At 37.5% G+C, this 288,358-nt stretch overlaps 2 long non-coding RNA genes across 3 annotated transcripts; both read left to right on the forward strand.

Moving 5' to 3' along the window:
• The first annotated feature begins 13,645 nt into the window (after positions 1-13,645).
• Positions 13,646-174,777, forward strand: LOC106048177 (uncharacterized). Of its 2 annotated transcripts, none has more exons than XR_010831102.1 (4): positions 13,646-16,690; positions 95,219-95,346; positions 121,143-121,200; positions 174,582-174,777. It is a non-coding gene; the product is annotated as an uncharacterized lncRNA (long non-coding RNA). The 2 variants fall into 2 exon arrangements; XR_010831103.1 differs by lacking the exon at positions 174,582-174,777 and adding an exon at positions 161,217-161,396.
• LOC125184559 (uncharacterized) lies at positions 56,549-58,282 on the forward strand. Its single transcript, XR_007168768.2, has 3 exons — positions 56,549-56,832; positions 57,103-57,234; positions 57,605-58,282. It is a non-coding gene; the product is annotated as an uncharacterized lncRNA (long non-coding RNA).
• Positions 174,778-288,358: the final 113,581 nt, after the last annotated feature.

Genomic DNA, 288,358 nt, shown 5'->3' on the forward strand with positions numbered 1-288,358 from the left:
GCAAAATGGGCCTGTGCTTTTTGTAAGAATACAAAGAAGAAACCCTTGAAGTAATCAGCTTGTCCGAAACGAGTTGACAATTCTGTTTAAAAGCAAGATCTGTTTTAAATGATAAAGAATTCCTTTATTTTCACTCTACAGCAGACTTGCCCCCAAAAGCTCCCTGTGGCAGTTTTTCTCTGAAAATTGCACTTTTGTCTAAATCAAAATGTTTCACAGAAATGTGCTATTTCAAATTAAAAAAAAAATCTAATAGTAAACACTCGAATTGAAATTTCATTTTACTTAGACAATTTGTATTAGAAATCAACTCAGTGTCTATGAACAAATGCTTAATACTGCCTAACCAGGAGCACACAGGACTGTCTGTGGTGTGCTGAAGGCAGTATTGCACTGTTATAGAAGATGGCTCCATATCTGCTTTATTTTTGCTGTCAGTTAGTCATGACACACACCACAAGACACAGAATACCTTCAATATCTTCTAGAAGTATTTTCCAGAGTATCTGGAGACTCAAAAACTGACAAAATACTGCAAGAAAAAAGGGAGGAGAGAGAAAGTACAGTAATTAAAAACAGCCTAGGCCATCAAAAATGTGAGACAGTGAAATCAATCAAAATTCAATACTATTAGCAGTAAGAAAAAGAAATTAAATGTTTTGAGAGTCTAGAACAAATATATGGTAAATTTCAAGATGCTATCTTTTTGGACTATTTTGGAAGTATTATTCTCTAAGAGGGAACAGAAATTCTGACTTTACATTGGGAAAAAGAAAAACACCCCCCAAAACACCCCAAGAGATATTTTAATGAATAGAGCCCTAATTTTGAATGAATGCTCATCAGAACAGATCAGTATTCTACCACTTTTGCTAAATGGGACGTTTTCTTTTTAAGAGCACATTGACAGTTGTCAGCTTCTTTTGAATTGTGACATCTCCCCATCCATTTTCAGTTTTGCATGCAGCTCTGAGCACTGTTTCAGTAACCTAAACAACAAGGTTCATATTCTAGATGACAGCAAAATAGTGATTCAGCAGACCGGTGGTATTAGCAACACCTTATACTGGTGTTGAACTTTGCATATAGAGCAACTGACTTCAGTGGGACTAAAGCCCTGTTCAAATGCTATGCTGATTTCAGATCTAAGATTTTGGAATCTTTCATGGAATGCAGTGAAGATATATTGATTTAACCTGGTCTCACGTGAACACTGCCTTATGTATTTAAATCAAAATTCAGTTCCTCTTCTGGTATTGTAATTGTTTTAAATATATATCTCCAGTAATTGCTGTGTGATACTGTATTTCATTTGGGTCAGCATAAGAAAGGCTGCAACCTTCAAATGCTCAGAAGCCGGGTCTACATTGTTCTAGTAGGGAAGATGAGACAAGACCGACTTTTCTTGATGAGATTGGAGTGGGAATCCATGAGGTACATTAAGAATTTAGTAGAGAAAAGTATTATTTGGGCACGTAGTTTAAACTTAACAATGTAAGTTTGACTGTGCAGTGACTAGATGGCAAATCACTAACCTCTGTCAAAAATGCCAAGTCTTTTTCTCTGTCTTGGAAATTAATGATCAATTCATGTAACTGAGAAATGATGGGGAATCAGGAGTACTGGTGCATGAGAATGGAAATAATTGTTTGTGGTTTTCATGAGAAGATTGCCGGTTTGCAGGATTTAAAATGCATGCAAACTGTTTTTTACATCTCTAATTGAAGATGTGTTTTCTGTAGGGAGGGTTGACTTGACATTGATGAACTTGAATGGAATACAAAGACGTGAAAATGGGCTCGTGTTGGCCTTGAAAGTGATTCACTGGTTCATACTGTGATGTTCCTTTTATTCCTAAGAATGCTGTGGGTTGCTAAATTTAGTTTTGCATGAGACTACAGGTGCTAGTTACACAGTGGCAGTGGTAAGAGGTATTGAAGCACAAATGCAGAAAGACTTTGATTTCCAAAAGAAAATTCTTTTATTTTTGAGACTAAAACAAGGACAAAGGATAACTTTGAAGTGATGGTGTTCATGAATTTTTGTTTTTAATGAGTCAAATTCTTTCTAGAGCAGTCACAAATGTTCCATAGACTTTATTATTTAAAACTTGATATTCAATAGACTAGGAGTTCTGTATGCATTTAGGAGAGCTTCATCCTGCATGGATGTAATTTGGGAATCTTATGTCATTTTTTGAGCTGATACAGAAATGTGTATTACTCTAGCAGTACAGTATGTATTGCTAAATAATGGATGTTTTTCTGCAGTTTTTTTCAAGGTTCCTGTATCTTTTTCAAAATAACACATCATGCTAAATTTATATATATATATATATATATGTATATATATAAAGTACAGGATTGGATTTCTTCTAGAGCCTTTTAGAATCTCCTTTTTTTTTTTTTTTTTTTTTTTCCAGGGGAGTAATTGGTAGGTGATATAAATAGTGTAGTTTCTAGGAGCTGAACATTTTGTCAATAAAAGTCAAGGCATGATAAAAGAAGATAAGGAGGATAGTGGGAATTCCAAAAACGGCTCCAGTTAGCTCAGAGGCATTGTCCTTCTGATATAGCTAAACCAAGACCAAGCTGACTTTCCTGACGTTGCCTTGGCACAGAGACAAAACTTACTTGCATTTGTCTTTAGCTGCCTGTGGAGAGGTACTGTATTGTATTGTGACTATGCTTTGGTACATATTTTGTTGCTACTAAATGAACATTAGACTAATTTTCTTGCCATAGATATTTAATAAAAATAATGCAAAATTACATAGCGATGCTAACTTTATTCAATATGCTAGAAGCACAACTAGAGTATGGTAACTATTAATTTATAGCGCATTATTTTTGTTAGGATAGAGATTTACAGCAGAGCTGCTGTATACTGAACATAAAGAACAGAGCAAATACATTTGAAAGCATTTATGCAATGTTCTTGAGAAGGCAGAGTAAAGAACATTATTTTATTGCAAAACTACTTTATACAGATAGAAAAATTGTAGAAGTTTGTTCATCAAAAGGTTTAGTGAATGTTCATCGTAAGGGAAGCATGCCATTAATACTTTCTCCTTCCCCGGATGACTTTCTGTTCTATTTTACCCACTCAGTTCTCTTCTATATATTTGAGAAAGGCAGGAGATCAGCTGGAAATTACAACCTTACCTGTATTTTCAAGTGGCCATTTTTGAGAAGTGAACGTGAATAATACGTTGTCAGAGACCATGAGGTAATATAGGTTTCTAGGGGCTTCTAGAGAACTTTTTGTAATGAAGATGTTTCCTGACTATATTTTGGAGATGTACATTGCCTGTTTAATCATCTTGTCTGTCCCTCTTTTGAAAATGGATAGAAATGAATGTATATATAGCAGATTCATAACAAATAATAACAACATCTGGCTGTTTGCTTAACACATGTATTTCTGTCTGATTGTACTTGGGGATGACTGAACTTCATTCATGCCTTCTCTTATATAAATTTACATTCTTGAATTGTGCCAATATTAAGGCAGGAGCAGACTTATTCTCTAGATGACTGTTAAAGTGCCTGGTATACCACCAAGGACTTCAATGACTAAGCTGTCAATGGATATTATTATTAAATCTTGGAGACTAAAAAGCCTCAAAGAACCTTGTTAGGGTTTTCTAAGATTAGATTTTTGTCATCTTTACCTGAACTGGGTTGCACCACACTCTGTGTGTTATCCTCTGATTTCTTAGTTTGCTCAGAGTGAGATTCTCTGAAGTGTAAGTAGCCCTTAGGTAAAACATACCTTGTTATTATAGTCTGAACTTGACCCCTGACACCCCCCTGCCCAAGACACTTGGCAGTTTTTTTGCCTGGCTTTCGATCACAAAGAAAAAGAACTGCAAATTTCTAGAGTAGAGCACCTTGCTTTGTCAGGGTAATGTATTGTGAACACATCTATTGTGGTCATTAAGCTGAAGGAAAAAAGATGCAATAATATTGTGTATTTCAAAAGGGTAATTAAAATGTTGCCTGCAAAGAATAGGTCAGTGTATTGTATAATTTCATGTCACAATATATTAGCATAAGTAGAGATGCTCTTCTGAAGTGAAAAGTTGTTAGAACAGGTACTTGCTGGCTGCACAAAGACTTTTATTTTTTAAAGAATACAGCTGCAAACAGACTGTCTCCCAGGCACTCACAGAGGAACCATGCATGGAGTAGGGCTGCCTACTGTAAAAGAAAACAAAATACAGCACAATGTCTTCCATCATTTATTATTATTATTTTTATTTTTTTTCTGTGTGATTTCAAAGGATAGTTAGGGTAAAAGATTATCTTGATTTGGGCACAGGTTATAACCGATAGATTTTCCTTTTTCTTCTTTTTTAAATATCATGCACAAGAAGCAAAGGAAAACAGATTTTCCTTGGCTATATGGAGTTTCACATGAGGTAAATTCAAGATTTTTGTTTTACTTATGTAAATGATGTTTATTCAAATTGGGAATAATATATACTTAAACTAAAAGATAATAATGTCTTTCTTTTTTTTCCTTAAGGTAATATTAATCATTTCAGAAAACTGAAGTAGTATTTTCAAAGACAAAAAAAAAACAAAAACTAAAAAAAACAAAGAAAGTGTTCTTTGGAGCTACAGTTTTGGTGCACACACAATCTGAACGTGTCAGTGCTTGCAAGAGGGAATGACAGATTGGCTTTTAAAGAACAAGAACTGTTTGTGAACTCTTCAGTGTTCCTAGCCACACATGCAAACCTGAATTTGAGTTCCTATATATCTGTGTGCAGCCTGTGTAGGATATTTAAAAGCACTTCTCATGGGCCTTCATCTGTGCTGGTGGTTTCAGGCAAATCTTTACAGTGGATTTAGTTAAAGCAGAAGCTTCCCAGAATGGTTAGTAAGCCTGACTACTTTGCACATTTACTATTTTATTTAACATTTGAACAACAATGAAAAAAAAACCAACAACAAAAAAAGAAAACTGGCCAAACCAAGTAAATCTGTTTATTGTAAATAAAATTCATGAAATAATCCCTTTAGTAAAATAGCTACCAGAATAATTCACACTTGCATCAGAATGATGGGGCTTTACATTAATATCAGTACTTCGTTGTACCTTGTGTAAAACCATTCTTTTTCTAAAGTTTCATGTTTATGGGACCCTTTCCAAAAAAACGCAAGCTCTGGAAGTCCTGTAATGCCTTTGGATGAAACAGGTACTGAAAAGAAAATAAGACAAAATGTTTAGGATGAAAGGAGAAAGGATGAAGCACATCTGTCCCCAGACAGGATTCACTTCACTTACATCTGAAAGACAACATTGTCTTTCTGGAGGTAAGAATTAATTGTGTGTTACTTCTTTACCATTCCATTTGAAATAGTAGTACAGCCCTTTCATTTCTGACTTTGGCATACCTTCATTTATGTATACACTTCTTTGAAAAATATCTTAACTCAGGTTTTCCTGGATGTTATTTTTCAGAAATGACACTAGGTTCTTAGAAGCTTTTTGCTCAGGGTTGTTTGAGACTTGTTGAGGTTAATAAAAAAATGAAGCTGAAAGTATCAGGTAGTCACTTGCTTATCATTCTCAGTCTGTTTGGAGTAGCATGAGTTACTTTGTATTAGAGAACCTTTGTAAGTATTTCATGTTAGAAGCTACCTGATGCCCAATACAGCAAGTTAGAGAGCTATTCTGTATTATTTCACCTTAGCTTCTAGATTCAGCAAATTAATTTTAATGCACATCACGTAGACTATGAACCTTTAAGTGAAAGTACATTTCAGATACAGAAAAAAAATCAGGCTAGTAATTAGAACCCAACTTTCCTTGCATTGACAGCAGCCAAGTCATTTATTAAGTCAATGTACCAAAGTAACAAGGCAACATCACACTTGATTGAAATCTTGGCCAAGTCTGACAGATGTTTTCAACTCATTGTCAGTCTCAAGTATGTTTTAATGAGTTTCAAGTGGCTGGAGCTCCCCTCTGCAGATGCCACTGTTACTGAAACCGTGAAAGGAATCTTTAGGGCAATGACAGCATGGAAAATTCTTTTGAGTAAGTGGTATGTCAGAAGAAATCGTAACTAGCGACACAAGTGCAGTTCCTGAGCATAATCCTTACCTTTTGAGTCTGATGAGCTGGTGCAAAATCATCTGGCTTTAGGTTAATACCCCAAATTCTCAAAGCATTTGATTCTGAAAAATGAAGGTGAAATTTTGGATGGGAGAATTCTTCAAGGATTACTGATAATTCCTGTTTCCAAGTTACTCAGAAATTGTGGAACAATTGATTGTTCTGCTTACGCTTCCAGGTCTGGCCAGGAGTCAGAAGAATAAAAGCACATCAGAAAAAAGCCTACAATAACTATTTTATATTGGTCTGAGCAGAAAGGACAGTGACTTTAACTGCAGTAGGACGAGAGATTCAAACTGGATCAAGTGCAATGATGCTGAATGCAGCACTTTCCTAGCTGGACAGTGGTTATACACTGTAGAGCAGATAAGTGGGATGACTGAAACAAAAGGGATGCCTAAGGTGACAGGTTACTAAATCCTGCAGTTTGACAAAGTTTTTAAGTTCGTTGCTAGGCAACAAACCAAGCTGATGTAAAAAGAGTTTTGCAAAAACCAAGTTTTGGTAGGTTGCCGTATTAGCAAAATAGGTTTTGTGGTTCAAGCACAACTCTCCTTTTTTGTTTGTTTGTTTGTTTATCATCTTAGCAACCCATGGTGAGGGTGAAAAAATTTCTAACAGAAGAAAACATTTGGGAAGTATGAAACTTCAGGTCCTTCGTTAACATACTCTTTGTTGCCATATTTGTCAACATTTTCTTTGCTGCAGCAGCATGCCAAATAGTTAGTATTGCCCAATGTATAAAACTAGATTTTGAGTAATGCTTCCTTGGAATGGAACATGTTCCAAAACGTTCTTTTAAATGTAAATAAACTATTAAGTGTACTAACTGAAAGCTTTGCCTGCTCTAATGGCTCTGTATGTCAGGGCAAGGTAAAGGGAATTAGCTGTGAAAAGAAGCTGGCTTTTCTGGTTTTAATTTTCTGGTTTTATTTATTTATTTATTTATTTATTTTGCTTAAAAAAATGTTCCAGCTTTTATCTCTGCTTTACTATAATTTCTGAATTAAATATATATATTTTTTCAAATTATTTTTGCTGTTACTAAAAACATTCTAAAGCACTTTTTTGGACCCAATGTGTGTAAATGTCTGGGACATACAAAGACTATATATATAAATACATATATATATATATAAAAATTCATAAGGAAATAGTGCATATAGAGAGACTTGAAATTGAGTTCTAGATTCCAACATATAGCAAGGAGGACTCAAAATTATCGAGTGGTTTATTTTAGATCCTTAAGTAACTAAACTGTGTAAGTATAGAATAATATAAGTTCTGAAATGATGATATTTATTATTCTACACAAGTAATATACAAATGCTGTTGGGACACCTATGAAAGTAAGACCTTCTTTCTGACGAAAGGCTATATTTGTAAGAAGCAAACAATTCACAGTTTATATAGCTTTTGCACTGACGTCTGAATTTTATATCCTGAAGAAATATGTTGAAAGTATTGTTTCTGAATCATGAATCCAGAATTCCATCTATACCAGGGTCTAATGGCCTCATCTGCCCAGAGAAAATCCTATAATCTCTGAAAGCTGCATGGAAAACAGCAAGCAAAACTGATTTTGTGCTAACCAGAGCTCATTCCTATTCATTCTGAAAGACTGAGCTAGGTGCTCCAATCCAATGTCACTCAAACTTGTACTTTATTCTCACTGAGGTACATGTGAAAATATGAGCAGCTCATACAAGAATTCTTTAATATTCATAGAAGCAAGTGATATAACATAATTGTGAAAACTTGTTCAAGCCAGCATCTTCGGGGATTTGGTCGTTTGGCTGCTGCTTGTGTTAAGCTTGTTGAAACTCATTTTTAAACCTTTCTTCTTCCTGCTTTACTATTATTATTATCATTTGATGCATACCCTATACATGGTTGGGGAACGTGAGAAGGAACAGTTTATGACCAGAATTGCTACAGAAATCTAGGAGATTTCCTTGCAGCCAACTACAGTGGAGAACCTAAATGAGTGCTTAAGTGGTTCCAAGCTTAGAGGTAAGAAGAGAAAAAGGCTTGAAAAAGGGTTGTTTGGAGCAATGTTCTTGATGCAATTGTGTTTAACGTAAAATATGAAATAAGGCAAGTACATATGTGACTGTTCCACTTTCAAAGCTATGGCTATCAGGCTAGACTGCAGAACGGGAAAATTTTCTGGCACTGTGCCAAACCAAAGATATGCTGATATTCTGCTGTAATTAGTAATGCCACTCTTAGGTAATCACAACCTGTCAAAATCAAGTACATGGCTTATTACCTACTTTAACTTCATTCCAAAGAAGAAAGGACAATATTTTAAATCTGTTCCAGTTTGCATAAAAATAAGCAACCTCAACTTGCATTTTTACCATTTTAATTCAATGACTGAATATTCTGATTCAGTTATTATGAAAGTAGATCTCCGGGAAATCCAGCATTAGAAATCTGTATTCACATTTTCATTGGAATAAGCTATGCTTTGGATTTCAACTTATAAGAAGGAAAATCAGGCATTTGCTTGAGAAGGCTCTGGTGCCTCTCCAACACATGTGCTGATTAGTACTGGTGTGTCACCAGCTGGAACTACTTAAGCTAGAGGGCACTTTGTATTCTTCCCCTCTCCATCTGTAATTGGCAAGTATATTTTCTGCCTACAATCAATTGCTTTTACATTCTGAGTAATGTCTCTAAGTAAGAAGAAATATTACAGCAGCTAGAGGAGCTATTGATTTTAGGCAGAAAATGCCCTTTCTAAATGCCACTTGAGATGACTGACTGAAACACAAAGAAAATCCGTGACATCACTATCATGGCCAATAACCCGTCACTTGGCAAACCAAGGAATGAACACAATAAATGTGGTTCTCAATTTACATTCCATATGAACCATGGCGCAGACACAAGGGAAGGACCAAATGGGGCCATCACATGCAAAGACCAATTTATTGAGCTCATAAGTAAATAAAGCCTGCATGTATACTGCATAGAGAGCATCAGAGACCCTGTTTTGTGGTAGAAAAGACATTGTAATAGCAAATATATCTTTCGTTATCCTGGAGACCAACAAGTGGTTAATAATCCTCTTGCAGCCCATGGGCAAACATACATGTTGTGGAGCAGTTCTAGATTCATAGAATATATATTTTCAGTCCTTGATCTGTTCACCATCATGCAGAAATATCAAGATAATAGACTTCGGATAGATGCTTTTGTTCAATAAGCATTTAAGTTATGGCGCTGCATTCTCAGGGATCTTTCTGAGTACCATAATCTGTATCTTCAATGATGCTTGTCAAGAATTGATTATTTTAGCTACTATTGGAAAAGCAGAATGGAGAATAATGGAAGCATGTATCTTGGAGACCATGTATTCAGCTTAGACCCTGCTGAATTTAGCAGATCAGGAGAAGAGCCAGTACCGGTTACCTTTTTTATCATAAGTGCTTCAGTCATCCATCTAGTTATAATGTATTCGTGTTATCATCCTGAAGAACTATATAGATTTTTTCTTTTGTTTAGAAGTTGTGTTCTGTAAATGTTCTGGCAAAACTTGAGGGGTAGGAGGAAATGATTTTCAGTTTTTCCGAAACGTGAAAGGTTTTTGATAATCTTTTTTTGTGCTTGAGGAAAAAAGTTACATCCTAAACTAAGGGACCAGCAGTTTCCAGACTAGTGATCTTAACTTGCCCAATGACAGACCCATTGGTCTTAGAAATTACAAGAATCTCAGATGAAACTGTGATGGGAGAGAAGGCTGAAAATAGAGGTACAAATCCTTGAGAATTACGAAGGTCAACACCTAGCTTTTAAATAGTTTTTTTTTCTTTTTTTTTTTCTTTTTTCTTTTTTTTTGTCTGGAAGTCTGCTTACCAACAAGTACACTGAAATGGTAGATTAACATCTCCCCATGTCAACATTTGGGTTGCTGCATTTTGAAGTATTTGGCGCGTATGTCAAATCTCCTGTTCCACTCCTGAATACTGTATGCTCTGTAACTGAAGCTAGAAGCTGTGAACATAGGAACCTCTTAGGAATGGTCTGTGGATGCACTATTCCCTGGTTCTCTTTAAAACACGTTTCTGTAGTATTTTACAATCATAACAAGAGGCTCCCCCTGTAGTCCCTCCCCTCTGTTTAAAAATTGCTGCTGCTTGAATTTTACAGTAGGAAGATACATGAGAACCAACCTGTGTTCCCTCTCTTCCTCTCTTCAGGTGAAACTATACTCAAACTGAATATTGTATGAGTGATAAACAACAAAATAAATATGCTGAGGATATTCGACATGCATCAACCTCTGTCTGTTCAGAAGAGTGAAAGAACAAATTGTGAATTTTGAATCTCCTCTGTAATATTAACAGATCTCCCTGAGGTGGGATGCTGGAAAGTTATGTTTCATTCATTGTTTATGTTCTAGTTCCTTATGCATTTTATAAGATGGTCTTCATTGTCACAAAGCATGTAGTTCTTCCTGGTGCAGTTTCCATACCTCCCTTCCAAGCTAATGTCCACAACCGTAACAAAAAACATTCAATGAGTACACGGCATAGCATTATGTGTACGTTTTAACTAGACTGAATTACATTCACTAAGAAAGTCAGTTCATTTTTAAAGTGCCTTGTAATGTCAATTGGACTTCCAAGTTTCAAAAGTCACTGTAGATCTGTATTGCTGTTGCCAGAGAGCACTAGTCTTTTTATTGCAATAGTGTCATGGCTTAAACAGCTACCTCCAGTCAAGGGGGTAAGTCAGCCATTCTGTCCAAAACCAGCCTGAAACATTGCCTGTCCAAGGGCCTTTCTGGGGGAAGAGTGGACTGGAGGGTGAAGGGGCTGCTTGTCCCTCCCCACAGAATAGGTAGCTAGGGTCACAAAGTTGTGAATTAATGCAGTAGGCTTGTTGATACATCCCTTCTAATACATAGTGCCATTGCAGTTGTGCATAGTGTCACTTCTTTGAATGGAAGTCACTGTAATTATTTTTCTCTTTGACTATATTGTCGCCTTCCTAAATGTTTAAATTCTCTGCTTCTTTGATATCAGCTTCCAGCGTTATAAGCATTCTTGTTCTTAATGTTCTGTTAAATTAAATGTCAACAGGTGATGACTTATGCTTCACTGGTGCAATCTTTCACTTTATCATGCAAAGTATGCATTTTTGACTTTTGACTATAACTTTTTTTTTTCTGTAGTGCTTCAGTATTTAGTGAGATGGGATTGCTATGAATTCAAGGCTACGTGCCCAAACCTACTGTATTTCTCTGAAAAAAAGCCCAAAACCTTAAACTCCTGCCCTCTAAACTGCAGTCTATTGCCAGATGTTAGCATGAACTTTATCCTGTGATGTAAAACCAAATTTCACAAAAATTGTGCTGCTATATCAGTGCTAGTATATCTTCCTTGAATTCCTTGGTGGAATTTCTACTTAGCATTGTCTGCACAAGGTGGCAGTAGGGGATTGGCATGGAAATAGGGAGCACCCAGGAGCAATGATCTTGTTTTGTGATCCATAATGCTAGCAGGACTCTTGCTAGATGGAGCAACCAGGTAGTTAGCAGAGTTGGGTGGCTGCTCTGTTTGCTTCTAATCAGCCTCAGAATGCCTTCTACTGTGGTAGGCAAAGATCTCGTCCTCTAATCAGATGACCGTTTCAGGTTTATTTTTATTTTGGTCCTTAATTTGAGGCTGTTTGTAAGAAGTTTGAGCTGCTGCAGATAAAGATGGCTTTAGGTGTCTCACTAGAGCCCCTTTTCATTTTCTCATGGGTGGCTTCATGCTATACTAAAACAAATGGGTGCCACTTGCACTGGAGTGTGTTCAACCTTAATTTGAAAGCTTTGCCAGTCTGGAACTTAAAAAAAAAAAAAAAAAGGCAACTAAGAAATCCAAGCACCCAAATATTAAATGGACTCAAAATGTCGACTGTTAAGGAAGTGAAACCTCCTGCCTTTCTTCTTTGGCTCTAAGTAATAGGCTTTTTGGAATGAAGTTAAAGTAAGTAACTGAGTATGGTAAGAAGCTGCTCTTGACATTTCTCGCATCACAACCTTGGTTTGAAGTAGGAGGCTGATGAGCATTAGAATATGTGACCATCTTGCATGTGTAGGTTTTAGAGCTAAGAATTAATGATGCTTTATAACCTCAGTGGAGAGAAGCTTCAGTGTGCTGTGCTGAAAAGCCCTTATTTGATATTTGAAAATGGAACAGCCATAGAAAGATTTAGAAAAAAAAATTACTACAGGCATCATCTCACAGGCTTTCAGAAAAAGGTGAGATGAAAGACAGCAGATGGATTTATCTTTTTACTTAGCAGCAAAACTACAAATCAGCTTCATATAAACAGATCTCTCAGCCAAATATAGCTTGACAGTAATTCTATAAGATTCATCAAGTCAAGGGAAGTGATTATGTTTGATGCCATTAAATAATGTGAAAGTAGGATATCTCATGATTTCAGCATTTCAAACTTGAGTCCATTAAATACAACTTTTTGATGAAAATGCTACCCCGTGTTGCAACAATTTTCATCTTCACGTATTCTTTAAAATCATGAACAGTTCTTATACCTTTCAAATTCTCATTTCCAGTAATCTTAAGCATTAGTGAAACAATTTCCAGACTGCTGATAATACTGTGACTTTTGACTTTTGTAAATTGGTGAAAGTGAGTTCTTAAGCTTTTAAAACAGTTTTCCTGGATATCAGTCTAACAGGTATGTGTATTTTACACATCTTACTCAGGTTGTCAATATAATAGTATCTTGAGCTACAGAAACTCCAGGCAAAACACATAGTCAAAGATATTTAATGAGATGAATCAGTCTTGCTTTCTTCTTTTTTTTAATACCCAAAGGTGGATTTGCACTGCCATAGAGTAAATTGAGGCATTTCCTGTTACGTCAAGGCTCTCAGATACAGTTTATTCTAGTGTGATGAACTCTAAGCTTCTAAAATGGCAAATTTCTAAACAAGTACTTCTGAAAAAAAATATGTACTTAAAAAGTACTTATATCATCATCCACTAAATCATATAGGCTCCTGTCTCTCTTTGACTCAGTAGAAACCAGATGTCTAAAATATCTTTGTAGGTTTGACTTAACTTTTACAGGCTTTCACTCTGTATAGAATCCAGTATTAATGCTATGCCTATGTTCTGTTTTAAAGTTACCTACAGCCAATTTGAAAAAAAAAAAAAAAAAAAGTTTAGATGCCCTAAAATAGTTTGGCTTCTCAAAACCACACATATACCTAAATCCTTACTGGAAGTCAGGCAGCTAAATGCCATCTGGATATGGCTAGTTTTATTTGTTTCACATTAAATAGCTAACAGTATGTATTAAATATAATAAGAGATGTGTGCAAGTGTTTTGTTGCTTGGGTTAGTTGTATCTTCTTTTGCACTATTTAAAGTGTAGTTTTTTTTTTTTTTTGCAACATTTACATAGTTTATGTATTGTTTGATTCAGCTGTCATGTGTCTTTGAAATGATTAATTGATAACCCAGAGCACAGCACCAGAAGAGGATGTCCTTGTTGATGAGTCTGGAAGATTAGGTCTGAACATGCAGGGCTGGGGAGCTGTGCTGCAAAATCTCATTTACACAAACAGATGGCAGGCAGAAATGGCTTGTGCACAAGAAGAGTAGTGGACAAGCCAAGGAAAGAGCTGGCACTATAGCTTACAGAAATCAAGCGAGTTGTTAGGGTGCACAAACTCAGCTATCTGATAAGTGCCCAGCTACAGAAGCTCTACCAGACCTGTGTAAAGGTGGGTTTTGCTGATATTATGTTGCCAAATCATGATTGTCCAGCTTCAGGCTAACAACTGTGATTTAACAAGAAAGAAAAGGATACCAAACCTGCCAAGTTCTCTGCAATTACACTGATCTCAGACAGAGTAATCTCTTCCCTAGTTGTACCGAAGAATAAAAATCCAAAAGTTCTATAATGAGTATGAAATTTGTGAGCAAACATATAGCATTTGTGATGTTGGCAGTGTGTCGTGGAAGAGAATGATTAATAACAACCTTTCTTAGTGACCTCTTTCCCGCTGTAAAAGAGGCTAGGTATGTTTTTTTAAGGCCAGATTTAAAACAAATTTCTCTGATCAGGTTTCCAAATCGAGCTCTTAGAGAGATGGTATTCTTCGAGGGGATATCTCAGGTTAGATATCTGACTGCGTTGTTCGGCCCCTAATTAGAGTTCTCTTCTATTCAGGCTCTGGGGTGACTGCAGGAGTTACTCTGCAGGGAGCTCTTTGCAAAACTAGGTGTAAGTACCTCAATTTTCAGGCTTTGCCTCTGTGAAAGATGTCCTGTGTAATACAGAATTGATTAAATCTAGTGAGCTCTGTTTAATAGGGTTCTAGGGACTTTTTTAAAAACCTTGGAAAATGCTGGTGAAGAGTGTGAGCAAAATATGAGAAAGAATACATCTTTCTTTGAACCCTATCAATTTACTGTTTGCAGACTGAATTGTTTTAATGGCTTTATTTAGAGATATTCCTAAGGATAACAACAACCAGGGTTGCAGAATGCCTCCTTATTCTAGCAGAAGGTTCTGTACCAGTGTTTCCACTGTTGGGTGCAATTAAAATATTTGTTCGGTGTAGCAGTGCTCTGGGCATTGTGTACTTATAGGTCAAACAGGGGAGCTGCCTGCATACTTACAAGATGGTATTTCCCAGAAGAGCAATGGCTCAGCTGTCTTAGGTTCGCCTGTATGTGTTGACTGGGCTCTAGAAAACCCTTAAGGAAGTTACTCAGAAGTGGTAATCCCCAGATATGTGTATTGGAAAGGATCGTTCAGCTCACTGTGTTGTCTTCAGCTCTGAAATGTGAAGTGTTGCTTGCCCTAAGAAAGCTGAAAAGACTAAGCCAACTGCCATAGATGTTCAATGCAATATTAGGGTTGCACAGGTAAAATCACATTACATTAACATTAAAATATTAATGTTAGGACTTTGATCAAAAGTTCTTCTGCATATTTCACTGTGTTGATTATTGTTAAAAGCACACTTGGTACATTTCTATGTAGTCAGTGGCCATAATTGTAGTGAATGCTCAATGCACCATATATATACGCTTCCAGTTTAAATCTTACAAAATTTTTACACTTACAAAAAAACCCTTACTTTTTACACTTACAGAAACTTACAAAAAGTTTTTTGATGGTGACAGCAGGAAAAAGGGATATATGCTTGGGTATTGTAACTCCTGAAAAGAAGGAAGGAACATAAATAAGAAGAGGGAGAAGATCTTGGAGGCGATCATATGCATTTTTAAGATAAGTCTAATGAATAATGCCACAAACAGACTGAGGCACTGAGCTTGTATGCTTTGCATGGAATGAACAAGGCTATTAATGAAAGAAATGCTGCTATACATATCCTGGCCTAGTAATGTGACATACCTTCTAACAGTCATTGTGGTGGTTTTACTCGGGTGGGCGGCTGAGCTCCACCTCAGCTGCTCTCTCACTCCCCCTTCTCTTTGAGGAGGGGGATAAAATATGACACAAAGAGCTCAAGGTTTGAGATAAGGATGATTTAATTAAAGGGAAAAGGGAGAGGGAAAATAAAAAAGAAGGAGGGAAAAAAAAAAGAGGGAAAAAAAAACCAAAGGCTGCGTGGAAGCACACAGAGAGAAAAAAAAAGCAGTTACTCTCTACTTCCCATCAATGAGTGATATTCGGCCATGTCCTGGGAAGCAGGGACAATACGTGTAGCAGTTGTTCGGGAGGACAGATGCTTCCACCACGAGAGCCTCCCCCCACCTCCTTCCCCTTTTCCACTTTTTATTGCTGAGTGTGACACCACATGGCATGGAATATCCCTGTGGTCAGTTTAGGTCAGCTGCCGTGGTGATGTCCCCTCTCCATCACTTGCACATCCCCAGCCTGCTGGCTCTTGGAGGCTTGGAGGGAGTCCTGATGCGGTGCCAGCATTGTGCAGCAATAGACAAAAGACTGGTGTGATACTAGTGCTGTTCTAGCTACAAGTGCAGAGCACAGCACTGTATGGGCTGCTGCAGAGAAAGTTAACTCCATCCCAGCCAGACCCAGCACAGTCATATTCTTGGCTGGTACAGAGGGAAAAGAGCTTCGTGAAAACTTGCATTACATAGTTAACAATGTTTTTCTTCTTTTCTATTCTTCGGACATTCTCTTAATTGCTAAACTCAGACTTGAAATTTAAGCATCTGCCTTTGATAGATCATATTCTGTACACTAAACCTAGCAAGAAAGGAATAGACTACATCCTGGTTTCAAGCAAATAACCTGTTTCACCCAGCAGTAAATAGCTCTGGTGGGACAGAAAGCGCCATCAGGTGAAGCTAATGAGTGCTTCTAACCAAAGAAGGGCTACCAAGTGCTGTTAATGATCATATTTGAGAAAGAAAGGTGTTTCCCTACCTCTTCTCTGCCTGGAAGTTCTGCTATGTTCATTAGGGAAAGGAGGCAGTTTACTCTTGCAGAGATATAAGGGTATTATGCATAACTGAGCTGTTTTAGCATTTTTCAGGGTGAAAAATGGGAAACTTCTTGAGGCCTGGACTGTCAGACTGTGGAGGTATGTTTCCTCTGGGTATGGAGTTGGACAACTGCCTGTAGTACAACAAATGTTTGTGCTGGTTCCTCTTATTATTGTTTGTTTAGAGATGAAGTGACTTCCTAGTCTTGGTGAAGGAGCAGTACAGTGAACAATTTGCTCTTCCAGTCTGTCTTGTAGTGTTCATCACAGGACAGCTGAATACTGATAGCAGAGACATCCCTAGACCGTTGTAAGGGGTTTTTATTTTCTTAAAGACTATTTTTGTAGGAAAGTTCACCTCTGGAAAGTGTTATTGTCTCCTGGTTGAATTGTTTAGTATGGTGATTACTTTAAAATAACCAGATCTTTTGGCATTTAAGTATGTAGAAGTCAATTCAGTCAGAGAAGGTGTTGAATCTTTCTTTTCACTTCTTTGGAGACTTTCAGTCATTGCAATGCAGCAGACAACTGTCTACAAATTTGCTAATAATAAATACTAACTGTTACTTCAGTAAAACAGTAATAGCTAACATTCCTTCACAGACCAATCCACCTAGCTTTTCTCCTTTCTCTAAGGAAATTTTGGTGATGGCTATAAGGTTTCCCATAATAAAATCAGTACTGTAGAAATCAAGTTGCCTGCTGAACAAGTGTCTAATGTCTTTGGTAGTGTATGTAAAGTAGACTTACTTAGGTAAAGTTCACTTAAGAAATTGCTTTTGGAGTTTATTAGGACTTTAGTTTTCTGGTATTTCTCTGTCTCTCAGGTGTGTGGTTTCTCTGACTTTTACAGGTTTTAGGAAAACCTCCTGTTACCTACAAAGACTTGATGTGAAATCATAGTTAGTTGTGACTTTCATTGTGGCTGTTGTGTACATAAGTCAAGTAAATGGAGACTTGGGCAAGGATATTATTTTATGACACAAAATATCTCACGATGTATCCTAATGCTTTCCTTGTTTGGCAAATACTGAGGAATGAGCTGCTCCTGTGAACTCAGATGTTTGTAATTACTTCAAGATATCTGCTCTCTGTTAGTTTGTGATGATATGGATTCAAAACATAATGCTATCAGCTGATGATGTCTTAAGTGAAGATGAGGTCTTTCAGCTCAGATGGGACATACTTGAAAAATGAACCCAAATTTAACAAGTCTACTCAGTGAATCAATTTTCTTGCTTTGCATTGTAGCTATAGCACAGCTTAAACCATTAATGCTGCACTTAAAAATAAATAGTTTCAATAGTACTTACAAACATGGGAAAAATACCTGCTACTTTCAGAAGGCTTGAGACTTAAGTGAGAAACAAATGATCTGTAGTAGAGATTATAAGAGAATAATTCATGGTGTAATATGCTGAAAAGAATACATATGGCAGGCTGAAAATGCGTTCATGGAACTTTATCCTCAGGGAAATCTTTCATGCTCTTCTGAATATGGATGGTTTTTACTTGGATCAATGTATTTTGCTGAGATCTTAACATTGCTTTTGTTTTGTTCTGTGTTTTTTCAATTTTTCAAAAAGATACAACATGATCAGTAGATTTGCATCTCTGCCAAGAGGGTAAGAATCCTTATGAATCTAATTTCTAAATATGCCATAATCACTTTCTGGAGAACAAAGATGGTAATAATTATTAAAGAGTCTTTAAGACTGTGAATTCCAGGTCATGCATGCAGTCGTTGACTAAGTGTTGGTAGTAGTCAGTGAGTTGTTGGCACTTAAATATATTGTACTGAATTTCTATTGCATAGATGTCTGCTGGAATGTAAATGACATTTGATTTAATACTACCTCATAGTATTTTGTGACTGAAAAGATAAACAGCTTTGTCAATAGTAAATTGTACTGTACATATTGATCTCTTAATAACTTACACCTGTAAAACAGCTAATAATTTACACTAATAACATGCTTTCTCTCATCAATACAGAGACTAGATCTTGAATATCTGTTTTGAAGAGTGGTAATTTTTCTGTACCAGGAAGTTCATTACCTACCTTTTACTTTTTTCTTTATTCTCATGCTTTTCTCCAGTTGTCAAAGAATGGACTCCCATTTGTACAGTTCTTGCAGAGATCTGTCAAAAAGTATGCTTGCCATTGGTTTGCTATGTTGTGTGAAAGTAGCTGGCTACAGCACACACAGCTGCTGCCTAAAATGTTGTTTTTTGGTGGTCTGTGATTGCTCTTGAGTACTTGACTCCTTAAATAGCATTGAGACCCTCAGTGCTCTACAGTAATCCTACAGAAAAGTTGGAAATTGGCCAACATTTCAATACTGAGAATGCAGTTTTTACACGTGCCTGTGTTGTCATCTTTTATCAGCTCTTTCATTTAGGGATGTTTAATATTGCTTAGTAGTGCTTTGAAACTCTTATCAGTGAACTCAGAATCCAGACATGGATTGGCTAACATGTCTTTCTGTAAAAGGTACTGTCAAAAACAGAGTATGAACTTTCATGTTTTTGGTGATAGGGTCACAAACTAATTCATGTGAATGAGAAAATGTTCTGGTCTAGCAATGTAGTGTTCTGTCGAGATTTTTGCTGTCGAACTTTACTTGGAATATATATGCACATATTTCTAAAATTGCAATTCCACTTCTATTTATATTTCCTGAACTCAAAGCATTTATTAAAATGCACTGGAAGGAAGCTGAAAACAGATAGGTCTCTCTACCAGCTCCTTATGGTTCCGCTGACTGTTCATTTGTATCTGCTCATAAAACTTCACAGCATTTGCTTGAGAGAAAGGGTCTACTATATTGATCTATAGCATTTTTTATAAAGTTACCTTTTTTTACAAGACCATTTTTTCACTTTTAGAACTGTATGTTGAGTTCTGGGTGTGATAAGATGATGTATGCTGAGCAGGGTGGAATGAGAAATCTCTCTCAATTTCTGAGTGAATGCCATGTATTCAAGTTATCTTCTTGATATTGCCTAGCTGACTGTGTGGTGTTAAATCAAAAAGAAAGAAAACTTTTTGATTAAAATGCGTGAAGAATATCCACCGCTAGTTACTAGTATAAAGAAAAAACAGCTAGTCTACTACAAGTCCGGTTAGCAGGTCTGTTTCTCTAATGTTATTCTTTGGTTTCCATTGACTTACTATAACATATCCAGAAGATGATCTAGTGTAATGTATTAAGATTGTTTTGGAAAAGAGAAGCCTATTGAGTTAGCATAAATGAAACAGAACAGCATAGAGAGTTTTACATAGGATAGTAGCTTGAAAGTATCTAGTTTTGCTGCTACTTTAGCATCTCCATTGAAGAGGTAGTTTAAAAAAAAATCAATTGACTTAGGTCTCTGGGGAAATCAATATGTTGAAAGTAGATGACGGTTAAATCTGTAGACTGACAGATATTTTTACTCAGCAGAGGGCTGTAGGGCGAGGAGGTGCAAGAACTTAAAAAGCCAGCATGTGTGTCTCCCCACATGATGTTATGAAGGAAAGTAGGATAATTTTAAAGTGTCCTACAGTGTTAACTGTATGATATATCACAACAGATTGAGATGTCACACAGTGGCTCTGCTGAATGTAAATTGTCAACATTGCATGTAATTCTTTGCCTCTTCTTGGAGCAGGTAGTGCAAAAATGAGATGTCTAAGTGTCTAAATCACATAAATGACTGCTTTGTCTGTCACCGTTATAGATAAAAGCCAATAACAACAAATAAAATGAATTACCTGAAATGGAATCTTAAATCAAATAGCTTACCACTTTTGTATCTCTACTGATGACATTTATTAAGAAAGCTCTAATAACAACATGCAGCAATTTACTGAAGCATGCTTTCACAGCAGTACAGCAGGGAATGTCTTGCCTTAGTCCCATTACTGCTCCCAGAATTTCAGGCATTATTCAGTACCCATTATTTTGGCAATTTTACCCCCATAGAGCCTCAAGCATTTGAGGAACAGAAGGATGTCTGGCAACTATAGCCTGAGAAATGAGAGCTAACAAGATAAAGTTAACTGCAAGACAATTTTCCCTAAATAAAGTGGCTATTCTGTGTTGCTGTTCAAACACAGGATTCTCTGTCCCTTGAAAAGGATTTTTTTGAGTAGATTTTGTTATTGGGTGTGCGCAACCTAGAGAAATTAAATTTTAATCTTGTTTCAGAGACTGTATGTTGGTTAACAGGTGAAAAATTGAAGTGAAAATATTTGAATTTTTTATGTTCGACCTATCCATCTGACTTGTCATTTATATGCTAGAAACAAAAATTAACTTTAAAACATTATGAATGTGCTTATCAACATCTAAAATTGCAAAGCAGCTCAGCAGATGTTAGCTGTAAGTATTTGTGCAATCCTGTTGATCTCTACTAAGCTAGTGATATACTTAAGCAAATGTGTTTTAGTATCCTTTACTGATACAGGTCAAAAGTATCTGCTCTTTTTCATCCCCCTTTATATATTTTTGGATATAAGTTCGGATAACAGTTTTGATCTCTGCTCATCTCCTTATTCCCATACTGTTACCTTCAATAGTGCCTTAAGACTTAACAGCTTGCAGAGAGAAGTACTTGGAAATTTTGGACTGTCTTCCATGACAATGCAAATTTATGAAACTGTTATAAAAATACATTCTCTTAAATTTAAATTATAGGTGTTTATAGTTGAAAGGAAAGACCTGTTCTAGGAAAACTATATCACTTTGTCTTTTGTGTCTGCATGTGGCAACATGTCTTTATTCAAGGAAAAGTTTTGTTTTTAGGCTGTGTGTATGCATAAAAAATTAGCTTACTTATCTGGCAATGGCTGCGTTTGAGTAGCTGTACCGTGAATTTACTGGGATAGTGTCTGATAGTTTGTTGTGAGCATGTTTTGTAGAAGAATGTAATTTAACTGAAACTGTAATTAAAGACCATTTTGATTTTTTCCAAGTTGGTTACTTGGCAAAGCATCAGCATAAAATCAGCAGCAGTCGCACATAAAATAGTCTGTTTTAAGTCAGTGGTGTGTGGTGGGTCTTATTCAGCATTGGCTTAGCTCTAACCGATTCCATGGAAGTGCACCCAGATCTAAGCTGGCTTGTTATTTTACGGCAAAATAGCATTATTTGCTGTGAGGGCATTGTTAGGGTTTTGGGACATGTAGCCACAGTAGCACAGTTAATGAATGACATAGCACTGGGTTGAGTTATCTAGACTTTTCTTCCCCCCTTAGGGGATTAGGGAAAATTCAGTAATTGTGGTGGAGGTTTAGAGTCCAGCTGTGTTATCTGAGGAAATCCTGTGCGTCCCAGCAGTGTTCAGTTTGCATATTATCAATCTCTCTTAGTTTGAGGAAGTATCTTGGCCTTTGATACAGTGCCAAAACTAAACTGTGTTTTTTGTGGGAGAAGATATGGAGGGATATGTTTGGAGGGCAATAGCCCATGGCCTATATTTTTTTATGATTGCTCATGAAGTTGAAAGGTGATCAAGAGCAGAGGGATAAAAGGCTTTAGCTACTATGTGACTGTTATCAGTGTCATTTAAATACACTTAAGTTAAAAAGTACATATTATAACCATATAAAATGAGAAATTTGTGAAGGATTAGTTTTTATACAGATATTGTGTTATCTTTGTGAATTTCCAGTATGTTTAGGTAATTACCAATGGTATTGTATTAAATGATACAATTATCTTAGTAATTTTAAATAATGTGTCCCTTGAAAAACCATTACTTAAAGCACTGGCGTGACTTTTTTTGTTACTTTCAAGCCACACTACAGATAGAGATAGTTGAAGATAGGGTATTTATTTTTTTATTTTTAAACTTTGGTTAAAATTTCACCCAGAACGGAGTAATGATAATTAAAAAGTTTAGTATATTGCTGTGTTGAGGGGTGAGGAAAATATCTGTCACTCTGCAAGTACTCTGCTGTGCTCTTTCCTATGTTGTTGCCTCTATTAAAACATATTCTGTCTACGACTAATTGTCCTTGTCCTATATGAACAGAACTGAAAAATAAAGACACAAAGATGTAATGATATTTAATGACACTGCAATGGTCTGAAACCATTGCAAGTATGCACCCTAATTAAGCATTTATAGGAAGATAGGGAAGCCTAGATACTGTGCACTGAACTTAGAAGTAGTAAAAGTATATGTTTCATAATAAGTAACTTTCTATTATTTAAGTGTATTTATGTGACTTGATAATATGAAGCCTATTCTAGTCTACTATCTTCTACAAAATAGGATGTTTTCTAGTCACTGCCTTTTGTATACTAATAAAAGGGACTTGCAAGGGGCTAGCTCTGATTATATCTTCTTGTCAATGCCTCTGAGTTAAGAGGGAGAAAAATGAACATATTCACGTCTACACACTTTGGTCTTTAAGGGGAAGTCATTCTATGCAGTATTTAGAATGACGCTATCTTGTAAGGGTATATGCTTCCATGCTTTGAATGACAGCGGTAGTTCTAATAATGATACTCTTTAGTAAGTGATATAGGAAGTAAGACTGTCAGCCCAGGAATAAGCTAGCTCTATATATATATATATATATTTAGAACAAAACCAAAGAAGAATCCATAATGTAACCAAAACAATATCAACAACAAAAAGCTCTAGAAGAATTTCTTTGAATGCTGCAGTCTCTATTCTACTTGCCATCTCTATTCTACTTGCCATCCCTTAGCTATAACAATGAAAAAACAACAGATACCTTTTATTTTTCAACAGATATATGCAGGTTAAATTGTGCTAGCTGGCAACCACAGAATAGTGAGCAAATTTGCGTTCAAAATCCTCGCTTTCAAAACTATGAAGCATAGCAAAAGATTAGAGGCAAACCAAGTTTTACTCTTCTGTGCAATTCTTCAAACTTCACAAAATATAGTATGTGTGTTTAAAAAAAAAAAAGGCCAACTGATGCTGATATGGGAAAAGCAAGCTTTATTTAACACCTAAAAGCAACAGTTCATTCTCTGAATATTTTTGTCGTTCCAGTGTGTGCAGGTAAAACAATAAAAAAAGTCATATTCTTTCTTTTTTTTTGTTAATCTTTAAATTGGACATTCACAAAGGAGGTGTTAACAGTGAAGACATAAAAAAGGATACTTTTTTGATACTTGCTGAAAAGTCATGAGATGGTCTGAAAAACAGCGTTGATTAGTCAAGATGCACAGGATTCTTGTGTTAAATTATTGCATTAAAACTAGACTATCAGTAATTCATGCTTAAAAGAATCTCTGGAGGTTGTTTGTTCAAAATCTCCCCCCAACTGAAACAAGGTCAGCTGAGATAAGGTTTCTCAGAGCCTTGTTCTTGTGGGTTTTGAGTACCTTTAGAGCATTCCACAGCTACCCTGGGCACCCTGCTCCAATATTTCATCATTCTCATAACGGATGGTTTTTCCTAACATCACAATTTTTGTTGTAGCAGCTTTTTCTATTGCCTCTTGTCCTTTTGCTGCATGCTAGAGAGAGAAATCTGCCTCCATCTTCTCTGTGTCCTTCCAATAGATAATTGAAGACAGCAACAGGATTTTTCCTTCAGTAAATTCTAACTTTTCTTTCCTAAAGTCTTGATCCTTAAATAAGATATGCATATGTCTTCTGTTGATCTTATTTCATTCCAAATTTGTATCAGTACCTATACAAAAAGCTGTCAGAAATAACTGAAGATGTTAAAGATGGCGGTTGGGGGTGGGGATTGGAATCCTACAAAGCAGTTGTCAATAATTCCAAAAGGTGAATGAATATAGGTTAGTACTGGGATATGGGCAGATTGGAAAATGCCGGTTCCCTTGGGGACATAACTATATTTCACTCTGAAAGAAGTAAGTTGCAAATATATTTTTATTCTGAAGTACTAGTTGTTGGTATTTATTTGCATTCTTTAGACATAATATTGATAAGTTTATTTGCTTGTGGCAACACAGGGATGCTTCACAGGCACAAAGGTGAGCATTAGGTCTTCTGGGATCGATACCTTACAGAGAATTCGGGTCAGCTTGCACAGAAGCTAAACATCAAAGAACTATGAAGGTACACCAATATGAAGTGGTCAGTCTGCAAGACAGGTATTTAACCTGTCTTTCAGTTCATTTTCCAAGCTGCAGGAAGGCCTTTTATTATTATTAAGAGGCACTGTGAATGTATAAAATTCTTGTACTCCTTGTAAGGAAAACTGACTGGAAAAAAAAAAGCCCTCCCTAAAGTAGAATGATAATAAAATATATTAGAACTAATAAACTTGTAAAGTTATATGAGTGAAAATGCTACCTCTTTCATCTGTCTGTCTTTGGATGAATTGATAATAATTTAGTAGTGGAGGTTTCTTATTATATTATTGTACTTGTAAAAAAAAGATTATGGCAGTTCTTCTCTAAATGCTTGTTGAGATAGCTCATCATATCATGGAAGGCAAGATTTTTTTTTTTCCCTGTATTGAAAACTGAGAGACATTAAGTTAAAGGGGGAATGTGTGGTATATTTTCACCATGAAATTCATCAGTGGTAGGGTTTTTCCCACATCAAGGTCTCTGATGGTGAAATTGAATATTTCCTGTTGATCTGTGGAGAAGAGGAGGAGAAAAAACAACCTAATGAGGACACAAAATAGGTATTTGGCCAAAAAAAAAAAAATCTAGGATGTTTAATATAATTTACACTGGAGTTTATGTTGTGCTTCTCTTCTAAGTTAATAGTGGAAAGTTAGGGAATTTTCCCTATCAATAGAATACTTTATAACTAGCCTAACTCATCATTTTGTTGGACTATCTTGTGTTAGGATTTCATTGGCCAGAGGATACAGAATAAAAGTTATACAAGTAGAGCAAAAGTAATAAGTCTTTGCTAGAATGCTTTTTTTTTTTCCTGTTGGGAAAGCATATAGGGCACATAACTAGCTGTACAGTGTCTCTAGGCATGCTAAAAATAGCCCATTAAATAGGTGGCATACAGTAAAGAACTCCAAAAAGCTTTTTCTTGGTATATGTGTCTTTGTACAACATGTGGGTTGTGCTATGTGCTACTTGTGCTATGCACAGGTGATGGATGCATTTAAAATACAGGCCATGAAAGTTTGTGGTACTGTTTATCTCCCATTAGGAAGAATTGTTAAGAGGTCTTGAAAATATATTTATGTTCTTCCTGGTACCGACTTGACTGTCAACTGAAAAATTCAGACTTGGCAAAATACTCTGAATTTCTCTGAGCAATTAGCAGGATGTATATGTTTTTCTGGCAGTCTCAGGGTAAGAGGTGAGTGATAGCAGCAGAGTTTTGAGACATTTGTGCACTTGTCTGTTTCAGACACCTTTCCTTCAATTGCTCTAGTACGTGTGAGAACTTAGTATTGTGCTTGACTTTTCTGATGATGCTCTGGGATCTCATCCTTTCAGAACACTGCTTGTGAGTGGGTTTTATATTGGAGCTGTGCCCTAGACTTCTCTAATACTGTTGAAAGCAGTGGCAGTAGAGAAGTGAAAGTAACGTCTTCAATCTTTTGTGCTTTCTCTCCAAAGTTAACCATGGTATCAGCTGTGGGTAACTTGTTAGCAGTGCTTCCTTGTAGTTGCCATTGTTACAGAGACATTTGTGCTGCAGTCTGAAAGCAGTCCTTGGTCTGCTGGCTGCTCCTTTTGCAAGTAGATTGCATGTGCATGCAATCACATCAGCTCAGAATAAGGGCAGTTCCACTAGATTAGATTTTTTTTTTTTTTTTTGCTATTAAATGTCTCCAGTGGTACTCTGCTTACCTCTGTGATTAGTAGGGGGGTTATGGCCTCTAGAATTTGATCTCTCGTCTTCGTAAATCCTAGTAGTGTAATGAAATACTGAATTACTGTAAGGATTAGAGTTTGGATGTCAGAAATACTAGGTGTGTTTATAAAGTCTTGTTAGACTTATATCCAAAACAGGCCTTATGAAGTTGTTTGTAAGTAGATATTGTAGAAAATGTTATCATGTGCACTGATTTCTTGCTGTGGCATGTTATGCAGTGAGATGAAACTGTCAATAAAACAAGCTGTTAGGATTACGGAAAAACAAAGAAAGAGGCATTAGATGATATTAGGGCATCCAGTTAAAGAATATAAAGAAATATCCTGTAGTATGCGGGAATATGGGAGAAGGGAAAGGTTTAGAATAGCGAAGCCAAATATAGGTTTAGGGGAAAAAGTAAAAGAAAGAAGAATCAGTGTTGGTTAAAATAATGCAATCACGATCAGAAGTTCTGTTAACATTTATTTTTGAATGTTCTCACTTGGAAGGACATTTGGTAGGGAGTGTACAGTTGCAGGGCAAATGTAAGAAATAAAGGTGGTAGCTTTGGAAATATTGCAAACCCACTTTCAATTTTAAGAGAACACGGGGAGGAACAGGCAAGAAGCAGAAATATGTGAATCTTAAGCATGTGTAAAAGTAAAGGAAATGTGAGTAAGAAAAGAAGCTGCTAGCCATTTACTGATTTTCATCTGTTACTTGCAACTATCGTGTCACTTATGACATTAATGGAAGTCTGAAGTGCCTTGTTCAGCGTCAACTTGCACATTTTTCCACTATCTAGAAACACAGCACCAGTTGAGTGCTTACACTAAAAATCAAATAATAAAAAAAAAAAAGTATTTGTGTATACTGCTGATACTTGAAACAGTAGCTCTAGGGATTCATTAAAGCATACTGCTGGTGTACAAACTGGTATTGCTTAGTTTTGATGTTTTGGTCTTTACCTAATATGTAATTACAGAGCTTATCAAGGCTTGAATTCATGGCTTTACCAGTACATTTTAGATTTTTATTAAACAGTCTTTTATTTCTTTTTGTGGTCTTTTATACCTTCATTAAGATTCAAGCAATTTTTGCTTTTATGTGATTTCTTGAAGGGCAATAACTGTGTTTTTCTCAAACTAATGGAATATCTGTGCTAAAGCTTTAGACCAGTTAGATTTCATTAGGAACAATTTAGACCAAAGAAATAGGAAATGTGAGGAGGCCAAGTTTTTGCCTTAATATTAGCTTCAACTGTCCTCAGCGTGAACTGAAATATATAATGTAAAGAGAAAATTGTATTACTCCTTGGTGCAATAGCTCAAGGTGTGCTGTTTTTCAAGCAAGACTGTCATAGCTTAGAGTCTGGAGGAGGCTTTCCCCTGCCAGATCAGATCACTGACACGGTTAGTGTATTTTCATTTGGCACTGACGATTTCATTTTTAATGGGTTACTTAAGGGTAACTCCAGTCCATGACACAAGCTGCAAAGCTGTTTATAGCTTGTTGGATCAGGTGATGTACTGAACAATTATCTGATTACTTTTATATTACAACTTAAGCAGTAAATTTTGCCAATAACTTACAATTCTACTATTTTTTTTTGTAACGACCATTTATAAGGTTTGACTTAGTAGTCAATCACTTTCTTCCCTATCAAGGGCTAGAAAAACAAGTAGAGTTACTTTACTCTGAAATGAGTTTCTTATTTCTCTGGAATCACTGCCCAGTTAATCATCATCAGCAGCAAAAAACTGGCTGAAAGACTGAGAGAAGCCCTGTTCCCTGGGAAATCAATGTCAGAACTCCAGTGCGCTTCCTAAGGCAGAATGGTACTTAAGGTATACAGGGTGTCTTAAAATTCTGCCATAGAAGTCTAGAATAGAAGTGCAAATCTTTGAATTATTACACTTTCTCTTTGAGCTACAGGTGTCTTTGTTCTGCCATACGTAGTGTTCAATGTATGTGGACTGGGGACACGGATGTTTGTGGCTTTCTGTGTGCACTTCCAAAGTTGCTGCCACAGGGGCCATCTCTGATCCTGAATTTAAATGGAGCGAAGTGATTTATGTTCATGCTCTTTAGGGCTAAACACTTCTGTGGTGGACTGGATTCATCCACAGCTTTTGCCCAGGCCTGTTCTGAGTCATATATGGTTACCAAGACATGGAAGAAAACTTTTTTTTTGTCTTTTAAAGTTCCAATTATATGAATCAATATGTTGTGACTACTGGAATAGTGTTGTGTGAGAGGAATGTTCAGGGGGAATGTGAAAGCACAGTACCAGCTGGATTGAGTTGGAGACCTGTGTAGAATACAGAGGGTCAAGCCTAATGCATTCCCATCCATTTTGACTTACAAGAGCTGTTCCTGGAGTGAATAATCCTTAGAACAACAATTAAACATGGTGTGTTATGTGTTGGTATTTTTTAGAGGAGTGGTTCACACCACCAAACGGACCCAAAGTCATTAACATATCTGACAGAAATGATCAGGGGATCTGAACCTGAACGTTACCAATGTAGCTAAACTTCTCTCTCTATGTATATGTACACAAAGTCATCTAACAATGTGCAATTATGCAGGTAAGTTTCAAAGAAGGTCTGTCAACCCTGGTGGCCCATTTGTGGGAATGAGATAGACCATTACACCCCTTCAAGTGCTCTGAGAATTCCAAGATGTTCTCTGCTTATTTCTGTTTGGCTGGATTAGATTAAGCTATTCAGTTGAAACCATACCTGATGACTGAAACGGCTAATTGCCCAGAGGTGAAGGCAGGTGAGTATCTATGACAAGCATGTGTATAGACGATAGACATCTGATTGAGAAGGGTGTGGAGTGTATCTGGCTCATTTTTGATTCTTCTGTGTGCTGTTAACACACTCAGCGATCCGAGTAGTCTGTAGAAGGCTATGGATTTAACCTACTTTGAATGTGAAAATTATATTTTGTTATGGTTCAAAAAGTTTTGAACTGGTCTTCTATAGACCCTAGTTTGATTTGTGCCTTCAAAGCCCCTAAATGCCTGCCTGTCTTCCTTGATAGTAGCTCCCTCTGTTTACCAAAGCCATCTCTCACTTCAGTGTACCAGTGTGTCTGAGGAAAGTGCCGCTGCATGTGTCAATTCTGTTCAGCAGCTAATTTCCGTGTCACATGGAGTATTCTGCTTCTGAGATGACTGCTGTGTCTTCATATTTCAGCCACATCTTACTAATGGTTTCTGAACTTGTTGATAATAACGAGGGCATATGACCTTTGCTCCCCTTAAAAGACTAGGATAAATATCTGCTTTAGTAAAACTGTTTGCAAGAGAAAAAATCTTTTTTAGAAAATGATTTTCTACCACTGTTTTTTTTTTTTTCAAAAGTCAACTTCCACTTTTCTTTGCTGAAAGAAATCATGTTTCCTTTACTCTAAAGGCTGAATTTGACTATTTACATTTAGAAGAATAAAAACAGAAGGTGCACCCCTGAGAGTTTTATACAGTAACTTCATTAGGGAGACTCAATTACTAGAACTAGAGACTTCCTTTCTTCCTGTTTGACTTCATATTTCATAGCATTTTCTGTTTACAATGGTTGAGAATTTAAATCTGAATTTCCCTTGAGAAGTTGAAGAGCTGTCTGTTACTTCAGTTTCTTAGCATAAACAACGCCTTGACCAGACACTACAGACAGGCCCAATTCTGGGAATGGGGAACAACCAAAATACAATTTTGCTTGTGCATCTACCATATATTGTGGTAATATGTACATGTGAAGACTGACCCTGGGAAGCTATTTGCATCATCCTACGTGCATTGTGCTAAGTACCTGTTGCTATTGCCCTCTAAAACAATGAAGTTTATAGACAAAGGGAAGAGGGTTATTTAGCATGTTTTTAAAGATGTCATTTACTTTGATTTCATATTGATCCAGGAACCTGACTCCTTGCTAAAAAGTTGGTTTGTCTGGGAATTTGTCAGAATACAAATTCTGTGCTCTTTTTTTATGAAGTTGCTCCTGAACTATGGGAAGATGGCAACTCCTAACTCTTTCCAACTTCCCTGCACTCCAGCCAAACCTATATCTAATCTCTGGGGAAAATACCTTCTTTTGTCTCTCATTCTCCCTCTTCTCCCAACCCTGAGTAACTGATGCGTATATCGGGATATTAAAATTCTTTCCTGCAGGAGTCAAGGGAAAATAAAGCAGTTGTACAAAATAGACTGTGAACCAGTAGGTTTCTGCTGTACTTCTTTCTCCTGTGACGCAGAAGTGAGGTTTTTCCTTGGAGTGATTAAATACCCTCTTTGGGAATAATGCTTTAAGGAGCTAAGTATCATTTTAGACAAATGGCCTGATAGACCTGACAAAGCTACTTTGCTTTGAGACTTGCAAAATGAAGTGTTTAGTTTTGCATGTTGCTAGGTTAATTTTTTTTTCTTTCTCCTGAAACAGCTTCTGGACTTTACATTCATTTGTTTTGGCTGCATGATGCTTTTGTCCTGGTAGCGTGTACAGATTTTCTAACCTCCAAATTGTGAGGAATACTTTTGAGGCATTTCTTGGGCAAGGAAAGATATATTTGTAATGACTTTGGAACTATGATGCCCTTTAAATGCTATTCTAAAATTTCATTGTCATTTTGCTATTTTTCATGTGTATTTTCCATTGCTTTTTATAACACGTCCTAATTTTACGTTAGGAGCCTCGATTGGCCACCATCATGCCTTTATTCTGTTTCTCTTGAAAGTGAATTTACTAACTAAAGGCAGGTAATGTGCCCTGTTACGACTATTTCAAAGACTGTGTCTGCCTAAAAATCCCGCTTTCACCTGTCCCTTATTCAGTTTTTACTCTGCCCTTCTGAAAATAAAGGAGTTCAGCAGCTTCAGATTTCTGCTCCATGCAGAAGACAGTGGTGCATAGGTCTATGGCTTACAGGAACTTACAGATCTAACACTGCCTAGCATCAGATTCTTACTAGGATATTTTACGTTCTTTTCAGTGTAGCTGTTTCAGATAAGGTCTTTAGAGATAAGAATTATGGTCTTAGTCTATACTTTTCTAAGAGTATTAGATAAAGTGTATTAGTTATAACTGCAGTGAGCTTACAATAACAGTGGTGCTAGTAAGGTGAGAATTTGGAAAGGAAGCCAGTGTATAAGCTTCCAACTCCAGGTCTAGCTTGTGCAGATGTATTTTTTTTTTTGTAGTTACATATGTTAGATGTCAGTGGAGTTGTTTGGAGTTCCAAAGCAGTCATTAATCATGAAAATAAAATGGCATTGTCACTAGGGTAATGAACCATGAGACCGTAACTTTCGAAAAATACAGAATAATACTCTTTGCACAAGTGAACTGTTCACGTCTTTGGGCAAGACAGTCATACCATACCACAGTTCAGAATTGGTAAAGAAAAAGTTGAATTATGGTGCCATTGTGGTTAGAAGTGAAACTTCACTGGGCCAAGGGCATAGGCAGACTCTTCATTGTCCTGCAAATACAGATCTAGTGAGAGTCTTCCATATGCTGACAGGTTCTTGCAGAACAATTGAAAAATTTCATAAGGAAGCATTCACAGCTCAGAAACGTTAAATTCAATGAAGATATGAAACCCAATGGTTATGGCTTGTTTTGGCTGCATCAGCTTGTTGGAAACTGTTCAGGATGTTGGCAATGACAAGCTGCACTGGCTTTTCAAAACTTTTTTTGGGATACATTGATTGAAAGATTAGGTAAAAAGGGTTCAGGTGGGGAGGAGAGAGTTTATCAGGTGTTCTGTGAATTCTGCTTATCAGGCCCTATGCAATCATCTATCTATGTCCTTCTTTTCCTATCTCCTATTATCAGAGCTCTTATTCATCTATTGGCTCTAGACTTTTAAGCTATGTGCTTCTGAACTGTATTATCTTTTTTCTGCACCTGTTCTATGCCTAGTAGAGTGGGAATCAGGTCTATAGACGTTACTGGAACAAGAACAGATAATTAGGATACTGGAGGAGGAAAAATTGCGAGGCTTCCTGAAGTAGAGTTTCGCTGTTGATATGTGAAATGGTACTGCTCCTGTGTGTTTTGATTGAGTGACTGGTATATTATGCTTTAAAAATAAAAAAGAGGATGACTGGAGGGAATCTATACATCCTGGTAATCAGAAAAACACCACAAACATTTTTTGAGTGTCTAGTATGTTGTATTGCTTAGTGCCTAAAGAATGAGAGGCCAGTAAGAGTTCTTCCTTCCTCCTCTTCCCTCCCCCAAGTCCATTACCCTACCCAAAATATATCATTTTTTGACTTAAGTAACACGTAAAATCATGAGAGCTTATTGTAATTTCTAATAATTTGCAGCTCATGTATCTATAGTATAATTAAAAATGGAATTTGAACTCTGTTTTTTATGCTCTTGCTAAAGACATGAATTTGGAGCAAAATTTGCATAATAACATTTGCTTTTGTCGATGTTCAGAGCAGGAATATAATTAAAAAGGTGAAAGGCTTAAGAGATGATGGTTCATAATGTACTTATTAAAACTCTGATTAAAATAAAATGTCTAAGGAAAAAGGATTAAGCTGCTTTAGTGTTTCATTTTTGATTTTTCTCATTATACGTATGGTGAGCAGATGACTCAACAGTGCTATAAGAGAAAAAGCATCCTAAGCTACTGCTGCTTGGGCAAACCTATTCAACTGGAGTTTTTAACAGCTGCTCCCAAGCTTCATTAAGGCTCATTATGAGTTGTCATGTAGTAGAGAACTTATATTTTCAGATGATCTGTGCACAGCAATAAAGATAAAAGCCTATCTTAAGGCTGCACTAAAAAGAACAGAAGATGGTACATATTAAAAATAGATTACTGAAATTCCCTAATTAGCTAGTGTAGACCTTAAAAGCAAAGCACAATCAGAGTTTTAAAGGGAGATGGGGAAAAATGACTCATATATGGCTGAATTCTGACTCAAGCATGATAAACTCATTAATAAGGATTATTTACCAATTATGCTTTAATAACACATGCATACATATACACGTATGTACATATGGTTTTTATTTCCACAAAACCTGCTGTCCTGCTGGTCTGTTGAAGAATTGCCTTCAAATTGGGTTTATGTGAAAACAGAAACCAAGATGGTAACTTCAGTCTAATTTTTGTTTGAAACTCCACAAAATATTAGCTGCTAGAGTTGCCACATCCAGAGAATTTAATTTTTGAGGTGAAGCAGATCTTCATGTGAATATCTCTGACTTCTGGGAAAGGCAGAGCGGGGAAGAAGAACAGTAGTAGTGGATCTGGTTTGCAGTGTTTAAGTCGGTCTACCGTGATGGTGTTAGAAAAAGATATAGGCAGTAAATTGCTCTGTGTGAAGAATATCTATTGTTTTTATGTGAACTCATGATGTACAAAAGAGGAAAAAAAAAATCTGGATAAAATCATCTGCTGCTGATGGTCTGCGTCACAGGCACCATTTAGCATCAGCCTAAAAATAAGCATTTCTAGTCCTGCTCCTATTGTTCTGCTTCTAATGCTCCAATTCAGCCATACTTAGGCTCAGAGCTGGATTTTAATGGGAACAAAATTCGGAGGTTGTAGTTCATCTTTATAAAAACAACTCTCCCGGTTGCAGGTTTTTGTTTTTGGAGTTTGCAGGTATTTTCTTGTCTCACTCATCTGTGCTTTTGATTTTGGTTTTTTAGTTGGATTCGAGTACATCTGCCCCAATAGCCTTCTTAGTGCTAAATTTCCAAAAGCACAACTGGTAGGGTGTAGGCAAGTCAATAATACTTAAATGTCCTTCTTTGGGTACTCTTGTGCTACCAAGTGCAACGTTGGAGTCAGGGCATTTTATCAATGCAATCTGTTGTGGGTGAAAATAAATGTGTACAGTTGGAAGCTGGGAATGGGATGGGAAAGATTAGTCTGGCAACATCTGCGTATTTTAGATTTCTGAATGCCATACTATGCATGTTTAGAATGGGAGGAGTGGGGGGGACACATACCTGCCCCTGCCTCCCCCCAAGTTTATGTATTAATTGCTGTGCAGTTGGAGGAAGTTCTATAAGTGCCTGGCCAAGCTCCCCCTTTATGATGAGTTCCTGATGTGAGATAGTTTGCAAATGGTGGTGTGTATTAAGATGTGGTTCAGCATCCATCATTTCAGTAAGTGACTTGCGTTTAAGTTCGTGATAAACTGAATGACAGTTGCTTCAAACGGATGTTTTATGGACAATGTGCAGCCCAAAAAATACTTAGCCAAACCGTGTGGCAAATGCATGGAAAGCTGTGATAGGGAATGAATAAGGAGTAAGCACCCTTCATTTGTAACGAATGTTATGCAACAGGTAATGCCATTGGCTCTACTGTGTTTAACTGATGAAACTGGTGTGTTATCTGGTCTGTCAGGTTGCTGTCACTGAAGAGAGAGAATCTAATGGACATAATGACGTCTTTCAGGCCAAGATTGAGATGTGCTGGCAAAGAAACATACAGTGCTTGCACAATGCCAGCTTGCAATATGCCTAGTAAGTGGAGTTGTGTCAGCATTAAAAGTATTGCATAAAAATCCCCCGTGATTAAAACACTCTGTCAGTCAAGTAGGGAAAAAAATCCTAAGTGCTGTTTGCCTTCTGTGCAAGTAGGATTCAATACAAAGAGGACTGACTTCTTTCTGCAAGTGGTGTGTGGTGGAAGGCCAGTAAATGAGAATAGAGGAAGCAGGTGGATGTTAAAATGGCAGCCTCATAGCTGAGGAGACCTTCTAGGTGCTCAAACATGGAGCCACCCACAGGACAGAAGGAGAGATGTGGAAGTGCTCTGTGCAGTATGCCTGAGAACAACGCTTATAACAAAAATGCCGGGAGGAGCTGGGTAGAAGTGTCCAGCAGGAAGCTGCAAAGGGCACAGGGAAGTAAGAAACCAGCAAAACCACAGGAAGAGCAATTTATAAACACCGTCAAGAAACCTCTTATCAAAGATTAGATGGGATGTAGAAGGCTAGAAGGCAGAGAACGTGCGGGTGAAAGGAGAAAGACAAAACGAACATTTTGTTCTTCTTGGAAATGTGTTCCGACAGCAGTTGCTTCATTTATAAAGAATCTTCTCCAGGCAGTTAATTAGCTTTGTCAGTCAGCTGTCGTAAACCAGATTATTGAACTGTTTCATATTTGAAATTCTTTAAACTAACATCTTGACATTGCCAGTAGGTGTGTTAATAATCTGAAGACATGAGAAGAATTTATTAGCTTTGGTGTGCCTGTCTGTGAAATGTAGTAGAGAGTTAACTTCATATTATCCAAACACAGCGTGAGCTTTCTCCTGAAAGGTTCTAATTGCATTTTGAAAATGCTATTAGCTTACTTTGAGGTGGCAAATAGCAATATCGTTGTGTGGGAGGCTCTGTGTACATACTAACGAATCCTAATTGAGCAAATGGCAGCTTCGCGAATGCCGTACTGCTAAAGAGAAAAGTGAAAGGTGGAAAGAATTTGTGGTGTTATTTCCAGCTAGCAGCTTCCAGCATTCCCTGCAATGATTTGACTGGAAACTTGAGCTGTTTTGATGGCTGTCTAAATGCTGAGTTGGGCTGAAAGTGTGTTGTAAATGGTCATATGTGTTTATCTGTTTGGCATATTTATTTGCTCCAAGTAAAATGAAAGTATTTAAAATAGAGCTATTGATTCTAGCTAAAAACGTTACACAGGAATATCTAAATGTGTGTAGATGTATGTAGCATTATTTACTGTTTAAGTTGAAGGGTTTTCTTCCCCCACCGGACAGATCAGCCAGATGATCAGTTTTTTTCTTTTAACTATATTCATCATAATATTTCTTTAGTAATATCATATGTCTCATGAAGTGTTCATGCTCTTCAATTTGGAGTATGTTGGTTTTATCACTGAAGATGCTAGCATCCTATCCCATCTCCCTTTTTGTCTATTTGCTTGATATTCTGGACTGTCTGTTCCATGTTTCCCATGGCTACTGCCGACCGACTGCTTTGAGCTTTAGTCTGTTTGCTAAATAGGCCCTTTAAATAGGTTTTATTTATTTTCTCTTTTAACTTTCATTTGCTGCATTTTATTCTTGTTTCATTCTATTCATATGTTTAATGTTCAGGTCTTATCTGTCTCTTAAATCTGACTGATTTGTCTCTTCTGCTGACTTTGCTCAGTAGGAGAGCCATCTCATAGACCTTGTGGTCCATAGCAGCCCAGAGATGCAGAATGTAGGGAAATTCTGTTCAGATCCTGCAGCTGCTAGAGAATGCCTAGAATGGCCACGTTCTTTGGGAAATGTCATTCAAATAGTGAGATTAACTCAGATTGTGTTCTACCACGTACAAAGTAGTTTCTCTGAAGTCTGTTAACTTGGCCGGATTTTCCCAGGGATGCTGTTTGTGGCAGGCAATCTTTCTTCCATTTTTCAAGTCTAATCCAAGCACGGCATCATCTAAGCTTTTAAAAATCTATTTTCTTTTTTAAAGGAGCAAAATATTTTTCCTTTATCCACTAAAAAGAAAAAAAGCTTTTTCTGGCTTGTGTGTATTTGCTTTTTAGGCCTGGGGTAAGTATGCAAAATAACTTCAATTCTAGCGATTGATTATTGTTTTGTAAAATAAATTAATGGACTGTTAAGTGGTTTCATAGTGGACTCTTTTTTTTTTTTTTTTTTTTTTCCTCCCTTCATGCCAGACTCAATAGTCTGGAATTTGCCACACTGGCAGTACAGCTATGTGAGCCAATGCATGGGTTAATTTAGAATACTGTCACCTGAATAAGTGCTCCAGAGATGCTTCTCAGGGCTTTTGGGGGCAGATCTATATTCCCAGTCTTGGCCAACTGCTGTTGCTTGTAACTTTGTAATGAGATCACTGACGTGGGGTCTTAAAGCATGAGGAAAAAACAAATGAACAGTATTATGTACATGTTTGAGACCCAGATTTTCTCAATTCCTAACAGAATTCTTTCATGTATTTCCAGTGAAATATTATGTTGTACTCTAATCATTCTTATACTGCATGATTCACAAAGAATAACGAGTTAAAGCATTATGAAATTTTCCTCTTATGTCCTCCAGTGTTGTCTGGCAGATGGTAGTACTGCTTGTAGATCATTCTTTACAGAGCAAGCAGTGCACAGCTCTGCCAATTTCATCATGATGTACTTCATAATCCTCTCTGGCCAACTTGGTACATCCACTTTATAACTAATGGTCTCTGAGGCTTGACTGTGCATCTAACATTCTAGACTTAAATCTTTCCTATCATCCATCTCACCTCTACTTATCTTGTATGAACAGCCTATTCCTCTGAGGTGGTAATTAAGCTCTCAGTTTCTCTTTTTAATCCTCTTTTGACAAGCCACTTATCTTCCATCTCTTTTTGGAGAATATTTGTAAAATTCATCGTCCTTCTCCCAAGTTGTTCCCGGTGCATATCTGTCTTGTGACTTGCCTGCACTGGGAGTGCACTCCTCATTTGTTTTTGGAATTTGATTGAAGATCTGTGCAGTTCATCTTTTTCTCTTCTAGTTTATCATTGCATTTTCTGTTCTATTCTTGCTGGTCATCTGCCCTCTTCCTTTGTTCTTCCACCCAGTGAAATGCCCGTTCATACCCTTTTACAGTGCTAATCTTCTCCTTCTATTCAACTTCATACACGAATCTTTTAGATTGTAGTAGAACTTGATAATTCTACCTACAAATATAATAATTCAGGAGGTTCCTCAGGGATGCAGGTAGTCAAGATGGAAGATAAAGTGTTAGTTCTAATGTCTAGCAAGATTCAAATCATGTTCTGCTACTTTAAAATGATAATCTCAATAGTGTTTAAAATATATGCATGGTAGATATAAGCAAGTGGGTTGGAGCAATGCACAAGTTAAATCAATGGTATATACTACTGTAAAAATTATAAGGGCGATCTATTTTAACACGAACAAATGTTACAATTGCCAAGTATTTTAATCTTTAAGCTAACATTCAAAGATATATGTGCACTGAAAAACATCAATCTTGAATATTTTCCTGTGGGTGGGGGAAATATGTGCTCTAGAGAATGAATCTTAGAAAGAATATATGTAAAAATAGCTGCATGAATTACACGTTTATATTTTAGGATTTCCCTGCAAAAGGAGAGGTTGTAATCATAATCTTGGGAAATAATTCATTGTCCAATGAATAGTCACGCAGATTTTGTTGGAAACTTCAAGGAGTCCAGGATTTTATCCCATATCTTGTAAAGAGATTTTCCATATCCTTTGGCACTTTGCATATCAGCCTGGATGATAAATGATGGCATTATTCCACAGAAAAGGTACCCTTGAATTTCTTCCTCTGGCTAGAATTTTAAAGAAAGATTAAGATAAAAAGAATTTTTAGGCTTCATTTTGCAAAGCTGCCTGGAGGGTTGATTGCCTAAGTTTAATGTAAATCATTTTGAAAATCTTGGTCTCTTTCTCCCTTTTCTTTGTCCTTGGCACTATAGAAATACTGGTTATTGCCGAACTATTTGTAGTAGCATGAGACCTCCCACTCATTCTGTTTGCAAACTGCAATGCTAGTGTCACTTTGTGTGTACAGGAAAACTTTTGCTCCTTGCAGACTGGGTATGTTTGAATAACCAGCATGTTGCATAGTTCTAGAAAGCAAATCAAGGTGTCATGTAGTTTGCCCTCTTTTCTGAAAGCACAGTTGCTCCTACGGTACAAAGAAAAGCTGTTCTGCCTTTTCGCTTGAAGGGTCTCATAACACAATCTGAAGGAAGAATGGGCATCATCCATTAAGATAAACAATCATGATCTAAAATCAGTCTTCTGATTATTTTTTTGAATGTTACAATGAGTGTTAATGACTTTGAAAAATGAATAATTAACTGTCACCATTAAGCACTAATCTAGCAATGCATTAATTGAAATTCATTACCTGAGGTCAATTCCTTGTGATGTATTTTGATTCGTATGAATTCATATGACTTCAATTGATAGTTTGATTTTTCTGCCAGTAAGAAATGATTCAAAAAAACTTGTTCTTTAACTGCTTTTATAGCATGCTCTCATATATAGTATATATTCTGGTAATATATAGTATGTGTTCATTTTCTATCTGTAAGCTTTGCCCATATATCTCAAAAAAAACCTTGTTTTTTTAGCAGTAAGTCTTAATATCTGAAAGTTTCTCATGTGAGAGAGCTTCATGCTGTGAGTAGGATCCAAAGAATCTTAACCTGAATCAAAGAAAATGAAATGATTTGAAAATAATGGTGAGCCAGGGATCTTAACTTTCAGGACCCACTATCCTTTATCACTTTGTGTCATTAGCAAACCAGTCACTTGTACTTTACCATCATATATTAAGTAGATGTAGGATTTAAAAGTTGCAATGTTTTTGTTAAAAAAGCTTATTTGATCAGGAAACTGTGTGGATTTATTGAAAATGCTGTTAAGCTTCAAACCTTCTCTTCAAGCAGGTTTGCATTTGTCCTATAATTTTTTTGAGAAATTTCATTATTTTGAATAATCCTTACGCAGAAAGAATATATTTTTTTTTTTCTCAGAAACAACTCTTAATCTTTCTGAAAGTTCTACCTCTGTAGTAAAACATCTAACATTTTTTGGGCTGCTTCCAGGTTTGAGCTTGCACAGACTTCTCAAAATACTTAGACAAAATTTGAGCACGTAAACTCTTTACCTATTTAAAATCCCATATTTTTCATTGAAATGTAAACACTAGATTAATGAACAATTATTTCATACTGGTGAATGTGGAAGAGCTACCCCTGCCTGAGGCTAAAACTAGGGCACTGGATGCCAGCACCCATCAGCCATCAAAATAATTGAGTAGCTGCAAGCAGTGGTGGATCTGCAAGGCAAAGATTCTTGCTGTATGCATCCACTGGTCCTTCATGGGTGTGGGATTTGATTTACCCCATTAGTGTGGTCTTAGTTGGAGAAAAGGAGGCTTTGCTTCAGGACAGATTTCTGTTTGTATTGCATTTTTTAAGAACTGCCCCAGTTATGATACCTCTGCTACCAAAATGCTGCCAAACTGTTCTTATTTCTTTAATATGGTGATATCTTTCTCTTGAATATTCTTGCTAAAGTTTTAAGCAGGCAAAATCCTTGAAGGCCTACAGGGAGCTTGTAGGTGTGTTCTTACTCTTACCTTGATGTAGGTAAAAAAAAGTACAGTTCCTTAATGTCAAGGCTGTTAAATGATGTTTATACTGTTTACTTCAAAATAATTGCTCAGGCTTTACCAAATTGAGGGATTTTTAATAAGGAAAAAGAACAAATACTAGTTGATAGCTTTTATGGAAATGCTGTAAATCGTTTTTATACCTTATTTTTATTCTCTTTTAGATTGGTTTTCATGTCAATGAGAAATGCACTTATGTACCTTTCTATAGGTATTTTGTTTGTATCGATTCATTCTCTTTTTCCCCTCTTGGTGAAGGACCTGATTTTGTTTTTTTTGCCTTCAGTTTGCGAACAGCTCTGATTGCTTGTGAGAGTTGGTTGTCTAATTCTAACGAGTGATGTAATCAAAATAACGTAGTGAGCCAGTTAAACTTGGTCTTAAAAAGTATTCGTTTTGTTTCACAGTTAGTGTGAAAAAATGGATGAGGGATGGATTTGAAAGCAAATGTGTTCTTCAGCTGTCTTATGTACTATAATGTTAATCAGTCTGAGAGATTAGTGCTATTGATGTTGATTTCAAGTTGTCTCTCTTAGGAGGAGAATTTGGTGACAAAGACTAGTGCTTTTTTAATACTCTTTATCCAAAGAGTGTAAGCACGTATTAGATTTAATTGAACTCAAAGCCATCATCTGTTATTTAAAAACGTATGAGTCCCCTCGCAGCAGTCCCCTCTTTTGGCTTTCTCACAGCTTTGTTTCTAAGGCCCCTCTGGGGGCATTTGTATGGCAGAGGCCTTTCCAGCTCCTTTCATCTAGTTGGAACTAAATGATCTTTAAGGTCCCTTCCAGCTCAAGCTTGTCTGTGATTCTTACTGCTTTGGAAGTACACAGAAATGTAACTTGGGTAGTTGCTATGTCTGTCCGTGGTGTTTGAGCCTGTGTCTGCTCGTAAATTAAAAGCGTGCTTTCTGGGAGTCACTCCAATCCAATGTAATACAACCAAATTAAATGTATTGAATCATAATGTACTAGGATGTTGTTAATCTGCAGTTTCCCCAATATTTTAATCATAAACATGTGCATGAGTGAGTAGTGCTGAAGAAACTCAGCGTATAAGGACAGAAAAAGCCAGTGCTGCAGTGGGTTAGAACACATTCTCTGACTCAGCATGGGATTTGAGGATCATAATTTATCATTTCAGGGACAAAAGCATATGATATAGGCAAGCAATGATTTTTCTTTTTTGATGCTTAGTTACGTGTTTTGTGTAATGGCTAGGAAAACCTACATATTTTAAATTTCATGTATCCCTTAAATAGTCAGGGCCTGGAGGAACAGTGAATACTTCATTGGGGATGGTGTCAGTTTGTTACACATCTGGTGAAATTCCAGGGCACCAGATACTGAACTGCAGCTGTAATTACCTTTTTTTTTAAAAAAAAAAAAGGTTAAATTTGTATAGTTTTGTAGTCCATCCATACAATGCTTGCATAATAGTGCATATAAACTGTTATTACATATATACTTCAAAACCTTTTAAAAAATCCATCCATATTTATACGTATATATTTTATGTGTACAAACAAAATTGCACGTTATATATAAAGAGGGAGTAGGATCAACTGGAATACTGAGGGAGGGGGAAGAAGAGATGTTTATCTGTATTGTGGAGAAATTCTTGATATGTAGGGGGAAGAAAATTACAGAAGTGTCACAAAGGCAAACAGAGAGCCTACAAAGTTTGAAGAAGCAGTTGAACTAAATCACTAGTCATTTTGATACTTGTTATGAACAGAAAATGTTGGAACAGCTCAACTGCTCTAAGGACGGAAAGCAAAAGGATAAAAGTTATTGATTCATTGTGGGCATAAATGACAGACCTTTTATGAACCATGCAGGTCAATATTAGGTCCGTCTTATTAATTCTGTGTTTAAGTGACCTAGAAAATTGTAAATTTCAGAAGTGGTTAATTCTTCAATGGAACTGAACAGAAGTCTAGCTGGTCTCCAGTTTCAAGTATGTTTAGACTAATTTAAACATGCTTTCAGAGAGATGAATTTGAGGAACTTTTGTGAAGCGGAGGATGCTAAGGGGAAGGCAAAGTTTTTCCACCACGTCCCTTCAAGAAAAGGTCTGTCTTTGGGTTGAGACACTGCCGCAAACGCAGTCTGCAGGGGTGCAGAAAACCTGTCAGAGCCATACCTGAGCCAATCTGTCAGAGTCCTACCAGGTTTCTCCTCTAAGTGGTTTCTGCCAGGGGCTCTGATCCTTACAGACTTCAATAAAGGGACTGCATGTCTCTCTCAGGTCAGCCCTCTCAGTAAATGTTTTCCCTCTATGGATTACGTGACTGGTTTTATTGATTTTGATGGAAAAGCTGGCCTGGCAAGCTGGGCACAGAAGTAGGTCTGGAGAGACCTGGCATGGCTGCCTTTGTTCCTTTCGAGACACTGGCAGATTGCTTGATCTGCAGCAGTTCCCTAGGTGCAATCCACACAGAAGACAGCAAACCTTGAAACCAGCATAATTCTGGAGCCACTTTTCTACTTGGATGGCAGGGAGGGAGGTGGTTGATTTTACTCCACTTTCAAGGCAGGGGGAGTAAGTACATAACAGCGCTATGATTTCCTTTCTTGGTCTGATCTCCTATCGTAGACTATAATAACAGAAAATTTATCTCCCTGTCTTGTCATATGCTTGTTCTCAAACAGCTGTGTATAACTGAATTTTTGTACATAAAAATACTTTTTTTTTTGAGTTTGAGGAAACAGCCAGTAAATTGCTGTTTCAGTGGAAAATTCACAATGCTAGTACCAATGCACCCTTTGTTCGAGTAGGGCATTTAACGCATCCAGTAAGTATTTGTTGCCCAGTCTGAACAGTACATGCCCAAAGCAGTTTCTGTGCAGAACAGCCTATAGATCAAGTATATTCCTACAAATCTTTTGAGTGCTTTCAAAGACCAAAATGTTGAAAATAATCTCTCTCCTTTGACAGCTGTTCACTAGTACTAAGGGACGGCTATGTGAGACTTTGTGATTTTGATCCTATTGGTAGAAGCGTTGACAGAAAACTGTTAATCAACCCACTGTAATATGAAAAAAGATTGCAATATGAGGACCTAATGAGCTAGACAGGGCATTTTAATGCCTATTTCATTCTAATTCAGTGTTAGAAGTCCTTTTCTTTCCCTTCAGAAAAGGAGGAGAAAAGTAAAGAAATAATAGGGAAGGTGGAGAAGATATATAATTCATGAACTTCATTTTTCCGTCTATCCCTCTTTCTCCCTGCAATTATTTTAGTACCAAGAAAATAATCAGTAAAGGGTAACCAAATGCCATCAACAGACTTAAATTCAATTTATCATCCTCTTGTGCTGTTAAACTTGCCAGTAATTTAACATGTAATGATACTGAAGGCTGTCACTTCACTCTTGCACACATGCATACCCAGGCTGACTATCTTCTGTATTGTGCAAGAAACAACTATGACTGAAATTCATTGCTTAAGCTAATAGTCAAGGCCAGTGACATCCCTGTCTCTGTAGTCAGACTATTATTATCCATGCATAGTTCTTTAAAAAAAAAAAAAAAGTACACTTTTAAAATGTCTGACTTCCAGACTTCCACTTAGCATATCTTTGAGTTTTTTCATTTCTTCTGTCTTCTGAACCTGAAAGCTGTCTTATTTCTACGTGAACAACTTCCTAACTTTTCAGAAGGAACAATTCTGCCGCAAACTTAACTGCTGCAAACTCCTTATGTCATAGCTCATAAACTTGATTCCACTTCTCTTTTACAAGTATATTTAATAGGGTTGAGTTTTCTTTCACTTGATTTTTGCATCCATGAATTAAATTCCAGACAAATTTCTTGGACTAATTTCAATTTAGATTTGGCAAATGCAACAGAATAGTAGACTTGGAATAAATTGTCTCAAGATGACATGGGATTGAATGGCTCCAGTTGTCACAGAAATAAAGGCGGCAGGTTGCTGTAAATTGGCAAAGACGACTATACAGATTTGGGACTCAGTCCCTAGCTTTTCTCAATTGGCAGTGTGCTCTGACTGTGGAGCTACACTCACAGAGCAGCAGGGGAGCATGGTTTGAGGTGTAGTCATGTCCTTCATATCTGCACATGCAGATCACTCAGTGTGCCACTGATCACTCGCAACAGCTTTTAAGTTGCTGCTTATCTTTGTGCATGTGAAAAAAAAATGCAGTTGCTCTAGTTTGTGTCAAGACAATATGTGCGTAGGGAAGATTTTTTTCATATGCGTGGTAATGGAAGCACTGCTGTCCCGTCAGGGCAGTCAGATTATCAAATGGATCCGTGCTTTATATTCTGCCTGCATCCTGTCTCCATGCTTACTGCAAAAATCAAGGCTTTCTACACAATAGCTTTATGTGAGGTTTCAAAACGGGCTTAGTAAATACAGCAATTGATTAAAAAGAATGGCTTTGTAGCACTGGATGGGCAACTATGTGATTCTCTGAATTTTTTCAAGTATGGTTGAATGGATACCTTCAATTTTGTTTTTGTGTGGATCACATTTTGGTTTAAAAAAAGAAACAACAACAAAAAAGAAAAGCTCGCTTTCACCCTAGTGAAAGCTTTAAAATCTGTTTAGGAATATTTTATGGCAATCTCACTTAACCTAGGAGCAATGTCAGTATTTTTCTTCTTAATTACATATCTGTGTGTGCAGTTTTTTATTAATGAGGCTCCCCACCATTGTTCAAGCAACCAAATGTGCGCATGTAGTCATGCTGTTTTACTTTTCTCCCTGGGTGATTCTTTTAAAGGTGGAATGCTTGCTGTACTGAGAGCTAAACCCAAGCTAAGTGGATGTTAAGGCACTTAACCTTCCTCTTCTGCCTTCAAAACTTTATTTAGCAGAAGTGTATTTTTTTTTTGAAGGTAGTTTGTTTTTTGTTCACACCCCCCCCCCCCCATGGGAAGTGAGTGTGAAGGAACTTGCCTGCATAGCTTAAGTGGTGATACAAAAAAACCCAGCCATAATTTTGTTTTCCTTCATGATTTTATGCTCTCCTCTCTGTTCTTTTAAATGTTATGAATATTAGGCAAAAAAAAAAAAAAAAAAAGGTCATGGTAATTTTATAGCTTTATAATTGCTACTAGCGCTAAATGAGGACCAAGAAGAGTTCATCTCATGGAGTGTTCCTGGCATCAAGTCCCTGGGCTACTCTGCTAAATGTTTTTGACTATTAAGCTCCTGGCAAATCTAGTAGTACTGGTACTGAACAAAACCCTGAGGAACTTTGGCATTAATGAAATCAAAGAAGCACCTTGTGACTATAGCTTTAATTGCTGCGATGTGTAACAAAATTAGCTGCAATGAATGTGAGGTCAACCACAAGAAAAAGGCATTTTTTGTATAGGAAGAGCTCTCTATAATATTATATATTGTAAAATGGAGTCATAATACATGCTAATCAAGATTTATAGTATTTGAATGCACATAATGTTTCCCTGCATCTGTTTTTTTTATCCTATTATTCCTGAAGAGAGAATATTTTTTGTCTTTGTTTATTCTGAGAAGACCACAAGAGTGTGAGAGTGGTGGTGAGTGGGGAAGGTGAAACTTTCACAGTGCAGTGTTAAAGGTATCAATGTCACGTGTCTACATAATAGCTTCTAGACTGCAGCATGTGTTACTGGAGAACATCCGATTTCCAGTATGTAAAAACAAACATTTAAGCTCAGGGTTTACAAGGTGCTCAGCTGTCTGTTCCTCTCAGAGTCACTGTGTGCATATCTGCTCTGATTCCATCTAGCCAAGGAGTGAAACTTTTGGGGCTGGTTACAGTATCACAGTATCACAGATTTCTAGGTTGGAAGAGACCTCAAGATCATCGAGTCCAACCTCCGACCTAACACTAAGTACTCCACTAAACCATATCGCTAAGCTCTACATCTGAACGTCTTTTAAAGACCTCCAGGGATGGTGACTCCACCACCTCCCGGGGCAGCCCGTTCCAATGCTTAATAACCCTTTCGGTAAAGAAGTACTTCCTAACATCCAACCTAAAACTCCCCTGTCGCAACTTTCGCCCATTCCCCCTCGTCCTGTTACCAGGCATGTGGGAGAACAGACCAACCCCCACCTCTCTACAGCCTCCTTTAAGGTAACTGTAGAGAGCGATAAGGTCGCCCCTGAGCCTCCTCTTCTCCAGGCTGAACAATCCCAGCTCCCTCAGCCGCTCCTTGTAAGACTTGTTCTCCAGACCCCTCACCAGCTTGGTCGCCCTTCTCTGGACTCGCTCGAGCACGTCCATGCCCCTCCTGTAGCGAGGGGCCCAAAACTGAACACGGTACTCAAGGTGCGGCCTCACCAGAGCCGAGTACAGGGGCACAATCACTTCCCTAGACCTGCTGGCCACACTGCTTCTTATGCAGGCCAGGATGCTGTTGGCCTTCTTGGCCACCTGGGCACACTGCTGGCTCATATTCAGCCGACTATCAACCAATACTCCCAGGTCCCTCTCGGCCAGGCAGCTTTCCAGCCACTCATCTCCCAGCCTGTAGCTCTGCTTGGGGTTGTTGCGCCCCAGGTGCAGGACCCGGCACTTGGCCTTGTTGAACTTCATACAGTTGACCTCAGCCCATCGCTCCAGCCTATCCAGATCCTCCTGCAGAGCCTTCCTGCCCTCGAGCAGATAGACACACGCACTTAGCTTGGTGTCATCTGCAAACTTACTGAGGGTGCACTGGACGCCCTCATCCAGATCATCGATAAAGATATTGAAGAGGACCGGCCCCAGTACCGAGCCCTGGGGGACACCACTAGTGACCGGCCTCCAACCAGATTTGACTCCATTCACCACAACTCTCTGGGCCCGGCCATCCAGCCAGTTTCTAACCCAGCGAAGCGTACGCCAGTCCAAGCCCCGAGCAGCCAGTTTCTTGAGGAGAATGTTGTGGGGAACGGTGTCAAAAGCCTTACTGAGGTCAAGGTAAACCACATCCACAGCCTTTCCCTCATCCACCAAGCGCGTCACTTGGTCATAGAAGGAGATCAGGTTCGTCAAGCAGGACCTGCCTTTCATAAGCCCATGCTGACTGGGCCTGATCGCCTCTTGCCCTGCAAGTGCCGCATGATGACACTCAAGATAATCTGCTCCATGAGCTTTCCTGGTACTGAGGTCAAACTGACAGGCCTATAGTTCCCCGGGTCTGCCCTCCGGCCCTTCTTATAGATGGGCGTCACATTGGCTAGCCGCCAGTCAACTGGGACCTCCCCCGATAGCCAGGACTGCCGATAAATGATGGAAAGTGGCTCGGCCAGCTCCTCCACCAGTTTTTTCAGTACCCTCGGGTGCATCCCATCCGGCCCCATCGACTTGCGCACATCCAAGCTCCGTAGCAGGTCGCCAACCATTTCCTCATGGATAGCGAAGGCCACATCCTGCTCCCCATCCCCTTCCACCAGCTCAAGGCACTGGGTATCCAGAGAACAACCGGTATTGCCGCTAAAGACTGAGGCAAAGGCGGCATTAAGCACCTCAGCCTTTTCCTCATCCTTAGTAACTAGGTTTCCCCTCGCATCCAGTAAAGGATGGAGATTCTCCTTAGTCCTCCGTTTCGCGTTGATATATTTGTAAAAGGATTTTTTGTTGTCTTTAACGGCAGTAGCCAGGTTGAGCTCCAGATGAGCTTTGGCCTTTCTAATTTTCTCCCTGCACAGCCTCGCTACATCCTTGTAGTCCTCCTCAGTGGCCCGCCCTTTTTTCCAAAGATTATAAACCCTCTTTTTTCTGCTAAGCACAAGCCGCAACTCTCTGTTGAGCCAGGCCGGTCTTCTTCCACGCCGGCTCGTCTTTGGGCACGTGGGGACGGACCGGTCCTGTGCCATCACGATTTCCTTCTTGAGGAGCGCCCAGCCTTCCTGGACTCCTCTGCCCTTCAGAACCGCCTCCCAAGGGACTCGGCCAACCAGCGTCCTGAGCAGCTCAAAGTCAGCCCTCCGGAAGTCCAATGCAGCAGTTTTACTGGTCCCCTTCCTGGCCTCACCAAGAATAGAGAACTCTGCCATTTCGTGGTCACTCTGCCCAAGACAGTTTCCGACCACCACATCTCCCACCAGTCCTTCTCTGTTTGTGAAGAGAAGGTCTAGCGGGGCACCACCCCTGGTAGGTTCACTGACCAGCTGCGTCAGGAAGCTATCTCCCACGCTCTCCAGAAACCTCCTAGACTGCTTTCTCTGTGCCGTGTTGTGTTTCCAGGATATGTCCGGGAAGTTGAAGTCCCCCACGAGGACAAGCGCCGACGATTTTGCAACTTCTGTCAGTTGCCTATAAAACTCCTCATCCGTCTCCTCATCCTGGTTCGGCGGTCTATAACAGACCCCGACCAGGATGCTAGCCTTGCCGGCCTTCCCGCGGATCCTAACCCACAGGGTTTCAACCTTATCATTCCCAGCCTGGAGTTCCACAACATCAAAAGATTCTCTAATGTAGAGAGCCACGCCACCACCCCTTCTGTGCTGCCTGTCCCTCCTGAAGAGCCGATAGCCAGGCATTGCAGCACTCCAGTCGTGGGAGCGGTCCCACCACGTCTCCGTGATGGCAACCAAGTCCTAGCCTGCCTGCTGCACGATGGCTTCCAGCTCCTCCTGTTTGTTACCCATGCTGCGTGCATTAGTGTAGATGCACTTCAGCTGGGCCATCGCCTTCTTCCCCAGCCTAGCCATTGTTTCCCCCGGCACAGCTCCAACAAGCCTTGTTTGAGCCCCGTCCCCCTTCTTCCCTAGTTTAAAGCGCTCTCTATGAGCCCCGCCAGCTCCTGGCCTAGGATCCGTTTTCCCCTTGGAGATAGGGACCCGTCTGGGGCCATCAGGCCGGGTGCCGAGTAAAGCTCCCCATGGTGAAAAAACCCAAAATTTCTGTGCTGGCACCAGCCTCTGAGCCACCTATTAACCACGTGAGCTTTCCATGTCCTCTCCGTGCCTCTCCCTTCCCCCGTAGGGATGGACGAAAACACCACCTGCACTCCCGCTCCCTCCACCAATCGTCCCAGCCCCCTATAGTCCTGTTTGATAGCCTTGAGGCTTCTCTTTTCAACATCATCGCTGCCAGCCTGGACTATCAAAAGCGGGTAATAGTCAGAGGGGCGAACCAGGTTGGAAAGCTTCCTGGTAATGTCTCTGACCCTGGCCCCAGGGAGGCAGCAGACTTCCCTATGTGTGGGGTCAGGCCAACAAATAGGGCCCTCCGTTCCCCTGAGGAGGGAGTCGCCCACAACAATCACCCTTCTTTCTTTCTTGGTGGAGGCAGTCCTGAGGCGTGGAGTCAACTTCCTCACCTCAGGCATCCTCCTGGGTAGGCTTCCTACCTCATCCTCACCCACCGGTCTCTCCAGCTCCAGGGCCTCAAACCTATTGTTCAAGGGCACCTGGGAAGGCGGCACCGGAAGGGGAGGGCATCTCCTGCGAGGTCGAGCAGGGACCTGTCTCCATTCCTCCTCAACTCGCAGGTCCCCTCCCTCTGCCCGATGGCGACAGGGCAGGGGGTCCACCCCCCTTTGGAGCGTCTCACCCTGGTCCCTCTCCCTCCAGTCCTGCAGGGAGTCGCTCCACCAGTCTATCTCCCGCTCGCACTCCCTGATATCCCTCAACCTCTGCACCTCCTCCTTGAGCTCCGCCACCATGCGGACCAGGTCGTCCACCTGCTCGCACCTCACGCAAGCAGTCTCTCTGCCCCCCGCCGATGGCAGCAAGAGGCTCAGACACTCCCCGCATCCGGAGACCTGAACTGCCGCATGTTTGGACGGGCAGTCGGTCTGGGTGTGTACTGACTTCCTAGAGAAAGCACCGTGCCTGGTGGAGACCATTGCAGCCCAGCTGACGGGAGAGTGCCGTTGGAGGAGTTGTCCCTATGGGCGGGTGTGAGCGCTCCGCCCTTCCTGCCTGCGCTAACTGCCTCGCTAACTGCCGCGTCACTCCCCCCGCTTCACTCCGTGTTTGCCGGCCCTGGTCGCGCTCCCTAAGGGCTGCCTTTGAACGGCCGGGGGGAGGCCGGGGGGAGGAGCTGTCGCTGACGCTGCTGGCTCCGCCTACGCCTCGTCAGCCTCCCTCACGAGGGCTGCCGGTGCCTGGCGGCTCCCTCACGTAGGCTCGATGCCCGAAAAATAGCCCTGCCTGTCCCGATCCCGCGCTCCGCTGCAGCACGCGTCTGCCCCGGAGCCGGTCGCCTCGGCAAGGTTGATGTGCTGAAGCCCTTACAACCAGACGAGCCCATGTCTGTCTTTTTATATTTTCCCCAGCTATGAAATTCGCTCTCGTGATTTTTTAGGTGATTTATAAGATCATTTTAAAGGCTGCTTGTATAAAGATTTGACATTGGAACTGAGAGTTTGAAGATATCTTCAGCAACCTTAAAATGTAAATATATTTTTAAAAAGGCAAACAAAGATAAATCAGCTTGAATTTATGTAATTACAGGGGGTTAGGGTTTTGAGGATTTTGGAAAAACACAACAGACTGAGGTGTGGGATTAAAAAAGAGTGTTAACAACATTGTATTTAGTTTATTTTGTGTTGTAGGGAGATAGATACCTGTAATAGCTATTTCTTTGAAGCTCCTGCAAAAGTGAGCAAAATACATTAATTCTTGAAATACTTGAGAAAAATACTATGAATGTTCTAATACTGCTTAGTATAGAACTGACAAAGTTATGTCACGGAATTATTAAGAGCCAGGAAGAATGAATTAATGATACAGGAGGGTAATAATGGCTAATATCAGTTTCGTCAATTGATATTGTGGATCTGAACACCTTTCCATGTTGTTCAGATGAAATGAGGATGAAGATGGAGAGGGTTAAGACTGATCTCATTTCAGTTAAAAGTAGTTTAGTAGTGAAAACAGAAAATGAATACTTGTTGTATGTTGGTGACTAGCTCAACAGCAGTGGAAAAACACCTTGCAAGGGAAGAAAATCCCAAAGGAGTTTAGCAATAGTAGCACCGTAGAGCTGGGTGCTGACAAGAGCAGTGCTGCTCTCAGGGGTAGCTCCTGGTCCTCCGATCCTGCCACATAAGGAGAAGGCACCGGCTGTAAGCTGCTGCTGCGCTGGGAGGCTCTGAGCATGCAGGCACCTGTTGGCTGCTTGGGTATGTGCCTGTGTCTAATCGCATCGAAAATATCAGATAGCCCATGGGATGAGAATAAAACATGTTTTGCTGGATATTGGGTGATGTGGGGCTGCGTGCGCTTCTGTTGCTTTGAAACTGGTGTTACAAAGATGCTGAAATCAAACTTGAGATGAGGCTGGTTAAGCACTTGCTGAAGTGCTTTCCCAAACCAAGACCTAGGGGCAACTCTCAATTCTAGCTGGCATGTACTTGATATTAAAATAGTTTTTCTAGCTTGTTGAAAACTTCGGTGTAGTCTCCAATTGACCTGTCTTTGTGAACAAAATCACTGATTTTTTTTTTCCCCTCTCTTCTCTTGTGCAGTGAGGAGACAAAAATATACCACTATTTTTCACAGGACTTAAAGGCAAGCAAGAAAGCGAGGGGGCTTGAAATGAAATGCTCCGACTGGAAATGTTGGATGTGAAAGCAAGGTTGTGCTGTTTACTCAAGGATTTTCTCCTTGCTAAAAGACACTTATGCTTACAAGACTGGATGACCATGCAGCATATGATTAGAATTTGTGATGGCATTTGGATGTCCCTTCCAGAGCTAAAACTTCTAATGCTGCTTCTGGCTTCTGTGTCATAAAACTTAAATGAGAGCCTCTAATTCTTTCAGAGTGCCAGAAATATTTTGTAAACAATGTTCTTCAATGGAGAGCCTGGGCTTCTGGGATAGTGAGAAGACTTATTGCTTGACAATATTCTATCTCTAAGCCAAATGATAAAGAGGATATAGCAAAAACATAATGAATATGAACTTCCTCTTAAAGTGAACTCAGTCATTAAATAAGTTGCTTGAGACCAAATGACATAAAACAGCTCTCTAAGGTGTTTGCTGTGGTGTGTGGAATTGTCCACAGTAGGTAGATGGGAAACTGTTCAAATCTGTTCAGGACTTTGGTCTCAAGTCCATGAAGTTGATACTTTTAACAGTAAAATTAACTTTTTAATTTGAAAAATTCTAAAAGCTTTTTACTGCTTTGTTGTTTCTCACAACACATTTTTTTTTTTTGTAACTGTTTGCAAATGTAGAAAGACCTCTCCTAAATATTTGATGTATTTAAGTTGCTACCTTGATAGCCTCAGGTAGGAACCAGTCCTAATTAAACTAGACCAAAATCATGATTTTTTTTTTACAATTGTAGCTAGTTTGAAAACTGCTGGGATAATGGCTGAATATTTTTATAACCTTTTTTTTTTTACCCTGTTTGAATGGAATGTGACTATTTGCTAATGCTTGTATTCAAAGCACGTAGGATATGCATGCACAATTTTTCATCAAAATTTGAACAAATTTAAAATGGTTCTTGATATCATATGATAAAGGCCTTTATCCCTGGTTGAAAAGGGGTGAAATTTTTCTTCCAGAATTTGAAGGGAAATCTGCCACCATTTTAGCTTTTCACAGACATCAGAGGAAACTTCAGTCAAGTACCTTAGGTTTTGACTCCATAGTATATCAAAGCCACATTACATGTGCTTATTTTCAAGGAAGCAAATTTATAACTGAGGGACAAATTTACTACTTTTTCCCCACTTTTAAATGTATGTGAAGTTCTTGAAAATTCATGAGCCTAATTTCTTGTATCATGTGCTTGAAATCATGCATATGCTGGTGTTCTGTTAATTTATGGTCAAAACAGATGATGACAGTAGCTTGTGATCTTTATTGAAAAGAAGTAGCCAATAACTCAGAAGTTAGTTGGACATTTATGCAAGAATAATATGGATAATAGAAAATGAAACCAGTCAACTACTAAAATAGAGGTCAGTGTCTCGCTAAAAGAAATCATTAAGGTGTATGTTGGGTAATATATCTGTCTATCTATAAAATGTGCAAAAAGACTTGCAAGTTGAATTGTGAATACTTACCAGGCAATTAAATATGCAGTAGGAAGAAATTAATAGAATTTTGATTTTCAGAAAGCCTCAGAATATTAGGTAGGTTCCAGAGGATTGCAAATAACGTAATGCTCTGCTGCATTTAAAATGGGTAAATTCAATGACCAGGATAATTATAGGCTTGTCAGACCAACATTAATCCAGGCAAGATAATGGGAAGCCTGATACAAGACTCAATTAATGCAATTATAAGAAGTTATAAGATAATTAATGCCAATTGGCATACTTTTATAGATGATAGATTTTTCTTCAGCTAACTTTATCTCTTCTGATGAGATAATATGTTTGGTTTGCAACTGTAGTGTTATTGATGCAATGGAAGTATTTAGAGCATTTGACTTGCTAACATCTGGCTTTTCAGCTAAGAAAGCAAGGAAATGAGCAGTCAGCTCATGAATATTAAGTGGATGAAAAGGGCTCAGAATGTACTTATAAATCAGAAATCATCTTAGATTGTGTTTTTAGTGAAGTTTCTTGACGTCTAGCCTTCTGCTGTTTCATACTTCCCAATGAAGTGGAAGAAAAATGAATTTGTTGTTGAACTCTGTAGATGAGAGAGATTGAGGTAATGTAAATATCTGGGAGAGGAAGGGAAATACAGAACTGATCATGTTGATCATAGAGCTGCATATTTGGAAATACAGAATGAATGTCATACATCCTTGTTTGGGTTTCTCTCTTAGACCGTAGTGGCTTGAAGTCACTCTTCCTAGTCCTACCTAGCAGGTAGAAAAGCAGACAAAATGCATCTGGGGTCCTGTTGATCCAGACCCCAACCTTTCTACTAACAGGAAGCACAGGCACATTCCACCATGGGCACAGGCTCATTCCGCCAAGAGCACAGGCTCTTCACTGTGAAACCTGCTTGGTGATCACTGGGCTGTCTGACCTTAGTCACCCTGACTGGATTCAAGACTTGTCCTGATCTGTGGACTTTCTGGTTAGATCTTGGAGCCACCTTGTCTTGTGTCTGGGGCTCTTGGTTGAAGCTAGGTACCATCTCTTAGCCTGTCCCACTTGAGGGAAATGGGATGGGGCTGGTGAGGCCCCTTCCCTGCTGGCTATGGTGTCAAACTTGGCTCTGCATCCTTTAGGGAGCAGCAGATGATGGTGTGTACCTTGATGCTGAGGATTCCTGGCTCTTGCAGTTTCTGAGGACGTGGTGTGGCTTTGCTACAATGTGAGGGGTGCTCTCCTTTTGGTGTGTATGATGTGTATCCAAAGGGTAGATACTGAACTGCCTCTGCCTTGTCCTTGGCTTTTGATTGGTCTTTCAGATGGTCTGGTTAGACCTTGGAAGTCTTTGGATGCCTGGAGACATACCTTTAGGCATCCAGGGTATTTAACAATCAAATGGCGAAGGTCACTATTAGGTCCAACTTAGAGATTATAGCATTTTAATGTGGGCATGAAAACACTCCTCTAAGGCTGTCTTTAAGGCTTTTGTTTTGTTCTGCTCATTACCGAACAGCAGAGTAGACCAGTGGGAAAACATAGGCAGGAGCTAATAGCTTTAACCACCCAGCTTCCAGTAGAATTGTCACACTCATCTGAGACAGCGTGTTTGTGCTGTCAAATTGGCTGTTTTCTTAGCAGAAGATAATTCAGGTTCATCTCACAGTTAATACTTGAAATACACTACCTGAAGCCAAATGTAAAAAAGGTATATAGGTTTTCTATTGTAAAGAATGCTACGCTATATATGAACCACATAGAATAAGACCGTACAAAGTTCACAGGCTGAGCAGTCTGTCTTCTCTGGAAAACAGAGGTGATTCCCAGTTTAAAAGGAGGACTGCAAACTAGGGGAATAATGAACCATCAAATAATGGAAATCAAAATGGAGATGTAGATAACCACTTTAAATTGAAAAACAGTTGAACTGAAAAAAAGGTGATTAATTTGATAATCTATTGTATTGAGATGCTGAAGTGGAACATGCACTTCTGAAGAGACAGCAAGATGTGTTCAGGATTAAACATGTGAATAGGTATAAATGAAATATTTTCTTTAGTAAAAGTACAAACTGTTTTCCCTTCTTTTAAAAATTCAGCTTCATTTACTCTTTTTTAGATTCAATTTTATAACAGAATGCCTTCTACCCAAGGATGGATCCCTCCTTTAGAGATGCTTAAAGAAAGTATTATCCCTGGGGAAGAATGGAGATATGTGCAAGAAGACTGTATATGTGGAAGTATGTTTCATCATGAAATAGTTTTCTTTACACACAGTACCCACTGTAAAAATATAATTGTGTGGTAAACGAAATGATCTCTACAGGAAGAAAGGTGTCCTGCAAATTAATAGGAGTGGAAACAGTTGGCCTGTGATCACTAAATCCAGTATTTAAATATGAAAAATGCTTGGGAAGACAGTGAACTGAAGAATATCCTTCATCATGTTTGGGCTTCTTTACTAAAACCTGAGTGTTTGATATTTTCCTCTTCAAGTAGTGGCTTAAAAAGGAGATTGGATGGGTGGGTGGATGGGTGGGGGGGATGATTTGAAAACACTCCCTGAAGACAGAAGAAACTTTCTTCCATAAACTCATGGACAAGACAAGGATGACCTTGCTATTCGGTAGGTGGTTTCTATTTGTCATTACTCCTGACTGATTATAAAAATTTACTTTGACCACTTAGTTATTCTGCTGTTGTCATTTAGGTCATAACCTTGTACCAATGAATTTCAGACTAATTGCCCTGTGTAGAGAAGAGAGAATGATTAATGGGTGTTGCTTTGAATTTTCCTTTTTTTTTTTCCCCACTTTTGAGTGGTCTTGCTTTGCAAGAAAAGATGAATAGAAATTCATAAATTATATTTTCTGTGCAGTTTATTATATTTCTTTCAAAATCTTTTCATTTCCCTATCATCTGGGCATAGAGCACTTCTCATCACATCTATCACCTGTCTCTGAATTCATCAGCTATCATCTGTTCTTTTTGAAATGAATCTTCAGGTGAACACCATATACCACTTGAGTGTAATGTTGATTTATATGATGACTTTATGGTCTTTTACCTTATCCTCTATCCTTTTTATGTAGAATAACAATGCATAACCTTTTTTTGATTGTTATAGTACACTGAACAGTATAACAGTATACTCAAAAATTTATTTTGGGATTCAGACATTTTCAGAGCTTAGTGTGTCTTTAATGTGTTAATGATTCATGTTACAAATGGTGATAGATAACATACCTGCTTCACTACAGTTGTTTTTTTTTTTATTTCTTCAGCAGAATTCTCAGTACCCTTTTCGGTATCTGGAGGATGCATGAGGTATCTCGCGCTTACTTTATTTCATGCAGTAAACACAATTTTATGGACGGGATTTTCTTCCAGTCTAGTCCAAGTCCTCTGAGAGATCCTACAGAGCAAAAATTTTGGACCCATGCTGTTCTGTTTATGTATTACTTTAAGTTGCCATTGCACAGAAATAAAACTCCTGGTAGCTATTTGGGGCAATGACATGCAGGTTCCTTTTTCTATCTTGGCTGACACCAGGGAAGCAATTTCTGGTTTTGATTAGCTGCCTACTATGACTTTCAGGCTGGTTGCTTTAGGATGACCTCTACTTAAATTGTGAGGAAATAGAGTTGATTTTCAGCTGCCTCCCTGTTGACTGGTGCTCTGGACTCTGCACTTCTCACGGACGGCAGTGTAGCGCATCCTGTGGTTAAGGTGCGGGACCTTGCCATTGTTTGTGGTTCCGAATTTGCTTTAAGTTATCTTTCTATTTTGGTTGGGTGAATTTGGGCTTGACATTTGTAGGTTTCTAGTGAGGTTAATAGGAAGGGTGAATTTGGTCAGTTGTGCCTCCATAAGTCTGAGAGTAGTGTAACATGGAGGTAGGAATTTGAAAACAGGAATAGTGAAATCCAGTTGGGAACAGATCTGTAGTTTCTGCTGAGAGAAGGGTCCTCTCAGTCAGCTGCTGTATTCCCAAAGCAAAGTAGGCCTGGTACTGAGTCAGCATTTGAACTCTTTAAATATTGTTGGAAGTAAGAAGATTCATTTGTTACCTTATGCTTTGTTTTCTTTTGCCCTACAGGCAATCCCGAATGGTGATCTTGCTTGCATTCAGCTGGAGGGTGGGACTGACAAAGAAATCTGTATGAATGGAGGTGACAAACGAAATTTCAATTAATACCCCATCCTGTTAAGTCTGTAGTAGAAGCCTTTAACAAATCCACAGAAGTTTGGACAGGCAGAAAGGTCAGCAATTGAAGTAATCCAATCAAGGTTGACACGTTCATCTTGCTCATAATGTTGTATTGGGAATCTGCAGAAAAATCAGCTGTGTTGTTAGCTGTATAGTTCTAGTACCAACCAGTTCTTCCTTAGACTGGAATTTTTAACTTCTGCTTGAGGATACTTAAGGATTTTTTTAGGGATATTAAACAACTGTTGGCATAATGTATTATGCAAAAATATAATGCAACATACAACATAATTTCTTGAGGCACACAGAAAGTTTACAAAGTCTTTTAAGGAGAAAGGTCTGGTCTTGCATTCTATAATTGTGAAATGTCCTGCACAAAATATCATAAAAACTAAAATGTCTGCTACCATTAAAAATTATCAAGTACACAGTTCTCTTTAGAGAGGAACACAGCTATGCCAAATGGCTTAAATACTATTCTAAACAGTACTAGAGGCTCACTGTGAGAAGTGCAGTAGCTGAGTAGTGTTGTAGTATTTCACCAATATCTGCTTTATGTAGGAAAATAATTACAGCAAATTGGGGTGAAATTTGAGAGGAGGCAAGTGAAATTTTGATGTCTAGTCAGGTCTTGACAGTCAGTGAAGAGACACTAAATTCTTGCTCCTTTAAGTTGAAATGGGAATTTGATTGGCATGATGCTATTATACGGAAATCTGCCTTCACCCTTCCTCTTTGTTTGTGACCTATAAAGAACTATCTAGAAGTATCCTATGTGCTTGCTATTATGTTTTGCTGGGCAGGAGAAAGTTGCATTTTTGATGCAATTCTCCCCTCCCCCCCTTTCCTAGTGCTTTGAGCCTGTAAGGAAATTAGTTCATAAAAAAATGTTCAACTAAAGTATATCTCTGGCTTCTTCTTAATTCCCTTTCATAAAGGGACCAATGGCAAAACTCTGCTACAAGGATGCTTCTGAGCATTGGAGTTTGTACAGTGGTTTGTTATGTAGCTGCCTGTTCAGGGCTGTTTGATATGTTCTTACCATGCCTCCCTCCCCAGAGAAAACAGCTAGATTTGTTATAGCTATAACTTTCTCTCGGAAATTCTTACAATGAAGAAATCTAGTGCCTGAGCTGCATGCTCAGGGTTGTCACTTGGAGTAAAATATTTTTCTCTAGTGTGTCTTTAGGATGTTACTGTGATATAATATACCATGTACCTGCAACTTAAAATTGTGAACAAAACCTGATTATTTTTCTGTTTTGTGCACATTCATTTCAAATGTAATACTTTAGTCATTACAATAAAAATAAAAAGTAGCTAGTTGGTTGTGTTGTATTCTTTTACGCAAGCTAGTATTTTACTGAGCTAAGTGTTACCTTTAGAGTAGTGATAGAACAGGGTTTAAATACTATCTAAATTTGCTTTTTAATCTCAGTTAAAACATCTGTGATACTTGCCTAGTCTGGGTAAAGCTTTAACATGGTGCAATATATACTCAGACCAGAACTGATCATTATAAATCGAGAATGCTTCAGCCTAGAAAACAGGGATCATCGTGAGTGCTTAGAAGCAAGTGGGAAGACATGGGCACCAGCCCCTACTAACTGTTTTCTGAATTCTAGATAACGTGTGTTCACTGGAAGATATAGAAGTTACCTTCCAGACCTGCATATTGTTGTCTTTGTAGAAGAAATGTCTTATGATAGCTGTCTTTTATGGTTTGTCATGTAGCTAAGATTTTAGGTTTGAGGCACACATTCAAACAGACCTGCATAAAATATCAACAGCAAAGATGTTCCAGGACTCACCAGATTGGGGTGGCATTTGGGATAGGTAAGCCTCAAAAGGTCCAGCTTGCTTTTTGCACTTGCTGCCTGGGAAATGCCACAAGAAGAGCATGATATCTTCCAATGGTAAATACTAGACTTGGTTGTGAATCCCATCTTTTGATAGAATAATATTTTTGTAGTCCTTTATTGATATTAGGTGATTAGGCCAAGAAGAGGAGTATGTTTTTGTTTTCTAGCTTAGAGGTACACAGTGCCAGTAAATCAGGCTGTTGGATACAGAAACACCTTTTGTTATTTTTGCTTTTAACTACAAGCGAAACTAAATGGCAATAACAAGAGAATTTATTTTTTCTCCTGGCATTTGTTCTGCCATATGGGCTACCATATTTCTGAAAGGCTGTCTGTAGTTGTCCCAGATGTTTCTTACAGCAAAATACAGATGCATTAATATGAAGGCAAACTCAAGGTGAAAACGTGCTCTTCTGATGGTCTGAATCTGTTGAAATCATGGAAGGTAAAATGAAGTAGCTCCATATGAGAAGAGTATTAAAAACGTGTCTGACAACTGCAGTGAAATGGTCTATTTAAACATGAGATACTAAAATTATCATACTGATTAAAAAGGGAAAAGAAAAAGAAGCGCTGATCCCTTCAGACTTCAAACAGCTTGGGCTAACTTTTGAAGTACATCTAGGAAATAGGTCTTATCCTCCTTTGACTTTGAACTGTGCCAAAAATGTTAGGAGAATAGCTTTGGATCAAAGAGTTCAGGAGCAAACTTCAAATTTCAGGGGATTAATGACTGGATTTGAGATTATGACTGTGTTCTGTTTCTGGTAGTGGTCAGTATCTTGATTATCCTTTGACTTCTGGTATGGTAGTATAACGTCACATTCATGAGTGTTGTATTTAAAAATTAAAACAAAACAAAACAAAACAAAACAATAAAAAACTTGAGGGGCTGAGTGGGACACCTTTCTTCTTGGACGTTTTTGGCATTTTTGGAATAGATCAGTTGCTCATATAAGTTCATCAGTGTTACAGTCCCCATGTCAAAATTCTAAGTTGTACAAATAAGCACCGTCTTGTCAACTCAGTTTCTACAGATTCGTCATTCAGTTTCTACCCTTACACTTTTCATTCAGTTAACCATTTGATCATTTCATGTTGTAATTATGTTAATCTATGTTAATTAGATAATAGGTACTGAATATACACAATTAATTGATCAAATTCTTGTCTTAATGGCATACTGCATTTTATAGTGAGAGTATTAAGACCAAAAACATCTGTAAACAGAGCCATATTGTAGGAAATAGATTTGACTTTTCCTCTTTTAGTGTGTATTCCTGTATCTATCCTTGTTATTCTGATCTCGGCTGCAGAGACTTAAGTGAAAGCTGTAAACTAATTGGAAAACCTTTTAATTGGAGTTCATTAGTGCATGCTATTTCAGCAGTTTACTGATAGGTGTAAACTGGAATATATTTTTTCAGTGGGAGTACCAAGAGCTATGTAATTAAGAATAGCATGCAGGTGAATGACCTAGATATTTCATACTATTCAACTGGGAATAAGCTTAAATATTTTTAATGTTTCAGTGTATTAGCAAACAGAGGAAATAAATTTGAAAACCTTTCATTTGAATCAGGTAAATGGATGTGTATTAATTCTTGCTGGAATTAGATGTAGTGGCTTGCACTAGCCATAGTACAATAACAATATCTTACAAAACATCTATTTTTGCAAAGTCAGGTTGTTTTGCCTTTTCTAATTTGTACGTATGTCTTTTGAGCTCATTGTATTGCTTCAGAAACTGATGGCCTGGAAATACTAAGAGCAGGTTATAAGAAATTACCTGCACCTGGCAGTATAATTGTCTTGTCTAATAAGACCAATAAAAAAGTAGATTATAAAGTAATCTTCAAAAATGAAAGCTAGAATGAAAAAATGAAGCTAAAAGATAGAGCAAGTCTTATAATGGATTTAGATAAGTCTGGCACAAGATTTATGTGACTAAATAAGTGGGATCAAAAAATCACAAGGAAGTTAATTTCCTTCCCTCCACCTCACTGTGATTGTGCTAAAGATGGCTTCCTTTCTTCAGAAGAAAGTATTTTCTAAGCTCCAGTGGAAAGCCATCTATCTATAGGCAAACAACATCAATTACAAAGGTAATTAATAGCAAAGTTGATCAGTTCAGCACGTCTTCAAAGTTTTTAGTGCATGTGTTAAGAAAACCTGATGAATTTTACCTGTATGAAGACTGGAAAATTAATGAGTGGAATCTGATTTTTTTTTTCTAACTTACCTGAACAGGCTGTATGCAAGTGTAGGTTGATGGACACAGAAGTGTATGCCAGTGATATGAGCTTTTCCATAGGGAGATCTAGTGTGTGCGCTCTCGACTAAAAGGAATTTACTTTCTACATTAGGCATATAGTCCACAGCGAAAAAGGTGTCAGGTTTGTATAAAGGGAGTGCTTTCTTTTGTGTGTGTGTGAGGGTTGGTGGGGGTGTGCGCACACGTTTTGGCTTTCAATCGAGTGTGTGGATTTTTAGTTTAACAAGACTCAGGGAGCAGACTCAGGAAGCACAAGGATTGAATGCCAGGGTTCCTGGGGTTCAGGTCTCAAATGATCTAAGGAAAACAAAAATAGTTTAAGGATTTCACCTGGCATTCTGGAAAAGAACTCTTTTTCTCCAATAAAAGCCTGTATATCAGTATTTATCACTTCCATGAGAACCTACTTCAGCAAGTCACTGGCAAGTCACTGGCTTTTTTTTTTGGTGGAGTGTTATCTAATTCTGTGACTAAATTTATTTGGATTCTGTGGACACTCAGCACCTGGTTAGCTTTTACCCTTGTAGATTGTGAAGAGCAGAGTTGTCATTGTGCGTTTACTGACTGTGACACTGTGAAAGCAGTTCTTGTCACTATTTCCTTAAGCTGTTTGATGCTTGCTTTGGTAAAATGTGTGCATTTTTCAGTCAAACATTGTCCTGGCTGCATCAGAGGCGCTGAGTAACTGCATTAACCCTGGTGAACTTGGCAATAGAAGGGAAAATAAAAGTCAATAAATGTTTTCCACAACACTGATGAACTCCAAAGGGCACCAAGAGCTGTGGTTATGAGGTGTGGGGGATAACTTGGTCAAGTACATCTTTTTCTTTGAATTACCCATTGCTATTCCAGTATTAGCTAAATATATTTTAGGTTAGCTGTCTTTGAGTGGTTCATGCTGTTTGGGTTGGCATGTGCTTCTCTTGGTGACAGTTTCACCCATGTGTGTTTCCCACTGTTCTGTCTGATTTAAACATAGAGAACTTAAAATCACTATTGTTTTTGCTTTATTTGATGTAACTGTTGACTGTTCAAACACCGTCTGCTTCTAGGAAATGAGAATTTGAGTGTTTGGACCATCCAATTTCCTGCAACCCCAGATTACTTTTTACCTTGCTGGTTGACGTAGGTAAGCCTTTAAGGCTACGTAGTCTGACTCTGGTAGAGATGAACTATGCAATGGGGGTAAGAATCTGGAGTGGAAAGATGCGTTTGTCCCCATTCTTAGGTGTGGTGTTGAATTGCCTGGCACTTGATGTCTGCTTCGTTTGCTCTTGCAAGCTTTCTGCCCTCTTCAGAGAGGGTAAAAGACACCCTCTCCAGGGTATTCCTCAGGGAGCCCTGAGCTTGCACTGTGCTGGCCAGGAGCTGTGTAACCAGCACTAAGCCAGAGCATCAACCCTGCTGAAAATTGTGGTCTATTAGCTCTGGCTCAGTGATGGGAAAGACATCTTTAGGTCACTTAGGAGTGACCCCTTTGCCATCAGTGGGGATTTTGCTTCCCAAAGACTATATAGCACATATCTAACAGGAAAGGAGAAAAGAAATATAATCTATTTGAGGTTCAGTTTATTGGTGTTATTAACCATCAATCTTAATAATATTGTAACTTAAATTGTTGTGCAAATTTGATTTTATGAATATTTTACAGCCTCTTGGAAGAATTGCAAAACCAATTACAGAAATGTCAGAATTTCCATAGGAAGGTAACTTTCCTCTTAGCAGTAGCAAGGGAACAAAACAAACTGATAGTGATTAAAGTGTCAGGATATAATTGCATTTTCTTCCAAATAAACCATCAACTCCTAATAAATAATTAAAACAAGCCACGTTCTTCAGGATGCAACAGTTCACTAGCTGTGATTAAAAAGTGCTAGGAGACATTATTAGTTTTTTTTAATGATACATTTTCTCTTATTGTCAGATTGTCAGATTTTATTACCTTGCTGTTCTTTGGGGTGTGTGTGTATGTATTTTTACCTAGGTTTACTCGGAAAGCATAACTTGTTTCACAGAGTGTAATGAGATATATGCTCCATAATGATTTCACAAGTGACCTTTGAATGATCGCAGTTCTAGAGAAACATGTGAATCTAGACTTAGGAATGATAATTAAATTTGTTGAGGCCTTGGCAATGTCCCAAATCTGTAATATGGCTACCTAATGCTTTGACATATATATTAAAGAGTTTGTTTCTCCATTTCTCTTTATATTGTCTCTGGCTAATTGCTTACTAGGTGACTTAATAAGATGTTCAGTATTAATAGACAACACGAAAACCCAGAAGACCAAGGGAGCAAAATATAGCCATGGCAGTGGACTGTCTTCTATTTATTGGCGGTGATGAGGGCAGAAGGCAGCTCAGCTTTGAGAATCCAGGGACACCTTGTGGCACTGTCAGGTTGCATTGTTCTTAAACTTCAGGCTGTCTTTATTAGACTCAGTAACCAATGCATATCACAGTATTATTTTTCTATTCACTTTCAGGGTAGAAGCACAGCCTTAAGAATATAATCATTTTTTCATAAATCAGTGCTTGCCATGATTAAATTTTCTTTTCTCCAGGATAGCGCGTTTTTTCCCCCTCATCTGCAATGTTTGCACAGTCTTCCCTCTAAAGCTGTTGAGAAACATTTTTTCCTCTTTAAACTGATGCTTAAAAATGAATCCTAGATTTTTCATTTTGCCTTATTAAATTAGTTCAGCTGATTAAATCTCTTGAGCAGGCACAAATTAAATGAAAAGTGAGGAAAATGTTTTGTAAAACACATGGTTAGCAAAAATTGTCATTGGTCTCTATCAAATCCGTTTTAAATATTGTATGTGTTTTGGTTAGTGAATAGGGACTTAGTAAATCTGGTTAAGTCAGAAACTTACTGTTTGTGCTTTGTTGCATTTCAAGGTATAAATATTTAAGAGCAACATCAAAATAAATGTTAGGCCGCATAATACTGACCAATATTAGGTGATGCTGGATTCTTGAAGGAATGGAGTTTTAGAGACCTAGAGACTTTGTAAAATTTGGGAAGTGTAGTTGCCTTTCCAGTTGGGCAGCAGCTGGGAAATTGTGTTCAAGATCATAGTTTTGGATATGAGCCACATAACTCACCTAATTCTGTAAATAATCCTTTGAAATAAAAGGCGATCTTGCTGGAAGAGAATGAGTTGCAGATTCATGGCAAGCCTTAGTGCTGGTATGAAAATAAGCTTAAAATGCATTGGGAATATATAGCTCAAGTTGGGAATAAGTCAAATCTTTTTACTGTTATTCTTAATTACATCTTTTTCTTCGGAAAAGACTGATTAGTTTGCTGGATGTAATTCTATTCATAATGCAAGTGTTAAATGGGAATTTCCTGGAGAAACTAATACTTAGATATCTAGATTTATAAAGGTGTGTTAGTGTTGGAGGGATAATTTCTTCCAGCCTTTTTTTGTCGATGTATAAATATATAATTGATAAATTCTTAAGCCTGGGGTATAGTGGTCCTGTGTAAATGAAACAATCATTTTTAAAACTAGCAAATGGGGGCAGCATGCCCCAAAACCTCCCTGCAAGTGGGGACTGTTGCTTTGTGTTTCTAAGCCCAAACTGAGCACACATGCATATAAGTTAGTGTTTTATCATTGTACGCTTACCTCTTTTCACACTGATGAGACAAATTAGTTGTTCTCCTTGGCAACTCTTCTAATTTCATTTAGTTTTAGGAAAGTCAAGTGGATGCAAATGATCAGTGAGGAGCATGCAATACAGGTGACTTTTCTACTTTTTTATTCTATTTTGAATGTAATAGCATAGTAACATCTGATCTGAGCACCACAGATCAGTTCCTTTCAGTATAAAGGCTTGCTGAGCATTGATAGTTTACTTAAAATAAGAAAAAAAAAACAAACATGCTAATAGTGATGAACAACAGTTCAGGATAGCATTTGCTGTTGAAAGGTCATACTAAAGACCTGAAGCTAAGCTGTCATCTTGTTCTCTAGGAGTTGATCTCATTGGTAAAAGAAATGGAAAAAAAGAAATGAAACAAGGTGGTCATTAGATGGACTTTTTTTCATTTTTTTTTTCCATCTGTCTACAGTTCTATACTTTCACATAAAACTTGGTCTGTGGTTTATAGGTTCCAGTAACTTTTTGGATCTTCCATAAGATATCCTGTTTGGGTCTACAGAGATGATTCAGCAGGATGAGTGTCTGTGATTGATTTACACAAAAATGTTTTCCAAATCTTCAGCAATACAAATTACAGGGATCAACAAAACTCAACCATTCAGCAACATTAGCTTGTTTTCCTGTATGCTGATCTCACCTTGATCCAATCCCCACTCCGTGTAGCAGGCTGTAAAAATTGAAGTGCCTTGCAGCATGCCCTCCGGGTCTACTAATCAAGTCTAATTCCCACCAGGGAACAGATGACATCATACTTCAGAACTGAAATATTCCTTAGAAGGTTTAATTTATCCCATATTTTGACTTTAGGGAAAATGGCAAGAAGGAGCTGAAAGAAACTTAAATAAACGCCAGCAACATGCTTACAATTCACTGAAATGAACCAAGCCTTAATATCACTAGAGTGGGATGTTTTTGCATTGAAGAACATGCACATTGCAGACCTCTTACTAAATGCATATTCTTTTCATCCTCCCTCCATTGGTAATGTGTCCTGCTGCCAACAGTTTGCATTCTTCCTTCATTACTTTTGCCTGCCTTTTTTCCATTTTTAATTCCTCCTACTGGCTCTTACTTTTGACTGCCTTTTCTCTATTTTTCTTCATCTTCCTTATTTCATGACAGAAGCTTGTCCATGTATTCTTGAGTTTCCAGTGAAGATTCATCTTTTTGGTAATCAGGAGTAGTACTTACACCTATTAATATGTGCTAACTCTATCTACCAGATTTGATGTTAGCTGCAATTTTTCTCTCCCAGAATTGAAAAGGATTCAAGTTGAGACAGAGAGAGCATTTAATCCCTTCCCAGCTTCAGTGTGTCAACTTGATTATTCAAGAGTCCTTCCTGAAACAGCTATATTTTAATGCTTCTGTTTATTGTATCCTTCAGGTCTTCAGAAACTGACACATACTTGAAAGTTATGAACTGATTAAGCAGATATTGCTTAGAAGAATAAACATTTTCAAGTCTAAAAGGTTCACATAATTTCAGATCTACTGAACAAGCTCAGCAGTAAGGAATGCTTAGAGAGAAGTAATTGACCTCCCTCAATTTCTTTTCCTTGTGTACTAGTAGCTGAACAGTGCTATGTCAGACTTTGATTTTGGTTAGACTTCGAGAGAATTGAAATGTGCTTTGCCGAACATGTAGATAATGGAGAATTGAGGTTACTGGGATTTTTCTGTTGATTGAGCAAGTTATATTGATGGCATGTCTGATACAAGCTTGCAAATAAAGTGGAAGAGAGGACTGAACTTGGTCTACCTCCTGTTCAGAATAGGTAGAACAGTTGCCCATTGGAAGCTTTCTGTGTCAGCTGGGAATAAAAGCCAGAGCTATTTTAGTAAGTTTGTTTGTCCTTGTAGCAATAGAGTTGCAGACCAGCAACATCAGAACATAGCGAGAAGTCTGATGGGGTAAATGTGGCTCTATTTCCTTGGGTACAGGTGGGATGAAGCCACCTATTGGTGCAGAACCTTCAATAGTAGGTCCAGACATAAACAGCAGATATACATGCATATGTATGCATATATATATTTTCCAATTTTTATTTTCTCAACAAGTGAAAAAGAATAGGTATCTAACTTGTGAAAATGAATAGGTATCTAACTTGTGAAGTAAAGGATTGAAGCTTTTTTTTTTTTTTTTTAAATACTGGTAAGCCTATAGTTTTGTGATATATTAGTACTTAACTGGTAGTAGAAGTCTTCTGAGTCTCATTTCCTGTTTTGTAAGATAGTGTGCCAATACTTACGTGACTGGACTAAGTTCCTGGAAGGTCTCTTTTAAATTGTGTTTCCAGGAGCAGGGTGTCAGTGCTTCACTGGGCGCAATTGTGTGGTAGCCAAAAACTCTGTGTGCTGCCCGTAGGTGAGGTATAGGGTTGGGTCTTAAATCCTGTGCCCTTGGGGAAGTTGGGTGTTTGAGTCCATTAACAGTTCTTTTGAAAGGATATAACATTGTTTCCACCTCTGCTGTCCTCTTACACAGAAGCCATCAGGCTACTCAGAAAGAAAGTTATGCTTCCAGTATGAGAGTTTTAAACAGTTTCCTCCATCCAGGGTTGACTCAGAGGCTCTCTACAGTAACAATGCAGGAGTCACAGGATCAGACAGCAAGCAAGCACAGTGGAGCAAGGCTTTTGTCTCTGCAGTTGGGGGGGAAGAAACAGGCTGAGCATCTAACTTGTTCTTGTTTTCATGGGTCAAAAGATACAGGCATAGGAACTGGATTTTCAGTTTGCAGCAACTATGTTGGTCCTAACAGGCCGTGTATAAATAAATTCACTGAAGTGTTTAATGTATTTGCTTTTCTACTCTTGGATTGGGCAATCACGCGTTCCTTAGCTGTGAGTGAATATGGCCTGTTATTTTCTAAACTGGCTTGAAATTCATGAATGCAACAAACACCAAAAATAAAGTGGATTATTTCTTTCATTTTCCATGCCCGCTTTTCACCTTAGCAATCCTCTTTCCCTCTAACTTCTCTTTATCATCTTTATGTAATTTCACACACATACAAAGGCTTCACCATATATAGCTTTCTTGTTATGCTCTAATGTTCAGAGGTTTCTGAGGCTGTTTCTGAAGATGTGGGTGTATGGGAACTTTGAAGGCTTGCACAAAATAAAAGGAGTTGCAGTGCCATTACCAATGCTGATTTTTTTGATGGAGTGATGCCTCTTCTGATCCAAATAGGCTATTCTGCAGTCTGTGAATCTGATATGTGAATTTATACTTCTAACTGTTTATCCTTTTCTAAACCTGTGTGACTGCATAAAAAGTCTTTAAAAATAGTTTTCTTTGAAACATTTCAGCCTGTGTCTAGGTATTTTGAGTTGTGTAGTGTCAGTTGAAGGATGCTTTCTAAATCAGTATGTGCTGTAGCTTTATGTCTGATCTCCACAGATGACCTTGGCCTGTTAATCTAACTGTGCATATCTATATGAAGAGTTTTACAGTGCAAGGCCAAAGTATAATATTTAGAGCACTTTCCAGGTAATGGTGTAATATTCTTGAATTACTAACCACAGCTGCAACGTGGCTTCCCAATGATATTTAAATAATAATAATAAAAAATTATTGCTCAAAGACAATTTATCCAATCTTGAAAATTAGCTGCCAAGTCTTCAAGTCATACAGAATTACATTCTTCATATATTTCTTTTCACCTAGGTCATTTTTGGAGCTCATTTCTCAGTTCCTTCCCACACATTTTATCATTTTAGCAGAACACCCAAGCTGTAATTTTTATCTATGCTTTCCTTTTTTTTTTTTCCTTTCCTCCCCTCCATCTGACAGTTATCACACCTACTGACATGTAATTTTACTGGCTTAATGGTTTTGTTTAATTTCAGGATTTCAGTTGACTCCCACTGAAATCACCTTAATCTTGACATCTTAAATGCAGCTTCCATGGCTGGCTTCTTGCTGCTGAGTTGTTCCATGGCTTTTGGTGGTGGCAAGGTGTTCCAGTTATCTAGGGTTGGAGAATTCATCATGGGAGAGGGTGGGGTGATGGGGATGTGTGTAGCTGAGGTCAGACAGTTCTTGTGATTAGGCGTAATTTAAGGCAAACAGATTTCTATTTTAGCCTTAAACGATGTTTGCTCTGTGTTTCCCCATGCAGCTTGGCATACCAGCACTAGTTCAGGGCTCCCCGAGTAGTATCAGTACAGGGTCCTGCACAGCTGTACAACTCCCTCATTCCCATTCTGAAATCCACGGTGATGGGAGTTCAGAGTTTTCAGTGTCTGAGGTAACTGTACTAAATGCAGCCCTTCAGCTGCGGCAGTCGCACCTTTGTACCGCAGACATACGCTGTCACATGAAATCAGTCTCCTGGGAAGCAAAAGTAGTTTAAACTTATTCATATCTTATATTCTGCCTCAGCAGTTCTGTCTGAGAACCTGCATCTTAAAGCACATTATTCCTGATCTAATCTTTCTCATTTTGTAACCATCTGTCAAATTTTTTTTCCATACTCCAAGATTCTGTGGGAAGGTTCAAACAGATGTTCCCCCCCACACCACCACCACATCCCCCAGAAAAGGAAAAAAAAAAAAAAAAAAAAGTAGAGTAGGCGTGTGCAGGCTTCCTGTGCATCAGTCAGGCTGCGAATCTTTATTCACCAAAGGCCAAAAAACTTAACCAAGGGGTGTTGTATTTTGTGCTTCAGCTTATTTGCACTATTATACCTGACAAAAATCTGATGGTTTTTCATTGGAGAAAACTACATGAAAATCTGGTGATGCCAAATGAGCTGTGGAAAATTGGCATGATATTTTTCCACTGACCACAGATGTAAAATGTGTGTTCTGATAATCCTGAAGTGATACTCTTACACGTTCCTCTTTAGTGTTTCCTGGATGGAAAGCTTAGGAAGCGTTGAAGCTAACAGTAATATTGTTGCCAATAATTTTGGCTGCCAGCTCCAGTTCTCTAAATAGACAAGCCAATTAGTAGTGTTTCCCATCCTGCTTCTGGATGTAAGTAATTTCCAACAGAGAGCAACTTAGAGAGGTTCCTGCAGGATCAACCAATTACCAGCATCCCATCGGCAAGTCTGGTGGCACTACTTAGAGCTGTGCTAAGCTGGAAGCTGTTCTCACCTGCTACTGCATGTCTGTTTTACAGGTTTGTACGCATTTTGGAGATGCCAGAAGTTACAACTAGGAAAATAATATTATGATTGTGATTCAAAATGCCGTTTCAGCAATGCATTATCTGTTAGATTGATCACGGTACCCTGGTAGGTCAAGTAAGCAGGGGCTATATCCAGTATATATACACATGTACTTTTTTTCTTTCCATCTTGTCTGCCCTGTTAAATTTGGCCTGCTAATAAAAGTTTTGTGGATGCAATCTTGTAATGCTTACCACAAGTAGCGTTTACTTTCATAACTACCTAAGTGGCTATGTCTTGTTTGTTTGCTTGGTCTTCTGAACTGCTTGCTTTAGTTCAGAGTAAGTTACTATACATTATTTGTTGTTCACTCTTGCATCAGTTCTTTATTGTGAGTCTTTATTGTGACTTCTTAACAGTCAGCTGGGTTTTAGTGTGAAAAAGGACCAGTCCTGTAACCATTTGTTTGCATGCAGAGGCTGTGTAAGATCTACCAAGAGTATTGCAGTTCAAGAGGGCTAGGACCCGATAAGTGAATTAATAGTCATACAGGCCAGAGCATCTTTAGGTTTAGAAACAAAGAAAAATTGTCTGAAATGAACATCTACTTTTTATTGCTGTAAAATTGGAACTTTTTTCAGGAACTTTTATTGTTGTGTAAATTGTGTCCCCCTGCTGTCTGATATTGTAATAGGACACGTTTTTCTATTGATACATCAAATACTTTTTTTCTGAATTATGCTCAGGCACAAATCTTGTTGCTTCGGTTTTTAATTCCATCCTAGGCTGTCCTAATAAATAAATAACTACTAAATCAGGTAAAAGCCCGAACAGGTAAAAATAGGTTCACTACTTTTGGTTTATTTTTTGTTTTACATTGTCAAACTAGTCACTTGGAGAACTCCTTTCAAAACATTAGCTACCATCCAGCATAACATTTACTTAAACCTCAATGAAATTAGAGATGCATGTGCAGCCTTAATTGAATCACTGTGGTCAAAGTTTTAATAGAAAGTTAAAGGAATATTTCTGTCTTGGGAGACTATTGTTGCCTTTAACCATTTTGGATGATTAAAATATCTAAGTCAATATTGCTCAGAATTTTAACAAGTTCAGTGGTCTGGAAGCAGTATCTTTTTATTTATGTTTAGCTCATGCTCATATGTATATAGAATACTTACTGAACCTATATAGTAGTTTTTGGCAGTTAGAACATTATTGTTAATTAACTTCTCTGCTTAAATTCCTCCAAGCTAATCTGTAGTTGATGAGTTATCATGCTAAAAACAATAAATCCTGAAGCTATTTCAAAAACATAGTTATTTAACCTAAATTAGATTCTCCATCAATGGAGACAAATCAAATCTTTAATGACACATTATTGTGAATTTCAATAGCATTGTTTTGTATTTAGAAATACCACAGGATTCATATATATGCATCTGGGAAGGAAAGAATCAGAAACTGGATAGGAAGCCCTGATGCACATGGTTCTTTACAGAAATACAAGTGTTACCTGACCTAGTCTTACAGGTACAGAACAGGGTCTGGTGTAGTGCCAAAATTCTGCATCAATCTTTTAGTATTTTGGAAGAAATAACAAATACTTAATTTTTCTCATTTTTAAAATGTATTATTTATATTAAACATGGAGCTGAGAACAGAAATTCTCAGTTTGGTGTGGCTTATTGGAGTTAATTGCAGGGGATTGCAATAGCATTATTGAACATATTTTCCCAAAAGGATAAGAACAGTACTTACCTGTTGTAAAGTTTAATTGAATGCTTAATTTATTCTTCGGGAAGATGTCTGTTCTCTCCAGAGAAAACAGTGGTTGAAGTTTTTAAAAGTACTTTCTGTTCTCTGATCTCAGAACAAATAGCCATGCAGTGGTTGCTCAGATGGAAGCAACTGTTTTCCCTTCTGAAGTCTGAACTGCACTGCTTTTCCTAGGATGGAAGAGGAAAAAAGGGATACTGGCCATTCTATAGTATTGGCTGTAAGGGGAAATCACTGCAAGCATAGATGTTTGTGTTTAGGAAAAGAGGAGTGAAAGGTGTACTTTGTAGCTGTTGCAAGCGTAGTTGCTTTGGTCGCATGGGCTTTGCGCACACAAACACAAATAAAAATATCTGAAAACCAGCTCTGGGGAGCACAGTTTTGTTCAGCTGATGCTGTTACCTCCAAACTGACAGTGATCTCAAGTATGCCTGTTCAAATTCATTGAGCAGAATGGTGTGCAGGGTTTTCTTGGAAATGTGTGAAAGGAGTCACTGGAATCTCTGAACTTCTACTGCATCCTCTAACCTTGAAGTAACTGAGAACTTTTTTTTTTCTTAATTTTAGAAGTGATATAGTAATGATTTCTTTTAGCTGTTTTTCTTGAGTTAGTATGGAAACGTGCAGCGTAAAATCCAAGCAGGACCTGAATGTGAGGTTTGTAATTTTATTTGATGGGATCTAAGGGAAATGATTCTACTAGAAGGGAAAAAACTGATAGTTATTTAATATAACTTGGAATATTTTAGTCCCAAGTAAATAATACTCCTTTCTCTGTGTATATATTGGTAAGATGAGTGTACTAAAAGGCAGTTTGAAGATGACCGTATTAGTGTTACATGACATCTGGAGAAAGTACTGTCTCTCACTGATTTTGGACATACTAGACTGATTTGGGGGAGTTTTCAGTAAAATGCAAAACCTCACACCATTTCTTTCATTGTCCTTCAGCTTCTTTCTTTGCAAATTTGTTTGTGTGAGATGCATTACGCAAGGGACAAAAAGCTTATCACTGCAATAAATTACTTTTTGCTGACAGACTGCTGCAGAGGTCTTTTCGCCTGGGGACACTGTTTCATTCATCAGTTGGCCGAGTTCCTAAGTTCTGCCTGTTCCATTTGAGCTTGTTTCATGAGGGCAGTTTACCTGCACTGTATTACAACATGGGTGCCACAACACTTTGTAACGTGAAAACTAACTGGAGTTCTAGCTGATCAGGCAGCAGAGGATGACTTGCTTGTTTCTGGTGAAGACCTGGTCTCTGTCCCAAGACTGCTGAAAACAGAGTGGGAGGCAAGGTAGAAGAAAATGAACAGTAATAGACAAGAACTGTGGTCCCTGACATAGCCCAGTAATTCTTCAAAGCACTGCTTACTCCTTTGCTGTTGTTGCCCAGTGTCCAGAGGGAGCATTCCTTCCCCAGTTTCCCCAAAGCTAGCATTTGATATGTCCGCGGGGATGTTTTGAGGTCCTTTGGGATCGGGCTGCAGGACCAGTGTTTTTCTGTGTCTTTGCCATCAGCATAGGCATGCAGGCTTCTTGCAGGAAAATGTCTGACTAGGCTTAGTTTACTAAACAAAGAATGTGACCACTTTCTGTCTTTGGCAGCAATATGAAGGAAACTTGTGGCATTACAAAATGTTGGCGAATGTCTCTGATTATCATGTCTTGTCACTAACTTTAGTTTCTGCATATTGCTGTAATTCTACAAACAAAGTCAAGAGAAGCAGTCCTATATGTCAGAGTATTTAAATTGGTTGTTATTAATGAATGGCTATAATTTTTATATTTAGATAATAAAATTTAAATAGCTTTGCATAGAAGGTAATTTGAAAGCTCTACCATGAGTTCTTATTTCTGTGGGGACTGAAAATTACTGCGAGGCTCTTTAATTGCACATTTTAAACAGCCTCCCTTCAGAGAGACAGTTCAGGAATTAACTAAATTCACCTATCTTCTGTTATATTGCCTTAATTAATGTTTCTTTTTTTTTTTATCATTTACAAACATAAAATTCAGTTACAGCTGTTTAAAAAAAGACTATAGTAATAGTCAGGAGAAACTGCACCTCACTAAGTATGTAAATAATGGAAAAGTCAGTGACAAGATTCTCTAACTCAAGAGACTATGCTATACAGCAAAGATACAAGCACTTAAAAATTTGATCTCTGATTTGTTGTGGTTCTTCTCTGTATACCATATGCTGAGCAATTGGAGAAGTCTGATCTTGTCTTTCATTGATAGGGTATGCAGGGTTGTATGGAGGTGGTAGAACTATTTGTGGACATGAACGCATCTAAATTGAGTTCCTTTTGTAAAGTATTTCTGGGCAGCTTGTGATGTTTTAAGTTTTTTTGATGGGTGATTGTTCAACACATGCTTTACAAAGCAATCTAGAGGAATTAGGCGCTGAACTCCCATTTAATTCTGTGAGATTTAGGCATCTTACTACAGTGTTCTTCAAAATTTTCAGCCTTTTGTGTATGCGTTTGAGAATCACGGTTTAGCATTTGAATGTTTTCTGTTCACATTGGTGATCTTGGTAAGGCACGATGTGTTTATAATAACTAATACGAGTATTTTCCTTTAAATTCTGAAAGAAGTAAAGCAGGATCTTGTTTAGCAGGTATTTTATTTTTTAAGTTAAGTTGGTCTAAGGAAATTAATGTGTGAGGAATGTGATAACTTAATCTGATTTCTTGTTTCTAATTTCTCTCAAAGAGAAGTCATCTTCAATGGGGGATTTTAAATGATGCAGAAACTTATGCAGATCTATTTGGCTGTGTAGCTGAAAATGACCAAGAGCTGTGTAATGCCCTGGGGTTTAGGATTTGGAGGTAAGGATTTTCTGTTAAAGAAATAAAAATACGCGTACACTGAAGGGGTGTGTGTGTGTATTTATAGCTAAGGTAATGTATCTTGTTGGTAGTGCATATAGTTGTTTCCAGCCTATGAATAACAAAACATTTGTAACTCTTTCTAGACAAGATGACTTTGTTCATCTACTTCTGTTATTACAGGCATGACATAATGTCCTTAGCCACCTGCACTTGGCCACTGTTCTTTGCTTGTGGCTTGCCAAATGCTTTGTCATGCTGCCACGTCAGGGTGAAGGTGAAGGAACATGTGGGGCAGCTGTGTTGTACCCCTTATTCACAAGTGAAGATGGCAACTTAAAGGGATCCTTATCCTTATACATCAGATTTGATGAAAAAAGTGGCAACTTTCTCAACTAAGCAGTAGATAACCAGATTTTCGATATCACAGGATTGTAGGGGTTGGAAGGGACCTCAAGAGATCATGAGGTCCAACCCCTGGCCAAAGCAGACTTCCTAGAGCAGGTTACCCAGGTAGGCGTCCAGACAGGCCTTGAATATCTCCGGAAAAGGAGACTCCACAACCTTCCTGGGCAGCCAGTTCCAGTGCTCCATCACCCTCACTGTGAAGTTCTTTCAGGTTTGTTTGCGTGTTGGTGCAGAACTTTCTGTGCTCCATTTTGTGGCCATTACACCTTGTCCTGTCCCCACAAACCACTGAAAAGAGGCTGGCCATATCCCTTTGTCTGCCACATGTTCTGCATGCAAGCCAAGAAACAGTTCAAGATATTCCTGTATAGAATAGCTCGTGCTTCTGGTTCTCTAGGTAGTATATATCTACATAAGAGCTATAGCTGGGCATTTATTTCATATGACTGAAATATTACGTGATATATTATCACACAAAGAAGTGAATGCGTATTACATTTAATTGGCTTTTATCTCTGGCATTTTTCTAGTCAAATTTCTACTAGTTACCAATCAAAATGCATGTTAACTGCTCCTGCCTAATACTACTTTTTTTGTGTGTATTTGATGGTTTAGTTGGGAATAGTAAGGACGATTTTAAAGATTTCATATTTTCATCGTGTCTTACTCATTTCCTGTTTTTTTTTTTCATCTCAAAGAGAGACAGAAGGGAAAGTTTACCTAATATGGTACTTAGAAAACTTCTAAAGCACCATCCAAAAACTTCTGTTCCCCAGGCCCTGCTCTCTGCACTCTGAAGGAGGATACTGCAGATCAGCACATCCATCTGAAGTGGAAATGTCTTCCTAAAATAATCTTCAGAAACCTGGTTTGCTAAGCAGCCTTCCAAATTTTTATATGTAGTTATGTATGGCTTTAAAAAGAAAAATCAGTGATCCAAATATTTTTCTCTAACTTTTTTTTTAGAATTTTGTACAGTTCTTGAATAACTGAAATTAACTACATACATACTTGGTCTGGAAGATGGATAGGAAAAACTGATGCAATACTGGTTCTGATGATCGGTATAGGGCAAGACACCATACAGACAAATTTCTACTTAATATTTCTGTCACAAACTGCACTGTTAACTCTGTAATACTCTGTAGCTTTTTTTTTTTTTAAAAAAAGGCTTCTCTTACGTATATGCATTTCATGTAGCCTGTTTGAGGAAGGAGAAATAAAATGATTATACTTTGTCCATGAAATAGATGCTTAAGCCTGGTGGCATAGGTGGGTTCAAGAATGGAGTGCGAGGTCAATTTCTCTAATTTTGATCAACAATGATATAAATCTAGACTTGCAGTGTTTGAGGTACTTTAATTGATTTTTCACTTATTGCTTGTCTGAAGGGAATGGTTTCATTGCTTAACCTATAGGTTTCCTTAGGAATCTCATTTGTTTTGTCAGAAGAACCATATGACAGATTTAAAATAGTCATTGGGCATCTTTTTGTTGACCGAATTGCATTTTCTGCTGGCGTTCACTGGGATAACAGACTATAAACAGAGAAATGGCCCTGGAGACCTGGAGTGAAATATCTGTGGCTGTATGCTATAAATATGTGCTACAACTGAACACAAACTAGTTCTTTTAGGATTCATACATCTTTTATTATTTTTTAGGTTTTTTGTAGCTCTCTGAGTCTGTAAATAGTAGTGGCTGGTGACCACAGACATGTATCCTGGTGGGGAGATGCTTGCTGCCTATTGCACAACCCTAGATTGAGGAGCCTCTGCTGCTTGTGTCCATGGAGCTTTGAAGCCTCTCAGCTTCATCTCTCACCCTCAGCATTTCTTCTTGTTGAGTGTTGTGAAAGAAGTGCTCCCCTTCTCCTGAGGAAGAGCTTTAGGGTGATACAAAGAAGTGCTTCTGCTTTCAGCACTTAAGGCATGCCTGTTATTGCAGGAACTTCTTCATTAGAAATGTAATTTTAGTGAAGAGAAAGCTATGAATGTGTAAGAAATAACAAAATATGAAATGGTTTTATGCTGGAGCTCGATGTTGAGGAGGCAGGCCAAAAGAGAAGTGTGGTATTATATGCCGTTAAAGGGAATGCATTAGACTTGCACCTTCACTTTGTGCTAGTGAAGACAAATATTGTCAATGAATTCAAGTATTTGATGAGCTTTTACATAAAAGTACCAAGTAATTGTGATCTAAACATCAAATCAAATGGAAACAAGTGTTTTAAAAGTTTAAAAAAAATCTGGAAGAAGAAATCAGTCGTGTTCAGTGTTTAAAGGCATACACAGTGGAAAATATTGTCAAATAATTTACCAGCCTGCTGTGCAAAAAATGTATGGGTATAGTTGTTATTCATTGTGTAGTTTCATTAAAGGTGGCTATACATGGTTCCTGTGCTGGCCATCACTATTCATGTAAAGGTCTCCTCAGGTAATTAGCTGCTAATCTGCTGGCTTCAGCTGCACAGGAGCAATCTCTGAAAAAGTTGTCTACAAGTCCTCAGATTTACTAATTAGCGCAGATGGTAGTGACATCTATTCACCTGTTGTTAACCTTGGAAACACCTTTTTGTTTCCTTGGGTATTCCCATCTACTTTTTTTCTTGGCAGGATACATCCAGTTCCTACATTTAGCATCTCAGTAGCTGCTTTACTAAAGCCCTTTGTGTGCCATAAATTATCTATTTTTGTCCAGTGTAGCTGTCAATAACATGTTTCTCTATTGAGTCAACTGCACGTTTTTCTTCCTTTAGCCCTCTTTGTATTTATGTATCTTTTATTTGCAATTTAATCCATCCCCATATAGTTACCTACACCTCAGAGCAGACCTTCTTCCTTCGATTTTTTTAATGTCTCTCTCTCTTCAGGCTTTTTCTTTATATATAAATATATATATATTTCTCTCTCTCTCTCTCTCTCTCTCTCTCATATATATATATATATATATATATATATATATATATATATATATATATATATGTTGCCAGAATATCTGCTCTCTGTGATTTCTGTTCTGGGGCTTAGTAATTAAACTGTTTAATGGATGGGTTGGTTGGAATTTAGTTTGTGTTGCAAGTAAAGGTAAAATATGATTTGGGAACTCTATAGCAAATCTCCGTGCAGGTCTGAGAATACGCATTCTCCCACCATGAATGCTATTTGCTATTTTAATAACAAAAATGTTTATGTTAGTTCATTACAAATTAGAGGATGGGAATACTGAAATGACTGAAGAAAGCTAATACCATGTGAATAGGTACAGGCATATCATTAACTTGACATCTCTTCATTGCCTTCCTAGGTTTCAATATTTAATAAGTGTCCAATTTCATAAGCAGGAATAAAAAATAGAAGCAATAGTGCAAATAGGTTATTTTTCAGTAAATAGGGATAATCTCTCTGATTAAAGAGTAGTAATTGGCTTTTATATGTTAACAGTGTGTCCAAAGCAATTTTATAGTAACCTAAGTGCTTGCAAAAATAAACACCAAAAACTACAAACAGCAGCAACAACAAGAAAACCCACAACAAAATGCATACGCATGCCCCAACACTTCATTACTTTCAACAAATGCAGTTGCTGCTTTTCTTAATTTATTTTAGTGAGCTGTCAATAAATTTCACTCCATTAGATCCAGAATTTAATTAGCTAGGGTCATGATTTACGTGATTTCTGACTTACTTGCTATTTACAATTTCTAGTAAATGTTGCCCTTGGCAAAATAAACATAATTTATAGCCGGTGGTGAGCAATTATTTTTCATTTTGGTGACACTAACTGTCACTAAAATGCTGTTTGTTTTAAGGTTACAAATACACAGTTCTCTTGCAAGAGCTTTCAAATGTATTATACTTAAGGATCACGGATTCCATATTATCAAGGACATACTATAAAGCTAAAGCAATTTGTCTTAAGGAACTGAATGTGTCATCTTGCCAAGCATAACATTTGTGTTGGGCCTAGAGCTGGGAAAGGGGAACCTGTTTTTCTCTCCCAAGTTTTGCAAGATTGCAATTCACGAGTAGGTTTGAGGTGCCTTGGCTGATGATATGTGCCATGTTGTCTCACTTTCAGCCTGTGCACTGGATGCAAGCTGTGTGCTCCCCATGGTGAGAAATGCTGTTTTGCGAGGTGTGGGTCGTGTCTGTGCAGGGTAACTTCAAATGTGCTTCTAGACCGGAGCCAGCAGGTCTAGCATGGACCTGTGCTTGTGGAGGCTTCAGTGGACCACCTGCTCCTTACACAGGTTTGTGCCAGGTCTAGAGTTCTTGTGTCATTCTTCATTGCATGAGGTAGATGTGGTGATGGTCACCTTACAGACTGATCTTTCAGTGGGATTTGCACAAAGTGAACCTGTGCAAAGCCAGGTGACGTTGAAAGAGAGGTTAACATAGCTGCAGAAGTCTAACATGACGTACGTCTTTGCAGGTTTGATGTCTGTTTAGGGTTTGCTGACCTATCAGATGTACCCATATGGTGTTCCATGAAAGAATTAGATGATTTTGATATCAGGTGGCATTCAGGAAAGAATGTCCAACAGTTAGGATGGTAGGGAAAGTACATGATTATAGGCCTGCTTAAAGGTGAATGGTCTGTGTTTTTTCTTCTAGACTTTAATAATAACACATTATTCCAAATTGCTTCATGTCTATTAGCATTGCAAATAAAATTTTGTGCTATGCTTAATGTAGGGTTAAAACTTGCAGGAAATGAAAGTTACCAATTTTAATTTTTTGCTATAAAAGTTGCTTTTTTATAAACTTGTTCAAAGTTTGCAGTGCTTTATTCCTGGAGGGTCGCAGTCACTGAATTTGTCTACAGTACCGTTTGTGAAGTACGTTGAAGCACTGGTAAATTTATGTTCAAGGAATACAGTTAGCTAAATCTGAGGGAAAAGTTTGAGAGACAGTCTTATATTGAGATTCATGAAAATCCTCCCTATTTACACATAGCCATTTTGAGTCCAGAGCTATATATATCACCCCCTTTAATACTTTGGATACTCATTGAATTATTACTGTTAGCTTGAAAACATCCTTATTAATGCATGTAATGTAAAATGTATCACACTTATGAACATGACCTCCATATTAATGAAAATAAGTTTTAGAAAGCACAGTGCATGTGAAATGAGATGAAACACAAGGTCTTCATGCTGGCCCTAGGCCCAGTTGTTATTTTATATGGTGGAAAATACACATGGCATTTTTTGACACTGAACTTCTGAGAAGGCTTCTAGTGCATGCTTGGGTCTGGGTATTGTTCCCTGGTAAACTTCCATGACGCTCAGAAATGTCCAGCACAGGAGGAAGCAGGGTGTGCTTAGCTGACAGAAAGGACAGTCCCAACTACTAGGCAGGGCTTTGAGGGGTCCGCTTTAGTCAAGTCTCTGAAGTCTGTAGCAGGTGAAGCTTGAGAAAAATGAATAGGAGGTTAAAAATTGAAGGTAAAAATCAAGTATTTATCTTGCAGATAAATATGAATAAATCTCTGCAAATATATTAGTTTTACAAAATAAAACCAATATGACTAAAAATAGGAAAAAGATCTTGCAACACTGTAGAAGACTCTGGAAGAAAATAATATGAAAAATTTTGTTAAATATTAAAGCAAGACTTATGCCTTTCTACAATAGAAAATAATTACAAAGCTCATCATAATTAGAGGACATGATTTTTTTCTTTACCGTCCGTATTTTCAATTCAGGTAAACTACAAAACGATTTTAAAACTGCACTATTTTTAGTGGAAAAGTCCTTGAGAGAGAGACGGAATGAGGAATAGGAAGAGGGGAGGGGAGGAAAAAAAAGGCTAGAGAGCTTTCTGATCTTGCTCTGGGAGAATATATGGTACCAGTGTTTCAAGACCTGTCATAAACTACACTGAGGAAGAAAGACCTAAGAAAGATTACAGTCTGTCTTGAAACAGAAAATATAAAATTGAGATTTTTTCCTTTTGAACACATCAAGATCAGCAGTACATCATAAAGAAGAGAAAGGAAAGGATTAAATCATTGAAACTGAACTTAGTGGAAGAGAACCTGAAAAATTCAGTTATTTCCATATAGTGAGACTGCACCGAAGTGTAGGTTGCCAGTCTGCTAAACCCAAAAGCAAAATGATCCCCAAGTGAAGGTGGGGAAAACGGTAAGAAAAATAATGAGATTAAAGTTGTTTAAGAAGACTTGTGTTACTCTGAGCAGTAATATGCTAGGAAGAAAAAATGAAGCAATTATACTAAGAGAAAGATATTTCATTTCCCATGATTGTTATCAATAAGGAGGTTAGGAAGGACACGTTCTGAAAGAAAGAGAAAGGAGTGGATGGAAAGGAAGTAAAGACGGAAAAATGTGTGGTGGCATTGAGATAGGAAGTGGTGTGTGGGGCAAAGTCCCTTGCATGCTTGCTTTGCGGGGTCCTGCAGGGCAGTTGGCTGGCTTTTCAGCGGGCAGCCAGCCCAGGGTTCATGGAGCCAGAGGAGTTAGCATTGTGCAGGGTGGAGGTGAACTTAAACCTTTGGGGGAATGCAGAAACAGCTAAGAGGTATAACAACAGGATGTATTTATGGTTTTAGGTGATAAGGTATGGGACTAGAACTTTACCATATCCATGGTAATGCCCTATGGATCAAGCAGAGTTTTGTTAGCATCATTTGACTTATTATCATAGAATTCCTTCATCTCAGATACAGTGGCATATTGGTAGAGTGTAATTATAGGTGATTTTATTACTGAAGTTTCCCCTCTTAAAAAATCTTAAAGATCTCAGTGTCTAATAGGCCTTTTCACTCCTGGAACTGAAATGTAAGCAAATAGTTCCTCTTCCTTAAAGCTAGAGACCTAGTGGGTCTCTTTCGGAAATGATAAAACAGAACAAACTACAATATTCATCTGAAAAATCGTACATTCAAACAAAAGTGTCTTGGATGTGGTTAAGTATGTAACTGAGAACTTATGTGCAAGTGTGACATAAATGTGTAACCATATAGTTATTAAATGTATATAATAGTATTTATATGTTATAGTTATTTATATTATATAGTGAATATAGTTATAGCTACAGTGGGATGTGAGGGAAGCCTCAGAAATATTAAGAAAAAAGTATAAAACTTTTGGAAAGACAAGTAGTAATTACTTCACACAAGGTAACATGATTTTGTATGTTTTTATTTGAGTTATGTGCTGCAGAGAAATTAGAACAGCACTTAACTATACTATCTAAAATATTTACTTGCTCTCATTTAGAAATGATAAAAATTCTTCCATTACCAAGTACTGTGTGGATGTTTGTGAAAGGATCTTAGCTAAACAAGGTATCAGACAGACACTCCTGTATCTTCCTTTACAGGACTATTAAAAAAAATAATAAAACAAACAAAAAAAACACAACAACATGCTATTGCATCGATAAATTAATTTATGATCATTTAAGTAGGAGGCTTCTTCTCTTGGAACAAAGTAAAAACTAGCAATAGCCAAAAAGGAGAGAGTTTGACTAACTGCTTACAGTATAGATCTATTTCATTAATAAATGCTGATGGAGAGATTTTTGTCAGCATGCTGGCAGGTAAATTAGGAAGTACTTTAGCTAGATACATGCACTTAGATCAGTTGGGAATTATTATAGGCAGACTATTTGCAGATACTATTATGAGAGCCCTGGGCCTGCTGTGTAAAAAGCATAAAACATGGTTATTTTGCTTTTCCTTGATGCAGAACATATATTTAATTTGGATACAATAGGAGTATATGGACGGTGCATTAGGCAAGCATAAACTTTAAAAATATATTTGACAAGAACTAATAAAAAGTACAAATGTAGAACCTTGAAGAAAAAGGTTTTATTCCTTAAAATACATACAAAGTTGTTGCTGGAAGGTACGGCTAGGAAAAACGAGCAAAGGGAGACTCAAAGAGAGAGATGATAAGGAAGCCAAAGCAATGAAGAGAGGTGGAAATCAATATACTTAATAAAAAATGTGTTATAAACTGCATTACTGGAGATGACTGTTTCTGGCAAGGTGTGAACACAGACTGCTAAATACCTTGTTTATAAGTTAAATGTGTTTGAAGACCTATAAGAAGTCTATAAGAAATTAATTGTAATAGTAACTCTTGAGCTGAATGAAAACAACCTGTTACATACTTCAAGTTCTCTGCTACGAAGAAAGGCTGAGAGAGCTGGGGCTGTTCAGCCTGGAGAAGAGAAGGCTCCAGAGAGACCTTACAGCAGCCTTTTAATACTTAAAGGGGGCTTATGGAAAGAGATGGAGAGCAACTTTTTGCTTAGTCAAATAATGATAGGTCAAGGGGGAATGGTTTTAAACTAAGACGGGAGAGTTAGATTAGACATTAGGAGGAAATTTTTCACTTGGAGCACAGGTTGCCCAGAGAAGCTGTGGATGCCCCATCCCTGGAGGTGTTCAAGGCCAGATTGGATGGGGCCCTGGGCAACTTGATCCAGTGGGTGGCATTCCTGCCCTTGGCAGGGGGGTGCTCTTTGAGGTACCTTCCTGGGTGATCTTTGAGATACCTACCAACCCAAGCTGTTCTATGATTCTGTGATAGACTGTTTTATCTACTGGAACTTTCTTCAAGCCTGCACTCTCCGAGTCACATTACTCCAGTTTGGTAGGAAACATTGTTTTTCATCCTTATGTTAAAAAAAGGAAAAAAATGAGGCATTCTATTAAGAGAAACTATTTTATTATTCAGAGTACTTGAAAAGAGACAAAAGAACAGATATTCAGAAATACTGATTTTCTTTACATATTTAGTGAAGATGGAAGTTCACCAGCCATGATTTCTTGTTTTTAACTTCGATACTTCTGTTAGATTTTTTTTTTACTATGTCTTTAGCAACTGAAACTTCTCCTTTGTAAGTTTTCTTACCTATTATTACACAAGTTCCACAACCTAATTCTAATATATTCTGTATATATCTGGTTATATTGAAATTCATAAGGTCAGATAGTTTGAAAAGAAATAGCAGCAAACCTCAGTTCTTCCATCTGTAAAGGTGTACCTGTTTATTTTTTAGTAAGATAAGTAATTTTAAAACATGCTGTGCTCTTGGAATAGCATCATGGTGGTTAAAGGCTGGAGAATGAACTACATCTTAGATCCCAAATTGTCAAACTGATTTTACAGCACTAATTAACTCATAAGACTTCTGTGAGGAAATCGGGTGAATGTCATCAAAACTTGAAAGGTAAAGATACTAGGTGGACTGATTATGTGCAGAGGTGGAGCTTCAGATGGGATTATCTTTCATTTCCTAGTCCAGTAGACCATAACACGTCTCATCAGCTTGCTTGGTATTTTCCTTTTCATTTTAGGGTAACAGATGGTTTTGTTAACCCAAATGCGTCATTGCAGTCAAAAGTGTTGGGATATCTAGCCTTCTTACACCTATAAGAGACGTGCAGGACTCTGTATGCCTTTACAAGCCGCACACAGTAACAAGCAGTATTCATATGGCACATCAGGTGTTCCCTGACTACTGCACTCTGAGCTTGTATACAAAAAATGAGTTCTTTTCAAAATGGGGAAGACAATAAACCACAGAAAGCTGGCATCCTTTGAGTGAAGAAGGATCCTGTAGAGAAATTAAAATGTAAAGTATCTCTAAAGAATATTTTCAGTTGGAGGATGGATGAGCTGAGGCAGATGTCAAGAGAAGTGTGTTTTACACCTCAAAAGCTGTCACAGCAGAAGTGCTAGCCTGTGGTTCGGTGATGGAATATGAAGATAGCAGATGGTGTCAGAACACAGATATCTGTCAGAACAGGGCTGAAGAAGTAGAAAGCTTCAAATAAGTAACAGTTTTGAGTGTGTAGGTTTTAGAAGTGAACCAGGGAAAGGCAAAATCAATATGCCACATTGTAGGCAGTCAGTAAAAAATGCACAGTGAGTTTAACATCATCCTAACAGATCAGTCAGCAAACACCCAGGTTAGCATACTGCTTGCAAGCCAAAGGAAAGAGCTGGTTGAAAATCTGTATAGAAAGGAATTTCAGCAGATCTGTCCTTGTGCTTTTGAGGGAATGTGCTACTGCTACAAGGATGCTCAAGTTGAATCAGGTTAGAAATGGAAGCCTTTTGTATCATTCCCATTTCATTGGTTTCTGCAGAAGAGGACGACCTCCCCCCTTCCCAGTTCTTTGCATTGCTATGGGCCTCTCAAATTCATAGCTATAACAATATGAGGAAGATTCCTAAACTGAACCAGAAATAAAGCTCTGTCATCCCACTACCCCAGCCCTCCCAAGTGGAAGAGTGAAATACTTTCGGTGATTTATTTCCTTCAATGGCAAGTTGATCCTGATAACTTTGATCCCTGAGGTTAAGTTACCAAGACTACGGTTGGCTGTGGTGAATCATTAGCATTCTCAAATTCAAGCTTGCTTTACAAGATGTTGTGACTGTATTTTTTTTTATTTTAGCTGTTATAATTGTATTAGTATCATCATAAAGGGTTGGGCAATAAATCCTGTGTTAGAGTTCCTCCAACATTGTACATTGCTGTATAACATCTCTTTGATGCTATGCACTGTTGGTGGGACTTCCAGTGGAAAAGCCATCTGAAGTTTTCAGAAAAGATGCTGTAAAAGTGTGTTGAAATCTCTATGAAAAAAACATGTTTCTAAAACCCATAACAGATGAATTAACGCTGTGGTCAGTACAAGGTAAAGCTTAAAAACAATGTCACTACCTAAAATGCCATTCTCAGCTGAGCATCCCTAGAAAGGCAAAAAGAAAAAAAGTAATTCACTAAATTCCACTCTCATTCTCTGTTCCTGTGGGCATATATAATCTTGAGCTTGTGGAAAATTTGCTGTGTGAGTTGTCCCATAGTATTCATACTTTTCTTCCCTCCAATTTATATCAATCTTTTGTCCTTCAATAGACCTTTGAGGAAATTTTGCATCATCCAACAAGACAAAGCCAACAATAATGCAATTATTTTAACCTTTAAGCTTAACATAATGTGAAGGTCAATGTATTTGTCAATGTAAATCTTAAATGCAAAGGCAGTAATTTACTATCTTGACTGTTACAGGTTATAATTCTTTATTATGCTAATAAGACTAACATCTATTATAAATGCCATAAAATTAAGTGGATTGTACTAATAAATAGGACAAGGTTATCTTAAAATTTAGCATTTAAGTTTTGTTTCTTTTTTTATTATCTTATACTATGGTTTAATATAGACAGGTGAAATTACTGTAAAACTTCCTTAATTGTTGTATACATTTCTTCTAAAACCTTCTACAAAGTGCTATTTAATGCATTTATGAAAAAGAATTGGTAGCTAAAATATTCCCAGAATGACATTTGTACTTTCCCCTGCAGTAGCAGGTTTTTTGCTAATCATGCAGTCCTGAAATTTTGGATGGTACTATTAACATTTAAAGCGAATGCAGGAGCAGTTTTTACTTCAGGATATTACAGTCTGTTATGGCAGGGTCTTGGGGTCTTATTTCCCTCCAATGTGAAGTGTGACCAGCACCCTTGCAAACTGCAAGCCTGGCACTGCAGCACCCTGGAGCAGAAGTACACACTGGTGGTGTTTGATGTCCACTAGCTAAAAAGTGTTAGGACCACCACTGAGTAGATTCAATCTCCATTACTTGTACTGATTTTTAATACCAGCTTAATAACTAGGGGACTTATCTCTACAGTGTCTAGGAAATCTAAAAGCCCCAACCTGAAAATAGATGGCCTTTTAAATATGGAGCAATTTACATCAGCACATGCTTCAACTGTATTATGAAAATAATGTTTCAGACCAAGAAAACCTCCCTTGCCAGTCAAAGCTCCTAGCCTAAACTCCTGTTAAAATAATGATAATAAAATGTAGTTCGTCTAAGTCACTTCTCATTAGGAACAACAAATAAATCATCCATGGAGGTCAGTCCTGCATCATCTGGGTCTCAGCCCAACATTCAGACCTCTGGAGGTGCCATTGCTGATGGAAAGCTCTCCCTCAGGACTATTACCTCTGCTGCCACTTGGTGCATTCAACCAGAAGACACAACAAAACTGCGTTGGCATAATTCCTGTGAAAATAATATCCCAGACATGAAAGAGGATAGCTGGCAGTTTTGCCAACGCTTCTGTGTTGTGTTTTTATGAGTTCTTTTTACTGTTCTTTCTAAAAGCTTCATCTAGTGTTTTTCTCTTATTTAGCAATCTTTTCCTCTGAAAAGGCATAGGCTTTCCTATTTATGAAAAAAATGATGACATGCACTTGGAAAATCTGCTTTCAGAAGACAAGAATTAATTGCTTTGATAATGTTATGACTTGGAGTACGACATAGCTTTTAAACATTTCCACTGGAAATATTTTGTGTGCCTTCAGGGAAAAGGAAACAAGGAAGAGGGAGAAAGTGGCTGAACAGAGCTTTATTTTTTCTGGTTCTCGACTGCTGTCCACAATATACGTCTGATTTATACCCAGCAGCTATGAGTGATGAAGCTGTAGCCAACTCACTGTGGTCACCTCTCCCTACTACTTGTGAGTGTGGTTAGATGTAGTGACAAATCAGAGCTAAAAGTTTTCAGTTTCAAATAAGTATTAGCTGAGAAATTCACTGGAAGGTTGTTGGAGAGAAAGAGTTGATGCTGAACCCAAGAAGTGTGGACCTACAATATAACAGTTCAAGGAAAATATCAGCTGCTTAAACTAACTTAGTGGCAGGAAAGGGTCCAGCAGTGACATGAGGTCCAGTCAGGAAAGATTATTGTTGGGTACTGTTTCTTACAAAGCTGATCAGTTTGTTTGTGTGTATATTTAACATTTTTTGCCATTATCATTGTATTTCCAGGTGGACTTTATTTGTGAGTTAGGGAGCTAAAGGTAAAAAGGTAAAGCAGGCAGAGAACTTCTAGGACTTCTCAAAATGGTTTACATGTCTTTTATGCTAACCTTGGATCTAGGACTCTATCAGAAGAGGTAAGTGTTGTGTTTGTGTAAAGCATTCCTATACTACGCATCTGCTGTGGTGGTGAATGTTACAGGAAGAAGAAACGGAGTGACTACAGTGCTTTCATGTATATACCTTTCTCTTTTAATTTTGATTCAGTTTAAGCTCCCTCTAAGAATTTTATCATAAGGGTATTAAAAATTCTTAGTCAGACTTTGTAATTTCTGATCGGCTGGTCCTAAATTAATCTTATGCAAGTTAGTAGGATGCTAATGTTAGTTGCACGGTATCATCCATGCAGGTTGGAAATTAGGAAAAACTCAGGTTGGAAATTCTGAGAAACTTCTTCTCAGAGTGGTCAGGCACTAGAACAGGTTGTCCAGGGAAGTGGTGAAGTCACCGTGCCTGGGGGTGTTTAAGGAATATTTGGATGTGGTACTTAGGGACACGGTTTAGTGGGTGATACTGGTGTGGTAGGGGGATGGTTGGACCAGATGATCTTGGAGGTCTTTCCCAACCTTAACAGTTCTGTGATTCTAGCACTTGGGCTTCGCTGACATTAGTCATCTTTAGAGCCAGTGTAGAATGAAGCCATCTTTAAGCTATGCAGTGCTGCCCATGCTTATAGTCTATGTTGGAAGAAAATCCACTCTTGTGATTTCAGTATGTCCAAGCATAACTTTTTAGACTGTATTTTCAAATTTCCCTTTAAAAGCATTATTCTGAACTAATGTTGCTGTTCTGTGATTATTCAACAGCTTTAAAATATCAGCCTAAAAGTACAGTGCTCTGTTAGATATCTCAAGTATGTGTTGAGATCTATGTTTTTATTTAAGAGGGATTCAAACTGATCTCACACTAAGAATAACTCTCTGTGCAAGGGTGAGAGAAACTGAAAATACTCCGTTTATTTATACTGAAGTTGTCATCCAGGCTGGCAGACTTAATCACCAAGAGAGATTGATAAGTGAAAACTTGGAAGGTAAACATGGAAAGACTTCACAGTTCTACAGAAAAAATCCTGAAGCAGGAGGCTAAGTACATCCCACCCTATTTGTACAGTTTTGTGGATTTTGAAAAGGTGGTGAAGATTTTGGTGACCTATTGCTAAGGTGCAGAAAGTTTTCATCTGCATGCTTTAAATAGTAGACAGCAATACAGTACTGATAAAATTAATGTAAGGAAACCTTTAATGTGTATGCCGCTACTACTTAATAAAAGCATTGATGAAATGACTGGAGGCAATATGAAGCTTTATCAAATCATAGTGTGTGGAATTCAACACGGACTTTAGCAGGCTGGAGAAATGGTTCAGCAAAAGGAAGTGCAGAGTCCTGTAGCTGGGGATGAATAACCTCCTGCAGCTTTCAAAGATAAGGCCCTAAATGTCCTGGTGGGTGCTATGTTGAACTTCAGTCAGCAACGTGCCCTTGCAACAAAAAAGGCTAACAGCCTCGTGGGCTGCATTAGGAAGAGTGTTCCAGTCTGGTTGAGGCAGATGATCCTTCTCTATTCAGCACTTGTGAGACACATGTGGAGTGGTGGCACCAGCGCTGGGTCTCACCAGTACAAGATAGACAGAGACAGCAGAGGAAGCTCAGCAAAGGGCAGTGAAGATGTTTTGAGGTGTTGGAGAATTGAACGTGTGAGGAGAGGTCAAGATCTGGGACTACTCAGCCTGGGGAAAAGAAGGCTTGGGAGGAATCTCATCAATATGTGTGAATATTAGATCAGTGGGAGTAAAGAAGATGGAGCAAGGCTTGTCTCAGTGTATCCAGTAATGTGGCAAGAAGCAATGGGGCACAGACTGAAGCACAGGAAATAATGACTTTGGAGACAGTCAAAACCTGACTGGACATAACCCTGGGCAACCTTACTGTAGTTGACTCTGCTTGAGCAAGGGGTTGGACTACGTGGTTTTCTAACCTCAACCACACTGTGCTTCTGTGAGTTCCAATTTTTAATGCTAGTGATTTGTTACTGCAAAATTCAACATTAAAAATTCAAGGCACGTTGAATTCTATTTATCTCTGTGTCACTGCCCAGTACAATTGTTTTCTATTAAACAACCTGATTTTTGTTTCACAAAGAAAAAGACCTTGTGTTCTTGCAAATATTGGGAATGTTTGTACGTTACAGAGTTACAGTTTTCTTGCATCTTTTAGTTATGTGCTGCAAACACATTGCAAGTGGGACAAAATACTGACATCCAAGACTCTGTCTACTGAATCTTAAGAATTGAAATACAGATTTAAAATGTCTCTCACATGCTCACACTTCATCAGAGTCACAAACCCTTGTCCCTCATAGCTGAAAATACCTTGTCACCTCTACTTACTATATTTGTGATCTGTACCAGAAGTCTACAAAGCATGCTGGCAAACCCTCTACTAGTCCTCTCATGGTATTGATATTGTTTAACTGTTTAGGGACAGTATTTTAATTTACTGCTCCTTTTAATTAACATTGCAGTGGATATTGCCAAGATTTTTTTTCATGGTCGGCTGATAGTCCCTCTGGTTTGCCCCATTGTTGCAGTGTCTGGTAGTGATTTCCTCCTTAATCATCCAGACATGTTATCTACACATCCTCCAAGTGTTTGCTGCATAATGATATCTTAACCAGATACTGCCAAAACTTAAATATGTGTAAATGTTACAACTAAATTAATGATTGCTATTATAATCCAAACACAGGGCTAAGAATATTCTGCTCTTGGCTCTGTCATGAGATTCTTAAGATGAAACTGAGTAACTCAGTTGTCTTCTCTGAGCTTTTATTTATCTCCACATAAAAATGAGAGAAGTAACTGTCTGCCTTTATCATTATGGTAAGGCTTTTTTCCCTGATGCTCACCAAGCACTGAAGATCAGTGTACTCACCATGGAGAAGAATAATCAAATAACAGTATTTCTATAATTTGTTGGTAAAGAGAAGTAGGATTTGATATCAGAAGCTTTGCCTGTAGTATCTGATACAATCCTGTGCTGATAATAACAGCTTTAATGTTTTTGGAGGACCTAATTCTGTCCTCATCATCCCTGGGCAATTTATTTGTATCAGGTAAATGATTTCAAGCATAACTTTGCAAAAGTTTTAAGATGCATTATTCTACCTGTGTTTCTTCTGGTAGAGGAAAACACGTGGTATAAAACAGTGTAAGTTCCTTCTGATGGAAACTTACTCTTTAGTGTTCAGTTATTCTGAGTGGGATAGGAAATGATAGGACTGGACAGGGTGGCCTGTGCCTTTTTATAATCCTTTTACAAATTGCTCCAAAGAAAGCTTGTACTGTTATGTTGAGGAGAGGAAAAAAAGGTCATAAAACTGTCTTTCTCACCTTTTGGGTGTATGGCTTAATTTAGTGCTTGCCTAAATGTAATCTAAACATGAGTAGGGAGTTGTGGGTGGTGGGAGGTGAAGATTAATAAATAAATAAAGAGGCAGGCAGCAGATAATCCTTCTGGGGTGCCTGAGAATAACCTTTCCTGGTCATATTTGGTAGATTTTTTTTTTTTTAAGTATATGCTAATGTATGGATTTTTTTTCTCCAGGTTGTTTAGAAATGTGCTACGTGAGTCTGAACAGTTTCAACAAGATTCAGTTCCATATACCCTGGTTGAGAGTAAATTATTGCATATCACATTTATTAGATATTTTATTTCTTCATATTTGGCATTGGTCTTTCATGTATTCACTAAACAAGAGAAAAATGTTTAGCACAGGCATTTTCACATTGAAAATCCTAAAGAGAATAGAGTAGTTCCCTTCTTTTTTTTCATATTGCTTTGTATTTTTAAATAAACAGTCTAAATGAAGAAATTTGATTTAAAAATTAAGTTAAGATTGTTAGCTGATGTAAATGCATGTTCAAATTAGCGTTGTTTTATGTTGGACAGTAATTTTAGTGGACTTTTTGATGGAAAGATGAGAGTTCAAAATCATGTTATATATCTAGTATGATATGGAGATGTTTCCATCAAACTGAGTGGACTATTTGAGCAGATTCTTGCATGGGATTGTTTTTAGTTTTACTTGCAGTTCAAAAAGCATACTTTATTTTAGTATGTAGAAAACTGTTTCCTGAATGTTTGCATTCCTCTGTGGGAAAGGATCATATTTTTTTATCAAGCCAGGTCAGATTACTATTGTTGATGAAACATGTTTGTAAAGCTGGCCCATTCAGAACATCTATTCAGAGGAATGGAATAATTGCTGTTGCTTTTTGAGCCACATTACACTATTACTTTTCTCTGAGTTGTTCTTGAGAAATATAAAACGTGTTTCTCCCTTCTGTGGGTAGACAGATGGAAATGCACCATTACTGTTTGACTATTGCCACTACTGGCCCTATGAATCTTTAAGATGTTAAACAGAAGGGCATGGATAATACCAAGTCAAAACTTGGGTTGTACATTATAGAGTATTCACAAATAATGTTCCCCCTCTTTGTTCAGTCCTGATCCAACTTCTCTCCCTATTGCGTTGCTATTACCATTTCAAAGGAGAAAAGAACAGAGAGAATTTACAATATGCATTTCTTTTTCACTTTCTCTGTAATAAAATGCAAACAACTTCATTTTCCACAAGGCTACTGCTGGCTTGCTTTTAATCAAACAAATATCATACCCATTAATTATTGTTTGATTTAATTATTAATCAAATGATGAAGAAAGAGTTCTTGGTCGTTCACAAAGATGCCTCTTGAGCTGTCCAAGTCAGTTATAAATAAAGAAGGGTGTGAGAAAGTAGTACTTCAAAAGTTCCCAGTTAATGTGAATATGGAAGAACTCGCCATGGGTTATTTGCATTAACTAATGATGACCTGAGATCAAAGTCTGAGCCCACTGGAACTTGAGCTTCCAAGGTACTCTAGTTCTGAGATGTCTAGTGAAATCTTCCAGAAATGAAATATAAACTACTGTAATGGGCTATCAAAACTGTCAAGCTGGCTCAGCAGAATGAGTGATGTGTTTAAGTTTGATCATTTTTCAAAAGCTCCATGAAACTAGAATAGTTCCATCCAAATGGCCACAAGCGACTTTTGTATCCAATTATCAAAAACAAGCTTAACAAAAGCTGTCAAGTGCTGAATTGTGTTTTTGGAATCGTGCTGCAAAGCGATAAAATGATTACCCTTAAAGAGAACTTTGTACATAGATTAATAAACATTTCTCCTACTTAGTGATCCAAAGCAGTAATTAATGTCAAAAAGAAGTAATTCCATTTTTAGCTTGCACACATACTAAAAGTTTAAATGTTTCTTTTGTCGACAAGTCTTCTACAATACCGTAAAGCATGGAAGCACAAAAGGTGAGGGTTTAACATTAAGCAAAGCCTGACAGACTGTAAGTACTCACAAAGCTGCTCTTGTAGAAAATCACTGAATATGTAAAATTAATTAGTATAATTCTGATCAGTGATTCTCTCTCAGTAATAGTTTTAACTAGAATTAATAATCAGCTACTCTTTGTATTTTTTTAATGTATGCTTCTGACTTTACTGAGTGCATTAAAAATAGAGCTGAAAGTTTTTTAGGGAGCCTTGCTGCAAGCTCTTATCTCTTTAAAAATAAAATAAAGGCAAGACAAGCTTATGAGAAGAAATATAATTAAAGTCACAGACAAAGTTAAAGATGGTGGGTGAAATGAGGGCAGCAAGGACTTCTCTCCTCTCCTCTTTAGAATCCAAAGCAGTAGGGGTAATGAAACCAGAGAGCAGAGCCTAAAACCCCAAATGCTTTCTTATTAGTTCATAGCAAGTTACCTCTGAAGTTTTCGATTCAACTGAAGTTTCCATTTCCTAGATCTTTTGGAGCAATGCTGAGACGAGGGGTCTCTGTTTCTCCAGTTTTAGCAACAAGTAGTTTAAACATAAAAATATGAAGCTAAGAAAACATGGTAAACATGATTTCCTGGTATAGGTACTCTGGTTCTATGTCATAGCCCTCCTCTGGACCCGTTCTAACAGCTATACATCTTCCTTGTGCTGGGATCACCAGACCTGCATGCAGCACTCCAAGTGGGGCTTCACAAAGGCAGAATAGAGGGGCACAATCACCTCCCTTGATCTACTGGCCACTCCTCTGTTGAAGCAGCCCAGTAATATTACTACCTCTAACTTTTAGGGGGAGTTGAATTTTTGTGGTTTAATGTTTAGTTTGTTTCCAGAAAATAAAGAAGAACCAAGCAGTGCTTTTGGGGCGCTCTGAAATACGTGATGTTTGTTACTGAGAACAATTACAAAATATAGCTTTTGTGTTTTGATGACACATAAGAGACAAAGAAAGAATTTACAATATTTCTTTAGCAAAAGCTACGTGGTTGTTTTATTTCATTTTAAATTGAAAATGGATCTTTTGGAAGACAATAAATTCATGTTTTTAGAAGTTGACACCAGGAATTCAAAACTTTTTCACAAGCTTTTCTTCTACCATATTGAGTCTAGAATAGTCTACTGGGACTAGCATTTGAAGGTGAGCATTATTGTCACGCTTCTCTATTGTTTTCTCAGCTGAGACAAAATAAAGTAAACAGATTCAGAACAGCTAATGCCTCCCTATATTTATTTGCCATTAATTGAGTTTTTCTTTTTAATTTATTTGTTAGAAAACCATCAATGCTTGGAGAATTCCTTCTACATCAAGATGTAAATCCTTCTGCCGCCTTTGGATGCTTCACTTAAATGACTCTAATCTAGTTCTGTCAGTCAAGTAGATTGTCCACGATCATCTCTGGTAAGAAAATAATATATATTTTTTGTAAGTACGTTTTATGAAGTAGATATTTTTTTTATTGAGATGTACTCAGTATAGAAAGTAAACCTGTGTCGTCATAGGAATTAATTTTTTACATTGATTCTTGGTGTTACAATAGTTAATAGTGTTTTGTATTGTAAATGGTATGAAACGTTGAGTCTTTTAAAGACTATCAAAATCATAATGCAAATCATTCATAAGCTTATAGAGGTGTATTTTCTCAGTTGCACAGCAGTACCCTGAAGGAACATCATGGGCCTGCCTTGGGCTTTATGGGGAACTCTGAAACTGGTGAAGCTTAATATGGGCATTGAGATACTTCTATGGTGTACAAGATTAAAACATCCTTAGTGTTATGAATCAGATTCTGGTCAGCATACATTTGGAATACTTTACTTGATATACATATGAAGGTGCTTTACATTGCCGAAGTAGAGATCAGAGTAAGCCCTAAATATTTACTGTGAACTCTAACAAGATATTTTGCCGTGATTCTTGTCAAGTACCCAAGGGTCTGGCTGGAAACAAGGCTTTTATTCACATTATGCATACACTATTTCATGTTTTTATTAACTTCTTAAGCCTTGCTCAGACTTCTGGAGTAGAACTGATATCAGACTGCATTTGCTGAAACTTGCAAATGTCTGAAGAGTATATACAATGTTGGTAGCTTAGAACTTGGCATAATGAATTTTATTTGCCATATCGCATGTCTCATATTTACTACTGACAATAATTTTGCTTTTAGGAGCTTCACTGCTTCTTCAACGGCTTTCAATAGATAACAATTTGTGTTTTATAGTGCAACATACATCACATAGATAAATCACACTTTAAGACTTTGTTGGCTTTTCAGTCGTGGATTAAGCCAGGCTAAAAGGTGGTTAACCTTTTCAAAAATTTCTAGTTTGCCTTTGTTATTTAGATAATTCTTATTTCACTTATTAAAGCAAACAGAACTAGGGTATTTTATGAAAGATGTTTACTAGGGCATCTGTCTTGTGTTCTCTGTATGAATTTGGAGTTACACAGCTAAGAACTGTTCCCTTGGAAAAGCTATTATCAGGAGAATATTTTATCAGATCATATGAAGAAAAATGTTATTTAAAAATAGTTTGCTTTATTACAGTAAAAAAATTATAAACAGAAAACACTGACAAATAAGAAAAAAAAAAAAAAGCTGCTTCCAGCAGCTTTATGTGACAACAGACCTTACTGAAATAGAAGAAATTAAAAGGAAAGGTCTTGAAGAAATGTACTTGTAGTAAAAAAAAAAAAAAAAAAATAAACAAAAACAAAGGAAAAACCACACAAAACTTGAAACTGAATTTGAGAATTATTTTTTCATACGTATTTCTAGCGGGGGAAAAAAAAAGTAAGATTTCAGAATATCTATTTTGTTTACTTTGGAATGAAATCAGATTTTAGGATTAGAAGTATTTCCAGTGACCAGTATCTGACAGTTTTTCTTCCTCTGTGAATCAGAGGAAGAAAACCATTTAAAATATGGTTATATTTTAAAATAGTGTAGTAACTATGCTGGGTCTTAAGTTCTAAGTTATATTAATATATTTTATATGCAAAGACTCAAAATGACTAACTTTTTTGTATGGTTATCTTTTATTCTTTAATGTTATACATATGAAACAGTTCTATATTGTGCATTGGAAAAACATGTAGTTTTCTAGTAGGAAAAGGAAGCTGTATTACAGGACTTGTGTAAGAACTTACAATGTTGCCAGTGTTGGATGACTAGATCATCAATCTTGAAACCACCAGATTCACAGATATCTTTCACATTGTCTGTCTGCCTCTTAAACATGTAGGCTGTGCCAAAGCTCGGAGGCAAATCTTCACTGAGAAAGGGAGGATGGTGGAGCAAGGTTCTTGTAGATCACGACCATCACAGTGAGGGCCTTGCTGAAATGTCTATAGGGTGCTTCTGTTTCAACAAGTTTTAGGGTACAGCTTCAACATTTCAAGTATTTGTCATATTTTCATGTGCAGATGTTAAAAGAAAAAATCTGTTGTTTCTGTGGCATATCCAATGAAATGTTATTTCCTGTTCTCGGTTATGTATACAAAACTGTTCTCAGGTAAATAGTTGAACCCATCCTTTAGGTCAAATGAGAGTAAACTTGGAAAAGATCTGTATGAAACACCACATGCTTGCAGGTACCTTGGCTATTATTACTTCATGCTTTGTCATTTCAGTAGGCCTGCAAGAGATGTGGTGCTGAAGAATATGGGAAAGCAGTCAATGATGCGTTATAGCTGCTATTTTTTCAGTGTCTTATTCCTTAATGAATTCCTTCTAGGCATGATCTTGGCTAGCCTGATATAAGCCTGGGAGTCAGATTTTTCACTTAATTAGATCTGATCAGTTGCCATATGAGAGCACGTTTTACTATGTTCTGAGTAATTGTGCTTGAACGACAAGTATGTGTCATAAGAAGTTCAAATGCCTTGAACAGTATGTACAGCATCTCTAAAAAGAGCAGGTGGTTTTGTTAAGTAGTTTTGTTAAGTGTTCAGCTCCTGTAGATTCTCTACTTTTCTCTCCTGTAGATTCTTTACTAAACTTCAAAGTAATGGTTGAGATGGCACTTTCAACAACTCAGGGTTTCATATATGATCATATGATGTCTATGATCATAATTACTAGGTGAAAATTAGACATGCAGTAATCATTTCTGTCACTAAAAAAAAGTTCACAGTGAAAACAGAAGATTGGACAGACGCTTTGAACCTAATGCCCAGAGTGATTGTTATGACTTACTGTACTCCATATGCTCAGTGCTTTTAATTAAATAAAATCTTCCCCAGGGCTTCTGGGTACTTCCTGACAAATTCTTTTCTTTGCTTCTATTGCTCTCTGTCTTCATCTTCTTTTCTTACATTTTGATTTGAAACCCCTTAGAGTAGAGGCCTCTTATTCTAATCAGAATTGGATAGCATAAAGTGCAATGGAGAATCCTGTTGCTTGATTAGACCTATTGCAAAAATGACAATAAGTTACAGTATTAGGAAATGTTTTGACCTGCCATAAGACACACACAACTGAAAACGGCAAAGATGAAGCATCTCCTTTAAAGCGACCAGTGATATTAAAGAATTTATTTGAAGAAAAAAAAAAAAAGAAATCTTTGCCAGCAGCACTGACAGGAATACTCATATGAACTTTTGCAAACATTATTCTGCAAATGCCATTCTAAACAGACATACCTTTATGAACAGTAACCTGACATTTATAACTATACTAAATAATGCAACAAAAGAATTTTCAAGGTTCTTGTGAACCTTTCCACATGCAGACTTTGCAGTTTCTTCAATTATTTACTATGTTTAGAAACATCTCAGTAAATCAGATTTTTGAAACACAAAGCAAATATTAACTGTTGAGTTACATGAGGATTTTGAGTTTGTGTCAGAAGGAATGTGTGAAAAGTGACAAAATTCTTTGTGACTTGTTTTTAACAAAACACTAAATCAAACTACTTTTCCATTTCTACCAGTAGAAACCAAAGCAGTAGATATATTTTTTGTAAGGTTTAAATATTGTTACAATGAACTGGAACATGACAGTAATATTTCTGCAACTAGAGAAATGAGAGGCTGATTCTCTGCTGTTGTGTGCTACTGGCCATGTATTTCACAAAATCAGGATAAAATTTCCTACTTGTTGGCAGAGTCCATAAGCTTTTAATGAAAGTGTTCTTGCATTTTAACTAATGTTTTTTATTAACAATTTTATTAAGTAGTTAGTTATATTATGCTCAAACATTAGAGGTCATTACTAACTTGCTTTAGTCTGACCAAAATTAGTGAGATACCTAAAATGAACTGTCGTTACATGTAACTTCCATCTATTTCTATTTTTTTAATATCACTTTGTTTTGAGAAAGATGTATGTGAGTGCCTGTACATATGTCAAGTGCATGACTGTAGGCTACAGAGATTTTTGTGATACATAAGCCATTCAGCTATGGTTAGCGATATTGTAAATATCCTATGAAATGCTGAGAGTAGTTGGTCAAAGAATGACACAATTTTTTATTTTTTATTTTTGAAGAAAGGAGTTGCAGTAAGACATCTCTTTTCTTTTTAGCCTTTTATTTTGAGAACAGAGTTGGGAATTAAGAAGAATGTAAAGCTCTTCCATTTGACAGAAGAATGGATCTCATGCCATGAACAATGGATTCAGCATTCATTACAATAAGGTTTTCTCAGAATAAATTCTACATTGCCATGACCAGAGTGCTAAGAGCAACTCAGCTAATCTAAATGCTACTAAAAAGAAGTGTGTGTATGCACAGTTTTGCGCCATTCGGGCATTATTTCAGAGGTTACTAATGGAGGAAGTGCGTTTTGTTTTTTAAGGGCTGGGGAGTGGGGAGAAGCAGTCTTCTGTTCTTTCCAGAAAACCCATGTCTCACCAATGACTACGTCAAAGTAATTGTTTGAAGCAAGCTAGAGTATTCCGACATTACACATCCTATTTAAGAATATTCTGGATCATAAGAGTAGGGGTTCTGAAACTGCCTGAGGTTTTGATATTAGAAGTTGCTTTCTTTAAGCACCCAAAACTCTTCAGACCTTCAGAACACTTTGCCTGGAAAAGGCTTTGTTAGACTGTTACTGTTGCTGTAGTGTTGCTTCTAAATAAAGGAAATCTTACCTGTTCCTTCAGAACTCAAGATGATCTTGACTGTGTCAACAGGTGTAGTAGTTTTGTTTGTCATGGTAGGAACCTTTAATAAATTTTCACTTATTTGGGGAATTAGCAATATGACTTCTGTTTAATATAGCAAATCTGCTAATGTCACATCCATTTACTATTTTTAGGAACTATTAAAAGGTAAAGAAAATATTGGTTGCTATCAAGGCACAATTTATATTTAAGAAAATTAATTTTAACTTTATTTTCAGACTCAGAGACAAGAATCTTTTGTCAGTCATAAGGAAAGTTCTGTTTTGTTTTTTTTTTTTCTTTTCAATAATTAAGGAAGTCCAGAGATTGTCTTCTGAGAATTATTATCTTAAAGGCCACTGTTAGTAAGATTTGTTGACTCACGCATAAGGAAGTGCTCTATACTTATTAGAAATGTGCGCTCATTTTCTATTAAATTTCAAAGGGACTTTAAAATTATTTCAGGAAACAGAAGTATTGCCTTTTGCATAGCTTATTTTTAGAAAGGTTTTGAAAACTCAAAGGAGCTGGAAGCTTATCAACGGACTAGTTATCAGGGTGGTCCTCATTTTGAAGTAAAATAAAATACGAGTGTGGAAAAGAACTGATGTATGAGCTCAAACTGATCAAACAATTCTCTGTGGACGTCAACCAACAGGACAGGCTATGGTCAACACTTTCAGAACTTCTGGATTTCTCTTATGGTTCATAAATAGTGTTTCATTCATGATAACTTTTTAAAAGAAATTGATTTTCTACTTGAAATTTTATCAATATCGGAGGGAGAACTTTCTAAGTGTTCATTGTTTCCTCCACCCCCACCTCTCATCTCTCTGTGTAGTAGAATACATTAGAGCAAAACTCAGGAAACCATCCTTTCTAGAACATGCTACAGTGTTACTGCTAATAATCATGTATCTTGGATACTGAAAAGGTTCTTTATAATTCTTGGAAAATCTCTCAGTATCCCTGTGGAAGATGTAATTTGTAACAGAAAAACAGTAATATTTACTTCAGATCCTTAGCATCTTGATAGATAGTCTTTATAATGGAAGTATTAATACATGTATGCTGAGGCTTAGTGTCAAGGATTAAAATTTAGTTGTGCAAACACTTCTTCATATTTCATGGTTTTGTAGGACACGGCTGTTTTGCTTATAAATTTGTTCTTTAAATGAACCATTCTGGAAATTCAACTAGCTTAAGTTATAACCAGGCTTTCAGCTGTTATAATAGTGTAATATAAAGTAACTTATTTAAATCTGAAGCATAGAGTGGCCAGGAGTTCCGGAGCTGACCACTGAATTTGGGTCCTTATCTGTAAAACAACATTAATGTACAAGAAAAACAACAGAACATAAAAATAGAGCTTGGAGATGAATATTTAGGACATCCAAAATCTATTTTGTTGCAGTGTGCTATGCTGGATCAATAAGAGAAATGCTAATCCTTTTGGAAATCTTTTATTTAAAAGAAGTTGTGTGAACATCCTGTTCTGTAGTGAGGAAGGAGTATAAAATAGTTTTGCTGATAACGGGTGAAAGTTAAGTAAGAAAAGAAATAAACAAGCCTGTTGCATTTCCCTTAACCAGTCTATTTCAAATCAGGATGAACTTGAAAAATCAAGATGAACTTGAACTTTCTCAACTAGTGAATATGAGATGTCTTAAAAATGACAGTTAGGTGGCTGAAATAGTTTATACCAGAACCGAAGGCATTCAGTTTACTACAGATGATGCAAGACAGCACAATGACCTCCTGAGATTTCTTGTTTTATTTTTCAAGGAATTAATTTCCTTAAGCATTAGTTCAGATACTGCTGGAGGCTGTGTCACATTCTTTGTGTATATGCCTGATAGCTGTACTCAATCTAAATAGGCAAACAAAAAAATAAATAAATAGTAACATGACTATCAGTTTGTGAAATGTCAGTTTCAATTTCTTGATTGGCTCACCAATCTCTCCTCTCCCAAGAAAGGACAGGAAGGGAAAAGCAACAGTTATTTTTGACATGCCCCTAGGTAATTATATTCTTCTTCATCAGACAAGAATGTGTATGCTTGACTGAACAATTCAGAAATTAAAAGCTGCTGTGCTTATTTGAAAGGCATGTTTTCTTTTGGGGTTTGTGCCACCATTTAAAATAATCTTTGTCTCATTTTAGCTATGATCCTCTCTTGGGGAATCAAATGGGTGGGTTTTTTTAATCAGTATTGATGAAGATACAGCTGATCAAAAACATAGCACATTTTTTAATGCAAAACTGAAAGGAACTTTCAGCCAACTCTTCAAGGAAGAGGAGGAAGGAAGGACCCCAAATTTTTCTTTCCTCTTCTGCACTTCTCTCCATCATCAAGTTTTGTGTGCCTTAAAGCTGGTGCCCACAAAATACCTGAAGGGTGTATGGGGAGATACTGCAAGCTCCTAAATCATCTTTATGGTGCATTGCATCTCCCATACTGATTGCAGAGGCTGTTATTAACTGGTTCCTATATGATGTGTTGCTTTTTTACTGGGAAATGAATGAGGACCAAATTTGTCAAATGAGTGCTGGACATAAAACCCAAATTTAGGAATATGAATCAAAATAGTTTTGTTTTCAGGGGAACTGGGCTCGCACCTTTTGTTGCAGCTGTACACTTTGTGGGTACAGCTACCTGATTTGGAAATGAGGGTGTTATGGTTAAAGTGCTCAATGTACATCTTAGCAGCTAAGCTTAAGGACCAAAATTTGAAAATTCTGAGACTGTCTATGCAGTAATTTTTTCTGTTCTTCATGTTGCATTTTCACAGTTCTTTTAATTAGTCAGTTAACAAAAGAAACCATGATAATCAACTCCTCCACCTCAGACACGTGGTACATAATTCCTGCTTTTCATCTGGCTCATTTATTTCCACTTATTGACATAGACCAAATTCACATTAGATAATGTTTCTGTGTAGTTTTTCCATTCTGAACTGACAGGGTTAAATTTTGTGCTTGCTTGTTGAAGGTTTTTTTTTTTTTCATTTAAGCAAAATTAATTTGATCTTCTTTGTAGCTCACTAGCTTTCTAATCTCCACAGCCATATTATCACCAGCTTAAAATAAACTATGCACTGATTGATTGACTGACAGGGAAAAGTTTTTCTCATTTGAGTAGAAATGCATCCTTTGCCAGAAGTGAGCCTTTTTTTTTTTTTTGCCAGCCATTTCTTTTACTAACATTTTATTCCACTCAAATGTTAAACAATTTGTTTCTAGACCATCATGCAGGGAAATAGCTTACTGCTGCTTTCCCCATATTAAAATGCTGCATGTGCAGAACTGCTTGGAGTGAATATTTATGAATATATGTTCCAAGTTGCATATTCAATACAAAATTTTAAGTCAGACCCAGATATATGAAGAATAAAGCTTTTTGCCTTTTCCTAGTTCATGATGTTATCATTTATCTGCCTCACCTCATAGCAAGCTTTGCAAATAAGGTAATTTTGCAGCAGTCTACAGCCAAATCTTAACAGTTGGCTTTCTGTTGTACTCAGATTTAGATCTGAGCTTTTAATGCAGCTTATCTTCTAGGATGCCCTTTATCACTAGGAGAAAGGGAGAGATGAACTGCTTTGCATTTTTCAGATGTAGTGTGTTTTGGGGTTTTACCAGGACCAAAGTCTCCTGATAACAGCTGAGCTTACAAGAGAGAGGAGGAGAAAGCTTAACATTAAATATGATAGATAAAACTACAGGTAACCTTTGGAAAGGAACAACTAAGTAACACGTGATCTGTTTAAATATATTATGACTTTTTATTTTTGCTGTTAGTGAAATGAACCATTTTATGAACTTAAACCTGATGAGATATGCATTCTCAGCAGGGCTGAGAAAGTTTAATCACCTACAGGTAGAAAATTGATTTTTACTCTGTGTAAGGTGATGTGTAGTATTTCTTTAAATCTATAGTAGGAAGCAGAACACATCCCCTCATGCTGTACAAAAATCAATTTACCAAAGCAGAAAGAAACTTAAGTATATTCTAGACTGTGAAACAGAGTGGAAACAAAGCAGTTCTGGAGATGGCACTTTGTACCTATTGTAATAAGGTTTATTTGACAATTGTAGAATAAAGTGTTTAATTTTTTTTGTGGTGTGAAATTAAACAAAAAATTGAAAAATATTCCAAGTGGAAAATGTGCAGCAAAGAATAACAGGAAAAGAAAAGGAATTACTTTCTGAGTTAGGAGTAGAAGGGATGGAAAAAGAAAATGAAGACCAGAAAGGGGAAAACAAATATCTGTACCACTAAAAATGCACTTTTTCATGCACCATAGAATCTGCATATTGAAATTAGGAACAAAGTTATGTGAAGAGTTACTAGAGCACCGACATTCATCCCTCTGCACTTGTGGTGTGTGTGTTGATGAGCTGATCCAGCTCCCGTCTGTTTTCTAGATTTTACTGCTGGCTGCAAACAGTCGATATTGTTCAAACCAGAATTTCAGTGAACAGGAATGAAACTAGAAACCTGCATACTTGTCGATGCTGGCAACATAAATACTCTTACTATATGAGGAAAAAATAACTTTCTATCCAAGATAGCCACTGAGTAGTTCCTCAGTCTCCCAAAATGAGTAACAACTCATTTTGTGTATGCTGTCTGTCTAGACTTTATTACTGAGCAATATGTAGCCGCTAGAAGCAGAAGACATAGCTTGGTTGCACATTGACACCTTCATAACACCAGCACTTGTGCTTGTTTTGTGAAAGATGATGGTCTCCTTCAGCTTCTGGAGGATAGCTGATGGTCTCCTGACCGAGGGCCAATGTCTAGGAGGGAAGTACAGGGAGTAACCCTGACTTGGATGGTTATGTCTGCTATTGAGACAGTGAAGGAGACCTCTATGAATGCTGCCTCTGCCCACCCTGTTCACAGGAGCAACTTTGAAGTGTTTGGGTGACACCTAGTTCTGTGCAGTCAGAGCACCAGCAAGAGGCAAAGCTGCCTGGCATGCGGTGGGGCTGGCATGTGTTTACTTAATCTGTATTTGAGCGTGTCTGTATGGCTCTGGAGGTCTGCTTTTGGTGTGCATGGGAGGGATAGCTTGTGCATTGGTGCAAACTCCTATTGGTGTAACACAGCTCTGGAAAATGCTGATGTTTCCATGATATAGGTGAAAGCTTGTCTGTGGTTCCTGGTGTTGGACTGTGAAGCCTACTGCTAGTGTAACTGCCAAATACAGCATAGAGATTTCTGTCTCTCTTTTTTTTTTTTTTTAACATTTCTTTCAGCTCTAGGTAATGTCAAGAAGAAAAGCAGGCTGGATGTGCTCTGTCTGTTAATATGCTTAAAGCATACCAGCCATGAAACACTTGATATTTTAAACATACTAGCATCGTGTGGTAGACTCCCTTAAATATCGCTCTTCATTTTAAAGAAACCCAACAGATCGATCCTAATCATATCATAGGATATGGTATCACTGTTCATCATACAAATTGACCTCATGCAAGTTTTATTGGAACAATTTGGTTGGTTTTCTATGCGTGTGTGTACAGATAGCCTTCCAGGTTGTAATCTGTCCTGGTTCACTGTGAGCTCCAGAGTATGCCTTTCTGACAGCTCAGTCAGGTGGACTGTTATATCTCTGAAGCAGAAGAAAAACTGTTTTGAGGGAGGTTGAAAAATGTTACATTTAATCCTTTCAGCAAGAAGTCATTGTGGATTGCCTTTGGGGAGACACTGAGAAAATTTCAGAGTAACAGAACTTTACTTACGTTTCATAGCCTAAATCTAACAACACAGAAAATTGGCCGTTATAATGGTGAAACTCACTCTGCAGTTGCATGATCTGCAAAAACAATACCTTATAAAAGGGTTGAAGGCTGAGCAAAGAATCTGTAGCTATATCATTCAGCCACACTTTGCTATAAAGTCTTCATGTAAAATTTAAACCTACCTTTTTAGCAAACCTAGTTATAGACTAGTTGCATATATTGCCCAAAACCTAATTCATGGCACTAGGATTACAGAATGACCTGTTGTCTTGGTCAGTTGGCTACAATTACCAGGTCTCATTGCACCAGGATTTCAGATCCTGAGCGCTTTTTAAAATGAGAAGCAGGTGGTATGCGTGTGTATAATGTTTTTACGCATATATGTATTTGTAAAAACAGAGCAGGCCAAACAAATTATTGTCAATGGAACATCAAAAGTTTAGAAGACTCATCGTACCAGTCCGAGACATCTGCTTTGCCTGAATTTTTATCCTTTTAATGTTGTATTAAACTGTTTACCTGACAGCTTCACTGAATAGACTTATTTTAAGCATGTATATATTTGGAACTTATATATTGATTTATGTGTTACTTTCTGCTGAAAGTGGAATCTAGACCATATGATACCAGTGATAGAGGACTTAAATTGATATGATTTCATATTAGAATGGTGGAATTGTAGAAAAACTTGACTATCTGGTGCTCTGCTAGGAATTACTATTAAAATGGTAAGAGAATCAGCTGAAGTGAACAGTTTGGCATTGAACTACTGTATTCTTGATCTATAATATCTTTTATGAAAACAGTAATTGTGTTGCATGGGCACAAATACTGGCAGCTTTTAGGGTAAGCTATGTGGGTATATAACAATATTTGGTCTGTAAACTGTTTCTGCACTTGTGCTTCCATTAACAAGACTTGTCTACCAGTTTGCCTTGGTGTATCTGCCTCCTTATGATTCATCCCTCTCTCTACTAGCCAGGGAGTTCCCCAGTGCATGGTTTGCTAGCATCACCACCATACTTGGAGGCTCTCCTGCCCTGAGAACATCTACGTTGCCATGTGGGCACCAGCACTTCTGCTCATGCTGACTTTCAAACTGGAAGTACTGAGGTTTGCAGATAGGAAAACTCTGGACTGGGTACAGGCCATGTCAGGTTGGGATCTCTGTCTTTGTTAGCATGGGGCCAGGAGGCAGGACTGGTGTTATAGGCTGCTGTTCAGTGTTGTAAGAACAACAGTGGTGTTTTTTGGGCTGGAAAGTGCAGAATGACTTGTTCAGGTCTCAGTCAGTTCAGGGATCTTTGTGCTGCTGTGCAGATGTGACCTTATGAAGCTTTTTGGGAAAATACATTTTAAATCTTTGCAAAGTTCAGTCTGCAGAGAGTTTCTTCAATTCAACCAGGCATAAATATTACTGTATTTTTTATGCTAATATTTAGAAAAGGTGAATACAAATATGCAGTCTTATACTTGACACTGTTTAGAATTGTGGAGGCTCATTCATTCATGTTTTATGTCCTTGCTTGTCTTCCAAAATTATTATTAACATGTAAATAATATTGTTTCCTACATTATGCAGTGGACTAAATTTGCTGTTTAGATTTGGAAGATACCAACTGGAACAATGTCCCTTAATTTGTAGGTAACCTGAGTGCATATTAGCAAATGATTCTAAAAATTTATCAGCCTGGTTTATAGACTTGACCTGCATCTTTTTCTCTGAAATATTTCTGATTATCTAGTGTTCTGTGCATCTTTATTTGAATAAAGCTTTTAATTTTTTTTAACATCACTCTTCCCTTTGAAAGCTAGTCTTTGAATACCGAAGAATGAAGTCATGTTTTGATTGACAGCTGTAATTAAAAAAAAAATCCTTTGAGGGAATTGTTTGTAGTTGCTCAGGATACTTTCTTAAGATTCAGCACCATTTCTCACAAATGATACAAAATTTCTTAAGAGGTTTACCTTGTCAAACATTGTTAAAATGTAAATAAAATAAACAAAATGGATTTGAAGCCACAGGGTACCTTTAATAGCTTTTTGTGTTGGATGTGAAACAAATATGAACTTTATCTAAACTGTAGGTTTCTCTGAGATTACAGAAAATGACAGTTAAATTCCTGTGCTGTTCACTACAGCTTTGTCTGGCTTTAATTTTTGGAGTCAAGGGGCAGCAAGTGATACCTATGGATTTTGTGTTAAAAAGAGGTTCATAAATTATGGGTGAAGCGGGTATTGGTATTTAAAGACATCATTCTTGAAGATGAATATTAATAGGGGTAAAAACCTGAAGGAATTCCACGTAACTTTCTGAAATAGGGCAATTGAACGAAGTTTGCACGATTCAATAAACAGCGCTGGGTGTAGTGTTGTGGGTCCAGACATGGAATGATGGGTTATTGATGTATGCACACAGAAGCCATATTCTGCCTGTTGTTTACACAGAGAAATGACTCCTCACAGCCCAACTGCTTGACTTCTTAGTCTTCAGAGTTCATTTTGATTTTCAAGATGGTGAAAGCAAGTAGTTTGAATGAAACTTTTGCACCATTAACTTGTCCTGTCTGTTTTAGCCTTTGTCTGAGGTAGATTTATGTATGAGATTGAGATTGCCCTTCAACAGGGTTGGCCAACAAACATCCAAAGCCAGATGAGCGGAGATTGTTGGCAACTCAGTTGTTGGAGCTGTTTGCCAGCAGGAGAGATCAGTGTAATGTCCACTCCTGCTGTGGTTTAACCCGGCCGGCAGCTAACCACCACACAGCCGTTCGCTCACCCTCCCCCCTCACTCTCTGGGATGGGGGAGAGAAATGGGAAAGTGAAGCCTGTGAGTTGAGATAAAGACGGTTTATTAAGACAGGAAAATAATAATAATAATGATAATAGTACTACTAATAATAATGCGTACGAAACAAGTGATGCACAATGCAATTGCTCACCACCTGCTGACCGATGCCCAGCCTATCCCCGAGCAGCCGGCCCCCCACCCCGGCCAGCCACCCCTATATATTGTTTAGCATGACGTCAGATGGTATGGAATACCCCTTTGGCCAGTTTGGGTCAGCTGTCCTGGGTCTGTCCCCTCCCAGCTCCTGCTGCACCCCCAGCCTGCTCGCTGGCAGGACAGAGCGAGAAGCTGAAAAGTCCTTGGCTTGGTGTAAGCACTGCTCTGCAACAATTAAAACATCAGCATGTTATCAGCACTCTTCTCATCCTAATCCAAAACATAGCACCCTACCAGCTACTAGGAGGAAAATTAACTCTGTCCTAACTGAAACCAGGACAACTCCCAAAAAGACTTTGAGAAGTTACTTACATTTCACAGATTAAAAATAATAAAACATTTGATTTTCTTTTTAAGATTTTATTTTATTGTCAAGGAGTAGCATAATGAAAATGTTCCTGATCAATAAGCAAACTGTAAAGCATGGGTAGGCTGACAACAACAGTGGGAATTAAGTGGGAATGTAGAATGAACATACCAGATGACAGTGAAAATCAAAAGAAGAGAAAACCAAATACAGAAGAGACTTATGGACTTGAGGTACGCAGATCTAGTTTGACCTGCTTTCCATTTCTGCTATTTGCCCCCCCCTCCCGCTGTTGTGAAATAACTAACAGTGCTGCCTGCCTGTCCAGCCCAAATTGAAGCTTTGGACAGATCTGACCTCCGGGCTTTAAGTGTGTATATTTTGCACAATTAAGTGTTCTGGTTTCACGCAGAATACTAGAGAGAAGACTATTCTCTTATGCTCTTTTGCTCCTTTTTAGGTTATTTTCTTGTGTTGTTGTAGCTTTCTGGAGGAAGTGGTAGCAATCTGCTCTACTGGATAAGGATTTAGTGAGTTTTTAAATAAATTGCTGAGTTTACCCATTGTTTCTAAACCTTAGTGAAAGAAGTGTAACCGATTGTTTTAGAATAATTCTGGTTTTGTGAGTTCTCAAAGATTATTTGTTTCAGATAATTTATTCCTACTTACATCAGCTAATTCTTCCTTTTTTATTTTTGGTGAATCGAGCACAGTATGCTAGAGACCTGATATGCAGAGCCTGAAACAGTAATTACAGAGTCACTGTGTGGAGCCTTGTGAGATGATGCCCTTACTGTGAAGCATTCTGTTTTGTCAATAAGCTTACATCAATACTTGGCAGGTCATTTCTGCAGTTTTAATGTTTCAGAATATAAACTAGACAAAGTCAGTAATATCAAATTGGAGCTGCTTTGCATCTGAAATTGACAAATCCTATTTTGAAAGCATGCATGAACATGAGGATCAAATTTAGCTTTTAACATTTACATTTTTTTTTTCCAGTGGGGAAGTATCTGATCCACTTCTAATTTACCTGTTGTTGATTTCCTGAATCTTTCCTAATCCCTTGCAGCTGAGATGTCCTCACCATTGGAGAAGCAATTAACAAAATCCCTGACTGGAGTGTATGAAGCATCTGTTATGGAAGTATAAAAGGTTAGCCTAAATCCCAGCACACAGATGTCAGACTAGAACAAATCAGCATGGAGAATTACCTGGAGGCACCACAAGGTTAAGGTGGAGCATATGTATGGTTAAAAGGTTTTTTATGACTAGCAGAATTAATTTTTCAGGATGAGAAGGTCAGACATGCAGAAGTGAAGAGTGTCTGTTAGCAGAGATTGTTTTAGGCTCTGGATTTCACCTGGCAAACACCACGGTAGATTTCATTGGTATGTCCAAACTGAAAAATTTTAAGTAAAGCCTTGTGATTACAGAGATGCTACTAAATGTCCTCTCTGGAAGGACTTATGCTTATCAGTCAGCTATATTTTAAGGTAGATTTTCTTCTAAATCTGTTTTGTACCAGGTTCAGTGGATTGAACCTAGAAGAAAGCTATTTCCTCTTTCCCTAATTAGTAGTATAGGTGGTTTTAATCCTTCAGAATTAAGTCCTTCAGCTTGTGTCACATCAATGTAAGATGCTTTTGTATCAACCTGCAATATATTTATTGTCTAGTTTACAAATATGGATACTTTAGTCTCTGTATTTGTTATATCTGATACTGTCTTTGTTAAACTAATCAAGTATATAGATATATGAAAATTATAAAATGTTGGAAACGTTCAGATTGGATCTTCATACAATGTAAACAGGCATTGTTCTGCTGCCACTGTTGATTCAGGGAGGCGTATATTACCACATGCTCATTTCCAGCTGTTTCCTAGGGTAAAGTTTAATTCCAGGACACTTGGGTGCTCTCCAGAGGACGTGTGCTAGTGTGACTGTCCAGAATCTGTTCTAAATTCATTCTATTTTGTACTCATCATTTGCACGTATGTTTTTCCAAGTGTAAACACTCATGTGTTAGCTTACGTATGCTAGCACCGTTGGAGCTGGCACAACAAAAATGTGAATATGCTGGAAGGAATTCAGAAAGAAAAGCTACCAAAGAGATTGGAGATTGAAGGGACCAATTAGTGGGAAAAGATTAAATGGTTTGATTGTGCCCTTTTCATGTAGGCAAAATTCAACAGAAGATTATTTATTTGGTTTTGGAGGCAGTGAGGGACAACAGCCAAAAAAATGAGATGTAGTAGTCAGGGAAATAGTAACTAAAGGGATATGATAACCATCTCAAATGCTTGAATAGACAAGAAATTTAAAATGTGATTCAGAGCAGCATAATGAAAATAAAAAGGTTAAATTAACTATAGAAAAATTAACGATAGAAATAAAGATGATGAATAGCAAAAAAAAAAAAAAAAAAAAATCCAAGACAATGATATTTCTTAAAATGTGGAATGGTGGTCTCAGAAAAGCTACAGAGAATCCATTGCTGGGTTAATTAAAAACATAACTATACTAAGCATTAGAACATGTGAAGCAGAGAAAAGACAGGCATTTGGAAAGAATGGAGTAACGGACCATGGATGTTTTTATCTCTGATCTGCACGTATGCATGTGTGAGGAAGTTAATTCTTGAAAAGGATAGATCTTGCTCATGGAGTTGCTGCCTAGAAAATGAACCAAACTTCAGAATGCCCAGAGGTGGAAGCATAAGGGTTTTATCCTCATCCTAATTTTGTAACTCTATTTTGTTCATATTGTCAAGTACTTAATGCAGTTTGAGTCAGATGTTGAGTGTGCTTTTCAGCCAAGAATTGTGCTTTGGGTTGGAAAGGACCTGAAAGATCTTCTAATTCGAACCCCACTGCCAAGGGCAGGGACACCTTCCAGAACCCATGTTCTATTTGGGTGCACATCTACAAGCACGTGGCTTTTGGTTGTTCCCTCCTAAATACTTGGGTAACAGGATTGGTATGCTCCAACCTGTTTTGCAAATGAATTTTGTTGCGTGCAAATCTTACTGCTTACGTTTGAAGTTGATATTGCTTGGGAACCTACTATGCTCTGAGTGGGTAAGATTGTTCATATGCAAGCAGAGAATGTTTCAAGTGTTCTTGCTGTTTAAGTGCCTGGTAGATAAGCATCCCTCATCAGACGACAAATGCATATATATTGCTGTATCTCATCCCTGTCCCAGCTATTTCTTGACTTATGTGGAGGAAACAAACTAACAGACATTTCCTGTTATTTTTCCATGTTGGTTCAGATTGCCTTAGCATCACTCTTGTAGCACACAGGGGCCTTAGCAAAGGCCCAAGCCTTAACCCATACTGAAGAAAAGTACTGAGCCCTGGAAACATTGCTTTTGGTTAGTACTGTGTATATAGTCTAGTGGGCTTCTAGATTGAGATCGCTTTCTTTCTTACATAGAATTACAGGCATTCCAGACTTGAAATATTTCGAGTGAGAAGTCTGGCTGTGATTTTTCTTGTGGTATGGTGTGTATGGTTTTTTGCTAGTCATCTGGAAAGAATTTCTTTGTTCTAATGTATCACTTTTTGTCCTGGTTTTGAATGAATAGAAAAAAATCAGTATGTCTTATGACATTGATTATGAAAGCTGAGTTGTTTACTTTCATTACTTTATGCTGTGTTTAGTTCATTATATAAGCCTTTGACAATTGCACGGATTTTTTTTTTGATGCTTCACTTCTTATATACTGCCCATAGATAGCTCTTCTACCACAAAATGCAAATTCCCCTCTTGAAGCAACAAAAGGAATGTCAGCATCAATAATGAAGCAACTGGTTATTAGATTTGCATACCAACTGATGTGTTTGGAGGGTTTAGATTATTTTATTACTTCTTTCTCCTGAAGGTTAATGCTCTGGTTAGACAACCTTGTTTATCACTGCTAATATGTCCCCTGGTTGATTGAGTCACCTTATCAACATTTCAGATTTCCCTTTTCCCTTTTCTTTAGGGTATGGCTGCTGCCTTTGGCTGTGGGGAAAAAACAGAAATAAAGCAAAACTCTAAGTATTTTTTCCTTTAAAAGATGGGTTAAAAACACCCTATTTGCATTTTGTCACTGTTTCTGAGTATCTGTAGTTCAGATTTTCAGTCCATGACTTGTGCTATTAGTCTTTGAACTCCCACCTTTTCCTTGTCTGAATGTTAGAAGTTTGCCATGCATATCAGGTTGCCACGTGCTAGAGAAGAAACTCTATTTTGACAGAATTAGTGTTAACTTTTTAAGAGCTTGCCCTAAAGTTTGCTAGCAAAGAAGAGGAAAGAATCAAGTTCAATGCTCTGTCACTTTGTATTGGATTGCATTTCATTTACTTCCTGGTTTTGTCTTCTACAGATAAAATTTCTACCTCTTCATCACATGAGCCTCAGTGTGTGCTGTTTATATCCGTATCATGTCATAGAAGGGCACAAAAGGATCACTTTGCAAAATGCTTGTCATCTCTGGAGAGAGCATTATGATGGTAGATGAGTCTTGCAAGGAGTGACTTCTTATTTTATATAGATTTACTCAAAAATATCAACAATAATTTTGAAATAGCCATACTTTCTATCTGTCCAATGCATGTTATGCATCTTCATGCTCGTTTATTTTATATTGCTTTAGACTGCTCACTAGCACTAAATTTCAATGAGCATTTTCAGTGAGAGCTGAAGAAGTACATAAGAAGTACTACTACATAAGAAGTAGTGTCTAAATTGAGCTGTGATTTCCCCAAGTTGCAGAACCTCCTTGACATCAAAATCATCATTTCCTATGTATTTCAGTGCAGCCAATCACTGTGTTCATGTTCAAAGAGACATGGAAAAGTTGGAGTAGGTGGATTGTGATATCTGTTGCTTTCATAGAATGGTTTGGGTTGGAAGGGACACTAAAGATGACCCAGTTCCAACCCCCCTTCCATGGGCAGGGATGCCACCCACTAACTAGATCTGGTTCCCCAGGGCCTTGTCCAACCTGGCCTTGGACACCACCAGGAATGGGGGCATCCACCACCTTTTCTATTTACACAGTAATCAACACGAAGTTTAAAAAAATAACTGCTATTTTTATGGAAGTTTTGTGGTGTCCTTTTGAAGGAGGCAAAACAAACCACCACCACCACCGACAAAAAAAACAACCATGAAAAACCCTGCAAATAAACATATGCAAATTCTCCTAATGGGGGAGAGAATTTATTGAAGAAGAAATGTAGTCAACTGGTTTGAAATATAACTGGATTGTGGCTAAGCAACTTAAATGAAAATGTTTTGTTAATTCTTTTTTCAAAGTTTTGCATAATCAATGTTCATTAATGTTAACCATATAAAAATAAGCAAATAATATATGGCTACGTTTCTGGGTTTCTGTGTTCTGTTGGCTCTGTTCAACTACTGACTCTTAACATTTGTTTTTTTTTATGATTAGAGTCTCCTCCGTATTTTCATAACGGTATCAAACTCGCTGAGTGTTAAGCACCTATGAGGAACAGATGTACCTAGTTTTCATAATCTTGGTCTCTTAGCTAGTGTTCCAAGTGATGTCAGGATGTATAGCTTAGTAGTTGATTGTATTTTTGTTTACACTTACTGCCATGCTAAGAACATCTGTTATAAACAGTAGTCTGACAAAGGACGTGTCAAGAAGTGAAATACTGTAAGAATCAAAATTGACGCTGTCTTTCATCAGTGTTGAGACTGTCAGAACTTGTACAAGCCAGCCCTAACTATCCACAGCAGGCAATCTGGTGCCAGCCTGCTGTTAAATAACCAACATTTAACAAGAAATAGCGTGTAGATGTACTGTGTGGTTTAAAACATCGTGTTAAGCATCATTAAAATTGAGTCTCCTTAGAGCCTTATTTAAAAAAAGAAGTCCTTTCTCTCTCTTCTATAATAAGACATTTCTCTCTGACTGTTTCAATTAAGGCTCTAACAATACAAACAAAATGCCTCCTAATTCAGTACAACACTGGAGAACCACTGTTACTGTGAAGTTGCAAAGGCAGGTGGAAAAAACTATATTTACAAACCCCTATCTAAGCAGTAATGAGAAGCATCAGATGGCTGTATTTCATTGGATTTCTCAAGTCCATCACCCCTGTTAAAGTTTATATTTGTAAATGTTTCAGTATCTGTGGTTCAGCTGCAATCTCTAACTCATTGGCACCAAGGTTTTAGGATTCACAGAAGCCAACATGCTGAGCAAGTTTCTGCCTAAGCTGATTGATTACGAGTGATATTCAATTACAAACTGATGGTGAGGTAGTTCTTAATTGGGGGTGGAGGTGGTGTGTGCACATATGTTTGGACAGTGTTAGCAGCAACCTTATTCTGTTTGAGATGAAACAACTCTTTCCAATTCCATTTTTTAATACGTTCCTATAGCACATTATCTGTGCCTGTGTGGAGTCCCACAGATTTCCTTCTGTTTGATGAAACTTGCAGCACTGAAGCCTTCATAACTGGGTAGAGAGGCCAAAAGGAACTTGTCCAGTTACATTCTGGGAAGTACCAGGGATTAATTATAACAAAAAAATAAGGGAAATGGTATGCTAAAAGTGTAGGAACTCTCAGACACAACCCCAACATGCTCTTGAAATACCATGACAGAGTCCTAACAATGGTGATAAAAATATTAGGTACAACAGGTAAAACATCTGTAAACTTGAAAACATCTGTAAACTTGACTTGGTGTGACTGAACGGATGAATGTCCTGGACATAAGCAAATAGTTGTTTTCTTTTGCTGTAAATCAAAAATAAAAGTTGTGAATGAGATTAAACACTGCAACAGTGGGTACCAAGTACATGGAGGAGAAGGTTGTAATATCACCCTCAATCAATGAAATCATAGTCACAGAAATTGATTGCTCTTTAAGCTTTTTATTTTGAATTAAATTCATTACAAATGAATTCTTTTTTTCTAAGCTAGGTGAACCTGGTTACTACTGATATATTTAAGTTTGCATCTTTTAAAATGTAATACCCCCAAAAGACGGTTTTACATATTAATTCCTAAGGATTCATCCATGATGTTTCTGTGAGTTCTAGCCCAGCTATTGTGAGAATAATGATGAATAACAAGGCTCTTGAAAAAAAAATTAAATGTAAAGTACTTTTTTTAAAGCTTTTAGTATTGCTGGCCAGGAATGGTGATGTGCACTGAAGTTACTGAACCCTGTTTTTCTGACCTTAGGGAGTGCTGCCCTTCCTGCTGATGGAGGCACGATGCTTCTGAAGCAATTCCCCTGAGTGAGTCAGTGGTGCCTCTTTCATTTTGAAGGTCCAGGATAAAGTGTCTCCTGAGATAGTACTTGTTATGCTTTGGTCGGGGGACTTATGGCTTAATATCATAATCAAGCTCCTAAGTCATGCAATTTCGTATTTGCAGCCTATTAATATTCATATAAAATGTTAATATATAACAGCGGATCTCCTCAAAGTAGGGTGTCAAAAGCTCCAATAAATATAAATGGCATTTGGTTCAGCATGGGTTTACATATGTGATGTTTTTACATTTTTTACACTGTAAGTATAGTCAGTGACACCTTGTTAATACTATGTTTGGTGCTGTTGTGAGTTAGTGGTTGTACTACATATACATTTTGGTGACTATTTGTCTCTGTTATGAAAATAAAGATGCTAAAATAACTTTTTAGGCTTTTTAAAATGCACATAATTTTCATTTTAGGCAGTGTAGCATAAGTTTAATTATTGCTTTAGTAAAGTCTTTGCTTGTGTCTGTTAAAATGCAAATAAAATTGTGGAGAAGAATGAATGGCATCATATACCCACAACAGATTTCACTGCAGACTATAGCAAGTGTTTTAGATCATGTTATTAAAAGCTGAAAATGTATTGATTTCTTGTGGTCTCAGAAGGGCAATGCATTTTCTCCTGTTCTAAGTAAAAATAAACCAATAAATGGCTGCATTAATGGCACTATTACCGGGTAGCAGCAGTATGTTTCTTAATGTCTCAGGCCTCAATCATGCAATCACTTACTCATATGTTTTACTCCAGGCAGCTTCACAGACTCATTATACTCAATTGGGTTATTTGTCTCAGAAATGAATTCGCTGAAATCAGCCTTGGTTCAAGTCACCCATTCACTTCTAAGTGAATGTGAATTTGCTGTGCATTATGTAAGCCTAACCTGGAGGAAGATATTTTACACCATTGCGAGTAGTGCAAATTACTATACGGTGCCTTACTTCCAGTGAACTTTAGACTGTCTTCATTATTAAGCAGATTTATATTTTATCTTTTACAGCAAGATAAGTAACGTATGCCAACACTGCAAAATCACAGCATAGCTAAGAGTTGGTAGTTTCTTCTACTAGTTATCTAGTCTGTCATAGGCATATATTTCACTCCTTCCACCCCTCATTCCTTCCATATGTGACCTTGTCTAGTTTTCCTTGTGAAAAGCTAGAGGATCATGTCTCCTTTGGGATTGTGTAACAGAGTAGATAACATTTCCTTGGCACTAAAGATATGTTGTGAAATGACTCTAACAGAAACTGGAGACAATTGAGATTGGTTTTTATTTATTTATTTTAACGCAATCTAAAGTCTCTTGATATCTGTGGAAATAAAATAGATCTACAAATTTATTTTCACTTCTAGGACACTTTAGTAAACTGTAGAAATATGAACTGACATTTTTTGCATGTACTGAAACAGAAACATTGTGATATAGGTAATGGAGGAAGGCTGCAACTTCATTTATACCTTTGTATCCAAGTGGGATGTATGCTCCAAATACCCGGCAGGATTGTATCAGAGATGTTTTAATGGTTCTTGATTTATTAGGAATTTTTTGGTAAGTGCGAAGGCCAGACCCCCATCTTCAGGTCTACCTGGGGAACTTGGCTAGAAGCCCCATAATCAGGAATTACAGAACAGACAGGAGCAATGATAGGAGCTGCATAAGATGCATTCTTTCCTACTTCAGCCTCTGACCAGGCAATTTATTGACTTACAGGGGTTTGTTTGACTCTTTCTAACCTACCTGACTTACTGGAACTCTCCCACTGTGCAAGATTTGGAACCTAAATCCCAGACCAGACCTCTGGATGCCAGGTGGCAGTTTGCCAGTCTTATTACATGAGGAAAAAAAAACCCCGTCGCCTTTAGATTCCAGAGCTGTCAGAAAAAGCAGTGCCTCCCAGCATGGGAGTCAGCTTGTGAGACAGAGTTGTATTCCCTGTTCAGAAGTCTTGAACATAATAAATGTATGTGCGGGCAACAGAAAGGAGATGACCTTCTCTGCTTGGATGCAGAAAGGAAAAGGTATGGAGAGGAAAGAAGGGAAAGAGTTTGTCATGCTGAGCATTCCCTTACCTGTTCCCAGCCAAGAGGTCTTTGTGGCTCCACTGCTGCCCTGGTAGTTCCAACACCACCAAAGCTGCACCTCAGCTAGTGAACTGACCACAGAGGAAATGAACTTTTTAAAAGCTGACTTGTATTTGAAGTGATAGCACATGAGTAAATGTGCTTTAGAGACACAAACAGTCTCAGCACAGGTGCGCTGGGCATTTGATTGTCTACATAAGCAGCAATTAAGGTATAGCTTAATTTTTGCAGATAGAGCAGAGATGAACTGAAATAATATTAGTCCTGGATATCCACTTATTCTTACTGAGTTTCCTCCATCCATAAATGGAGGAATAATAAGAGTAAAAATCATGTGAACTCTTAAGGTGACAAGGTGACACCTTTGGCTGAGCTTTTGAATGTATTTGTTCTTTAATGGATCTAAGCACTGACATAGACTGGTTGTTCAATAATCAGATAAGGATTGCACCTATTATTTTTCTAGACCCTGGTGGGGGGGTGATTTTAAAAAAAAAAAAAGTAGGAGCGTACATGTCTCACATTATTTCACCTCTCTTGCATGGAAGAGGTACAGATTTGTTAACAATGGGTTAATGCAGAAGTGACATTCAGGGCCTTTATTTACTGAATTTTGTTTTTGGATATCCTTAGTCCTGAATTTACAGCATTATCATGCTGATGATCAGAATGTTCACAATTAAAGTGCCTTAAAATAGAACTACGGTATGGTCACTAGAAAAAATTGAAGCTGAAGATGCGTATCTTTAAAATTCCTAGATGACTAGAAGATGTTTTAGGCTGAAAGTCAAAATCTATTTTAAATCTCATATATTAAATTCATGTTAGGCCATTTAGGAATGCTAGAGATTAGAAAGCTAAAAGATCTTTTAGAAAACGTGTTTTTAAGGGGTTATTTGCATTGATGATCATTAGAAAAATAGCATTCTTCACTTAATAAGTCTAATGCCATGATTTCTCAAACTGGTTTGTATATTTGGACTCCTATGTCCTGTTAACATTAATAGTGGCTATGCACAGATTTAAACTTCATATATATTCTTAGAAGTACGTAATGTAGAATAGTTGTATAGAATAGCTGGTATTTTAGCATCAGATCCACTATAAAGATTTCTGAATGAATGTACAGAAGAATGTGATCATAATATAGAAGGACTTGCAAGAATCTCAGTACCTTGAATTTCCAATAAGTTTTGCCAGCTTCTTTATAAATTATTGCTATAGGCAATGAGTATATCAATAACATACCTATGCATGCTGCCATGGAGGATTTGAAGTATGGTATTAATGTCCACAACGGGTCTTCTGAAAAAAATGTGGAACAAAGTAACAAACAATCTGACAAACCTAATATGATATATAGGTGCTAGAGTGACAGCACACTAATGGGCTGTAGGGAAATGAATAATACTAGTTAATTAGCAGATTGATTTCATTACCGGGTTTGCAGAAGAGCTGCAGAGAGATCTTAAATATTCCACTTATGTGGCTTATATCTTCTTCCTTGTGGAGTCTAACAATATTAATCAAAGTGGGGTTATAGTGAACGTTAAATGGTGACAGCTCCAGGTCAAAACTCTAAATAGGACACACAAATCCTTCTTAGATGTTCTCTCTAGATGTTCACGTGTATTGATCGACTGAGGACATTTTCAGAAGTGTTTCTCCTCAGTTGTATCTGCCAGATGTTCAACAAAAAGCCAAGCTAAACTAAGTCTTGATGGAAGGTGCTTACTAGCTTCTTACCATCATAGTAGTTGATGTTCATATCCAATGCAAAAAAATTCCCATACTTTGTGCATAAATCTGTGTTATTTTCAAAGAAATATAATGCTTCTTTTTAGGTCATCATGAGCATGTCTATTTAAGTGCTTTAATGTGGATAAGGAACATGTTTGTGAAGGCATCCCTTAGTTGTCTCCACTGCCTGTGCTTTGGTTTGTGTTACGTTGCATGGTGTCAGAACTGTCCTTTTGGATAACCCTAAACTGGAGGATGCACTCAGGAGAGCATCTAGCATGCCCTAATGGCTAACAGGCACTCAATTCATGGGACCAGATTAGAGTTAGACTCAAAATAAAATAAACTCTTTTTGTTCTTCAGTACATGCTAACTTGCTCTTGATATTTGCTCTTTCTGGACTGTACCGTTTACTGATATAGAGATAGCCACTGATGACTGTAGGATTTATTAGCTATATTAGCTCTAAGTTCAGAGTTGATTTTTAGCCAAAAATGAATGCCAGATGAGAGTTTCAGCCTGAACGGGAGTTTCTGGCATGAACTAATAGAGCTGAGGTATTCATCAGGTACGGCAAATGAAGTGTAAAAGAAAAGGCCTGTGGGTGAAACTAGTACAAAACTTTCCACTTGAAAGTATCCACTTGATGCAGCCTTCTTGGCTGCATCAAACCTAGTGTCTGTAAAATCTCTAACAGTTCCACAGTAGCATTTTTGTTTGTTTACCTGCCATACATTGTTGAAATGAAGGAATTATGAATGGAACAATGTGATTTCCAGTGCTACTTCATAGGAGAAAGTAGTAGTTCTTGGTGGAGGAGGCTGTATCAGTCAACAGTAGTACTTTTCTGGCAGATAAAATTTTATAAATCCAGTCTTACATAAATTTTCTTTCGTTGCAGGAAAAAGTCTGGAAAAAGAATTCTCTGACAAAAAAAAGAGCTGTCCTATGGTAAAATGGTATGTAACTGATCACGTTTTAATTTTAATGAATGATAATGTAAAATGTTACATTTATGAAAGAATTTTAAAAGGTATGGTTCATATCAGCTCAGTATTACTTTACTTAGCTATACTTGTATGGCCACATTTTCTGTAAAGTGCATCATTCACCATCTGAAACAAATCCATGAGAATTACCATAGATTCATTTCAATAACAATTTGGCTAAATCCAAAGCAAAATAAAAAGTTAAAAATATATGCTTATTTTGAAAGTGTCTCTGAAGACAAGAAAAATAACTGATAATTTTATGAACATAACATTTAAGGAAAGACCAAATTTCTGAAAAAAGGTCATGCAAATATGGGGGAAACTAAAATCATGTATATAATTTGTGTTCATCTTCCCTCGCTCTCGCTACCACCCTGCCCCTCACACCTCCCTTTTTTCTGGAACATGAAACTGGGAGTAGAAATAGTACCTTTATATTTTTCTAGGACTAAGCATGTATGCTATTAAACACAATTATTCACATGGTAGAAGGGCTTGCCACTAAACTTTCCTTAGGTTTATCATCTTTTAGAGAGGTGTGACTGTGTAGCTTAAGGAGTGGAATAACTGAGTTACCTGACAATACCTGACAATTTTGAATCTGTTTTTAGAATGTAATGTTTTAGTACAGGTTCGTGGAACACTAAATTTCAGGCAAAAGGTAAAAAAGCTGACCAATAAGGTAGTATTTGTTGGAATTAGTGATTGAAACAAATTCTCACCAAATGTGGTGAATACATGCAAAGCATAGTTGCATTGTTGTCTTCCCTGGGGAGAGAAAATCATGGTCTTTCTTGTTTTGTTTTTTTTTTTTTTTTTTAAACACACATAAAACTCCAGACTTTTTCTTTTACAGCAATTAGTGATGATGCATGGAGTGAACTGCTAAGTATTCGTGACTAATCTGGATAGACAGGGTTGTCCCTTGCTAATCACAATGAATATTGGCCTGTCCATAAAGAGCAAGGAGTGATGATATCAAAGAGAACAGTCAGCTATTACCAGGGCAAACTCTTGGCCATGAGCTTTTGCAGATGATAATGTGAAATGACAGAGATGAAATTAAAAGCAGTGTTAACTACCCAGGAGGCAGAAAAACACACAATTGTTTCTTTGCAGTTATTTGTGTACTGTACTACATTGAGACGATCTTTTCCAGTTTTATTATATGCATTTTGAATGTACAAAATACTCGAAGTGTTTTTAAATGGTGGTGACTGTATCAAGTTTCTGGCTCTAGCAACACAGAGAATCACTACACAGAGTGTTGGTATTTCTTACACTGGACAGTCATTGCATTTAGTATGGGGGGTAGGAGGGGAAACCAACCTTTTTTTTTTTTTTTTGCTGAGATGTGGGTTAGGTGTGGCTATGCTTTCCAAATAAACTATTTCAATCCATTGGTTTTCTTTTTTTTTTCTTTCTTCTGGTTAAGGCAGTAAAATCTCTCTAGTTCTTGCTCCCCTCAGCAGAATTTATCAGAAATGCCCAACGGAAGGGAGAATGGGTGTCCACTGGCAAGGGTTAATGCTTCTGCTACCTCCAATCTGTCTCATTTTCAGAGTATTACTAATGTGAGTGTCCACACCGGGGAAGTAGCGCAGTTGGTTTCTACAACGTTACCCTTGTGAAGTCTGCAGTAATCTTGCTGGTTTGCTAATGATCGTATTTTGGGAAAGGTTTTACAGACTCTTCATTTCTGTGACATGCAAACCCCTTCTGAAATTGTGGATGCTGTTGAGAACCTCTTGATGTTATCAGGCTGTGGATAGCATAAAACTAAAGGAAACTTATTGACCTTTGCACAGATCCTCAGAGATCCATTTTGATCTAGGGAATTAATTGCCTGTTTTCTCTGAGGAGAATTCTTTGCAGGTATGAATTCTTGTTGTAGATCTGCATTTGTAGTCCCTACTGTGACACTCTCTCATGCAGATGTGTTTAGCTTGTCTTGGAAAAAAGAGTAGCTTGGGGGCTTTTGCCACTGCAGATAGCTAAGTCTGACCCTGTGCTGAGTTTTGTACTAGCACAGCCACTCTGCTAGCAGAGCCTCAGCTAGCTTGTGAATAGGTGTTTTAGGCATGTTTGTAAGATGATGACTGCAATGTGGATAAATCTTAAGGAGCAGCCTGTCTCCTAGTGGTAAATAGGTGATGACTGAGTCTGAGGAAGAGCTTACTGATAAGTGACTGCATTTTAGTTTGGTTAGAAGGATGTAATATATCATTAGATGTTGGTCTCTCAAGAAGTAACATCTTCCATAAACATTGGGCCAACAAATTCAAGGTCAGGGAGGGTAAAAGGTTTAGTTTCAGGCCCTTTGAAATGCTTGATATTTTTGGGTCAGGTGGAGAGATGGAAGAAGTCTGTAGAACATGGAGGTGTGGCAGGAAAAAAGGATCTGATGGGAGTCAGAGGACGGAAACATCATACTCTGCTGTTTCTGAGTGTTTCACTTTCATTTAAATGCCTTTAATAGCTTATCTATTGCAAATGTCTTATTTCCATGTTTGCCTCTCGTGCAAGGCAAATGTGATATTTCCCAATTGTTTTCTGTGTGTATTTAGCTCTCCCATAAGCTTAGGAAAGTGGTGACATTTTCAAATAATCCTTTATCTCCTTGATTTTTTTTTTTTAAATTGCAATTGCTTGTCCAGCATGTTAACCAGTGACTGTAAAATCGCAGTCAAAAGTTCACTTCCTCCTCACAACTTTTCTGTAAAATAATGGATAACCTTCAGTAACCTCAGTCCTTGGTATCTTGTATAATTTTATTCATTTTAAATACTCAAGCGCTTCCCCATGTTGTAAAACACAAAGGTCATTTTTTAACAATGTAGTGTTTCGTTTTGTAAATACTGAATTCTACTGCTGTGAGGAAATCCCATATGCGCTTAAAATAGCACAAATTTGGCTCTCTTATTAGTGTGAATATAGGAAAAATTGAGGGGCAGAAGGCTGGTGAAATAGTCAAGGATTTACGATGAAAGAATTGAGTCATGTGGCTTGAATGTTGTCAGACTGCACATCACTAATGCCATCCTTTACATATATCCATCAAAGAGAATCTTTTTTTTTTTTTTTTTAAATTGGTTGTTAATGGTGGCTTGGACTTCCAACTCCTTTTTCTTGGTCACGTTGTACACTAAACAGAATGGAGCACTCTTGCATGGTCCTCTCCGCCAGCTGCAGGGCAATCTCTGCCCTGCTCCCTCTTCTCTGGCCCTGGTGCTCACAAGGCTGTTTCTCACACATTTTCCTCACTGCCACTTGGTGTTTTTGCCCTTTTTTAGCACTTTCTCTCACAGCTGCCGCCATCTTGCCTGCTGGGCCCATGGCTGCTCTGCGGCGGGGCCGCTGGAGCCAGCTGTGTCCAGCATGGGGCCTCTCCGCATGGGTGCCACCCCTGCAGTCCCCCACCAAAACCCTGTCACCAGAACCCCCTACAGATATGTTCTGGTGAGCTTGAAATGATATTCCGTAGCTTTTTGGATAAGGTGTCTGATATATTGGAATTTGACTACCATTTGCTTTTGTCTTTCTTTCACTGTCACTAGTAAGATACAGGACAGGAGAAACAGATGGGTTTTGATTCCTCAGTTTTAGTGAAGACAAACCAATTCATTACTGCATCTCAGTCTTCTGACAAAATGCATACTTCTGTTGTTGTAAGGAATGCGTGAAATTCCTTGAAGTTTTATTGTAAATATAGTTTATGGATCTGTAACTAGGTCTTGTATCTGTGGTTTTTTAAACATGCAAACAAAATCTGGTGCTTAAATCTAACCTCTCATGGGACACCTTGCATTAACTTACCTCAATTGGATCTGGTTAGCCTTGGGCCAGTCTTAGTTTTCCTATAATTCAGCTTTTCTTTCTGTAAGAGGAGAATAATAAATGTCTTTAAACTCCCAGCCGTTAGTGCTGAAAAGAGCTGTTTTGCTAAAGGTTGTGATGTTGTAATAATGAGGGGAAAAAGAGAAGGAAAATAGCTAAGAATCCAAAATGGCATTCATTTTATCCTGAAAATGCTGCAATAAGTAAAGATCAAAATGAGGCCTGTGGTCACCAGCAGAATACTTAGGCATGCAAGAACTCAGGATCTGGCCCACATATGCAGAACACTATCACTGTCTTTACAAAAAAATAAAAATCTTTCTATGAAGCCATAAATTCATGTGACTTTTCTGTGAACACTAAAATAATAATGTGAACAGACAACCCATTTTTTGGGCACGTTTCTGGAGAACAGTTGTTTTCTTAAATGAAGTTCATTAAAAGTGAGTGGTTTGCCAGGAGTTGTCTTCCTTTGGCAAGCATGAGCCATACGCATGGAAAGCCAGCAGCACGTCTGTAACCCCTTTGACCCTCACCAGTTACTAAACTAGTGTAGCTTCTTCAGGCTATCTTATCCTTTCATTTTGATTTAAGCCTGTAATGTCACTGACATATGTCCACGTATCATCTTATATAAAAGAAAATGTTTTAGAAGAAAAAATGGTTGTCTGTGGTTAAGAGACTGTGCCCATGTTTCAGAGGAATGTTTATTCCTCTCTAACTCATACATTTGACTGGAACATAAATGATGCTATTGGCTTGGTCCTCAGATATTTAATATTCCCCTCCCAAACTACCCACCACCAAAAACCAAAACACCACCACATTGCTGGAACGTCTATAATGAGCAGTCCCAAAGCATTTCTGTTTAATTATTCAGAAAGCGATGAAAAGTGTATATTTCACAACCTAAGCTTCCAAAAGCTGGGACTGAGGACAGGAAACAAGCATGAATTAGTGCTGGAGGGAGACAACATGGTTGTTGCATATTCCTATTTTGTTGGTCTCCCTCATGAAAATGCTACCGTCTCCTGCTAGATGGAAACATGTCCATATCAATGCTAGCTTGCTAGATGAGAGGTTCCAGCAGGATGGCTCATCCTTTGTCAGACTGCCAACTGCAGGGGTTGCACAGGGATGGAGCAAACCTGTTACCTCCTTGTGGGAGGAATAGATGAAGAAGGAACAATGAGAGAGGAAGCTGTGCACCTGGCAAGTCTTAAGTAGATAAGAGACAAAAACCTGCATTCAGGTTTAGGCACAAAGAGAGTTAGTCAGATCTCTTAGTGCTTTTTGTTCCCTTCACTTGCCTTTCAAACTTGATAACTCTGCTTAGGCATCTACAAGGAATGAGGTGGCCTCTGAGAGAGATGCAGCTGGGGCAAGCAATTATGGACCTGGGAAATAAAAGTCTGCCAGCACGCAGTCAGTTTGAACTGCCTGAGAGTGGTGAGGAATGAGTGAAAAAGTGCCCTTTCTGTTTCACTTTTCTTTCTACCCTTCCTTATCAGGCTGTAGGAACATAAAGATGGGACAGCCTCAGAAAGGGAAAGTGTTCATGTTTCTGTCATGGCAAATCTGCTGTAAGCCAGCTGAAGTAGAATAGAATAAATGCAAGAGCTGACAGTCTTTCTGGAGACTGCTGTTTTAAATGCTAGACTGGCATACCTGCTTATTTTGGATTGTAAATTTTCACTGTCCTAATTGAAAACAATATAAAATACAACAAAATAAAACCCAGTTATGATTTCATGGTAGAGATGACTTTAGAGCTGTTTTAAGATGGTAGCTATCATTTTGTCTCAAATGCAGCACACAGAAGAGCTGAATATAAATAGTGCTGCACCCAGCCAACGTTTTACAAAAGCAGGCGTTCCGAAACATCAATGCATGATCCCCTTTTTTTTTTTTTTGCTAGACAGCTGGCTCCAATCTGAGCAGCAATTTGTTACCTATTAGTGAAGTCATCTTGCTCTTGGCTGTACCATAAAGAGAGCTTATTTGACTCTTCTTCAGAAATAACAGTTATTGCTAGCCCCTTTTATTGATAGTACAATATATGGTGGTAATAGCCATGTAGCAGCTGAAGAACAGCTCTTTGTGACACTTTTGATCCATTGTCCTAATTGTGACTATAAGGAGAAAACCAAACAAACTAAATACTGATGTGGAATAGAAATTAGGGCTAAGAAATGAAGTAACACCAATGTTATGCCATGTCTGAATTTATTTTCAGTAACATTGTAGTGCTAGTATAAGCAAAATGCTATTAAGATGAACATGATGAAAATATTTTTTTCTCGGTCTTTTCAAAATAGTCAAATAGGAAATCTTGACTGGGAAGAATGACTAATAGGCCACCTGAGATCTGAAAAGTATCTTAAAAGAGCATGTAATCCCCATTCACAGCAATGGACATAACTGTTTAGCATTTCCTGGCATTGGCTCACTGCTTAAGGCTCATTTTTTTTATGAGCAAGGCCTGAATAGAAACTGATTGAATTCAGATTTTTCTTATTGAGTTTTTTTTTTTTTTTCTCTATGGATACTGCACCTGGCATTTTTGAAGGAATAACTCAACTTGCTTTACTCAACTCTTACGAAAACCTGAAGTAGTGTAGGCATACAACTGTGCATGAGGTAAAAATAGAGAAAACAGCTCTGCATGCATGGTACGTTCATGAAGAATTTCAAAACCAAAATGGAGTGATAAAATGATTGGTAAAATGTGGACTTGGCATCCTAAATTACTGTGGTATTGAAAACAGCAGTATTTTTCCTGTGTGAGCATACAAGGAAGTTGTATATAGTCTATTTTTCCAAACTTCTCAGTTGTTTTTGTGAAGTGTAACCTATAGCCTCTTTTTGATTCTATGACAGAGGAAAGAAGAGAGGATGATTAAAAATCTGTAGTAAACATGTGGTGAGGACTTATTTTTCAGGTTTTATTTAAAGATTTCCTTCCTCAGACAAGTTTTAAAAGCAAGTTCTACACAACATCAAGCTTTTTCTAGAGTCAAGATCTCATCTCTACTGTTATCATTGAGGTGCACCATAATTTATACTTGAAACCACTTGTGAGAGCATGATTTATTTTTTTTATCGTGTTTCCCATGTATTGCTGTCTTGTCAGTTGATGTATTGTCTGTCTTGCTTGTTGAAAGGATGCTATCCTCATGTTTGGTTTGATGAAGGCTATGCAAGCACCTAAGAGGGGCATCAGATCCTGCTAAGGTTGCTCTTTCTCATCCCACCATTGAAGTAGGAGATGTCAAAGCCAGCAGAGTCTTGTTCTAAAACACCCACCACAAGACCCAAACATCAGTCAGTCTTTGTGTCACAAGTGATTTCGTTAAGCTGATGATATCACTAATTTGAAATGAAACTATTTGTATCAGAGTATATGCTCCAATTCCTTAAACTGGTTGCAAAATCCTTTCTCCTTTTCATTAAAATGAAGGCAGAATTTAAGTTAAATTTGTTATAAATTTGTTTTGCATTTCTCTAAACACATTTATTTCTGGTGCAGAATTTTCTTTGCCTGTATTGTCTCCTGCAATGACAGAAAGAGATGCTACCTAAGGGAAAGCATGTAAGCCGACTTACTTTCTGCAGTTAATGCCTTAGTGCTGGGAGTTGTATCAGGGACATCAGAGGCTACATCCCTGCCTTTTAGTATTCATTTATATCCTTTTAGTACTTTGAGTGTTGATCTATGCACCTGCTGTCCCTGAATGTCTCGTTCCTTTGTGAACTTCCTGATAGTATCTTCCTACAGCCTCCTGTAGAAGAAAGTCCTAGAAATTTAATATCCACTGTGTAAAGTAGTATTTCCTTTTATCTTTTTAAAATTAATCCCTTTTTAGTTTCACCAAGTGCCCCCTAGCTGTGGTGTTGCAAAGATCTAAGGAAATACAGTTCTTCATATTGCTTGCATTTTATAAACCTTTATTCTCTTTCCTTTCAACTTTCTTCTCTCCAGCCGTTTTACTCCCTCATCTTAAGGCAGCTTCTCCAACTCTTTAAACATTATAGTTGCCTCCTTTATACTTTTCCACTTCCACTGCATGCTACTGAACTGACCTTGACCAGCATTGCACACTTTATTGAAGATGTGGAAACACATGAATCCTTTTGTCTTCTCCTTAGCACTCTTCTTAGGGCCCAATACTCTAGGCCCAATGTCTTTTTTTTTTTGGCTGCTTCTGTGCAGTGAGCCAGCTTCTTTCACCATTTGGCAAGGGTGACTCCAAGATGTTTGAGTTCTAATTTCCAGTTTTGAGGTGAGCATTACGTAAGAGTGGGTTAGACTATTTTCCCTGAATATGGTCTTTGATAATGAGCTGGTTTCCTACTTTTTTGCCCACTCACTCATGGTTGCAGTGTTCTGCTGATGTTTCTTGCCATTGGCAGGCTGACCAGCTGAAAGAGCTTAGTCTTATTCTTAACACCCTTCCACTGGTCACTAATAAATTGGAACTGATTGTTTAGTTAATGTTGAATTTATTGACTGTAGTTGAATAGAAATGGCCCTAGAAGAGATCCTTGGGGACCCCACTGCTGGCTTTTTTTCCATTTAGAAAAAATGTTCATAAAATAAACTTGACTCCAACGGCATTTAAGTGTTTTAATAACTGCTACTACTGTGAATATCTGCAGTACTCTCAGGTGAATTCTATTAGGTCTTCTAGACTTCCTGACATCTGGCTTAGAGCTTTGTTCTCCTAGCCGATTTAGCTCCTTAGAGCTTTCTGCTACAAGAAATAATTTGATTTTTGAGAACCTCCCCAACATCTTCAGCAAGGATCACCAGTGCAAATTGGTGACTGAATTCTCTGCCTTGGCAATCTCATGTGCATCTTTCAAACTTTTGTTGGCGAACTGTCTCTCTGAGTCCCTTGTTGTCTTCTTCCTCTGATGTATCTTCAGACTTCTTACTCTGAAAACTCTGTGCAAGGTGCTCTTCAAATTTCTCTTTATTCTCCTCTTTTCCAGTCCAGGTTTGTCCTCCCCTGTTTAAATAGGCTTTCATGTTTTTCTCAGTTGAGCAAGCTTTCTGTTCCTTAGATACTGACACTTTCTGTAGGTTGGTGTCTGTAACATTCTTTCCTGTTGAGGCTTGCTTGGGTTTTAGTCCATATGCAAGACTTCTTTATTTTATATTTATTCCATTTACAAATATTTTTAAGAGTGCTCTGTAGTTTATGCAACAGAACTTGAATTTCTTATATAATTGTGATATTTAATACACATTCTTCTTGCTCAGTTTAGCTATTTTTGAAGTCATCAACAGATAAGACTGGTTTTTGCTGCTCAGTTTGAATCAAGTCTTCAACTTTAGATGTTTGAGTCCCATTAGTTACATGATTATGAAATATTTCTCAAGAACTCTGTTCTAAATTCTGTCCAGTCACTTCCAAGATCTTACTGTGCTGAAAATTTTACTTGTGTGATTAGCACTAGCCTTTTCCATTTGCAGATTCAAATTAGGACTTCTGTTTTTTCCATGTGGCTTGTCATTTATTAAGTAATAACTTAAAATGTGTTTTGTCATTCATGCATGGTATGGCTGTAGGTTCATTTAATCGTTGCAGGAAAAAAAAGTTGGAATAGATTACTTTTTGTTCAAATGTCAGTGATAAGTGATAAAGTTTAAGCTTGTTCTGTCACTATCACTGAGTCCATGTATTTCAATTATTGCGAAAGTTTTCTTCCGTGCACAAAATCCTACACCTACTAAGTTGATGAGAATTTTGCTGCTAGGGGGATGAATTTTAGCCTGTTGCCTTCCTGTAACTTTTCTTTAGAATGATGCTATCACCTTTTTGTAGCTCGTTTTTATGCTGCATATGACAACCGTTCCTCTGTGTATGCTTATCTCATTTAGGGACTTCAGCATTGCTCTCTGGTAATAATTTCAAGTGTGTTTTCCTCTGTTTTACATATATACTATTATATTTAGTTGTATATTTCTAAAACCATGATTTTCTACTGTAGAATAAATGCCAGCTTCCATTCTGTCTAAACTCCATAATCTTTCCATTTACTTAGTTTCTATTACTTTATGCTCTCTGCTCTTTTCCCAAATGCTAACTAACATACCCATTGTTCCTGAATTGGGATGAGATTGCTTATTGGAAAATGTAGTAGAAAATTGTCATTGCTCTTAGGACATATTGCTTGTTTACAGTAGCATCTTCTATCATCACAAAGCTCTCATTTTGCTATGTTCCAGCAACTTATGTTTTTCTACTGAGCCCTCTGAATACGCAGGCAGAAAATAGAACATTCAAATACCAGTGCATAAAATTACAAGGTTTAGCAAACAATCCACTGGAGAGGCATCAGGTTATATATTTACCTTAGCTCTACCTCCATTATTTCTGCACTTCCCTCCAACAGTAATAAAATGTGTTCACTAGGCTTTTTGTATGCAATAAGAATTTTAATTTACTCTGGAGGAAGAGCTAGTTCATAACTCAATAGAACTGACTGGGCTCATAAGTTATTTAGTTTTGCTCCTTGTGATAAAATCAGGACACGAAGCCATTTATTATGTTTTGTCTGCCCTCTCAGCCCTGTAAGTTGACTCAGAGCTAAACAATTAAAGTGGCAAATTGATTTGTTTACAATGCAAATCTGAGCTCGATTGGAAATAATGCAAAAGGCATAACCAATTACATGTTTCATAGGGTAGGTTAGCATGAAATGAAATAGATTTAGCTGATCTGTGCTTAGGGATGCTGTACAGTTACTGATTCACAACCGCCTTGCAGTTCTCAGTGGCTGTAAAGGATCTGATGCTGCTGTCCTCAGACTGCTTGGGCACATACTGTGAGAAAACAGGCCTGCTTCACCTCTGCTTTTACCAGGATGGGTAACGCAAAGAATTTTCCACACACATTTTTGGAGGAGAAAAAAAAAAAAAAGAAAAAAAAAGAAAGTGTCTGAGAATAATCTATGTATTTGTATATAAATTGGGATTTTTGTTTAGTTGGAGGAAAATGTGGGGGAAATCATGACAGAAGTTATTCAGATGGAGATAGTGACAAGTAAATAAGTAAATATATTATTATAAAACATTAAATGAAGTATTTAATTTTTCCTTGCAGAGCCTTCATGCAAAATTTGAACAAAAGTTTTATGAAAGCAAAATTATAGACAGTCATTCATTAATCCATTTTTGTCTCCCTTTGAGTCCAAGCTTCAGAAACACAGTAAAGTCAATACTTCAGTACAGCAGTGGATGTCACAGATTTTCTCCCTGCAACACTGCTCTGGAAGCCTTGAGATGAAGTTGATACTCTCATACAAACTTATTTCATGCATATCTTTGCAATTAAGTCCATCCCCTCCCCAGCCAGGCATATTCTGCAGGCGATTTGTACCCTGTCTGACTTCAGTTTGATCCTTTAATGCAACTGTAAGGTATTTGGATTTTTTTTCCTTCTTGTTACATCCATATTATCATCATATGGAATAAACTTGTAATGAAAAGGACAGTAATTCACTAGCCGTTTTTATGCAGGAGGACTGTTCTTACTCGCACAAGACCACAGTTGCTTTTTGTGCTGACTGGGTATCATGTCTAGGTTTACAACTAAACACAGCGCAGAGCTGTGGTAAGCAAGGTCCGTTTTGTTGGAAGACAGATAGCTAATTGGCTATTTAACGTGTGCATCACCTGTTTGAAACGTTGCAGTCCTGGTTGGAGACCACGCTTGCTTGTCAGCTTTTTAGAAACAGTGGTTGAAATTCTAGGGACATGGCTTCTTCAACATGATAGCTTTTGGAAAAACAGCCACAAAGATGGAAGTAATTTTGCAGTTGGTGTTGAGCACGAGAGGAGAAACTGAACTGATGCTTCGATTTGTGTTTGGTACATGAAAATGACTCAAAATTAAGTTATTAGTTTGTAATGCTTAAAGTATTTGCTCTTCCACCACTATTGCCACTCAAATCATCTTTTAAAATAATTTTGGAACCACAATGAATTGTCAGATATAATGCATTAAGTAACATGAAAAACTCAATGCAGGCTAAGGGACTCTAAAACATTTGATTGCTATCACTTTGTGTGAAAGTGAATCAATTTAAAACAATTGTCTCCCTTTGTATTAGAGTGACATATCTTTGATAGTAGTTCTGGATCTCTAATGCAAATAATGGTACTTGAGCATATGCTAGAAACTTCTTTTTCTGAACCATCTTCAAAGTAAAGGGGGATCAAAGTGTCAAGAGTGTAGATCAAAACCATCAAAACCTTACCTATATAAATATATATATATATGTGTATGTATTTTAATCAGCAGTTCAAAGGAAGATTAGAAACATCCTTCTCCTGATTTCATTACTGGCAAAGCAAACATTTTAAATCAGTGTTCAAGTGTCATGATGATAAGAACAGTTGACTGTAAGAACTGAAAGATGGTTTGCTTTGTTAAAATAATAACCCCCTTCCCTAGGATGGTGAAAATATTAAAAATAACTCAAACTGGAAAAGCTCTAAATATGGAATCGTTACCAAATCTGTTGACTGGAAGAATTGCTATTGCTGCTGAAAAGATATGTTTCCTGTGCTGATATTTTTATTCTCCCCTGTATAAACTAATGTTGAAGATGAAATAGGTTATATTTTTCCATAGCTACATTGGTTTTCCAGACTATGCACATTATGGACTTTTTTTTTTTTTTTTTAACTGGGACTTTTGAAGTATTTTTCCATCAGGAAGAGAAGATGTGTGAAAAGTTTTAGGTAATAAATTCTACTGCTCATTTGCTCCATACTTGACTGTGGTGAGGTATTTAGAAACTACACGTTCTGTTGTGAGTGCCCAAATATACCAGAAAGATTTCAGTATTCCCATATATTAACAGTGCATGTCACTGAATTACTGTCTATACTTGCACAGCAATTCATATTTGTGTAGCTGTCTGTATTTCCTTCTAAGTTTATGTAGCTAATTCATCATGGACAGCTTTCAGCAAATGCATAAAAGTTCAGTTTTGGGTGATAACTCGCCTATTTTCTTGGAAGTTTTTATTCTTAATAGTAGGATGCAATTAAAAATATGCTTTTTCAGATAAGTAGTTGTTAATTAGAAAACTGACTTCCTCATCTCAAGGTTTTTGTTTTCCAATTTTTACAAAATATATTGTTAGTAGAAGAAAGTCTCTAAATATAATTGACAATTTCATTACCAAAAGTGGTTAATGATAGTGTGCATTTGTATTACTTACCCTTCTATTAATGATTTTCTTAATATTCATTCTAGCTAGTTTTGTTGATTTTTTCTAATGTGACATTTGTTTATACTTATTTCATTACTTGCCATATTTAATGTACCAGTGTATCTCATCCAGTAAATTTCAACATAATTGGAATGGGAATAGTTTTCATCATGAACAGAAATATTTCTTTTTTTTTTCTTTTTTTCTTCATATAAAATGACCAAGAGTTTGGGTAGTCTTCATCAGACAAACTCTGATATGACAAAATTGTTTTCCAGGTATTATTTACAAACTTTCCTCCAATATATATGTCTGTCAAAGTGCATTTGATTTACAAGAACCCCCACAATGTTTTAGGCAGCTAGGGTGATCGTTAAAGTAGTCATTAAATGCTAATGTGTAGCTGTTAGTAGGAAAATAATCCAAAGCAGCTGGTAACTGAGGCTTAAGAAAATCAGTTTTGCCCAGTTTGGCTTTACAAACCGGGAGCTGGGGCAATGGAAGAATACTGGTGATGTTCAAAGGCTGCTGAAGACCTCCATGCTGAGCAGTGGCAGAATAGAGAAAGAGCATCCCTCTCCTCCTCTTCCTCTGTGGCTTGTACTTCCTCACTACCGAATACCGTTATAAGGGTGCTAAGGGGTGTGTTTGTCATGTCTTTAATTGGTAATGATTCAGAAGATTAAAACTTTTTCCATGCAAAAAATAGAGAGGTGGGACACAGCTCCAAAGCATGTAGGTAGGTAGAATTGAGAAAAGTGAATTTGAGGCTGCTTGGTGATCTAGGTACTTGGTCCTGCTGCTTATCTTGTGCCAGCATTAGTATCAAATCGATCATTTCATCAGCTGTACCAGCTTGCTGTTTTCTTTGTGGAGCTGATTTTCTGTTGGGCTTTTCAGGTATTCTGAGTTATGGAGGAATCTAATGAGTGCTGGAGCTGTGGAACGTGCTGTTGGGAAGGAGAGGGACTGAAGGGTGCAGGAACAGCTCCTCTCCCAGCAGTTGCTCAGTTGGCTTATGCCTGTATTCAAAATGTAGACTGAAGGGTTTGGCCAGGGATTAAGAAAATATTAAACATCAAAAAAAAAGCAGGAGGCAGCGGATAGGTGCGGACAAGGAAGTGCCAGATGAGAGCGGTTCAAGGATGCCTGCTCTCAGGTGCAAGTTTTAGGAAGAGTGAGGCAACATTGCTCATGAAGAAACTCTTGCCACGGTGAATGAGTACAAGAAAGAAGCAGTGGAAGCAAAAGGTTAGTTTTAGCTATGTAATAGAAATTAACTGATCCATTTTAAAAGTATAAAGTTTAGAAATGCGATGGTAAGTAGCTATCTTGTTGGAACGCTCAGATACCCACTGAGATGTTTTGTATGCCTACAGCGGGGAAGGCTGTGCATGTACATATATATTTTTAGTGAGTTTGCCGTAAAATTATGCATAGAGGCAAGGCAAGTCCAAATCTTAAAATCATGAAAATCATAACAATACCCCTCCCTCCAAGCCCAACAAACCAAAATGAACTCATCCTAGTGTTAGTCCTGTATTTTTCCACTATCTCACTATATTTAATGTCAGCTTTTTATTCAAATTTATGGCAGTCTCATGGTCCTTGCATATTAAAAATGATCCTAAGACGTTTCTAGCGCTTTGGGTCTGAAATTCAGCAAGAACGAACAGGTCTTTTACCACTGGAGGATATTGCTCATTAGAGTAGTTGTCGTTGGAGGAAGGTTTACGGGTTGTTAATATGAAATTTAAGAGCTTTTGCTCTATGTAACATTACTGTCCACCTAACATTGGGCCATAATCACTCTGCATTTTCAAACTCTAAAGAAAGAGCAGAAGTCTGAACCAGATATTTATTTAATATTATGGAATTGTTGTTCTAGATTTTGTCCTGTATTTCCAATGCCTCATCCCTTTTTAGCATCATCAGTTTGGTCTTTCTAGTTCTCCTTTTTCAAATATGGCAGCGTCACGTTCTGATCATTTGTGAATGACCTCAGAGCACTCCACTGATGCAATGTACTTATCCTTAGTATTCATCCCTCAGTCAGTCAAAGTAGTGAGTTTGGCAAGAAGTGTTTGTTGAGATGGTGATGTTCCTGTAAGTCTGACAACAGCTGTTGTTAAAGTGTGGCTGTTTTCCTCTATTTAGTATGTGAACAAGTGGCACTCAACCCAATGCAGTTCATTATTCAGATCAATCTCACATTGCCTGTTGAAATTGGCAGTTAAGATGTGCTTTGATGACTTCTGCTCTCTGCTGCATAAGTTAAGTACTCACTAAAGGGAAGTACCATTCGTTGTGTCCTTTCAGATCAGGTTGACTGCTCTTCATCTCCTGTCAGAACTGTGTGAAGGAAATATGTCAGTGAAACAGGCGACTTTTTTTGAACTTTGGTTTTATTTTGATGGTTGGACGCTGTGCTGCTTGCATGTCTTGCTCCTTGATAATGGTTCGTATTTGTAGAGCAACCTCCGTCAATGTCTCATGGATGTGTCCTTGATTTATTTTGATGCTGTCATAAACATTTTTTTTTTTGACAGATTGATACAACAACAGTTTTTTGGGGGGTTCAGAATAGATCATCTTTGTCAGCTGAGAAATCCAGTAATAAGCCACTAAGTTGGACTTCTTTTTAAAATGCCACTTTCTGGTAAACCAACCAAACAAAAAACTAATTTCAAAAGGAAATGCTGTCCCTTTGTTGTCCCTTCACAGCCGGACATATAAGTCCAGAGAGATAACATATGAGTAGGGAAGAAAATTCTGAAAAGTCTACCATCCATTAAATGAACCCTTTTCCATTCCAAGTCTTTTGTCTGATAATTATTGCTCAATGCTGCTTTTCTTTACCTGAACTTAAAAGACCACAAGCTGAGGGCTGCCTCTGTAGTGGATCTTGTCATCTAGTGGCCATTGCTTCTGGATTTTACCATCTGCACATGTGTTTGGCCATCAAAAATATTTGTTTGTATTTTTATGTGATATGAATTCTTATCTGTATTTTACTACCCACTGACTGTGTATCTTCAGGGATGTTCAGTTTTTCCTGTTGTAGTTTTCATACTATCATTTGCTTAGCTGAATAGTATGTAGAAAAGTTTGTAATTGCACTAAACCCAGGAAGTTGTCAGACTCAATTTCACCCAAGTTTGTAGAATTTTTTAAGCTCAGCATGGTTTATGTTTCAATAGCTTCCAAAAAAAAGGTCTACAAGCTGCTGTTTCCCCCAACCCATTTTTTCTCTGCCGCTACTACCTTGGCATCTAAAACTGCCTTGCTGTGACAAGCTTCTTTTTCAGTGTGTCAGTAGTGTCTAGTTATTTTTCTCTCTGCTCCCAGCTTCCAATAGAAATGTTCATATATAACATTTTAAAAGTGAGTACTGAATCTACTTACAGTGGAATTTACTTTTCTGTAATGTTTTTAATATTTAGGGAAGGAAGAGTTGGCATGCAATGCTCTTACCTGTTTATGCTTTTGTGTGGAAATAAAAATGTTTTAAAAGCAATTTAACTAAATATGCATGATGCATTTGTGATAACCCCTGGCAGCCAGAGCTTTGGGTCACACCTATTTATTCCTTTGCTATATAGTGAGCACCCAAAGAAGATAATAAAGCTTTCAAGCTGAAAGCCATGTTTATTAGAATATAAATTAGAATAATTAATGCTTTGAACAGAGAAATCTTGAAGTGATGTGAAAGAGAGACTAGGAGTAAAAGGGATTTACAAACAGCTCTTTTCCTGCCACTGGTCTTCTTGCAGGCAGGTTCTTTGCTTCCCAGCTTGGTTTCAGACTGGTGGCTTTCTGGGTACAGCAGATTCTCTGCTCTCTGCCCCACTGAGGTCGTAATTGGTAAGTGAAGCATTGAAGGTGTAAATGCTCATTCAGAAGAATACCAGGTAGCTATTGCTAGTGTAGTGGCAGAGTGGCCGAAGTCTCTTGGGCTTGTCCAGTCTTACCCTGAGGTGCGCTGGGTGGGGTGGTTGAGCTCAGGCATAGGCTTCCCAGACAGCTCATACCAAGGAGCCCTGCTTGTGCTTCCCACAGAGAGTTTTCTATCCTTGCATCAGAAAAGTTAGCAGCCTGGGCATGATGCCGCCACCACTGCTGCCTTTACAGGTGCTGGACAAGGGCAGTGGAGGAGAACTTCAAAGGACCTGCAGATGCCCTGCTTGCTATTACCTTTGATCTGCATCCCTCCCCTCTTCACTGCCACTTCCCAGCTCTAACCTGGCAGCGAAGGTTATTTCTCACTGGGAGCTACTGTCAGAAGAGGGAAACTGGCATCTTTGATGTCAGTAATTTGGTTCTATTTTGCACTTCCTTAGTTTTATAATGTATGCTTGAGCTCAGCCTCTCAGTAAATGCTTGCAGATAACCATCCTTTTCATTTAAAAGAAAGTTCTAAAGCTTCTGTAGACAGCTGAGGATGCACTCAGAAGGGGGCCTGTTTTAAAGCACTTAGCTGTGGAAGGCTGTAAAGGCTTCACAACATAACAGCCACAAGAAACTCCTTGGAAGGGGAGCACCCTGAGCCATGGTGTCATAAAGGCCATGGCTGAACTTGAAAGTTGTTTGTAGCAATTACACTTTCCATTGTGCTTTCCAAGACAGTAAAAGCAGATAACATTTTGAAGGCAAACTTTAGGAAACAAACACAAATTGTGAAAAGCTAAAATACACAAGGTGTATATGTCAAACACTTAGTGGAAGGAGAATCCTCCCCCCCCCCCCCCCTTTTTTTTTGGAATGTTAAATTTGTTCCAAAATTGCATACTTTTGTCTCTTACTCACTCTTTAAAGGATACCATTCTTGAACTCTCTTTGCTGTTTTCTCCTATATATACCTTATTTTTTTCTGTGCTGCCTTTTATGCCTTGAAATCCTTATGTGAACTCCATACAGTAATACTTTCTTTTGCTTCAAGCCCTACCTCAGAAAGTATTGGAGTGGTAAGATATCTATATTTTATTTTAAACAAATGTTTTTAAAAGAGAAAAAGCTATCAGTCTGTGAACCACTGGTATTCTGTCTGGTTGTGTGATCATGTTGTCTTCATACTTGACCTGTTCCATTTTGCCTTCATATTTGCTGTATGTATATTATATATGTGATTTTTGCCATTAATAGGAAGAGACTTTAGACTTTGTATTGACCTGACAAATGCGGGTTGTCAGGACTTGCCTGGGCTTTTCTTGGCCTAAGCTAGTTTTAGCTTGTTTTAAGATCTGCCCGCCTAGGCAAATACCTATTACCTCAAATTAGTGCTGGAGGTACTGAGGGTGGGAAAGGTACTTGGCAGCTCTGGGTAGACCATCCACAATAAATAGCAGATTGCTCGTTAAGCTTTAATGGTCTTATACACAGATCTGATTATTATATTTAGTCCTAATTTCACAAATACTTTGGATATTAAATGCTACATAAAGTTAATAGGATATAAAGACAGGATTAGTTCATTTTTAAGATGCATTTTCAAAAGCATTCAGAGACGAGTAAGACAGAAAGGCAAGGGTCTCAGCAGTGTGGTCTATCTAGACATTTTCCCACAATGAGTGCAGGAAACAAAAACTCTTAAGTACATGACAATCCAGTTCTTAGGGGAAAAAACAATGGCAAGACTACTCAGTCCTTAGTGGTATGGACCAAACCATATCAATTGGATGGAGAGAAGCTTTAGCTTCCCCTCAGCAGTTAGTACTACTTGGGGCCTTTGAAAATGAAAAATGAGTGGTGTTTTTTTTCTTTTTTTTCTGAGTGCAAATTTGAGTAATTTCCTTTCAAAGGCTCAAGCCTTTGCAGAATATTGCTCACCTCGATGTTTGATGTGTCCACATGGCAGTGGATTCCATCAGTTTAATTCCATTCTTACCTCTCACTTTTGAACCCAGACTAAGTTGCAATATAACCTACTCACTGGATTGTTTTATGGATTGGTGATTGAGTGTCTATCGCAATTGATTGGTATGAACCAAATCCTTATTATGTAGAACCCTGTTATATAGACAGAGAGTGGAGCTTGGCAAAAGTTATATTTCAAGAGGATGGGGCAAGTGGGGAGGTAAAAAAAAAAAATAAAATAAAAAATCAGTAATTTAACAGTGGCCGTAAGTATATTTCTAATTGAAATGGGATACTCTTAAATCTCACATTTGAGATGCAGAGGATTTAGGGCTGTCACCAGCCCCAAGATTGTTTTGGAACAATCACAGAATGGCTCGGGTTGGAAGGGTGCTTAAAGGTCTTCTAGTTCCAGCCCACCCCTGCCATGGGCAGGGACATCTCCCACCAGACCAGGTTGCTCAAAGCCCCATCCATCTTGGCCTTGAGCACTTCCAGGGATGGGGCAGCCACAGCTTCTCTGTGCAGCCTGTACCAGTGCCTCACCACCCACTGAGTGAATAATTTCTTCCTAACCTCTGATCAGTAAAAAGTCGCTCTTCATCTTTTCTGGAAGCCATCTTTAAGTACTGAAAGGCTGCAGTGAGGTCTGTCTGGAGTCTTCTCTTCTACTGACCTCACGTCCTGTGACAGTAGAATTTCCTCTGGATAGGTGGAAAGGAGACTGAGCTGGCAACCTAAAATAAAGCAGGACGTGAAAACATACCACTTTCTCTCCCAGTTCTCTAGCTGTCTGACTTGGGTTTGTTAAAGACTACTGCAGCTCAATGCTTGCTCCAAAATCACCCTTGTGTAGATTAGGCCCAATTAAGGTACAGTCCTGAACCACTAAACTTCAGCTTCTCTGCTAGTTTGGTTTCCTTTGGAGAGAGTCAGCTCAACCCATGAGACTGACATTGCCCATCATGTACAATTTGTGTGAGTTTAAATAACCTTGGGATCTTTTGCCTCTGTTAGCCAATTATAGACTGCTTTTAATATATCTGAGTCATTTCAAGGAATAAATGTTTGTGTTTTCACCGCAGAGAAAGCTGCAATTTTTACTTACTTATTTATTTTGATGAGGGAAGGGATCATTTGTCAATTAGGCTAATACAAAATGTATTGAAAACAATGAATGTTAATTTTACCACTACCCTCTTTAGTTGAATATAGTAGTATAAGTTGAGTTAATGCAGTAGAAGCTGGAGGAGCTAATTATCATCCTATATTTTATGGTAGCTATGAGACAGCTAAGTGCATTTTAAACCAAAATGAAGGCAGCTATCTAGAAATTCAGATGTTCTGTGTGAAGAGAGTTTGGCTGACTACTGATATCAAAGGAGCATGTTTGTGTGGTTGGAATATCTCATGTAGGGAACAGAGACAGAACTTGAAAATGGAGAAGGAATATTTTATGCAACTTGAACATATGCAAGTAGTGTTCTTCCAAGGCAAATTTCTGAGACGTGATGAATGGAGGAGTTCTGATGCTGTGAGAGACGTAACGAACTCAGTTCACTTCATTTCTCCTACATTTAAGGAAGCAGAATTTGATACATTCTTGTAAAGGAGTATTTTTGTACCAGAGCTCTGATTCAAACATCAGTCTCTGCTTCTGACTGATATAAACCACAAGACCCTTAATTTCAGATTTGAGTACACAGGAGTTATATATGTACATAGAATTAACTTTGGAGAAGTGAATTGCTTGCTCTTCTCAATGTTTTACTCTATGATAATTACTGTGGGATTTTCTTAAGTCCCATCTTGTCAGACTGGTACAACTCTACCTCCTTTTCAGTCATCTGAAGCTTTGCCGCTGTGACAGAAGTCACTGACAGCCTAGAAAGATGCTTGGCTGGTTCTTTTAAAACGCTTCAGTTATCTGGACCTGCTGATTTTTAAAATGTCAGACTTCAGAAGCTGCTAGCTAATATTTTCCTGCCTTAATACAGCGTTTCATCACTTCCTCAGACATACTGCTTTGTCTCTGAAGTACAAAGCAGAAATATTTATTGAACACCTATCCGTTATGAATTACAGTTAAACATAATGTTGCTAGCATATTTGAACAGAATGCTGTTGTCATTTGGGTTCATTTTACTCCTAAGCACTTACAAGCTCTTCTGTTTATAACAGTGTGGTTGCTTTTTAAATTGGAAATAAACAATAAATACTTCTAAAACATGCCTTCCAAATAAAAAGCGTTGTTTCTACATTATGGCTTGTGGAGGAGTAAGGAAAAGAACTTTTCAGAAGTTTAGAGGTAGGGCTTTGAAAGAGGAGGAGGTGGTTTGGCATGTAAAACTGAGACATCTGGAAGCATAAGAGGCAGAGGGTAAACATGTCTGTGGTTCATATTTGTTGTGCATCATCTTTCTTGGCATGGCTTGGAGTACAGTACAAATCAAAGCTGTTTGTGATTTTGTAGAAATAAATGGGGAGCAAACACTTTCTTCTCAAGGTATATATTTGTTGCGTGATCATTTGATATCTTTACAATGAATTTATCCACAACCCATCATTTTTAGTTCCTCTGCACAAAAAATGGCCTGGTCAATGCTCACCTGCACTGGTTTCAGGACCAGATCTCAAATAAGCACGTTATGCTGTCAGCCTTTTAAGACTGTCCCCCTGCAGTTCTGGGATGCAGTATTTTGCAGGATGATTAGATACATGTCAATGTGTTCTTATTTTTTTTTTTTTCCTTCAAGTTCCCCTGACAAGCATAGCATTATTTCATTAAGAACATGTCATAAGAACTATCAGTGCTTCTAAGAACTCAGGCTGTAAGATGCGTGATTTCTGAGTTGGCAGATGGCTTACATGTTAGATTTGCACTGGCTATATTATGTAGCTGAGAAAGTGCTGCAATACAGAGAATATTAATAATAAACCTTGTCTAATAATTAGATTAGTGGTTCTGAAGTTAGGGCTTAGATTTGCACAGGGTTCATTTACACTTGTGATACTTTCTACACTGTTGAAGGACATATTCAATACTGTCACATTTTCATAATTTCTAATAAACAGTGATTGATACAGCCTGGGTACCAAACTGAACATAGGGTGGTGAATTATGTGCATTTATGATTTTTTCCCCCCTTTATAACTAAGGTGCTGTAGCTGGTGCTGATGCAGTAAACCAATGATTGTGAATTTTGTTCCATTTCTCATTTATAACTCCCTTTCCCACCACTTTGTTAACATGACCTTATCTGCTCTGAATTGGAACAAACAAGCAATAAATTATTTTAGTATCTTTGGTCATGCAATCTCACCTTTTCTCTAAACTTTGCATAAAATGTTTATAAAAACATGATATATCTCATGTAGATTCTTTTGGGGCTTGCGTGCAGTGAAATGTGAGGTGAAAAGGTTTTAGCACATTTTCATTCATCAGCTAGCCAGTACAGTGCGGTGATGGCAGTGGGACCTTAATTGCACTGAAATAGTTGCTTTCTTTGGGCCTGGGTCAAACTTGTGATTGCAGAATTATAACACTGGGTCACATAATGAACGATGTAAACTGTTGCAGATGGTTGTGGTTTCTAGCAGAGTTTATTAGTATGAATGGTGCATTCTCAAAACAAGACAGTATGTATGTCTTGGTTGCAGGGTGTTTCATGCTCACTGAATATGGAAAGTCATGCCCACTGTGCCAGATGCATAAGGTTACTAAAAGATGGTATTGCAAACATAGCTGTTTAGCCTCACTCCGGGCTTCAGGAGTATCTACATATTTGAAATGTTTGAAGCTAAGTTTCTGAATGCATCTGCAGTAATTTAATTAAATATTTCAGCATGGAACTACTTTATTAAGCCCTTGAGCACAGGCTTAAAATTAGGTATTTGCTGGATTAAAGTCATTAGTGGAAAATAAGACTAATTTTTTCACTAAATAATGGTGACATAATTAAAATATCATATGCTATATATATTAGTATACATATATAAAAATATGATTGGACTACAAAGTTGAGAAGGTTTTCTAAAACTAGAACTTCTTTAGCTACTCAATATTCAAGGCCTTCATTGTAACAAAGACATCGGAGCATATTTTGAACTGAGTTCTTTTGGCAGCCCAGTATCCTTCTTTTCTACAGAGCTTTATTTTTAACTAGCCATTCAAAAGGTAAAATCACCCTGTAACAGTTAATGCTTGTCTGTGCTAATGGATCCTTAATAAAATGCCAGTACCTTGACCTTACAAACAAACAAAATAGTTTGATCTACTCAATGACAACGTATAAAACAGTCAATGTCCTTTGATTTTCCTCACTCTTCTTAAAGTATCTAGTCACCCACTGCAGCCTTCAGAAATGTGCCCTGGCCACTAGTGTTGTAAGACATTGAGGATGACAGTTACATTGCTACATCCTGTCGCTTGTGCCTTCAGTTCACTGCCAAAGGCATTTCACGCTGCGGTATGGGTAAGTCTGAAAGCTGAGTTATATTTTTGTCTGTGAACAAATTAAAAGTTATTTGACTCTTTTGGATTGTTTCTTCTGAATATGCAGATCCAGGTGATAAGGGGACACAATGAAACCTTCATTTGTTTTGAAAAGTTTCATAACATCTTTGTTCATAACGCCTTTGGAGAAACATTCTTTAAGGCTTCATTTTGCAATGTTTTGCAATATTTTTAATTTTAAGCACAGGAGATAATCAAGTGATTTCTTGAAAAGCAGAAACGAAAGTCCCTTGGGGTTGTACCATTCCTAAATGCTTTCCAAACTTGTATTTTCCACAGTTGGTGGTTTTGAAACCTTGAGACTTTCAAATTAGCTTTTAATGAGCTATAGGTACTAAAAGACTGAACTCTTAATTCAGAGGCTCTCCCAGGATGCTGTACTGAATGACATGACCTTCTGCACTGCAGAAGCGACAATTCTGACACCATGGGATTTGCTGGTTGTTTTTTAAGTATATTGAGATTATTCTAAAATTAAATAGCTGAAAAAGGTTGTCTCATATCAGTCAAAAAGATAGATGTCCACCATCATTAACTGTTTCATTCCCTCATTCATTCATGCTTTGGATGTATGCATATTTGTATATATTCATGTACAACAAATATAAAAAAAAAGTGGGAAACAAAAATTCCAGCTTGCCTTCTGAGATGGATTTTTTCATGTTTATCTTAAAAAAACAAACAGCAACAAATCAAAACAACAAAGCAACATGGTGCTTCCTGTGCACACACAAAAACCAAAAAATGCCAACCATGTGATTCTCTGAGAGTACAATTTTTACAGCTTCTCTATAGCTGTGTACTGTCCTACATGGGTCCCGATTACCTTGCTATTTTCAGTGTGAGTGATGCAGATCAAAGGACACATCTTAGCTCTGAAGGTTGTGTTGTGATGCTGTTACAATGTTAAAGCAGTAATTTATCACTGTTGTGTGTTCTCTGCATTACAAAGAAAGTAATTTCACTTCTGAACTGTATTAATTGATTGTTTACATTCTTCACATGCTTCTTGGCCATTTCAGCTTATTGTATGGAGAGCAGAGCCTGAGTAGCTAAATTTCAGGTTATTCTGCTTAGGAAATACAGCCAACAAGTAGTGTTGTCTTTGGCTAACAGCTTTCTACCACTTGATCTGTGTTTTTACTTTTTTTTTTTTTTTTCCTGAGAGACCTATCATCACATACTGTTTAAAAAAAAGGCAAAACAGAAAAAAACCTTCAACACATATTGTGAAGTTCATATTTGAGCTCTCTAAGGGAAGAAATATTACGTGTATCCTATGTTTTCACACCTTCCTGTGTTTCTCCATCACAATCCCACTGAAGTAAATGACTCATGTTTTCCCATTAGGATTATATAATTTTTGCTCCAAAATATGCTTATGTTTAAATTAGCAAGTTGCATTTTTTTGTTTCAGCAATGAAAATATTTATCTTCATTCTTTAAGAAGTTGAGTGGATGGCTCCTTTCAAGGAAAGCTTGTGAATGTTATTTGGTTCCTAAAGAACTGATTTCCATTCAGGCTTCATCAATGCTGTCTTCTAAATTATTACAATGGGCAATTTTATGAACTTGGTATAAAATATTTCTATTCATTGCATTTATATAGTAGCTTGTTAGAAAACCTGGTGTTTACAGGGAGAGACAAGTATGACTTTCACAGTTTGTTCTGCAATCATTGAGTTGCAAGAGCTTTGTTTCAGGGTGATTTCAGGGTGGTGATATTGCCAGTAACCGTTGGATGAAAAGACAAAATAGGAAGTTGCAGAGTGATAAATCTGGCAGTTGGTTTATTTATCTGTAAACAAAATGAATTTCAGCCAAACATGGTATTACCTTGCAGCAGCCTGCCTTCCTTTTCATACCTTGTGCATACTAATTATTCTATTTGGACATTTAGTTATTCTAGTTATTGCAGATATATCAGTGAGTGATGATTAGATATGGCTCAGTAGCTCTAAAAAGATTTAAGCAGTTGCTTAATTCCAGAAAAAGAGGCAAAATAAAATGTTTGGACGTACTGGGATATGTGTGATAAACATGTATTATTAGCTCTATGTAATCCATTCTGGATGTCCTTTCAAGATACTGTGATGTGTGAGGATAGTTTACACAAGGTGAAATAGGGCATAAGTATGCAAGAGAGCTCCTGATTGGTATTTCTTTGGTTACTCTTAGCTTAATTTTCATAGGCTGCGTGTGCAAGGGGTTAATGTTCAGGAACTATGTTCTGTGAACTCTCACTCTGGATTGTTGTACACCTCTGTCTGCTTATTATTCTCCTTATAGGTATAAGTAAACTAATTTGGATATATTTCGGATAGTCCTCTATTTTAGTTTGTACTTTTAAGGTGTCTTCAAAAATACTTCTTTTGTTTACTAATTGAGTAACAGCGTGAGGACTGTGACAGCAGTTGGATTAATTCCCTGATCCTGACCTACTGTGCTACATGGAGGTAGGCTTCCATGCTACCTTGGCCTTGGTTTGGGTAAGGAGAAAGTACTTAGAAGGCACTTTTAAGATTACCACTAGTGCAAAGTTTCTCAATAGGGTATTATAACATCCAGTGTTCAACAGTGTGTCATCTTCTCTGGGCCATTCACAAAAGGTGAAATGACAGAGTGTGTACAAATAGGTGTAAGAAATAACCAAAGTGCTAAAGAGGATTTAGGGTTCAAATGAAACTTCTGTAAACGGCAAATTTAGCACTCGGAAAAAATGGGTGCAAATCATGTGGGTTATATGGTACCTGGTAGATTACTCTTTCTTTTTTCCTTCTTTCAAATGCGAGCTTACAATTAGGAGGCAAGGGTGAAGAAAAATCACCATATGCCATGGACCAGAGAGCACACAAATTCTTTGCAGGGAATTACGCAGGTAGAAGCTAAGGATGGCCTTTAGTTTGTGCTGAGGATTAATCCTGCTGGTTGGATAGCAGTGAGGAAACCTGAACTTTGTATATTTGCTTTCATGAGAGAGTTTTGCATCAGTTTGTTTACAGGACGTTTTTAGGCTCCACTGATTGATGTTGCAGTAAGGTAGAACTGATATGAGGGCTAGATTGAGTCTGAAGGTGCAATTACATGTAGCTGTTGTAATAACTAAGTCATTAAGGCTGAGGCCAAAATATATGTTCATATAAAGATGAGATAAAAGCTTTTTGAATATACAGCTGCATCAGTGACACCTCTGTTTTAATCCATATGATGTGTCCTTAACATGAAATCCTATTTTTCGCATAATAACAATACTGTGGTTGCCAGTGATTGGTATTATAAAATGTGCAGATAAATGCCGTTATTATGGAAATCCTATTAGCAAGTCCTATGTACTGTGCATATAGCACAGATTTATTAACATACTCTTCTGTAGTTACTTTCTTGAAAACTGTTCTATGTCCTATGAAATACTGTGCAATAATGCCATTAATAAACGTATCTAATTGCAGTGTATAACTGTGAAAGCCTGAATGGCTTGAAATAGTTTTGAAGAGAGGCGGGATTATTTCAGTGGGATGTATTGAACAGCACATATTGTATGTCCCTAATTTTTTGTACTACTGTACGTTAAGAGAGAGAACATTAAGTATATAGTCAGGCAGTTAATGAAAAGAGCAAGTCTTTTTATAAAGAGCTGTCAGTAGATGGCAATGTGACTATTTTATACAGACTTTTTATTCCATATAAAGGTGAAGACTTGTAATCATCTGCATTTGCTGCTTAAATTACTATAATTTTTTTAAAAAGCTCTAAGAGCCCTTTAAAACTATACTTTAAATAATTGATAGTTACAAATGGAAATCTTAGCCCAGAATCTCCAAAAGTGATCAAAGTTGTTTTAATTTTCTAATGGTCAGGGCTGAATAAAAATAATGTCGCCTAATGTGCCATCAGTAAACAGGAGATTACTGTGCTTATGCCTCATGTTGCTACAGATTCTGTAAACCCATGTTTTATTGATAGCTAGACACTTTGGCCATAACTCATCCAAAAGTGTGGTGCTTATAATGAGCACCAGAAGGAATAACAAAAATAAACATGTTCTTGTGCTGTCAACAATACATCCAGTGTAAGGCTTACCAGCGTTTCTTTTTTCCTCTCTTCCCTCTTAGTGAATCCAACTGGGGAGAAATAAAGTTTTGGAACATAAAGTTCATCATCTGGCATTAGATTAGATATTACTGTCATATCAAGTATGAACAACTACAATACAAACGTGTGTGTTTTGTTGTTAGTTGCTGCGGCTGTTAATATTTTATCTTAGAGCAGTATGGAGACACATAATATGTTAGGTGCATGGCAAATGCCTTTGAAAAAATGTGGTAATATTCCCATTTAGACCCATTGGCTTTAAATGATGGCATAGATTTAAAAAGCCCAAGTTGCTCTGAACTATTGGGCCCATACTGGTATTTATAAAACACCTCAGAAGGTTGATGTCCACTTATTGAAAATATTTTATAAATCTGTCTGCAAATACCTAAGTCATGTATAGAAAACTTTACCTTTGGTCACTGTCTTTAGTAGGACTTGATTTAGGAACAATCCATCTTCATTACAAAGTTCTTATTTATAAACCATACTGTGGTGCGGGGCAGCAGCCCGTCTCTGTTCACAGCATGCACATCCCTGAGCCAAGAGGCTGTTTGTTGGATGTAATCAGTCTGTAATGGGTCTCTACCACTCTGTGCCTGCATTCTCAAGCATATGTTGGAGGCTTAGAAAGGTGCAGAATTAATTATATCTGCTATGCCCATTCAAATACGTTGCTGTAATGGCTCTGGTGAATGCCTAGGTCCCTCAGGAAGTTACAAATAAACCTGGCTACCAAGCTGTCCATATTTTCTGTTAGGTTATCTAAGCCTATATGTAAATGAGACCTCTGTTTTCACTCGAATTACCTCTACTGTACTTGTGCTGCTCTAAATACTATTCCCTGTGTCTCATGCCCAGCTTGACCTCTGCTTTTGAAATGCGAAGAGGTGGAACTGCTCACGGTCGGTACCTGGGCCTGGCCACCAGCTGCACTGGTGGTGGCAATTCTCCAAGAGGTGAAGAGGGCTACTTAGGGAGTGGGGTGAGAGAGGGAGAGACCACAGAGCTCAAGAAAGATGCATGCTTGTGTGATACAGACCATTACCAGTCTATATAGGCTGGTGCTGTATACAGACAGTTGTGAGGAGTCCTTAAAATTTCTTCTAAGCTGCTGGTACCACAGATATGACCAGCGGTAGCATGGGGGAACCTGCCTGCTCTGAGGTGCCTCTGCTACTGGCTACTTCAGGGAGAAGCTTACCAGGAGCAAGTTACTCCATGGAGCAACTACCAAGAACCAAGTGTTTTTGCCTTTTGAAAGCAAGCAGTTCTGACTGCCGTTCAACTGGAAATTGAACTGTCCTTTGATCTCTTAAAGGAATTTATCCTCTCATTGTGTGCTGAACCCTGTGAACTGTTGTTTTCAGCACCTTGCTTCTGTTAGCTAGGCTTTAGTGGTTTGCTTCTGGGGGAGGAGAAACTGCTTACATTTATCAGGCGTTTGAGTGTCCTGCATTCATTTGCAGTGAATGTATCCTCTTTTCCTAAATACAGCAGAAATGAATAATAATGGGCAGTTTTCTTAGTTCAGACTTTTAATTTCCTTTCAATCCTGCACCCAAGGAAGTCTATTTCTGATCTCAAGGCCAGGCCTACAGCTGTTTTTCTGGCTTCCTGGTGGTTTTCTGCCTACATGTACCGACACATCAACCTCCTGTCAATACAGGACCCTACGTTTTCAATCAATCCCCTGGGCCTTCCCACATGGCTTTCTGTTGTTTCAGCTGTTTTACTCTAATAAAGAACTTAGTTCCTCTGAACAAAGGGCTGCTAGCGTGCACTTCAGCTTGCAGAGCCTGTGATTTCCCATAGATCGGGGGCACACTTGCTGGCAACCATTAACACCTTCCAGCACAACAATGCTCTGCAGCAGCGAGGGGCATGGAAACCCACCGCTCAGATTTCAGAGTCCTTCTGTGGTGAAAGCATCTGCTGTGGTGCCTGCCCAACTTCCCTCTTCTGGCTGGCTGTGCAAGGGGTAGCCTTAAAGGACCTCTGAGTGGCTAAAAGGTTATTTGTTCAGGGCTTTTTTTTCGTGCTGCATGTTAGGTAAATATCATATCTAAATGATTGCATTCAATCCTTAGTTTGCCCAAATGGCTGTAATGTGGACGGAGAGATGCTTCTGACTTTCTGTAAATAGGCTTGAAAATCTAAAATCTTCTTTCCTATTTGCATGTGTGCATGTGTGTGTATAAATGTTTTCTTAACCAGAACACCCCTGACTGTGTTCTTAAGTTTGTATCTAAAGAATGGTTGTCTGACAAAGTCACTTAAAATGAGAAATTTTGTCCTACAGAATGATATCTACTTCTGATCATTCTTAAATGTAGATATTAGAAAGAGCTATGCATTCTCAGCCTTTAGAAGGCAAACACTGCTTGCTGATTAAATCACAGAAAATATTCCAATGCTATACCAGTGTTTTCATACATTCATATACAAAGGAAATAGATTGTTTCTTGCTGTGCTTAACAAAACGGATGTTAAAATATGACAATTCATTAGACCCCATTATATTTCATCATATTCAGTCATGCCAGCTATTTTATTTTGCTATGAATATCCCTACTGTAACATTAAAAAAAGGGACCCAATGACCCTTCTTTCTTACCAGTCTCCTTAGAGCAATCATTGAGAGATTCATGAGAAAGATGAAATTTAGCAGAATTATATATAATTTGGATTTTCTGAATGGTTGAACATGAACTCCTCCTAGATTGTTAGGAGCTGAAGGCTGTGTCTTTTATGTCATTCCACTGCTAATTTTTCATAGGTATGTAATAGAATTTTTGATTTAACCTGTATGCTTACTGTCACAAAGCATTAATTCTTATCCATACTTTTGGAAAGCCAGTGGTATATAAAAGAAAAAAAAAAATTAAAAGAAAAACTTTTGCTTGGAACTTGCCCTGATCATTCACTGGAGTTGGGTAAAACGTAAGTGTATTTTTGTTCTTATTTGTGTAGGAATTCCATCTGTACCTTTAGCCTGAGAATTACTATTTCTGTTATCAATCTCTGTTTTAGGCTCAGTACATTGCAGTTATTGAATGGTCATAGTATGCTCATGGAAAAATTCAAAGCGTGGGAAATATTGTCTTAATGTAGCTCTTTGACTGTTGGTTTTGGGCTGATAAATATTGACCTTTACTCTTCCTGGAAGACAGTCCCACATTGCTAAGTCCTTATTGTAGGTATTTTCTTTTCTCAGTTGGGAAGACATAATATCACAACTAAACAAACAAATAAAACTGGTTGGATTTTCCCTTATAAGAATTTTACTTTCTGTTTGAGATGGTTTACTTTTCAGAGGCAGGTGTAAAATGCTTTATTGTGGATGGTTTTTCTGAGGGCCTTCAGTGAGGAGAAATGGGCATTACTTTGAGTGGTATGTATGATCATTTCGACAGGCGGAAAGTAGCTGACCAAGTGTAAAGTTTGACTGTCTAAAAGCTTGATTTAAATCAATAAAATCTTATTTTAATCCTGTAACCTGGTTTTGGGAAGATTTTCAATATTAGACTCAAATTAGTAATAATATATTACTATGTGGGCCCAAACTGAATGTTTTTGTATCTCTACTTTTCAGCATTCATGGTAATTTTTCTGTTCTTGACCCTCTGTTATGTTTACAATACTTCTGACTGTCTTGAGGTGTTCACCTGATGATTGATTTTTAGACCAATACACCCTCAGTTTCTGCTGAATAGGACTGAGTTTTTTTTCTGCATGAAAACCAGGTTAGGCAGAGAAGTGGGGTTGCTGATGTTTGCTAGTGCAGCCTCACCAGGGACTCAAAAAATGCTGGATTGTACATTTAGATCTGGGAATGTTTTATTTTTCTAATGTGGAGGTAGGCAACAGAGATCGAGTACGCAAAGCCACTTGCTTTCATTAATGGTTGCAGGACAGATCCCAGGTTTGTTTCACTCTTAAGCAACAGAAAAATGTAAACGTCTCAATAAAAGGAAGAATGGGTTCATTATGGGGCCGCAATACTATAAAGAATAAACCCATCTTGGATATTAAAAAACACCTTATAATGAGACAGCTCTAAGCTTTCGAATATCACTTATGCCGACAAAATAACTCCTTTGCTTTGTATCTGTTATGTAGAGTTTTAAAAAATTGGATGCTTTCAACACATTTAATTCAATATTCTCATTAATTCCTTGCACTGAATGTTTTAATGCCAATCATGCAGAAAATATTTAAATATGACAAGTTCTTTTTAATTATCATAAAATTGTATTACAATAAAAGCAAAATGCTTGGTTAAAAAATTCAAACAACATAAACAAATTCATAGTTATACAAACAAACACTGTAAAAATCGCATGCAGAAAAATGTGAGAATAACAAAAAGGCTTTCATTAGGAAACCACACTACTTTACTCTCATGTTTCACCTGGAAGATTAAAGATGTGCCTTTTCCAGAAAATGTCTGATTTTTATTTTGTCACAGGAAGGATTCAAATGATTCCCATTAATTTCAATATGCATTTTAGTTGTTTGAAGTGGAGGGGTTTTTGTTGCTTTTAAACTAAAGGTTTCAGTATTATCCAGTGTTTGGAGCTAGGGGGTGAGAGAGATGCAAATAGAAGGAAAGAAATATACTGCAAAACCATATGCAAATATTAATTCATTTTCTTTGATCTTATATGAAAAATATTGCAGACTTCTGAGGGCTAGAAATGTCACAGATAAAATCAACATCCTTTCTAATGGTGAACACTGCTTTCATCACTTTCTTGATTTACCAGTACTCTGACTTAGGGTCTTCCAGTTCTGAGACTTGATTTCATAATTTACGTATTTAGTCCAACAGGCGTTAGATCTTGCCACTTCTTCAGTTCCTGTTTAGTCTTTAGATCTATCCCTTAATGGGAAGAGAAGAGAGAGACAACATCTAAAGATGTGCTTAGAAGAAGAGTGGGAAGGCTTCACTTTTTATTATCAACTTGCCTACTGTCAAGAGCTATTTCTCCAAATCAGACTAAAGAGTAAATAGATCATATAGACGTCTTGTTACTTTTGTTGTCTTAGAGGAGCCTGGAATATATTCCATACTGTTATAATTTCAAAGGATGGAGCTGGATGTTCTCCAAAGTGGCAATTCTCATACTACAATCTAGAGGGTTGCTGTGTCTTTCCACTGGGATTGTCCTAATATTGTTCTGGCTCCTTTCATCCTGTTTATTATAGCATTACATGTAGCTGACAGATTCGCCAGATTCTCCCATACTACTCTCCCAAGAAGTAACATTTGCAGATACATATTGATGTTTTATGCCAAGGAGTGTGAATGGAAGATGACTCACTGAATAAAAAGGTGACTTTTCAGAAAGTGTTACTATTTCTCAAAGGGAATTGTCCAACCGTTTTTATGAAAAAATGTTTAATTGGAATTCACCAACTTGTGAAAATCAAAACAGGAAAAGGACTCAGTTTCAAGAAAAAAATCTGCCTGGATGGCATGACTTCAACATTTCATGTTGAAAATATGGGTGATTTCCTACTGATTTTTCATTGAAACTCCTTGGATTACTAACCTCCAACCAATTAAGGACATTTTCCCACAGTTCCATCTTGTGAGAACTTTTAAAATGTTTCAGATCCAAACTTCCCTCCCTACGCCAAAACAAACAAACCCTGCCCCTAAAATACCAAATTTCACTATGGTATCAAATCAGCTTTCCATGCATGTCTTTGCACTTATACCTGAACAGGAATTTTTTGTGAGTATGAGAGCATAAGAATAGACATGCAGCTAATGTGTCAGTGACTTGGCCACATGTCAGAGATACAGAAACCTTAACTGCAAATTCTGCTTGTGCCTAGTGCATTATTGTAGTAGTATAAGAACTGCTCTGTTGATTTTGACCAGAAATTTCACCTTGAATTTTTTATCAGTGACTCCTTTGTAGGAAAAATGATATTTTGCTGTAAGTAGTAGTGTTTTTTTTTTTTTTTCCAATTTTACAGGATAAAATCAATTAATAAGAAAATTTGTGTTCTCATGTTAAAATGAAAGGCACGTCAGTGCTATCAGAGAGCAGCAGAAGCAGGGCTGACTGCATTGGAAGCTGAGATGGAGTTAAGGATGACCCCTGCACATGCAGGGAGGGCAGCAGCCACAGGTTGGTCTCCTGGGACCCCATTGGGGCAGGTGACCAAGACAGAATTCCCCAGCAGCTCAGGGAACACCCAACAAGGTGAGGTCAGGTCCAGCGTCAGTGTGGGAAGCCCAGCCAGGATTGAGAGGGGACGAGGGCAGGGGGGTGAGGGTCCCAGATAGAGCTGGGCAGGCTCACTAGAGCCTCTTAGTGCCCTGAAGACCTTGAAAGCTGTGTGAAGAGTACGGTTTTAAACAACCCCCCCCGATGTGCCTGGTCTGTCCTTTTCTGTCAGGAAACTGCAGCTTTACTCAAATATTTAAAGCAAGAAAGAGATACTTTGAAAAATGTGCCTTATGTGAACCAGTAATCTAAAGCAATGTTATCATCTAAGATGTTTCTCCTAAATGAGGCTGACGGAGCTGCGGGAAGCAGCGAGCAGAGTATGGTGGATGCATGACTGCCTGTACAAGCCTCTGCATGATATTCATCACAAATTCATTCAACGTGTGAGCCGGTCTTCTGCTGCGCTACTGATGCATGTTTTCCTTTACAGGCTTTTTTCTGCCCAAAGATATACCATTGCTGTTCGAAAAGTCTTTTTGAATGTCACAGCAGCCTACTTCCAGTTCAGATCATATGTAACCTAATGTAGCAGAGGGCATGAATTTTAATGGAAAATAATTTAGATGATAGGAGGATAACAAAAGCAGTAAAACAAATGCAGTAGCAATACTGAGCAGTCAAGTTTCTATTACAAGATTTGTTATGTTGCTCTCAACAACAGCTGTAAAATTAGAAATTGTACATTTTAAAGAGGCAGAAGTCAGTTTTGCTGTGTTTGGTTCCCAACTGATCTAACAGAGCTAGCAGGGAAACATCTGTAACACTCTGTCCAGAATAGACTAAAAATATAGGGGAGGCCTGCTCTAAAGCTGACTGTATTAGTTTGCCTGTCAAGACACATCACATCAGTTGGGCAGAGCTGAGCAAACAAAATAAGTGTGCTTTCATGAAGTGCATCTTTCTATTATGCATATTGTTATATAGATATATGACTTGATGATTTCTGTCTAGCGCATTGTAAAGCAATATGCATTTTTTCTCCTCCGAAGGGTTGTGTTGTAGCATCCCTGTAAGAGGGAGTATCATGCTGTGTGTAGTTGTAAAGAAGCCTTGATGCCTAAACTCAGAGGGCTTAATCTGCTAGTAATGTTGATTTAAAAGGGTAATATAAATGCTTAGTGGCCACAGGTTCGTGGGGATTTTGTTTTTTTTCAAGAATGCAGTTTATCTTCCCAAATTCCCAGGAAATGCATTTTTTTTTTTCTGGTCCTCCATTACTTCAGTGGAAAAAAAAAAAGGAGACCTTTTTTGTGAAGATAGTTTAGGACTTCTGTGTATGTGTTTTTTTTTCAACCTGAAATTGAGCTTTTGAAATAAAATACGTTTCAATAAGGCTGTTGTGCTTAAAAACTTAATGGAGGTCATGGCTGGATTTGGTATGAATTGCATAAACGAAATCAAATGATGGTATTAGATCCTTTTACCATCCTACTTCACAATGGAAAATGTAAGATACAATAGTGACTGGCAAAATGGAAAAATTCTTCTGTCACTTCTGTTTAGACTCCTGCAGTCAAACAGCCCTCTGTATGTTCCTCTGGAGTTATCTAGTTTGCTTTTTTAACACAAACTAAGGCCTTTCAATGATCATAAAATTTATCAGATCACCAGTAATGGTGTTCCTTGAAGACTTTCTATTTTGAGCAGTTTTGGGTAATTTGAATAATTCTTATATCATTGTACTTCCAAACTTCTCATTTTAATTTCTTACATGAGTTCGTGTCGAGCTTGGTGAGCTGGGTCACACGGTATTGTGATACCTCCCTAATACAAAAGTTTTAAATTGAAATATGAAAATAATTGATGATAAATAACTGATGCTTATTTATGGATGAAGAAGAAATTGCATTTAAAATTTCAACATTTGGGAAATATTCTTAAAAACTGTAAAATTTCTGCAACTACATTGGTATTAACATTAAATCCTTGGGAATATCAATTAATCTTTTCAAATTAGGTCTTATTGTTTTAATTAATGAAAATGCAATTTCTGAATCAGATTGCTTTTATCTATTTATTACTTTCATTTATTATACCATCCCTCTCAGGGGTTGTGCAGCTTCTTTATTTGTAATCCATTTTTGCTTTCTCAGAAGGGACCTCCCAAACTTCAGGTATGCATCCTGTCTTCTAAGTTGAACTAAACTTGACACTTCAGCTGTTGGCTCATCACAGATTTGGTTTCCCATTCAAAAGTAATCGATAGCATTAAAATAAAAGATTTCATTTATCTGTTAAGGTGCATGCTTGAGATCTGAATTTGTGCATCTGTGCTGGGGAGTTTGAATTATTAAGACAGCTCATGTGAGCTAGGGTATGTGAGAGGAACCCTGCTCATGTTTCTGTGGGAACTGATGGTTTTCAGATAGTCAGATAGTTTTCTTAAAAAAGCAGTGGATTGTAGTTGAAAAATGTTTCTTCAAGGAGGAAAAAAAACAACTTTTTTTGGTCTGGTTGTGTGCGAAGAGCTGTTCATCTGGATAATAGAGTTGCATGAAAATGGAAAACATTGGGGGCCAAATCCTGTTCACTGCATTCATCCTCTGAATTGTGCTGCTAATGGCACTGAGTACAATAAGAAGGCAACCTATTGGTGTTCACTAGTATTTTTGAGACTCTTGAATTAATGTCATGCAAAACCAAAACCTGTCCCATCATTTCCATTAAACATCTCAGGACAGTGAACTTTCTGTGGCAGATTTGTCTGAGAAAGCCCAGATTGTTAACGGCACTAAGAAGAACACTTCCACACTGCCCTCCCCCCCCCCCCCCATTCCCATTTTAAAGATATTGTAAAATATTCATTAGCAATATCTTTGTGTTTTTTTTTTTTAATGGAATGGAGTGTGTATTCAGTATTAGTCATCAATTTCAGATGCCTTGTAAAACCTGCACAGAAAAAGACATGCTGCTCAGTTATTTCAGCTGTAAATTGCCTTATGCTAAGATTTTAAATCATACCCTTTTGTCACTTTAAGGCAAAGTGGATTTTTTGTATTAAGAAATGTAGACAAAGATGTGATTTAGGATGAATCCTGTCAAGGTGTAATTCCATGTTAAATTTTTTGAGAACTTGGCTGAAGACCAACGTTAATGTGAGAAATATTGAGAGAAGGAAGCTTCATGTCAGTAATACAAGCTTTGTGAGTTCTCTCAGCCTCCAGAAGTGCACTTCTTTGTCAGTTCTCCCACAACTAAGGCATTGCTGTCAGGTTGTAACCACTTAAACACCTCTCCACTTAAGACTGTGGTATACAGAAATTCTGATTTTCTAAAGAAAGTCGCAGAAATAGATTTTTAGCCTGGAGGAATAGAAGTTGTCTGACTATCAAAGGAATCCTCCTCTAAGAGGAGAAACCATCAGAAAGTATAGCAGTTTGAATATAAAGCTGTACAAACCTTCAAACTCTAAGGATGAAGGAGTGTCAAATAGTTGGTAGTTTTTCTTTCTTTCCCCCAGTTTTGATAGAAGGATCCTTCAGGTGATCAAATGTAGAGAGATGACAGGAAGTAATTTATATGGGATCGTATTCACTATGTAAATGATTGCAATGAAAAAAGGAAAGCTCATTTCTCCTGTGTGCTTGCATGTACAGCAGTTACTCATCACATAATACTTATGGATGGATTCTGGGATTCTGACAGCACATTAGGTACTGAGGTAAAAGCACAAGGGAAATGAATGAAAGAAATAGCGTGCCTCTAAGATGTTGGTGCAGCCAAAGTATAACAGATTTGTCACTCGAGATAAAACAGTGTAATTCAAATGCATCATATGTAGAAGGCTCCACCAAGACAGAAAAAAAAGGGCCCTCTCTTCTTCCTTCACTCCCCTTTCCTTGGGGGGGGGGGGGGTTGGGGGTGGGGGGAGGTGGGCGGGGAAGGGCACAGTTGATTTAAATGAATAATGTGAGGTTGGTCATTGTGGGTGTGCCGGGCACCTTCTGTGATTAAATTTCACTGGGACTGAGGCTGCTCTACTGGATTAGCTCTGAAGCTTGAAGTTTCATGCTGTTGCTTTGTAAAAGGCAAACCAGCATGATTTCATTGTGGAAGGGGCACAAAATATTCTGTTGAAACTGTTTTCTTTATTAGAATTATTTTCTGTGTGAGAAATGCGTGCTCTTTACAGAAAGTTCTGACTTCTTAGCAAAAAAATGAAACGCCTGAAAACAAACTTTCAGCTTTCAGCAGCAAGCTAGAAACCTTTGATTTGAAAATGCTGCTGTGCTGGTTCACAAGTGTTGTGTTCTACTAAAGAGCCTGGTTTTCAGAAGCAGTTGTAATTGAATTCTAGCTCTCGTGAGGATAAATTTATAACCTGTCTAGGGGATTTTTAAGTCTGCTACTGCAGTATGTTGAAACATAGTGAAAATTTGTGGGATGGGGGTGGGTGGGGGGAATGGGGGTGGAGTAAGACTCTCATGTTTCGACAACTTTTAATTATGGTACAGTAATTTATGGGCATGCATATGCAGTATAATCAACCCTTATTTTAGAATATACAGAGACTTGATTTTTTTTTTCACTTGAATTACACTCAACTGTCTTCCTTCTCTCATACTGTTAGAGCAGTGCTTGATGTATAAGGGACAGGTTGTCAGCAGATGAACTCCTTTTCATCATCACAAATAACTGTAGACATGAAATATTACTCAATTTTCTTGAGCCAGGAAGGGAGCTTTATTTTAAGGGAAGGCTTTAAAAAAATTGTTTCAACATTTCAATCTTCTGTCAGAATATACTGTGCTGTTACATATCTTAACTCCAGTGCTTTTGGATAACCTTCTGGTAGGTTGAAATTTAGCATGCGCCCTCCTTACAATCATTTATTTTAGATGAGATGCACTTAGTACCTCATTACAAGGTACCAAGGCATTGTGAGGCTTCATGGCTTTGCCTAAATGGCTAAGAGGAAACACCTGGGGTTGTTGCAGGCTATAGGAGAGCCCATGAGCCCCCAACCCATGTTGGGTGGACACACATTCCTTATGTGGAATGGTCCCCAAATGTTCTCACTCTGCTGCTGTGGCCAGGAATTGCCTGGGAGAGAAATACCTGAGAAGGGCAGAAACTCTGTTGAGATCCTGCTACAGTTTAATAGTGCTTGGTACCTGGAAATATTACCAGCACTTGTAACATTTGCTAGGATAGACATAAATGCTGTTCCTGACAATGCCATAATGCAAGTAAAATCTGCCAGTGTGTTTGCAAAAGCAAAAATTTTAACCCTGGCATCCTGCTCAATTGCCACCTTAGGTAATCGAACAGTATCCTGCAGCCCCAGCTGGATGGGTAATTTGATTGTTATCTCAGTTGAGCTAGAGTAAATCGAGACTAACTGTAGTGAAATAAACAGTTACAGCTGTGTGAAGTCCATGTAGATGAAGGGCAATCAGGACTACCCACTTTTAGGGCTGGGCAAAAAGTGTGCATCTTTTTTGTTGTCCTTCATTGGTACAAAGTGTTTCAAAACTTTGCCAAAAGTTCTCTAAGGTTGAGTGTAAATTTTAGGACCTACTGGTATTGAAGCTTAAAAAGTAAAAAGGAGAAAATATTTACCAGGTGTCCTTCATTTCCCAAAAGGCTTTGCTAAAGCCTACCATGGAACGTTTTTTTTAGCAGCTTTGCAGGCTTGTCAAAGCAACCTTGTCAAAGGTATTTTGAGGCTGAGGTTGATTATGAACAGTGAATGGAGAATCTATGATTAATTACAGAGAATGTGTTTCTTCTTTAGATTATACCTTCATGTAAACATGGACATTTTTGTAATAGAGCTGAGCTAGACGTGTAGATTTTGGTGAGGATTTTTGACATTAGTACACTTTACAGGCCATAAACAATGACTCAGTTTCTCAGACAACATGGCAATGATAAAGGTGGGACACATTTATAGTCATCTACTTCTTTGTTTCATTTACTGTCTGCTACTTAAATTGTGTTTTGCATTCCCCTGTTGCTGGAAGTTTGAGATAGAGAGTAAGACAAATGTACGAATACAGTTCTTGACTTATTAATGTCTACTGTGACTCTTCTGACTTAAACTATCAGAGCAAAGGTTTTACTTTCATTCTGAATTAGTCATCTACTTGAACTGTCCAAAAGTGTCATCTTACCTCTTTGAAATAGGATCTGTGCATTAATGCATTAACATGCTTGGCTACTTCTTACCTTACATTTGCTTGTCACATTAATATTTTGCCCAGGTCTTTAAAGAAGTACAAATATGCAAATCACACGGAGTGCATGATTGAAGGCTCATTGCTTGTACTTCACTTGAAACAATGCTGGTAGGTTGCAGCAGCCTTAATTTATAATAAGGAAAAAATAAATTCAAAATGAAAATATATTGTTGTTGTTTTTTTTCTAGGTGATTTTGTTTTTCATTTTAGTGGATATGATTGCAAGAAGAAAAGAGGCAATCATCTCTATAGCAGAGCAGCATTAACAGCTCTGCCAGGATGGTTGCCCACAGGTGCACTCTGAGTGACTGATGGCAGAAAACAACACTCCGAGAGCGCTGTGTGTGCAATTTGAAAGAACAATTAAGTTGACTAATAAAGGCCTCTTTCCTATTTGTAAATAATCCATGTGCAAATTCTGTTTGTGTTTTTTTATTGCTATTTTAAATTGTCCCTTAAATTTTCATGAAGGAATTTCAGCTGTTGAGGTGCTTGTAAACTGCGTGATATTAGCATTCCCTGGAAGCATCCAGTCTTTCTAAGCATCCGTGGTTAGTTTGGTCACAGTATTTTGTCTTGTACTTTTCCTAGTTGCCTAAATTGGGAATTTCCAGTTTTGAAGCAATGGATCAAATTTATGGCAGTGAGTCTAATTACACACAGGTCTAGAAGGGAGACTTAGTGTCTCCATTGAGATAATGAAAATCACTGAATCCTATTTTTAGGAATATCCCAAGTTTTTTATTTGAAAATTGGAATCGAGTACCTTCATTTTTTCCTGTGCATTAGAAAGAGAAATTAAGATGTGTCAGAAGCATTGAAGAACCTGGAAACCCTTCCTTCTGCCTTTTTTTTTTTTCCCAGCTGTTGTGGTTAGTCAGCATCTTCATATTGCAGGATGCTACCTTATACCTTTGTTTGCAGCGCATGTATGCCATTTACTTATGAAAAAGGCATAAAATACTGTTGAGTATTACAATTAGCCTTTAACTATTCAAACTTTTTTGTAGTTTTATTGTACATAAAACAAACAACAATAAAAAACAAACACAAAACAACAACAAAAAAAAACACCATCCTGTGACTATCCTTTTTCTGGGTACTATCTATGCCTATTGAAGTCCAGACATAGTGTCATCTTATGATGTTCTTGGGTGGTCTCAGTTTCTTCTCTGGAAAAGAGCTAGTCTGTTACATTGACGGCTCTGGTAGCTCACATGACTGAAATACATTACTTTTCTCTGGATTTTAGCTTCTTGCTGCCCTAGATGATATAACAGTGGAATCCATCATAGTGGATATGTCCATTTTAAAGAACTATTCCTGCCACATACATACACACAGACACAGACCCTTTTATAAGGAAAAAAATGGATTTTGCTCTACTTGCATTTCTCTGTACACGAGAGCATGAGAGAGATGAACAAGCCCAATTTTGTGATTTTTTTTTTTTTAGGTGGTATATAGCTACACCTAATTATAACTGCATGAGTGCTGTTAGGCACAGAGAAGGGAAAAGTAATCCTACAGACTTGAAAAAACAACAACAACAAATTCCACTCTGTAGTTTTGATTTGAAGGGGATGTGGAGAACGTTGGAGTGTTATTAAAAACACTCCTGGTACAATGAGATTTTCCTGGTGAGTTACACTTCTACTTTGTGACGGTGACACCAACACACCAATGTGCTGGCTTCTCCGGCTGATGTCTGAGTCGTGATTAATACTGTAGCTTTTTTTATTACCAGAAAGTTCAGACCATTGGCTTTGCTGCTAAAGCTTAGAGGGCCATTTTGATTATACAAAAGGAAATCTATTTCCCACTGTGTCTTTAACTTGGCATTATTGAGATGTTTTTATAGAGGGAGAAAATGCTTGTGGACATGTATAGGCAGGTTAATCTTATCTCTCTAACCTCCCTAAATGCTTCTGCTTCTGAAGTGCAGCTGTAGCTCTCCTTTGATTGTTATGAAAATACAATATTTTACTGCATATCATATGTACATGTTTTTTATTATATGGGATCAGCAAAGTATGTCAGGTATTGGCTGCAGTCAGTTATATGAAGCAAGGGCATCTAGTGGTGCCAAGACTTTTCTTGGGATCTGGTGCTAGATCCCAGGTTCTTTCCTGGGTTAAATGAGAGGATTTAACAACTTGTGATGCATCCCCCTACCACCCAGGATGGTCCGGCTGTAGTGGGATGTGTAATGTGTCTGGGAACAGACTTCTTTTCTTTTGAGATGGCTTTATTTCATACTGAAAAAGCTTTTTTAGTGATTGAAAAGTCATAGACTGTGTCCTGTGGCCTATCAATATGTCTAGAATATGTCTAGAATCCATCTTATTCTGCTCCTTGTCCATAAACTATGTGGACTAAACACACGACACAGCCTAGGGTTGATCCCATGCCGTACACAAGCACTGGATCTGGTATTCCCAGCCTCATGTTGCACTGAAGTAAGTGTCAGAAGAGAGAATGATGTTGACCCAGATGGTTCAGCTTTGTTCCTCTCCATGTATCCCCAAAAGACCCAGGCAGGAGCGCTCTCTCATTCTACATTGAGGGGAAGAAAAAAAAAAAAAAAGAACAGTGAAACTTTATAAAACTTTCACTGGCTTCATGATTCATACAGACTAGAACAGCTCAGGGAATCTCAGAAATAGCTCTAAAGCACTTGTGTAGGTGGTTTTAAATCACAGAAGAGATGAGCTCTAATACATGATGGACTCTCAGTCGCAGTGCAATGAATTATTACTGTGATCTTCCATAAATTCCAAGAGCTGGGGAGAGAAGCTAGGCAACTATCGATATACCACTTTTCTGGATAAAACACCTTACTGCTGGATTATTTCGCATGCAGTCACAAGGCAGTAGTAGATGTGTCGGTTAAGTACTGTTGGCTGTCCCAGCAAAGTGACAAGCAGCATACAAGATACTCAATTCTTAGGGATATGCAGATTAACTGAACATAAGTGAAAATGATGTGTTGTGACTATTTTTTTTTTGAGAGAGAGCCAGTAAATACTGTTAGTGCTATTAGTGCTACGTCTAGCTGAGATGACCTTTCCTTAATGCAGCTTAAGAAAAGCACTGGAGTTTGTGTGACTGCTATTCCTAAGACACTAAACTGTGTCTTCTCATAAATCTAAGTGCTTAGAAGCAGACTCATTTTTCAAAAACAAAACAAAAGCCCACCAAAACAGATAACCTACTTTAAAGTATTTCCTTCTGAATCTGGAGCATACAAACAAACACAGAAATCTGTACCATATTTCCAATTTCATTTACTCAGACCTAGGCAGAAATATGGATTTTAAAACATTTATGTATTTATAGACAAGCTTTATGTGCTAAGCAGATAGTACAGCATGAGTTATAGGCAATTAGAGCTTGTGCCACTAAAATGGCTTAAGGGCTTAAGTCCCACCTAACACTTGCTTTTAGTGTCTTACATCTGGAATTATGACCCTAAGAAGGAAGTGAAAACCCTTGCTCAGATCATGCCTAGTTGTATACAGCGGTTTTTGATTACAAGTTTTCCAGATGCCTACAGTTTTTATTTGGGGTATACTGAAGAAACCCTTAGTCTTCATGGGTTGAGGTAGCTCTGTGTGCACAAATGAAGTAACCTTCACCCACCTCACTTGACTAGGCTGATCCAGCAAATTTGCAGAGAAATTGCCTAGTAGACCCTGTTCTTACACCAACAGAGCCACCAAAGCACCAAGTGCTTCAGGAGTGCCTTTCACCACCCCTTCCTCCCACCTCCTCAAGCCTACTCCTCAAGCGGGGATAAGACAATTCATTTAAAGGGTGTGGCTTCATTCCTTTAACTTGCCTTGCTTCAAAACAAACAAAAACCACAACTCAGCTACTGCCTGTTTTATAAGTAAAGCTGTAGTAAAGAAGTTGAGCTTTTCCCTCTGCCATGCTTATAAAAGAAGAAAGCACATGTATCATTAAAAAAAAAAAAAGTTTTTTTTTTTTTCTTCCCTCTGGCATTTCTGATCACAGATCTGAAGCACCTCTTTGTGAATGGTACCTCTCGGAAATCCCATTCTGAGATGACTAAGATGTACAGTAATAGAAATCTTTACCCCTAACTCCAATTGTTGTAGCATCCAGAAGTTCAGGGCTGTAATTTTGAGTACTCTGGTCTGGTTTGTAAGTCTAGTCTCTAAGCATAGGTAAAGTTTTTCTGCTTTTAATAAAAAGTTTGGAAACAGCTGAGTTAAAAATGCAATAGTTTTAATTAATTTTCCTTATTACATTTTATAGCATTGCAAATTTTCTAATCACTCCAGTAAGCTTTTTTTGTGTGATCAAAATAGTCTCCTGAGAATGTCATTGTGAATCCGCAGACATGATGTTACAATGTCAGATGAAATGCTCTTCCAAGTCTTCAGAGCACTGGGTGTTGCAAAGCCATCATGGTTACATCATGTCAAGATGTTGGCAAATAATGTCACTGGGAATCTGTGGAGCACTTGTCACAGTACAGAAATGAAACAAAAAGATGTCAGAGCAATTCCAAAAACAGAGTATTTGATTATCAAGGAGATTATGAAAGACAAACTGTAAGTACGTGTAACTTTGTCCATATTACCATGTTAACCTATTAAAAAAAAAAAAGCCCATTTAATTGAAACGTCACGTGTACCGTGTCTTTCGGTATGTGGTAGCAAACAGGGAACAATGTGATGTTGTCTGATTGACAATGGTGTTAGTAAAAAAAATCATTTTGTTTGAAATGCTTTGAAGTTTGATAATCTTATTTTCAATGACTGGATCAATGTTGGGAAAAAAATGTAATTCAGCCATTCTCTGCTGTCCAGTCTTTTAGCAGAAGAAGAGACCCAAGGAGTTTTGAGAGTAAAGTAACTGGAATAGCTCTGTTTTGCGTTAAGCTACTTGGACAAGAAAGGCAGCAGCTATAGAAGTTGAAATTAGGAAGATTTGGAAGGAAGTTGGGGCAGCGAAGGCTAGAAATCTAAAAGCTGGGCACACCGGAGGTTTCCGATTAAGATTGAATTCTTAGTGTGCTTTTTACAATACACACCAGAGAAGAGACAGTCCTTGTCAGCAGTTCTCTGGAAGGGGGCAAGGGAATAACGCAGAAAGAAAGGGAGGGGAGGTCATTTTACCTGCTGAGAACTAAATGTACTTTCAACTCTTGTTTGATGAGTTCTTTGCGTATACATATCAAACTACGAATTAACTGAAAGTTTTCTTCTGCAAGTTAGGCAGAGGAAAAAAAAAAGTGTTTGTGATACAGACGTGATCCATTCAGAACTCAGCTAGAAGTTTGCAGGACGTGTGGATTTTTCTCATTAATTCTCAGTATTTAATAACTTTCTCTTTGATTTGTGAACAGTTCGGTTTTTGAGGCACAATTTGGTGTGACACTTTTTCTGCCCCAGTGCTTTACTATTTGCAGCATTGTAATTCAAATACAAGAAGATAACAAGAAAATGTTAGTCAATTAGAGGATAGTATGAGAACTTCAGGGTAAAGTTGCAGTTAAATGGGGAATGAAAAGAACAACAAATGTGGACTCCAGTGAGATAATTAAACCTTACAATGATGCTGTCCTATGTATTTTGCACAGATGCAAAATAAACCACCACATTCAAATAGGTGTTGAGGATTTTCCACCACATGACACCTGCTGTAGGAGATGGATACAATTTTTCATGCAAGGAATTACTTTGTTTTCGGAGTATTTAGGGGCTGTGGCAGAACAGGAGCATGAAGGTTGTGTCACGACATTTGGCTATGGTATCAGCCTTCAACAGAAATGTATTTGAAACAGCAAAGGCCAAATAAATCCATTAGATATGAGATAAGGCTTGGATTACCAGGTCAGAAATTTTACCATTGCATCATACTTTCAGTGGTCTTAGCACAAGTCAGAATTACAATATATAAGCTGTGCAGAGTCTGAAACTTTGGTAATACCTTAAAATGGCAGAACACATGGATAAAACTGCGTGGTAATCTCACTGTGTGTTGCTTGAAGCGAAGCTGCTGATTCTTCATGTAATGGCAGGTGTACTGTTTTATGAATACTGGTACTTTGTTTTGGAAGAGGGACATTCCCCTTGTATCTGCTCCTTGATCTTGGTAGGCTGGAGACAAGGTTGGAAAGTATGATGATCAGATGTGCTGGGCTGCTAAGGGACGTGGTCCAAAATATTGGATGTCACTGGATAAAGTTCTACATAGGTGGATATTGAGAATTTTGAGATGTTATATTGCACTGAGCTATCAATAGTTCACAGATAAGAGGAATATGAACAAAATTAAAAATCCTTTCTTCAGTTCTTCCCATCTTTCCCTTCAATTTTTTTTTTTTGGGTGAAAGTTGTTTTAACATGAGCCTATCCGCTGCAAATTCTGTCTGACTTAACAATTCTCAGCTTTTGTATTGTATTTTAAGATGCACTGAATGGAAATGGAGGGTTTTGTAAAATTAACTTATTTCCAAAAAATATAATTTGTCCTTATAGATTCCTTTGCCAAAACATTTATCTGGTTGGATAAGAATATACACTATCTGCTATAGGACGTTGAATTTTAATGGTTATAGTCATTATATTACCTTGAAAAAGATTAAATAATGCCACATGATATAAAGGTGAATGTGTTTGCCTGTCTGGAAGAAGTAGAATAATAGAGAACATTGCCAACATTTATAATTTTGAATCTGTGTTTTTCAAATGAATGTAGTTATGATTATCATAAAACTAAGGTAGGGAAGTTTTTCAAAAATAACTATTTTTCTTATGTAGCAGATGTTGGAAAAAATTAGGAAAGAAGAAAGAAAAATAAAGAAATTAGAGTCTATTTCAGACAGTGTATTTTCACACTGAGGAGCATTGAATGATTGTTTTCCACTTGTGTGATTCTTAAAGAGTCATTAATATAATTTCTTATTTATAATAAAGATCAAAGTAAGAGTTGAGCAAACAATACAATAAATAAATGCAATCATTCACCCGTGGTTATTCATTTGTATATGAATTCGCTTTGCCCAGGCGCAAACTTGCATTTAGACTATTCCAGAAAAGTTGTAAGAGGCTCAGTTTTCCTGATGCAATCTTCTTGGTCAGTAAACTCCAAATTGTAATTTGATTTTCAGGATACAGTTTCAACGTTCATGGAAATAGAAGGTCAAAGTTATAAAGTTAATAATCTGGAATAAATTGCAGTGAAGCTAAATCTTGACTTCATTAGAAAATACATTATACAAAATAATAATGTACTCCACTGGGGAAAAAAAAAATCTAACAAATTATTTGCATAGTTCCCATAATAATCTTTCCTCCTTCCTCTAAGCAGTAACAATTAATCAGGCTGGGCTATCAAACATTAATCTATCTTTTTATAAAGATAATTATATTTCCAAATAGAAAACAACTTATATAAAAGAAAGTGTCTTCTTGGATGAAAGGTATATGGGAAAACACTAACATTTTTCATGAAGTGAATTAATTGATTCTAAAAATAAAACAAATAGCTAATTATGTATATATAGAACCAAAGACAAATTTCAGTCTCTTAGAGACATAGTTAACAGATTTTTTAAACTGGAAAAAATATTTTACTAGGGATTAATTTGATACAAGATGATTTGAAATCCAAAATCTTTGTCAGCAATACCTGGTGTTCATTACAACATTTTTACATTAAGACTCCATCCTGTTTATTTCAATATAATTGCCAAATTTAATTGATTCCAGTGCAAAGAGGTTTGAGCTTCAAGTGTATTTTTTTTGAGCTGCAAGACAGTGCAGAAAAAAAAATATTTGAAATATTTGTGGTGGAGATAATTGTCAGATGTGTTGACCATTTAAAAAAAAAACCTCCTGTGAAGCACATAACTATCAGATGTTAGTGAATCTTACAAAAATAATTCATCTCAGAAAGCACCACTGAAACAAATATTGAAACTGCTTAAAAATTAGATACATTTCATTAATATACTCAGAGATGACAGAAAATGCAAACCTTCCTACTACTATTCCTTGCTTTATTTGAAATGCCAAGCTTATCCTAATAGCTCCTGCACGTTCACTGATGATTTGTCAAAAGACTTTTCTATTGGAAAACAACTGCTATTGCAGTTTTCTCTAGGAAAATGACACTTCAAAATTTTTCTATTAAAAGCTACCCAAAGATTTGTTCTCAGATTTTTTTTCTTCTAAAAAATCAATGTCCTCCGTAGCCCTGTTGTCTCTGAAGGAAATTTAGCTCTTGATACCCCCCTAGGGAGTTGCTCTAGCTTGTTAAACGTGGTTTGTAGCCAGTTTAATTATCATTATTTACTGTAGTCTAGTCCCAAAGCTGACCTGCTTGGTATTTTCTGAAAATCCAGACTTTTACCTCTTCATGTTCTATCAGGTCTTGCACATATATTTAGCAGGATAAATTGGAGACTTGCAAAGAGCATTGGTGGTAAGGAGTTACAGGTGAGCTGCTTAACTCTGAGTGGGCTCAGTTAGGTATCTGGGACTCCCCAGCAGTTTCTGGGTAAATTTACTGCTACACCCTGGGTAGGTAATGAAGGCAGGCCAAGGGACACCTTTTTCTTTCCATTTGCCTGGATCTCCTTTCTATAGAAATGAGAAATTATGGGCCAGGCAGGAGCTGTCATTTATTCCAGTGTAGGTCGGACCTGGGAACCATGAATTTGAAGTCTGCATCCCAGCAAAGAAATCTGGTTGCCTGAGCCCTTGAGGACCTGGTCTGGTTGCACCCTCTCTTTGTAATGCACTGAGCTAAGGCTGGTGTCTAGGTGTCTCTGAAGTCTAACATCTCAAGCTATCTTGTGTTGGTTGTAGCAGCCTCTGACCACACCAAAGATGACAATGAATAGATTTTTATGAGATGCTTTTAAAATACAGAGTGGGAAGGTGAATGCTCTGACAGCTTCTAGCATCTGAATCCTTTCTGAACTGCTCCATGAAGCAATTACCCTCCAGGTAATTTGGGACTACTGGCTTACAAGGGGTTCTTCACTGCCAAGAATAGGCTTCTGGTGGAGAGCTCAAAGAGGTGCTAGGTCTCTAGAGCTGCTAATTTTCCCACCCTTAAAGTTCATGGTTAAAATGTAACCTACACTGGAGAAGGTCCAAGGTCATGATTAAGTTTCTTCCAAGTTACTTCTTGAAGGACAGCTTCCAAATAATTGGAATGGAAAAAAAATGGAATAGACATTTTAAATTCAGGAGGGCCTTAAAAAGTCATATTTGGACTTCTTTTAATTTATTCACTGCAAATATATTAACTCAAACACAATGTTGCAAGCAAACCTCTTAAGAGATTATTTGCATTTTGCCTGAAAGAAAATAAATCAACAATTGACTGCTGCAAACATTAAAAATACCTCTTGAATTGTGACACTGCTGTGAAATTAAATATAAATGCTTCAGAGATCCAAATAACATTAAAGCTTTCAAGAAAGTAGAATTTTAATTCTTGATTTTTGGCAAGAGTATGCATCTGTAATAAACAATTAGGAAATAATCCAACTCCTTAGGAAAATTATTTCCTTGCATTAGCTTCTTTCTGCCCAATATTTACATTCAGAATAGCACAGTTGAAAGGTTGTGTGAAACATTTGTTGCTAAATGTAATGTTATAACAAGGCATGAGAATAAAGCAATGAGAGCCTGATAAAAAGATTAAACTGTTTTTCAAAATATGGCTTAATGGACAAGATGAGTAACCACTTGGTTTCAAAGTTAAATTCTGTTGCTTTCAGTGAGAGATTTGAGCATTAGCACAAGATTCTATTTATGAGTTATGCCATTCTTTTTTGATATTTTAGATTAAAATATAGGTAATAACACTGATTTATGGCTGTATTAATAAAGGGCAGTCCAACATAGGAATCAGAGTATGAAGGAACTAGAAAATCATCTCTGTCAAAATGCACTGCTGTGCCAGAGTTTATGGTCACTGATGATACACACTCTATATAGGGTTGTCTTTAAAAGCAAGCTAATATGGCAACTTCAGTCATGAAAGATGTTTGGCTGTTTATTGTTTCTCTGTCTGGGATCTTCCTTCTAATATTTGGAAAAGAATGCAGTATTTCTTTTTTCATTCTGTCTGCAAATAGAAAGTAGATTTTTGATCCAAATACAACTTCTGCTGCAGACTGGGAAGACATTTGACCTAACAGCCTTTGTGATTTTTGAAATACAGAAGACCATGAGGACTGCTACAAAGTTCACAGACTATAAAGGGATTCAAACTTCTTGTTCTATTTAACATTTATTAATTTATAAATGTCGTCAGCTATAGCTTCTGTCACCATCATTCAGGATTTAGATTCTGGAATATCGTCAGCATTGTTCACAAGAATGACCTACCCTAGTTATAACTCATATATAGCTTTGATGTGAATGAAGCAGCACTCTTCTGGTGTGTTTTGTTTCCAAATTTCTTTTTAAAATTTTAAATGTGAGTGATTTGCTACTTATATAGCACTACTAGCATTTTCAATGAAGTAATTTTGATAAACCCTGTGGTCACTAATGTGGTTAAGGACACTGATAGAATCAAAGACAAATGGGAGTAGATGGAGAGAGGAAAAGCTGGAGACATGAGGCTTACTAGCAAAAATCCATAAATATTGGTCATTATTTTAGGTCAATATAGAATATCATTTGAAATATAACTCAGAGTATTTTTATACATATTGGATTAGGACCTCATAAGGTAAGTTAAAGCAGATATGCAATTAATTTCACTAACAAACTACAGTAAAAAAGAAGCAATGATTAACAAAGTAAGTGAAATATGTTGACCTCAACTCCAAAGATAGAGTTAAATTACATGATCAGCAATTCATTTCTTAATTCTGAGAAGGATTCAGAGAGGATGGGTAACAACTTGCATGTAAACTACTATAAAACTGAGCAGTTTTACTAAGTGTATGATTTTGCAATAGCTAAATGGTGACTACTGAAGTCAAATTCTCTTTTTTTTTCTCATAGTCTTGAGCCTGACTTAGTTTTAAAATTCCCATCTTACATGTTGGCAAACTTTTACCACTTGCTGAGATAATGACTTCAGTAAGTGATGAATTTTGTCTGTTCTTGTTTGTTGGTAATCACAAAAAAAGTTTGTCTTTTAGACCTTTATATAACAGAGAACAAACATTGATACAGTCTTTTCAGAATTTTTTCTTCCGGCTATCTAAGCATGGGGTACTCTTGTCCATATGTCTTTGTTGCAAGAATTGAATCCTCACATACATGCATACTTTCACACCCCCACACTACAAAACTTGGAATACTTACATTTTTCTTGAAAAGATGAAGACAAAAATCAGATAGCTGAACTGAAAATTATTCTGGAAATGTATCAGATCTAAGAGTTTTCTGGACTTCAGCAGTATAGAAGGTAGTACCTTCACCAATGAGCTCAGAGATCGATATTCTTTACACACAATGCTTTTTTTTACTGGATGACTTTTAAGTACTGGTATAAATTAGTCAGCGTCTCTCATTTCTCTCATAGTTTTTAACTAAGAAGGCAAATCATTTTGGTGCTGGCTTAGGGTATTGCAATTGGAAAGCGATTTTATCTTGTAGACTCTTCCTCTTTTGACTAAACATGCCAGTGGTCTGCCTTGCAGCATAATTCAAATGTCATTTGTAGCCAGCATACATTCAGTCCTTTTTACATACAACAGAGACTGAAAGGCATGGCTGGCTTATCCTGTGCAGTGTAAAGACACTATGTAGGTCCAGGAGTTAGAACAGGTATATTCCTTTTTAGGTTGAAGATCTGATACATGATGCAATCATTTTTGGAAATATTAAATCTTAAAAACAAAACAAAACAAACTGTAAAAATGACTGGAAAAACTGCCAACAACACTAAGTAAGGAAACCAGTCACTCAGGCTATTGCATTCCAAGTAAGAAAATTAAAAATAAAATTGCTCTCAAAGAGGAGAATTTACAATGATAATGGAATTGCATATAGGTCAAATAGTCTATCTTCTCCAAATTTTCAACTTGATCGAAAAAGTTACTTTTAAGCTTCTCTAGATGAAACTCATTTAAAATACAATTTTGTATAGGGTCTGTATTCTTGTGCAGCCTACTTTGCTCACAGTTTTGTGCAACAGCTCCCAGCAGTGGAATATGTTATCTATTGTACTGATTCTTTTTATTATTCTCATCCTGGAGTTGAAATACTTCTCTCTGGTACATTCAGTTTGGTATTCATTTAGACCATTGTTTTAATGTGGATATGCAATAAAGGTATTTTTACTGCCTTCTTTGTAATTGTAAAATTTTGCCAGAGTTGAAAGTAGTCAGTTCTGAGAAAAACCTAAATTACCTGAAGACAATGACAGCCAGTGTGCCTTCCAAATTATGATGGATATCTTGAGAATAATTACCCTCTATGCAGTGTTTTGTCCTTAATGCACATTTCTTAACTTCCTCTTTGTCGAATGGATGGTAGGCAGGGACAATGGATATAGTCTCTGCTAATGCCAAATCCCAGACTCTCACATCTAGTGAGCTATGGCAAAATTTGTAATTGCAATAGGCTTGAACAGCAAAGTAGGGGGGGGAAAAAGGCCTATTTATTTCAGGCACCAAGCAAAGCTATGAAATGCAAAGGGGGTAATGGCATTTTCACTAAGAATAAAATATTCATGTTGCTAACTTACATAAAACAAAAGATGGAGTGTTTTCTGCAGGGAAATTACTTTCTCTGATGAGCTCCATTTATGCATGATAGAGTTTTAAATTTTTGAAAACCCCCTTGGTTATTTTTTTCTTTTTTCAATTCTAGGGGTTTTAATTTTAGGCTTATAAACAGATAGATGTAAAATTTCTTGCTGAAAGGGCCTTATTCTGTTTAAAGCCATATTTATTACATTCAGCAAAAGCAGAATTGCTTCTGTCAATGCCAATGAATACAAAATCAATATTTAAGACTGCAGTCTCATAGACTTCATGTTACGAAGTGGGTACTTCGTTTTTAAAATGCCCTGTAATAAAATGGGTCTTCATTTACTTCCAGTACATTTTTAATATTCTTCACATATTGAACTGTGCTCCAGAGATCCTGGTTTTGCACCAGGTAACTGGAAAGCAGACAGCTGCAGTTCTAGCTGACGTTCCTCTGCCCTGTCACAGGGATGTGCATGTTACCCAAGCCTATGGTTTTCTGAAAATTTTATTGTATAGCCCAGGCAAAAGCATTGCACTGGCTGGTGCAACTTGGTAAGAATTTTCTCATCTTGATTTATCCTAGTCCCTGTTGCTAGGAAAGAGTGGTGATTGGAGTAAATTTCATGATTTCTGACTGTATTTTATTTACTTATTTATTCTTTCTTGTATATCTCCCTCAGATATCCAACTTCTGGCTGATATCCAAGTGTATTACCAGAATTACATGCTCAGATGGGCCTTCCTCCATGCTCATGATGAAGGATCAAAATACGTGGCTTCCTTGTCTCAAAGGCAAACCCTGGAGATACCAATATAGGGATCTTATAGTTCCCTGTATAGTGGAGGCCTGATGTGGAGTTGAAGCTGGTATGAAGAAAGTAGGTCTGCTGAGGAAGTCTGGAGATTTGGTCTCAAGCTAGGCCTAGCTTCCCTGAAACATTCATGCAGCTGTGTTATTTCTCTGTTGTTGTTATAAACAGGTTTTTAATGTCCCTGGTAATCACTGAACTTCTTGAATTTTGGCCAACATACCAAACTCAAAGCCCTCCAAATGGCTGCTTCTGCCAAGCTTTACACATTATGGCATTTTAGGTAATACTACGTTTCAGCAGCTTAGGCTGAGTTATTGGGTGAGTTCAGTGTCCAAGAGGAAAAAACAAAACACACAATTCCATTCAAGTCCATGAAAAATTTTATTCTTGGAAGGTGTTGGATACTGGCAACATAAAATATATGAAACTACAGTAAAAATCTATTTAAAATGAATACCATAACCTGATTTTCTTGTTCTTTTGCTTATAAATAATGCAATGGATTTAGTAGGTATATTTATTTAGATAGCAAAGTACAGACAAGTATGACATCCCATAGAGAAAAACTTTGTAAATAAGCAACAAATACTGTGGTTCTAATTTGTTTGAAATGATGGTGTTTTAACTAAGTAGGATATATATATATATATATATGAGTTGCTTGTACATAAGTTGCGTAGTATAGAAGGAATGTGCACTCTAGGGAATAAGTAGGGGCTTAAACATACTGGACTAAGTGTCATATTCTTGTTTTGTTTGTTTAAAAACAAATAAAAAACACAAAAACATCTACTGCAATTTAGTGACTCTTGCAGGAGTCTTTGCTGTATCAGGTCTGCAAATAGCATCTTTGCCCTCTACTCTAAAGTGGCAAATAAATGCTGTCAATTAAGAAGAGAACTCCGCTTTCCCTAAAGGAACTTCTTATTAAGAGATCATAACGGTGACAGAAGCACAACTGTTGAGAAATTCAAGATGAGCTAAGAAATGGGACAGATTTGTGTTGTATATCAACAGTGAGAAACTGGATACTTTCACTGTTATGCTCTCCTTACCTTTTAAGCTGATACAGAATCCAATTTTACTATAGAGCTCTTCTATTGCAGTTACTACCATAATACTAGGAAAATAGGTAGGTACTAGCATCAGTGTTTCTCAGAGTTGGACTACGACTGCTTGCTTATGCTATATGTGCAGAGAAGCAGAACTGGTTCTGTGCAGGCTGCTAGGAGTGCAGTGTGCCTGTCTGAGCTGTTCAGGCCGTCAGGTACTGTACCTATGGGAATTAACCAGCTTCGCTATCCCGTTGTAGGCTATGCTGTTTGATACAGGCTGTTGTAGTTAAGTGAGCTGAGTGAGGTCAAGTAGGAAACTGGCAGTAGAGTGGGAAGTCTTATCTAAGACTCTCAGCATCGTGGCATGTGACTAACCACTGGATCATCTTTTCCCTCACCGGCTGTACTTTTGTTTGGATTATGGACGCAGTTTGCAAGCTATAGCTAAATTCAGTTCTTCCCTAGGTGCACGTCTTTCTTCACAGCTAACCTGCCCTTCTTTCTTTTCCCATAGCCTTTGGAGAAAAGGACTGTAGAGCTTATAGAACAATAATAGGCAGTTCTAATATTGTGCTTTTCCAACATAACTCTCAAAAGGCCGTTAAAAAAAAGGGTAAGTATAATTAGAACTGGTCAGAAATTTTCAGATGGGATAAAGCTCTGTTGGAGAGTATGGTTTCAATAGGACTAACCAGTTTAGCTCCGGCTTATGTTGTCTAATGAGTTTTGATAACAGTGGATGAAATGTTTATATTCTGTAATATGGAACACTAGTTCTATAAATGAGTTCTTTCTTCATGGAAATATTTTTCTATTGATTTACATGATGGTTGGGAGAAGCCCTTAACATACTGAGGTTAAGTCTGTGCTTGGGAATTGGCTGACAGCTGCATGAAGAATTTGTATTTAATATATATTTTTTTGAGTATCTTATGTAATGCTTGTACATAATGGTTAACCAGAGTGGCAAAAACTGCAGGCAGATGTGCTGATTCCCTTGGCTCTGTGTTTCAGATTTAAGTCTATTCTGTTTATAACTATCACTGTTGGTATCAAGTTGTGGTACCGAAAGTGGCGTTTAGTAGGTGACACTTTACCCTCTGTGCGAATAGATTATGTGGTGAATTTAATAGGAGAGCTTGTCATGAGAACTCTTATTTTAAAAATGAAATAATATTGACTTTGATATGAGCAAAATAGGCTATTTGATTTGATCTCAGTATAGTGATGATAATTACATTTAGCTCTTCTGCTGTCAACTGCAGATGGAAAAACATCTTACGATGATAAATGGGAATGTGTACAGTTCTGCGGAGGCATCCATTGTGATGTAACAGCAATCCATACAAACCTAATGAAGTCTTCATTAGAAATCTAGAAGAAATATTAATCTGAAATATGATTCCAAAATAGGAGGTGCCAAAGGTCATATAGGTACCTATATATAAAATAAATAATAATAATAAAAGAAATCAATATAACATTTCCTTTCTTCCAAGTTGTTTTGAGGAATTCTATGTGAGCAGTAATGTCTTTAACTCTGATGTGGAGAAATTTTGCTCAGCTGTTATGTACGCTAATTGGGGAGGTTAGCTTTGAAGTCATATTGCGTATTTGCCAAAGGGTCAGCTTTCCTACTGTCTTAGATCTGTTGAAGGCAACAGTGCAGCTGTTGAAAAACAGTGATTCTTTGGTTCCATACTGGCTTCAGCTTTTGCCGTCATGCAGTACACTTTGACAGTTTTTACCATAATACACTGCAATAGTCCATGCTTTCTAGGAATTATTCTGAATTATTACGTTGGTGGGATTTATAGCATATTTTGATGCATTACAGGGGTCTTGCTTATGAATGAAGTATGATAATGGGTGAAGAAAATTAAATACATATGTATGTTTTTATTCCAAGAAATACAGGAATAGATCCACAGAATATTTTTTATCATTAACCTAAAGATGTTGCCACTTTCCAGAGGAGAAGACATTTTGTAGGAGATGTTTAGCCTTGAGGCAGTTCATTCTTTACACAGAGGCATAAGAAATACAGCTCCTGGCAGTTTTTATCATTACTAATAAATGAATAAGCACGGTTTCTAAAAAAAAGTGTTTCATCAGAAGGACAAGTTACACTGTTCTTATCAATAATTCTATGCAAGTATAATTCAAGCCTGCGGGATTGTATTGTTGCAAGTTTTTTTATACAATCACTTTTCATAAAAGAAAAACAGACTGAGATGATGATGAATGATGGATGAAATTTTAGACATAATTAAAAGAAAAAAAAGTTAAATTCCCTAGTTCCTTCAACAAAGGGAATAAAAAAATACCGTACAACTATGGTTTGATAGATAATATTGCATTAAAATGAACAGCATGCAGGAAAATTAGGCAGGTTTATGAGCAAGAGATTGACAAATTTTAAATAGTCATGAATATGTGAATAGATGACCTATTTTTTTCTACAGTTTTAATTTCAGAAATGAGCAAATTTAGGATTTGTGCTGGAGAGGACAACTTGAGCTTTTATGGAAAGAGAAACTAAGAAATAGCAATCATTCAGGAATACCACAAGAACTGGGTGCAGAACGGATAACTATCAACAGAACAGCTGTAGAGAGATCTCATTGCTGCCATTAAGAATACGAGCATCACCAAACAGATTTTTCTCAGACAGCTGAGGAGCAGAAGGAAGAGGATTCAGTATTGAAGTTAGTTTAAATTAGTGTCAAATTGTTTCAGAACTAGCAAAAAATAATTCAAAAGCAAGACCACTGTTTGGTCAGAAAATATCCTGGCTGTAAATGACTTTTACACTTTTCAGTCATGTTAGCTGACAAGTTTTGTAGTAATAGTTTTAGCTTCTTGGATTTCAAATCTTAATCCTTCAGAAGGAAGACAACAGGTCACTCAGAACTGTGGGATGAGTGGCATCTCCTAAGTTATTTCCTGTTGATAATACATAATCTAATCCAAACCAGCAAATTTATTTTATAGTAAGAACATAGTGGAATCCTTCTCAATCCACTTTCAGGTACCTTGTAGTGAGCACTCAGTGCTTAACAATGTCCATAAGCTTCAAAGTCTTTAAATACTCAGGGAAAAGCTAGTTTTTGATTCCGTGGTATGATTCAATAATAGCAAAACCCCTTAAACTTGTCTTGCTTCTTTAACGTTGCTACTTTAAAAAAAAAAAAAAAAAAAAGGAAAGAAAGAAAAAAAAATCATTCTCTGTGTGTTTTACCTTTTCCAGAAGACAGACCAGCCTAAACATCTAGGTCTGTATTCAAGTATAGGCAATGAAAAATGCAAGAGCAGAAGTTGGCCTACAAACACAATGGATTTTGGTTGCTTGTAGATACACGTCAGTGCTGAATACTCCTGTGCCGTGGCTTCTTTGCCTGTGTTGGTAATATTATAATCTTGTATAATTATATAATCTTACATATTACCTTATATAATTATAATCTTATTTGTTATAAGACCTAGATAACAGTAGTACTTTCCAGTGGGAATCAAAGAGAATGACCTATAGAAGGAATAGATCTTCTCCATCTTTCCCATAGGCCCCTTTGGGTACTGGAAGGCTGCTGTAAGATCTGCCTAGAGCCTTCCGATCATCCTTCTGGCCCTCCTCTGGACTCACTCCAGGTCCATGTTCTTCTTGGGGGCCCCAGGGCTGAATGCAGCACTCTAGGTGGGGTCTCACAAGGGTGGAATGGAAGGAGACAATCACCTTCCTTGACCTGCTGGTCACGCTTCTTTTCATGCAGCCCAGGATAAGATGGGATTTGCAAACACTATTCTACTCATGTACCTGAAAAATCTGACTCTGCCTTTGGGATGCTGCATCCTTCAGTGGCTTAGAGAAGAGAGGAATCTTCTTCACTCCCTCCTCTCTTCCATAATTAACCTGTCTGCTTTGCAACATGCTCTGCTAGGAAGGCACAGTACTTACAAACTCCTGTTGAAACTTGTGGGAAGTGAGATGTTTCCATACGAAGTTTTTTTCTACTCATTGTAAGAGATATCGCTTAACCAGAGCAGAAAGCAGAGTGGAAAAACTGTAATAATGGCACTATTTAGGCATTTTATTTATTTTCACTTCAGTAGAAAGGCCACAGCAAAAACGTGAAAGGTAGATTCTTTCAGTTAGTTCTTTGTGTGACTGCATTCATCCTTTGGCCTACTAATTCACTTCATTTTTCATATTCTTATTTACTTTTTCATTTTCTTATTTACATCTTTCATATTCACATTTACTTCATTTTTCATATTCTTACCTTCTAGATTTAGTTTTCTCTCTGCTTTTTTCTCTGATAGTCCTGCCTGAGACATCTTGATCATACATTATTTGAGAAGGATCAATTCAAAATGAAGGACGACATATTTGTTCATTTCCTGTCATGGTGAGTTTTGAGTCTGACCAACATGAAGAGAAAACACTGTGCTGATTCGTGGCTACAAGAGTAACTGCAGAGAACAAGAGGGACAACAGAGATGTTTGTACTCCTACAGAAGGATGTGAATGTTACCTTTGCACTACCATGTAGCCCATCTCTATTCTGTTCTGTTTATTCTTATATCTTTCATTTGGTAACTGGTTGTCCAGTGAAGCAGTGCAAGACGAAGAGTATTATATTGTTTTCATTGTGACAGAGTTTCATGGTGAGAGAACAAAAAATCTGAAGAACCAAGAAAATTGTAAGGCGTGGACAGGGTGCTGATTGTGGAAGCCTGTAATTTGGTTGGGAAAAAATGGGATCTGTGCTATGTGATGGCTGAGAATAAGCCATATGGTAAAAGGCTAGCTTGCTATTTCAGTCTAGCTGAGTATAGGAAAATTGCTCATATCTCCCATAAATTACACTGTTTCTCCAGTTAGTGTACAATCTCACAGCACTTGCATATTAAGTAACATTTACAAAAAATGCATAAGAGTCCAAAGCATTCAAAATCCAATACCAGGCAGTCTAATGCTGAAGTCTTGCACAAAAAATTGAACCCCGCTTGCATTCATCTGAGAGCTTGCAGGCACTTAACACGGCAGTTGTAGAGTTCACGCCTAATAGCCTGCTGCCATGCTCATTGGCTGCAGTATAGATTATATGAGTTCAATGAGCAGTTCTTTATGTGGGTTATCTCAGACTCTCTTTTGTCTGGATTTATGATGTCTAGCAGTGGTGTGCATAAGCCCAAGCTGTAAAAGATGACTGCTGTACTTCTGAGATAAATGTCTCTCTCTCTCTGGCTCCTGGCACATCTCCAGTGTGGCCGAAGGGTTCAGAACAGTGATGTTCAGCTGGGTGCGGTCTGGGGTCTGTGCTGCCTTCTGTGGCTTTGAAAGCTGGAAAAGGAATAGTAATAGAAAAGTAATGTGTTCACTGAGCTGATACCAGGGTATCATTAAAATGGTGTCTGTTTTGTCTTCCATAGTGATGGGTTGTTTGCATTTTGCTCTACTCCTTGATTTTCAAGGATTTTGAATTTATCGGTAGAACCTGATTCTGGGCTGCAAATGGAAAACCACAGTGGTCTGATGATAGTAGATACATGTATTTATCCTCCTCCTCCCCCCCTTTATTTTTAAGAAGACCTCAAATCAATTTGATTTCTGTCCTGTGTTGAATTGAAAATTCAGATATAGGCCACAATTTTATGTACGTAAGCTTTCCAGTATTTTCTTCCTTTTAAATGTAGCAAATTAACTGATGACATTTGGGGTGCTTTAGAGCCATAGCATTTTAATTTATTGGTCTCTTGTGAGAATGTTAGCAAATATTAGATAGGTTACAAAGTCCAGGTCAGCAGCAGAGGATATTGAAAACAAGCAGAAAGTGCCTGGCTTTGATATTTTTATTTTAGTTATCTTTTTATATACCTTTTAGAGTGATATGCACTTAGCTGAGAACTTTGCTCAGCTAGATGATATACCTATACACACTAGATGATATCTGAATAGAAGACTACAGCGTTAACACTTACAGATTCTTAAAACAAAATGAGGCTAATTGATTTGGCAAGACAGAATGGTATTTTGTCTGGCAGAGTAAGATGGTCTTAAGGTAATAGAAACAAAATTTGAAGGCATTACCACAAATCCCCTGCATTAAAAAATCTCAGAGGTTCCCACAGGTATGCATTAATTTAATTTAGACAAGTACAATCAATACGCAAATACTGCAGAAAACAGTGCAGTGTAGGCTTCACAGCAGTTTCCAGTCTAATGTTCATAAGAAATTGTTGTGCTTACTCTATTTATTGTACTAGCAGAGAAATGCTAGCTGAATAATGATGGATGTAATATTATGCATCATTCTAGTTTTGCTTTGCAAGTAGATATTACATTCTTCCAAAACAAAGAATAATATTTAATATTTGCATTTCATAGATAATACACAGGACTAACTGGAAGATTCTTAGAGGCATACATTATGACCTTCCACATTATTTGACCTTCTTCATAGGCCAATCTCTGCATAATTCCATTTTGTTGTCATTTAAACAGTTGTTTCTGTAGCAAATTTATACCTCATGGTGTGAATTTGTGACATTCAAAATCAGTTCAGAGTCTACGAAGTGCAGAGAATGAGGTACATTCCTGGAAAAGTCATTCTAGTATTACCCCTTGCTATTAAAAATGCCCACTTTCGTGAACTTATCTAGCTGTCAGTTTCTGGCCATTGGATTTTGTTATAACTACCTGTTAGAAAAAGGACCTTCTGCTATCAGAAATCTCAGCTTGCAGGTATTCATTGCTTGTGATGAAGTTATAGCATAAGCCTGCACTATAAGAAGTGATTACGGATTGAGATAAGTATGTGTAGGCAGAGGCAGATCTTGAGTCATTCCTCTGGTTCCTTTCTGCATCTCTTTCATATTTTCAACATCCTTTCTGAATTTGGGGTTTTCAAACTGGGCCCAATGGTTGGTGGTGTCATTGGAATTGGACTGTATGTACCCACTGCAGAGGCAACACTGCCTCTCCTTCCAGATGGTCCCTTTTGTATTCAGTGAATGTCTTGGCTATGGTATTGAGCTGGGACATAATGTGCCATCTCATATTTCTTTTTCAAGGTAACTGCTTTCTAGGCTTAATAAATGTAATAACACCTAATCTCTCCAAGTGTTTCCCTTTTAAATACTTTCTATATGACACCTGTTTGTAATCAGTTTACAATGAAGTGATACAGAAGTGTATTTAATATGGTGTTTCCTTAGTCATTTCTTTATTTCTAGTTTTAGAGTGATATTCGTTGGCTAAAACCTGTGTTTTTTTCAGTGAGGAAAAAAAGAGAAAATGGAGAATGTGGGGTATACTGTATACTGTGCTTTTCTCAGTACAGCTGGTTAGCAAGACATTCTGCATACAACATACCTGTAAAGCCAAGGTAGAGAAAACAGCAGTGCTTAATTTCCGTAATGAGAATTCTATGCATGAATTAAGTTGTTATCATTATATTCTTATATAATATATAAAAGCATATTATATGCATATATATTATATCCATATATGCATTCACGCAAAATACAGCCCAGATTCCTGGAAGATCTCAGGGGATGTCATTCTTCAGGCCTGAAACCTGGGTATGGCTGGAGGGGTTGTTATGGACTTTCATGTAATTTCCTTTTTTCCTTTTTTTTTTTTTAAATATATAAACAGCAAAAATTTTTGCATGTATTCTCTAGCAAGTGGAACATCAGAAACAAATGCCATATGCGATGATTGTGTTATCAATAAAAATCTATAGCTGAAATCTATAGCTGAACTCTAATTAAGGCATTGCTTACAGAACTTAAGCCAATGAACTTGAAAATACTTGTCCTGAAATTCTTCTTCTCTGTCAGTGTCTGTTTCTTTTTTTTTGAAAACTAAAGAAGAATTGCGATAACATATAACTCTGTCCAAAAAGTTGTCACACATATGGTCTAAGATACACACTTAAAAACAATATTATCACAGTGAGTGCGCATTTATTTCTAAGGCAAATTTATATCAATTAGTCACTATACGCAAACCTGTCAAGAAAGAGTGCTATAAATATTTTTATCTAAGTGCTCTTGAAAGAGAGAAAAAAAAAAAAAAAACAAGAAAGGATATGAGCATAATTTACTGCCACTGAAGGCCAAGGTTATGGTTGTTAACGTATGCTACCAGAGGGTGAGTAAAGCTTGCTGGAGATATGTCTTCAAACATGGGTGTAAGTTAAATTTAAGAACTTTTTAAAAATCTGGTTACAATACTTTAGAATTTTCCTCCTCTTTTCACCTATCTTCCATTTCTTTAAAGCTTTCTGAACCTAATTTTGAATTCACTTACTGCAGTTGCCACTGCAGCATGTGGTTTGCTGGCCTCCAACTGTGCTGAATCTGCACCAGCTCCTTGTTAATCACTGACAGGAGTTGTTACTCCTGGAAGGAACAACTCAGCAGAATGTAGAAAGTGCTCTGTTCCTGCAGCCCAGGCTGTGCTTTGTGGACAGTTTGTCACCATACTCAATAACAAGATCACCTAAGTCCTACGCTGAACCAGTAACTTTTATTGGTTTCACATTAGAAGACCTAAACTGTTTACAATGGGGAGGAAATTGCATCTCCTGCAAATAGTGTGTCCGTACTAGATTGGCAAATATGGTCTGTCATGTAAATAAACAGGCCCACACTAGATGTGCTATTAAGTTCACTGGAATGTGTTGGAGAAAAATTAGATGCAACCTTGAGAGTCTGCTGACATCCTGCACATGAATTTAGGTGTGAGTTACGTTTCTCAAGGAAAGAATGAGAAGAGCTTAAGGGAAAGGCAGAGAACAAAACTGTAGGTCATTTAGGGTTTATGACATCAGCTAAGCAGAAGAAGTAGGAAGAATAGAGAAGATGAGTTCAATAACTGAAAAATGGGGATAAGCTGTGGAAGATGAGAAATGAAAATTTAAGTACAGCGAAGGGAAAACAGTGCATGACGTGAAAAAGGAAAGGGTTGGAGAAATCTGGTCATGAGCACCACTTTGACAATTTATATAGTCAACAATCGATAAACAGTGTGAGCTTCTTCCTTTCCCCATGTTGAGTTTAATTACATCCACATGCTGAAAGAAGATCCACTTACTGATCCTCTTTTTAGCAATGCTTTTCTCACCCTTCTCTCATGGCAGCCAGATAGATGCAGTACTCAGTACACACCTACAGATTGTTTCCATCAGAAAGGCACTATTTCAAGGCCAGGTATGTGCTGACTGAGTGTACATTTTATGGACCAGAATGTGGTTTACTTCTGTAATTAAAAAATAGAGTACTTATCACTGTGTTATACAAGTACCTCTTGATGGATGCTTGTATCATCCTGGTGCTTGTTTATGGGAGGTATATGCTATTATCCTTCTTTATAGTGGGGGAAAACCAGAGCAGAAGGATTTCAGGCTAGATGTTCAAAACCAAGCCTTTGATCTTTTTCTGTCACAAGATATCCTGTTTCTAATACTCCACAGCAAGTGTTCAGGTACTGACTTCATTTGAGATTGGTGGCACAAGTTGATTCTTAATATGGGTATAGATTTCCTTGCATTTTTCATCGCTTTTTCTAATTTAGACTGGTTTTGCCTGGAACAGAATGTGATTATCCAAAGGGCAGACCTATAAATTGGAAATTTAGTGAAAAAACAAGTTTGTAGGTAATATAGGATCAACTAACAAGTATATGCCTCCCATTTCTCACCGATCTGTCATTTCAAATAAACTGGTGTGTCAGTTATCTCTTCAGTATAGTGTCTTTTTAGCGTGTAGTCTAATTAGTACTTTGATCCTTAATAAATAAATAAATAAAATTCCTTCCCTTAATCATACTCCGAATCTTTGTGGGAAGAGAATTGAACAGATATTTCTCTTCTGAAAACACATTTCTCTGATGTTTGTCCTTTTGGAGTAACCAAGATCTGGTGCATGTCAGCAATAGAAGAAAGGCAATGTTGCAGATTATCATATAGAACCACTCTTGGAAGTAGTTTTTGGCTATTTTTCTAGTATGGTAATAGAAGATTTGTACATTCATATTTTGTTCCTAAGAACTGCTTTCCCATTGAAATGGTGTAAGAAAAAAAAAATGGAGCCAATTTCTGAGTTCTCAAAATACATCAGGTTTTGCATGCAAAGATGAAAATCTGATAATTTCCTTTTTCCCTAGCAATTCAGCTTTCCATGTAGTATGGTAAGGAATGTTTACGTACACAGGAATTTACCTGCTGTCAGATAGTGTTTCAGAACACTGGCTTCATAGCTTTTGACCTCTAGCCTGTTGCCAGAAACATTAGCAGGGCATCATAATAATATATAAAAGATATATACTGGTTTTCTCATGTGGTGGTTTTCACCCCACGCTAATTTGTAGGAAAAAAAAGTGCTTCAGCGCTGTGATTGTATTAATTTAGTCTTCTGGGCTTGGTTCTCACCATTTCCCTTCAAAATGACATATTAATTACTACCAGTGAAATCTGTTGCAATTTTACTTCCTGCTTTTGATGGTGTAACCAGAGTTAAATGCTCAGCAAATAAATCTTGCACAGCACTCAGTTGCAGTTTAACAAAATTTATGCTATTGGTTGAGGGAACTGCTGGAAGTCTTGTACTCCAGGCTCTCCAAAATGTAATTGAGAGTGTCAGGAGAAATTACAAAATGCATGATTGCCCAGATTTATCTGTTATACTAGACAGCTTTAAAGCGTGTGATGTACAAAAGGTGGAAAGCTTGCAGAGCTATTCAGGTACAGTAGCACAGCTATGGAACATGGCCAAGTGAGTCATACATTTGTTCTAGCTACATATATTTTAAATATAAAGGGATGATTACCAGTGTCAGGTACTTTATATGACTCACATTAATTTTGAGAAGAGGAGAGGAAAAAATCCAAGAACTCCTCAGTGTGTTGGATTTAAAGACAGATGCAGAGGACTCAATGAAATAAGCAGGCAAGGCACGCAGTTCCTCACTTTGAATTTTAAAAGGAGCTGTTTTGTTACTTATGGATGAAAAACATGAATTCCCATGACAAATCTTGAGGCAATGTATATCCAATATTCTGATCAATGGCTTTTAAAAAATGTTATTGATAACTGTATTTATTTTACTGCTGTTCTATGCTGTTGTTGTCAAGTTTTATGGAATAATCTAGTGATCTGAGTGATGATTACGATTGCTCTCTGCAGTTTACTTATTAAACAGAAAACATGCATCTTTTATACTTTTCAGAAATAACTGCTGCTTTTGAAGTGTAATAAAGAAAAATGGCTGAATAGTGAAGAAAAACTATACAGAGCTAAAATAAGTATCACAACTATGTATCAGTGCAAGAGTTAATAATGGTACGCAGAAACTCCTACAGCTAGATGTATTGAACCTGAAGTTGTAAAGCATGCGTGTAGGTTTGATAACTTATATGTGGAAAGAATAAGAAAATAAAGGGCTTGGATTTCGCATGTCCATACTTGATAAAATTTACTTTTGATATAATAAGACTCTCATGATGCTTAAACTACAAGGTAATGCTTTACACACTTCATGCATTATTTATAAGAAAGGTGTCAATCTAATTTTAGAGTTTGGGCCAGTTTTCTACTTAAAAGCAAACACATTTGTTGACAAATTTGGAGAAAGATACAGGAAATTTAACGAGGTTTGTAGCCAGGTTATAAAAAAAAAAAAAAAAAGAAAATTGAGGCTTATGCAGAAGCAAAAAGAAAGTATAGAAAGGTTTGATCAAATTCAATACGAACAGAATGTTGTAGTGGCAGAGGTGAGGAGTGATTTAAAAAATTTAAGAGAACATGGGTAGAGAAATTACTGAAATTCAACCTTCCTCTTCCTCCCCCCACCTCCACCCTTTATTCTGTATTTCATGTTAGAAATATGTCCCAGTGAAACTGCTTTATATTACTGGACAGAGTACACAGAGATTGAAGCTAATTTTTAAAAACAAATATATCTCATGTAGTTAGGAGCTACTGCTTATCACAGTAATGTATGTTGCCATAAGTACAAATAAGGAGCAGTAGAGTTTTCACTTTTTTATTTTTTATTTTAACATAAGCTTCTCTAATTTAGTAGAGTCTTACAGATAAGAAGAGCACTATGGGTGAAATGCTATTACAGTCTGTGTGCAGAGCTTTCTTTACCATTTTCTTCTGGTGTGAAAACCTAGTTAATGAGGAACAACATTAAGCAGTTGAGAGAGGAAAGCTGTATAAAGATTGTAAATGCAATATGTCTTTATGCTTTGTCTACATACTGTTCTCTGATCATGAACGCCTCTATAAATAGCGATTAACTGAACAGAGTGATTCAGTTGTGCTAAGGTGATATATAGACTTAGCATCATACTTGTTTTGGCTTGCTGAAGTTCTGCTAATAGGTACAGCTGCTGATAGTACTGTTGCCTGATTTGCTTCTGAGTCTTTGTGAGGTAAGAACTGGAAGCTGACAATTTACTTTGCTGTCCTAGGTGACAGAGATCGCCCTTTTGTCAGTAAAGTTTTTTTCTAATAAACACTGGAATAAAAGAACAGATGGAGCTGAACTCCATCACATATACCATATCAGCTTACACACTCATGGTTTTCTACTCTTAAGCATTTGTGCTGCTGTTAAACATTGGTCCTTCCATTTTGTAGCTTGATTCTGGTCATCTTAAGGATAATCATTTCAGTTAGTGTCAGTGCAAAGGGACATTGCAAAGCTATCATTCTGAGGGATGTTCATCGAGGGAGGAATATGACATTTCTGGGAGGCTGTCAGGACCCTCGTGAAGTGTTAAGATTATTTAGGTGGCTGTGCTGCAGAGAAATGTACATTAACTTGAAATATGGGAAATATCTATAATAAAGAGTTCCAGTTTATTTGATCAGGGAGAAAACCGAGATAAAGAAAACCCCTGGGTGTTTTTAAAATGTTCCTTAATGCTTTTTATACTCCTCAAGATGCAGTGAAGGTCAATGCAGTAGGAAATGTCTCCATTGATTTAGATAAACGGTACCTCTTTGCAATGCATTCCATTTTCTCTTTTATCCACTTGAAGAGCTACCATAAGACTTTACCTTAGGCTGTCAGGCAATGTGCAAATTTTTCATAACCCCTGGTGAGGTTATTAGGTTGGCATATCTCTTGCCCTTTAGGGCAAGTACTTCCACTAAGAAGTTGTTGTTATCATGGTGTTTGCGTTATAAATATTTATTTCCACTAGTAATTAATTTCTCTTGTATTTTATTAACCTATAAACTAGAATGATATTCAAGTGAATTTGACTTTAATATAAAAATGAAAAGAAAAATATTTCTTCTTTCACATTTTATTTGTATGTTGCCATGGTTGCTCCGTAACCATTTCTAATACTGCAGGGTTTATAATGCACAGCAGAATGCTAAGACTGAATAATAAGACAATGTACATATGTAGTCAGCAGATTTAATGGTATCTACTGACAGCAAGATGCATTTTAGGAAGTCCCAGTGGTGAAACCATGGCCCTGTGAAGTCAACAGGAGTTTTGAAACTTGCATCATTTAAATCAGCATTTTCAATCCAAATACAGAAATTACCACTATAGAAAGCAATCTTGTTTAAAAGCAGGTTAAAATACGTATCTATAATTGCCACAAATTCTCAAGGGTAAAGACATGCAAAAGTATTATGGCTGCCCCTTTCTCTTCACAAGAATACTACAGGAGTGTTTTATCCAGTTGAACAGTAAAGCACTAGCTGTAGTGCTGGGGGTTGCCAGAACATTCACATAGACTTCCAAACATTTTTGTTTGCAGTAGACAAAAGAAGACTTGTCAAGTCTCACGCCATCAGTCTAATACTTCTGCGTTTGCCACCTTTTTTTCTAGCTGCAGAGTTGTCTCACTGGTTTGTAGCTGCTCCTGTGCTTTCATCAGTGCTTTGTGCAGGCAGATCAGGGCCTAGAGGGAAGCCATGGTACTGCACACCATTGAGCACTTGGCCTCCCAAGGGTTGAGTGCTTTATGGATAACCAGACAACAGTTTACTGCCACAGTCCTTGCTGTTGAAACTGACTATATATAAATCCAATTATAAAAGAATTAAGGATTGCTGTGACGGGAATATTTGAAAGAGAGAGATGAGTAGAGTTTCAAACCTCAGTCTGACTCTGACTAGATTGACAGTACGTTATTTCTTATAACGATTATTTCTTAATGCCTATCAGTAATTATCCTCATGTTTTCAAACGAAAATCAGTCCTTAATAAACTTGATGCACATATGCATATATAGAGGGCATTTCTTTTTGTTTGCTTGAAAATTCTTGGTGTTGCCTTAATAGGACAACATTTTTCTAATTGAGATATTTTCTGTGGGGTAGGAAACACATTTTGTGGACCCAACTTGCGGGGTGATGTTGAGAGCTGGGAAGAGTTTTTTTATTGAAATGGTTGGAGCTTCAAAACATCCTAAAACCTTGCAGTCAGTATTTGTACTCTTTATCTTTGCCTTTCATGACCACTGAGAGCACCCAAGAGAATTCATGGCTTTCATAGACTCTGAAACTGAATGGCTATCCTTTGTCAATCTCTGGTGTCCATTTGTAGGCTGTGTATGCCCTACTCCTTTCTTCCGTTCAGCTAGATTTTCCCCTGATCACTCTTGACAAAGTGTACTTAAGTTGTTAGGTTGTATAGTTCCCTGCAGCAAATATTTTGTAAACTCAAGCTCATAAATGAAACATATATAATAAATAAAGATCTTACCTTCAGGCTAATTCTTCAGAATACTTCTAATGGTAATAGAGATTTTTCTTCTCTCAAATCATATTGTATTACATTTTAACTTTAGATTAGTCTACAGATCATCCAGAAAGTAAAACTAGATGAATTTACAACTAGCCCACCATCACTAAATTTACCTTTGGGGATGTATTAAACCAATACTTAAAGACAATCAGTTCAAAACTGTCCAAAAACAGCTGTAATGCAGAAAATCAGAGTTAAAAATTGGGTTGAAAGTCAATGAGAATAGGTAGAATTTCTCGGTGCACTACCGTCACTTCTGAGAGGAATGAAACTGTATTTTGTCACCTTGTTGACATGATGTGGTCTTTCTTCTGTTTCAAATTGGTCGTGTGGAACTGTTCCTGGAGATTACATTTCTAAGGCATAATTTAGATGCCAGTAATAGAGGGACAGGAAAGAACTTCATGATTTATTTATTTATTTATTCAGTTTTCTTGAGAGAATAATTATTTCTATTTGAATTTGTGTGGCTGGAAGGTATTACTATTAGTATCTTAAAAATGGATATTAATGTTGGTGCTTATGAATTCTCAAATTAATCATCTGTCCTTTAAGAATTCCAGGAAACTAAACAATAAAATATCAGGGAAGCTGTAAAAAATTAATGATAACAATAAAAAAGTTACCATATAGATTTTATCCCCTGAAATAGAAAAACAACACTTAAAAAGCATAAACTTGTCAAGCTACTGTATGCTTCCCAGTGTCTGCAGCTTTTCAGAGCTTAATGTTCATTTAATATTTTCAGGGAGTGCTGAAGGATTACATATACAGTCATTATCTTTATAAAGAAGTATGTTTTCTTCTACTGTTTGTACATACATTTCACACTTATTGATGAGTTCTGGACTTCTGGCTTTTGTTTCTCATTGATTATTTAGCATTTTTAAAGGACTGTTGATAAATGTGCAAGGCGATAGATATTTTGTCAGCTGAATTTTCAGCGTTTTCTCAGCAACAGATGAAGGGAAAGAATGGATTTGTAACTTGTCTCAGGCTTCTTTTGGTATTATGATGCATCAGTCACCTTTGTAATTGTTCTCATTTTTAGAGAAATGAAGAGTCGTTTTTAAGTCATTAAAAGAATCTGAGAAAGTGTATGAACTTTTCAAACAGATGGAATTACAGTGCCAACCCTGAAAGTGTGCCTTTAAATAATGTAATGAGATTCCAGTGGCTATTTGTGCCCTTTGTGATTTTCCTTTAAAAACATAGCAGGTTCCAGCCTATTTGTAAACGCATTAACTGCATTTCCTTCTGTCTTCAAAGGTTACAGATTTGGAAGAGAAGATGAAAGCTATTGTAAGAGAGTGCTTGAGACTTTCAGTCCCATCTTTGCCCTTGTTTTTTACACTCCACAGGCAGCACGGTGGTAGAATACACAGTGGGATACCTGCTTTAAAGGCCTCATTTTACCCTTAAAAGCTATGCTGCTGACAGTGCATTTTTAAAAAGGTCTTAAACTTGAACTGGTGAAAAGGTCTATATACCAAATACAAAGACTTTGATGTTTTTTGTTTTCTTTCCCTCTGAAATTTTCAATGGGGTTGAAAAGGTCTTGTGAATTGAATGACCTACGCAGCAATCACTTTTGTCAATATGTTATGGGGATTTGAAAGAGTCTTGCTCCCAGTAGATTATTAGAACTAGTCATTTAGTTTGGCTGCAGTTTTACATATTTGTCTGAGATATGGCTTTAAGAAACAGCAGAGTTACTAGAGACAAAACTCTTCCTTTCCTTTTTTCTCCTTCTTCTGGAAATATTATTGAGAGTGCAGCTGTAGGTGTTGGGACATAATTATTTACAGTAAGCAAGGGTAAATCAAACATACATAGAAAAATCTATGGAGTTTGAAACAGTTAAATGTTTTTGGTATTACTCAATATTCCTTTTTCTTTTTTTGCCTTGCTAGATGACTCTTACCTATGTATCTTGACTGAATTTTGGTGGTACAGGCTTGTTTTCTTTATCAAAAATATCTAGGATCTATAATAATTGTAGTTCTATTTATTCTCTATTTTTTCTTTGTTGAAGTGTTGCCCAATGCACCTTTGAAAAATACCATTTTCATGGTTCTATGCTAATGTTAAATGTCTATCTATATCAGATATGCAATATAAAATGTTTCTTTTCATATCAAATAGTTCATATCTGCTGATACTGCTTTCACTAGCTTGTGATGGTGCATTGATAAAAATGTAATAAAAATATCCTAATAGAGAATGCTATTAGTGAATTCAACTGTTTTATATTCTTCATAACTGATTTCTGTGCTGTTCATATCAAAGCAGTGTAGGCTGTTATCTCTGACAAAAAGCTGATATATTTATGTTTGTTCCTTAGATATTATTTAGCTTACTAATAGGCTACAGAGTTTTTCTAGGTCTCAGAAGTCTGAGGTCTGAATTTAGAAGGGTGAGAGGTCTCAGCTCCTAATGAAGTCTTTGAGAATTGAACTATTACCAACCCAGCTGTTTTCATTTATTTATCTAGTTATTTTGTGAAGCGGTAGAGAGGGTTTTTCCCTTCTGCCTTTTCATTTTTACTTTTTGCCTCTGTCCACATAGATCTCACCGACAGGTGAGATTGGCAGCCTCATGAGTGGGAGGTCTTGAGAAAAGCAGTTTTTAGAGGGGAACCTAACAAACAGCCAAGGCATTTCCAGGGTTTGTGAAGTCATTGAAAGGGATAGTGAAGATTTTGTTTGGATGTGTAGTTAAGGCTGGATTCATCTCGTCTACCTGAGGTGCCTAATCTTGTATGGCTTAGACTGTCCTTGAGAGAGACAAGCTAGAATTTGAAATGATATTAGGAGGTCTTTCTGACTCCCTTTGTCTCTTTCCTTTGCTCTTTCTCTCTCTTGTGCTTTCTCTATCTGTTTATTACATTGGGAGTTCAGCATAAGTACTTGACGTTCAATAACCAGATGTGAGCCTTTGTGCTGCAATCAGAAAGACCCTAGGCTATTTTGCCAAGAGATCCAAGTCTGTAGGTGGCATGTACTTGTTTAAATACAGTCCTACTTAGTATTGCAAACAATACGCAGTTCCTACAAGCCTCTTGTCTTTAATGGCTAGGTTTTCATAATGAACACTGACTAGATTTTCTCATGCAAGTTGTGCAGCACCTAGAGACTATACTGGGCAGCTTTCTTTTTTGTGTAAGGCTAGATTTGCATTTCAGAAAAATTCACATGAGCTTTTGGAACTATCATGAAAGATGTATTTTATGTGCATTAGGAGCTGAAGAATAGGTAGATTAAAATAATTAAATACATAAACTGTTTTCTTTGTAAACTTCAGGCAGAACAACGAGATTTTCAAATATTTATCATGGTATCTGATTTTATTGACAGTGTTACAAAAATGCTATGTAAGTATCTGTGTTAGTCATTTTGATGTACTCTGAAGGGAATATGTTCAGACTTATAAATTCCCTGTATCTTCCTTTGCATTTGTTGTGCATGGTGAAAAATATGATCTTGAAAGAATAGCTCCATATACAGCTGCTGCCACTTAAAAATACTTGATAAAAGCTAAAGAATGCTAAAAAGCACTGTCCCCTCAATTTTAGTAACCTTAAAGTAGAAAATCATTCTCTTCAGAAATGAAAATGTGTGATACAAGTGTGGAATGGTTTATTTCATTATGGGCAAAAATAATTGTTACAAGTCAATTTTTAATTATTTACTTTTTAAAAGAGAGAATGATTAGAACAGCAGATAAAGCAAATACTAAAATATTAAACATAGCTGCCTTTTTTTTTTTTTTTTAGACTTGCACTTGAAAATATGCCCAAAATTTAAGTAGGACCAAACTTATTTGACCATTTAGCCTGAATAAGTTGGGTATAGTTATCATTGATTTATCCTGTCTTTGTATCAGTGGCTTATTTGCCAGCTGGCTACAGCTTCTGTGAAAGAATTCACCAAATGTTGATTTAAATTCACCGTTGACCAATGAGCAGATACTGGTTTTAACTTCTGGATTTCACATGCTCCCTAGCCATTCACACTGTTTCATGCAACATTGGTCAGCTCTTTTCATTTCTGCTTCCTTAACTGATTTTACATAGACAAATATATTTTAACTATGAATGAAAAACAAATAAGAAATCTTGTGTTATTTTGGGGCAAATTCTTATTTACTCAAAAAAAAAAAGGCTTAAATATCGATAGTACTTACGTCCTCGTTTAATGAGGCATAAATGAGATGTCTGTACTTACTTGTAAAGCACCATCGCTATGTAAATGGCTGCATAATTTATGTGCTACTTCACCTGGCCTTTGACCAGCATCAGGTAACAGGTGCTTGGAAGGAGGTGTATCACTCAGGAAAAAAAAAAGGCACCCAAATCTTACATTCAGAAAATGCTCTCTCTGCTCTATCTCCTGCTCTCTAAATCCTCAGGTTGAATTTGAGATGTTTTTCGCAGACCAGTAGTAAAATAATGGACTCCTGAAAGTTTCTTATCCAGATCATGCTTCAGATTCCAACCTTTGTGTTCAAGGCTGTGCAAATCTGGGATGGTGTTAGGGCCATCTCTAATGAGTAGTTTTGTTTCCCACATCTGACATTGCTCCAAAGGTGTTGTCAGCCGTGGACATCATGCAAGGAGGATTAGATATCGGATGTTCCTGATCACTTGTATTTTCACTTTAATTTGGGGGAGAAAACCAAACAAACCAAAATAAAAGCACCAAGAAAAAAGTAGGAAAGGTTAGGGGGGATAAGAGAGGGGTGTTAGAGCACACTGGAGACTGAAAATCAGATACTAGTCTCATTAGCTGCCTTCTGTGCTCCAGGTTCACACTTTGGTACCCATGTCTCCAAGGTGATAGACTAATAATTATTTTGATTCACTGTCCATTCTTTTGAAAGCTCCAGAGGTTAAGACTGTTGAGGACTGATGATAGCAATCTCTTCTAATATTTAAACTGCTATTCTAGGGCTGACAGTTTGAAACCAATACAGATTTGTGTCTTTATCACTTCAGAGCTGCCTACCCGAAGCACTGAAAAGCTTTCTTTCAGTAAGCAGCTGTAAACAGAGTTGGTTTTCTGTTTGTTTGTTTATTTGTGCTCAGATTATTTATTTATTTTTAAATGGGAGGACTTTGGGAATTCTTGATTTATTTTACTTATTTATTTTGTACACAGGACTGTGGTATTGAACTCACACACTGCAGCTGACTTGCTGTGATGCTGTACCTTTCTTTTCTATTTTGAGCTTCCAGCACAGTCTGCTAGTGCAGGTTGGACATCTCAAGGGATGTGAACTGCTCATGTCCCCTTGCAAGCTCTATTAGGTCTAGCCACAGTATTCTCATCTGCTTGAGGTGAGCTTAGGATGTGAATTTAGATTGCACATATGGCAACATATTGGACTTAGTATTGACTTCAATTAGACTTCTATTAGCCTAGGGAACTTGGGCAAAGTATTCCTTAATTAAAATGAAGCAAGTGTTATCCCCAAGCAGGGAGTCCAACCTTGTTCTGCTCTCATAAACACATACTCAGTATTTGATACAGTCTTCAAATCAGAGAGGATTGAAGATTAAAGTGGTTTCTGATCCCAGTTTTATGGATGGAAAATCACAGATTCTAGTGCTAGCAGTTTTTGCCTAAAACTTTTGATGAAGATTTTTTATTGATGTGTGTGTCTATGTGATTTTTTTCTGTTTTCATGTCCCTTAATATCTTATTATAAAAGAATGTAGCGTTATCTAGCTGCCTTTATCACCAGGCTGAGCATACTGGTTGTAAATTAGTGCCACACACTTAATGCTCCCTACAGATTGTATGGCTTAGAGGTATCGTTCATAAAGTTCCAGACATGTCATTTTGTAGGCTCAGGTTTCAGTATCAAGCTGAAGATTTGCTTCAATGTGGCATGAGAGATTCACAGAGATGGACTGTTTTAGTTAAAAAGGTTAAACGAAATGTCAGTTGTTACAGCGAGATTTCAGTCACCAGCTAGCTTTGAGTGGTCTGACACTGTAAGTAGCACAGGGACTGAGCACTCTGAATAACAGTTCCTTCAGTTCATAAATTAGATCATCTTAACGGGACATGAAGTGCATAGAAAATACTGCTTGCAAAGATGTGAGTAACTGTTTCTAAGCAGCTGTGACACTTGTTCACTGGTAAGAAAATGTATTTTTTTTCCTTTTCAGTGTTGAAAAGAAGGAATACATTGAAATAAAATTAATTCAACACTTACGATTATTAGATTATACTTTTCAACCTTATATTTATCTTTAAAGTGAACTTATTATGCAGTCAAGCAGTGAGAAATAACATCAGATTGATGAATCTCCAAAGAAAATAAAGTAGATCAGTGTCGGGGAAGAGAAGTTAAGCTCTTATTTTGCTAGAGGTGTAGATCACCTGTTTCCTAGGATAAGGAGATGCAAAGATATCTGCAGGATTAAAGGGAGTGGGAGAATTTCATTTCTGTTGCTGTTTTTATGAGAAATAAGACACCTGAAAATAACTTGTATAACAAATTGCTTGGCGTTTGTCTTATCTAAAACTAAGAGTTACTAAACGTTTTGTTTCTTTAAAAATGGTGTAAAAATATGTTAAAATAAGGATTTTGGTTTTAAATACTTCACCTAAAAATAAGGATTTTTTGTTTTAAAACAGTGAGCAAGGAGAAAGCAATACATTGGCAGTGAAGTTCAGTACCAAATCCTGTGTGTTTTAATCCTGCAGAGTTCCCATTGACTGATGATAGGAGATTCTTCTGAGTAGGGTTTTGTGAAGAGCTAGAAGTTTTATTTAAGCTACAAGTTTGTAGATCCAGAATCAGGGATTAGTTTTAAAGTCTGGCTTTTAAAAATAAAAAGAAGGTAGATATCCTCTATAGGGCAAATCTGACATGTGATCTCTTCTTCCAAATTTCTTTTAACAGCTGATACTGAAATAACTTTAGAGCAGGACCAGAGTAAAGAATGCAAATCACTCTTTCCAATTTGAAGTCAAGTGAAATCTTGCTTTTTGTTGTTGTTGTTGTTGTTGATTGCACGTATAAGTTAGTGTTCAAAGAACATAACTTCTTAATTGTTTTTTGGCCCAGTTGCATTTATTACCAAGCATTTGTTACTGCAGTAACACATGGCATTTCTCTGGTATTTGTCTACCTATTAAATTTACTAAATTGCTAAGACACGGGATTTATTTATTTATTTATAATAAATGAAATATAGCAGCAATTGGATCAGAAAGAAATTGACCAAACTGGGTGAATGCATTTTAAAGAATAGAACTTGAGTGGAAGAATATGGGAAAATGAGAAAGATAAATGTTTTGTTGTGAAAATCTATAGTATTTTTTGATCTTGAGTTATATTAGTTGTGTTCTATCTACTGTATATAGCATTTTGTTAATCTTTTGATGTGAAACTCATCAGCCATCCTTGTTTCTCTTTTTATGGCTTTGCAGTTGGATACTATACCTTACAGTGACTAGACTGGGGTCTCTTTTGGATAGCTTCTGGTGAGTTTGTATGTTGCCCATTACTTCGAGACTTTCAGATGATGCTGCAAGTGTAATGACTTACACTCACAGAGTGTAAGTGAAAGCAAAGTATTTCCTATAGTCTGAACTGAATTCATGGGTTACTGTATTTTTGAGGAGCCCAGGCTGGAAGGGACCTTGAAAGATCAACAGGTCCAACCTTACATGGAAAAGGGAGCATAGGTGAGATTAACCAGTAAACTGTCCAATCCCACCTTCAGAACCTTGAATATGGGGATTCTACCACATTCCTGGGAAGGCAGGGCAGTTTCAGTGCATTTTTAAGTGATTCTCACTTAAAAAATTAAATTCTCACTTAAATTTTTTAAGTGATTCTCACTTAAAAAACAAACAAGCAAACAAAAACCCGGAACATATATCAAGACAAAACTCCTCCCTATTGTTCTACAAGCAACAGTTTGTACCTCTTGCTCCTTGTCTTCTCTATGTGGCTCCTTGTGGAGAGCCTCTGTTCTCTTTGTAGCCAGCCTTTAAGTTACTGTTAAACTGTGTAGAGGTTTCTGAGCCATCTCTTTCATGATATGTGGTGGAACCTGGGAACCAGATGATTTTTTAAAATAAAACACAGAGTTTTCCCAAAAGATTTTGGTAAAAATTCCAATTTTGAGAATTTCATTTGTACTGTTTATCAACAGCCAAGTAGTTCATAATATCATGATTTCCATGCTAAACAGAAGAGGCTGGTAGCTAGACAGAGACAGTTCTCTGTTACGGTTTTGTATGGATTACAGATAAAGTTGTCAATTTCTTTGTAATTATAGATAGATCGATCATATCTTCTCTGCTGTAAAGATGCTATTTAAGTCCTTTCTGGTGAGAGCATGAATTTTCTTGTTCATTCAGCAGAGGTAGCTTGTCTTTCAGAAATGTTTTCTTCCCCTGTAACATCCTTTTGATTTGTCCCAGTTAAAATTGACAGGAAGAAGGCAAGATAACACCTAAGTTGTCATGTATATTTTTACAAATTTCCAATATAGAAGATATTTTAAAATATTGCCTGTGATTATACAACAAATTGAAAACAATCTGTGCTTTTCTTAGTGGTTAAATGGCTAGGCCTGTGAATCCAGGTTCTGATTACTTCTTTATAATATACAGTGGTCATCTATAGATTTATCTTGCTCATACTAAGATGTTACCTTAGTTATAAGTGGTAGAAGCTGTGATTCAGAATAGTATCGGTAGCCTTTGTAGTGGTGAAAGTGTATCGTGGAAAAAAGGCATGTCTTTTGTTTAGGATCATTCTACTTACTTTAATTCAAGAAAGACTTGGAGAGTTTCAGGGCAAGCTGGACACAAATCCTTGGTGGTTAATCATTGTGCTGAAAAAAAAGAAAAAAAAAAGAAAAGAATGGATTCAAATATGATTGTCACCCTGAACATCGATAACGAAAATAGAGAAAGCTTTTTCTAAAATTGTTCAATCTGAGTTACATCAGGAATGCCTATAACAAAAGCTCTCTCTGTGTAATCTTGCATGATTAAGATTCAAACAAGGACAACTGATGAGGACAGTTTCTTCTAATAATCTTGCAAGTATAATAATGCCAAAGAAGTTTCAAATTCAGAAGCTTTTCAATGGACAATATAAACCAGTTTATAAAGCTACTTTTACTCCAAACAACCCTAAAGAGTCTTCTAAATATCTTCGTATATTTCAGTACATTATCATGTCTCATTATGTGCCACAAATGGCATAGTGCAGTTACTATTTATACTTTTTGAATAATACTAATTTTGAGAGACTAACATTCTTGTGCTATTTTCCCCCTGGTAAAAGCTATATTTGCATTAGGTTTTATCATCTGCTACATCAATTATTTGCTCTGACATATATTCCGCATTCTTTTTACTGTCACATTGTTTGCCTCACTGGACTCCCTTGAAATACTGTGTCAGCATGATATTCGTATACATTTGGTAAAATATTGTTACAAAAATATCTGCTTGTATACTACTGAGAATAAACAAAGTTCCACTCTGACATTTGATTTATGAAGTTCTATACATAATCTTAAAAAGATAGCATATGCCCAATCTTTCAGGCAGTGTCATAAAATGCCGTTCTGACATGTTAGATGTAGCAAGTTTTTTCCTGCATAGTACACTTAAAAGTACATAATCATCTGATCTCAGTGAAGTTTTAAGATGTAATATGTCTATTCCAAAATCTATAGCCACTAAAACATCTGAATGACATCAGCAGTGATTTGGGGTGAAAATAAGCAGCAAGGGGAGAACAGAGAGCAAGTCTTGACTATCTAATTGCCATTGGCCTGAATTGGGTCAGTGGTAACTCTTCTCAAGCTCGGACTGAGATCAGCATATTAACTCAGAAATAGCACTATTTTTAAATACCTGTATAGAAATGCACACAAAACTCTAACTCAATTGATGTCATGACAGGCAGGATCAGAACATGTCAGGGGACACACAGTAATCTGTGAGTTTTCTGCTGAAGGCAAAGGCAGTACAAGTTGCAAAACTTTTTTTTTTTTTTCCAGTTGAGTGAGGATATTTGTAGATGTTATTTTTATTAACCTAAATGTTCTGCTGAATATTAATTATTTCTCCACTCCCCCCCTTAAGTCTAGTCTTCTGCATTTTTCCAACAGTTTCATCTTGATGAATGCTTATGGTAAAGCTTCCGTATAAAAAAATAAATAATTCTCCAATAACTGATTTGTTTCTCTTGAAGTCTATTTGATATTATTTGAAATTCTTTCTTCCATGCCTTCTCTCCTTCTCAGTGGATGCTGTCATTTTTGCTTTTCTTCTTGAAAGACAAATTTATGGGATATTCTCTTAGCATCCTTCATGGAAGTGTGCAGAAAACATTCCAGCAATCAGTTCCTGGATTTGGAAGTTTGGAGCCATTTTGAGGATGGTAATGCTAAACAGCTTTGGTTTAGGAAGAGAGTACTCCTTCTCTCTATTGTATGTTTTCTTTGCATCTGCCCGGGTGATAACTAAATCTGTCTGCATAAAAGGGAGTGATTCTTCTGTTCACTGGTGTCAGACTTGATTTAAATACTTAGTTCTCTCATTTTCAGGGAGCCAAATTAAAAAACAAATAAACAAAAAAGGAAATTATTGATTTTTTTTTTTTTTAATAAAGAGAGCTGCTATTAGCAAGCAGAAATTTCCTAGTACTACAGAGCATATCTTTGAATGCTTGATCTTTCGTCATCTATTTAGAACAAGAGGTTTTCATTCTTTCTCGACCTGAAAACAGTTTATAGTTTCTCAGTCAGCTGTGAGCCAGCTCATAAAGTGAATCAGATATTGAGAAATCTTTCAGTGGTCTCGGGGAGAATTCTGCTCTAGCTTCTTTTGTTTCCAAGCTTTATCATTGCGCTCAAACGTTCAGCTCTGGGAAAAGTCTTTTGGGAAGAAATAAGTAATCAAAAGAGCTGCTTAGAAAAAGACATTTGGAAATAGACGTATACATGGGCGTATTAGAATGAGTGCAGAGGAGGGCCATGAAGATGATCAGAGGGCTGGAGCACCTCTCCTGTGAAGACAGGCTGAGGGAGTTAGGGTTGTTCCACCTGGAGAAGAATCTGGGGAAGCCTCATTGCAGCCTTCCAGTACCTAAAGGGGACCTACAAAAAAGCTGGGGAAGGACTCTGACAGGAAGTGTAGTGACAGAATAAGGGGTTATGGCTTTAAATGGAAAAAGGGTAGGTTTATATTAGATTTAAGGAGGAAATTCTTTACTGTGAGGGTGGTGAGGCAGAGGCATAGGTTGCCCAGAGAAGCTGTGGATGCCCCATCCCTGGAAGTGTTCAAGACCAGGCTGGATGGGGCTTTGGGCAACCTGGTCTGGTGGGAGATGTCCCTGCCCATGGCAGGGGGTTGGTACTAGGTGGTCTTTGAGGTACCTTCCAGCCCAAACCATTCAATGAAAAGTTAACAACACAATCTGGTATCTGCCTCTTTTCAAAATGTTTTTTATGAAAGTCAGAACTTAGACCAGTTCTACCATAATGATTTCTGAGCCCTTCAAGCCCTTCTGTGTAATGTATTGTACAGCTTTCTATTAAATTGAAGCAGCTGGATATCTCTAAACTGTTGTGTTGTATAACCAAAATGAAAGTTAACAAGCCTGGCTTGTTCACTTGTCATTTGATTTTTCTTTGTTTTGTTTTGTTTTTGTCATAACTGCAAGTCTTAAGTAGCAAAGCATATGAATACAGACTTGTTTGTCTGTATAAAAATGAGCAAATGTTGTTTTTATAACATAACATGTATATGATATTAAAAAGGGACAAAGTTTAAAGACCATACTAGTGTATCCAGAATCTGCAGGTTGCTGGATTACCATTACAGTCATTATGATAGTCATATCTTTACCCATACAGAGATCATGAAGTTTGCTGATATTTATCATCTCAAACAGAATATAATTTTATTTATATATTCACAGAATTTCTGTCCTGGCTGCTTTAGACTCGCAGAAACTGCAGTATTTCTTGTGGAGCCTTACAACTGTAGGGTCTAGTCTGTACGTATTTGCACATCTCTCTGCACTTTTTAATGTGTTAATAAAAGACAGGTTTAAAAACAAAAACAAACAAACTGCATTTTTTTCCCTGTGACTTTACAGTGTAAATTATGTATGTCAGTCTCAAATATTTCACAGTAACTAATGTATCATTAGTAGAATATCTTTCAAATTGATGTCCCAGAAGAGGTAAATTTTGAGTCAAATTTTTGAATATTCAGTATTTTTCCATGAAATGTCAAAAGATGCTGACATTTTATAAGAAATAAAGGTGCCTTCAAACAAAGTGGTTACCTTATGTTTTTCTCTGAAGTCATCAGTTTGATATTTACATAAAAAATTGACAGCTTCATTTTTTTGCCTGAGTTTCTTGAAAACAAAAGAAGCTTTAAGTCCTTGATGACATCTAATACCATGATATAACCTTTATTTAAAAACAAAAGCATGATATATTCTTCTTATGAAATCAACGTTACCATGATCTTTCTTTTCAACTTCCCTTTTCGTCTCATTCTAACCTTAAAATCTCCATGTTTGTTACCTTTCCAGAGACAGAATTGACCAACTTTCCCTATTGTGTCTGTCTTCCTTCTTGTATTATCCATAGATAGGATAAGATTATTTATTTTTTTGCGGGAAAAAAGTGCTGATTAGAGATTTAGACTTTATTTTTAGTTACAAGGAACCTACCCACCTCTCACAACAAAAAAGAAGGCAAAAGGGTAGGCAAATTATTTATAAAAATATTTAAATTGGACTATACTCAAATATTCATTACAATGAATATTAATTATATTATTTATTGAACAAGAGGATTTTTTTTTTTGGTCTCAATCTCTGTAGTCTGTGCCATCCTGTTAAAAAAAATCATGGTGCTTTCTGGAATAATTACATTACATTAGTAACATTTAGTGGACAGTGAATCCTCAAAGAGATGGAGAAAACTAGCTGTCTGGTAAAAAGCAAAATAGCAAAACACAGGCTGGCATAACTGTGCATGACACAATTATATAAAAATTGCAAATCAGTTGAAGAACAAATTTTAAAATAAAACTTCTGGTAATTTAAAAGCAATACACGAATGGAAACAAACTAACAAAGGACTATATTCTTCAGCCATGATTTGCTTCCTCCCATTCCATAATCACTATGTTGCTTTACAGCTAGAGCCGCTGGAAACGTTGACATACCACATTTAAGCTCTGTGCTTGTTTTATTAAGAATAAGTGACGCAGTCCAGGAATGAAATCTATTTGCAGCTGAAACCTGAAGATTTTACTCATTCTTAGTTTTGGTTTGGCATGCTTTGGAGATTAGGAGCCACGTCTTCAGCTTTGCTGAGATCTGGGGAACTAAGCTGATTTTCCCCAGCTGTTGATTTGGCACAGGGAGGCGGGCTGTATGTGGAACTATTCACTGGGAAAAATAAGGGTGTTAATGCACCCATATCTGGATACTTGGAGGTCCAGCTGTGTGATGGAGGAGACTGGGCTGTTGGTGGGGTAAAACCTCAGCCAAGTCACTGGAATTACGCTGCTTGTATTGACTAGGGATTTGGCACTATGAGGCTGTTAATAAAAGGCGTGACTTCCTAGGTATGAACTGAAGTGTGGAATAAAAGGAATAAAGTAAACAAATATTTGACAATGAACAGCCCAGTGGATAGAAAAATATTGAGAAGGGCTTAAATATCAGACTGAATATAACTCCAGTAATAGACATGGCATGCTTTGGTGCACAAGACCTTCACATATGACTTGGAATAAGGTTTGAGGTTGTAAACTGACAAGGGAGAGAAAATGGTAGCAACTCCGTAGCACATAAGTCAAAATATACTCCAGATTAAATAGGCTTGCAACACCAGAATGCACCAAGTGATTAGAATAATTAAAGGAGAGCAATTGAGATATAAAGACGGAGATGAATGCTCTTAGTGAGAGCAGTGTAGCATTTGCTCTCCTAGATGCATAGCAGGCTTTGTCCTGAGAGATAAGAGAATAGTGCCAAACCTCCAGTGAGAGCTGCCTAGCAACTAACCCATCTAGTGAGGGCAATGCAGAAGTTAATCTCCTTAGTAAGCAAATGTAGCTATTAATTTAATTAGTAAAGGCAGTGTACCATGCATCAGTATGGTAAAACAGTAATTTTTTTAATGAAGATTTTAAATTTCTAACCTTGACTGGGCACGTTGGAGATTTTCTCCTTACTACAGGGGGATAGTCTAAACCTTATTAAAAGTAAAGTCCAGAATACTATGCCCTAGAATGGGATCCTATGAGAGCCTGGGCTGAAAGAGAAACTGGCTTTTCTAACAGCAACAATAAGCATGAATTTCTTATTTTAGGCGGTGAGAGAAGCTTAGAAGATGAGGTCCCAACAGCCCCTCTGTGCATTTTTCACCACTTTCATCTTCTCTGACTTGTGTTCTAGCTATTAAACAGGTGATGACGGCTCCTGAGAGTAGTGGTAGTTGTAGCCACTCCGGAATGGGGAGCATCTGTCATAAGTTTTCTGTGGTAAATGAAAAACTCCATGTACTAGTTAGACATACTACCACTTCAAGGGAAAGTAGATGTTTTCAGGAAATTCACTTATTTGAATTTTTGTCATCAAAATGAAGACTTTTTCTTCCAAATCCGAGAAGATGACATTTGGCAAAAATAAAATTAATATTTAGACTTCAATAAATAATATTAAATATTTATAATTTTCACCCCCTGTAAATTATTCTGTTGGAAATTAGGTAATGCATCAGTATTTAATTTGCATTATTTGAATTACAACTTAGAGATTTGAAGATTTTTGCCAAATATCCTGAAGGTGTCTTTCCTCTGAAAAATCATAAGAGAGAACGTTTGGTGCAAAATTGTGTATGTTAAAAGCAAAAACATTTTTTATTCATAAACAGGTTCTATAAATTCGTCTGTCTATCTTGGAGAAGTTGAGAGGGTGATGTAAAAAAAAAAAAAGTTTTTTTTAAAGTTAATTCTTCTAAGGATTGAAACAAAGGAAAGTCCATTCATAAAAACTCTACTACAGGATGCTTTCCAAATAGAAAAATGAAATAATTTCATGGTTCCTGTATGTAACTAAAATCTGTCTTCTACCTTTCTTTAATAAGAACAGTAAAGATTATTCACTGGAGGGTTTCAGAGAGTGCTTGAGACTGTAAATTAGACTTGTAAGGTACCTGTGATTTGAATTTGACTAGAATCAATGATGAATGTTATTAGTGTGATGGGATTAAAGGAAAAGAATTAAGCAGTGTTACCTATGCATGCCATATTCGCACACATATGAACTTCTGTGAGAGTAAGCGTGCATTTTCTAGCATTTTTTTATTAGTTATTGGTATTATCTATATCAGCAGCTAGTGAATATTGGTGGAACAACACTATTTATGTGCTTGGCTCTGTGGCAGTAGTAGTTTTAATGCTCACCAAACCATCACCAGGTTCCTCTGAGACTAAAATGAAATGCGTGCAAAGAGATTTTTAGTTTTCATGTTGTCTAGCTGTCTGTTAGTGACGTTGGTCTTTCTCCCTCTCTCCTGTTCGTGTATACTGGATCAGATAGGAAGTAAATCTTCTAAATATTGAGCAAAATGAGCTCAGTGATAGTTATGATGGTAGTTAGAGAAGATCTTTTTATTTCTCTCTCCTTTTTTTCCCCCTGTACTGGGAGTGTGAATTAATAGAATGAATGTGCTGTGAATTCTTATCACTGTGAGTGAGCAGACGTGAGCTTTGCAGAACAGGTGAATTTAAATGACATCTTGAATGAACAGAGAATTATATTTCACTGCTCCATGTGTATTTCAGTTTGTGAAGTTTCAGTAGAAGTTGGCAGCTGTTACTACAGGTACTGTATATTGTTACAGACTTCAATGTTTTATTGTTGACAAATACGTTTTTGGGTTATTACAATGCCTTTATGTATATGTTAAATCAAACCTTTATGAAAGGTAAGAATCCTTTTTATTATCGACTTTAAAGCAGACCTCAAAATGCTTTTGATAACCTTCTATAATAACTTAAACATTGAAAAAATCCTTAATGTTGGCATAAAGAATAAATTAGTACTTAACATAAGTTTCTCAGCTAACACTGCTCATGCTTTAGTATGAACGGGTGTTAAAATTAATATACCAACCTTGTGAGGGAACATTAGTCCAGCTTCCTTTTGTTAAAGATATAAGCATAATTAATTTGAGGGCTTTAAAATTCTTCCAGGTTTTGAAGACTTGTGACACCTAAAGTGAAATATAAACCTTCCACTTCTATCCTTTTTTTCCTTCTTTGTATCCCTTTAAAATCCTTTCTTTAATATCTCATGATCAGATGCTGCTCCATGTGTTTCTACATGCGAGCATGTTGGTCCTAGTATAACAACTACATTGTAATTATTAGTGATAATGTTTTGCACCAGGTTTTGATGTGCTGCTTCTGTCAGTGTTTTTTTTTTTTTTTTTTTTAAGACTACAGCTATACTATTATGTGATATTTTGTGCTGCAGCTGGAATTTCTTTTTTTTACCATCTTTTAAACATGACACTGCCTTTAAAGTTTGTAGATAGATTAATGATGGGAGCTCCCAGTTCAAACCTAAACCAATTGCAATCATGCCTGATAGCACTGCTGCAGTTTAGCAGTTTGTTACTATTTTCATTACAATCCCCTGTTCCTAGTAGTGTTTGCTCTGGGGTGAAATGTCATAAAAGACACATCAAGGGAGCAGTTTTGATTTCAAGTTTAGAAACACAAAGCCCAAATGTCTTGCAATTGAAGGAAGGTAAGGAAAGGAAGTTTTCAACTTCCAGCCACTGCTATATGATTCTGAAACTTATAACTCTCTCTTTTATAATGGTGAATGGCTCAGGGTGTGGGGGAGAATGGAAGAAAAGTGTGACAGCAAGAGGTATAGAACTATCATTTCACGATGTTTTTTAGTAAGACTTCTGGGAAATGTTAAAAATCTGTATTGTCAGAAAACAAATCTCCACAGGAGATGTCTAAACAATATCTATGCAATCATACAGGGAGTGGGTATGCAGTTCCCTAGTTACTAAAAGATAGTTACTAGTGCGTGTATAAAAACACAAGTGCACCATTTTATTTATTCACGTTTTTAGAATGCGTTTGCAAATGTGCCTCTTGCTGATGCTTATCTTGATTAAGAACTGCAGGAAGCCCGAAGAAATGTCTGCTGTAACAGCTGCAAATTCAGGAATCTATTAATCAATCCAGATTGCCTTTGCTCTGCCTTTGTATCACCAGCTTCCACCATTTTATTACAAGTCTCAGGCCACTTGGTGTTGACTTCTTCTGTCCCCAGATCTTGAAATCATGTATTGACAATAACTCAAAGCTTACCCACATGAATAGCTTTTTTTATGTGAGTAGCTCTCTTGAAATCTAAAGAATTACCCAGACTAGCAACAGCATGCTCACCCAGATGTGTTGGCAAAACAGATCTTATCACTATTCTTGTTTTATGCCCACTAAACAAAAAAAAATTTGCATTTCAATGAAAAAATAGAAATTAAAAACATAGTTCTATAAGCACATATTATATAACGTTTCAATATGAAAGTCAAAGGAATCCTTGTCCATCAGCCTCTGGAAATAGGAGTCATTATTCTGAACACCATAAAAATGCATTTTACTAAAAAAAAAAAAAAAAATATAGAAATTACTGGATACAACCTCAAACTAAGCCTAACCCTTAAATTACTACTGTAAAAATCAGTCAGAAGGTTATTCCTTGGTAATAACTGAAAGAAGAGACAGATGCTGCTATCAATTTCTGACCTTGAGATTTACCTCAGCATAGTTGCAGACCAACTGGGAGAAGTCAGTGTTACAAAATGATATTAGAGCTGCTGTAGAGCGTTTATATATTGATATAATTTATGCCATCAACTTCACAGTAAAAAGGTTTAACCTACCGCTTTAAAGAATGATCATCAAATTATCTCATATCCTTGAAAGAAGTTATTTTATTATTGCAAAGAATGTCTTCAATTTTTAAGGTATGCTGAGGTGGAAAAGTCAAACTTCATAAGAGTGAGAAATTAAATGTGAAATTGGTCTAACTATATTGTCTGAAGGAGAAGATTTAAGAGTTTGAGGATATTTAATGCAGCTGTGATAATCAAGGCCCTATAAAACCTCTGAGGTCATTTGAATATGGAAGACCTTACCTGATGAATTGCAAGATTATACAGGTTGGCCTTTCTTCTGAACTTAATGATATGTATGTGTGTGTTTATCTGTTTATGTTAATGAAATAAGGCTGGTTGTAAGGAGCATGTTGATTAATGGAATCATAAAATCACATTTTTTTTCTTGTATTTCTCATTGACATTGAGTTCATAGCTGTGTGTAGCATTTAGCAGTTGTAAAGCATGGCTGCTTTTCTCAGGATTGGAAAGCCTAGTATTTTAAGTCTTCTGCTTGGGTCTTTCAGAGTTTGAAACCATATATAAAGCCATATCAAGGCAATGCACTACTACCTTGGGCTTGCAGAAAGAATTAATTTTTTAATGATTTGTATTTAATTTTCTGTTCTTTTTTTTTTCCTTCCTTCCCCCCCCCCCCCCCCCCCCCCCCCCCCCAAACCAAGCATGCTGTTTGATGTTTGGAGGAACATTTTATTTCTGAAGCTGAATAGTCCCATCCTGCTCCATTTAGAGCTGTCCTATGGAGGTGGGCTGTGACTTGTATCTGGCTTTGCCTTTTCTGCCAGCAAACTGGGACTGCTGAGGTGGGGAGGAACAGACAGGCTGCTCACATCTGCATGGTGTCTGGAGGCAGCCCCCTGTGGCTCCTGCTTGCATGGAGTGATCCGATCTGACACCGACACTGAACAACAAAGACCTTCTTGTCGTGGTGTTTCCTCTTGCTGCAAGTTGATTGTTTACATGAGGCCTCTTGAAACTTCAGGAAAGTGTCACTGTTGATCAATGCTTAGCTAAATAGGAATTAGATGTTTTGCTTTTGCTTTTATCTATACTAAAATTGTCTTTGTTACCTTCTGTGAGGGATGTTGCCAGCTCTGAGAGATTGATTTAAGACTCATATTAAAGAAGGGGGTTGGGACCTGATCAATGAAACACCTGAGCTAAGACTTCAGTGAGGAATGTGAATCATTTTGGCAGGTTGTAAATATTAAAATTGATATGAAGTCAGAGACATCATTTTTTTGTTAACTGGAGCAAAAGAGTCAATGTAGAAACAGATTAGAAATTGAGTTGGAAGTAGAAAATGTTGTCAAGTTTACTTTTCTACAACTTATCAGATGCATCTATCACTGTCTTGAAAAAAGGAACTGGAAGTATCAGGAAGGAAAGACTGCTGTGTAACTAAATGTTATTATAAATATTATAAATAACTATTATAGTTATTATAAATGGAGAGAGGGAGGGAAGGATGCATCCCAGGCTGAATGGACGTTTGTGGAGTAAAATAGCTCAGTAAATTTTCTGGTGAAAACAGCAAAATTTGGGATTAAACATGTAGTATAAAGACCATGCAAAGAACCCCCAAGTCAATGGCAATGGTTGCTGTCTTCTAAAAGTGATCCAGGTTTCCAGCGTGACTTCTCTGCAGCATGAAAGATTAAGAAAGAACTGGAAGTGCACCCCATTTTGATTAATCTACCTCCCCCCCCCCCCCCCCCAAAAAAAAATAATATTATCTGAGCTAGCAAAAATACTTAAACAGGATTTTGTTCACTAAACAAAATAAAACTTCTCTAAAGTTAGATTAAGACTGGTTGGGAAATGTTACTTGGTGCATTGCCGCATTGGAGGTGTCCGTGTGTGGGGCAGGATCTATCCTACAAGCAGTTCTCTGAAGTGTTTTATTAATGAATTCTCTGTTGCCATTTAAATCACTCTTCTATTTGGGCATGGTATCAAGCCTGGTAGGGTTGCAATTATTTCTGAGGTCTAGAAGTCCTTGATTCTTAAAAACTGGCTCAATTTTTCTTGGTTTGTTTGATTTTCCTTTTGAAGTTGCATCCTGCTGACAAATGCTGTGCTTCAATAAGAGTAAATGGGCATTAATTCCGCAGAATATAGGGTTTACAGTAAATTACAAACTGAATCTGCATCAGCAATACTATGTTTGGGGTAGAAAACCTGATACTTGCATGTACAAACTAAAATGTCTAGAGTAAGCTGCTTTCTTCACTCGCTGCTGGGAAAGTCATCCCGTTATGTGTTTTGTCCACTTTTTGGCACGCACACATACTTTTGAAAACAAATCTAAACTTTCTACTGGTAAAAATAGTTATGCATTGGTGTAGATTTTCCAGTGAGATGGAATCAGTGATTCTAGAACTTCTAAAACAGGTATTAGACAAATATCTGCCCTAAACATAGAAGGAAAGTTGTCTGCCCTCAGGCAAAGTGTGCACCTTGTGACTTCTGTAGCTCTTTCCAAACATCATCTCTGGCATTTACATGGAGTTAGATTCTTCTCAACAAAATCCAAAGTCTCTCTACTGGATTTTTCCCTACAAAACTCCTTTCTAAACCTTTTACTGTCTGCCTGTAATAATTACTGTGTTTTTGTCCTAGTGCTTGTGGTAATTATTCTTATATTTCTATTGTTTTGATATGATTGAAATGAAGATTCTGAGCTATCTGCTATTCTGTTCACAGCTTCCAGGTAGGATTTACCACTATGGGACTTGTTTGACTCTTACTATAGGTTACATGCTCTAATGTAATCATCTCAGTCTATTGCAGGAAGAAATAAGACAAATTTTGAGTTCTTCTAGGAAATATCAAATACTTGTCTGTTCTGTCTCATTTCTCAGTAAGATCATGACTGTGTAGCAGATCTGTTTCTGGTTAACAAAAAATAAAGATTTCTGTCAATAAGGTCATATTTGTATATGTTTGCTAGAGTTTTCATGAGGGAAAATTCATAGCCTTTTGAGTAACCTAACAGGAAAGGTCTCTCTTGAGGGAAGATGCTCACTAGTCTCAATCAGGAAAAGAATCACTGGCACTATTCCTTATTTCTTGTAAAGGCATTTATTTTCTGACAGGGGGAGATAGGCAGGGCAATTACAGCATCCATCACTTCCCCTTCCCTCTACAGATGGTATTTACCTTCCTGAGTATGAAACTAATAAAGAAATTCTCTATTCCAGTTAGAAGGGAAGGGTGGCAGTTATTAAGTGAGCAAGCCAGCTGACGATGCTTAGCTATTCAGAGGAGGAACAGCTCTTGAAAGGACGGTGAATTAGGCCTGGCTACAGCTCAACAGTTTTGAGAAGAACAGATTTAGCCAAGAGGAAGGAAAGGATGAGAGCTCTTGATGATTTAATGAGGCAGATGGTTTATTGTTTTGAAACTGAGCTACTACAGACTGCCATGTTTTAACTTTACGTTAAAACTAATTTATTGTTTTTTGAAGAGTGGACTCTAGCTCATGTTCGTCTGTTGCTGTAACAATATTTATGTTTATGTCAAACGACTGACAGCACTTTAAAATATACAATATCATTTAATTGGGATAAGATTGGTTTAGTCCATCAAAATTTAAAAGTGCTCCATAAAAACTAGTCTGTTCTAGCCTCTGTTTAATTTGGCAGTATTCTCTTCTGTGGTTAATGCCATGGGCGTTGATGGGCCTACACAGAAAGACTACAGTAGGAGAATTTGTGTCCTTTAACAGACAGTACACTTCACGTTTTGGCCTTTGTGCAGAACTCAGTCTGTAGCTCAGATAAAATCAACATCAAAACAATTGTGCAAGATTACGTACCATAATCTTGGTATTAGTCTTTCTCTACCTGAAATGTTTTTGAGATGGTTTACTAGCTGTTAAATACTTGGAAGAAAAGAAGGCCGTAGTCTCGCTTTCAGCTTTCTTGGTAAAATCCTATTTATGATGGAGCAGTATATTAATGACTGATTTCATGTGCTGAATACTGCAGTTTTAGCTCAGAACCCGTAAGGAGAGTGTCTTCTTTTTTTTTTTTTTTTTTATTTAATGGAACCAGTAGAATATAAAGGATGGTCAGAATAGATTTTGGTAGGAGTCAAAAATCGCATGAAGAAAACAATATTTGTACACTAAGCAGGTGACTTTAGATGCTCCGTGTACTAGCTATTTTAATGCTTTAATTGTTACCTACAGGTATGATTTTGTGATTTGCATAGATATTTTTAGTGAATGATTTAGAGTCTGCATTTAAAAACTGATCATGTGCTGTTAAATGCAGGGAAGATAAGGCTCAATTTTTCTTGTTTATGAACAGCAGAATTTATTTTCTTCTGTGATAGTTAGACTTCTTGATGGTCAGCTCCACTGTGCTGAATAGGGAATTTATTGTGGCTGAACTTTCAGTTTTGAATTTAAGCTTTAAAAAAAAATAATCAATATCTGGTACAAGGATCAGCAATGCTGAGTGGTTCTCTACTTTGGCCTTTTAATGTTATTTTGACAACAGTCACAATGTGCAACTTAGTACCCATCATGTCACTTCTGTAATACTGTACCTCAAACTGTCCCAAGATGCATAGTAATAGTCATAATAAGATCACATCTACCTTAAGCCAGATTTCATGTGCTAATGTACAAAAATGAACTCTTTTATTACAGATCTAAAGGATAAATTTGCCTTAAAAATAAAAACGAAACACTTTAACCTCTTCAGAAAAAAAAATATATATATTTGGATATTATTCAGATGTAATTGAATCCTATAGCTGACACACACACATGCAGGTAATTGTGACAAAGTCAGAGAATTACATTTTAGTGAGTGGTCAGACGAGGTCATATCAAAGCCTACATAGCTCTGCAAAGACCATCTATAGCTAATGATGCTGTGCACATAAAGTTCTAAATATATCTTGGTTAATCCATGATTTGATTATGGGGCCCAGCTTTGTTGATGCATAGTATTTTACTGTGGCTTGCGGAAGGTTTACCTGCTTTTAATACAGAACATCAAGGCCCTTCTGGATTTTGCTAATTTAACCAAGGTAAATTATACTCTTTATTTATTAAATAGGTTCCTTCTTTGCTTGTATTGTCCTAAAGGCAAAATGAAATCTTTAAAATTAGCAGGCTAATTCTATTACAGTATTTTCTTAATTTGAACTGCATGTCTCTTGAGAAGAAAAAAAGTCAGCAAGCATGTCTGTAAAATGTTTTTTGTTCTACTTGTATAGGCCCCATTTGCACATAAATAATTTAAAGTGTGCCTATATAGTGTGTGTCTGTGATATTTTAATTGTCTTTTAAAACTGACTAAACTGATATACCATCCAAAAAAAAAAAAATTGAGCTAGATTTACTATTTCAATTAGCACCCCACAATCACAGAAGATAATCTAATTTTTTTTAGATTATCATCTACAACTTGTTTTTTTCTTGAAAAAGAAAACTTACTTGCTATAAATAACAACACCTAAAAATAAATAATAAAATAAATAAATAGTGGAAATTGAGAAGAAGTGAGTTTTGTATGAATGATCCATAAAGACTTTGGTAGTTGGTTTCTGCCTGCCCTATTCAATTCACAAGCATTGAATTCTAGACAATAAAGTGGTGAATTAGTGCTGCTCTCTGTTTGTCCACAGATGTCTGTTATGACTTGTTTCCTTGGATGATGATGCAATTCAACTCTTCCTCCTCTGCTCTGCTGTTCTTGGAATCCCTGCATAACCTTCACACTTGTCATGCTTGATCTTATGGCTTTTTTGATCTTGTTTCTTGCCACAACCATATTCTTTTCCAGTAATGTGTAATGAGTGACATAGTTCAGTTTTAATTATTGAGACCAATCACTTGAAAGAGGAAGAGGACGATAAAAATATGTAGTCTGCTCAGGAAGGCAAAGAGGCCAGAAATATACATAATACTGTAAGGAAAGAGAAAGGGATTCTATCAACTGGAATTGTAGGCTGGTACTCACCATTTTTAAGAGCAAGTTTGGACCCATGCAAAGTAGAGTTTTGTTTGGACTATCAGTGTTGTGTAGGGATTGGTTCTTTTGCTTTTCCACATAAATGAAACTTTATACTAGATGAAAATCAGGAGAAACTAGAAACTTGATCCTCGATTAAGCCTTGCTTAATGCACAACAGTCCCAGTTAGAAGTTTTTGCAGCTTTTACTTTCTGTTACGTTGGTAATGTTGGTAAGGTCAATAACAGTTCTCTATGCACTGCATTAGCTTTGTTTTTTCCTTTGCTTGCTTTCTTCTTTGCAGTTCAGAGTTCAGTCACAACCTATTATTCAAATATAACACGTTATCAAAGACTTTCAAAAAGTTTCTCTGAAAAATCATTAAATGAAGATAAGGAAAGGGAATAAGCACAGGAATTTATGGGATAAACTCAGTAGAGCTAGATGAGTTTCTGGAGGAGGAATTCATGAAATGTCACCTATGAGTCAAGTCACAATTTTATTCTGCAGTAGTAAGAAAGGTGAGAAAGATATAGTAATAATTGATTTTAGACATATGGAAAGATGATCAGTTGAGGATGCATGTGGTGATGCAATCAGTGAATGGAAAATGTGATTGCTTTGTGGAATGTAGAAGCCCCATTGAGTTAGATTCTAAGAAAATGTTGGAGATAAACTGAAAAAAGGAACGTGTTGGATATCTTCACTGGGGTCATAGCTGAGTCAATTAGAAGAAACGGTAGCCAGAGACAGTGAAGCTTATCAGGTGAATTTGGAGGGAGCAGGAGGGGCCTGGATGCCAAGCAGTGGATTTCTGAAAGGCAGAATATTGGTTATGGGACTGTGCAAGGTTAAGGGATGATTGCGTAGAGAGAGGTGACAGAGGTTAAAAAGGAATATTTTTCTACCCAATATGTAATAAACCTATGGAAATTATTGCCATGAGTTATCAAGAAGACGAGGAGTTTATTGGGATTAGATGTCTATATGGGTAATGAGAACCATGTGCATTCCATTAGATAGGACAAAATTAATTAGGGCTAAAATCCCTCATACTTGAATGCATAAATCAAGCAGTAATGGTAGAGGTTAGGAAAAAAAACTTCTCAAGATGTTCTCTATAGAGATGTTTTTGGCGGACTGCAATCTAAAATCTTTCATTAGCAGGTCCTTCACAGAATCACAGAATGGTTGAGGTTGGAAAGGACCTCTGGAGGTCACTCAGTCCAACCCCTCCGCTCAAGCAGGGTCACCTGACGCACGTTGCACAGGATTGTGCTTTTGGATCTCCCCAGAGAAGACTTCACAGCCTCTCTGGGTAAACTGTTCCAGTGCTCTGTCACCCTCACAGTAAAGAACTTTTTCCTCATAATCAGCTGGAACTTTATGCATTTTAGTTTGTTCCTGTTGCCCCTCATCCTGTTGCTGGGCACCACTCAAAAAAGTCTAGCCCTATCCTCTTGACACCTTCCCTTAAGATATTTATGTACATTGATACGATCTCCTTGATAAGAGTGGTGGTGATAGGTGGTGATAGGCCAAGGGGGAATGCCTTTAAACTAAAAAAGGGTAGATTTAGATTAGACAGTAGGAAGAAATTCTTTACCCTGAGGGTGCTGAGAGACTGGCACAGGCTGCCCAGAGGAGCTGTGGATGCCCCATCCCTGGAGGTGTTCAAGGCCAGGTTGGATGGGGCTTTGAGCAACCTGGTCTGGTGGGAGGTGTCCCTGCCCATGGCGGGGTGGGGGTTGGAACTGGATGGTCTTTAAGGTCCCTTCTAGCCAGAACATTTCTATGAATCTATGATCATCTTCATAGTCTTCCACTGAATTATTAATTAAATAATGTAAATCCTAAATCCTAGGCAGACCAAGTAGATTAATGCCCCAATGATCGCCTCTAGTGTTGGACTTACTGGGGTCATCAGGAGTAGTAATAATGATGTTCTGAAATTGATTGCGTTGCATTGTTGATCAATTTTCCACTTTTCTGGTTGAACTAACAACTCTCCAATTAGTCTAAAAGCAATAAATGTTATTTACAGACTGTTAATTTCAAGAGGAACAAAACAAAAAGCAGGAGAGAGAAAAAAAAAACAAGTTTATTTGAATTTATCACTTTATAAATCTGATCTACAAGGAAGAGTACATAAAATAAAAGTATGCTTTTTATGTATTTAGGCATATTGCAGCTATGTTAATAACATTGGACATAGTACCATTCAGTCACTTTCACTTAAACAGTTCAAACAATTTAAAGAATCCTAGATAGTCCAATTTGCTTATCATTTATTCTCTATTTATGCCATTAAACTTAATGCCATTGTTTCTTTTATCTGACAGTACTTCAAAGTTTTTTAATAAGGTTTACCTTCATTATTTCAGGCTGTGTACATACAACTCATTTACCTCCTGTGAGTAGCACTCTTGCTCTAGAGTGCAATTTACTGTGGTCCCTAGCTTGTCCTTAAAGAGGCAATTCAGTGCTGGCTGGCTGAGTAGTACATTGGATATCGGCTTGTGTTGTTGCCAGAAACATTTAGTAATCCATTGACTAAAATATTCAAATATTATTTTCTCTTATTAAACAGTATTCACTTTACAAAACAATAAGCATAATCATTTTTCAATAACTTAAATACTAGTGTTCTATTATGTACTTTAGCCCTAAACGTTAGAAACAGTATTTTTTCTTTTCTTTTCTTTTTCATTCTGGAAGAAATTTCTTCTTTCACTAGGGTGGATTCATACCAGAATCACAAGACTATACTGTTTATTGAAATTGCTGTTATGAAGCGAATTTCCCCAAATATTCAAGCCCCCAAATAGAATATTGTGGAATATAACTGATATTTTGCACAAAAAGCATGGAAACTCCCATAGTAGTACTTGGAATTTTCTTACATAAAAAGCTATTTTTATCAGAGGCTGGTTACAGAAATTTTTCCATCTTTGTAACTGACCTCTTACAAATAAGTAATGATACTATTAGGTAGCGTATGTGATATAATACATGTGTAGTTTTATTTTTTTTAACTTTGTCTTGGTGAAATAAGAAAGTTAGGACAATCTGACAAACTAATGTAAAGAATTCATACCCTGCTGATGTAACAGGGACAACAAAATGCATGCCAAATACATGCATTTATGTATGCATACACATATATGATATGCATGTCCATTGCAGACTATTTTTCTTTGTACTATGTGAAAAGAACACCTGTTCAAACCTGAACATGAGAAATTTGTGGTTTGTGTCACAATATTTAAGTATGGTAGTTCCCAATGTTTTCCTCTATAAACCTGCCATCCTTGATGTGGTACATTGTAACTAGAAGTGCTGCCTTCGGAAAGGGCTATTTGTGACAGTCACATTTCACTGTCAAGAAATCTTCACTTCTGACTGCTGCTTTAGGAAGAGGTTATAAAATTTCTCTTCAGAGAAAAATGTAATCCAGAAATGCATGACCTGAGCTGTTTGTGATGCAGCACAAGCACCAGGGCATCTCCTGTGTACATTCCTGTGTTTCTGAATGTCTGACCTCAGGCATATTCATGGTCTTGGCAATAAACTTGCTGTTTTTCTGGTAGTGTTCATATTTCCTTTGAATTCCTTGTTGGGTTTGGTTTCAAGTATTGAAACTATACACATTTGTTACTGAAAACAACAAGATTATTTCCAGAAAATTCACTGAGCTTCCGATCAGTTATTTCCTTGTTGCTCCAAAGGGTATTTGTTTAGTTAAGCTGGAGAGGAATTAAATCCAGTTCTTAATCCTTTGTCATACTCAAAAGCTCTCAAACAATTTTTTCCTTTTTTTTTTTTTTGAATCATCACTGTAGAAGGCCCCATTTTTCCAGACAGTTTTCTTGAAGACACTGATGGATCTTCAATATCTTGAGGTGTGGTGAAAGGATAGATGTCTAAATTGCTGTTCCTACTCAGCCTTCACAAATTTGATTAAGATAAAACAGTTTTATTCCTACAGAAGAGCTCAGAATCTCCTAGAAAGGAGTAAGGGTTGTTCTTGTACTTAACAAAACCTCATTGCTCTGTCTGAAGAGGAAAAAGAATCAGTTTTACCAAATGTTTTCAGAAAAGGCTTGTCAATATGGTAGTGAGAAGAAGATGGGATTTTACAAAAGATCATAACCTTTGAAAAGAAAATTTGCTTTAAGACTGAAGTTTTGCTAAAACTTGAAGAGATTCTATAGCAGGATTTTTATGATTTTCTGTGACAGTTTTAGTAACAAAATGATATCAGAAGATTCAGTTGTCTTTCATTGCTAGTTTATAAATGATTGTGTTGAATTTATCATATTTTGATTTACAAATACAGATTTACACGTATTTCAAATTGAACATAAATATATTATCAAATTGAGTCACACAACTAGCTTGTTTTTTTGACTTGTTTCATAATTTTGGGTATTATGCATACGCTTTTTTTTTTTTTTTAACCTGGAAAGCATCTTATGCAAAGAAAAGCTTTTATTTCTGTTGAAAAGGATTCACTGCTAGAACTATATGTTTATTAGTAAACTGTACATGCTCTATATGTTTTTATTTTTTTTCACTTGGAAACTGTGGTTTTGATAGAGCACGGACATCTTAGCTATCTTTTTGGATCGTGTGACAAAGATAATTCAGTATTAAATTAACTCAATGATTTCTCTTCTTTCACTTTATTAAAGACTTTTCCACAAAAAAAAAAATCTGAATGCTTCCTATGAATTTTTAAATTTGATTGAGTTTTCCTATATGCTATAGGAATTTTGCCCTTTTTGGAAATAGAAAAATATAACTATTATAAAATAGTATACATGAAACTGGAGGGAAAAAATCAACATCTGGTCATCTCTTCTGTATCCAGGCTCCACATGTATGTATGCACAAATATTTTTATTAAATGGGTTTGTCACCTCAGTTGTGTACATCCCAAACAATTAATGGATTATATGAGATTATATAAAACCCAATCTTAACAGAATATTCTTTAGGTGTACTGATTGCTTTCACTGGGGCACCATGTAAGCAGAAATGCCAGACTGCTCCCTTCAGGATCTGCTTCTAAGAAGAATGAATTAAATATAGGGCAGGGAGTAATTCTTATAAACATGTTATAAAAATGACCATAACAACATGGAATTCAGCAAAGCAGAAGACACCAGAAAGGTGGGTCTGCATTTGAGTTAATTAGAAATCAGTTTCGAATTTGTTGTGTATTTAAATGACTTGGCTGCATTTCCTGTGTCTCAAAGGAAGTCATTGTGCTCTAAGATGACTTTCTGTTTGATTACTAGCTTTCAAAATCAGATTTAAGTCTTTCATGCAAATGAAGTTCTCTTCATAATTATATGAAGTTATTTGGATAGGTTTTAGATTACACTGGAAGATATTTTCCCCTGATGCTGAATTCAGTTTGTAGTATTTTTTTTGATTATTCCACTTGAAGTTCTTTTTCACCTTACTATATATTCTGTTACATGAAAGTTTAAATAAACAACAATTTCCATAAACAAAGATCACAAATACTTGTACTATTTTTAGTACAAACACCTTACAGAAATTCTGTTTTCAGTTTACAATACAAATTCATCCACACAGATGCACACTGCCATGGAGGAAACCTTTCACAGGTAATAGCAACCCACTCTGATGGAATTGTGGCCACTTCCTTCCTCTGTGCCACTTGCACTAACCAAACCATTAACATCTGCTGAACCTTCTCCCCATCAGTCATCAATCATGAGCAATCAGTCAGGTACTTGATAAGAGAGGTAGGAAAACACTTCACAAGGCTAAAATTGTTTTTACCATGGTTTCATGCATACACTCAAGTAACAACAGGGTAAAGGTTTAGTAGCAACTTCAGAGCCTGCACGCCTGTAAAACAAACCCATCAAAGTAGAACCCGGTAGTATGTTTAGCAGAGAGACCTTCCATGCAATAGTGCCCTTTACTTGAATTGCAACCCAAGGATTGTGGCATGGAAGAACAACTAAAATTAGTTTACAGGGTTAAAGTGAAGAAAGTGAAAAAGATGCTAGAGGCCTTCTTTGAAGCCTGCTGTTGTTCAGTATTTCTGTGCTCCTTGTATCAATATTATTGTATGAAGCATATATTGCTGAAGCCTTAGGTTTGCACTTTTCTTTAATATCTGGAGGTTTACTTGATCATATACTTGATTCTTGCACTGAAAATGCGAGAGACGTATTTGTAGCGATCCACATTCTGAAGGGCCTCAGAAATCAAGTTGAGGGCTCCAGAAAAGGTCTTGCCAACTTTTCAGTTTACTGAACCTGCTTTGATAAAAATGGAATTTGAGTTAACTGAATTGCATTTTGAGTTGTTGGAATATTTTCATGAATGTAATGGTTTTAAATTGGTAATTCATAAAAACGGAGAAAATGAAGTTAGGATATACTATGGATGTGACAAGCTACTGGAAATCTACTATAAGTGTATTTACTTTCTATATCCAAAGTGAATATCTTTGTTATTTCAAGATATGTTCTATATTTTACGTACTGTGGTATTTCAAGGGCAAGTATATGAAAATTTACTCTGTCTGCATTGCTGGTGTGCTAGGCGTGAAAAGGACTGCAGAATCTCGACTCTTTCCCCAAAGTCTCATAGTATCTAGGGACACTTGTTTGAATGCCTCTCACTCTTTTTATGATTTGTGGTGTTTTATTCATTGACGCTGGGTTGCAGGTATTGCGTTAAATGCAAAATAATCTTCTCAGATATGAAAAAACATCTTTCCTGGCAACTGACTCAGTCTTTTCCCATCCAGAAGTGTCTATGATGATTTTGTCACCTTGGCTTTTGAAAGGAACTTCAGTGAAAGACACTCATAATCCTTCTTTTCCAGTAAATCTTTGGTTTTCATTTCTTTTGTGTTTCTTGGCAATGCAAAATAACATTAATAAGGAGAATAATATTTAAACTTCTCCACAGGTTTAAAGTTGATATTCAGGCATTCATTTGACTATTCCTTCACTAAGTAGGTGCAGTGAGACTGAATTTTTTGCTTCCCAGATTCCCTGAAAAATAGAGTAACCAGGAAGTCTATACTGCGAAGTAACAGGACCCCTGTTGCAAAGCAGATGAAGCACACAAACCTTTCTCATTCTTGCTTTCCCACTCTACTTTTTCCTTTCCCCTTTCAGCATGCATATTGCATATGAAAACAGCAGAGCTGGAGCCTGGAAAATATACTGATCTATTATTCATGCATATTGTATGAATTTGCCTAATTTCCTGCAGTTATGACTTAATTAGGTAATTATTCCACTCTGTCATTGAATGTGATTTCTTAGTTATTCCTCTTGTGACCAGTGAATATGCTTTCCATTACAACGTAAATACAACAAAATCAATGATGTTGTCAATGAAAATGGGCCATATAGGAAGTTTTTTATGGTGGTCATTTTGGGGTGAAAATGGTTTACTGTTCTTTGGATGGGTGTAGTATATCAGAAACACCCAATGCATTCTAACCATTTGGTTTCAGATGGGAGAGACTATCCTTTTCACACATCAGCTTTCTGCTACTCTGTTGCTTCCCAGGCTGAATCATGCCAATCTCCTTTCTGGAATATATATATATATATATATTATATATATTAATTTAGCTGTGATTTTCGAATACAGTCTGAATTCTGAAGCCTGACATGATTAAACTCTACTGATTACTGCTTGTTCCTTGATTACTGTTCTGTTCCTTGGTCATGCAGCTTTTGACAAGAGTCAGAGATATTAAATCCAAAAGTTTCAAAAAATCCTAACGGGTTGGAAAAGAAAATTCCTGTTGGTGGGGGCTGGGATGGGGTGAAAAATGGGGTACAATTTCTTAAAAGAAGGTCATGTGAAAAATGTGAAATTCTATTAAGAGCCAGAGCTCAGCTCCGCCTTTTAATAAGAAACTGAAGGTCCTGTGATGACACAGATCATGAAAATATTGGAGGAACTTGCACTTATTGTCAGGAGAATGCACAGCAACTTATGCTTGATTTGTTATCTGAGCATCTTATTTTGTAGAAAGACATTATGTGATAATAAAGTAAGTGCTGCGGGAAAGCTGTCATGACATAGCTTACTTTTCAGTTTGCTAAACCATATGTAGTAGATTCTTAGAGATGTGACATCCTATCCTGCAACCTTATGTTGCAGAGTTAATTTTCTTTGGAGTGTGGGGGAGAGTGTGGGAACAACACCATATAAGTTGTTGGAATTTTCCTAGAAACTCTATAATGGACTATTTTCTCAGCTTTAGTGTAGACAGATCATAAAAGAAAGACTTTCAGTTTTGAAAATGTTTTCAGTGGACTTGAAAGAAAACTTAACAGTTTTGTGCAGATTTCTCTGTATTTAAAAAGAACAGAACTTTAAAGAACTTTTAATTTCAGACTGTTTCGGTGCTTTTTCAGATAGCAGTTAGTATCCATGAATAGCCAAAGGTGTCAAAACTATTTTTGTGATTTCAAATGGGTAGCTTTAATTAGGAACAAGCTCTTAAAGGTCAATACCTTTTATTCTAGGGTCTAGCTGTGGTACACACAGTGCAATGATTTCTCTCTAAATATCAAGGGGAAAAAGCGCAGGGTCATATCCTGCTTGCCTGACTCACAAAGGTAGTTCTATTGACTTCTGCAGAAGTGTTTGCATGAGTCAGGCAAGCAGACTTTGCCTCTTGCTTCTCTTTCCCTCAGCCTCTTCTGTGCTTCATCCTGCATAGCTGCTCTGTTTGCAGGTGTGAAATAAAAATGAGCAGTGGCATGGCAGTAATTTAATGTTGGACTTTACCTACTGAAGTAAATGTCCAGTTTGATTGACCAAACTATTTTGATGGTATTACTTCACTTACACCAATTACTTCTTTATTCCATGACTAAAAATTTAACAAGGATTTAGTAGGGGAGGATTTAATTAGAAGAAAAAAGTCTCTTGGAGGCTTGGTGTTAGGGAATCTAGTTTGGTGCCGTTGGCAGGTGGTTCTGAGAGAGATGTTTTCAATGGGAGCCTTGCTGAGAGATGAAGGGCTTTGTGTTCCCATGTATCTACCAATTCCAGTAGTGAATTCATTAGTTGTGAATGGTACAACTGAAGGGATCTTATCTCATGTTATCAGTTCAAAAAAAGCATAAAGGCCCCGGATCATCATTTTGCATATTGCTTCAATCATCTGATGCCTTGTAGAGAAAGCATACCTCCTTTCAAGCCCTGATGAAATTATGCATCTTCTCCTGAGGAAGAAAAAAAAAAAAGAAAAAAAAAAGATTCAAAGCTACATGCTATCTATTTAGCACACCATCACAGCCTGGAAGCTGTTCAAAAATGGTAAGTTCTCAGTTATCTTCTGTCCACCAATACGCAAAGACTATTAATTCACTATCCTTCCCCATTTTCTCCCTTTTCAAGTTTCCTCCACAGGTCTGAGCTCTGCATAATGGCTTCCATTTTGATCTGATTTTGCTCAGCCTTTCACTCCGTGAATCAATCAAGTAATGTTCTTGTTTTGGAATGCTGATGTTGAACTCTCCACGGCAATGACTTGAGACACTGTGATAATTCTATTTAGCTTATGGTAAATATCTCAGCAAGGAAAAAAAAAAAATCTCTTGCCTTGCAGCTTAATAAACTGTCATAACAGATGCAGCTGTGTAAAATGGATTTGAAATCCTCTTTACTTCACTTTGTATATTTTCATTTCTGGCTTTTCATTGTTACCTGGTTGTTTAAAACTTTTTTGTATTTCCAACACCTCTCTTAAATATTAGGAAATCCTGGTCACAAAATTAAACAACACAGTGTAGGTGGCTTTGGTTTTCTTTTTGATGCTAAAACAGAGCTTGAAGTGGCCAGTGGGACCTCCCAAATCCTGCTTAATCACATGGTCCCTTAAGCGGGTCTATATAAAGCTCTAGGGAAAAATCTGTGGAAGGAGAGTCACAGGTTATCCTTGAAAGGGAACTACTAAAATGTTAATTATCTGATCATCAACATTTTTAGTTAGGGTCATTTTTCAGTTTTATCTTCCCACTGTAGATACAATTTGAGCAGTGACAATTATGGTGCTGACTGGCAAGCTGAATCTCATTGCAACTTTATTAATTAAATAATATATTTTTTTTTTGGTTTAGATATCTCAGCACTACATACAGCAAACTAAGGTGCATATTGAAATGGTTCCAACATGCATGAGAAATTGCAATGCTCTACTCTTTTATGATTTTCTAAGAAACATTCCACAAGATACTGATTAAAGAGAGGAGTAGTAAACTAGGAGATACTATCCAGCATGCAACTACTGGTAACTTTGAAGTAACATGGAAGGAGTAAGTAAAAGATTAAGTAAAAAGAGAGTGTAGTGAAGTGTTCTTCAATTTTGAAAGTATAATAACAGGTTGGAGTAGGGGAAAATGGGAATTTTGTGTCCGTTTCTAAATGAGGTAGGAATTTTCTGAGGAAGACTGCCAGCAACTATGAAACCGATGCTATAGAAAAAATGAAACTGGCTTTTGCAGTAGAGAACGAAAGCCGTAGGTAGGCTCCATCTACGAATAATGTAGAAGGTAAATACTAACTACTCATGAGGAAAAGCACAGAGCCTCAATATGTTTGTCATGTAAATGTCTTTGAGTGTCCTAATCAAGGGTGTCATGGAAATGTAGTACAGTCTTTCTGAAAGAGATTTTGACAATAACTGACTTAAGTGGTTTACTGAGAGTTGTCAGAAATTCTGGTGTCATGTTGTCCTTTTTGAGTTGTTTGAAAATTGGAAATTCATACTTCTCTCTTTATGTTTTCATTTGAAACTGGCAGGGACTTATTGTTGTTTTGAATGACAAATATATTGAGAAAAAGAGGAGAGTTCAGGGAAAAAGAAAGGGCTGATATGACATCAAGATTTTAAAATGACAGAGTTCAAAATTGAAATAACTATGGGAATACACTGTGTGCAATTGACAGTTGAACCAGAAAACTTCACAGACTGATGATTTTTGTTCTAGCATATTTGCCCTATGTCCATGTGTCCACTGTCTGGAATAAGATTGAATGTGCAATATTAGAACTTTGAAAAGTCCTTCATATGGCAAGAGACAAAGATAAAGAGCCCCTCTCCATCTTTCCTGTAGGCCCCCTTTGGGTACTAGAAGGCTTCTGTAAGGTATTGCTGGATCTTTCTCTTCTGTAGGCTGAACAACCCCAACTCTCTCAGCCTTTTTTCACAGAAGAGGTTCTCCTACCCTCTGATCATCCTTGTGGCTCTCCTGGACCTGCTCCAACAGGTCCACACCCTTCTTGTGCTGGGGGCCCCAGGGCTGAATGCAGTACTCCAGGTGGGGTCTTACAAGGATGGAGTAGAGGGTGAGAATCACTTCCCTTGACCTGCAGGTCATGCAATTGGTTTTCTGGGTTACAAGCGTGCACTGCTGGTTCATACGCAACTTTTCTTTCAGCAGTACCCCCTTCAAAGTCCTTCTCCACAGGGCTGCTCTCAATCATAGAATTATAAAGGTTGGAAAAGACCTCCAAGATCTTCTGGTCCAACCATCCTCTTACTACCAATGTCACCCACTATCTGTTGGGTGTCACACCACTAATCTGTTCATTCCTGAGTCTGTAGTGATGTTTGGGATTGGCCTGAACCAGGTGCAGCACCTTATACTTCGCATTGCTGAACTTCACGAGGTTCATCTGGGCGTGCTTCTCAGGGTCCCTCTGGATGGCGTCCCTTCCTTCTACCATATCAGCTATGGCACTCAGGTAGCTTGGTGTCATCTGCAACTTGCTGAGAGTGCATTCAATCCCACCGTCTATGTCGTTGATAAAGATATTAAACAATACTTGTTCTAGTACAGACAGCTGAGGGACATCATTCATCATTGTTTTTCCACCTGGACATTGAGCTGTTGACTGCTACTCTCTGGATGTGTCAATTCAGGCAATTGCTTATCCACCAAACAGCCTACCCTTCAAACACACCTCTCTCCAGTTTAGAGACAAGGATGTCAAGGATGTCTTACAGAAGTCCAGATAGATGATATTAGTTGCCTTGTCCATTGATGTAGTCACTCCATCATAGAAGGCTAGTAGATTGGTCAGGCACAGTTTGCACTTGGTCAAGCCATATTGGCTGTCTTGAATCTCCTCCCTGTCTTCCATATGCCTTAATATAGCTTCAAGAAAAATACATGCCAAAATCCTCCCATGCACAGATGTGAGGCTGACTGGTCTCTAGTTCCCTGGGACTTCCTTTCTACCCTTTCTAAAAGTGGGAGTGATGTCTCCCTTTTTCCATTCACTGGGGACTGCACCTGACTGCCAAGACTTCTCAAATATAATGGATAGTTAATCACACCAGGTAGATCTCGTAAAGGCAGATACTTGCACAGCCACATTTTTTTTCAGAGATTCCAATTTTGGAGAGGCAATGATCTTTTCTTCTAACGAGCATATGTGAGTAAGAGTGTTACTCAAATTGCTTTGATATTATGCTTTGATTTTTAGCTTCTGTCAGATACTCAATTGAGATCAGCAGCTGTCTCAAACATTTTCAAACACAGTGATAGATGAGAAAATATTGCATAAAGTAAATTACTGGAAGTTTTCCATAGAAAATACTGAAGAATTGCTGAGGCTCCCTTGAGAGTTTTTTCTTCACTGAAAACTTACAGATTAACTTGGATACACATAGTTATATGTCAATAACATGTTTTGCTTTGTATAGTTTCTGGAAATTTAAATTCATGTGTTAGAATGTCAGTGTGGAACCAAAAGAGTTGTGAACCTGAAGTAAATATATGTTATGGTGCTTCCAAATATATTAGTTCTGAAACTGTTGAGATTTAAACAATTTTAACTTCTTCAAGGGGATTATATCAGTTTATTGTTGCTGGGGGTCAAGATTACTGGAAACATAAACATATATATATATTTTAGATTATAAATAGTTGTTTTGATAAGTACATTTAAACAGGAATTCTTCCAATGTGAAAACAGTAAGTAATTGGTTGAATTGTCAAGGATGATGCCCTGTGCTGTCACTGTCTTCAGGTATATGACATTACTTAGGATGTTAGACAGGAAAAAGAGAGACAGCTTTCATCTTGTATTGAATACGTAAAAAAATTATAATTCTGAACTGACAGTTCTAGGTTTGCAGAGTATTTGTAACTTTTCTGATTTCTCTGATATCAAGCTGCAATTTCAATCATTTTGGGACATGTACTGTTACAATCAGATGTATAAAACTCTGAAAGAGCCAAGTTTTGACAGGAATATTGAGTGGCAGGTATATAATAGTGTCTGACTAATTGATAGGAGCTCCTGCAATGGTGCTGCATTTGTGTGACTGAGTTAATGCTGTATGTACGAGTGCAAAATCACCATTTACTAGGGACATGATACAGCCTGAAGTTCTAAACCTTCATATTTTCATTGGATTTTTGCTTATTTTCACAGGAGAGCAAGGTGAATTTTTATTACTATACAATGCCTGTACTCAGGAAATGCTAAATGCAAATGAAACAGGCTGTAAAGAGTTTAGTGTCCTGAGAGGAAGCAGAATAAACTCCTCTCCTTGTCAACAGTGAGACACATGTTATCATCAGTGGTGGAAAAAAATGTGACTGCACAGCCACATCATATCTAGCCAAATGGTTCACATTTACCATGAATGGATAAATTATACATGGCGCCTACCTAAGTCCAGAATTCCCGTCATATGAATATGAATTTACTTAGTTCTTGTAAACATCTTGATACAACATTAGTGCCATGCAACCGAAAAACATTTCGAAGATATACTTGATGACGGTAATGCAAGTTAGACCAGAATATGTTACTGTACCCTAGTGCAGAGCTATCGTAATTGATTTGGCTATAACTGGACATCTGTGATTGAATGTAAAATATTGGTGATTTTTGAGTACCAGCTCTGCACCTCTTCTTTTGGTGTTTTCACAGGAAAAAAAGAGAAAGAAAGAATCCTGTATGAATGTGTTTTAGCTTTTCCAAACCACTTGACCACAAGACCTGTTTGTGTGCAATTCAGTTAGTGGTGTCCCTTTCAAACGTGTGTTATAAATAATATTTATATTATTCCAAATTGCTTTAAATTGTACCAGCTTGCATTGATTGTACTTATTCTTCAGTCAGTCCAGGATCCCTTTAAAACTGAGTGTGTATGATAATGGTATCACATACAATGAACTTATTTTCATTTTGCATGTTTTACTATCTTAAAATCTGTGACTTAAAAACATCAAAGTGTATGCTAAAAGCTCTGCATTACATCCATGTACATTTTATTGTAGTTCAGCTTATAGTTAAAGTCTGTAATCTTTTATTAAAGCATTTCATTATTCATATGACACCCTAAAGGACATTTTTAGATTAAAAACGGGTCAAATGTAAGAGACCTTGATGAGGATTTGATCAAAACCCTATTCATCATTTGCACTATTGGCTTTTTCTTCTCCATCTTTCAGCCGGAGCAAAGGCAGTCATGTATAAGTGACTAGCTTATTTCAGTTTCGGTTTCTAATGCACTATGATGTTGCGATATTTCCGTTCCAAAACAGGAGATGTCCATTTATTGAAATAATAATCCACTGGCAGTGTTAAAAATATATATAATGAAATATAGAAAGGTAACTAAATGTCCACTTCTACATTTGATTATAGGAGTTTTTGAAGACTTAAGGTTTTTTTTTTAGTACATATTTTGCAGGATGTAAGTCCAGAGGCACAGCTTGCTCTGGCAGTATCCATATAAGTGAAATTTCAGTTGTACACTAGCAAAATACATTAGCATAAAGTTAACAGAGCAGGCACATACGTGAGTGAGACTTTTCATGCTTCAAGTCTGAAATGCCTTGCTGATTTATGTTGCTGGATTTAAAACCCCTTTGATTCCAGGTAGTTGTCCAAATAGGTTCAAATATAATAATACGTGGAAGACAATCTGAAGCTGTAAAATAATAGTAACAACAAGCTGTGAAATATGTTGCTGTAGAGAACTCTGGATGCTAAAACTTTATGTTGGTTCAAGAGGAGAGTAGAAAAGTTCATGGAGAAGAAATCCTTCTAGCAGTACAACATCCATTGAAGGCTTTGATTTCAGTACTCAAGGAAGTAGCATATGTATTTTTCTTGATTTATTATTATTATTTTTTAATGCTCTTGTATTTCTTTTTGGCTCTTTGCCATTGTTGAATACAAGTTCTTGTCTCCGAAGGCTTTCAGGGTTACTCTCTATAGCCATTCATGTATCTGAAATGCTAGTCATATTTTCAATATTAAGTGATTTCAGTAGTCTGTCCTAAATAAAATGCATTTATTAAATATAATGGACATCAGTAATGTACAAGTAGTTTGGAATTATGTGTATGTAATCACTTGTGGCGACATGAAAACCGTAATACCTTCAGCCTGTAGCTAGGTTCTGCAGTTTGAGGGCATGCGATCCACTACAAGGTGCAAGACAGTATGCCAGCATGCTCACAGCTGATTAATAAATATTGAAATGTAGTGGAGACAAGAGTACTTGTTTTTATCAACATATGTAACAGTTTGCACGTTTAATATCAAAAATCTGCTTTTTCTTCAGTTCCTCTTGGAATCCAGTTGAAATCCTAACTCCAAATATAACATTTGGGAAGTAAACAGTTTTGTCTTCTTGTCCCAGCATAACTAATACCCATTCTCCACCACAGAACTACTGATAAACTTACTGTTGAGGTGGGACTAGCAAGAGAACTGGGAACATTAGCTTCAAGTGTGGCTATAGATACGCTGTTTTGATTGGTGAGTCTTCTCAGTTTTGAAATGTGTACCTGTTTCTCACCTCCTTTCTTTGAAAGTTAGCCTTTGCTTTATCACAGAAGCGCTGTGTGCACTTGTCTAGATTTGCAAAGCTAAGTGCTGGAAAATTACAGTCTAATTCTTCCACCTTGGATCAGAATGCTGTACTTGCAGTGGTAAATGGTAGTGCCTTAAGCACTTGAGACGGTAGAATCAGAAAGAGCATTTTGTAAGTAAGGTGTCACTCGCTACAAGGAGCTGCTCAGTGCATGCAAAATCAGACTTTTAAGAGATTTTTTTTTCCTCCTTAATGTATGAAAAATGTGGTTCTCCATTCTTCTTCTTGTTCTGGTAGACGTACCTACTTTCTATACACTTGCATGCTTTGAACCTTGCTGGGGTGCATGCTGGCTTTGATCGCTTCATGCAATGCAAATTTAATTTAGGAAGGAAAAGCACTCAGGTAATGCAGCAGGACTTTAATCAATGGGTGGATCATGCCTAGAATTCATGAAAGCATCGGAAAGGTGACCTCTCAGGTACTGTACTGTTTCCTGTACTTGTCCTCAATGCAGGAGGCAAGAAGGAGGGACATGTCAGTGTGCTTTGGATGTGCTTATTTGATATATGGTCCTTTAGGGACTGTAGCCAGCTGATACATGGTAGTGTCCTTCAGTCTCATCTAAATAATGTCAGGGCTTGGCATGGTGCAGAGAGTCTGGGAATGGGTATTGTGCTTTGATAACTTTTCCAATAGCCTTTACTGTGCCATGAGAATCTCTGTACAGCTGAGACCCCTGTTTTTTTTTTTAATGTATTTTTCCTTTTTTTCTGAAACTGAAGTAGTTTAGTTAACCCTTTAAAGATGGATGGGAAAGTGACAGGGGTCCCTCTTGCAGAATTTTTGGGTTATGTTGAAAGAATTTATGGAAACCATTGCAAGAGCTTGTGCCTGCAATATTTTCACTCCGTTTGGCATATCCAGCAGATTCAGGTATGCAGCAGAGACTGCATGCTTTACCAGGATCAACCTCTGAGCTTTCTAGAGCTCATGTGTTTTTACTTTTTATAATGATTAATTCCTGTATAAAATTCTTCACTGAATACGCTATTCTAACCTTGCCACTTATTGGAATTTTAATCCAAAATAAGTGTGGACAATTACAACACTTATTACCAGTCGTATCACTTATATAATCTTGTATCACTCACGGTAGGTCAAAAAAGAGAATGCTTTTGATTTAGATGGATTTCATATTGCATGAATTCATAGCACAAGAAGCATTACTCAGTATGGCCTGACAGAGTCCTACAAATTGTTTCCTACAGCATCATTTTCTTTTGGATCAGATATCTGTTTTTAATTTGCATAGAGGATACCTCATCTAAATTTATTGCACTGGAGACAAGCAAGTCAGACATTATCAAGACTATACTGGCTGCTAATGTCTCTGCCTACTGGTTTAGAGAGAGCATAAATTAATTTGCCATTATTAATCCTATCTTGAGAGGCTACAGATAATTCCATTCTAGTAAAAACGTTTCAAGCCGTTTGTTGTATCAGGTCTACTTACAACCTTGTGGATATATCATACAGTATGGTGCATATAACACATAACAGCCTGCTTTGCTCATCTTTAGTCTGATTTAGAATTGAAAGTATTGCTGTCATGTTAGAAAAGATAGCTTAGAGAAAAAAATAAGCAATTACATATCCTTAACCATATTCCCAGATGCTGGAGATCAGAGCTTTGTTTAGTCTCCTGTTCTACTCGCTCCTTTCCCCCAAAATTCTGTATGGTGCCAAATCTTGATGAGTTCTCTTCTGCAGTATCCCTTTGTTTTCCTCGTCCCCTGGTTAAAGCTGTGCTGCATTCAACTTCCAGCTTGTCTGCTGAGGTTACCTTCTTGCTATACACCTTTTGTACAATGTACTTTCCCTTTAAACTAAGAATATTTATTTTCCTATCATTTTACCTGGCATATCTATGCCCTCTTCAACACTAACTTTTCAGTTCTTCTCTTCTTCATCTGCACAACTGAGCCATGTTTCTTTTTGTCTTCACACTCCTCTTTCAATAACTCCAAGACCTACTGGTAATGGCTGCCTCTTAGTTCATGTTCTGTTAAGAGTTGTGTTTGAAATGTCTTTGTCATGAAAACCCTGTCTTAGAAATGTTCTTCCCAGGAGGTCTTCTAATCCAACAGTAATCCAATAGACAGAACTGCCAAAACAATACACTGCACTTGGAACATTTTCATTCCTCAGGTAACCCAGAGCTTTATTTGTATAAATTGCATTGTTTGACTTTTAATTAAATGCTGATTATTGTTAGACTGTCATACAATATAATTTGCTCAATGTCAAGCACGTTTGCAGCACACAATGGTTAAGTGAGAACAAAAAGCTTCGGAGATGAAAGTCAAACATTCAAAGCTCACAAACTTAGAAACCTGCTTTTACAGGGTCAATGCATAAACTGTTTCTACATAACAAAATTACTACAAAATGTTTTCCAACAAAATTAATACAAAATGCTTTCCGTCTAAATTTACACAGGTGACTGAGCCACTTTTTTTTTTTTTCTCCCCACTCTGAATTTGCATTGGTATTATGCTAATAGCATGAAATTTTGCTATCTGGTATATCATTTCATCTTTCAAATGAGATGACTAAACTTCTGCGTAATATTCTAAAAAGCACTAAACAATTATTTCAACTTAAGTTCAGCAAGCGTTTTAAATATTCTATTCCTTCTTGTACTGTAGCTTGTGTGTTCAGTTATTGTATTTTGATCGGAATTCTTTTTCGTGCTTCTCTTCCAAAATTACTTGAAATAATTTTGCATGATAAACATGGATTCATTTTTTCTGTATTTCTTTGATTTGTAGAACTGCTTTCACAGACATTTAAGATGTAACTTTAGTTGTGGACAAATTCAATAACTGTTTGACCGAAAGCCCACAAACCTTATGCATATCCTGGCAGACAGATAGTAAGAGGTGATTATCAATGTTTTTGAGGTAGACTCTGGAAGATTTTTCAAGTTGAGCTTTTTTGAGAAACGGAGTAACAATTTAAGTAGTTGAGTACGTTGTTAAATTAAGAGCTTTCATCAAATCTCAATGGCTGTATTACACAAAAATGATAGACGTATAGGCAGAGGTAATGGTATTTTTGCTCTAACAACAAAGGTCTTCAGGACACAAGCAGAACAGATTTAGAAATAGTATTATTACCTTTTTGTTAGATCAGCCAGCATAGTTCCAAATTTATACCATCCTACATTACTCAGAGAAGGAATTATGTGCATGAGTCCTCGATGATTTTGTCAATGATAGCATTTAGTCTAATGAGATATATTTTATTATACCTACAAATATTTCTCTCAGTACATAACAGGATATGGTGGTATATAGGTATGCTGTAAATACATACCAATGTTTTATCTTTCTTGTTTTATAAGTTAGTGTTTTAGCTGGTTCTTGGTACAGAGGTGGAACTGCATATATTTCTTATATATACATTGATCAATGGTTGCATAGATATGCTCTGGCGTATTAAGAGAATGGTACCTGAGTGTTTTTTTGTCTTAACTTTTTTTTTTCTGTAGTATGAAAAGATTTTTTTTCCCCTTTTTTTCTTTATCTTTTAGTTGGTAGTCAGATATGAGGCAGGTAGATTGTCCACCAGTGATTTTAAGCACTTCGAGCATATTTTATTCTTTTTCTCATCTTGGATTTATATATTCAGTTTTGATCTGCATTACATACTTATATATTTGCCTAAGGAATGTTTGAGATTTAATATAGTCTGTCCCTGTGTTGGGATCTTGCAGTTTGCTTTTGTAAGAAGAAAGCAGCAGCAATTTCATTCAGTATTGAAAAGCTCATGTATTGAAATTCTGGCTACTTTAAGGTACAACTTGCATTTATCATAAGTACAGAACCTTGGATAGTAAGGTGGGGTGTAAATATTTTACTGACGTCTCTTTGGATAGACGCTTCAAAGATTCATAAGCAGCAAAGCTATGAATGAGTTATGTAGGTCATCCAAGTGACTGCCTTTGTAACAACATAGTTGTGCTTTTGGTGGATGTCACAAATAATATGAGAGAAAATAAACTTATTAACAACGGATTTAGTTTTTTTTCTCTATTTTCTTATCTGTCTGTGCTTGCACAGACAGGTTTCCTTAGTAACGTGAATCTATTTGTTCTAGTCTCAGAGGATGAAAGCAATTTTAATTTGCTAAGCTCAAGAGACCCTTTAAAAAAAGTTTTCTGAGAGCATTTTATGAACAACAATGTAACAGTTAATAGAATCTGATATCTTGGGGTTGTCTATGCTTGGACATCAATGTTTTGCGGCCTACTGAGAGTCCATGAAACCTGTACTGCTGTCTGGAATAACAAACCATCTATTGCCAAACAAATGTTGGACTGCAAATGCACACTTTGCCCAGAAATGAACATTTCATCTGACTGTTGGCCTTCTCATGATGAAAAGTGAGAATTCTCTGTGGCTTTTACTGCAGAGTTAAGTAAAAAAAAATGATTAAAGGTAATGTGGATTACAGTGTCTGAGCTTCAGCATAGACTTGACTGGGCTGTATAAGCTAGGCTATCGCTCCAGGTTAGCATTTGTGAGAAGTCCCAGCTGCAGTTTGACAACTTTCCCTGGCACTGAGCTTGGGGAGGTGCAGAGCAGCTGCTGACTACTTCCGAGAGCAGTCTGATTTTCCTGAGATCCTTAGTCTTGAATGCTTTCTCATCCTTGCTCTTTAGCAAAGAGGTGGATTTCTTACATTTGAAGATGTACTGACAACAACCTAACTGATCATATCACATACATGGAGAAAAGTAATCCAGTATATTTTTCAGACTGGAATTTCAGTTTTGGGGAAGGAAGATTGAGTCTGGTCTCTGAGACATTTTCAAGTGCTTGCCTTTTGAAGATCTTCATGTATCGATCTGAGACTGATGTTTCACTGTGTGACGTTTTGCATCTTCTGGTGAAGCACTGACTAGCAACTTGAGTTAAAAATGTGGTGATGGCCTAGTGAAATCAATGCTTTCCTTGAATTGGCTCAGGACCAACTTTAAAATTCCAAGACATTAAGGTGGGTTAAAGTCATCGACTTCTGCTTTCCTGCATTGGCCAGCAACCCCTCTCCCTGCACACAAACTCTTAAACTTGGTCACCAGGCAGGATTTCCAAGTCTCCAAACTTTAATTTGTTACTGCAAAATGGTATGCATTTAAATTATCTATGGGACACTTTAGGACTGAAAGCTTTTTTGTTACCTACAGGTTGTAAATGTGACAGACCTCTATTATTCTACAAAGAAACTCACAATTTAAATTACTCTACACATAGTGTAATGCTCTCCTGAATTGTTCCTAATGAAGGTTGGGTTTATGAGATAATATGCTATTATTGGATCATTTCTAGATGCTTTGTAGGCTTTATACATTTGACAGTTCAAGAAGAAGCAATTCATTTACACAGAAAATGCTTCCCTCTAAGCAAACCAGAGAATGCCCACAGCCATCTATAGAAGTGCATTGGTGGATTGATAATGATTTTGTAGTAATGTTTTTGAAATGTGCATGTTCTTAAGCACTGGTTACTAGGTATAACAACAAGCATTTTATGGATAAAAGGGGACTTTTATTTCTTATAAGCCATCCTGTTTTCTTCATGTGGTGATCAGGGCTAGTTTTGACATCAAATAGGGCAAAGGATGGAGAGGTGATGTCTTAGTTGAAACACAGTTGTGGCATTACATGAACAGAAGGAAAGCCTCTAATGCCCCTTGCACACTGAACACCATTTTGCTTGACAAGATGCACCATTTATTTCATTGGGACTTCACTGAGTCAAGATAAATTACATTTCAGCAGAATAAATTAGCCTGTGAGAGCTTCATGCTGCTGAGACTTCGATGCCCAGGCTAGATCATTTAAAGTTGGGTTTGGTGTTATCTGTAAATTGCTCTGTATTCTCTGGCATAGATATCTGCTAGGAATATGTACGTGCTTATTTTGTAAGGTCCTTTTTGGCCACTGCAGCATTGTGCTATCATTTAGATGCAGTCTACCAAAGAGCTGCAGTTCAGTCTTTTAATCAGTGCTTTTCAGCTGAAAGCAAATGAAAAAGCTCATAGATTTCATTATAGCCAAAGTTTTTCAGTGGGCTTATTTATTTATTTATTTTGATACTGACATTTTGGTGCTTTTAAACATACTTACACTGGAAGGTTAAAGCAGGTAGAAGTATGGTATGACACATGCAGCAGCTTTCTACATTAGCCTATTAGAATGGATATCTATATTCACTGTAACATGGAAAGGTCAGCTGAGTTGATCGTAGCTTTAGACATAGCTTTCAAATGTATATCCTTGGAAACACTGCTTGGTGACATTTTAGTAGCAACCCGAGTTTTCACTTGACCGTAGCACAGCAGTAAAAACAAATATTTACTAAGTGCTAGAAGCTGTATCAGAATGAGAGTCACACAGAGATGGTGCTGCTTAGCTTCTTCATGTACCAAAGACTAGTTTTCATTTTTCTTTCTGTGTTGCTGCTGGTTGGGAAGATGCTGCTGCATTGTATACTTAGATGTTTCCATCTTATTGTATTCCATGGGAGTGAAACTTGGACTTCTTACAGGAACAAATCTAGAATCAGAATGCACCCAGCAGCTTCCAAATGACTAGGGTTTCTTATAACTTTTTTTTTCCTTTTTTTTTTTTTTCTCCTAAACAATCTAAATAATAGTTTTAAAAGTTTGCAATATGCTGTTATGAGCTTTTGTTGTAGCTCCTGAGGGGTGAAGCAAGACTTCAGAGAAGACAAACGTGTCAAGTAAAACCTGGGAAAACACTCTCCTGTGATTTAGGAAATGGGAAGTGTATACATAAACACATTCAAAGATAGAAATTTCAAAATATCTATAAACAAAATAAGGATTCAATCCTTCATATAAAATTGTTTTGAGAGCTGTCTTTCTGCTTGTCATTGCTCTCAGCAACGTTTCATTTCTTCTTGGACTGAAATTCATCTTAGATCTTCTTTGGGAATTTGGTGGCTTGTATGACTTGTACTGTTATTTGCCTTGGGACCAAGGCAAGTTTCTATAAACTGATCTTGTATGCAGCATGTCCCACAGAGGCTAAGCAGTGCAGGGTCTGACATAACACTTAAGTAGACTTAAATAGTCTGGAGCTTTCTGTATGCCTTTTAAAGTGTTACTAAGGAATTAAGCGATATGCTGAAATGACCTATCAGAGAAAAAAGAATATCTTCCCAATAGCTTTTTTTTTTTTTTTGTGGAAAAAACAGATGTCATCTGCTTAGTATTCTAACACTTTAGCTCTTCAGAATTTAAGTATCTGAGCTTTCATTGAGTAAATTTCGTTGTTGTTCTCTGGAAGCCACTAGATAGTGTTATGCTTATCTATTGCAATTTGTTTCTGAATCAATTGTAGGAAAAGGAGTGCCTAGTTTTATATTGCCATAATATATTATTTTACTGGGTACGTTAAAAAGTCTTGGAACCTAAATGGAAGATAATAAAGTCAACCTGAGTACATGGGGGAAAAAAAAAAAAAAAACAAACAAAAAAAACCCACAAAAAACACACCAACAAAACACAACCAAACACAAATGCTCAAATCAAATGTAATTATTGAAATTATTTAAAATAATGTTTTTAAAATTAGTTCCAGTGTATGTATATTCCATGTATATCTTTAAGAGCAACATAACCAAAGGGGAAGCAATTCCTGTGTATCGAAGGAAGAAAACCTAGATGCATACATTGTGCATCCCAAGAGAAACACATTAACAAAAACTGCAAAAAAATAGAATATCAAATTTTGGAATGCCAGAATGCAGGAAAATATCTATAGAGACTTTATTTATCTGTACAGTTAAAGTACAGTTGGAAAGGTTTTAATTGCCAGATCTTGTGGAGTTTTTTTCTTCTTGCAGGACCTCTGCCTTTTACATTGTGTATATACGTATATATATATGGTTTATATATGCACTTATACACAGTTGTACAGTGTTCACCATGGGGTTAATTATTCTTTTTTTTTTTTTATATTGGACTATATGGTACATGGCTCTAAGCATTATTTACTTTGCCATCCAAACCCTACAGAGTACAAAATTACTAATTTCCTCGTGTGCTCATTTCCACGAGGAAATGGTTGGCGACCTGCTACAGCACTTGGATATACACAAGTCGATGGGGCCGGATGGGATCCACCCAAGGGTACTGAGAGAACTGGCGGAGGAGCTGGCCAAGCCACTTTCCATCATTTATCAGCAGTCCTGGCTATCAGGGGAGGTCCCAGTTTACTGGCGGCTAGCAAACGTGACGCCCATCTACAAGAAGGGTTGGAGGGTAGACCCGGGGAACTATAGTTCAAGATCTAAGGCCTGTTAGTTTGATGTCAGTGCCAGGGAAGCTCATGGAGCAGATTATCTTGAGTGCCATCACGCGGCACTTACAGGGCAATCAGGCTATCAGGCCCAGTCAGCATGGGTTTATGAAGGGCAGGTCCTGCTTGACGAACCTGATCTCCTTCTATGACAAAGTGACACACTTAGTGGGTGAGGGAAAGGCTGTGGATGTGGTCTACCTTGACTTCATTAAGGCTTTTGACATCGTTTCCCACAACATTCTCCTCAAGAAACTGGCTGCTCGTGGCTTGGACTGGCGTACACTTCGTTGGGTTAAAAACTGGCTGGATAGCTGGGCCCAAAGAGTTGTGGTGAATGGAGTCAAATCCAGTTGGAGGCCGGTCACTAGTGGAGTCCCCTGGGGCTCAGTACTGGGGCCAGTCCTCTTTAATATCTTTATCGATGATCTGGATGAGGGGATTGAGTGCACCCTCAGTAAGTTTGCAGACGACACCAAGCTAGGTGCGTGTGTTGATCTGCTCGAGGGCAGGAAGGCTCTGCAGGAGGATCTAGATAGGCTGGACTGATGGGCTGAGGTCAACTGCATGAAGTTCAACAAGGCCAAGTGCCGGGTCCTGCACCTGGGGCGCAACAACCCCAAGCAGAGCTACAGGCTGGGAGATGAGTGGTTAGAAAGCTGCCTGGCAGAGAAGGACCTGGGAGTACTGGTTGATAGTTGGCTGAATAAGAGCCAGCAGTATGCTCAGGTGGCCAAGAAGGCCAACAGCATCCTGGCTTGTATAAGAAGCAGCGTGGCCAGCAGGGCTAGGGAAGTGATTGTCCCCCTGTACTCGGCTCTGGTGAGGCCGCACCTCGAGTACTGTGTTCAGTTTTGGGCCCCTCGCTACAAGAAGGACATGGAGGTGCTCAAGAGAGTCCAGAGAAGGGCGACCAAGCTGGTGAGGGGTCTGGAGAACAAGTCTTACGAGGAGCGGCTGAGGGAGCTGGGCTTGTTCAGCCTGGAGAAGAGGAGGCTCATGGGCGACCTTATCGCTCTCTCCAGGTACCTTAAAGGAGGCTGTAGCGAGGTGGGGTTTGGTCTATTCTCCCACGTGCCTGGTGACAGGACAAGGGGGAATGGGCTAAAGTTGCACCAGGGGAGGTTTAGGTTGGATATTAGGAAGAACTTCTTTACTGAAAGGGTTGTTAGGCATTGGAATAGGCTGCCCAGGGAGGTGGTTGAGTCACCATCCCTGGAGGTCTTTAAGAGACGTTTAGATTTAGAGCTTAGTGATATGGTTTAGTGGAGGACTTGTTAGTGTTAGGTCAGAGGTTGGACTCGGTGATCTTGGAGGTCTCTTCCAACCTAGACGATTCTGTGATTCTGTGATTCTGTTATATTCTTTAGTGGTAGTATTGAACTGCTTCACAAACCCTAAGGAATTTATCATCACAGTGATCTTACGTGTTTTTTTGCTTCCCATCTCTTATCCATGTTTAATGCAGAACAGAAGAACAAAATTTAAAATAGGAAGTTTTTACTAATTCGGTTCTTGGTCCAGTTTTCCATTGGTCTTGATAGAGTCTCAGTTCCTCCTGATTTGAATGCCCAGTGTACATCAGTCACCATTTCTGCTTTTTGAAGCCTTTGAGATGCAAGTCACTTGTCTCTGAGTGTTATTTTTTTTCCCACTATATGCTCACTTTGTTCTTATACTGTAACTGTATATCCACTGTTGGTCAGTACCAGGGTCACTGGGGAGATGGTACCGGAGTAGATGGATCTGTTTTGATACCACCATTCTTATTTGCTGTAGGAGAAAACTGATTCAGTCACAGAGTTTGGCTTTTTTCATACGAAAGAAAGTGGGTCTTTTTGGCTGGTGAGCAACAACAAATGAGAAGGAAAGGAAGAAGATGAGTGTATACGCATGTCATGCAAGGCAGCGTTCAAAGATCCGTTTGTGCCTAAAGGACCTGAACTGCGTTGCAACGTACACCTTTGTTTTATTGCATACCCTTTGGAGTGCTTTGCCTCTCAGTCTTGACCTCTGACACAATTATTAAGTCTGGATATTTATTTTTTATTTTTTGAAGTAAGCAGGAAAAAAAAATCTATCAATTGGAACCACGCTGGTCTTGACATAGGACCTTGAATTACATAGCAATCTAACTTAGCAAGCTGATAAACTGCTAGTTTTTATTATTATTATTTTCAGGTAAAATAGATAGAAGCCTTCAGATAGAAGCCTTAGCATTTCAAACTGTACTTGCAGACAGCAGAAGAATCTTGAGACTCATATACATGTCCATAGACATGAAGGATTTTTATAACTGTTCTGGTTCCAGTTAGGACAGAGTTAATTTTTCCTCATAGTAGCTGGTAGGGTGCTATGTTTTGGATTAGGATGAGAAGAGCACTGATAACATGCCGATGTTTTAATTGTTGCAGAGCAGTGTTTACACCAGGCCAAGGACTTTTCAGCTTCTCGCTCTGTCCTGCCAGCGAGCAGGCTAGGGGTGCAGCAGGAGCTGGGAGGGGACAGACCCAGGACAGCTGACCCAAAAGGTCAAAAAACTGGCCAAAGGGGTATTCCATACCATCTGACGTCATGCTAAACAATATATAGGGGAGGCTGGCCGGGGTGGGGGGCCGGCTGCTCGGGGATAGGCTGGGCATCGGTCAGCAGGTGGTGAGCAATTGCATTGTGCATCACTTGTTTCGTACACATTATTATTATTAATACTATTATCATTATCACTATTATTATTATTGTTATTATTATATTCCTGTCTTAATAAACTGTCTTTATCTCAACTCACAGGCTTCACTTTCCCATTTCTTTCCCCCATCCCAGAGAGGGAGGGGGGAGGGTGAGCGAACGGCTGTGTGGTGTTTAGCTGCCAGCCGGGTTAAACCACAACAGTCCTTTTGGCGCCCAACGTGGGGCTTCTTCAGCACAGACCACCTCCTCCTCTGATGATATCCCAAAGTATTTGCCTTCTGGCCAGCCCATAATCACCTCCAAGATTCCTGGGCAACTGGGGTTTCCTATTCGAGCCCGCTGAGTAATCAGTGCAACCCACTTGCTCCATGTAGCATCAGTTGCATGATGCGTAGAGGGGACCCTTCCTTTGAACATCCAGCCTAGTACCGGCAGTCGGGCTGCCAGGAGGAGCTGCGCTTCAGTACCGACCACTTCCGAAGCAGATCGAACTCCTTCATATGCTGCCAATATCTCCTTTTCAGTTGGAGTATAGTGGGCCTCAGATCCTCTGTATCCCCGACTCCAAAACCCCAGGGGTCGACCTCGAGTTTCCCCAGGTTCTTTCTGCCAGAGGCTCCAGGTGGGACCATTCTCTCCGGCTGCGGTGTAGAGCACATTCTTTACATCTGGTCCTGTTCGGACTGGCCCGAGGGCTACTGCATGCACTATTTCCTGCTTAATTTGTTCAAAGGCTTGTCGTTGCTCAGGGCCCCATTCAAAAGCATTCTTCTTACGGGTTACTTGGTAGAGCGGGTTTACAATCAGACTGTAATTTGGAATATGCATTCTCCAAAACCCCACGACACCTAGGAAAGTTTGTGTTTCTTTTTTGCTAGTTGGTGGAGACATAGCTGTTATTTTGTTGATCACATCCATTGGGATTTGACGGCGTCCATCTTGCCATTTTATTCCTAAAAACTGGATCTCTCGCGCAGGTCCTTTAACTTTATTCTGTTTTATGGCAAAACCGGCCTTCAGAAGGATTTGGACTATTTTCTTCCCTTTCTCGAAAACTTCTTCTGCAGTGTCACCCCACACAATGATGTCATCGATGTACTGCAGGCGTTCAGGAGCTTCCCCCTGCTCCAGCGCAGACTGGATCAGTCCATGGCAAATGGTAGGGCTGTGTTTCCACCCCTGGGGCAGCCAATTCCAAGTATATTGGACTCCCCTCCAAGTGAAAGCAAACTGTGGCCTGCACTGTGCTGCTAGAGGGATGGAGAAAAATGCATTAGCGATATCAATTGTGGCATACCACTTGGCTGCCTTTGATTCCAGTTCATACTGGAGTTCTAGCATGTCCGGCACTGCAGCACTCAGCGGTGGCGTGACTTCGTTCAGGCCACGATAGTCCACTGTTAGTCTCCACTCACCATTAGACTTTCGCACTGGCCATATGGGACTATTAAAAGGTGAATGAGTCTTGCTGATCACTCCTTGGCTCTCCAGTTGACGAATTAGCTTATGGATGGGACTCAGGGAGTCTCGGTTGGTGCGATATTGCCGCCGGTGCACAGTTGTGGTAGCGATCGGCACTTGCTGTTCTTCAACCCTCAGCAACCCCACAACAGAAGGGTCCTCTGAGAGACCAGGCAAATGGACAATCATGGAGAAGGGAATTCAGTACCTGAGGGAATTGGCCGTACGGGAAGTAATTTATAAGGACCTAGACGACGCACAAACATCCACAGATCCAGATGAAGTCCGGTGTACACAACCCATGTGGTGGAAGTTTGTACGGAGTGCACCATCATCATATGCCAGCTCATTGGCAATACTAACCTGGAAAGAGGAGGAGAGGAGAGGAGAGGGAGGGGGGAGGGTGAGCAAACGGCTGTGTGGTGTTTAGCTGCCAGCCGGGTTAAACCACAACAGTCACGTACCTATAAACAGCAGGTATCCCAATTAATAAAGCAGCATTATAAAATATCAATGTTGTAATTATCGTTTCTGTTAGAATGAATGTATCTCAATACTATCAGTTTTAATATTCAGAGGAAAATTTTTTTCAGCAATTTTTGTTTGTCTTTGAAACACTTAGCCCCTTATTATTCAGTGTTTCTGAAAGAAAATCAAAATAATTGTGGTATTATTTACAGGTGAAACTAAGATTGATGGAATAGTAAATCATAAGGTACATAACTGTCACCGAGCAAATGCAAAACTGTGCATTGAGGAACAAAGAATTAAAGGAATTTGTAAAGAATGTGGCATTACATTTTGGAAACAATGACTCCAACTTATGCAACTTTAAATCAGGGTGAATTTACATAGCTTATATGACTTATGTGATCTAAACTGCAACTTAGTGAAATGAAAGAAAAAATGACCAGTCACTGGGATTATGTGTGAATGCTCAATACTAAGCCAACCCTAAATCATTGTGTTTCTGTAGAGGCAGAATCACTCAATTTGTTATGATACAATTTCATTAAATGTATATATATATATATATATATATATGTACATCTTAAGTGAAAATTAATGTGCAAAGGCAGGTAGGTGCCTGACTGTGGCTTCTATGTTTTAGGAGTATCCAGATTGTAGACAAGATGATTCTGGTATTAGTAAATGTAGCACAGCATGAGCATTGAATTTGTGCTGTTTGGGCTCTGAAGTACAGCATTTATAAGCTTCATTGGCATCATATTTCTAGGACTGTTTTCTGGAAATTTCTGTGATCTATTCCAAGTCCTTCCATGCTACCTTAAGAATATTAGCAGAACCATGAAGAATGAAGCCCAAATCCTCTAGCCCTCAAGGAACATCTTTTACTTTCTGGGCAGCTACGCTGAGCCCATTAGAAATACCACTATTTCCAGTAACTGGATGATTATCTACCTTTTGCTGATATTGCATCTGTGACCTCCACCTGTGACACTGAATTTAATTATTGGACAATGATACACATACAATTTTGCTCAAATTAAATTTAACCCAGAAGAGCAGTTACCATGGCTGTTATTTTGGGGGAAATTTGGTTTGGGTGAATTTATAAAGGTATAGCAAAGGGACAGCACAAATATTATAATAGGTAAAGCCATGGAAGCTGGAAGATCACTAGAAAATTATGATGGAAATATTGCACAGTTGCTGAATGTCTCGGAGTGTCTAACACACCTATGTAATGTCACCTCCAGCACAGTCACAGAATCAAGAAGGTTGGAATGGACTACCAGAAGTCATCTAATCCAACCTTAGCTAAAAGCATGTGCAGTTGGAGCAGATTGCCCAGGGCCATGTCAAGTTGGGTGTTGAATAACTCCAAGGATGGAGATTCCACAACCTCTCCGGGCAGTCTGTTCTGTGTTTCTTCTTCACTCCATTTTTCCTTAGGAAAAATAATGATTGCTTGAACCTTATGGAAGCCAGTATTTACTAACTGGCTTTTGTATGAAAAATATGCATTAAACAATGAATACTAGAACTTTAAAGTATCTACAGTCCAGTGTCCTGAGGGGAGTAAAGGAGTGAATTGAAATAAAAGGTCTCCAAAGAGCACCAGCAGTCTGGTTACTGGAGATCGCTTGCCTGATGAGCTTGTAACTGGGATACTAGTCTTGTTTGGACCTTTTGGACCTCATCCAATGAATGGATGAGCATCAGTGGATTGTTTTCAAAGAAATTGCTAAAGGCAATTAGGGAAAGCAGAAGCAAAGTCAATGTATGTTTACATCGTGAGGGGATCTGCATCTTCACTGGAAAAATTCAAGGCCTGCAGGTTTACAAAGTTGAACAACCTTGAATTACACAGATATGACCAGGGAAGTCGTCATCTTGAAGTAGTTATAGGCCCTTTCATGATTTTGGATAGTTTACATTACCTGAAGATCTTCCCTAAATAAATGTGTATAATGACCTTAATCTTTTCCTTCCTTCCTGAATCATGGAACGTTTCTTTAAAAAGATAAAGGTCTGTCATATCTGTTTCTTTTTTTTAGAAGAAATGCTGCATCAACAATCTTCAAAAAATAGGAAGAGGTGTGCAGCCAACAAAAAGGTAAACTTTGACAGTAAAAAAATACTTTAAATATATGTATAATGTTTGATTATATACTGCTTGAGATACTAAACATTCCTTAGTTTCATGCATTTAAATAGATTCATGATTTATACACGTGCCTTTCCCATAGAAAACTGAGTCTATGGAATACCATGTAAAATAGTGTTTATTTTTTCCAGTTTCAGGTCTCATGGTAGTTAAGTGCAATATAGAGATTACATTATTATTTTTCTGGGGACTAAAACTGACCTTACTTTGCCATCAGGGGAGATTTTTTACATGGATAATTCTTACTGTTACTTCATTACAGCTATATTGAATTGAGCAGTGCTTAGCCTGATTTGAGGATTATTCATCTGACTACTGAATTCAAATAGTATTTCTATAGTATGTGAAATGTTATCATCTTTAATAAGAGGCATTTAATCATCTCTGTTTATTGATGGTGACATCTTATGTTCTATTATTTTTATTTCCAAGTGAAAGCAAAACAAAGCGAACCACTCACAGAGGATTCAGCTTTCTTTCTTTAAACTTATGCTAGTACATTGTTAGATGCTCTAATTAAATGTTATGTGATGGTCTTTCAGTGCAAGATGCATGACTGTTTTGCTTTCATGCCTTCATATTATGCTTCCAGTTAATAATACTTACCAGTAGGAAACAGTGATAAAATACATTCAAGACTACTTTGATCTTTGTCCTCTCTATTGAATAGTATTGTTTGGTTTTGATGTTGTCCTGCTGCTTATTTGCTAGCTCACTTAGTCTGGGAAGATAAAAGATAGAATCAGTAGTTCAGAATCTCCTATCAGCTCGTGCTGAAGCATTGGTTCTTGCTCTTTTCTCAGTTGGCATGTTCTGTTTAAAACCACCAGTCCCTTTTGGTACTGATCAGTGTATTTCTACTTCAGAAATAGTGTGTTCCATTTATCTTTCTGCAAGGTTCTTGCTCCTAATTGTTTGACATAAAAACATAAGATTTCTGGATTAAAATTAGAACAACCACTGCTACTGCTGTTACTGCTGCTTCTGTCGCATGTTGGTACTGCCTGCTCCCTGCTGTGATCTGTTATGTCACGAATGACTGTTTAAAAAAGCAGTCCAGGGCAAAAATTTCTTGTTAGTCTCAGAAGATTTGCTTATAGATTTAATTGCATATGAAGTTGAGGTGAATATGGTTGCATGGATTTAACCCTATGATTACATGTGTTATCTGAACTCTTGTTGAGTGTTCAAGAACCACTCTCACAGTTGGTATAATTCAACTGAGCACAGGGCCTTAGTTAGACAGTGTCTCTCTTTTGCCTCTAGGGCACTATTTCCTACATTTCTATCATATTTTTTAAAGTGACAAAATGTATAGGCATCACCTAAGATGCAGAAAGTACATTCTAATAGTGTTTCAGTAACTATATGGCACACAAAATAAAGTTCTCTGACACTAGATAGAAGTCACTCTGAAAAGGAGAGGATACATTTTAGCATGCACCCCTTTAGTGTTGCATTTTGTACCTTAATCAGGTATTGGAAAACAGTTCCACCTGTGCTGGGTTTTTAACTGTACTTACCATGAACTTAAGCGTGCATTACCTTCTCTTTATCATATGGCCCAAGTTCAACTCTGTGCTTCACACATTAACAAGAATGTGGTTGACTTTTGTTTGTTTTTAGCAAACTAAACCTACCATTTTAAAGATGCTCAGTGGAGTACAAAATAAATTAAGGTGTAGTGAAAACGATGAAGCTGAATGAGGCTCATTTGGCAATATCAAAAAACATTCATAAGATCTTGGTCTCCTTTGACTACATACCTCACATGAATGATTATCTTAACTCTGCCTTTCCAGTAGGTTGACCGCCAAGTCAAAAACAACAAATAGTATTTCATGCATTCAAGACAGAAGTCCATACCTATATTTGCAGTGCTGTTTTTGAAACTAAATTGTCATCCTTGCAGGTGAAAGCAGCCGTGAAAACAATCTTGTTTCATTGACAAATGCATAGCATAGCACTACTGGTTCATTTCTAATAAGGTGAGGTAATCATTTTTTTAAATGGTTTAAACTTACTACCCTGCTGCAACCTATCACTGTTTCATGCCTGCCACTTCTAAGAAACAGACCTGAACATCATTCACCACACTCTATCCAAACAATGAGCCTGAATCCAATTTATTAGAACAGAATGAATATAGCATTTAACTTCTCTACAGAGATACTATTGTTAATTAAATCAAAGGCCTTTCCTACACAGTGCTAACAGTTCTAGCCCTGCATCCATTCTCCAAACAGTGTACGACATTGATGGATAAACTCAATTAAAGCTTGAGCATTACAGAAGTAATGTGGAGAGCTGGAGTGATCTTTACCAATCCACCTTTAAAAATTGCAATAAATATTTCAAAATGAAATGTTCATAAATTATGGTGAGGTTACCCGTTAGTGAGATTGGATGGAATTTCAATTCAATTATTCTAACTTAGTTTGCTTTTGGTTAGGCAATGGCATTTGCTTTCTCTCCAATTATGTTATAGTATCTTACAGATGCGTTAAAAACTTAAAGTAAACAGGCCAAAAACTGCTTCTACTTTTTCCATAGCAAACAGTGAAGTGGGATCCCATCTGTGATTCAACATTTTCTCTCAGTTTGTCTTTTACAAGGTAACTAATATTTGTATGTTATACATGGACAGTATCTAAGTATATATACTAATTGCTGTTACAGTGTGCTAACTCCTAAAGCAAAACACCAGAACTTAAAAACAAAACAAAGAAACAACAACAAAACAAAACAAACAAACAAAAAAACACAAACAAAAACCAACCAAACCAAACCAAACAAACCAAAAATGCATGTACACAACACTGATAAGCTGAATTACTTTCCCTAGAATGTTAAAACTGTGCTCAGGGGTTGACCTATTGATTGACACAAAATAATTGATTTAGAGAGGAAAAAAAGAAAAGCAAGAAGAAGAGGAGGACTGTTTGGTTAAACCCTCCTGCATTTATTGTGCATGAGAAGTCAGTGTCCTTGTCATGTCTGCCCGTACAGAGGGCACTGCTTTTCAGTGTTTTTCACTAACTTCCCTTCACAGAAGGCCTTTAAAGCTGGTTTAACTGCTGAGGCAAGATTTTTCTCTGTATAGAGGAAACTGTCAGATAAAAGGCTTATCATAAAGGATATTTGCATTCCATCAGTCTCCTGAAGCTAGACCTGCTTTTCCGGACTACCGGCAGCTAGGCACAATTTAGTGCAGACCTCAGGCTGTTCTACAGTGTAATGCTGGTAACTGGAAAGTCAAGGAACTAGAAATGAAGTATAAAGCCATGTCTTTGTGGTTTTTCCCCCACCTTCTTTGGTCAAGTACCTTCAGCTTGGGTCCTGATTATTTGGTTTATAGTTTGTTACTTTACGGTTGTTGAGTTTTAATATCTTTTACAAGAAAAATCTACATAGTCAAGAATAAAGTTTTAGGAGATTTTCTCATTTTTAAAACTTCAAAACAGAATTTTGCTGAAACATTCATCTTTAATGCTTTTTAATCAGTGCTGTTCCTGGGCTGAAATGTAGATTTTGTCAGGGAAATATTTCATTAGCCATGATCTGAATTTTTTAGACATATCTTATTAGGCTTTCCACAAGCTTTATTTTGGACTTGTGTTTGTATTTTAACAACTCTGATGGCTTCAAAATTGTATAATCCTGCTTGATTTTGACAGGGAGGAATTGAACTAAAAATACCCAATTTTTAAGTACCTGTATTCAAAGATGGCTATTTAACTAATTTTAACTAATTTTAGTGGAAATAGTTAAATTACTTAAGACCGCATGAGATAACTTTATTGGGATTGAAACCTGCTAATGTATTAACAGCTTAAAGTGCCTAAATATAAAAGAAGGTGGGAAAACCTTTAATAGTACATTGAAAGGAAAGATATTGAAAACAGATCCTCAGCCAATGCTTTTCTAGACTCCCAGAAAAGCAATTTTAATGTGAACACACACTTTCTCCCACCTATCCTCCATTTGTTAAAGTCCTGCTAAAGTGATAATGGAAAAGATGTCTGTATATGTGATGAGGTAATATATTTAAATCACTCTTCTATGAAGATTAGTGACACACAATATTTAAACCTGCTAACCTCACTGATGGGTGCATAAGGAAGACTTGCACATCTAATAGCTTTTATTTAATTAATATGCAATTATTTTTGCAGTTGGGAGGATGGTCCCAGTGGCTAAGGTACTTGATTTGAATTTAAAAGTCTAGGGTCAATTTTTGTTTAAGGCTCAGCTATCCTTTGTGGCATAGGCTAGTTCATCTCCACTTCCCTGTGCCCCTCTTCTCCATCTGTAATATAAAGATGATATTTCCCTCTGAGAGTTTTACAAGTCTAAAAAAAACTTCGTAGCTGTGACTGTTTCAGATGCTGTGGTAAAGTGGCTGACTTCTGTCTCCACAGAGAGACATTAAATTCAGGCAATTTGAGAAAGAACCCACCAGACAACATTAGCCATGTCTCTTACAGGAGGCACTGATGCACCTAATCATCACACAATAAACTGGTGACCTTTACAGGAATATCTGCTTCAAGTACAATAGGGGAAAAATCAGAATACTCTCTGTGTAACCAAATTATGCTTGTCAGTTGGCATGGTTGTGTGTGACCCAATTAAGTGAATATCGGACAGTAATGTTAGTACTAACTTTAGAGGAACAACTAACCTTTTTTGATCTGTCTGTTGAATAGATAGAATTAGGCCACGTTCAGGTAAGAAATATTTCCTATTGTAGGTGGCTTACTCTACGTATTTTTTTTTTTTTAAGTGCTAGGAAGGACGGGAATGATTTTTCAGTCACATAAATACCATAAATGCACTTGGGAGCATGAAACAAGATGCTGCTGCCAAACACTTGCCCCCTGAACCCTACTGCTTCTGCCTGTGAGCATGCTCTTAAGGAAGTGTGGTGATGGTGTTTCACTGCTCATGACCTGTCTGGAGCCCTGTTTTGGCCAAATATTTAGCTGCATTTCACTCTGCTAATCTAGATGATCATCTAGTCTCCTGGTGACCTTTCTTATCTTTGTAAGTTTGGTAATGATATATTTACAGAATTTAGGTGCCCTAAACTGAGTCTTATTCCTATGGATGAGAGGGAACCTAGGAATTAAAAAGTGGGACAGCTGTTACAGTATCGCCTAATTTCTTATACATGTCCAGGTTTTAGTCCAGTTTTAAAGGAATTTTTAGTTTTCAATGCAAGATGCATAACGTTCTATTAAAAAAAAATCACCTTTAAATAGCCATATTAATAATTATCTTAATTTCAGGAGAAGAAATGGATAAAAAATTGTTTTTTCACATTTAAAAATTGGTTCATATCAACCAATGACTGAGCCTTCAGCTAAGTATTCTTCTTCTCAGCAAACAGTCCCAGAAATCCTTTCAGTCTCTTAAGCTGCATCCAGGCAGTGTGGTTTTTCTCTTCCAGTATTATATTTGAGAAATTGGCTGCGGAGGATGTCCTGGATGATCCAAGCTTCAAATAGATCTTTGACTTTATCCCTTTCAGTCAGCCATCTCTGCAGTGAGGTATGACTTGGCATCAGCTTATCAGACTTGTTTTCCTTTGACCTCTGGGAGGTGCTGTTCTGGGAACAAAATTGCGGCATATTCTGTGGCCATGCCTTTTATGAGTTCCTTGTTTTGGCAGTGCAGGGTTTGGAACACATGAGCTCCACAGAGATTTTCTCAGGAATATGAACAGTAAAAAACAGCTCCTCAAGTCACAAATCACACCAGTGTCCTTCAGGAGCACAGTTTGCAACGTGGATAGTGATTTGTCTGACATTTCGGTTCTAAGAGACTGACCTTATCTTTGTGAGCTGCTTTTGCACTGGGAAAAAAAAAAAAAAAAAGGTGCTAAAACTATGGTTACTCTATTAGAATTGACTGTCGGACAAATCACCATCCCTCTAGCAAATGGTTAGGAAGCCTCTGATGTATTTGCATGCCCATCTAGCATCTACTGGTAATAGACTACAGGATAATGAATACGATGGAGTTGCAATGTTTGGACTAGTGATAATAGTTCAATCATTTTATCTGGACTGTAGATTATGCGTCTTCTCTCAGCACTAAAGATTTTTATAGGTCCAAGAGCTCTCAAAGTTTTGGGTCAACAGACACCTTCCTAGAAGACAATTTTCTGAATTTTGTTCATATGTAAGCATACTCTACTGGTGTTCTTGGATTCATTAATTTGGATTTTTGGATTATTGCTCTTTCTTTTTTTCTGTTTTGTCAAAACTTGGCTAAAAGACTGCTTTTATTATTATTATTATTTTTGTCTTGTGAATCTCTCTCTCTCTCTCTTTAAAAATATCTAACACGCAGGTTCTTTCAAGACAGGTTAGCAGCATATTCGCTCTGTTTTGTTTCCAAATAAAGCAAACCTTTCAAGTTAGAATTTTTCCACCGTAAAATACAGAACTAAGGAAATGTCAGAAAAAAATTGACTCTCTTTAAAGTTCACACTCACCTATTTTCTTCCATTTTCATTCATATTAGAGCTTTCGTGGTTACCATCCAGATCATTTTACTTTTTTATTATGTATAGTGTTGTAAGGTCAGTCCAAAGTCTGATACTTTTTGCTGTGTAATGGTAGCCTTCTCTATATTTATTTCAGTCAGGCCACGCACTGGAGTAAGTCAAGGAGTGAAAGCATAGTTCTGTTCTGTCTGTCCTCCACAAGTAGCAGGACAGAGCTTGATGCAAATAACACTTTTTTTTTTTTTTTTTTTTTGCTGCTTCATAGTTAATCATCTCTATTGGAAAGTTTACTAAGTGATAATGTATTAGGTAGATGTCAAAGAAAGAGCAAGTACATGGTAACTTTTTTGTTTTGAGCTATAGAGATAGTAAATCTTTGGCAACTGTGGAAATTCAACCGTGTTTTTGATCTGCTGGGAACTGGTGAAGGAGCAATCCTCAGGGTTAGCAACCACCTCACCCCGCTGAGCAGTGGGCGTTCTGTCTTGGCGTCTCCCTATGGCCACCTCCTGCTCAGATGCTTGTCAGTCTGCAGGGTGACGTGCTGTGGCAATTCCTGTCATGCAAGCACTTACGAGGCGTTCAGTAAGCTACGAAAAGCTAGCTAATTGCATTTCAGGTAGTGTTGTCTTTTAGGACCTAACACTAAGAGAAACTACCACAAAATTACCACTTCAAGTGTTGTCCAGCTTAATGGATCCTCTTCCGTCAGAAGAGTGCTCTGAAGTGTCAGATAATGCTAGGCATTCCTGAGTCTATCATACCTAAGAAAAAAACATGAGTGGTACATCGAGATGGGAATCACCTCACCTCCTACCAGACATCTGCAGCGTTACGGCCTTAACGAGCGTGGCCCTAGATACTCTTGCTGTTGTCAGCGGACAGAAGTAGAAGAAACACGGTTTAGGGGATATCTGGTACATATCCAGCATTATGATGATATAAATAATTCTGTAGAAGAACCTATTTCTCCAGTAACTGTAAAGAAGAAATAATTGGCTGGCTTAGAGATGCATGTCTACAATGAAAGGTGTTAAATCCCATTTCTGCTGTTTTTACTGAGGCTTCACAGATACTCAAGCATCCACTTGTACTGTTAGAGCATCTCAGAGTCCAGCACTTAGCAATTAGTTATTTCAAATATATTACACAGTAACTACCGATACAACAGTGTCAATATGAAGGTCTGGAAAAATATCACAGATTGTATTGTAAATAGCCTGTAGATAATATATAACGATCTGATTCTTTGATGAACTCTTTTTTTATACATGGGACCTGCCTGATTACTAACATTGTGTTATCTCAGAGCATATTCATATGGCTGGCTATAATGCCTTGAATAAGAAATGAGGTTTCTTCAAGATGCAGCAAAGCACGTAAGTGCTTGCCTAGCTTTAAGCATTCGAGTAGGCACATTTATGCCACAGACAGCCTTAAATGCAGGTGTTTGAAGTACCTCTACTGAATCAGGGCCTGCATGTGTTCACATCAGAGTTTCATGATTTGGGTGTGAGCAGCAAATGAACCAAGGAAAATATCGAAAGCCTTGAAGCCAGAAAACATGAAAAGCAAATTTTGGTCTGCAGAAAATTCTAAAACAATCAAAAGGGTGAAACAGATTATTAATGATATTCTGTATTTGTCTGTAAAGAGGATTATGTAATGAATAAAAGATAAATACTTTCAGGTTAAATAAAAAAAGATTTACATGAAATGGGAAACCTATTACCATATGAAAGTTATCAGTTCATATATTCTGTGCCAAATGTGCTTGAAGCATGATTGTCTAAAAGATTTAAAAATACATGATCACACTGAAGAAAAAGCATTTATAATTTAAATTAACATAATTGGTTCTTGTACCTATAAGTAGTCAATTTTGCATTTAACTAATTTTAATTATTAAGGAGCATTAAGCTTACATTGCAAAGAGGTTTCTATAAAAACAATGGATACAAATAAGATTATATGGTATATTAGAGTTAAGAAAGATTAAGTGTCATTTACTGATTAGGTTTCTTTAGACCTAACAGCCTTCAAATAAAATACGTAAGCCTTCTCTTTTTAAGTGACCATCTTTATCATTAGCTTTCTGATTTGGAGTCTCTCTCATTTCAAAAATTTGCTCTGGATATGTTACTCTAATATCACAAAGATTTGAACCAATAATAAAATGAAATGAGCAAACACAGCAGTGAGGATTTTAAACGAGAAAGAAATAAGACTTCATAGCAGATAGTGTAATAGAAGTTCCACTGAAATCAATAGGAGTACCCACATGGAGTAACTCTACTGGAACAGGACTCTAAATAACCTGATAATAATTTATTTGGCTAGAGATTCAAATGAGTACCTGTAAACTACTATTCTGAAATAATTCCAATAAAAATATAGAACATCATTGGTTTTGTATTCCACAGCTTATTCAAGAAAAGATTTGAAGTAAATTTTAATGGAACCTATAAAGGATTTTCAGAATTTGGCTTATGAATCACTGTAATTGCAGATTTTTCTGAAGCAGCTTGCTAACTTAACATATTTTTCTTGCTTTAATCTATGGAGTACTTGGAATAATATATTCAAAAATCTATGAAGGGTCAGGAAAAAGCCAATATACTTGACTTCTGCAATACTCATGTACTGAATAGAGCAGGTCAAACCATTCATTGTATGTAACTGCTGTGGGATTTAATCAGTTTTTCTACCTGTGAATTATCCATGACCTGCTAATGATTTTTTAAATGAATGCGTGTTTTATGTAGTTCATCAAATAATCTTACAATCACATTAGGCTTGTAGTATTTTGCACCTGAGTACAATCTGCAGAATGTGATATTCATGTTGGTAACCCAAGTCTCTTGAAACCCTATATATCCTATTATTTGTTGACCTAATGTCTATAAATAAGACCACTAGACTAATTGTATCTTCATAAACAGGGTACTAGTTAAGAGGAAAAAAATGCCAAGCCCCTATATGCAACAGTTTCTTTAGAATCCTTCCTCCCTGGATATAGTAAAGGTGCTTTGGAGGCAAAATGGTCAGTCAGATTCAAATAGAATGTTCTTATATTTAGTGTTGCTATTCCTAAACTGTTTTTAGAAGTCCTTTCTTCATCTAAATATAGAATTCAAATATATAGCATCTTGAAAAGACAGGAGTTATCTCTGTCTTTTAAGGTCTCAGTGTGCATGTATTCACATTTTGAACTCTCATCTTCATATCTATAAATGCTTTTTTGGTAGGTTTCTTATAGAAGTGATGTTTTAAGACCTCTCTTTCTGTGCATCAGACTCTCCAATAACTTTTGAACCTAGCCAGGTAATTTCAATCAGGTTGGACGGAAAGGTCCAAGTCTCAACAGGAATGCAAAGAGAAGAGATGTTACCAGCACTAGTGAAGGAAAGGGTGTGGTAGCACTGATGTGCTATACCTCATATGTAGCAGCAGTTGGCTTGCTGCCTTATGTGTGGTTTTGTGTGTGATGATTGTAAGAGTCAGAATTTATTATGTTGTTCTGAGAAGGTCCCGAGGGTGTAGAGCTTCATGAGGCTAGATGTCATTAGTTCCACAGTTGATGAAGGTTTTGTTTGGTTTTGTTTTTAAATAAAAGTCAGTATTCTCAAGTGTTCATTTCAGTACAGGAACAAAGAAAAATCTTATTCTATTGTGTGTTTCATGATAAAAACTAATTTCAATTTGTAATTTCAAGCAAGATGGGTGAGATAAATAAGTTGGCTAATGGAATATGACTCTAGAGGCCAAGAGAGACACAAGATACCTGGGATGTAGTGCTCAGATGTCTAGATATATCCTCCCTGCTGGTGTTCACCTTTATTATTCCAGTCCTCACACAGTGATTTAATGTGGGATCATTAAAGAGGGCATCTGTTCCTCCTTGTGCTACAAGAAGAGTGTTAATGAGGTTCAGTAAATGAATCTTCAGTTCTATTTAAGAAAGGAGAAGATAGATAGAAATCAACCTGTGTGTTTATTCACATAGAACAAACTATCACTTCAAACAGATTTTTGTTTAAGTCATATATTTAAGATTGGATAACCATTGTTTGGATAACATGAGTCCTCTGCAGAGATAAGAGAGAGCAGCGAGGAGTGAAGGCCATGCACTGAAATTCAGTCTGTGCACTTGTGAAAAATGGTCACTTTTGGCTTTTCTCCCCTTGCCTTTCTATTTGAATTCTGCTGGCTTAAATTTGTGTGAAAGTGTCAGTCCAGTCTTCACTGTGAGAGAGGTCAGTTTATTCCCAAAGAACAACATATTTCTGCAGCAGCAGTTCCTTACTTGCAAGTAGAAGAGCATGAATGAAATCCTATACAATACAGTGCATGTGGACCCTTCCTAACAACAGTAGCTGGTACAGCTTCAATTTCATTTTCTGCATAGAAAGAGGACATATTATATGAGGAAAGGTTATGAAAAAATGTGAATCAACTATTTAAAAAAACAAAAGTTTATAATGGCTTTTAAAAGTAGGTGACAGATAAGGAATATAGGGAAATATTCACTACTCAAAAATATCTTATGGAAAAGAAACAGTAATAGCAGGCTTTTGTGGGACTTTTATTTCTAGTAGATTAATTTTTCAGGACCAAAGACTGTTATAGAAAAGAGGTATTAAATCCTTATTGTGGTGTTACATTTAAGGTGATGACACATCCTTAAACCCTTCTGTGATGCAGGCATTAGGAAAAAGAATGTCAGATGATAATATCAACACCTTTCAATGAGTTAGTAGAAATAGTAATGGGGAACTTCTGCTTTATTTGTGAGTTTGACTTTTAAAAGATAGAGTAGTAATTTTACTAGGGTGAGACTGCAGAAGGTTTGGTGATATCTCACCTGCGTCGTGAAACAAAGGTAAGCAGGCAATTTTTATTGATTTATTTATTTTATTTTATTTTATTTTATTTTATTTTATTTTATTTTATTTTATTTTATTTTATTTTATTTTATTTTATTTTATTTTATTTTATTTTATTTTATTATTTTATTTTATTTTATTTTATTATTTTTTATTTTTTACAGCAGAATAAGAAAGCTAAGCAAAAGACAGCTGTAAAGCGTTCTTCCCTCACTACACTGAAGGATGGGCTATAATTCTGCAACCTCCTTTGAGGTATGAAAAATTGTAAAGCAAGTTTATGTGATACCAGAATTCTGTTCTTGATCCCTGGGTCTAGAGGAAATCAAAGATTACATGAAATATGATCTTTATCTGAATGCTGGAAAGCCACATGCTTTCCAAAGTGTTTATGGAATTTGAAGTTTTATAGTTTACTTCGACCTTGTGATCCAAGAAAGTGGGTAATAAACAAACAACTTTTTCAGTTTAATCATTTGTGGGTCTCTCCCTTGCTCTCTCTCTCCCTCTCTCTCGACATTTGGTTACTTTATCATATGCTGGTTTAGAGAATGCATGATATTGCTACCATGTTAAATGAATGAAAATTATTCTGCTATTTCTCTTGACCACCTGGGATTAACAAATCCATGTCCTCTTCAGAGAAAAATATATGCTTCAGGATAACTCAGCAATCCTTAACAGCCCTCTTCCTCACCTTCATTGTTCTGCCAAACCAGCTTTCTCACTCTTACCCATGTTTTAGCTCTCATATAGTCATCTATTTCTTGACAGCATGATTACTGGCTGTGACTGTTTCCACTGTGGGTAGCTATGATAAAGAATATAAATATCTGCAAGGTACTTGCTGCACAAAGATCCCTGGGTAACTGTTGTGGTTTAACCCGGCTGGCAGCTAAACACCACACAGCCGTTCGCTCACCCTCCCCCCTCCCTCTCTGGGATGGGGGAGAGAAACGGGAAAGTGAAGCCTGTGAGTTGAGATAAAGACAGTTTATTAAGACACGAAAATAATAATAACAATAATAATAATAATAGTGATAATGGTAATAGTATTAACAATAATAATGTGTAAGAAAACAAGTGATGCACAATGCAATTGCTCACCACCCGCTGACCGATGCCCAGCCTATTCCCGAGCAGCCGGCCCCCCCACCCCGGCCAGCCACCCCTATATATTGTTTAGCATGACGTCAGATGGTATGGAATACCCCTTTGGCCAGTTTGGGTCAGCTGTCCTGGGTCTGTCCCCTCCCAGCTCCTGCTGCACCCCCAGCCTGCTCGCTGGCAGGACAGAGCAAGAAGCCGAAAAGTCCTTGGCCTGGTGTAAACACTGCTCTGCAACAATTAAAACATCAGCATGTTATCAGCGCTCTTCTCATCCTAATCCAAAACATAGCACCCTACCAGCTACTATGAGCTACTTAACTCTGTCCTAACTGGAACCAGGACAGATATCCACCCCTTATTCCATACCATTTATGTCATGCTCAGGTTACACTCTGTCCAATACATTCTAATTAATCACCATTTTCATCTATGATATATAGCAATCATGGTAGTGATGACATACATTATTATATAATAATTAACATACTACAATTCAACTCATGGGCTATTCTCACCCAGTATCAAATCCCCTTGAGGTACACACCGGACCTCCCCATTCTTTTGCATTACCCACCAAGTGCATCCAGGTCCCTGAGCAAAAGCAATTCCACGAATGGGTTTGCCTTTTCCTGAGGCAGGAGTAGCCCAGACTGTTTTACCCAGCATGTTTCTTACGTGCACTACAGGAACTTTATCCCCTTCTACAGTGCGTAACAGGTTTGATTGGGCAGGTCCAGCTCGGTTGGCAGATCCCCTGGTATTGACTAACCAGGTGGCCTTTGCCAAATGTGTATCCCAATTTTTGAATGTCCCAGCACCCATTGCTTTCAGTGTAGTCTTCAACAGTCCATTGTATCGTTCAACTTTTCCAGAGGCTGGTGCATGATAGGGGATGTGATACACCCACTCAATACCATGTTCTTTGGCCCAAGTGTCTATAAGGTTGTTTCGGAAATGAGTCCCGTTGTCTGACTCAATTCTCTCTGGGGTGCCATGTCGCCATAAGACTTGCTTTTCAAGGCCCAGGATAGTGTTCCGGGCGGTGGCATGGGGCACAGGATATGTTTCCAGCCATCCGGTGGTTGCTTCCACCATTGTAAGTACGTGGCGCTTGCCGTTGCGGGTTTGAGGGAGTGTGATGTAATCAATCTGCCAGGCCTCTCCATATTTATATTTCAGCCATCGTCCTCCATACCAAAGAGGTTTTGACCGTTTGGCTTGCTTGATTGCAGCACATGTTTCACAGTCATGAATAACCTGTGCTATAGTGTTCCATGGTCAGGTCCACCCCTCGATCACGAGCCCATCTGTAGGTTGCATCTCTACCTTGATGGCCTGAGGTGTCATGGGCCCATCGGGCTATAAATAATTCACCTTTATGTTGCCAGTCCAGGTCCACCTGAGCCACTTCAATCTTAGCAGCCTGATCCACCTGCTGGTTGTTTTGGTGTTCTTCAGTAGCCCGATTCTTGGGCACATGAGCATCTACATGGCGTACCTTTACAACCAGGTTCTCTACCCGGGCAGCAATATCTTGCCACAATGCCGCAGCCCAGATAGGCTTGCCCCTGCGCTGCCAGTTGTTCTGCTTCCATTGCTGTAACCACCCCCACAGGGCATTTGCTACCATCCATGAATCAGTATAGAGATAGAGAACTGGCCACTTTTCTCGTTCAGCAATATCTAAAGCCAGCTGAATGGCTTTTACTTCTGCAAACTGACTCGATTCACCGTCTCCCTCAGCAGCTTCTGCAACTCGTCGTGTAGGACTCCATACAGCAGCTTTCCATCTCCGATGCTTTCCCACAATACGACAGGACCCGTCAGTGAACAAGGCATATTTCTTCTCATTTTCCGGTAGCTTGTTGTACAGGGGGGCTTCTTCAGCACGAACCACCTCCTCCTCTGGTGATATCCCAAAGTATTTGCCTTCTGGCCAGCCCATAATCACCTCCAAGATTCCTGGGCGACTGGGGTTTCCTATTCGAGCCCGCTGAGTAATCAGTGCAACCCACTTGCTCCATGTAGCATCAGTTGCATGATGCGTAGAGGGGACCCTTCCTTTGAACATCCAGCCTAGTACCGGCAGTCGGGCTGCCAGGAGGAGCTGCGCTTCAGTACCGACCACTTCCGAAGCAGATCGAACTCCTTCATATGCTGCCAATATCTCCTTTTCAGTTGGAGTATAGTGGGCCTCAGATCCTCTGTATCCCCGACTCCAAAACCCCAGGGGTCGACCTCGAGTTTCCCCAGGTTCTTTCTGCCAGAGGCTCCAGGTGGGACCATTCTCTCCGGCTGCGGTGTAGAGCACATTCTTTACATCTGGTCCTGTTCGGACTGGCCCGAGGGCTACTGCATGAACTATTTCCTGCTTAATTTGTTCAAAGGCTTGTCGTTGCTCAGGGCCCCATTCAAAAGCATTCTTCTTACGGGTTACTTGGTAGAGCGGGTTTACAATCAGACTGTAATTTGGAATATGCATTCTCCAAAACCCCACGACACCTAGGAAAGTTTGTGTTTCTTTTTTGCTAGTTGGTGGAGACATAGCTGTTATTTTGTTGATCACATCCATTGGGATTTGACGGCGTCCATCTTGCCATTTTATTCCTAAAAACTGGATCTCTCGCGCAGGTCCTTTAACTTTATTCTGTTTTATGGCAAAACCGGCCTTCAGAAGGATTTGGACTATTTTCTTCCCTTTCTCGAAAACTTCTTCTGCAGTGTCACCCCACACAATGATGTCATCGATGTACTGCAGGTGTTCAGGAGCTTCCCCCTGCTCCAGCGCAGACTGGATCAGTCCATGGCAAATGGTAGGGCTGTGTTTCCACCCCTGGGGCAGCCGATTCCAAGTATATTGGACTCCCCTCCAAGTGAAAGCAAACTGTGGCCTGCACTGTGCTGCTAGAGGGATGGAGAAGAATGCATTAGCGATATCAATTGTGGCATACCACTTGGCTGCCTTTGATTCCAGTTCATACTGGAGTTCTAGCATGTCCGGCACTGCAGCACTCAGTGGTGGCGTGACTTCGTTCAGGCCACGATAGTCCACTGTTAGTCTCCACTCACCATTAGACTTTCGCACTGGCCATATGGGACTATTAAAAGGTGAATGAGTCTTGCTGATCACTCCTTGGCTCTCCAGTTGACGAATTAGCTTATGGATGGGACTCAGGGAGTCTCGGTTGGTGCGATATTGCCGCCGGTGCACAGTTGTGGTAGCGATCGGCACTTGCTGTTCTTCAACCCTCAGCAACCCCACAACAGAAGGGTCCTCTGAGAGACCAGGCAAGGTAGACAACTGTTTAATGTCCTCTGTCTCCAAAGCAGCTATGCCAAAAGCCCAGCGGAACCCTTTTGGGTCCTTGAAATATCCTCTTCTAAGATAGTCTATGCCAAGGATGCACGGAGCATCTGGGCCAGTCACAATACGGTGCTTTTGCCACTCATTACCGGTTAGACTCACTTCAGCCTCCAATACAGTTAACTGCTGGGATCCCCCCGTCACACCATAAATACAGATGGGCTCTGGCCCTTTATAGCTTGATGGCATTAGAGTACATTGTGCACCGGTGTCTACCAAAGCCTTATACTTCTGTGCGTCTGACGTGCCAGGCCATCGAATCCACACAGTCCAATAAACTCGATTGTCCCTTTCCTCCCCCTGGCTGGAGGCAGGGCCCCTCTAGTCCTGGTCAGAATCTTCATTTCTGTGTTTAAAGGACTGCCTGCTGGAAGTTGGAGCAGCAAACCTTTCAGAGAACTCCTTTTTCGCAATTGTTTTCCTTTGCAATTCACGTACCCGTGCCTCTAGGGTCGCAGTAGATTTTCCATCCCATTTTCTCATGTCCTCTCCATGGTCACGTAGGTAAAACCACAGGGTGGCGCGGTGTGTGTGCCCACCATATTGTCTTCCTTGCATAGATGAACGTTTACCCCTAATAGCTGAGACACTGGTTTGTACAGGTGGGGAGGAAAATAATCTCTCTTCAAGTTGGTGGATCTTTTCAGAAAGTTTCTCCAAGGTATTCTCTTTTAGCTGGTGGACACTAGTTCGTTCAGGTGAAGGGGAAGATAATCTTTCTTCAAGTTGGTGGATCTTTTCAGAAAGTTTCTCCAAAGCATTCAGGAGACATAACAACAAGAGCAGGCTGGTCTGAGTATCCCAAGGATATTCAACATCTCGGAGAACCACCGTAACTAGCTCGGGGGATAAGAGGGTGGTGGTGAAGGAGAAAGGGAGAGTGAACAGGTAGGGAAACATGTCTTCCCCTGTCCCCTTCACAGATTGGCTCCCTAACGAAAACAGGCAATAGGTGTAATTGCTAATAGTTTCCGAGATATGGGTTCCAAAGTATAGAGTCGACGTCAGTGCTGAGTACAAATACCAGGTTAAAGTCATGACCAGATATCTCATCATTTCATAAGCCATTGCTACACCGCACAGTACCATAACAATCTTAAACCAGGGCCCGGAAAGGATAAACAGTGCAACAGGGAGCACATACAGAAAGTAACGCACCATAAAACTCAATTTGGAGTACAGGTACAGCAGACTGGAGATTAAGGCAATCAACATCGTGACTAGCAACTATTAAGCAGGTCCAATACTTATACCAATTTTAGTTTAACACACTCTGGTCAGATTTGTCGATATCTCAACCCTTCGGGCCCCACGTTGGGCGCCAAAAAGACTGTTGTGGTTTAACCCGGCTGGCAGCTAAACACCACACAGCCGTTCGCTCACCCTCCCCCCTCCCTCTCTGGGATGGGGGAGAGAAACGGGAAAGTGAAGCCTGTGAGTTGAGATAAAGACAGTTTATTAAGACAGGAAAATAATAATAACAATAATAATAATAATAGTGATAATGGTAATAGTATTAACAATAATAATGTGTAAGAAAACAAGTGATGCACAATGCAATTGCTCACCACCCGCTGACCGATGCCCAGCCTATTCCCGAGCAGCCGGCCCCCCCACCCCGGCCAGCCACCCCTATATATTGTTTAGCATGACGTCAGATGGTATGGAATACCCCTTTGGCCAGTTTGGGTCAGCTGTCCTGGGTCTGTCCCCTCCCAGCTCCTGCTGCACCCCCAGCCTGCTCGCTGGCAGGACAGAGCAAGAAGCCGAAAAGTCCTTGGCCTGGTGTAAACACTGCTCTGCAACAATTAAAACATCAGCATGTTATCAGCGCTCTTCTCATCCTAATCCAAAACATAGCACCCTACCAGCTACTATGAGCTACTTAACTCTGTCCTAACTGGAACCAGGACAGTAACTAATCTATGATCCCGTGTGTTGTGTATGGAGAGTTAAATTGCTCAAATGTCATTCAAAAATTACACAATGAGCACAACAAACTGCTTAGATAATCAGAAGAAAATAAATAAATGATGTGCATGAAATCCCACACTCTTACCCTTTACCATGCTATGCAGACCTGTAAGCAGGTGCAATCTCTATTTGCACCAGCTCCACTCTAGGGAAATATATCCAAATGGTAAGTGCTTCTAACCAACTTTTCTAAGAAGTGACCATGTGTCAGCGTATTTCTAAAAGCAGAACTAGGCAGGGGTGATAGTTATATTGCTATGTTTTTCTTCATACATAGTCTCTTTGGCACCAGGAAAGTAAAGTGAATCATAAAGTAATCTGAGCAGGGCTGCCATCTCAACAGCAATCTTAACTTTGCTCTTGAAGCTGATCAACAATGTATAAAAGGATTCAACAGTCATGAGAAAAGTGATAGTATAAGAGATACCATGACTCACGTAGCTTGAGCACATCTGAAGGAGTGTTATCTTTCTGCTTACTGCAGTGTTTGTGTAACATTCAGTAGTCATTGGCTACAAGACATGAACAGCCCAGAGAAGAGGGTCTGAGGTACTGAATGAAAAGTTATTGAATGCTATTTTCACCATTTCTTTGCATTTTAGGACAAAGGGGAAGTGTTCATACCACTTGACATTAGCACTTCACTATAGGCATTTAATTTACCAAGCAAAATTATCTAGCTAGGTTTCCACAGTTGTCAGCAGGAAGACAGTCTCTTTCTAAATGAAGTTAAGTCTACCTTTTGCTTTGAAATGCCCTTTTCATTGACTACTAGGAGAGCTTTGCCCTGTAATTTGTTTGCCAAATTGGGTACCTACAGAACCCCTCAGCAAGTATTCAAGTTGTTGTGTTTTGATTGTACAGTGAAAAGTTGTGTTGGATTTGGCCCCTTGTAGGCACAGATGAAGATCTGGTGCATCCTAGTTTGCTTTAAAAGTGCCAGTTCCTCTGAAGTGAAGCAGTTCTGGGAGTAGGAAGCATCTGTCAGATTAAAAAACAGCAGGAACTTGGAAAAGAACAAATATATCCAGATTTCAGGTACTTTTAAGTTAGGCAGGTGCTGAGTTAGGGCTTTCAGGACTGTAGCTTTGGATATCCCCACTGTAGCTTTAAAGGACTGTAGCTTTGGATCCCCACCATAATTCTGTAATGGGTGCCCTAGGTTACTGGAGCTAACTAAGTTTGTATGCTCTGATGTTTTAGGCTTGCAATCTAAATTTTCATGTCAGAATGCCTGAACCCAAGTTATCCTCAAACAGTATCCTTTTATTTCCTTATTCAATGTTTCATTTACTATTTTAAATGTACCTCGTCATGGGATAGATCCTTCATTTCCTGATGATGCCCTGGGATGTTAAAAGCTGAAGCTGCTGAGTTCCTTCCTGTGATAAGCTGTTTGCTTTAAGGTATTTCACCTCCTGCATATGGAGCAAACCAGACTTTCCAAACAAGGAAAGGAAAAGAAAAGAAAAAGATATTAATTTGAGCCCTGCTAAGAAACTCAGATAAATGAGTGTGTCAAACAGAAAAGGGCAAAATTAATAGGGAAAGACATTGGATTTTCAAGGTTCTCAGAGGGCATTAAAACAGTAGAAGTGAAAAATAATAAAATTATAAGAAGTGCTTGAGAATGTCTTTAAAATATTAATTGGGTACTAAACATGAATGGCACATGCACAATACTTACTCTCAAAAGCAGTAACCTGAAACGACCACCTTTTGTTTCTGGAAGCCTTTAGAGTGCTCTTCCCCTTTGCCCCTCCTTTCCTTTGATGCACTTTGACAGAAGAATCAACGCCTGCAGCTACTCGCAGTGTGGCTTGGTAGCTGTAGACTCCCTATCAGGCTGTGATCTATTTTTTAAGAAACGGCATTTGTTCCTCTGAATGGCATCCTGCTGGTGTTTGCTCAAACCTCTTGGCTGGCTGCTGGTTATTCTGTAAGTCTAGAGCTCTCCTGTTGGTTTGGTGGAGACTGAAGTTGGTAACAACTGTGCTTGTACTCCCTTTTCATTCACCTACAGCTCTTAGGATCATACTTTCATGAATGGAGCAATGGAGTCTAGTTGTAATGTCACTCTGCAGGTTATATCCACATGCCGCTGAATTCATATTTGAAAAAGGTCAAGAGATTGGGTTCGTGTGCATCACAGCAATGTATGCTAATGTCAATAATAACTGCCTGCCTCTCATTGCTGGCTTGCTGAAGTTGAATGCTCCATCATACATGCTCTGCTCTATGATACAGAGAGGTGACAAACTCACCAGGGTAAGGAAAATAGCACTACTTCCTTCCCAGATAATATTCCGGATATACGTGGCACAGGATAAATGGTGCTTAACATAAAGTTGCAAAACTAAAAAGCAAAGAAAGTGGACACAGAGTAGCCAAGGAAGCACAGTGAATCATCAGTTCTTTGTGCACAAGAAGTCCTGCTCCAATTGTTTGGGACTCCAGGAGGAACAGTTGTCAGATCAATGAGTTTTAAAACAGGAATTTTATTTACTGAAGGTATGGTTTAATTGGAAAGGGAAATAAAACAGGAATTTTATTTACTGGAGGTATGGCTTAATTGGAAATGCTTAGAGTTAAAACTGAACATTGGTACACTTTGTAGTGTATGGGCCAAATCCTTAAATCATTCTTCATACAAGACTTCATATAAAGAATTTGGCCTCAAGTTGCACGGGGGAGGTTTAGGTTGGAAATTAGAAGACATTTCTTCTCAGAAAGAGCAGTCAGGCACTGGAACGTGTTGCCCAGGGAGGTGGTGGAGTCACTGTCCCTGGGGGTGTTCAAGTAAAGGTTGGACTTGGTGCTTAGGGACATGGTTTAGTGGGTGACATTGGTGGCAGGGGAATAGTTGGACCAGATCATCTTGAAGGTCTTTTCCAACCTTAATGACTCCATGATTTTATAAGTTGCACCACAGGGAGGTTTGTTATTTGAAGAAGGCATCTGGTAAGTTATTTGTAAAATATGGAAGGCTAATTTAAGATTTTGCTGTAGCCTAATTTTGGAGTGACAGAAAGTGGGCATTTGGTAGGGCTGGGAAGGAGGAACCAGTCATATGATAGCTTTTCTATTTTTTTTTTTTCCTGGAGTTGGGCATTATTTGCTGAAGTTACAGCTCTTATGCAGAGAGGTTGGTAGGTAAATTGCTTTATCTAAGAGATTGCTGCTCTTTTTCAATAGAGGTCAAAACAAAACCAAGTTATCTTGAGTAATTAGAATAAAAATGTGATTTCACTTGGTGGGACTTCTGGTATAAAAGTTCACTTATAATGCATGTGGTATTACATCAGCACATTTGATGTGCAAAAGTGTTTAGCATTGGCAGTAGGTAACTTACTCAAAGCTGAGCTTGGCCTGCTTTCTGATCCTTTTGAAATACAATAAGATTGTGACATTAGCATGCTTACATGCAAAAGTTATTCAGTTTGGGGGGTGAAGAAAATGAAGAAAGAGGATGATCCTTGGTACCACCAAGGGCTGGCCTGAACCGTTATACCTAGTGCGCCCTCAGTCACAGGATGCAGCAGACTGTGCACAGACCTGCAGCTCCTCTCTCAGGTTTATTGCTGCTTCTGGCCATGCTTTACGACCAGTGATTTATGGATTAACTTCAGCTTCAATAAACTCTTTTGAACAACTTGACATATCTGGCTTTGGAAAGCAGTTCATCATTGGTGCTGGTGAATCGCTATAAACCTGTTTTACCTGAGGGCCATGGAAAGGGATGGCTGCTCCCTGGGGGTCTGGTGGCAGGGGCTTCCCCTGGGGTGGGCAGCCAGGGCCCTCTCACTGCATCCAGCCCGGGGCAGCCCCAGCCCTTGCCCCCAGGTGAGCTCCTTGGTGGTGGCCTCAGGTGGGATCTCTGGGCAGGATGGAGTCCAGCCGTGAGGCTGGCCTGGGCAGGGCATGGATGTGGCTGAGCTGGAGATGGGTGCACCTGCGACAGAGCTCAGGCTGAACTAAAATGGCACCTGAAGGTGGAGGGGAAGCCCCAGGTCTGGCTGCACAGAGCCACGCAGGCCTGCTGGTGCCCTGGGGACCCTGACAGCAACAGGGGCACGGGTCCTTCTAGTTTAGTCCTTAGAGGTTGGGGAGGATGATTTGTGGGTACAGGTTAGAGCAAGAAGCCATGTGGGACAGCAGGGAGGAGAGAAAGGAAGCAGAATTTCAGTCCCAAGCCCAGGAGCCATTGTTGCTGCTGTGGCGGCGTCTTGCTCTGGCATCCCTGCTTACCTGCATTTGTTAGTGAGTGATAAGGATCCATGCTCTGTATTCATAAGAACATAATTACTTCCTGACAACAAATACCAGCCTTGGTGTGAGAACCATGTTGGCTTGCAGTTCTGCTATCTGTTACAGCATCTAAACTATTTATTGACCAGGTAAGATCCAGCACAGTGCAGATTTGCTCAAAATAAACTGCACCTCCTTTCCTCCCTTTCCTGCGAGAGCATAAAGTTACTTCTGTACATAGACCAAACAACATGTCATTAATTTAGGATTACTGTGAAACACCTACTAAAGCAATTTATAAATACCTCCCCGCCCCCATCCTCTCCCCCTACACTTCTACTGTCCCTGCAAAAATTTTTGATTCTCTCTCTATGTAGCAGGACAAGAAATGAATTTTTCATCAATAATGTATTTAACAAAGAAAGGTGCTTGACACTGGATTTATATTTTCCAAAGAGGAGTGTGCCTACAAGTTGAGGATCAGTCATTTAAGCTGTCTGAATGCAATTGAAATTGCAAATGTAAACTATCAGAAGGAAACACCTGTAAGTGTTAAATCGAGCAACTACTGATTTTCAACCAAATCAATAATTTGTAACAGGACAATGAATTTGTACCATCCAGTCAAATAAGAACTATCTTCTTATTATCATAAAAGTAATAGAAAGACTTGCACAGCATTTTCCCCCTAATTTGTCTTTCATTCTGCACCATAAAGATAACAAAGTATGGTGTTCTCTTAGAACATACTGTTTTACTCTGTATGTTTTTCATCGCTATAGTCTGGAGTATATTGTTGTTTAATTTGCTGATGGAAACCATCAATTAGAATTAGCTTGAGTGCTGTGGGAGGATAATGGCAACAGATATGAAGAGAACAGAATAGTATCTAGCATAAATTAATGATGCATTATTGTGCATCTCATTGACTTGGTGGCAGGGCTTATTGTATGAGTAAATAACTTACAGTTGCATCAAAAACTGGGCGAGTAGGAGGGTTTGGTTAGTGAACCACCTAATTACAGTCACTCATCTTAAAATGAAGGACTCTAATTCTTTGATAAAAGAAAGTATTTTTCCACATGCTAACATTTCATGTGTGGTTATAACCCATTCAAAAATATTCTGACACCAATGTAATTTACGGGGTGTGTCTAAGGCTAATAAAACTTTACCTTTCATACAATAAATATATATAAGTAAAATTTACTATGCCATACTTTTGATCATGCTGGTCTTCTGTTTCTCACATCAAAAGAGTTATAAAAGTTGTGGTATGTTCAGCCACAGCTAGCAATTATCATCAGGGTAAAAAAGGGGCCAGTCTTTGAGCTACTTTCACTGTCAATAGTGAAAACTTGTTGCTTATCAAAGCGTGAAAATATTCACATGCCCAAGTAGGTGTCTGTTCAAAGGCTTTTTTTTTTTTTTTTTTGGTGAACAGATGGAGATATCCTGGATACTTAGCTCAGCGGGATGTTTGAGAATGAATGTGAATTCTTCCACAAGGATGAGAGCAAACAGATAACTTTATTTTCATGCACAACTGTGATTAAAATGTATATATAAATATGTAGGTATATTAGTGATTTTTGTGTTTCTATTAAATGACCTTAAATGGTAGGATTTTTGAAATTTGAATTCTGTTGAAATGCAGGAACCCAGAAAAGAATAATGAAATTGATATCCCCCCCACCCCTCCCTCTGAAATTAAGTGGACTCATCAATAGAAAAGGTATTAACCAGTTGTGATGTCTTCTATTTGGTTCTCTAATACTGTGCCTTTCTGAATTCGCTACTGTATAGTGATGTTTTTTTAAATCTCATTTAACAGGCAGAATTTTGGAAGACTTAGCATCCAGCTGCAAAAAAGAAAAATTATTTTAAGTCATGTAATTAAGTCAGCCAGAATGAATTAAAACAGTCAGACCAACAGAGAGCCCTTTTTGCCATCCACTGTACAGTAGGTATGTAATATCTAATTAATGTTTAAAATGCAGTTCACTTGTACTTGATATTTAATTTATAGCTATAAAGAAAGCATATAGTCTAATAGTAATATGAACGATTTCTCCATGAAAGAATCTGCATCATGGAAATTAGGCGGAGGAAATAAAAACACAGTGGTTGCTTTGTTCTTTTTTGTAGAATAGAAATAAATATTGAAATATCTTTTTGTTTCACCTTTAACTAAATTAAAATTTTATAGGAAATGAAAGCAGCAGAGTAATTGAGGCAGTAATATTCTTTAAATCAAACTTGCAAAACATGAAGTCTGAAATATGAGAATTTCATGCAGGTTGACAATTTCTGAGCCTTACCTTTGAAATCTCAGTGTCTAACTGGTTATGCAAGTACTCTGACTCAGTGATGAAGAAAATGATCTCCTCATGGTTGAGAGTAATTTAATCAGGACTGTAAAATTTGGGTTTGGCTTACCCAAAAGAGGTCTGCTCTTTGTAAAACCCTGTAACAAATTCCACGACTAAAATTACATTTATTTCTTTGAGTATCAAATGAATAAATTAATCAATTTATTAATTCAATCAATCTCATTAACCAAAATTAATAATAATAAAAAGCAACTAGGCCTATTTGGATACATATGCAGTGTAATTAATTTAATAAAAGCAACAGAACCAATTTAGCAGTGGAAGCTATATTTATCATTCTTGTGGGGAGGAAAAGATAGAATACTTCTGAAATATCACATCTGGTCATTTAGAGGGAACAAAATACAGGTTTGTATCACTTAAAAATTAAATTTGAGCATGTTGCATTTTCTCCCTTAACAGGAGACATCTTTGGCAACACTGACTTTGTGGTAGGAAGGGTCTTGAAGGACTGTATGGATTTTTATTAAGTCTTAATTTCTGAGTTTATAGTTATATCTCACAAGCGATGTACAGTATATATCTGAATTGAGAGTTCTATTGTTACTGGTTTTTTGTTTTGTTTTGTTTTTTGGCAGTGCAAAGGGATGTACTTGTTTTGTGCTTTTTGTGCTTACTGTGCCCTGATACTGGAGGAACACCGAAGATCTTATAAAAAAGAAAAAAAAAAAAAGTTAAAAGAGCTATAAGCATTTTTTTTTTTTTTAACTTTATTCTTGTGGCTGCTCTGAATATCTGTCTGTCTTGTCACTTTAGAGAGTCTGATTGATCATATGGCCAGTCTTGGAAAATGTATTAAGTATGGACTTTGTTCTTAATGACCCATATATAGGGTCCTCAGTAAATTGTAGGGTATAGCCTTGGGAAGGCACTGCAAAAATATAGGAACTAAAATTTTAGCAATATGATCCAGCCTTGAAATTTTTTGTCGTTTTTCTTTTTTTTTTTTTTTTCCCCAGGAAGTCTAATTAGGGGGGAAAAAAAGCCTGTAAATGTCGAGTTTTAAACTTTTAAAAACTGAAATATGAAAGGGAGTCTATTTTGATAACAGGCTGTGTAGAAGAAAGAGAATAAATAATGAGTAGTGCTTAATGTGGCAGACTTGGATTCAGTGTCTTTCAAGCAATGACAAGCAGCACTGACTTCTTGTTATTTATTGACAGAAGACTGGTGACCATTAGAGAAGCCTTTTCATAAATTGAAGTAACCTTGTTTTAATCATTAATAAACTAGGGCTAAATGTCTACCAGTGCAAGATGATGGCTTCAATTTTGAGTTTGGACACAAGCTAATTGAGCAAATGGCTACATGTTGGAAGAAAATAATAATAAAAAAAAGAAAGCAGTAAAAATGTTATCATCTTCCATGAATAGGCACAGGCAATTGCCTGCAGATATTCGGAGTACTTCTCCATTGAGCTCTGACAGCAGTGGAAAAAAATAACCAATTCCATACAAGCATATACCTGCCACTGAAGAACGATACAATTTGTTCCCTCTTGAGATCTGAGAAATGTCATCATGCATGAAAATCTCCTGTGCATGGGCAAATCACAGTACTGTAAAGAGAAGAAAATGCAACTGGATGAAGGAAGTACATAATTCTTCCTGGTTGGGTTATGTGAACCTGACTTTTGAGATGTCATTGTTGATGTGACATTATTTTATCTGGGATTAAGTGTTCGTACATGTTTCTTTGAAATATGGTCAAAAATCAGAGTCTTCAACTAATAGGGATTTATTTCTTTATTTGTTTGTCCAGTTCTGTACACGATATATTGTTGAGAGAGAAAATACTGCCATGTCTAGTGCACAAAATCTGTTGGTCACACTCTCATCCAGACACCACTACATGTTTTTGAGTGCCACCTGCTGTTTTCTTCTCTCTTAAGCATTTACAGATACATTTTTCTGAAGGTGTACTGTTGTGTCAGGTGCCAACTCCTGAGCATAGCCTTAGAGAATACAATTCTCTCATGGCTGTCAGCTGTCTTAGGGAGTTGCAGACCAAAAGACAACAACTGCCTATGCATTCCAAGGCTTTCCTGGTATCTACGTTTCACTGACTGGGGTTTCAACTCTGGGCGTTGCTGCTCATGTTTGGTCTTCTATTGTCTTGTTAGAAAGGTACAGTAGGGAGAACAACAACAACAAAATAAAAACAAGAAACCCACCATCAAACAACAAAAACAAAAACCAAAAAAGAAACAGGGGGATCATGCAAATACACAATGGAGTGCATTCTGCAGAATAGCAACGGCTTATATGAAAGCATGCTTCCTGCATTGATGTAAGGGTGTGCTCTTGGCAAATTATCTGCTCAGTGTCCAGGTGACACTCAGTAAAATAAGCAGGAGAAGCCATGCTCATATTGTTGCTTCTCTAAGGGACTTTGTGAATCTGTCCACCATTTGTGTATAGCATGTATGGTCTGTTTGAAAGAGGAGAGAATAGGCACATCATAAAAATGTGTTTTGTGGAAATCTAGGTCTGTGATATCTATTTGACCATAACTGCAGTCATAACAACATGATTGGGATGTTGATTTAAAAAAAAAAAAACAAAAAAACGATTAGCCTTCGTAATGGTCTGTTTTGCATAGACACTGTCTTCCACTGTGGATGGAAAGTGCTGTGATGAAAAGTACTTGTTTATTCTCTTGATTCCCGTAGAGAGCAGTCAGGAATAAAGTGACGGGTAACTTGCATCCATGTAACTCCCACTGGGTTTCTATTTACAAACTGCCAGAAGACAAGCTGTCTCTCCCAGTGGCATTCTCTGAGGAGGCTTTTGTGTTGTCTGTGACATTCATTACACATGTGACTGCACAGCACCTGTCAGTCACTCTCACCCAGAGAGACACCCACCACTGCCTGAGACAGTGGATGAGTTAGATGAGCAAATTTAAAAATACAATATGTTGAAATTGAGTGAGTGATGGATAACTAAGTAAACAGTGGTAATGTAGACAAGCATGTACTAAGATCTAGACTACTTTCATTGTGATTTTGTATTTTTATGGTCCCCATTTATGTGTGTCTGTTTTGAAAGAGTTTGAGAGAGAAACTTTTTTTTTTTTTTTTCCCTCCTTAAAGCACTGAGAATTTGAAGTGAAACAGTTCATGTTGTTTCCACCAACTATTAGCCTGGCCACCTGTGGTTCCACCCTCCCCGCCACATTCCTGGGTGCTTGCTGTATGGTCCTCCACCCCATAATCTGCCTGCTAGGAACCACCCTGCAAAAACACAGAACAGTTGTAGCTGTTTTGAAGCTGCTTTGGCTTCCTGGCTCACCAGGAAATCGGAGAGGCTTTTGGAATGAGGAAGAAGCGGTAGGATGGAGAGGGATTGGAAAGAAAGCATTAGGATCATGACAGGATAAAGTTGTACCAGCTTTAACAGTTGTGAAATAGCAGACTCCAGTGTGTTATGTGTTAGACTTTTGTTCTGATAGGAAAAAAAGAATCAGTGTAAAATAGTTTTAAAATCTTTTTGGATACTTTGGTGCAAGTCAGATGAAGAATGGCTGTTATTTTGCTGTGTAAGTAAGTAGGCTGCAGTAAAAAGCAGTAATATGGGCTTCAGCATTATAAGGGTATTATAAGCATTATAGCTGGAATGGCTAGGAGTCAGAAGGCAGACAGAAAAATGTGAATACTGAATTACTTAATATTTTAAAGATGATCAGAAGTGTATGGCCTCAAAATGCCAGAAGCATATAAGGTGGAGGGGTGGGTGCAGGTAAAGAGAAATAGAGAAGACTTTCCAATTTGTGATGGTTTCAATTGATCAAAATCTGTTTTGTTTTGTTTGTTTGCTTTTATTTTTCTGTTTTGGTAACTAGAAACTTTTGTTCTTTGCTGTTGCACCTTGTGGATCTTTTCCTCAGCCAGGAACCCAGGCAGGGTGCATGCCATGCAACAGTCCCAAGGCATTCAAGCTGAGTTCTTTCTGACTCCTGCACTGGTTTTGACAAAAGTTTTATCAAGCTAGGGATGTCTTGAGTGAAATGTTTCAGGGTCAGTTCATTGGCATTTTTTAATGAAAAATTTTCAACAGCTAAAAACTAGCCTGGCTCACAGCAGAAGAGAAAGCAGCTGTAATATATAATGAAACAAACGGAAAAAAAGGGAAGTTGATAGCAATGAATGAATGAATATAAATGAGAAGCTAGGAATTGAAGACATTTGTAAAGGAAGCAGAAGGACACAAGGAGAAAACTATGGTCATTGGAATTAAGAACTTTAAGAAGTTTTTTAAGAGGAATAAATTATAAAGATGGTATTAGTTTGTTGCTATATGGAAAAGACAGAAAGTGGGTAATAATGCAGGAAAAATAGTGGTAGTCAATCAACATTTTTGCTACATATTTAACCAACTTTTCTGAATTCTGTGCTAACCTGTACACCTTTCTCAGCTAAGATAACTAATTCCAAGTTAAATGGTATTCAGTGATCTTATCCATATGGATTGAAGAGGCAGAGAAGAGAGTGCTGCTAGGGAAACTGTTGATTAAGCAGAAGTAGATAAGCATTAACAGTAACAAAGGAGTTGTAAGGTGGTCAATAATGAGATAGAGATGGGATAAGAAACAAATAATTAGGCTAGATGAAGACTTTGTGTTTGCAAGTGTTGAACAGGTCTGGCTTAAGATTTTCATTTGTGCCTGCAGACTTTTCTCCTTAAGCTGCCAAAATGCTGCTATCCCTTCAGACCCCTAGGATTCCTCAGTAGTCCTCACCCTGGGTAGGAAACAAATTCCTTTGCCTTCTCTGTGTTCTCTGAGACCAGTATTCTTCTCTCCCTGTAGTCCACTTTATTGCCTGGACAGCAGTCTACTTCCATCCATTTCTCCCATGTTGTCTCGCCTCCTTTCCCAGGTGGGGCATGTTACAGGTTCATGTGTAAAAGACAAAGTAAGGAGTGAAACAAAATCCTGATTCTCCAATGAAGGTATTACAGCCATATGATGCTGCTGAATCTGAAATTATTTGTTTTGACAATTAATGAAGATAACGTGCACAGGTTGCTAAAATTTGGCATTTTCATATCAGCTTTTCGATATTGTAAGTGTCCAAATATTACAGAAAAACTGTAGGATCTAAGTAGACTATTAATGTTGCTTTTCCATAAAGCTGGAACTGGAAAATTCCAGAAGATGAAAAGAATCTGTTGCTGAGCCAACATTTTGAAATGGTGAAGGAGGTTTCAATGCTAATTATAGGCCTGTCACTTTGACTTACATCTTGGCCAAAATAATGGCATGGCTGATATAGGACTCAATTATAAAGAATGAAATAAGGGTAATGATAATAGTTAGATTTATGGAAATGATATTGTAAAACTGCATTAACACTCTTTTGTTGAGATTACAGTTTGGATTGATAGTTATAAGAGTTGTTGATGTAGGAAGGTCTTTTTTTTATGGCAAAGGCAGACTTGGGTTGGCAAAGAATTTTGATTAAGCAACTAGAACTATAAAGTCATCACAGTACATGCTGCATAAATGAAGAGCGGCTAAATGAGTGGTAAGTAGTCATTAGGCAGGCATGGGTCCAGTGGTCTTGATCAGGGATGGCCATACAGTTTGAAGGCTCATCAGTGGCCTGGAATAAACAACATTGTTAGTTGTTTATTAGTGTGCAGATAATGCAAAGACCGAGAGAGCTGAACATAAAGAGCGTAGGTCACTGATAGAGCAACACAGATTGTCAGTAAAGATGGTAGAATTGAGACAACCACATTTGGATATAAAGCAAAGACATAGGGAGTGCTTACAGCATAACAGACTGCATGAACTATGAAGGTGGGATAACTGGCTTCTAATATGACAATGTGTCTTGTATAGTCCTTAAGTGCTTAAAGGGAATAGAGCATCTTTTTTTTTTTTTTTTTTTTTTTTGTCAGTATGTGTTTGTAGGTTTTGTTGTCTTTGGAGTACTAATTTTTGGTGACCACAAAGGCTTCTTTTGGTTTTACGGTCTGGTGTTGCTATTATGTAAACCTGGATATTCTTGTTGCTATTCTTTTAGCGCTCATAGTCAAGTTTTGTGGGTTTAATTGTGCTGCTTTCTTGATAGTGAGAACAAGTCTCAAGGGTACTGTGAAAGACGATGGAAAATTGTGATGCATTTTACCCAGACTAATTTTACATGAACAGGTGTTGACAGACATACTGTACTAGATGTAGTTTTCACTGAGAAAAACGTGTAGTTTTTGCTTATTCTACCTTCCTCGAATAACAGACAAGTTTGTATTTGCATGTGGCAAGGTCAGAAAGTTCTTTGTTTTCCAGGTCCTCAAATTTGAGGATATTTTGCATCAAATAAATGTATGTAGGTCTACAGTTCCACCAGTCTTTGCAGTAATTCTGTTAAGTAGCATCAAGCTCATCATGTTAATTTACAAATACAACTTTGTAAAAATGTGAATTTAAATTTCCAACTAATACCCCTGCAATATTAATATACTAGATAATTTGAGGCAACCTGTTTGATTTTTCTCCCTCATTTTCTATATCTAAAATGGAGAAGTTCCTCCTTTGTAAAATGCTTTTGAGATCTCCTGATGAAATAGACATAGTTTACGTGATATGGTAGTATCAATCTTTAAAGGATTTGCATTATAGACAACCTTTAGTGAGATTTTTCTTTGTAATAAAAGTGCTTTTTCTATATTTGGTGGAGTTAGGATCCTGGGAGTACAGGGGGTGCAAATGAGAACTTCTGAAAGCTAAAAACCCCAATAAGTACATCAAACAACTTTTACTACTCCACAGTGAAACTGCATTCTTCTCAGTGAAACTGATTTCTCTTCCTTATTTTAATAAGACTAGATTATGAAGACTAGATTATAAAATTAATAAAGCTAGCAGTGTCTTACTGGACCTTCATTACTCATCTGTCTTTTTCAAATATTTAATGGATATACCAGATGTCTATATTATATTCATTCTGCCAACAGATGTAAGGAAAGTAGTCAAACATAATAAATTTCAGTTTGTATGTGGCTGTTTTGGTGTTTCCCCTTTTTAACAAGATTTTCTTGCATTCTGCACTTATCTGTGAGCATCTAAAAATTTCTCTATGATGAAGAATTGTTTATTTTCTATTATTATTAATTGCTTGGCAGTTCAGCTTAGAGGTACTACACTGTAGACTGGCACATCTCTTTCTTTTCTCTTCTACTCATTAGCAGGGAGTCTTTAATCTCTTCTTTCTCTGCTTTTCTTAATAATCACAATATCTCACTTTCCCAGTGGGATTCAGCCTAAGATTGAGTAGAAAATTAGACTCACATCAGGCAGGCTGAGCTTATAATAATGCTGAAGAAGTAATATAACATAAAAAATGAGACATTTCTGCTCTGCATATGGTTTTAATTATTGTAGCTTTTGGAGTGTAATTGCAAAAATACACTAATGAATTGAACTGAGGTTGAAAAATCTCCTTTATCTTTTAAAATAAAAACATTCCAGTCCAAACGTGAAATCTACAATGTTTTAAAGTGTAATAGAAACTGTTTCTTGAATTAGAGTTTATGAAACTCTTTATTAATGTGGATTTTTAAATTTCCTATGTGTCTTTGTTTTTTGTATGTAGACCACATTGGCAAAACAGAAAAATATTTTGAATTTTGCTGAATAATGTACATATTTATTTGATCACCAAAATAATCACCAAAGGAATTTTATTGTGTCCATTGAAGAAATCTATTTGTTTATTTCTTGTTACTCATATTGTCTTGGTTTAGTTGATTTTATGAATATAGATACAAATCTAAAATCTCATATTAAGTATTCTCTCTGAAGTATAATCAACTGTATTTTCATACATATATGACTAGTTTCTAGAATATCATCTTTATTTGTCACCAGATTGAGTATAATTTTGGAATTAAAACATCTGTAACGAAATATCAATGTGATTTACTCATGTTGTCTCGTTGAAGTATTTGCACAGATTTGTGTTTTAAGTGGAAATGGTCAAAATACGAACTAAAAAAAGTCAGTTACAAAGATGATTAAACAACATTAGTTTTTTATTTTTAAATTATTTTATTTATATCTGTAAAATAATCTATCTTTCTACTACAGAATCTTTAAGTTGTGGTGGTGTTTTTTTTTTTCCCTATAACAGTCTTTGACAGTAGGTTGTGAAATGTAAGATAATTAATATTTTACAGGCAATTCAGTGAATATTGGCTACAGTGACCAGCATAGTCTTGCAAGGTGTTGCCCTACGCGTCCGATAGGAAAGGCCCTATGGCTTGCACTAAGGCAGTCTGAGGCTAGAAGCATTTCAGAGCTGTGGCCTTGCTGTACATTCAATACAAAGTTGGTCTCTAGGGCCCTGTTATAGCAGCAGGACTAAAGATGTATGTACAGTTCACTGGCCAATGCTAATGACTGATAAAGTTCAGATTTAGTTAAGATCAGTTAAAAATGTTATCCTTCTTCATTAAGAATTTCATCAGGTCCATTGATGTCAATATGGTTAGAAGATGTTTGTACTTGGCTTTTTGTTGTAGTTTTTTTTTTTTGTCCTTTCTTGCAATTGAGTTGCAAAGTTGCCTATAACTCAAAAATCCAGTGTGTACCTGGGCTAAATGAAGGAGAATTTTCTTTGAATATAAATTGCATAATCAAACCCTACAAGCAACCTAAAATATGCTCTTGAGGAGTTAATTCCTTTTACTGGTTGAGGATTTTGCTGAAATATGATTGTGCTTTGCATACATAGATTTTTTTTTTCCCTAATTTATTTATCTTTAAACCTCTGCATGGCAGGCAAACAGTATTTTCTATTTTTTAAGGAGGCACAAAATGTTTAAAGGCTGGATCAACAAAAACATTTAAAGCGTACTGTTATTCAAGTACTGTTTGTTTATCTCTGAGCCGTTCCTGATGAAGTGGAATAAATGTCCTGGTGGCCCCATGTTGCAGTGGTTTACCTTCAGGCATAAAAGAAACTTGCAGAAAACCACTAGCTGAGCTCTGCTGTCCTGGTGTCCTAGGTCAGTCTCCTAACAACCCTGTCATTTCCACTATTGGTCTGGACCTTATCTCTGTATCAGATATGTGATTTTTTATTTTTTTTTCATATGCTGGCTGGCTCATTTTAACATGTTTAGATTTAAATCTCTCTCTGTTGTTGAGATTAGAAGTCAAACACAAAACCATGTTTGGTGATTAGATGTGCCCTTTCATTTTGTGATTACTTTGTAATTGGGAATAGATGTCCTAACAGAATGAGATCCATATTAAACATATGCAGACTTAAAACTTAAAGTATAGCTGGTTTGAAAATATAATATTTTAGTACTGAAAAGTTTGCTCTACTAGCTTTCTGCTAATATGTTTTTGCAATATTTACTATTGGGACTTGGTGATCTCTGTTCTTTGAAACAGATAATTCTGACTATGCTCATTCAGATAAAAAAGTTTTCTTCATTAAAAATAACAATGGAATTCTTCTGGTTTCCTCTGCTAGAAAGGTGCTACTCAATTGCTGCCTTTACTTGCTAGTGAACTTTTGAACGCTCACTCTCCTCATTTTTCTTTTTTGAGGGCAGGCATGAAGCAGTATGATTGCTTATCTGCTTCTCTGCTAATCCCTTCTCTGTAGCTTTTAAACCAGCTATTCAGCTTCACCCAACTTTGAAGGAAGGTAAGTCTTGAAGTTGCAAGAATTTTTTGAGTTCTATCTTGTTAGACAAAAGAGAGAAAACTAAAATATTTGTCCTCCTTGTACTCTGAAGGAAAGTCAGGAATAACTCAGCTGTTATATATTCTGTTTGGTTCCAGGCAGCTGGCCAGTCAGCACATTAATAACTTTTTAGGCACCACATATGCTTTCTGTTGGGCAGTGTAAAAGTCACAGGGCTGCTTAGAAGATGGGGTGGGGAGCAGAGTGGGGTGAGGGAAGAGACAGGAGATGATCTTAAATATAGGTTACTATAAGCATAGGAGGCAGTAAAGGTGTAGGGAAAAAAAAAAAGAATAAAAGAAAATCTGCTTAATTAATCTTTCCAAGTTCAGAATAAATTACATGTGACTATATTATAGTTCTGTGAACAGGTCTTAGTATGTGAAGGAGGAATACTGTTCAAAACTTCGCCATTTTGAAAGCTATAGATACAAAACTTAGCAAAGTTAACTTAAAGAGAGATGACTGCTGGGTTTTGAGGGTGAGGCTGGTGAACAGGTATACACCAGGTACAGTAATATTCACTCTGAACTTCAGGCTGCTGCAAAATTCAGACCTCTCTTTTAAAAACCTGTTTCTTGCTAATGGAGCTCTTCGCATCTTTCTGCTGCAGAGTTTGTGGTATTTTTCTATAAATCGTTTTTTTTTTTCCTCTTTTTTTTTTTGAAAAAAAGGAAGATTTCTACATAAAAAACAGAGCAGAAATAAATTTTGTATTTATCATTTATTGAAAACTGGTAGGACAGCAGACTAGAAGTTTTTTCCTCAGTGATAATATGTTGTCTCCTTGGTGTCTGAGGTTGTGTAGTGTGTCTTCGGATGACTGGTTCATGAGCAAATGCCAGGAACATACTGAACAGGTGAAAGGATCCGTTATTATTGACAACTAATCTGACATTTAAATTTTTCAAAATTTAACATTAAATTTCCATGTTTTCCTTGCAATGCCAAAACAGTTGCACAGATTTGTTCCAATTTTTTTGAAGTTAGCAGCGTCTTTAGTAAAACACCATTTAGGTTGTCTCCCTAATATAAAAAGCTTTTTGGTGTATCATCATTTTCCTAATAAATCTGATTAAAATATGTACTCTGGAATTAACTGAGTAAAAAAAAAAAAAAAAAAAGCAAGCTCTGGGTGGTTATATCTGGGAAAGGAAAGGAGAAGTAAGTGATTTCAATGAAAAAGTAGTGGCCTTTTAATAGTCATAATTATACAATATAATATAGGCATAGAATTTCTTTGGGTCACTCAGAGATGTTGTTTGGGTGTAATCTTGTGTGGGAGGTGATGTAAATTTTCTCTTTGTTAAAGCTGACACTTTCAGTATAATATTTTAGTATTTGAAATATTTTGCATTCCAAGCCAATTGTAAACAGAAAAGTGGTAAGAATTGCTGTGGTAAAGTTAATTGCTACTGTCTATGAGGAACAGCATGCTTTTATTGGTGAGTGCAGTTGACGTAGCAGCAAGAAAGTTTGCAATTCATACATACAGAGGTGAACAAAGAACTACATCAGATTGGAAGTGAACTGGGGCAGATTAATTAGGTCTCTGAGCAGCCAGTCAGGGACTCCTGAGCTCTCTGGTGTGCTTACGCTTTCACACTGTCTTCTGAGTCTGGAGTTTGCAGCTGCACTATGCGGTGGCCCAAATCTGGTCCCAGTACACTATGTGATAAAAATTCCAGTTGAAACAAAGTCAGGCCAATAGTGAACATATACAAAAAATCCATCCAAGGTGTACATCACTGGTTACTCTGGAATGTGAATAATGAAAAATATTTGTCACTAAGGGTATAAAACATATTTCTCAAGGCATTTCTAGTTGTTGTTCTCCACCAGTTCAGCATATAAATACACTGATTTTAATACAAAATCTTGTCAAATACTTTAAATTCAACACAGTAAAATGGGATATATATTTTTCTGCCTGCATTTGCTAGTAAAAGTGCACGCACATCATAGATAAAAAAATAAAATATTAATTATTTTTAAATACATGCCATTTTCCACCTGGGGACAGAAAGACAGAAAAATGCTAGTCATGTAGCTTAATGGACTAATAGAAAGGCACTCCAGTGCAACACTGACAGAAGAGGTATAAAGCCTGATTAGAATATTTATAACTGGTAGCTTGTAAGCAATCTGGACAAAGGAATGTCTCTCTAGATTTTTGTAATGTATTGCATACATTTACAGTACTCTATAAATGCCTATTACTTAGAATAAATTCCTTAAAATATGGAGATACTTGTTAATTTACAATCTATGGCATAGCTATGGATCAATTGTTTTTGTGTTCCTGTCCCCCCCCTCCCCTGCCTGCATAGCTGGCTCCATGGCTATCTATTATTAAAGATGTAAGAGAGGAACATTTTAATTTTCTCACAAAACCACAGCAGCCCTAGTAGGAATATATCCTTATATTTATCCTCTGACTTTAACCTAGCATTAGAAGACTGTTTATTCCTTATGCTGTTGCATAGAATAATGTGATAACAATGATGGTGTACCTAGAAATGGAAGAGCAATCTTTCAGTAAATCTGCTGGCATGGCAAGACATTGTCATCTAATTTCAAGCAAATGTACCTGGTAGCATTCAGTTCCAGTTTGTAAAGAGATTGTTCCACAGATTTGAGGTCTGGGGGTTTGAAGATCACCATTTCATGATTAAAGTCTGCCTTTTTAAAGGGACAAAGTAAAACATAGGACTGTTCCAAGACATTCTGATTTTGTAATATGTTTGGTGTAAATCCTAAAAACCTCCACATATTCATGAGAACTGAGGCTCTCGTTACTTGTGGGAAATACAGTAGTAGCTAGGCCGTATTTGTGGAGATGGTTACTTTTTAAAAATTTAGAGTGGTACCTCTCAATCACAAAGGGGTGATTCCCCTTTGTGTTGGGAAGCAGTCAGCTGGAGAAAAATCCAGCAAGAAAATTCAGAGATAACCATGTTTGTGGGCCAGAATCTTTGTCACCAGATGAACATTATGCTGCTATCAGATAGCAGGTAGTTCATTCTTGTGGTTAAGTTTTGTGTGTGTGTGTTTCTTGTTTAGTGGGGCTGGACACTAGTAGAAAGTGTAATCAGATATAGCAAGCAGCCTGTTAATACTTGCTGTGGTGCTCTAAGAGAGAGTTGCCCTGACTGCCTGAGGTCCATCAGCATTCAGATTATACCACAGTATCTTAAAATGATGACTGTGTTAATTTTCGTGCTTTGTCCTGCAGAATCCAACCGGTGTGATTTTCTGTAAGAGCAAACTACTTGAGAGCTGTATTCTCATCCCAGGTCTGTTGGCCTCTGAACACCAGTAAATGCCTCATTGTGTCTAGTGGTGTTCAAAGCTATCAGGAGGCCTACTGCTAGACATCAGGCACTTTATTTTCTACTTGTAGTGTGGAAGGAACCTGTCTATTGAGCGATAGACAACTTACTTTCCTAACAGGTAAGGGGACTAGGCAGTTTTGTGGCTGCCTTACTCAGTAAAGTTTATTTAGGGATTTCATGGTGGGTATTTAAGTGTTTACCAACAAAAAATATTTTCTTGAGCAAAGGATAGATCACAGCTTGTATACATAAAGTTGGCGTTTTGTCCTTCCAGAAGAAGGCCATGTCATTAACAAGATTAAAAATCTAATAAACAGTAAAAGTAGGTATGGAGTCGGAGCAGACAAGACAATGTGTCACACCTGTAGGCCTTGTCAACATACAAAAGCTTCACCCACTTAATTGAAGTTACTTTTAAATAAATCAATTTAACTACAGTCCTGAAGCCCTCATATAGCTACTTCTGCATTGTTTTACAAAAGGCTTACATTGATTTGCCTTAAGTAGATTTCTTACTGACTTAAGCTAAATCACAAGAAACTTGTTGCAGGCCAGTTTAGGAGTGTTCACGTGGGTCTGTAATTAAATTGATCTGCCAAATAATTTTAGTGAGAACAATGCAATTTTTGTGTTTGGACTTGCTGAAAGTAACTGCCAAATTGCATGTACATTTACTTGCTTTTAGTCTTTAACATCAAAGATTTCTTCTCATAATTGCAATGTGATACATTTGAAAATGTTTGTCATCTTACCCTCTACACCTACACACCTTCTAATGTTTAACCTTTTTGCTATTAATCTGTAAGTGTTTTGGTGTGTACAAGTCATAAAATTGATGATTTGCAGTATCATTAAACATCCCCACCCCTGCGAATCTAAATGTTTCTTGGTGGTTAGACTAACAAATGATGATCCTAAGATGAGCCCATCTCCATTATATGATAGTTTGACTCTAAAACACAGTAGCAAAACAAGGGAAACACAGCAAAAAGAATAGGCTGCAAGACTTGAAGTTGCAAGTTTTCTTTAACCCACAGCAACACATTTTCTTCCTCATTCCTTCATTATTATTATTCAAGGTTGTGTCCTGTAAAGTTCTACTCTCTTTAGGACATCCACAAGAAATTAGTACTTCTGAATAGCTCTTGGGTTAATTTTCCACCTTGGTAAATACTTGCTTGGAATTTCTTGTGATGGATTTAATTTAGTGCAGTAAGGTAAAGTAAAGAGGCTGTCATGCAAGGTCCTGCCGCATACATGTTCTCTCCTTCAAACACCCTCTTTCTAGCAGTCTGATCCAGAGTTTACTCCCAGAAATAGGGAGAAGTAGTCATTGTAGGGGATATGCTAAAAAGGTGAGGGAATTCTGTATCTTGCCTGTTTGGTTTGTGATACCAAGTGTCCTGTATGGTCATGAATTTTAGTTTTGAGGCTTCTCTTTGAAAGTGTCTTTTAGGTATCTTTTGAGAATCAGGGCTGTGAACCATAAAATTTTCTCAGTAGAAGAATAAGGGGAAAAAGTATTCAAGTTTTGTGAATTATGTGTTTTCTTTTAGATTTTCAGAATGGACGGGCCATTCACATTGGACCAATAGAAATTACCTAATTCATTCACATGAAGATGCATAGAAATGACGTTTCAGAGGCTAGTGTTGGAGCATCGGGTGGTGTACTGGTTATTTCTCTGTTAATTTCTCAGCCATGAAGGAATGCTTTGTTCTTAATTGGAAGCAAATGGCCACAGTTTGCTGCAATGTAAATAACAGTACCTGTAGAAATTTCACTTTAGTAATGGGCAGCTCTGTTAATGTTTTGCATCTCATTGATTCTTCATATTGAGTGAATAGAACCAGCTGTTTATAAACACAGAGTTGAAGATATAACTTTTATTCCAAATAGGCACCCAGACAATAAGGAAACATAAGGAAAACTGTTTCTTTCACATAATGAAACAAAAGGAACTAAACAAAGGAATACAATGTCAACAAAATTTCAAAGTGCACCATAATTTTTAGGCTGAGTAAACTTATGTGACTGAGCTATCAGTAGAAATTAAAAGGAAACACACCACAACAGCTACAACAAAAACAAAAACTCTACGTTTTAAGCGTGTACGTGGTTTTGTTTTACAAGAAAAGATGCAATATCTACCTGTACTGGCAACAGACCTTGTTAACATGATTACTGTAGATAGCTAGAAAGTGGATAGAAAAAATTTTGCCTATACCAGAAAGGATTTTAAAATTCACATCTATTCAATTTTTTGTATGAATATTTATTGGAGTTTTTTTTTTTTAACCCCTAGTGAATCATAACGTTGTTATGCCGTTGTACTCAGTAGTTCACTAATCTTCTAAGAGACAACTGCTCCACCAAAAAAAAAATAATGGAAAGAGGTTTCAAAAATACTTCTGCTTTGCTTACTTTTTTGAAATAGATACTTGAATTACAGGTCTTGTAGGTATTTGCTATAACCTCCAAACCATATAGTGTTCATGTCTCTCTTTTCCAAATTACACATTTACTTTTGTAAAGATGCAAAATAAGAGATTGACAAAGGGATGGCAGAGGCTAATATCCAGAAAGATGACATGGGATATGGAAGACCTAGAGCTATGTCCCTTCTTCAGACTTGTAAAACTTCAACAGCAGACAGTGAAGAAGAACCATCCCACTTTTCTAAGATGCTCTCTAGGCTGCATGCATTCAAGACTGAAAACAAAGAGGATAATGGGTACCCAGTTTTCCTGATGAGCATTGAATGCTATTGCTGCAGCACTGTAGAGCCAGTGCTGTTATCTTGTTCTTCTAGTTTACAATATTGGAGTTATTGTAAACAAATATTCATAGACAATAGGCAGACTATTCCTGTAACGTTTAGTTAGGATAATCTTCTGGAGATGGATGGATTTGGACTATACCTGGGCAGAAGTATTTTCTTTCTCTCTGATCTTTTTTGCCTTGTGCTTTGAGCACCAGTTACGTTGTGGACCTGAGGAGTTCTGGAGAAAATGTTTGTGGAAGCTGGCATGCTTCTTCTATGAATGGTTTTGGTTTCAGTGAATGAAGAGGGGGAAAAAATCCCATATGCCAATGTTATTTCCTTTTTTAATTAAATGGGCTGCACAATAACTAGAAGATTATCTGGATTTTTTTATTATTTTATTATTATTTTTTAATTAGGATTTTGGTGGTACTTGTGGTGTGAGCTTATGGTAGATGATTCTGAATTATGAAATTCAAAGGTGGCATATCTGGGAGGGTGATGGAGACTACATTATTTGCAGTCATTGCTAACTTCTCAGAGGACAGAGCACAAAATGGTGGGAAAATCTGCAGCAGCTCATTCATGTTTTTAAATCCCTGCTTTGTGAAATGTGTTCTTGTAAAGAAGAAAAGGATGTTAAAACAGATTATAAAGTTCAGGCCCTGGGAAATACAATGGTGATATGCTTTTTTATTATTATTATTCAGTTCCTTACATAAATACAAGAGAAGCTCTATTAAAAAAAGGCATGTGACATACAGTTCATAGGAAAAATTAAAGAAGTGAGTACAAGTCATTATTCTGTGATGTTAAAGTAGCATATGAAATAGTAAGTGGCAAGAGGAACAGCAATGATCAATTCATTTTGCTGCTGAAGCGAACAAAATAGGAAAGAGACAGCAGGGCCACTGAAAGGATAAAACTTTGACATAATAGAGGGCCAAAATGGATTCTTCACCCTAATGATTATGAACTGTGGAGGTGGTAATATTCCAGGAACAAAGAGTGATTTTGCTCACGTTTTTTCCTTCTTTCATAGCACATGAAACATTAAAAGTCTTTATCACTATATGAGAGCAGATGATAATAAGGCAATTAGAACGATCAAAAGCTGACAAAGAAGCAGGCTTAGAAGAATCATATATCAGGATTCAAGAATTATTAGCAATAGAAAATGGAAGGTCTTCTGCCAAGAGGGCTAATAGATGTGATCAGTAGTAGGGAAGAGGAAGATGTTTTTGTAGAGTAGTGGGAGCTAAGGGAATGCACTTAATATCGTTGTGAAGACGTAGAAAATATTGGCAAAATTACAGGATATTCAGGCACAAAACTTGACAAATACTGAGAGGTCTGTTGGCATTGATTCATAAAGAGGACACAAAGACTGATAAATGTGTTTAGTTCAAACATTACTAAATTAGTGGATAACTGTGAAACAGCTACATGGCAGAATTTATTGAGGTTTTAAGAAAACACTTGATATTTAGATGGATTTACAAAGTCATGAAACATCGTATCAGCCAAACCTGTCAAAGAGTAGTGTGGGCTGAGCAAGTATTCAGTAATCCAAAACAGCATGACATAGAAAATGCTAATGATTTGCTTAAGCTCTTTGTAGTTAAATTCATGGGATTACCATTAACTATGTATCTCAGATTTTGAAAAAGAAATACTGCCTTCATGGAGAATTAAAAATTACGCATCATTGGCTATCTGATTTTTCTGTGTTAGCGGTATGTACACTTGCTGACATTTCCTGCACATCTTGCAGCATCTCATGAACCTCGTAGAAACTACCAATCAAGGTGAATGGGAGAAGCAGCAAAGGAAGCATCTGCTGGAATCTAGAACAGTTAGGCACAGCTAAACAGATACAGACTGAATTGCCTAACTTATTCTAGCTCTCTCTTTTTATATACTGCTGCCTCAAGATGAATCATGTGCTCCTGGTAGTCTTATTACTTCATTAAAGTATTTCCAGTTTGTCAAAAACTATACAGAATGGCATCACATACAAAAAGTATTATCTTCTTGTTGGAGGCAAGTGAAGGTAACATTACTGTGATTCATTTTTAGTGCTGGGTAATACTTGGAGATGCATCATGAATACATTTATTTTTGTAGTGGAATAAACCACGCTGTGCAAAGACTTCCTTGAAGAATAGTGTTACATGTAGAGTATAGTACAGTACATTACAGCTGTGCTGCTACACTTAAGACTCAGTTGACACTTCCATTATCCTTTCCTGATTTATTGCTAGTGTTCATACTACAGAAGCATCCAGAAGTCCCAACTGAGATCACGTCTGAATTGCTCTGCAGAGCTTTTAGTTGGAGTGGGTAAGATACGAAAAGTGGGAGGGGAAACAAAATGATGAGATGACTTGTCCAAGACTGAGAACCAATTCACTTAGGAGGTGAGAGATGAGAGGGGTCCAGTCTAAAAGCTGAATAACCACAGAAGCTGAGACC

The sequence above is a fragment of the Anser cygnoides genome, chromosome 4 (genome assembly GCF_040182565.1).
Source record: "Anser cygnoides isolate HZ-2024a breed goose chromosome 4, Taihu_goose_T2T_genome, whole genome shotgun sequence".
Taxonomy (NCBI): domain Eukaryota; kingdom Metazoa; phylum Chordata; class Aves; order Anseriformes; family Anatidae; genus Anser; species Anser cygnoides.